At 45.3% G+C, this 286,605-nt stretch overlaps 3 protein-coding genes and 1 long non-coding RNA gene across 19 annotated transcripts; 3 read left to right on the forward strand and 1 right to left on the reverse strand.

Moving 5' to 3' along the window:
* Positions 1–15,108: 15,108 nt before the first annotated feature.
* On the forward strand, positions 15,109–191,528 carry RBFOX2 (RNA binding fox-1 homolog 2). 16 transcript variants are annotated; one of them, XR_012629263.1, is made up of 15 exons: positions 15,109–15,605; positions 53,053–53,103; positions 127,252–127,476; positions 137,836–137,982; positions 154,131–154,184; positions 163,368–163,460; positions 166,157–166,217; positions 168,532–168,585; positions 168,715–168,807; positions 169,927–170,059; positions 173,635–173,692; positions 175,390–175,429; positions 182,935–183,023; positions 183,983–184,055; positions 185,206–185,230. XR_012629263.1 is itself a non-coding variant. In XM_074871282.1 (14 exons), exons 1-14 carry the CDS (start codon positions 15,393–15,395, stop codon positions 185,248–185,250), a joined length of 1,371 nt encoding a protein of 456 aa, XP_074727383.1. In that variant the 5' UTR covers positions 15,109–15,392; the 3' UTR covers positions 185,251–191,528. The 16 variants fall into 16 exon arrangements, 13 of the variants coding, with proteins under 13 accessions (XP_074727383.1, XP_074727381.1, XP_074727385.1 ...); XR_012629265.1 differs by lacking the exons at positions 173,635–173,692; positions 185,206–185,230 and adding an exon at positions 178,022–178,064 and having other exon boundaries at positions 183,983–184,030; XR_012629264.1 differs by lacking the exons at positions 183,983–184,055; positions 185,206–185,230 and adding an exon at positions 178,022–178,064 and having other exon boundaries at positions 182,935–182,952.
* Positions 191,529–213,878: 22,350 nt separating this feature from the next.
* MB (myoglobin) lies at positions 213,879–219,901 on the forward strand. The gene is made up of 3 exons (XM_074871290.1): positions 213,879–214,097; positions 218,106–218,328; positions 219,027–219,901. The coding sequence occupies exons 1-3, from the start codon at positions 214,003–214,005 to the stop codon at positions 219,171–219,173; spliced, it is 465 nt and encodes a 154-aa protein (XP_074727391.1). The 5' UTR covers positions 213,879–214,002; the 3' UTR covers positions 219,174–219,901.
* Positions 219,902–231,344: 11,443 nt separating this feature from the next.
* LOC141944559 (uncharacterized) lies at positions 231,345–235,749 on the forward strand. Its single transcript, XR_012629266.1, has 2 exons — positions 231,345–231,690; positions 231,808–235,749. It is a non-coding gene; the product is annotated as an uncharacterized LOC141944559 (long non-coding RNA).
* A 24,165-nt stretch (positions 235,750–259,914) lies between these two features.
* On the reverse strand, positions 259,915–268,277 carry RASD2 (RASD family member 2). The gene is made up of 3 exons (XM_074869452.1): positions 267,984–268,277; positions 263,730–264,009; positions 259,915–262,211 (listed from the first exon to the last, which is right to left on the reverse strand). The coding sequence occupies exons 2-3, from the start codon at positions 263,998–264,000 to the stop codon at positions 261,682–261,684; spliced, it is 801 nt and encodes a 266-aa protein (XP_074725553.1). The 5' UTR covers positions 264,001–264,009; positions 267,984–268,277; the 3' UTR covers positions 259,915–261,681.
* Between the last annotated feature and the right edge of the window lie 18,328 nt (positions 268,278–286,605).

Raw genomic sequence — 286,605 nt, forward strand, 5'->3', positions numbered from 1 at the left:
TTCCTATCATAGGATCATCCTGAAATAACACCAGCTAGCCAAGCACTGCTGTGATACAGAACAGAACTGCCGTAACACTGGTGTGCTGACCCTTTTTAGCTCAGGCTGCTCTTTGTGCCCTTTGCATTGCTGTGTGTGAGCTGAGGTGCAGCTTGGATACAGCTCTGTCCTCTGCAAGATGGAAAGAGACTTGTGTCTTTTTTTCCACTGGCACAGTACTTTCCTTCAACTTTCCACCTCCCCATGGAAGGGCCAAAATTAGTTTCCCACAACTTTTTCCACTTTGCAGAGTGTAACCTTGAGCTAGCAAGTTCTCGTGCCTCCAGGCTAGTTGCTCTTCTATGGATCTCCAGAGCTGCTAAATGCCTTGCACAGGTTTCCCTGTGATTTCAGGGATGGTCTGAGTAGGTGAGTGGTTACAAATGCTGTAATGATCAAGAGTGGCCAGGAGATGGGCCCTGCAAGAGAGTTGTTCCTGGAAGTTGGTGCTGGAGCTCTGTCAGTTCCCTGCAAGATCCAACCTTGGAGCTGATTCCATCAGAAGGGCCTGAATGAGAGGGGGCATGTAGATATGGTTTCAAAAGATGCAAGAGCCAATGGTAAAATTGATTTCAAACATTCCTGTCCCTGCACTGGACCATTGTGCTGGCACAAAGGATCTGTAAACTAGATCATTAAATCTAATCACCCTGGTTAAAAAAACCCCAATCATAGTGATGCAGGTTACGGCATGGCACTCACAGGCTCTTTTAAGATCAGAATCGAGGCGCAGAGCAATCAGCCCTCACAGCCCCAAGGAGGTGAAGGCAAATTGCTAATCCCGCAGCATCTAGTCCTGCTGTGGAGGAGAGCTGCTTGTTCTTGCTACAGGACAGAGTAAAGACAGTGGCCATTAGAGCCAGTTCCAGATGGGTTCCTGGGTGCAGCAGCACTGACCTGTCATGTTTAGGACAGGGATTTAGACCTCTTCCATTTCCTCCCCAAATTGTCTCAAGTACCACTTAATGTAAATTGAGAACCACTTTGTCAAAGCCAAGGGTGCAGATCAAATGGCTGTGGAGCTGGGATGCCTCAGTGACAGTGACTGGACAGAGGGAGCTATGGTGGGGAAACTGCAACCTTCCCTGCCTGGAGGCTGAGGGAGGCCTCAGAGCAGGTTTGAGTGATCTGAAACTAAAATGCAGGCTGCTGCCACCCAGCTGGAGACCAGCAAGCAACAGGCCCCAGGGGCATTTAAAGCATTACTTGTTGGCCTGTGCTGTCCAGGAGCATCCATCTGTGCAGATGCACAGCCTGCTTCGTGGTACTTGGTGAGGGCAGGAAGCACTGGAGGTGGTGTGGGTCACCCATCCTGGCTGGCTACAAGGCTTGTCTGGAAGCCCAGCCCAGTCCTGAAAGCTGCTCAGACTGGTCTGGAGAGGCTTTGTCCCAACGCTGCCGGCAGGATCCCAGCTGTGTTGCTTTCCCTGAAGAGCCCAGATGCAAACTTTGCTGGGGGCATGTCCTTTTGAACCTTGTCTCTGAGCACAGCCAGAGATATTCCCAGTTCCAGGACAGATAGTTAATACTAGTAGATAACTGCTGACTAGACCTAGTTTTTCCTTCTCCTGATGCTCCAGCAGTGGGAGCAAAAGCAGAAGGAAAAGGAGTTAAAAAAACCCCAAACTGCTCCAGTCCTAGATTTGTGACTCTCCCGTCCTCGCTACCATTTTGAGCCAACATGGCCGAGCAAAACAAACAGCTGAGCAGCAGTGCAGCAAGAGGAAAAGAAAAATGTGAAATGCCTCAAGCGATGATGGTCTGGCATGTGAGAGGAGAGGTGCTGGAGTCCCTGCTCAAGCCAGCTCCCTGCAGTGGGGCAGCTGCCCTCACCAAGATGGGGGAGAGCTAGGCTATGGCACTTTCAATTCGGATAAAACGTGCAGACAAGGGCACTGTAAAAGTCCATTAGGTACAAGTATGGTCACTTTTTGGACTGGGCAGTCACTTAGTCGTGCATGAGGAGCGTTTAAGACAGGCTGCCTTCTCCACTCGCCTGTGGCAGCTGAGGATGCATGCAGGCGGCAGCAGTCTGTGGGATGCGGTGCTGCCTGGATGCACACATGCCCTGCGGGAGAGCTCTGCCCTGGAGGTTTCGCTATTGCTCAGCTCTCTCAGCCCTAAGGAAGAATGAAGGAGGAAATGGAGAACTGATGATGATGGAGTGGCTGGCCTCACAATGCTGTGTTACTCATAATGTGGTTGTATGCTGCTAATTAATCTGGAATTATGCTGTGAATGGCTTCATTCACAGCCTTAATTGACTTTTGATGGAAATTGTGCAGAACCTCATGGAAGAGGGTGTTATGGCAGGATAAATGGATTGCTTCCTTAGGCTCCTTTTTAGGAGAGGAGCCATCATTCAAATCCCTGACCTTGTGTAAGGCTGAGGCTAAAGTGGGGCTCTGTGGCCAGAGGAGGTCTCACTGGAGACAAAGTACCAGTGGAGTGACTGGTGGTGGTCACCTGAGAGATTTGCCTAGAAGCAGCGAGATGCTGACTTGTGTAGCCAAGAGATGCACTGACCAGCTGGCCCTGTAGGGCAGCCTACACCATCCTTGTGGGTGAAGTGATAACTTGATGGAGGAAAAAAAAAGGAGGGGTAAAAAAAAACCCAAACCCTTCTTTGAGCTGTGATCAAAGAATTTTGCTTCCTGCTCTTCATTCCCACTGTATCCAGGGAAACTTGTCCCTGTGTTGCCTTATAAAGGAACAGCATTGCACCAGAGCTGAGCCCACCTTTCACTTTTCCTCCCCCAAACTCCTGTCGCTGAGTGCTCCTGGTGTGACAGCAAGGGAAACATCCTTCCTCCTAGCCCAGGCCCTTCCCTCCCGGAACTCTTCTCTCAATCCTGGGCTGTCCTTGGGGCTTGAGAGGACCCTGGCAAAACTTCCCAGCCCTGCAGGCTGCTGAATGGATGCAGCCTCCCTAGGCTGCCCTGTGGCCAGCGGGCACATATCAAAAGCTTGTTTCGTTTCCTTCTCAGCACTTCCCCACTGGGAGCTGAGAGGGGCTTGGGGGCTGCGTGCATTTTGCCCATGCTGCAAAATTCATCCTGCATTGGAGCCGGCTCTTTCAGGCCCTGTTTCTGCCTCCCAAAGCCTCCCCTGCAGCTGGTGTAGGTGTGAGGAGCTCATCTCTGGAGGAGAGATCAGTTCCCGTCTCAGGAAAGGTTCTTGGCTTGCATAAGAAGTGCTAATGTCGTCGCTAGGAACTGCAGCAGGTTTTGCAGCAGAGGTTTTAATGAGGTAACACACAGCCCAATTTGCTGTGCAGGCTTTTGATCCTTTCTGCTGTTGATGTGATTGTGTGGCACAGCTTGCAGTGAGCCGGCTCATCGTTTTTGGAAGGACAAGGCACCCAGCTGTCTTGCCCTGATGTGTCCTTGTGGGTAAGGCGTGGATAAAACTCTTGATCAGCTTTTGCTTGAGGCCCAGCTCACCCTTTCCTTCTCACCTGGGAAGTTTCTGGGAGGCGACTTCAAGCACATGGTTTATGCACCAGCAAGGATCTGCAGTTTAGGAACTGCAGTGGGACCCCACATAAGGAAAGGTGCCAGGTTTGCACTGTCCATGTTTACTGGGGCCCTTGCTGTGAAGCTGAACAGAGTTTATCTGCTCCACAACCCCTCTCCTTTGCTAAGGGAAGTGCTCACCTCTCTGCTGCAGCCAGGCAGTTTGGTTCAGAGGAGAGATGGCCAGCGGAGCTGGCAGGCCTGTTCTGCTGAAGGGTAACGTACAGCATATCTACAGTGTAGGAGGAAATCTACACCGAGAGTAAAACCTCACCTACCCTAGAGGTCATTTGCCTGCACTGCTTCCCCAGGCAAAAGGGGAGAAAACCAGAGCTGTTTGAATAGAAAAGCTGGTGCAGTGGCTGGGGACAAGCGCCTGAATTTGTGGGGCTGTCTGGTGCAGGGCACGCATCCCTGCTGCCACTGATGGAAGTGTCAGGGCACGGATGGGACCAGCGCAGGTGCTCCAAGCAGCTGAGGACGCAGCGCCAGGTGCAGCGTGGCCTGCAGGGCTGGTCCTCTCCTCGCAGGGCATAGCACGGCCCTGGTGTAGCTTTGGGGGGACACTGAGGATCAGAAAAGCCTGGCACCACGTCCCCATGAAGGAGCCCGACATGTTTGCTTTGGGCAGCAGATGAATGAGGGTTAGGGTGAAAATCATGGAGACTGGATTGCAGTTTATCTGTGGCTCTTCTCTCATAACCCGGGAGTAAAGAGGGATGTGATGGAGAGAGAAGGGAAGCACCCACTTCATAGACATGGGGCACAGCACGGGCGAAGTTGCATACAGGATTATCATGCAGCATCATCTGCAAATAGACTCTTTCCAAAGTGAGGTTTCAAGGTCTTCGTCCCTGCTCTGCTGTCCAGGATCTGACAGAGCAGTACCCCAAAATACTCCCTCGGCATCACCCCAGCACCTCTGCGAGCTGTGCTACAGGACAACCGCTCTCCATAGGGCCACGGTACCTACAGCTCGCTCAGCGGGAGAGGCTGCCTCATGACACTGCCGTGAACTATTAAAAGCAGCAAGATGATTAAAATAAACTGTCATGGGACATTCATACCAAACAAAAAGCGTGAGCTGGACTCCCTTCCTAGGAAAGTTAATCTGTATTTGCAGGCAAGAGAGATGCTCTGAAGTCGCGAGGTGGTCAGGCAGTGCTGGTGGGAGGCTCCCCAGACTCACTTCTCCATCAGCAAGCGGGGTGTGGGAGGAGCATGGCTGTGGGCAGCTGACTCCAGTTTCCCCTGTCGAACAAAGCCTTTCCTGGCCGCTGGGGTGGAGGAAGGAAACACGCCGCATCAGGCCCTGTGGCGGGAAGAGCTGGGGCTGGAAAGGCCAGTGCTGTCCCCCCAGCCATGACAGAGCCGTGGCTGTGCTGCAGGGGGGTGAGAGGCGCTGGGCTGGGAGCACACAGGACACCGCTTGGCTGCGGTCCAGCTTCCCGGGGCACGGGTTTGAGCTCTGTGCTGGTGTCTCCGGGGTAGGTGTATTTCAGAGGCAGGAAACCCCCCTGCCTGGTTCTTGCAGGGTCAACATGAATTTGGCCACGCTTCCCGGTATTGCCTACAGAAGGCAAAACATGTGGCTGAGGTCCACCACATGGCCGGGTGCCTGGCTGGGTGTTCCTGAGCACCTACAGCCCCAGGGGCCATGTTTGCACCCTGGACGTGCACTTTCTCTGGCCTTAAGTTGAATTTTGAACAGCCCTGCCCCACTAAGGCAGAGAGTGCTCCTTGTGAACTGTAGCAGGCTGGTAGGACTTTCACCCACCCCTGGGCCCACCAGAAGTGCCCACAGCTCCCTTCTGCACTCAGTTTCCTCCAGCACTGGTTAGAGACTCCCTGATATCCCTCCAGCTGATCCCAGCAACCCTCCTGCCTGCTCAATGGGGCCCCTGACTCTACATGGGCAGGTAATCCCCCTACCGCGACTAAAAATGAGGCACTTAGACTGGGGGTAAAGGCTTGATTGCAGCCACCTGAGTACCTTCACCAGGGATGATCCCAGCCACCCCGTTCCCAGGTCTACTAGTCCTGCATCGCTCCTTGCATGACCAAAACTGAAACCATCTGCACATGGAGCAGGGTGAACCTGTCATTTTTAAGTCACTGGGTGAGAGCGAAGCAAGCAGCAGTGATGGGTTGCAAAGACAGGAAAATTCTGGTTCGACATAATTTGTTCCCTTACTTGCTTAGATTTCAAGTGCTGCCTTTTCTTCTCCCTGGCTGCAACCGGCACAGCCCTTCTCACTAACTTGGGCAGCTACTGCACCAGGATAGTGACTGCTCTCATGTGGTTTTGATGCTACTGCTTTTTGGTTTTGCTGAGCAGTGAAGAGATAAAATATGTGCTGTCTTTTCTTTTTTTCTTCTTTTTTTTTTCTTTTTTTTTTTTTTCCCCTCTCCAAACTACTCAGCAAATGCTTTGATGCCAGAACCAGTCACAGCACATTTCACAGAAACTAAGAAGTGCTCGTGGCAATTCCTGCTCTGCAATTTGAACTTCTGTCCTCTTTAAAAAACAAAAAAGAGACAAACATTGATGGGAGAAAGACCAGTGGTGAAAATATAAAACCTGCCTTTAGCGAATGCTCACACCTGTGTCTGCAGCTGGGCCTAGGCTTAGGCAGAAGCTGTCGGGTAAAATTTGGGTGTGTGGATCTGGTAGAGTCCTATTGCTAAATTACAACCTTAGAGGATGACGTGGAAATTGTGGATGGAGAATACCAACTGGGATGTGTTTAAAAACTAAGTATCTCAGAAAACTAATAAAGAATGATTTCAGCTGAGGAAATTTCTTGTGGGTCAAAAACTGGAGGAAGGGGATGAATTATCAATGATACAGCAGGTGAAAAGGTGTTGCCTTATTTATTTCCGAAGCACAGCGAGACATGATGTATACTTACCTGTGTTGATTATGAGCCCTGCTGAGCTTGATTACAATCTGCTCTCCCAGGCGGGCATGCTGTGCTCAGCGGCATGGAGGAAGTGCAAAAGGAATTTGTCTGTGCCGGGATGAAATGTGATTACCGGCTGTACACTGCAGCAGGGGCTGGATTCTGAGGGTTGGGGATCCCATGCCTCTCAGCTAGCCTATGAGTGCTAAAACACACGGAGGAAGTTTATTCCAGCTGGTAATTTTTTTGGCCTGTTTCTGACTGGTTTGGTGCCATGACACCTAAATTGGTGTTTCATCACAGCACAGAGCTGATAGCATGAGGTGATCTTTTTCAAAACCAAGCAACAGCTCGATAATAGTTTTATATTAAATGAAGAGCTTTGATATAAACTAATTCTAAAGCAGCTGCCCCACAGAAGTAGAGGAGCTGAAAAATGCTTTAAGAGTGGTTTTAGTTGGAGCTTGAGCAATTTTTGAAAAGGATTACCTGGGACACAGGATGGTCATAGGCAGCACAAGCAGGGATTTTGGGTATGCTGCAGAGACCTCAGTGGGTGCTGGGGAAGAAGAGGGCTGAGTAGAGGCAGGGCAGTGAGCCCTTGGCCTGTAGGCTTATGCTCCTTGTAGCTCTGGAGCCTTCAATGAGGTTTTGGCAGTGGAGGGATGAGTTTGTGCCTGGTCACAATCTGAACCTCTGGTTCTTGTTTCTTCTTGTTTCCCTTCCCCTACTAATGGCTCCCAAGGGAAAGTTCCTGCTGTAGACAAGAAGAGGAAAAGAAAAACCACAAAAGCAGAGGGCTGAGGGATGCAGGGAGGGAAGCAACCTCCAAGGGGCCAGCCAGCTGGAGCAGACACAGGGATGTTGGCGAGGGAGTGGGGGCAGACACCACCCACCCCCCCCACATCCAGTCTTGGGTTTCCATTGTTCCAGGCCAGCAGGGAGCCACACAGGAGGGTGCAAGTTGAGGACGTGCCCCCAGATCCCCAGCGACCTTCTAACAGCAGGGGCTCCCTTGGGACCCAGTGTCTGGTGCCATGCATGGAGGGGGGGCAGAGCATCCCCCTCCAGGTGGGATGGGCAGCTGGAGGAGTCGGAGGCCCGGGGAGAGGCACCAGTGAGGGGTGAGCAGCCTGCCTGCCTGAAGCAAGCCCCCTGAAGGAGTAGAAGAGAGCAGTGCTGAGGCTTTCTTGAACCCTCACATGTATGTGTGTGCATGTGGATGTTTGTGTGTATGCATGCATGTACATACAAGCTTATACACAGGTGTAAACAGATGCATGTATCTAAGTTTGCACCAAGTAGAATGTGGATGTTACCCAGGGTAAAGTCCATCGCATGAATATTGTAATTAACCTCTAAATACATACTGCAAACTGAGGAAACTCAGTGTTGAGGTAAAATACAAAGTGTATTTGGTAAGTGTATTAGGGTAAGAGATAGCTGAGGCACCCAAACAGGTTGATGGCTGGAGAATAGAAATCAAGGGGAGAAAAAGATACTGTGTCTTTAAAAATCGGTGTAAACAAGTCCAAGAGATAAAACTAAAGTGACTTCTCCAGAATGACATGGTTATAGGCTGGTAGCACAATAACATTTATTTAGGTGCCCTACCTGTGCCTTTCCACTTCTGAAGAATATGCTCAGATTGCTTCCAGCTTTCCCCTCCGCCCTAAATTGCCTGAATTTATAGCACGTACTCGGGACGCTACGGCAATTTCCCTGTTCTATATTTAACCCCTGTTACCCAAACCGTCTTAACTCCATCTGAGAGCAACTTGTGTGAAGAAAAGTGGTATTAATAAAGTTGGAGGCAAGCCTCTGGAGGGAGTGGGGCCAGCACGGCGGTGGTAATCCTGAGTCATATGGCTGATTTCTGGGCCAGCCGGACCCTATGGCGCAGGTCTGGTGTCCCGGTCAGCTCTAGTGTCACTCAGGCAGGGATTTCCACCACGGTTTTATCATTGGCTTCGCAGGGCTGTGGATATCCCCTTCTGAATTTTGCATGGGCTGGTAACGTTTTATTTTGGTTTGAATTTGTAGCCCTGCTTGCCTTCCAAATGGCTGTTCAGCAGGCAGGAATAGGAGAAGGGGCTGGAAAACATGACTAAATATGGCTGTGTTTCTGATTGCTGCAGGGATTAGCGGCCCCTTCTTGCCAGCAGCCACAGCTGAAGTTCCCAAGGTTTGAGGAGCACCGAGAAGAGCTGCAATCCAGCACCTCCCCCCCTTTTTTTTCCTTTTTTTTTGTTTTCCATAGAGAAATCTGCAACTTATTGTGTGGGCTAGCAAACTTGGCACCCTTCAGCCACCTATAAAACTGCATTAGGCGTTTACATTTCCTGTAGTGGATTATGTGTTGTCTGGATTTTGGATGATTCCGGGAGAGAGGGTTAGCCTTTTTTTTAAGTGGGGGCTACAAATTGCAGTTGAAATAATTTAATTTTCTTGGAGATAAGAGAGCACTGGCAATTGGCAGGGCAGATGGACATGTTCCGAGACAGATGTAGGCACCTTCCCCTGCCTGCAACTTGCACAGCTGCTCTGGCCGTGCATGCAAGGCACAGCCCTGACTCAGCCCAGCACCAGAGTACTTGCCTTGTCCAGAAGCATGTCAATAACCTCATTGATTGCAATGATATTTCTCATGCTTAAAGTTAAGCAAGTGCTTAAATGTCAAGCTGAATCACAAGAAAAGGATTTCTTCGCGCTCTTGCAGAGTCAGTTCTCCTGACCTAGCTGCATCTGTGTTTGTGCACGCGTTGGGTTTTTATGTGAATGTTTAGTATTTTATGCAGATGTAGCACGTACAGGGAATTTTCTTTACAAACTGGGGTTTGCCTAACTTTAAAAATATCCTCTTGGCTTGTATGTAGAGTATTTATTGTGCTTTATCGCCGTTTTCTAATTTGGATCTGAAGCCAAAGAGGCAGTAACTATTTCTGGAGTGGAGAAATCACATTGAAAAAAAAGAAGTATTTTTGCAAATCTTACTTGAAATGTGTATCAGCCACAAATAGCCTTGTGAAAGTGTAAAATCAGATTTCAAGTGATTATTGGTATGATGTTATCAGAAATTCACATAGCACTTTTCTGTGCAAAGGAAAACTGATAATCTTTTGCAGCAAACATACAAACTAAGGGCACGATTTTGTGATCATATTTATATAAGTAAGTAGTATGCATCTCATAGTTCCTCTGATACGAATGCTGGATTACTGAATAGCCAGCAGGTGGAGTCATCTATAATGGATGTGTTGTGATCTGGAAAGTTGGATAAGTATGACTGGACACGTGGAAATTTCAGTTGAAAGTTGAGACCAAGGAAAATATGAGGAGTGGAACTGGAAAACTGTGAGCGCAGAGGACATGAAGAGCTAAAACTTTAGCAGCAGAAGAGGAGGGGCCTGCAGAATGTTTGGAATAGCAAGAAGCTGGAGCAATCCTGGAAACACTCCTGTGGCTTGGATCCCGAGGCGTAATTCATGCTGTTGTAATTCGCACAGATGGCGGCTGTCTCAAGGGAAGGCTTGAACAGCTGGGAAACATCAGGGTGTGGGCCTGCTTCAACTGCACACCCTTTCTTTATCCCTGCATCAGTCACAGAAGTGAAAGGTGATACAGGGATCACTGTAGAAAATATCTGCAAGCTATTCTCTGCCCTGGGAGATGGCTCCTCTTGCTAGTTGAGTTAAGGACCAGCTTAGTCTGGCGTTTTGCGTATAACAATGCACTTTCAGATGCTTTTCAATCAACCAATTGGGGAGAAAGAAACAGCTTTAACTCCAGAGATCAGCCATGTAGTAAGTTGAGCTGTAGCTAAGGGGTCCTAATAAACAGGAAAATGAACAGAAGTTATGTGATAACACCTGTTCTGTTTGCATGATGTGCCCAGCCACCACAGCGGGTGTTTTGCTTTGTCCTTCACTCTGCCTGTTACGAGAATGAACGCTGCATTTGCCCTTCTTGGGCTGCACAACCTCCAGTTTATTTGGAAACGAGCAGTGGCAAATAATGGTTTGTACTGTCTGTTTGTCTGTGTGCCCATGTAGGCTGGATAATAATGTCATGGCTACTCCGCTGCTACAGACTCGTGTCTGAGAGAGGAGAGGGTGGCACAGCCCTGAGGTACTTCAGAGACACGGATGTGTTTATGCAGGGGCTGTGGCTCCAGCGAGGCTACCAATGGACTGCATCAACAGCCGTCACTGCTGGACTGTTGATGTAGACTCCAGACTCCAACAATCTCTGGTTCACTCACGACAGGCAGCCGAGGGGAATAAATGCCAAGAATTTCCCCATTTCTTGATCTCTGGCACTCAGAGGAGAGGGTAGTGGAGAGCTGATATTTTTTTTTCTTCTGGTCTATGTCCCCATGCACTCCCTGTGGTAGCTCTGTGGCTCATGCTATTTAACTTGAACTGGTCAGCCCCGCTGTCTCAACAGGAAAGCAAAAGATCTTTTGTTTCCCAGACATGCTTTTCACACAGTTTCCTATTATTTTACATTTTGGGGATATAGTTGGAGGATCCTTCATATTAGAAGTACTGAAGGACCTACTTTATTCCTCATCCTTCCAGGCATAAGCAGTGCAGGCAGATGGCATTTTTATGCTAACTGGATATATGCAGATAAGTGCATATGCACTGCAGGTGTCGTACTGCTTTAGCAGCATTGGTATACCTGAAACAGCACAACTTTTGTACACGACAATACCTCCCAGAACTACAGAGCAATTAGCAATGATAAATGTGCTGCAGTGATGTTCAAAGCCAGCAACAAAACAAGTCAGGAAAGTTTTGCTCTGAGCTCTCCGGTTGATTCCCAGCTGTTGACATTGCTGCTTTGCCAGAGCGCCAAGGTGCTTAGTGGCATTTGATGAAGCCAGGTGTCCTCACTGCAAGAGGTGGCACTGGAAAAAGACCGGGTGCATTGTGGGTGTTGACCCACTGACTGACAGCTGCCAGTACCTGTGCGTCAGAGTGACATATTGATATTGGCCTCCTGCCACTGCTTGGGGACTGGCATCCTTCTGGCAGATGGTTTAAGTCACGTGACAAGGTCTTTGAATTTTGTTGACTTAGGTTATGTATTTTTGACTGTGTGCTAATTGGTGACAAGAAAAGGCAGCCTCTGTTAATAAAATTTTGTAGCAAAGAGCTGGCCCGAGATAAGCAAGGAGAAACATTTACCCACACTCGTTGCTACAGAAAGCTCCATCACTGCTTCCTGCAAAACCAGGACCAAAGTTCAGGCTGAAACTTTACCTTGGTGGCACTTCATTACCTGCGGGAGTAATGCTGTCAGGAGGAAGAGCATTTGGCTCCAGGATCTTGGCTGGCAGGGTAGAAACAGCAGGAATGAGCAGGGTTGGGCAAGCCACTAAACCTCTCCTCACCTGCTTAGCAGAGAGACCAAATCTACTGGGAAGGAGCGGGGCAAAGCTGCAGGAGTCTGTGAGGGCAGGAGGGAGCTGGTCAGCAGGATGAGACCTCATGTGTAGATGATAGAAGCAGCATGAAACTGTTCTCAGCTGTGGTGGTGGAGAGGAGAGATTTGCTTTGAACTGTCTCCTAACGATTTCTGTGCCTTTGGATCAAACACTAATAGCTGAGTTTTGCTTCACTTCATGTCTGTGCCCTAGAACCCACATGAGTCATTGCCTCTGCTCCATCCGAGCACCTCGTGGGACCTAGCTCTTTGTACTTCCATAGATGTTTTGCACCTGGCTTCCTGATGCCACCTGATCTCCAGCCCAGTGAGAGCACCAGCACATGTTCCTTCAAGGAATCCCTTCAGAGGGTGTCTTTCTAGGTGGGGCAAACCCTCCCCCCCCCCAACTTTAAAATTATACAAAGCTGTTCAGAAAGATATATTCTTCATAACAGCTTCTCTGGGAGCTCTCTAGAAGGATAACGTTTCTTATAGTTGTCTCTCGTTGATCTGTTAAAGACAAGGCACTGGTGAGCGCTCTGCAAGCTTGTCCATAAAACCATGGCACATCGGAGCCTTTGGCAAGAGCACTGTGCAGCAGTGGAAGGGTTAACAGAGGAGTCAGCTCTCTGTTTAGTATCTCTCAGATGTCACACACAAATACCTAAAAGGCAGTTGGGTTGTGTGAAAGGAAATCAATGGATCAAGATTATAGTCCCAGCTCAAAAGCTTTTTGTGACTTCAGGAATGCCTCATATTCCATCTGTTAAATGGTGCTAATACCTATCCCACAAGCATACTGTGAAGACTAATTCATTAATCTTTTTTAAGAGGAAATGGAAAGAGCTAGAGAAATAATAATATGAAATATCATAGCAGTAATGACAGAAAGCAAATGACAGCATATAGCTTGGCAGTGGCAACTGCAGGTCAGTTTGGGAGGGAGGAGGCAGTACTCTGCCTCAGCTCTTTTCACCCACTCAGTAACTGAGGGTGCTCTGTGCTCTGTGGTGGTCCCAACGCTCTGCTGGCAGGCTGCAGACCACAGCCAGCCAAAAATACCTCGCCAAGGGACCTGCCTACGGCACTGCCAGCTCTCCTGGGCACTGCTCTGTGGTGCAGACCATGTGAATGCAGGATGCGAGGGGGAACTGACAGCACCTTTGGCAGGAGATGGTGGAAATGGGGTTAGGGGAAGAGAAAAATAGAGTATGGGCACTGTAGAGCAACTCCTTTTTCAGTATCCCTCGAGGGGAGTATCAGGCAGATGCCTAGATCACAGCGAGAGAGTGCTCGCAAGTGCACACACAGATTTGTCTCCAAACTGCTTACTCCTAACTCGTCTTCAGGCTGAAGCCTTCTGCAATGCCTCATGGGCAGTATCTTAACCTGTGCTCTTCATCCAGAACCCCTCATTAAAATTAGGAGGAAGACAAATGCAGAAATGCTGCTTTTCTCTGAATGAGTAGCATCCAAGTCATGAGAATCTCATCTTCTTTTCAAGCCAAGAGTGGACTGAACACATTCCTTCAATGTTGTTTGACAGTCTGGCTCATTTTATCAAACCCAGTCAAGATGAGTAAGTCACGTGTTTACCCTTGGTGGGTGAGTGGACAAAAGCTGCATGGAATTGTCCTCTGGGTGCCCGCCACTCCATGCGGATTTGTAATCATTTTGAAAAAAGAAATTTTCCCCATCACTGGAGGAGACAAGCTGGCACCTCAGCACAAAACATACCACTTAAAATAGCTTTTAATGTGGCCTTGAAAACTATTTTTGGATCAGGAAAAATGTGGTGTAAGGGAAGACTGAAGTCACGTATTGTAACTGTCACTCAAAACCAAAGGCTCTATCATTTCATGAAGATCAGCAGATGTGTAAAGACACACCAGAATAACCTAACTGGTCCACGGACATTGTTACGCAGTCAAGAAGGGCTTCCTTCTATGTGCATTGACTCACAATGACCATTCCTGGTTTTCTGCTTTTCCTCCAGAGTGCTGGCAGGCAGAGGAATGCCATTCCCATCCCATAATAAAGCCAACTGCAGATTTGTGTTATGATCTGCAGATTAGTTCTCCATCTGAAGTTGTCATGGCTTCCAGACTACTTTCAGGACAGTGCAGGCTGCCTGTGCATTCCTCGTTCTAGAGCAGATGTCGTCCTTGGTGCTGCCAGATAGCAGCTGCATAATAAAATCAACTTCACGTTTCTGTTGAGGATCCTAAATTTGTTTCTCAAGATCAAAAATGTGGAGACATACAAAAGTGCTGATGAACAGCCTTCAGGTTTCTGAAGGCTGCTATCTCCATCTGGTTGGAAGTCATCTGCAGCAGAACAAATGAGGAGTTATATATAAAAATGCAGGAGAACCCCATGGAGTCCATTAGGGACAGGAAAGCGGAACAGCCCCTTTCTCAAGAAATCAGATGCAGTCTGGGGCCGTGAGATGAGCCCTGGGGTGAGCTGCCCAGAGCAGCACAGAGGAAGCCTGGAAAAGGCCAGAAAAGACACATGCCATGAGTGATGGGAGGTTGAGCTGAGCAGGGGCAGCATCAGGTACCGCGTTGGGCAGCACGTCCCCAGAAGCTGGATGCTCCTGAGGCAGGGGATCAAGGCTGTGCCCCTCACCCCAGATTCACCTCAGACCAGTACTGCTCCTTCAGGCAGAGCCACGGAAACCTCCCCCCAAAAGGCCGCCCTGCACGAGCGAGCGGGGACGGAACAAGGCTGCGCCGTGGCTGGGGGGACACGGCTCCGCCCGAGGGATGGGCGCTCTGCACCCCTGCGACAGCCTGACTGCTCCAGCCCGGCCGAGCCGGGTCTTGTACCTGCTGCGGGCCATCGAAAAGCCACACCGGCCCATGCCACAACGCCTTTGGCCCAGCCCCGCTGCAAACAGCCGTCGCCAGGAGCAGGCAGAGACTAGGCCGCCTTCGCGCCTTAACCCTGCGGCCACCTGCCCCGCCCCCGCCGCTCGCAGAGGTGCGCTCCCGGCTCAGCCCAGGCCGCGGCAGCCCGGGTGCGGAGCGGGGATGGGCGGGCACTGCCTTAAGCGACCTGCGGCTACAGCAGCAGAGCCGTACCGGCGGGCGGCCATTTCCCGCCGCCCCGCGCGGCTCGGCAGCGGGCGGCCTGTGCCCCACGGCGGCCCCGCCCCGCGCCGCCCCGCCCCGCCCCGCGCCCCGCCCCGCCCCGCGCCCCGCCCGCCGCCGAAGGTTGCCGAGCGGGGGTCGCGCGGCTCTGGCGGCCTGGCCGGCGCTTCCGGAGATTGACGAGGGGCTTCGGCCCCTCCCAGGCTGCCGCCGAGCCCCTGGCCGAGGCGCTCCGGTGGGTCGGAGCGTGCCGCGCCCGCTGCTCTGACCGCGGCGCGGAGCTCGCCGCCCGCCCGCCCTCCTCCTTCTCATCTTCCTCCTCCTCCTCCTCCTCCGGCAGCGCCGGGCGTCGCGGTGACAGAGCGGGACGATCGCGGCGGGGGGCGGCCGGGGCTCCGGCGGCGCGGATGGCGGAGGGCGGTCAGCCCCCGCAGCAGCAGCAGCCACAGCCGCAGCTCCTGGCCGGCGGCGGCGGCGGCGGCGGCGGCGGCGGGGGGGCCGCCCGCGGCGTGAAGCGGGAGTCAGAGCTGGAGCAGCCCATGCCCGGCGGGGACGGCGCCGAGGGCGGCCACAGCAAGCGGCTGCGGACGGAGGCGGAGGCCGACGGCGGCGGCATGCAGGTAGCGGGCAGGGCCGGGCCGGCCGGGCCTTCGCCGGCTCTCCCGCACCGGGGCTCGGCGGGAGGGGGTCGACGGGGCCGCGCCGCGTTTGATTTCGGTTTGTGGGATTCAGCGCGTTGCTTAGGGGCGAGCGGCCCTCTCCCCGCCGGGAGCAGCGCGGGAGGGGGCGTGCGGGGGAACAGGTCTCCTGCGCGGGGCTCCCTGGGCCGAGGCGGGCGGCTCCCGGGGCGCAGCCCAGCACGTGGGGCCGCGGCCTTCGGGGAGCCGCCGCTGGGTCCGGCGCTCCGGGCACCGCCGTTGGCCGCCCGCCGCCAGCCGGGGACCCTTGGGAGGCCGCGGGCGGCGGGGCTGGGCAGGGGGCACCAGCAGGGCTTCGGGGGCCGGTGGCGGTTTGCCCGCGCTGCCTTTGGGTCTCGTCACCCGTCGGGAGAGATCCCAGGTGCTGCCTGGGAAGGGGGTAAAAGGGGTCGTCGGGCGTCGGGTGGGCATCCTCCGGCTTGGCACAGGGGCTGCCAACAGGGCTTACACTCCTGTCGTCTTCTGCCAGCACGTTTTGATCGTCCCCAAAACACTGGTCTTTCCAGGTGCATTCACTTTTGTGTTTGTGGGGTGATGCTGCCCAGGTATTTCTGCTTTCCTTTGTCTGGGTGTTGTACAGGGTTGGTTTTTTTTATGGCAATTGCGCTGGCCTTTTTTTTCCTTCTGTTTCTTGTGATGGGTCTATCAGAGCTCGTTGGAAGCAGTGTGATTTCTGAACTTGTTTCTCTTCTCACCTTTTCTTGGCTTGGTAAGCACTGCTGATAGTTTCCAAGGGGAGCATCCTGTCCTCTCCAACGTGCTCCTCCTCTAGATGCCAAATGCTGGACAACGATCTTCCTTTTTTATTTCCCAGGCTGTCCTCAGTTTGTATGCGCAAGATTTTTTTTTTTTTTTTAAAAAAACTGCTTTCAGCAGGAGGGTTTTGTTTGTGGTTCTGTTTGATGTTCAGCTTTTCCTGGTGGTCTCTCCACCTCACAACATCACTTTTTCCCCAGCGTGATGGTGTAGGCTAGAGCTTCACACCCAAGTGCTGCTACTTGTGCTCCTGCAAGGGCCAGTGAAAACCGTGCCATGCTCTTTTTATTCCTTGAAGTAGTATCTTCTCCCACATGTAGGTGTCAAGTATGACTCAGACAATGTGTATAATTGCAAGGAGAAAGATGCTCAGCATTGAAGGAGTGCTTATATGTTGTGTCTTGCTAGGAGTTATGAATGAGTGTGTGAACATGGTGACATGAAATTCTTCCAGCTCTTCGAAGTTGAACCGACGCACAAGTCCTGTGTAGCTACAGGAGAGGCAACAGTTTACCTGCAGTTAGTGGTTAAACCGGTTGGTGTTGATGTTAACCAATGGCAAATCAACTGAAAATTGCCCAGGAAGGGACTTGAAGAAAACAGTCTTAAAATTTTATTTTTTTATTGCAAACAAGTACAATTTCTGTATACATAAAAAGCTTCCCTCTATATTTACATTGAAGAAAGTGTTTTGTTATCTGTTCAATGATTAGTACAAGATAGTGAGATTGAAGCATTCAACCATGGGGGTACGACAGTGAGCGTGCACAGCAATGTGTAATACTGGTGTAGCGATTAATAGTGGATCTTAGCAGAAAGTTGGGTTTTGTTTCCATATCAAATGCTGGCACACAGTGTAGAAATTAGGTGGACAAGTACAACTAGTAGAGTCCAATTTTAAAGTTAAGTGTGTTTATAGTCTATAACTATTCTTCAGACTGGGACCCCCATGTTGTAGTTACTTGGTATTCTTAGTGTAACTTTAACCTTTCCATATGTCTATATATGGAAAAGATCTTCCAATCTTTCCAGTACAAAAGATGAAAACAAACATATGTATATATGCACACACACACTATTATGTCCAGAAGTTTCACTTGACTTTTTTTACTGCTAAGGAGTGTGGCTTATTTTTTCCACTGTGAGAGTGGTGAGACACTGAAACAGGTTGCCCAGAGAGGTTGTGGATGCCCCCTCCCTGGAAGTGTTCAGGTCCAAGTTGGATGGAGGTTTGAACAACCTGATTTAGTGGAAGGTGTCCCTGCCTATGGGGGGGGATTGAAACTAGAGGATCTTTAAGGGCCCTTTCAACCCAAACCATTCTATGACTATTTATTTGGAGAATCTTGTCATGGTTGTAAGCTAGAAACACCGAATTTGAAGCCAAACTTACAAATAATATCAGAGCCAGAAAAAATGCAGTCTTTAATGTTTGGGAAATTCAGTATCTTTTTACCTAAAAGTCAAAACACAAGATTGCCTTTCATGAGAATTTCTGTTCAGATAGCGTATGCTTTTGAAGTACCTCATTTTAGAATAACGGGTTCTCTTTAGTAAATTCTCTATGTTTAACTGTATGTAATGCTTACAAGAGGAATAAAGAGCTTTTTTTTTTTTTCTTTTTTCCCCTCCTCTGATATGTACTAGAGGCTTTCTGGACGTTGGAAATAATACCAGCAACTGTTGTACCTTGTTTTTCCTGCAGATCCTGTCAATTTTCTACTTCCTGTTCCAGAGCCACAGGCTGTTGCTGTGTAAACTTGGTGACCTTGTGTCTCTGGGCTGGTAGTGAGGAATCCTGGGGTGCCGTGCTTGCTACGGCTGCTTCTTTGCACAACCCCTACCTACCGATGGTTCAAGATACTAATATGGCTTGTAATGCTGGAATAAATCATTTAGCTACAGAAATTACTAATGCAACTATAAAGCTAATAGCTTTTTTTTGGGTCTGTTAACATCAAATATAAAAACTAGCATATAGGAAGATAAGATAGTAGCTAGTTGTTAAGAATGTGGAACAAAGTGTGCCTTAAAGCTTAAAATAGCCCTTAAATTTAGTGGGCTCTTTGTTTTCTGCTATCTCAGGCCAGCGTGCTCAGACAGCTTATGCAGTTAGGGTTTCATTATCTAATCCATCTTTGATCAGGCCGGATAAATGGTGTTTGGCCAATGCTGATCTTGTTAGGAGGGTGGTGTAAAGCTGCTTGAGTTGGGATTGGGACAAATCGGATCATGGCTGCTATCTGCTTCTGGGACATATTACAGTTAATCGTGGTGTGGGAGGAAAAGGTATAGCACAAACTGCTGCTTTTTAGCTCCCTCTGGTCTGTAAGTGGCACAAATCAAATGCTACCAGCCAGGAATGTCTCCAGGAAGTATTTGGATATGTTTGTAAGCTTTGGAAGTGAAGGGACCCAAAGGTACTGCTGCTTTTTAACTGTATAAATACTAGCTAGGAATTAGCTTGCTCTCTGTTGGCTTGGATGAGTTGAATCTTTTGGATCAGCTTGCTGATCTGGGTAAAAATAGTCCCTAACAGAGGGGAGGGAAAAAAAAAGTTATATTGGCTTAAGTCACTTGTGAAACTCCACTGAAATGCAGTTGTTGATGCAGCTGTATTTGCTGCTTGTCAGAAGAGGTTGACTGCTGCACAGATGGAAGAGAAAGTACCATTGCAATAATCTCTCTTCTCTGTTCCTCGCATAATGAAAGACGAGAAATGTTGTGGCTAGCTAGGAGGTGTCCCTTCTTTCTCTTTGGAGCTGCAGACAAGGGTGTAATTCCAGGGTGCTGTGTTTGTCTTCCCCATCGAGGTGCTAGAGGTGTATCAGCCAGCTTACACTGCTGAAGAAAGTTATTAAAATACCTTCCAGTTGCTTTGAATGGGGTTGAATGAGTTAACTCCTCATTTGGTCCCCAAGCTGAATTTTGATTTAACTTTTTTATGGGGTCTAGGCTGGTTAGTGAATTAAAATTATACCTAGGGGTAATTGTGGTTGGAATTAGATGCAGGGTGTGAACAGACCTGATCCTTGTTCTTCTTTCACGAATGACTTGTGTTCTCAGTATCCCTGAGTATTTGGGGGAATTACTCTTCTGCAACCATGAGCATGGCTGACTGGTCAGGGAAGACAGTGCAGCTGTGCTGTATGCCTTATTCAGTCCACGTAAATTTTTAGTGGCAGCAATGAGTGGTGACTTTGTGTTGTCATTCAGGCATGTCTGCCTAGGGTTCATAAAGATGACTAGCAGTGTTGAGATCAGTCCCTTGTGACTAAATAATGACATAATAGACGATAAGTCTTCGCTCCGCAAGAAAGTCCGTGGTTTCTCTTCCTACTGCAAGCCAGAAGATGGTCTGTAACACCCTCTACCAGCTTGACTCCTTCCAGCATGATGACTTGAATGGCAGTGTGACACAGAAAGGGGAGAATGGGGACATTGCAGGTGCTTCATGACAACCAGTGTCCTCGTTCAAACTATGGCCTGTTTGTGGTGCTCCAGAGGAGGACAAGAAATCAGTCTGCTGATAATATACAAAGACAGGTTTGGGTTTTACAAGTAAGAGGGCTGAGTGGGACTAATTGAGAAGGGGCCAGTGAATAACTGCTTTTGTGCTGTGGGGGACCCTATGGAAATCCATATTTTTAAATATTACAGATGAGAACATCTAGTTCCAGTAAATCATGGAAAAGCTCTGTAATCAGGTTGGCTTTTTCCTCCCTCTTATTATTCATGGCATGGCCATCTTAATAAAGAGATGCAGAGCAATACAGGGGATACAAGATATTCTAGAAAAGAAATGAAGTTCCAATTTTTAGAAGTTGACCCCTGCCTTGGATCCAGGATGAGGTTTTCTGGGATGCTGTTTGGATAACTATTGCTGATGTGATGAGACATAACTAATTGCCTTTAAATTTGTTGTTATTTCTCTGTTTGCTTTTGTCTTTTTTTTTTTTTTTAAATATTTGAGTGTTATGAGTTAGACCTGACACAGTCTGGGAAGACGTAGATAATATCCAGTTCAAAGAAAACTTTTGGCAAACAGACTGAAAGTTGGAATTTTAGAGATGTTGAGAGCACTTTAATGTTGGCTCTTTTTTTGCCATGTTCAGGAAAATGGAAAGCCCAAGTAAAGTATTCTGGATGCTTTAGTACCCCTCCAGGCTCTGTCAGTATTTCTCTTTGGATTTCAGAGGTTTGTGTTTAAAGGTGATGGCCGCGGTTGTGAGGTTGGAAGCCAAACAGAGGTCTGGCTCTACTGGAGATGGTTTCCTTCTGTGTATGTGTACCAGCTGTAGATATATGCTTTTTATTTTTCCTTTTCAGAATGCCAGTTTAGAAACATGAGCGTGCTGGAGTTTTGCAGAAAGCCTGGGCTCTCCCTTGCATTTTGAAAAGGTTGCCCACCTAGCTGAGTTCAGAGCAGCATGCCTCTATCCCAGGCATGTCCTGTAAAATAGTCTCTGTTGGCTTTTCCTCACAATGACCTAGCAAGCAGGGCTCCCGCCTTGCCCTTCAGCATCGGGGATTCACACCTCTGTTTTCAAGACTTGTCTTGAAGTGCTGGTCACTGAAGGCTGCTGTGCTAGCTTGGTGCTTTATCCTGGCTGCAGGGAGAGCTTTCAGCAGCTCTGCTGCAGTGAGGCTCGTGGCAGCAGAAATACCAGAAAGCAGAAGATGCAAAAGAGGCAGTAGCAGTAAAATGAAATAAGATTAAAAAAAATTAACTGCCTCGTTTGCACTAGTGTTAGGGAAGCCAAACTGAAGCTGAGGCAGACCTGAACTGGATTCTGTGTGTGGTCTGCAGCTCTCTGGAGACTGCTGCTGAAGGACATACCCCTGTTAGCTTGGAAAAATAAAGCCTGTCACTAGTAGCCTTTGGTTTGCTGCACAGGAACCTCTACCCCTTTGGAAAATGTTAGGGGTCACATCAGTTGAAGAGGTTTTAAAACCTAGCACTCTATGCTGCTGACTTGTCTCGTGGTATGGGGCAAGCCTTAGTTTTCATATGAAGCGAAAGAAGAGGGCAAATTTTTTGATTGGCCGGAAACCTCCTATTTAATTTACCCATCTCGGATATTACTTGGCCTTCTGTGTGTGTGTGTGCTTTTGAAATGTGGTGGCTGGGGGATCAGAGGAACATCCAGAAGCAAAGTGAGAGAAGCAATTAGAGGTAACGAGTTCCAGTTCATTGAAGCATTCTGTTGATCTACATTTTACAGTGGTATTGAGTGGATGCTGGAGTGTAGCTGTCATGAGATAATCCCGATGTTCAGAGATTAGAGCTGCTTGACTGCGTTTTGGGCCTTAACTCCCTTTGCCCTCCAGTAAATTTAATTTTGCCAGAAATCTTTTCTAAATTCAGGACAATGCTAGTTTGAAATACCTGTATGTATTTTCCCCAGCGTGCTTCCCCCTCCCTCTGTTTCACTTTCCTGAGCACACCTCCTTTTTTCCAGGTTGCACTTGAGATGTTTGTAGGAGCCAAGCCCAACGATGGCAGGAGCTGTACGAAACAGTCCTCACCAGGCTTGGACCATGCCACCATCCTGACCCACAGCGCTCCTTGTCAGGGCTCTGCCAGGCTGCCCCACTGTGCCGTGCCAGGGTACCTCTCCTGCAGGAAAGCTTTGCTGTCTGCTGGGCTTCGCTGAGAAGGGCCCGTCATAGGTTGAAGTTTCTAACCTGCCTTCTCAGTTCTGGAGGATTTCCAGGGTGTTTGGGAAGAGGCTTGTGAACTAGTCCAGTCTCTCTCTCATTTGGCTTGTCATGTGTACGTACAGCATTGATCAAAACCACCCCTAGCAGCTCTCTTGCTGGACTGAAGGAGATGGGACACCAACTCCTTAGCAATGATGTGACGTATTTAAGCAGCCGCAAAGTAGGAAAGGTTGTATACAAAAGCCCCCTTGTTTAATGAGGGGCAACAGCTGAACTTGAGCTGGATCCAATATCTGTTTAGGCAGAGCAAGAAACTTTGGCAGTTTCTGCCAGCTCCTTTGGTGCGACATTGGTGTTCAATCAGCTATACCATTCCTACCTCCTAACCTCTGAAGTGTGGGCAGAGTGTACTTGTGATTCATACTGATTAGAAAAGAGGTCATGAGATCTTTTACTTTCCTGTCTTGGGTAGGACAGTGGGATTTGGTCTGGCATGTTTTTGAAGTGTCTGTGCGTTCCCGGGGCTGTTGCCTCTGTTTGCCTTTGTCTAGGAGAGTTTGTTGTGCAGGAAGATTGGATGCTTGCTTCAAAGAGCATGGGCTAGAAGCAATTGTTGCTTTTTCTGTATGACTTTCTTGGATTTTATCTGCTCATAATTGCCTCAGCAATAAAGCAAGTATTAGCATAGAGTTGGGGAAGAACCTGCACCATTTAAGGGGAGGGGAAAAAAAAAAACCCAACACTTCAGCACTTCTTACCCTCTGGCTGTATATTGCTAAATTTCCCTTAATAGGCTAAAGAAGCAACCTTACGTGTGTTGCAAATATCAAAATATTCTCCCCAGAGGCCTTTGAGGCCCTGGGATCTGGATCCAGCTCAGGTTTATTCAAGGAACTGGAGTGTACTCTTTTAGCTGAGGCTTTCTGCACAGCTTTTCTCCTGCTATTTCTGTAGGAGATTCTTGCAGACACTTGGGATGGTTGTCATCATTGGGGGTGATGCCAGGCAAGAAAGTCCTACCAAGGCATCACTTAAATGCCTTGATTTAGTGCTACGTGGGCTGAGGAGAGGCTGTAGCTGGAATCCTAGGCTTATAATTTGCTGCTTGTGGTTGCTGTTCCCTTACCCGGAGAGGGGTGGGAAGGTTGCCTTTCCTCCAGCCTGCCTGCCCCCCTCGGGCGGGCAAGTTGGGTGGAAATGCTGGGCTCTGCCCTGCTGCAGGGGTGGGTGCCTTCTCCCTGGGGCCCCAGTTCTGCAAGCAGCATAGCCAGGCATGACTCGGAGCAGCCGCTGTGAGATGGTGTGTCTGAGCCATCTCTGCACAGCTTTTTGGTTTTATTCTGTTCCGTGGTTTTGCTTCCTTTTAGTGGGAACAAGAAATGAGGGGAAGTGTGTGCATTAAAAGGCTTCTCCATTACCCTTTGTACTCTCCTGTCCTGGAGAGAAGGTCCATCAGAGGCCTCTTTTCTATCCTTGTTTCATGTTAAAAGCCCTGTGTAGCCTTGGAGAGAAGGTGGACTAGGATGAAGTATGCTTTGTAGGTGCTTCTCCTTGCCTGTAGGCACCAGTTCTTCTCAAAGCTCAGTTGTGGAGTGACCTGGGGTGGTTTCTGGGATTAAAGACCAGTCTCTTTAAGTGATGCTGCTTCTACTCCCATGAGTGGGACCAACCACACAACCTGGGGAGATCCAAAATGTTTGTTCAGGGAAGGAAACTTAGGCTGTGGTGTTGCCGCAGCAGATTGAACTGTGGGGCATGCTGAAGAAGGGGGAAGCTGGCAGCATGTATGGGCAGATGTCCTGGGCTGATGGAATGTACAAGAGCGAGAAGCAGGAGTTTGTGTGATCTTCGCCTTAGGAATGATCCGGATCATGGAGGAAACTGAGGCAGTAAAGTGTACGCATCACTTCTGCTGGTTTGCTGAGATCTGAATGTCTCTTGGGCAGCTTGTGGGAGCAATCAGTTGACTTCTGAAGCTTGTGCCCATCCTGTTATTTGTTTTGTCCAGGAATGGAAGTTGAAGTGTGAAAACACAGAGTACCCTCAATGCTCCAGTTCTAGGAAGAGGTGTGTTACCACAGTGGTGCTGTGGGAGTTGATGTTTGTCCTGAGTGGTTTGAAGCTGCTGGGTGCTGTCTCCTCAATGCAAAGGGGTGAGAGGACAGAGAACGTGCTAGAGCGAAAACCAGTGCTGCAGTGGGCTGCAACTGGGGGAGATTTAATGCATGGTGCATCCTGCGTGGTAGGGGCCAAAGCTTGTATCTGGCAAGTGCCCAGTAAGAGGATGTGACAAGAAGGCAGTATGTGAGGTCTTAATTATGTGGTTGTACATTTTATGTTTTTAGAGATTACTTCATCTCCATAAGTGCATCAAATGGATGATGCTCACTGAGGCTCTATTAAATCTAGCGGGAGTTTTGTTATCAGTTGAAATGAGTGTGAGGTCAGGCTTTGGACTGAGAGATATTGAATATTTCATTTCTTCCTTTTCGTCTCATGTGTGACCCCAAACTGAATTTACTGCAGATAATCTAAACCTTGCACTGAATACAGAACTATTAATTTTTAATGGTCTCTTCTATGGTACTCACCACTGTAGTGTGCGTGCTTCACAGATGCTAATGACCTTATTTTTGCAGTTTTCCTGAGAGGTAGAAAAGGTGTATTATCTCTTATTGTAGAAATGGGGAATTGAGGTACTGGTAATAAGACCAGTTTTGCAAAAGTCCCATTGACACTCGCAACCTGATTTATTTTTTATTTGTATTTTTATTTTTTTGTAGTTAGTGGGCTTTTGGTAATGTTTAAATCCTTGATCTACAGCTCTCTGCAACTTCCATTGTATGTATAAATACCTAGCACTTTCACAGGCTGATCCTTAAGTGTGTCATGTTGGGCAAATGTAAAGTGATGTCTTCATCTTAAAAAACAGCGGAAAATCTTGAATTAATTTGGTCATTGTCATAGCAAGACTTTACTTGGAAGATGAGGTTTAAAATCTAGGTTTTTAAGTAGAAGGGATATAGCTTGTCTTTAACTACAAAACCACATACCTTTTGGCCTCTGCCGCTGTTTTTCCCACTCAGAACGCACTGCTTCCTAGGCTTCAACGAAGAGGGAGTCAGGAAAAAATAGCACATAAGCCTAACTTGTAACATCCTTGCACATGAGGAAACAGAGTGGAAGTTGCATGAGTAGCTGTAGCTGGTGGTTTTTAATCCACAGCCTTGACTTTTGCAATTGAAATGCTATTTTGGGAGAGAATGTAGCTACCTTGCCTTTGGAGTTAAAAGCATGTTTCAGTCTGTTAGCAAGTAGAAAGCTGCTGTGTGGACAGGAAAGGCAGGAACCAACTCCTGACCTGCTCCCTATGCTGGCTGTGTGGGGGACTGGCAGCTCTCACCCCTCCTGGGGGCACAGGTCAGTGTGGGTGCTTGTGGGGTTAGCGAGGAGAAGAGGGTGGCAAGGTCAGGCAGGTTTTACTGGGGAAGCTTTGTGACACATTTTGGCTGCAAAACAATTCTGCTCCTTGGGATTCCGGTGTCCTGGGTGAAAAGTACTTGGGTGATCATGGACTTGGTTATCTCCTTCCTTTTGTATGTTGAATGACATGTCCCTGATGCATTCCATCACTGCCTGCTTTTTATTGCTTCTGAATGGGTGTTTGGTTATGTTCTCAGCTGAGTGCAGCTCTGAGAAAAGGTGGGGACCAGATAGGTGCTGTATGGCTGGGGCTCTGTCATATGCAGACAGCCCTGGAGAACAAGACCAGGATTTTGGACTGGATGCCCTGTCGTGTTGCCAGGATTGTCAGACTTCGACACTGAAAGTAGCAGGAAGCTATAGCGGAGGAAAAAACATCCCATCCCACTGCTTTTTCCCAAGAGGAGATAAAGACCATCCTGGCAATGCCTTCTTTGTACCTTGGCATGTGTTCTAGGAATGTTTGTTTCCTTGAAGTGAGGGGAGGAGATGAGGCTGGAGGCCTCACGAGCACTCACATGAATCCAGTGGAGACCTGGCATCTGCTAATGTCACCAGCCTGCATCTAACAGCTTTTTCTCTATATGACCTTTATACCTAAGCACTTCTTGGAAACTTCTGACTTTCTGGGCTAGATAGATTTCCCTAAGAGTGGTGTTTTGCATACCAAATGCTTCATGTTGTGAGAGCTGGGCTGAGAGGTCAGTCACAAACAGTGGAGGCAAGGCCATCGTTTTCCAGGGTGGGATGGATTCAGCAGGAGGTGATAGCAGCATTTGTGAACAGTGCTGTCTGTGTAATGGTTAAACGTCAGCCATGGGCCAGAGAAGCGTGTGGTACCTCAAAGCGTGTGGCCATGGATAAGCCCACAGACAGAGCAGGTACGCCCCTGGAGGGACTGCAGCCATGGGTAAGGCGATGTTGGAGCAAGTTACTTCTGAAGGGACTGTGACTGTGGGTAAGGCCACACTGGAGCAGGTATATCTCTGAAGGCATTGTGGCCTGTGGATATGCTCCCTCCAAGCTTTTTGTGCACCTGCTTGCTGGCAGAGCATGGGAAACCAAAAAATCCTTCATTTAGCGTAAGTGCTACTTAGCAACAGCTGGCTGTGTGATCAATGCAACCCAATTACTCCACATAGCATCAGTTGCATGATGTGTAGAGGGGACCTTCTCTTTGAATATCCAGCCCAGCACCGGCAGCTGGAGTGCTAATGGGAGCTGTGTTTCAGAGAAGAGGAGAAGGGAAAGAAAAAAGGAAATGGCTCAACTGGGGATTTTGATTTTCAAATAAAGAAGGTTACAGTGGGACTTAACTTTTTGTAGTGTTGCTATCTGTCGTGGCTTAACCCCAGGCAGCAACTAAGCACCAGACAGACGCTCGCTCACTACACTCCCCCCCGACCCCCAGTGGGATGGAGGAGACAATCAGAAGAGTAAAAGTGAGAAAACGCGTGGATTGAGATAAAGACAGTTTAATAAGGAAGCAAAAGCCATACAAGCAAAGCAAAACAAGGAATTCATTCACCACTTCCCATTGTCAGGCAGGTGCTCAGCCATCTCCAGGAAAGCAGGGCTCCATTGCATGTAATGGTTACTTGGGAAGACAAACACCATCATTCCGAATGTCCCCCCCTTCCGCCTTCTTTCCCCAGTTTTATATGCTTAGCATGATGTCATATAGTATGGAATAGCCCTTTGGTCAGCTGGGGTCAGCTGTGTCCCGTCCCAACTTCTTGTGCACCCCCAGCCTATTCGCTAGTGGGGTGGGGTGAGAAGCAGAAAAGGCCTTCACTGTGTCAGCACTGCTCAGCAGTAACTAGAACATCCCTGTGTTATCAACAGTGTTTTCAGCACAAATCCAAAGCATTGCCCAGTACCAGCTATTATGAAGAAAATTAACACTATCTCAGACAAAACCAGCACACTATCTGTCCATCCCTTCTTCCAGTGCCCCCTTCTGACCTGTGAGTTAGTCTTGTCCAAGAACTGGACTGTTGTGATCGACTTGGAGGTGGTAAATGAGATGGAGACTGGCGTTTGAGTCTGACCAGTTATCTGAGGTATGTGTCTATATATATGTCTGTGTGGGGCTATGCCAGGAAATTGAAATGATGCTTGTAATTAGGTCTGTGTTTTTGTGTGTGCCTCTGTCCACTGATTGCATCCTTCCAGAAAAGACTTGCTCCGTTTCATCATCTTGCCTGATCTCTTCAGTCTTCTTTCAACAGGGGCATCGTGCGGTCAGTGCCAGATATGACAGATTCAGAAAAACAGCTTTTCTCTGTTGATAAATCACAAATTAGCACCGCTAAGAATTCTTGATGGTTCATGTTCTGTCCTGAAACCTGTCTATGGGGTTGAGAATGTATCTGAGCATATCTCTTTCAGCCAGATTGTGACCAATGTATAGGTTCTCCTGGGGATGAGTGTTTCCCATGGAGAAGGTGTTGACTAGAATAGATGGAGGTGCTGTGACACTTTTTTGTGTGTGCTTTCCTCCTATTATTCAGTGCTTAAAGGGGTGAATAAGGATTCCTCCTCTGCTGGTTAGTGAGTTGATGTTTTTGTCTTGAGTGGTATCAGGTATTCATGACTGCTTTGCATGCCAGGAGGAGCATGGGTTGAATTCATAGCTTGGACCATGACTGCTTTAAGAACTGGGAATTTTTTGGTGGGTGATTACACTTAACTCTGGGCTGTTAGTTGATGGGTGTAGATGGAGCATGTCCATGTTGCTTGGGAAGTTTTCCTTAAATAGGCATGACCTTTCCATTGAAAACAGGAAGATAGTTTTTGCATGTGTTTTTTTTTTTTTTTTTTTTGAACTTGGCGTTTGTTTCATTTTTGGAACACATGATTACTGCAGGCATTTACCATAGAAGTAGCTCACAGTCTTGGGAGCTTTGTGGGGCAGGGTTTGGCAGCTCTGTTGGACTTTGATAGGGAGATTGGCTTGCTTTGCAGTGCAGCATTCAATACAGCATTTGTTCCATCCTTCCTGTACCAGCCACTATTTTTCACCTTTGGTGCTCTGGTTCTCCTTTCTTACCATGCTGGAATCTGAAAATCTGGGGCATCTCTATGTATAGTGAAAAGACTAGCCAGCCTGCATATTTTAACATGTAGATGGAGTATGGAGACCTTCTATAGGTCTGGTTCATCCTGTGGTAAACATGTTTCTGTTGGGTTTTAGTATTTGTTGGTGTGGGGGTTGCAGGCAAGGTGGGGAGAGTGCTCCTGTCCCCCTTGGAACGAGGAACCCTCTGGCTATGATGTGAACATGGTGATGGTCTGCCTGAAGTAGTGCCTGTCCCTGACCATCCTGGGGAGGTGTAGCAGGAGATGAGTGTGTTTGACTTCTGTGTGCACTGAAAATTTCCAAGACACTTGTTCTCAGCTATTCTGTTACTGTTGCTGACGAGGTGTTAGCAAGCTCCTCTATGAACTTTGTAGTCTTATGTTTGTTTCTAAACAAGCATAAAATCTGTATGCTTGGGCTCCCATGTCTGTTGTGAGGTATTAGGTGGGATTGCTTCTCTTGGATTTGGTGCTTGATAAAGAGTTGATGCAAATACTTGGGAAAAGGTGTAGTGCAGTGGACAAACTGACCAGCCTTCATGGCACAGTAGTATCAAGTGTTTTGTTTGGCTTGTGTGGTTTAATTGATTGTCAGGGTTAGTCTGAAATACAATTTTTATGTCCATTCTCCTGAGTAGTTTCTTATTCTGGGTCACCAATTCCTTTATGCCTGAATTTTTGGGAGTTTGCAATTAAGCTTCAGAGGTTTGTAGATTTGTTTGGTTGGTTCTGGGATTAACAATTTTTACTTTTGTTTCCAGAATAGGATTTTAAAGACGGTCCCTAAATCTCTGGGGTCTTTGGGCAGGAGTAAACATGTGGCATTGTACCCCTTCCATGGGTGAATTTCTACCTTTGTAAGGCTTTCTCTGTCTCTTGACTTTCTGGGCAGGATTTTGATGATGAATACAGTCACACTAAGTAGTGGAGAACTTCTTAATAGGTCACTTCTCAACTTTTAATTCCTAGGTAAGTATTTTTCTGTCTTGTATGGATTTTTCTGGGCTGTGGTTAGTTTCACTCTCTGGATGATCTGCTTATCTACAGATGGTTAGTGCATAGTGCTTGTCATGGAGGCAACTATCTCCATGAAGTTGCTAGAAAAAATTATGATGACTTTTGTACAGGTTGCATTTGAACAGATGCACTGTGGAAATAAGATTGCAGTGGGAGGGGAGGACTGGATGTGGTACCACTCATCTCCCAAAGGCTGCTCTGTTCCAGCAGAGCCAGGGCAGGTGGTGCTGCCTTCACTGGGGCTGCTGTGAAATTAGCCCTGGGTTGGAGTTGCTGGAAGTGTGCCTTGTCAAATGCTAATTCAGCATGTTATGTGTGAAGCTAATTGACAGGATAGAAAAAAGATGGGCCTACAGGAAACTTTCTTCTTACCTGGATGAGCTTAAACAATAAAAATGTAAAATGTCTGGTAGGAAAATTTCTTCCTTGCACGGTTAGCAGCGATAACCAAAAGCAAATTATACAGTGCTGTGTTCAGAGCCCTCTGATAGTATTGTCATGGCTTCTGCTTCTGTTTACAGATTTCCCATGTAGCTGAATTAAATGAACAAGACTGGTCAATTCATTGCTGCTGTATTTAACCCCCTGGGCGGCAATGAATCTGGCAGTGATGGAGCATTGTTTTCACATGCTGCTTGGAAAGGGAGGATGTACAGCAAAATGTAGTGTTACTGCTTGGGAGAGAGGTTCACAGTCACAGTTCAGATGTCAGACGAAGGGAATAGAGAAGGTTCCCAGAAGACCTTTTTCTCCACCACTTCCAGTGTGGCTTAGTCACTTCAGTGAGTTAGGTAGTGTGAGGTTTTTTGTCATGTATGGGTTAGACAGAGACTCGTGTATCCGCAGAGTTTGTTCAAGGCAGATAGCATTACAGGAATCAAAACAGATCTCTTGGTTCCTGCTTATAGATTTAATCCTTTGTTTTTAGCAGTTAAATATCCCTGTATTCTTTAGCCTAGCCTCCGTTATCATGGATTTGAACCTTCTTAAATCCCAATGCATGTAAATGCATAGCATTCGTGTTAGGAAGAAAAGCGTGATGCGAGGTAATGCACAGAGGAATGAAACAACTCCACCAGGTCACCTGTGGAGGAGCCAAAATCTCAGAGCACTGGGTTCAGTGGGCCACTCCTCCTCCCCTAGTTTGAACTAGGTGGCTTCCTCACTTAATTGGTGCCCACTCCATCTAAGGATGGTCTTTGGAGGGCGTTGGGAACGCATGGTGAGCTGCACACTGCTACCATCTTGTGCTGCATCAGCTTGCTGTGTTAACAGAAGGTACACTGCAGCATTTTAATTACAGCATCTTTCCCTAGCACCAAAATTCACATAAAATTAAATGCGTATATGGATCTGCATCCTGTTGTTAGAGATGTTTCATATTTTCTTTAGGCTTGTGCAAAATATGTGGTATGGTGGAAAATGTTGGACAGACTTATCTTTTTTTTTTTTTAATGCCCTTTCCCATGAGTCTGTGTAGCTTGTGAGATGGGGATGATACTGTGTGCTTAGCCTTGCAGCTGATTTGGAAATCAGGGCTTCACCATGCCATGCTTGCTTTTCTTGCCTGCTTGCTTCAAGTTTTTTATGTGGAGTTTACAGATATTGGTGCAGTTTTCATAGCAGACAGTGTCCCTTTGTAGCAGCTGAGGATGTATGACAAACAGCTGATCAAGCCAAACCTTCAAAAGTCTTTTGGAAAAAACTAGTACTATTAAATTTATGCTTTGCAAATGTTGTATCGGTACTACTGGGTTAAGCAGTGTTAGGCTGCTTGATGTAGGTTGGTCTGATTGATAACACCCCTTCGCTCTGGGCCACCAAGGACTTGTGTTTGTGGGGTGTGTACAGTAGGCACAGCCCCAGTGTAGTGACTCCCTGTGTTGGGGTGCATGGTGTGAAACCTCACCTCAAGGCTAAGCTGACCTGATGGTAAACAACTGCTGAAAGAAGTGATCCTTTCCCTCTGCTCACCGTTTGGCTCTGAGTTTCTTTTTTGTGATCTCATAGAAAATGATTAATGCCAAAGAGAAGTTTATCACTAAATCCATCCGACTTCACTGTGGTAGGTGTTGTGGCTGTCTGCCTGCTAGGTCATGTTTAAAAAGAGGGGATAGCTTGTGAACTGACTGTTTGGGAAATGTGTGGGACTGTGCCTTTTAGATCCCGCCAGGTGTTGGAGTAGTTTACCTGTATGTGCAGCAACTGCATCTTCCGTGGCAGTTTAAACTGATCTGCAGATTAGCCTGAGGTACTGCAGGCCTGACCTCTGTGCAGTGGTGTTGGGAGCAAGGGGCACAGGACAGCAGCAGCTGCTTGGGGAGTCAGGGTGTCCTGGCGGGGCTGTGGCATGCTGGAAGGGTGCAAGTGCCAGGAAGGTCCTGCCTGTGGGTGCAGTTGGTAAGAGGGGAGATGCTTGTAGCTGAGACCATGATGGGTAACCCCAGATGATGAGGGGCTAAAGTAAAGCAGTAGATCAGCAGGATTTTTCTGTGTGTGTGTGCAGCAATGATGGCAAAACTTTTCTCCTTAATACTGATCTTTTTTTTTTTTTTTTTTTTTTTTTTCTTTATCAAGTAACTTCATGTTGACTTTCTGGAGCCCAGGAGACTCAGGGAATGACCTGAGAGGAGACTGGTAGCGTTGTAGAAAGAAAAGCTGTTGAAGAAGCTGAGTTGCCTCTGCTGCCCCTTCGAGGGGGAAGGTGGTGTTGAGCGCTTGCTGTGCCTGTCCCTCCAGTGCCAAGAGCAGCAGCGGCGTACGTTGACATGACACACTGTACCCACAGTGCAGCTGCATGTCACTTCTGTCACCTGGACAGCATCTGTAGCTCTTTCAGGGAGAGCCCTTTGCATGTGTAACTACAATGCCACCATCAACCTCTCACACCCACACTGCTTTAGGAGTGAGCAGTTGTCCTCTCCTCCTGCAGAGGAGGGGGATAAACATTTGTTCATCTGTGGTTTGTCCGATTAACTGCCTTTTCAACTCTGCCTTTGTAGCTGATGGCAGGCCCTCCTTCCCCTCAGCCTGTATCCGCAACGCACTCATGTGCCGGCACGTGCATGCTGCCCTTGAAAACAGACCAAACTTATTAAAATCATTGCTAGTTGCCATGGCAGCTGTTGTTGCTGTAGGCTAATAGGAAAGGCAATTACCGCTGCATGCTGGGGAGTGTACAGGGAGGGTGTGGGCAGGAGGGGACAGGTGACTGCATGCTGATGAGCTGTGTGACTGATGATCTGCAGTCATAGTGGACAAGCAGCAGAGGAGAGAAAGGCCAGAGATGCCCTGTAATGAGGTTTGGCCAAATATGCTGTATTTCCACCTCCTGGGCAGGCTCATTGAGAGATTCCCACCCTTCCTTTGATTGTCAAGGGGAGTCTTGGGGTTGAGATTCACATTTGCAGCTGGGCGCAGCGCAGTGCTGCTAGGTGACTCTCAGCTGGCCCAGAAACTGAAACAGGGAGCTGGAAAACTTTATACACATTGGAGATACTCATCTGGCCCCTTTCCAGCTGTTTCCTCTCTGTAAATATTCCTCCTTGGCTCTTACTTTGCCATTTCCTGTAGGTTGAAGGTCATGATATAAAATAATTCCAATTTTCTTGGAATGGGGAGGATTGGTAATGAAAACCGAGGTCAATTATGTTTCAGGATGCATCACTGGTTCTTGTGTGCTACTGTGTCAGTAGAAGGCCAAAACGTTTTGATTGTGGACCTGTGTACACTCCTGTATATCTGCAGGTGTTGTGTGGTCATATGGCAGATGCTGTGTTTTCACGCTTTTCATAGTGAATGTAGAGCTAAAGGGAAATTGCATCCTTCATCTTTTTTCACTGAATTTGGGCAGCTTGTGCCCAAGCAGTGCCAGCACTGTTTGTGCCCAGTGCAAACATGAGAAAAACAGGGAACAGTTATAGAGAGGAGCTTGTAGGAAGTCAATAAATTCCTTGAAAGATTTGAGTTGGGGAAGTAGGTGAGAGCTGCAAGTCTGCAGCTTCTGTAAAAACTCAGGGATACCAAAAACTGCTTTGGGAGTGTTTGACAGAGCCCTGCACCCCAAATTGCAACCCTTTGTCCCCTCCAATTTGTGCTGCTTTCCTTTTTCCTTGTGGTAGGAAATGGCTTGAGATGTCGCTGCACAGGAGCTCTTCCAGGAGGCCCTACATGGCCAGCAAGAGGCTTGTCATATAAGTTTCTTATGGCTTCTGGAGTCCATCATGGTATTAATGAAGCTAAAATGATGGTTGTCGTCCCCTTCAATGAGGATACAGTCCGAGGAGGCATTGAGGGGGAGGCCTGTGGTCCAGACAAAGTGAAAAGGCTAAAACAATCGTCTTGGAGCAGGCAAAATTGGGACCTTGTCTGAATTTCTCTCCCTGTTTTGATTGATCTCCCAGCAGCTGTTTCCAACTGCCCTCTGGATTGTGCCCCATTGGGATAGCAGTGGTGACTCACTCAGCTGTGATGGTTTCCGTAGCATGCAAGAGCCCAGCTTCCCAGGGAGCCATGGCACCAGGAAGAGGAAGGTTTCTGGTGCATTTGATCCCTCGGAAAAGATTGTGCTGCGTCTGTTTAATTAGAGACTGCTGCTTTCTTTACTGGTGTACTAAATATAAATGGAGAACTGGTGTAATATACTCGAAGTTGCAAATGTCAGGAGTCAATAGCTTTATTTTCCTCTCACCAAATCTGATTTGTTTTTAAGTACTGCCACTAAATCTAATGATGCAGTAATTCCTGTTAAAAGGAATGAGAGATTTAGATTGAGAGAGACTAGATGCTCTTTTCCCCCCTCTCTCTTGCCCCACCTCTGTTTACAAAGGAAGAGTTACTGGTTTGCAGGTTTTTGTACAGTATGATCTGAGGTGTCAAAAGGCTTGATCTGACTATGCTGTGTACTAAGTTTGTGTTCAGCTAAAATACAGTTGTTAAGGTTTTCCCTCTGCACCATTTTTGGTGCAGATTTGTACATTCCAAACATTACCTTTGTGATGAGTGATAAAAAAATGTTTAAAAATATAAAAAATACAGTGACGATAAGGAAGCTGCTGCTGGAGCCCAGGCTTCTGAGGATTTACTTGGGACTTCTGTTTGGTTTGGGATTCTTTGTCTGCTGAACTACAGTCTAAGTCCTGGCAGGCCCCAGGGAGATCTGTAACAGGACAGACATCTGTGCTTAAGATAGCATGCCCTGTCCATCTGCCTGTGCAGGAAAAGAAGTAGGTAGCAAAATGAGGGGGGTTTTTGTTTGGTTTTTTTTCCCCCTGGGGGTCTACTGAGCACAGTGGACCTGGTCTATCTCCATTTGCTTAGCCTTGTACAGTGCCTTAGCACATGCTGTTTGCTGGAGCATGTCCATGAGGTGTAGCGTGATGCCTGGGAAGTACATCTCCCTGGGATAGTGCTGGTGCTGCCGCTGTGTGAAGTGCTCGGCTGCGAATCAGTCCCTTGGAAAGTCCTTGAGAGCAGGAACAATGGGGACAATTCCTCATGGTGAAGACTGACTCAGTGCTGTTATCAGCTGCCCGGTATGTGGTGAAGCTCTGCATCTTGCCATTGGCTGCTGTAACTGCTGTTTGTTCATCCCCTGGCCGATTCAGCATGCGTTTGTTCTGGCTGGTGGGATAATGTGGGGCACCTGGTCTCAGGGCAAAGCTAGCTGCTGGGCTGGAGGAGGAGGGAGCATGCTCATTATGTGCTGGAAGCATTTTTGCTGTGTTGCAGCATGTGCTGGGGAAGGCATGCCTTAAAAATGAGAGCACCCAGAACATTGGGTTCATCTGCCAGGTCTCTTCTGGCCTCGAGACTCAAGGTCTGGCATAACAGTTTCAGCATTACATGTGTTTTTGTGGAAGGAGGAGGAGAGAAATCCAGAGATACTTTCTGTTCGTCGTGAGATTTTCCCATTCCTAGAGGTGGCAAGAAGAAACTGTTTCTGGAGTGTGTTGAGTTGTAATCAGTGTCTGTTCTCAGCCTTGTAGGAGGAGATGCAGACTCTCTCCAGTGTTTCTGTGTGCTCCTGGTCATCGGTAGACATTACTGACCGGCACAGAGGATTTTCCCGGAAGCTCCTTCCTCTGCTGCATGATGCAATGTTGAGTCAGTAACCCTGCCGCTTTGAAAGTTAAAATTTTTCATATCCCCAACACATTTTTATTGTCTTCCCTTATCCCTTTTTTACCCCTCAGCTTTTCCTATGTTGATAGACTGGTCTAATGCTAGCCTTTCCTAGGGCAGAGTGGTGGCTGAGAGATTAGCCTCTCTCCTCTTGTGCTTTAAGCTTTGGGAGCTGGGCTGATGGAGAGCACATGACCCGGTGGCTTTTTCTTCCTGGCGGGACACAGGGAGCTGTGTGTGAGGGGAACAAGCGGTGCTGTGTAGTGTCGATGCTCTTCTCCCACTGGTGGCAAGGGCAGGCAGGGCTCGCCAGCTTCTGCTGGCGTGGCACAGTTCAGCAAGCCGGCAGCTTTTCCAGGCAGCGTGGGGCTTGCCCACCCATGTGCCACTTGCCCACTGGCTTCATGTTTTGACCCTGAACGTAAGCGCGTGGGGTGGCTGAAGGTGATGTGAGCTGGCTTCGTCTTTCCTCGATGTGGTGTAAGCGAGCGGAGTGCCTGAATTATTCACTCTTCCTTGGCCTGCTGTTCCTATTGAATTCCCCGTGTCGGGGCACCCTGCCAGCGGTCGGTGATGAATTCATTGCTGTGCCTGCCAGGGGCACCCTGCACCGTGTGCGTTCGGGGGAGTGGGGCTAGGGGGGGCGGCTGCCTGCATCAGGCTTGCCCTGGAGTTTTGTAGCCGCAGGTTGGTGAGACTGGGTTCCCCTGTGGTCTTTCTGTCCCTGGCGTAGGTGGGCGCCAGCCCCTTCACTGCTGGAAGGGTTGTTGGCAGGTTTGAATGTGTTTATATCTGTCTCTGCCTTGCAGCTGTGCTGAAGTCTGCCTGGGCTCCCGGGTCCTAATCTTTCTCTACCATCTCTCCGTATGTGGTATCTGGTATTGTATCCTATCTGTATTTCGTCTTTGTGGTGTGGATTTCTCTGCAAACCACATCCTTATTTTTTACGTGCAATTTTAAGTTCTCCTCTTTTCCGCATCCGGAGTTTTCAGGAATGGTTGTGCTAAAAAGCAATAACGTTTCACATTTTCTGAGAAGAAATGTTTCCTTTTTTGTTCTAATGGAAACCATTTGCATATGATGTTAGTCTTACTAATCTGAATACTTTTTTTGTTAAATGTTTAAAAGATCTCTACTGTTCACATTGTCGCAACTCATAAAAGCTACCGAGGGCACATTTTATAATTCTGGAGGAGTTTATCACTTCTCTTTGCAAGAACTGGGTGTATGTTTGGTACCATCTTCATTGTGTTGATCCTCTGCTTTGTTCCTCTGTATTTTTTCTTTTAAGCAATTACAGCAGGTGGCTGGTCCCTGGGGGGAAGCTTCCTTTGACCAGAGTGATCTCTGGTGCTGGTTGACGGGTTGGATGGAGTTTCAGGTCCTCCTCGTGGCTGCACAGAGGAGTGTTTTTTCACCTCTAATTGGATCATGTAAATCAGCTCTTTCTTTGTCTCATCCTCTTTGTCCAGAATCTCCTCCTGGTGATTTTAATGAATAAATCAGCATTGACATTGGATTGAATTTTTGTTTAGTAGTTATGTTGATATTTAAAAACTAGTATATCTGAGGAGCAAAAGAGGGGTAATAATGAGAATTGTGACAAATAATTTCCCTCATTTCTGTAGTAGAGGTGATATGTAAACGATTGAATATGAAGTGGCAGGGACTGGCTGGTTGGTTTTTCGTTTTTTTTTGTTTGGTTGGTTGGTTTTCTTTTGTGTTTTTTTGTTTTGTTTTTAAATCCTGTGCTGTTAACAGCCCTCTGGGACTTTAGTGTTTGATAAAGTGCTAAGGCATCCCACGGGTCTGCAAGATGCTGGAGAGAACAGAGCTCCCTTCCAGACAGAAACCCAGTCCTTTCAAGCCTGTGCAAATGCTGAATGCTGGAGGAGTGCACCTTTCTGCTGGCCGGTGGGAAAGCTTTTCCTGCTGAACATCGTCCCCTCAGTCAAAGGCAAAGTCTTTCAGAGTCACTGATCATCTTCCTGGCCTCAGTTTGCATTGTGTGGCTGTGATGGGCAACCTAGGGTGGGAGGATGTGCTGTCCTTCTTTTTCCCACCTTTGACTCTTGTGCCTGGTGCAGTGGAGTATGCTGTTACCTCTGAAGTGATGACTGCAATATCGTTTGCTGTGGCTTCTCTGCAGCAAGCAATAGAGGGGACCTGAAGTGATTCAGCAGAGAGAGAAGCAAGGCAAACCCCAGGAAAGCCTAGATCATTGCATGCGTACATGAGCATGGACCAGTTATTGAATCAAAAAGGGCTAGAGTGAAGGGAACAGAGGGTAAAGTCACCCGTTTTGTCCTTCATACAGACAGGAATGGAGAGGTGTAGTATTCCCTGTCAACAGAGAAGAGAGAAATGTCAGAAACAAACTTCCTCCTATTGCTTTTGAAGTTGAATGAGTGGAAGGGAGACAACAAGTTGCAAAGGTGTGAAGTCTGCAGTGGTGTTCAGGCAGCAATCGGGAGAAAGTCCGGGGCTGCGCTTCCCCAATAGCACACAGGGCTTGCAAATGTGTTTTTGCTGTGGGCAAAAGCATTCAGCCCCTCCAGAAGTAAATACAAAAGCTGATGGACTGGGACTCGTGAATGGCGCGGCCTACATGTAGTTGGTTGAGAAGCCTGGCCTTATTGTAATACGTGGCTTCTAGGATGCAGGAAAGAGCTAGAATTGCCATCACCAGAGTTTGGGGCTGTACGCTTTTATTTTATCTTTGTGTAGTAGCAATTTTAAGTTTTGGAGCTTCTCATTTATACCCATTTGCCATTAGTAATGCCAACAGGAGAAAGGGTAAACTTTTTCTTCTTCCTTCCCTTTTTTCTTCCTCCAGGACATTTTTGACTGTTTCCAGAAGGGAGCAGATTTCCAGCTCCTTCCCTTATTCTGCTGATCTGATTGAAGAGCAGTGGGGGAGAGAGGTAGTCTCATTCAGTTGGTGATTTGCATGTGTTCAGCCATTCTGTCCTGACTCTGTACAGTGCCCTTCTGTGCAGCTGATAACAGCTTTCCCATACAGCAGCAGCATCTGTGTGAAATTCCAGCATTTTTTTTCTCTTCCTTTTTCTGCTGCTGCTTTAAAGCTGCAAATAATACTTCAGGCACCAGCACTATCTTTCAATAGACTCTGACTGATGCAATGCTGTCTTCATGTGGGATGGTATTTGGGAGGTTTGGTTTTTCACCAGGGAGGATTTCAAGCTGCATTTTGACACAAATATTTATACACTGCAGGTGGTAGTGTTGGTGCCTCAAGACTTGATTTTTGGCACTAGGAAGATGCACTGCAAATCCAGCAACTTTCTTCCTTTCTGTGACAGTTTAGTGCTCTGAAATCCCCACTGGTGTTGGTTGATACCTAGAAAGTTTGGGGGTCTGTTTATATTTCAGTTTCGGTCAGGTTCATATATAGATATGTGTAACATATGTGCACAAATGTATATTTTTATATACACATACAACATTGTCTTCTGCAGTCATAGTTTAGGTGCTGTCTTGTAATGCGTTAAGCAATGTGACTAATATAATGAGATGTTGTTTGTTCCTGACTTCTTTAGGAAAAGCAATATATGCTCCTTCAAGATTTGTTTTTGAAGATTTTAGTTTACTTTTTTAATGTAAGAGAAAAGTTTTGCTTTTTTTTCTTTGAAGGGATTTGAAGTAAGCATGTGCCTACCATTCCTGGAAAATGATGGTTTGCGATGCTCCTTGGCTTCAAAAGTAGCGTGTTTTGCAGTATGACCTGTATAAATGTTCAATCTGCTTAGCCATTTGTATGGAGAACTGCAGTGGTTCAAGGCATGAAAATGTCAGCTCCAGTCTCTGTGTGATTTGGAGTTTCCTAAAAGCTGAAGTCTTGTGCTGCCACTGTCACCATACTGTAGTCCAGCTGAGAGGTAATGAAAGCATTAATTGTTGAAGCCAGGTCATATTCCAAGCTGGGGTAGAGTCTCTCAGCTCTTGAATGTGTTCAGATCTTGTTATGGAATGCTGTAGCATCAGGCTGAGAAGCAGGAACATTTCTAAAATATGGATAGGTCTGATGACAGAGGATGCATACTTTTAGCATGCTTAATAGTGAAGTCTTCTTAGTGCCTTATCCTACCATCAACACCCTCCTTGAAATCAGTGTCAGCCAGTACTTCTGCAGTTGGTCTTGTCAGATCCTTGGCATGTCTTTATGACAGTGGTGTATGGACTTGTAGTGAAGAGAGCAGTGCTTTTTGTCTGAAAGTCATGGAGGTCACAAATCCAAAGCACGGAAAGCAGAAGGGGTCTATATGTGTTCTTGCAAATTCAGTGGGGAAAAAAAATATTAGCATCTGTTTTTATAGGCTTTAATTATTTTATTTTTATATGTTTCAATTACTGATCTGAAAACTAGCTACCAAGTGTGGGTAGATTTTATTGATGAAAATGCATTTTCCCTCCTGGATTCTCACAACTCTGTAAATAATTAACAGACCGAGCATGGCTACTATCTATAGAGCATCATTTTGCTCATGAAAACTTACTTAAGCAGCTTCAGTCTTTGGTAGAGCAGCAGCAGACTTGAGTTGCTCCCTGCTTCTGAGGAATGAAGGAGAAAAGTATGAGCAAACATCACCCATATCTGGTTGGGCCATACAGTATTGGAGATGTTTTGGCATGAGGAAGGGAAGCCATGAAATGTGATCAGAAATAAAACTTTCTTTCAGATGACTGCTTGATGTTTCTTTTGATCAATTTTTCAAGGGAGTAAAACCCCTGAATCTTAAAGCAGTGTTAAAGATGCCTGTGTAAAAGGCTCTGAAATGCATGGAGGTCAAGGATTGGTAGTTTCTAAGAAGGAGGCTTGTCAGCAAAGCTCATGTTGAAGTTTCATCACTGATTTAAGCTTATCTAAGACTGTGCTTTTATTGAAAAGAGGAGCCCTGCCTTCTCCTTGACTCCAATCATGTGGTCCTACACCCTCCCACATACAGGTGTTCCGGATTACGTGGCCCGTGGCCCGTAACCACCTTTGTTCATGAAGCTAATCCATCTCCTTTTTGAGGGATTAGTTTCCAGGAGGATCAGCAAGCTGATCTGATTTGCCATGTTCTTCTGTGATCCCTACTGCGCATATAAGAGGTGAGGTAGGGATGCACACTTGAGAGCAGGGTGGAGAAAAACAGGGTGATTCCCTTTCTTGGTAGTGTGATTTTTGAGGCTGACTTAATCTGACTATAAAAACCATGCTCTTAAAAGGTTTGTATTACTGTGTAGCTCAAAGGAGTTGAGTTTTAATCTCTTTGTACTTGGGCTGAACAGTTGTTACCAACTGTGCAGAAGGAAGGAGCAAGTAGAAATTTATAGGGTTGCAACTGTCTAGAGCTTTGACTAGAAATGTTGGCTATATTTACAAAGAAACCTTGAGAAATAAAAAAGGCAAGTGGTGTTTGGGCATGGTTTGAAGCTTTGACTGGCCCTCTCGTCTGCTCTTTGCCCCGGAGCCTCCAGTGTGCTCCAGTTCAGGAGTTTGCTATGCTGCCAGTTTCTCTGTACCTAATTTGAGATGCTTTGTATTCAGTGAAAGGGTGGCTACCTTTTTTTGTTTCCTTCATCTGAATGTGCTGTATAAGAAGATGCACGATGCTGTAATTTCAAGAGCTGAGTGTTTTTAGATCTCTTCTGTTCTGCATTTCATCTGTAGGCTCAGGGAGGGAAATATAAGTTCTTAATGCAAAGAAGTCTCCAGGGATTGCAGGCAGGTTTTTAGACTAAATCATGAAGGAAACAAGCTTTAGGTGAATGTGCTGTGACAATCCCTTCCCACGCGTGCACACTTACAAACTAAGTGGTAATTTCAATCACGTTTAAAAGTTGATAGAATTGTAAATGCTATCGCCTTCCTAAAAGCTTTGTGAAAAATAGTGACGGGGTGGGGGTGGGGAGGGATGCAAACAAATGTCCCACAGAGCGCAAGGCGGTCAGGACTTGAGGATTATACGCTCCATATGGAGCAGGTGGACAGATCGGTCTGGCCATGCTGTGGTGTGTGCTACCTTCTGCCTGGAGGGACCATGGCAGGGGACATGGCGAGGGGGGCTGTGGTTATAGCTGTAGGGAAGCAGCTGGGGGACAGAACCCTCTGTACCCACAAATCTGTGAGGAACTAGTTTCAGTTGGTTCCACCGCTCGTAGAGCGGCTGATTTATTACATTGTCTTGCAGGCAGGGAAGAGAGGGGACTTTGCTGCTTTAGTGTGGTGCTGACAGGAATGTGCAATCCGGGGGTTTTGAGACCTCCGGGGGGTGTGTGTGTGTGTCTTTTTTTTTTCCTGTGGCTTCAGACTGTCTGTAAAGACAGTAGGGTGGAACTGAGGCTCTGTAAGGAGGTTGTCTACTGTTTCTGAGGGCTTCCTGGGCTTTAACTAAATCTAAAGCTGGTAAAAAGAGAGAAATGCATTGCAGGCTGCAGGTAAGAACTGCCTGTCTCCTGCCTGTTTGGCAGACCCAGGTGTTGCAGCCTTTTGGGTGCCAGGGATGCAAGCAGCCTGGGTGCCTTAATGCTGCAGTCACCACAAAGATCTCTGACCTTTCACAGGCTGGATTTGTTCCTATGACCTCTAGCTGTTTAACTGCAATTTTTTTTTTTTGTTGATGGCCATATTTAAACACGGGATGTACGATAATAGCATAAGAATATTCAATGCCTGAGATTGCTGGCAGTCTCTCACTTCATTTTTCCATTAATACATAAAGTTCTTGGCCCTTTTGGGTAGAATACAGGCAGCAGCAGCAGCAGCTTTTCCCTTATAAGCAGGGCAAGCACTCCCATCTGGGCCAAACTGAAGGATTCAGACCACTTACAGATACCTTGCTGGATAATTTTGCTCTCTGCAGTAACGTGACCTTTCTTAGAAACACCTTCAGTGGCTTGCCTTGCTTCTGTGTGCAACAAAATGGAAACAGTAACTTACTGTAAATGCCTTGTTTTGTCCCCATAGCTGGGTTGGGTGGTGTTTTGTTTTGAATCTTCCTCTCTCTACACAACACTCTCCTGACTTTTTGGATACAGCCTTCCAACTGAAGGGCAGCTCTTTCTTCCTTTCTCTTAAAATTTCGAAACAAAGCACGCACTGAAACTCCTCTCTAAACTATTCCAGAGAGGAGGTGTTCCTCCTTTGGGAGGGAAGGAGATTCTTTGATTAGTGCTTCCCTCCTCCCTGTTTTAACCCCTTTCTAGCTGTGACCATTAACTGCATGGGGATGCTTCATTCCTCCAGCATACGTTATTTGTCTAGGTTGGGGCATTAGCTATAGCCTGCCATATCAGACGGTGTGTCTAGAGTGGGTATTTCTGGTAGCTCAGGCAGGATTTCTGTCTTTTCATGTACTCAGTAGAGAGGTGTGACCACAGCTACCATGCTGGCATCTCGGGGCGATTGTGTTTAGCAATAGTTAGCTTCATAGGAGCAGTGGGGAGGTTTGTATAACAGAAGGGGATTCCAAGGAGTCCTTGGTTAATGGCTGAGAAAACCTGTTATTTTAAGATGTTTTTAATGCTATTTTTATGAATTGCACTTCGGTTATAGAGGACCTTGGCATGTGGCCACATCCCATCCAGGCTGTCTGTGGCCCATAAAGAGATGGCACTCAGTTACATGGTGGATGTAAGAAGAAAAGCAAAGGTGTGTTTTCTGTAGTGGAATGGCATTGCGTTATAGCAGGAATCACTCATGTTATTTTCCATATGTAATTACTTAATTGGGATGTTGAAAGGTTAGCTTTGATTTTGTTTTGGTATGTTTTTACATTTTTGTAGGCAAGTGTGGAGCACTCAGCTGTCTAATTAGAAGCAAAACCCTGAAAAATACTGATGTGTGGGGGAGAGGTGAATAAAAGTAAAAGCAAGGAGGGCAGGGTAAAAGCCCTGCATGTTTTATTACATTGTGGAGATAGCAACCCTTGCAAGGGGAGTACCTCTGTAATAAACTGTTACATGGGGATTTATTCTGGTAAAATTCAACAGTCATGACCTCTCCTTTTCCCTTTTAAAATACTAATGAACGGCATTTTGGAGACAGACACCCTCTTTGTCTCCAGAACATGTTCTGAGGCACTAACAGACTGTCCCACTCCTAATCGGAAGGAGCGCTTCAAGGGTTGGAAATGTTCTGGATCAGTCTCTGACACCTTCTGATTCTTGGTACCTCTGAGGCAGGAGGGGAGCATCACCACGATGTGCTTCGCGTCGCCATCCTTTCACCCTCTTAAGAACAGAATTAAATCTCTTGCATGCGTCTGGAATATTTGTCTCTGCTGGAGTTGGTTCTCTCACATCCATATGCTGATTTATGGCACAAAATTGAAAGCTTCCAAGGGATCAAAATTCAGGGTGAACCCTCAACGTGTGTGGCTCCCATTTGGGGTTATTCTAGCTGTGGAATGACTCCCTGTCCATGTTTTCCCCACGTTTTCTTATTAGGTGCAATTAGTGTCCTGGATGCTCACCAGTGCTGCATCTCAAGTAGTGTGCTGCCCGGGAGATGGAGGGATTGGTCTTTGTCCCTTGTGATGGCGGTTTGGGATGCCCCTTGTGAGCAGAGGGAGCTGCCACGCTCTGCAAGTTGCCCTCGCAGCGCTTGAGGGGGTTTGTTCTCTGTTATAGATGCCCTTTTGTTCCCCGCTGTTGCAGGGAGAGGAGCTTTCCAGGAGGGGGACGAAGAGGCCAAGCTTAATGGTCTTAAGAGTGGATTTATTTTTTTTTTTTTCTTATTTTGGGAGGGAAGGCCTGGGAGTTTTTTCTCTCTAACTGTTTCCAGATGGTACTGCTAAAACACAAAGATTTCTAGTGTGTTTGGGATGGCGGTGGCCAAGACCCCTAGCCCCCCCTCCCCTCGCGGCGCTTCCTGTGCAGCTCCACAGTCCTGCAGGCTTAATCAGAAACAGCCCTGGCTGCCTAGGCCTCCTGAAGCCTGCCTTTTCTTCACCCTGTGCCTCAAGCCGTGTGTTTTCTCCCTCTTCCGGGCTTTTTAACCCCTTGCCATTACAGCTCTGTCCTGTCAGCCTGCTTGCCTCGCTTCTCCCCTTTCTCAGGCTGGCTGTGGGCACTTGCAGTACCCCGGAGATGAAACTGCATTTGACTAGACTGCTTGAAGAAATTATGTCTGTCGGGAAAGGGAATCTGGTTTGTAACATGAACCTGGAAAAATAATTTCTGTAACTAGGGCAGCTTATGCAATCAGGCCAGCATGTCCAGGGCACAGAAAATTTCTCTTGCACCTATTTGCCTACAGCACTTGGTCTATAGCATGATTTTGCCTGAATCTTGTGCTGTTGTGCCTCTCTCTTCTTTTGTGCCAATTTCCCTAAAAGCAAGGCAGGATTAATTTTATATCACAGCCTCTTCACACCCAACCAACAAATTAGTTCAGCCTTCTCTTCTGCAGGTAATAAATACAACAGCTATAATCTTGTTGTGGAAAGCAGGAGTACTCATCTTTCCTTTTAGCCTTTGAGGAACAACCTCTGAATATCTGTAAAATCAGCCAAGAAACTTGTGATCAACTGACTTCCTTTCTGGATCTGAGGACTGTCAGCTCCCTCGTCCTGTTCTCTCCGATATTCTCCATGCTGATTTTTGAGAAAGCAGAAGCAATGAAGCCGTCTCCTAAAGCAAAACTCTATAGTCCTCTTCACCTTGTGAAAGCTTGTAGCAGTCGTGTTTGAGCAAGCCAGATTTTCATGCCGTGAACATGTTGCCCTGTAATGAGTGGCTTAGCATGAATTATGTGTGAAATGCTTCCTCATCCCCATGTAACAATTACTGCATCCAAAGGTGCCCCCAGTGCAGGATTTTAAAGACTTTTTATGAGCCCTGTCCTGTTCCTGTTGAGTAAAAGTGGAAGTGAAGATGAGCTGCCATTTTAAAATGCTTCTGCCTAGTAAAAGAGGAGGGAAATCAATATTCTGTGCTGTTGACTTCTGTGCATGCAGAATGTCCTTGTATTTGTGGGATCATAGATGTCACACTGTGTGCAGTATTCCCAGGGGCTTTAACTCACACTGGATCTATTGTTGCCAACGGAGGCCATGGACCAGCAGAGGCAGGCTGTATTTCCTTTATGCCCGGAGCAGTATGAGGATGCTGCCATAGGAAATTTAAAAAAAAAAAAAAAAAAGTATGTTTTGCACATTTAAATTACACTAAATTAATGAAATCTCATCTCTTTGAGGAGCTGAAAACACCTCATGGCTGATCTGAAAAATGAAAAACCCGGCTGGTGGAAAGCTGCTTCTGACCTCCAGGAAGCTATTTTGATTATTTAAAAAAAAAAAAAAAATCAGGAAAAAAATCTGCCTTATTGTACAGAGTCTCTGTAAAATACTTCCATTTCAGTGCTTCCATTTTATCTGTGGAAGTGCTTTCTGTGTATGAAAGTCTCCCTTCTTTCTGCAAATTTAGACATCTGTATTGTAACTTCATACAGATGCTGTCAGCTTAAAACATGAGTGTGCATTTGTAAACCTGTTGCATACTGAATTTTTTAACAGACTTGAAAGTTTAAATACCATCTTTCTATGTGGTTTGGTCAGATGTATATTTGTGTGTATTCTGTTCTGCAGTTTCTGTTGTACCAACCAGTTCCTGTGGTGTGTATATATAGGGTTTCACGGAACAGAGGTGCCAGGAGGTTGGAGTTAAGAAAATACATATTTCAAATACAAAAAATTGCACCAACGCATTTGGGCGGTTTCACTGGGTGTTCAACCGGGTTGCAGCCTCCCCCAAAGTCACCCTGTTCTGCCTTGCTGGCCACCTTGTGGGCTTCCCTAGCTAATTGCTCCAAACTATTCAAACTCCGGTCAGGACAGGAGGCTATTTTTATTAATCTGACATCACCTTCCTTTCTCATCTTTATTGTGTCACTGGGCTTCCCGCCCGGGAGCCTCTGGCAGGCCTGGCCTCCTTCCAGCTAGGCCCTGCCGGGGTCCTGCCTGTGAATGATGGCCGAGAGGAGGGCCTGCAGGCCCCACGGCAAGTTACGGGCTACCTGGGGCTGTGGGGTACCGTGTCCCCACTACAGAGGTGGGCATCTGGCTTTGGAGAGCTGTGGGCTTGCAAAGCTGTGAGGCTGGTGTGGGCACGCAGGACTGGGACACCCCCCTAATGCTGGGGGGCTGGAACGGGTGACAGGCTGGAGGTGGGGAACCCTGTGGACCACCCCCCACCCCCCAGGGGATATGGAGCCCTGTGAGGCAGCGGGGACCTGGCACAGGAGCTCTCCTGTCCCATGCGTCAGATGTTGTGCGGCTTCCGCTGGAAGCACGATGTTATTAAGAGAAGGAGAAACCTGGGGCAGGGTGGGGGTGGGCAGGCTGGAGGCTGCTGTCGCTGAGGCAACTGGGCCAGAATTCCAGGAAGGAAGGGAGGCCGGATGGGCCTCCATCCTGGCCTCCACTAGGCCCTGGCCTCCAGGCCCCAGAGTGGGGAGCCTGTGGGCACTTCCTGGCTCCAGTGGGGGCAGCTGCCCAGAATTAGGCCCACTGTGGCTGGAGCACTGTGCTGGTGGCAGCACCTCTGGTTTTCCGTCCCTCGAGAAGTGGCCTCAGTAATTTGGGTGGGTGTGGTAAGCCAGGGCCATGCTAGCTGGCATGCATCTTCCCAGCCATCAAAGGCAGCGGTGTGCAAAGTACTTGGTGTGGTGCCTTTTAGCAAAATCTCAGGCTTTTAGTCTCCAAATACACTTTAAAAAAAAAAAAAAAAAAGGGATAGGCAAGGAGTGAAATGTAAGTCCTGTTACTTGCGTCCAGAAAATCATACAGGTTGTTGATGTCAGGACACTAACAAGGAAGCAAATAAATGGAAGTCCTTTGCTAGATGATATCTGTGTGTCTGGAAACTGGCCAAAACTGAGAAGCAAGTTTAATTGAAAGTGAAGACAGCTGAAGGGAAGCATCCCACACTATAGATGCAGTTATTGGAACTGCAGAGTGATTAGCAAGAGCTATATATCAAATTAGGGTAGGTATCAAGGGAGAAGGGTGACGTTAAGATCCATTTAAAAACGACTTCAATTTTTCATTAATAATTGGTAATTCAGCCTTAGATGCTGCATTTCCCATTAATTTTATCCACAGACAATTTGGGGTAGGAAGATGGCATGCACAGTTGATAAGGCAGACTGAATGCATCAGATACACTTGGACAAAGGAAGGGATACTTCCTTTTTGTTTATAGGCAATAATTTGTGCAAGTAAGGGTCTAATGAAGAATTACCTATTGTCTTGGTAGCTGATAATAAGGTCAAGGCATTTACAGTTTTACGGGTGCTCTGCCACAGTTAAAGTACTAAAAAACCTTTTTCAAGACCCCACTCCCCTGGCACAGGGTTTCTGCCTTTCCTGCTATGCAAGCAATAAAGCAAAAAAAGATGGTGAAACCACTGGGCTGTGGTGAACAGTGCTGTGATTTCTGTCTGGCTCATGAGCGTTACTTTTTTGCAACTGTCACTTTCAGATTAATAGTTTAGTTGCCAGAGTTTTCAGCCTTTTTTTGAGTAAACATTCTGTGTTCTAGAAAAGTGGCTTCTGTTTGCATAGCACAAGCCTGATAAATGTGTAGCTTGTGCTGTCTCACCACTTCAAAATCCCATTTTGCTTTCAGGAGAAACAAGTAATTTCTTGTTGCCTTTATTTCATTGCTCTGGGTCCAGGGGTTTCTGCCTTTCTGGAGCTGGGGCTCTCCTTGCCACTTCTGCCCAAGCCACCAGGCTGCTCTGCTGCTGGTAACTCTTAGGACCGCTGGAGCAGAGACAGATGAGCTGTTCTCGTGTCAGTTTTGCTGCTGTTGCTCAGAACCCAGGAGGCAGTTGTGAAACTCGAAAGAATTGCATTAATTTCACTCCACTTTTCCCAGCATCATCAGGAAAACAGGCACGCTGCAGATCCAGGGAAAAGACTGGTTGTTCATGTTTCTGAGGTTATCTTTGCAACTGAAAGGACTCAACACTTCAGATTGAAGCTTGGATTCAGCAGGAATATATTCTCCAGCTGGGGGAGTACAGATGAACTCACTAAGCTAACAGTTCCTACCAGCAGAGATTTAATCTGCAGGCTTTAGGTTTAGTTTGGCTGTCAAGAAACAATTGCTAATCAGGCCTCACTGATTGTTGTGTGTGGCAAAATGGCGAGTCTGTGATGTAAAATTAATTTGTTCTGGGGTCAGGTTAGATCAAAAAGAATTATTGGCTCTTTAAGCTTAAATTTAGTTTTATTTTTAAGAAAAGGGTAAGAGAACTTTTAGACCTTCCATAATATGTTACAGCTGTGACACTTCCTCCAGAGGACTGACTCTACTCCAGTCCTCTGTGACCTTTTGTAAGTTAATAGCACCTGCAGAGCTGATCGCTTCTTACTGGTGTCCTGGTTTATTGACAATTCCTTGTGTCTTTAAGATGTGTCTAGTTCAGCAACTTTCAAAATTTATCAAGTTGAGAGGTGTCAAAAAACCCAACAACCCTGAAGCCTGGCTGTTCTGCTAGTGCAGGAGTGTCACCTTTGCTCTTTCGTGATCTGCAAATGACTGTACTCTGTTTACCTTGTGACCTGAGACGGTATTGGTAGCTTGCAGTGTGTGGCAGACCTTACTATTGCAAATGCCAATGGAAAAGAACTTGTGTTAGTAAGGCTGGGAAATTAAAGAAGGGGAAAAATTTGAAGTAAAGATAAGGGGTTAAAGGCTTAGTGAATTTGGCTGAGTTGTGACTTTCATCCTGTTAAATCCAGTTGTCTGGCACAGACACTATGACTGGGGTACAACCACAATGCTCACACATCCTGTGGAAGTGTGGAAGCCCATGTGTGAGATCATCAATACAGTTTGCATAAAATCACAATGTGTGTTGCAGAAAGCTGATGTACTATATTAGCTTCTAGGTTTTTTTCTCCCAACTCTAAAGCAAATCGCAAGTACATGAGAAATGCCTTTCAGTGGTAAACAAAATAATGAAACATTGCAGTGTCAGCCTGATTCGATTTTGCAGGCTAGCGCTGCCTAACTCAATTTCTTTCCGAATGTCTGGTTGCATGTTGATATTGAAAGAGAAATGTAATTGGCAGGAGGGAGCCACGAGAGAGATGGAGTTATCTGAGGATTCCCTCTCCCACCAGGCTGCTGCCAGAAGGCAGGATCCCTCCGTGTTTGTGGGCAGGGTATTTATCTGTGTCAAACCTTCCCTCTCTCTTTTCACTTCCATTTTGTGAGAATAGTTCTGTGCTGTGCAGGCAGATTAGGAGATTGAGCTGTATCCCTAGTCTCAGCTGCCTTAAATCACCCGCTACTAACAGGGGTTTTCTGTCTGGATGTTGCTTGACTGTCCTGTTCCAGCTGCAAGAGTTTAACACTTTCAATTCTTGCTCTGTTTAATTTTCGACAAAAGCAAACTCCGTATGGAATAATCATGCAGCAGGCCCCAGATTCACCATTAGTGACCTGTAAAATTGGCAGCACTGGAGATTATTGGCGGGAGACGGTTTCCCTAGATGCTTCCTGCCTTTTCTTGGAGAGTTACGTTCAATTAGAGTAATGATACGCACAGCGGGGATTTTGCAAAGAGTTCAGTACTTGGTGGAAGTGCTGCTGTATGAAAGGCAGAGATATCTTTGGCCTTTTTGTGACCCTAATGCTCCAACTGCTAACCTCTTTCTAACCTCTGCTTTCTCCAAACTCTCGCTCTCCTAATGTAACCTTCTTTCACCTCTTCTTTTACTTTCTGATGCAATCATATTCTTCAGACATTTTTAGTTTGCAGTCTGTGGAGTTTGTCTTTCAAAAAACAAAGTGGAGATTGCTGGCTGTGGGTTTTTTTTTTTCCCCCTCCACTCAATTTTTTTGTTTCTTTCAGACCTCTTACATACTGTGGACTGTGCTCAGATTTCTGTAATCGTCTTTCTCTTCCTTTTCACACTCTTGTGATTTGCTTCTACTTACGAAACCATTCTGTTTCTAGAGGTGATTTCTGGGCATCCAGGTCCTTTGACTTCCGGAAATCCCACAAAGTTCGGTTTTGCCTCTTTTCTGCCACAGCCTTGTAGTGACTGTCCCTTTAGTTGGTCCCTGGTGTGAAGGACATTATCCTCAAAATAATGATTTCTTTTTCCTTTCTTCATTATAACTTTCTGCTTGTGTTCACTGCTCATGTCTTTAATATCTTCATTTATTCCTTATTCTCTGTGTGGAAATCTTTCTGGTTTCCAGGGTGTTGAGAGAGACTGGCACACAAGCATGTTTGAGGTACTGACCTCACAGGTGTGTGTAACAAGTACTGTTAAAAGTGTATCTGGAATGGTCTTTCAGGAGAACACCATAGCTCCTGATACAAGGTGGAGATTTATGGCACTTAGATATAAGTTGGTAAACTGTACTGTGTTGGAGAAACAATCACAGCACTTTCTTAAAATGTGTACTTACACTGGGGGAGAAAAGTACTAGCTGTGCATTTTCATCTTGAGGTTACTTGCTTTTAAATCAAGTTCACTGTTAAAACCCAAAAGCATTGGGTGGTGCTGTAGCTGTCGGTCTCCACTTGCTGATTCCAACTTCTGTGTCTTTCCCTCTGTTTCTGTATTTGTGGAGTTTTGTGCTTTACCTGCTTTGCTGGCTATTAGTATTTGAGAATAATGTACTTGCAGGGTGGTCAACCTAATTAATTACTCTTAATCCCCAAAAACTGGCTGCCAGAAGTTTTGTTGTCCTTGAAGCTCTCATACTGTGTGTGCTACTGTAGCTTTAGTGTGAGAGCCTGAGGAGAGGCTGGATGTTTTGTGACAAGTTTCCATGGAGAGTCCCATGGGCAGGTTTGAGGTAAAGAGAAAGAGAGGGAGGATGAATACAAACTTAAAATAGCATTGCTAGTCCCTGTATCGAAATATTAGCACCTTGCTTTTTAGCAGGAGTTGTGTTAAAAGTGTTCTTGTGTGAACTGTGAAACTGTGCCGGGGCTGTATGACCTGTGTAGGGCAGAAGACCTCTCTCTGGTAGGAGCTGGCCTGTTTAACCCAAATATCCCAGCACAAAGCCCAAAATATTTCAACAAAAGCTCTTTCTGATATCGATCATGGTCAGCTTCATGCCCAGAATATCTTTGCTTTTGACAATTTGGGATTGTTTTGCTGTGCTTTGTCAGGGTCTTCCCTTTGGGCATCTCTCTCCCCTCCCTTCTCCAAGAGCTGCTGCAAGGGCTGACTTAGGAGTTCTTCCTCACAAGTCATAATGAGAGATAGACTTAAAAACTGATCATGGAGGGCAGCTGCCTCCTTTCCTTCTCCTAGCGTTAGGCTGGGAGTTGCTTGTGAATGCACAGGGGTACCAGGGTGGAATTGATATAGGCTTTGTCTAGTTTAGTTTATCCTCCACCGAGAGAGAAACATGCACGCATGGGGTATGTATGAGTGCCCTCTCCCCATTTTGAATAGGAGTCGGTGGACGGAGAGTAACAGAAAACAAATTAAGAAACAGAAATAAACATTTAGGAAGTATAGTGAAGTATGTTAATTCCCACCACACTGCTAAAATAGAGATGAATCTGGGAATTTCGTGGAGAAGTTCCAGATGTGTTGGAGGTTTGTATATTTCTGCAGAGCAGGGTGATGGGGTTGCCAGTAACACAACATCTGTAGGCTCGGAGTCCCTTCTGGGGTGAAGGAAGAAAGTCTAGAGGATTGATTTCCTGTTGGGAGTGTGTGAGGTATTGTTCAGGCTTACCGGGGTGTTTGAAGTTACACTGACTGCTTTTTAAATTCATATTGTTAGTATAGTTTTGAAAAGGAGAAAATTGGCACTTTTTCCCTAAACATTAGTAATAACATTTCTTCAGGACTGGTCAAGGTGGGCAGTGACTTCTGTAATTTTAAATTCTGTTCTGTTCAGTTTTCATGATGGTAAATGAAGCTTGCATATAAAAACTCTTTGGAAAATTACAGAAATCATACACAACTGAAATTACAGAGAGTAAGGTAGGATTATTTTATGCTTATTTTATGGCTTTGATTTCTTTTTTCTTTCTGCACAATTTGGCATACACAGTTGAAAAATGAATTTTAGGTGTATTGGCTTACATGGAAAATGGGAAGTTAGCAGAATACTTTAATCTTAGTTCATTCTTCCCCCATTTCATGCAGGTTCTTGTCTTTGGCTGAGTTAAGACAGATGTATAATTCCTTGGTTTCTATTCCTTGTAACCGCTACATTCACTCTTTATTTTCTTGTCTTGCAGAACGAGCCTCTGACTTCAGGTTATCATGGATACCCAGCAAGAGACAATCAAGTAAGAGTCTGATTGCAGTAAATGTGCATGCACGCATCTCTGTACACTTATGGATGTTTTGTTTGATGGCTTCCTGGCTGTCTTGCTATGGAGTGGAAATTGTTTTGTTCTATTGTGGAATGCTTGTGAAGATATATGTGGTAAATTGAATGGTTTTTATGGCCTCCATCAGTATATGGCAATGTGCCTGGTAAGGGGTTAAACATGATCCACATTACCAACAGCTCAGGAAATTCTTTATTCTTAAAAATGTTACAACTTAAAATCCCTGTCCTAAGCTCCCATTGTATCTCCTCAGTATTAATGAACGTAGATGTTCAAGTAGCAGTGCATGCTTGGCCCTGTTTTTATTCTTATTGCTGTAATTCTAGCATCTGGGGAGCAAAACAACATCGAGTTTTGTGAGTCTGCTTTGTGGTGGTGTAGGGAATGACATGTCTGTTTGGGTTGTTTCTAGTATCTGTGAACTTGTCTTGTGTTCCTTTCAAGTCCTGCAGAGCCCCTGCCCCTTGCTCTTAGGATGTTCTCTTTCTATAGTGGTAAAAATTATACTGTTCAGTGCATTGCATATGTAAGCATTCTCTTGCCTCTTAGCAGAAGACAGAGAAATCCCAGTTGATGAATTTGTGCGACGGAAGGAAGAGATGTTTTGGAACAAATGAAATTTAATGGGTTGTAATATACAACTGCCACCCGTTAAATCTCCCTTCTTAGAATGAAGGTTTTTTCAGTGTTCTGCAGTGCTACTGCAAAGCAGAGTATGAACTAGTGTAACAGGAAATTAATATGCACAGAAAATCAATAATGCAGCACATTTCAGTAATGAGCAAATAACAAACCCAAAATCAAATTTTTTAATACTCTCAGGTACTGCTATATAAAGAAAGTGATTTTCATCATATCTTGATGAGCCTGGGTATATGTAGCAACAGCTTAACGGGAGATGTTTTTATGAAGGAAATGCAGCATAGTGCAGCCCCAGCGATTGAAGAGGTTGAATCTTTGGTTCTTGTAATGTGTGTATGAATTTCCATATAGGACAAAATTATTCAGAATGTCTACTGGGATCCATTAAACTGTTAACCAGCACAAATAAATATTACACACGGGATGCTGTGAGACTTGTGTTCTAAGTAAGGTATGCTAGGTTGAGAGGCAGAGCCAGCCCCGGATCCTTAAAGTGGTTCATACCTGCTTTCAGCTTTTCCATTCTGGTGGCACCCTCTGCACCCTATTTTGCACTTCACTGTACCTGTCCATTTGGGTGTGGTTTTGGGTGTCTTTGAGTGTTTCATTTTGGTGACTACCAGTATGTCCCACTTCACAGGTTTCTTCTTTCTCATCCCTTAATAACTCTTCTGATCTGAAAGTCCAGAACTTCTGTTGCTGGCAGGTCACCAGATCAGCAGAGATGGGCACGGGAAGCTGTACAGCAGCCAGGGTGAGAAATGAGAATTGCAGCCTGGGCAGCCCTGAAGGGCTTTGTACCAGTGAGCACAAGAAGTACTGTGTATTAGCAAGTGTGCATATGTATTTCAAATGGCAGATGGCTTTATGGAAGTTTCTTAGTGGACAAACAACTTTAGTTTAACTCGGGTGTTTAATTTTAGCAAATACTTGTAAAAGTCTTTTTTGGCTGTGGTTCCCCCCCCCCCCCCCCCCCCGGTAGTATCTTGATCTGTGATAAGTGTTTGTCCTTCTGTCTTGCTTTTGGCTGTGAAGCAGCTTAAATTCAGGTCTGGTTTTCACTAATGAGGTTTCAAGGCTTTTAGCTAATCTGATTGGGAGCCTCTAACATGATAGCAGCAGAGAAAGAAGTCTTCTGCTGCCACAGACTGGGGCTGGTGTGGGAGAGATGGCAATGGCTGATCCATCACCTGCCTTTCTCCACTGGGGAAGGAGGAAGGAAGTGGTGTGGGAATATGTGTGGCAATCCCGACCCTGTAGCAAAGTAATTATGAGATGCAGAAGCAATTGTGTTGGATTTCCTCAGATTAGGAGCTGGATTGAGCTGGTCAGTGTAAATCTCTGTATCTTGCTCTTTCCCATTGCAGTTCTTTATTGTAAATACTGTGCTTTGTACCACAATGTTTTCCGTAGCAGAAGTAGCAAAGCAGAGCTTTATTTTTAGGGCTTCTCATCGTGTGACCCCAGTAGTCCTGCTAGAAATTCTGTGGATGTAACTTGCCCTTTCTTTCACCTTATGTAGCATCCTACTCCTTCACTTGTTTGTATGGCCTTTTTGCTCCTTCAAGCTCCAAGTGCCATTAATTGCTGGCTGCAAACCTTTCTCACTATGTTGTTTTTACACCCTCTAGTGGTTAAATCATACCCAGATGTTTCAGATTATTGTAGTTTTTCTTTCTGCCAGTGGAAACGTGTGATTGGTTTGAGTCCTCACTTTGGCCATTTGGGAATGCTTAGGTCTACAGTACGAAGTTTATTTTGTATCCTTTCCCAAATATTTAAGCATCCTGTCATTCATGGGCAGCGGCAGTGAGGCAAATGAGATGGGTTCATGTTGGGCCCATGTTCCTCTTAATTCTGGTGTTGTGTGATTGCTTTATGATAACCCAGAGCTTTGAGTTGTTATGCAGCCCCCTCACCTGCCTTGCCAGAGCGCTGGCTTACCGAACTCTTTGTGATGACAGGGCCCAGGGAGCATGTGTGCTAAGTCATTACGGTGTAAGTTTGCCTGAAAAGAGAAGGCTTTCTGTGCTGAAGTGTTGCACTACTGGGTCTACCTTACAGCCATGTAAGGAGCTGGAGAGCTCTCTGGGACTGTTCTCAAGAATCCAAGGTTTGCTCTGTGGATGTCTAATGCACATACAGGAATGGCAGGATGCCCCTCCTTCTCCCCAGAGCGAGGCTGATGGCAGGGATGAAGCCCTCAGTAGAGGGGAAAATAAGGAAAGCGTTAGTGTAACGTTGTTAACAGAGATGAGAACCAAGTCTTTTTGTGAGGAAAGCTTATTCCCTGGGGACTGTTCAGTTCTTTCTTCCTCTGTTGGGTCTGCCAACAAAATGGTGTTTCTTTTTTTTGTAACGTGAGCGCCTGCCTAAAATGCAGTGAACCAAGACTTCCTTGCTTCGTTTCCCAAGCTGTGACAAACAGCTCTGAGGTACTATGAGTTGGTCTCAACATGGAAAATGACTGGTACAGCTATACTGATACAACTTTTACATATAGATAAACTCATCAAGAATAAATACTCTGCTTCCAGAAAGCTATTCTGTGCAGACTGTGCCAGCTCATCTTATATATGGCCAAGGCCCATGTCATATTGCTGTAGTGCTTTTCATGTCCAAGTGTATTAGACATGATATCTGACATTTGAGTGCTGAACACTGGTGCTTCTGTGGCAGAATTTGGCAGCTGCACAGAATAATTTTCTTCCCCAACAGGAAGCAAAATGAGCAAGAACACCTTGTTTAGCTGCCACTGAATGAAAGAGAGGAGTTTATGGAAGCAGGAGGTAATTGTACACACCAGAACTGGGTCAGGATGTTGGACCTATTACACCTCTTCTGTTATGGAAAGTGATTCTCAGCTATCACAACGGGTTAGGATGTTGGTTTGAAGCCTCTTTTAAAAGCTTGTACTTCCGTGAGTACAATTCCTAAATCAAACTGGGCCATTGGCTCGGTACTAATGTGGTGGAAACATCGTCACCTATCACAAGTGACACTTCCTTCAAGAGCTTAATTTTGGTGGCTGGTTTTCCATCTGTGTGCACTCCCCTCCCCAGGGCTGCAGGCTGGTCTGGGTGAACTGAACAGCAGTGGTGGCAGTCTGTGAGAACAGGAAGCCTCCCCTGTTGCTTTTTTTACCTTGTTTGTTTTCTTTGCCCAGTCCCTCCTGATGTGGGGAGTTCGGCAAGGAAGCCCTTCATCCTGAGATGTGAAGGGTGTGTGTGAGCTCCCATGGGGAGGCAGGACAGCAGCTCACTGGGCTTCCTGTCGGAGCTGGTTGTGCAGAAGCACCGCTGCTCCCGTCAGTGGTCTCTCTGTAGCGAGCAGCAGGGATCTCAGCAGAGAGTTCGGAGGGGGAAACCTCTGTTCTCTCATCTGTGTGGTCTGAGGTTCCTTCGCCTATCATCTTCTCAGTCATGTGGATGGAGCATGAATTTGGGGATATTGCCCCAACTTGATTAGCAGCTGAGTGGTTCAGTATGGATTAGGATATCCACAAAAATCTCTTGATTTAGTATTAACAGACTGAGATGCTCTTGTCATAAAACAAATAAAAAGTGACCTTTGGAGAAAAATGGTTTGGCCACTTGTTTGTTTTTATTTGTACCATGATAGCACCAGCCGCAGTCTCTCCAGTGCCTGACTTCATCAGTCTTGGAACAAAGATTCCCTGTCTTAAGAGTTTAAATCTGTAAGTAGTGTTCCTGAAAAGCATTTTGGTTTTTAATTTTCCTGCTTGTAACTGACCGTGAAAATAAACCCTCCAGTGTGTATGCTAACCGGTTCAGTAACTGGTGAGATTGTGGCAGAGGAAGTGTTAAGTTATTCGGGAGCTAGAAAGGAGGGTTGTTTTGTGGGTTTTTGGTTTGTTTGTTGCTTACACTTTTGGTTTGAATAGAGTGTGTTTAATACAAATGCTTAAACTGAGGGACAGAGGGAGATTCTAGGAAGGCCTTAAATGAAGTTTTTTGGCACCTTCTTGAATGAATAGCCAGGACAAAGATCAGGAAGGTCTGAGATCCTCCATGTGAAATGGAGAAGACCGACCAGGCTTGGTGTCCTGGTGCTTCTGAGGAGTGCCTCTTTGCTTGAAAGCAAACAACCGAAAATTTGGGATGGGACTAAGCTAATGAGGGCAAACTGTTCTAAACATCTTCCTTATGTTTAAAATGAGGTGGATTAGGGTTAAGACTGCCAAACCTACTGCTTCCTGGCTTCGACAGCCTCTCTTCAGGCAAGCAGTGAAATGTTTCCACTGTGTACGAGATAGGTCAGTAACAGAAAATCCTTTTGGTCCTAACTGCAGTGTCCCATAGAAAATAATGAGCTTCACTTCAGAGAATGCAGTCTGGGCAAAAATGTCCAACATATTTAGGAAATGGGAAGCATCTTGTGAGGCAGCTGCAAACAGAGGTGTGGTGTTCAAGGGTGTGTGGTGGGATAACTGCTGGGGGGGTTACTGCTTAGCATTTAAGCTGTGAAGGGTGTGGGACAGTTAAGATGTGTTATGAAAAGGCATTTAACACTGCAGGAGGGGAGGAGTCTGAGAAATCTGATTTCGTCTAACACTGCTTATAACTCAGCACATTCAGAAGGTAAAAAAGTGTTGATAGAGTGGAGAGAGTTGAGTTAAAAGTGATGTAAATCATGATATCTGAGAAGGAAATTAGAGCAGAGTGTTTAGCTAAAAATTGAAGATGGAGTTGGTTACAGACTGAAATTCAAACCGTCAAGGATGAGTTGGAAGAGGTGAGGTAAGATCCACTGAGACTAAGCTAGTTATACTTCTCCCCTGAATCCAGAACTGTCCTGGTAAGACACTTGGTTGATCACTTGAAGTGCAAAGAAGTGGTTCCTTATTTCCTCAAGTCCATACTACATCACTAAGAAACTGCAGGAAAGGTTCGGGAATGGGGATTAGAAAAAACTGTAATGCACACACCAGTAAATAACCAAGCTTGTTATAAACCTGCTTTCTGAAATTTCACTCTGAACCAAGTTGCTGTGCTTATATTGGCCACATTCCCCCAAATCTCTCCTTTCCTTTCTGTTTAGCTAATTTCCTACCATCAAACCCCTTAAATAATACAGGAAGCATGGTGTCTTGCAGTTGACACAAGTCTTGCAAACAGATCACTTAGGCCGTATATTTATTTCCCTTTTCCCTCATGTCTGCTGCCTTTCTAGTCTCTCCGAATACAAGGGAGGGAATCATTGCCTTACAGAACCTTGAATACCTTTCACAAACACCTCCAGTGAGCTCCATACCAATGCATGCCATGCTGTTACTGAGTAACAAGAGAAAAAATAACCACTTGGAGAAAAGTTCTATGAGAAGAAGTAGTTAAAGAGCGCATCTAATTCAGATACGTGGGAAGACTTCCTGACAATAAGCTCCTTCAGTCCTATAAACAGCTTCTCAAGGGAAATACCGATTACCTTGCTGATGAATAGCCTGGCCAAAGCTCTGGGGTTGTAAGGCGTTGGCAGGAAATGGGCTGGATGATGTAATGCGAATTCCTTTCATGTTTGCGTCCTCTGATTCAAGCAATTTCTCATCTCTGCTTGGGGTTAAAGAGAGGAGATGTGAGTCATCCTTGGGAGAGGACCAGGAGACCACTTTTTCTTCTGTGATGTATATTTTGACTGTTGAAGTGTTACCTGAAGTCTGGAAGAGTCTTGGCTCCCAAGTCCCCCAGTTACTTTGGCAAGAGGGACAGCATCTTGTTTAGGTTTTCCCTTCTCAGTGATTAACAAACATGCCACACTCCCTAGCATTTGTATAGAAGTAGTCTGTAGAATGATCGATTGAAAGACCAAAACCAAACGGTGTAGAGAAAACAGCCTGTTGATGGATATTATATATCCTATTGAGGACATGAAAATGGCTCTTTTGGATCAGGCAGAAGGTCTCTGCCTTCCAGTGTTCTGGCTTTGACAGTGTCTAATAGCAAGTACTTAAAGGAGAGGGAGCACTGCCAAGATTTGGTGATACTTCCCCTCCTCCGTACTCTTGAAGCAATCCTGTGGCTTTGGGATTTCCTGGCTGTAGATTTTTTTTTTTTTTGAAAGTCACCTGCGATAGATTCTTTATTGAATTTGTCTAAATGGTTTTTGAGGCTGTCTGAATCTTTGTCATCTGCAACATCCTGTGGCGTGTCCCCTGCTTTAGGTATGTTTTATGAGGAAAAAGTTCTTCTGTGCAAAATGAACTTGAAGCCAAAGTGGGTTTAAAGCCCTCGGGTGAGGGAGGGCCTTGGGGTCCTCAGCTTGCATGTTGTGCTGTCATTGCACAAGTGAGGATTTTCATCTTAACTGGAAGGGAAAAAAAACCAACCAAAAAACCAAAACGAACAAAAAGCCAGAAGAATATTGAAGTAGTTTGTGTGCATTCAGTTTTTTTTTTTTTTCCTGAAGGATTGTAATACCTTTGCAAAATGTGTTTCTGTACACCCATAAGTACCCATGCAAGTTGCCGATGGACAGGTGGGGTTCTTGGAACGCGCTGCTGCAGCGTGGCAGGGGCTCAGCTCTCCGCATTGGCCTTCGGGTCCTGCCCTGGTGTGTAACCGGGAGAGCGCGGAGAGGCGGCGGCGGGGGGCGCAGGGTAAGCGTGGCTGCGCGGAGCGGCCCGCCGGGAGCCTCTGGGGCCGCCGGGCCCGGGACGCTCTGGCGGCGGGCTGCCAGGAGAGGGCAGCCGGCGCACGGCCAGTGCTCGCCGCCCCGCCCCGCCGGCGCTGGGGCCAGGCTGGAGGCGCGGTGCGGGGCGACCGCCTCCTCTTCCTACCCGCAGCGTCCCTCTTGGGCTGTCCCTTGGCATAAGCCTCTGGCCGTGGCCCTAGGGCGGAAAGGGATAAAGCCGTAGGGAGGGAGGGGAAAGAGGGTTCGGCCTCTTGTGTCCCGCAGGCACAAGAACGGCCGTCCTCGACGAGGGAAGTTTTGTTTGGAGGGCTGGGGAGAGGATGTGTCACTGCCTGAACCTGGTACAGGGAGCATCCAGGGAGGGCTGAGAAAGGCCCTGCTGGCCCTCCATGGGGCCTGCTTAGGCATTTGATTCTTTGAAGAGGCACGGAGGGAAAGGTTTTTGTACTGCAAGTCTTCGCTGTTCCAAAATGTCTCAGGGGTGAGCAGAGGGGAAAATACAGGAGGGATGTTTGAGGAGGAGTGCTGATAATAGAGTTGCTCTTAGAGGGGAGTCTGAGCGGGCAATCTCTAGTGCTTTCCTGGCTTGAGAAGGCATCTGGCCTGAACTTGTTCTATCAAAAGGCACGTGTGCTGCACAGCACTGCTTCTGCTCAGAGGGCAGTGCAAGATGGATGCACACCAATGGTGAGGGCTCAGGGATGTCCTCCTTCAGGCCTGTAAAGGCTGTGCTTGAGTCATCCTTTGTCTCCAGTGTGTATTCTGCATCTCATGAAATCTCACAGCTTTCAAGTGAATGAAGGGAGTGTGTGTGAATAAATACTATTCTTCCATCCTAATTTTTTTTTAAAGGAGGCTAGAGATCCCAAGAAATACAACTGGTCAGTGTAGTTACAGAACCTGGAAGGATGCTGAAAAAGATTAGATGCTTATGGTCAGATCCTTTACTAAAGGAAATTAAGGTAACAACAGACATACATTGCTGACTTTTAAGGATTGATCATGTCAGATCAGTTTAATTTTCTCCTCTGACATGGCAGCAGGCCTGGCAGATGGAGAAAGCTACTGGCTTTGGACCTAGTCCTGCATGACCTTTACATAAACTAGACAAATAAAAGGTGAAATTAAGAAGGGGCTGAGCACCTCATCGGAAGACCATGTTTGGAGTAATTATACCATGCTTTTCTCTGTGTGTGTGATCTGGAGTCTTAACATGGTCTACCCTGGTTGCTCTGCTCTTCTGTACTGTTCATCAAACATCAGGGTAATGAAATAATGACTGAATGTATATACGTGGAGGGGCTGGCAGCCTTTGAAAGGTAGGATTAGATGTCAGAAAGATCATAGTAAATTGCAGAAACAGCCTGAAATCCACAAATTAAACAAATCCAAGGTGTATTAACAAAAGGAACTGTGTAGACAGTATAAAATAGAGAGTACCTGGCTAAGCAGTAATATCGAAGGAATATGAGTATGTGGTGCTGGTTTTTTGTGATCTTGAAAACCTGGAATGCATTTCCAGGTGTGTCGAGTAACTGTAGAAGGTATTTATCCTTCACAGCTCAGCACAGCAAGTGGAGCAGCGTACCTAGTTTTAGGCACTTCAGGAGAGGTACAGGCAGAATCTGGAAAAAGTCCAGGGAACAACAAGAAAAGGATGCTCAGAGAGCCTGACATAGGAGGAAAAAATTGAGCTTGTTTTTTTTTTTTTTTTTAAAAAGAGTAAAGAAGTAGGGAGGATGGGGATTGATTATTTACTATGTCCATTGAAGGCAGCTTAATCAAGGAAGGCTTAAATTGGGTATTATGGGGTAAAACAACATTTTCTGATTGAATGTATTGAAGCACTGGAACAGCAATTTAGGGGATCAGAATTCCTGTTTCTAGGAGTCTGTAATAACAAGTTAGGCAATTCCTGATGGATGTTTGTCTAAACATGCTCTGTGCTGCCTTTGAGCACGGAGGACTTCTTGTCTCCCCTGCCCTGTACTTCTGTTATTCTGTGACAGTCAAAAGCCAGTTGTTACCCTCTACGTAATTCTACAGCCACATGACTGCTGTTGTCTCCCGTCCTTCTCTTCTTTTTTTGGTGTGTCTAAATTGTAAGATAGGAGGCTCCTCTGCTGCTTTATGATCTTAAGAGTGCCAGAGATCCTTTCTTTGTGACAGCTGCATCATAGCTCTGTTTCTTCCTGAGCTTGCTTATTACTCAAAGGGTGCAGGGTGTTCAGCATCTCTGAGTCAGTCCTTCCCTCTGTCTCACAGTAATAACGTGTATCATGTATGAACCTTGGAGCTGTTTGATATCTTGATTTTCCCCTTAAGCTCTCTGGCCAGATCTCCATTTCAAACTTGATTAGAGGACATTTTTTTGTTCGGGTTTTTTTTGTGTGTGTTGTTTTTTTTTTTTTTTTTTTTAAATTAACATAAACACCTCCTTGCTACCCTATCTGCAACTCCGGCTGCATGAAGAAAGGATTGAGAGAATTCAGCAGGAGCATTTCCCCAGTCTGGGCAGGGAGTGTGCTTCTGCCTGCCTGTGGTTGGGATCTGCTGTGGGAGGGCAGCCTGTGTTCGCTACACTGAGTACGGTTACTGCTTCACTGCCCTGCTCGTGCCGGCCGCTGCAGCAGGACCCTGAGTAAATGAATGGGATGGCTTTCTGTTCTGCTGACTTCTCCTGCATGGTGAGTGAGCAGCTCTGCATCGGCTGGGGAAGGATGCTGCGTGCGAGCAGACTACCTCAGCAAGCTATGCAGATGCTCCCGAGAATAGCTGGTGGATAGAAGATGGTTTCATTCTTCTCAATGTTAAGGGAGAGGTATTTCCAGCAGTAGAATAATGTTGCTAGGAGCAGGCTTTTGCCAGATGGTTTCAGCTCCCCCGAGGCTTTGGGATGTGAAAGGGAAAGGGCCAGGAACGCACTTTTGATTCATTCCATTAGTAGATTAATCGGCACTGTCCTGGCTTAATAAGTCTCTTAGATTTCCCAGTAGAAATGGCACATGTAATTCTGCCCAGGTCATGCTCTGCACACCTGTGCTGAAGCTTTCACAGCAAGAAGCTATGCTGCTGCAGGCCATGTCTGCAAAACAAGGTGGGGGCGGGGGGCAGGTTTTTTTGGTGGGGGGAGAAGTGAGAAAATCTTTTTAGTAAGTACTGCTAAATAATGCTAGTGGAAGCAAGTTGCTTTGTGAGAACATGCTTGAATTCTTCTGCCATTTTGGTGGGGGGGGATGTATTTCAAAATCTTGCAGTGGTAATTTGATGTTATGAAGCTTTTTTTGTTTTAAAAGAAACTTCATTCTATATTAATTGCTGGCTAGATTGCGTTTTCCAGGAAGTCTGTGATTAGAGGACAAGGGTCCTCTTCCTGATAAAGGTCAGAGACTGCTGTCTCCAGAGGCTGGCAATAAAATGAAGAGAACTCTCTCACCAATTTTAGCTGAAAACCTGAGCAGATCCTGTGCTGCTATGTACTTGGAGGGCTGTCCCCCATGACCTGTCTCTTCCCGCTTCTCGCCTCTTTTTCCTCAGGCCAACCGATTGTTGGGGAGTGGGTTTAGTTGAACACACAGGAGAAGGTTTGTAGCTCTTGGCAGTTTTAGCAGGAGACTACGTTTTTAACTCTTTTGGTGCCTGTGGATTGTGATGAGCTGCGCTCTGATGTCACGGCAGCACTGAGCTGTGCTTGCTGCTGGGCCTAATAAAGGTTTACCAGTAGTATTGGATCTGATGAGACCCCTTGAAATTCCTTCACAGTTGGATTTTATTGAGGAGAGACTTAAGGTACTGCCATCAAACACATCCACACCTTTTCTGGTCCACTGTTCCTGACACACTGGGAGAGCATGGCCTGCACTTTCTTACAAGGTCAAGAGGACAGCAGTGGCTAATGTTGGCAGTGGTTTGATCGTCATCTTTATTTCTGGGGCACCTGTCACTGTGTCTCCTTGCCATGGTCTCCCTAAGCTAAAACAGTGCTCCTTAGTTCCAAGTGCTTGGAGAACATCTTGTTTTCCAACCATTTATGGCAGCTAGCTCCAATCCTTTTCAGGGTCTGGAGAAAGACTGACAGGGGCCAAAGGAGTAAATGTCATGAGACTCTGGAGCTTTCTGTTGAAAGCTGAGATAGAGATATTTTACATCCCGCGGTATATGTAGCCGGATTTAGGCTCTTTGGTATTTCCAGTAGAATGGCATTTCAGAACTGGGAGCTGAACTCTTGACAGCAGCGCTGTCCCCAGTTGCTGCCAACTTCACCCCAGACAGAGAACTGCTGTATTTCTTGAGCAGCTGCTGCTGTGGAGCAGAGCACAGGAAGAGTGGTAGTCTCTGAAATAATTTGAAATATACTGGCACAATAGACAGATAGAGCCAGCCCTCTGAATTTCACTCAAGAATTAATCTAATCACTGTGTAATATGTTCTTACTGGTCTATCCTACCTAAAGGGCAAACTTAACTACATTAGGCACAATTTGGAGCATTTGATTTCCTTCAGACTTAGAATTAGGATACAGCTGACTATCCATGTACATATTTTGAGGTTTCTGGGCGTCTCTAATCCAGTTTGTAGTGACATTAGCATTAGATAACCATAGTGAGGCCTTTATCTGAAAGGAAACATGCATTCTTCAGGTCACACAAGGCTGAAAAAAGATTGTTCTGGTCACTGTTGCTTTCTGGGAATTTGAGAACAGGGAGGAATCTAATATATTGTTGCTGGTCGCTTTGTTATCAAAGCGAGTAGCTTCTCTAGCAGGTACAGTAGTTGTTAGACAGTATGGCTACATTTCAAAGCTTAAATATGGATTAAGATGAGAATATATGACCTAGGGCACAATAACTGCACATGTTGACTGGCCATAGTTAACTTCATACCATTCATCTCATCTAAACTAAATGTAAGGGAGCTGCTACTCATTCAATTTGTCTGTTTTAGGGATTGGAAGATTAAGGAAGTTGTAGTCAATCTCTAATGGAGGAATCTGGTTTTGCCAGGATTTGATCAGACAAGGCATCGGAATGGAATTTACAGTACTGTTGGTTTATTTTGTTGTTTGTGGGTTGGTTTTGGGTTTTTTGTTATGGCAGGTATGGGGAAAAGAAGGGAAGGTGCAACAGCCTTAATACGAGCTCAGCTGAAGGTGTTTGAGGGTCACAGTATGTTTGTACCCCACAGATTGCAGTGATGCTGAAGACCAGATTTATAGCTGGTCTACTCCTATGAGAGCCAAGATCCTCCTGATTCAAGTACATCAGCTGACACAAGTGCCAAGAAATACATCTGAATTTGTTGGAACATCCCATGTTACAAACTCTGGGTGTTTCCAGTACTCATGGCATGTGAGATCTGCAGAATGGCAAAATTCTCTCTTAAGAGATAGAGGTAGGTGTATTATCTGCTGCCTTCTTGGAAGTCCCATATTAAATATATGCACTAAAAAGACTTTGAAGAATGGACTCTCTTTTGCTTATAAAGCAGAAAACAGGTAGGACAGTTAGTCTTTACATAACATGCTTTTCTAAATTGTTTTATTCTCATAATTCCCTGAGGAACCAGGCAGATGGAGGTTGCTGTTTGCAGCCACGAACCTAATCCAGCTAGATGGTGATGGCACAGGTATGGTTAAGGACAGCTTTGCTCAAAATGAGATCAGAAGCAGAATTGCTTTTCTGACAACTGACCTTTGCTGATCATTGTGAATTGAAGTTGGGGATATTGTATTCTATAACTGAATTTTTCCAGTAGCATTTCTGTCCTCTAGAAATCTTCCTCTGTATTGTAGATCTATTTATGCCTCTTGTCTTATGCTTTATTAATGCCTTTTACATTTGAACAGTCTGCTGTTCCTTCATGTGGTTTGACAACTGCCAATACCCCTGTTGAAATATTTTGCTTTTAGTTCTGTTAATGGTGATTTCGCCTGGATTTTCTTACTACCATTACGTAATGGAAGTATGTGCAGTCTCTTGACATCTGTATTTGGTCTCTTTCCACCCACCCTTACTTATCACAGGTTGATGCTGTGTTCCACCAAAGTCTTTTAGCAATTTAGTTTTGTTGTTTCTTGGGAGACGTCATTCAGTGTTTATCAGTGTTACCTCTTCATTAGCTGGAGTCATTTCTTTCTTTATTGATTGTATACTTGTGCCATTTCTCATACTGAAGCTATATTTCAGGCATTCAGCTGTTTTGTCTTCATTAGGTACATAAAGCTTCTAGGTAATGTCATGGATTATTTTTCTTCTCAGTGTGTCAAATGAAAGAATGTTATTTCAATAAAAGAAATAAAGCAGCTGGGACAGTAAGGATAAAAAGAAATGTGTACAACATAGTGTTTGTTAAGCTATTTCTCCCCTCTCATAGGTGTATTTGCAGTCTGCTTCTGGGGTTTATTAGTCTTTGAGTCTTTCTAAGTTGGAGAGAATGCATTTTATACTCCTAAAAAGGGATGTTAAAACCCACTTTTCAAACCAGGTGATACAGGATAGAATTTTATTCCTGTCTCTAGCAACTTTACTATCCCAGGATTTGTAAACTGCTTTCTATGCTGTAGTAAATTAGATCCCAGCAGTACAGGGCCTCTGTAGATAAATATAGTAGCCATTATAGCTTGATACAGTTGTATTGCCTAGGAAATTACTACTGTTATTGAAAAGGAATTTGCTCAGGGCAAGAGGGTATCCATTACTTCCTGAATAACTCGCTAACATTGTTAACCTTCCTTTGCGAGAACAAGCCAGGAGGAGTCCCTTTCTGTAGGATAGTATTGTTCTCCATCTGTGTTCTCCTTTATCAGCAGCAGACCTGAGCCAAAGTTTCAGTATATTAATAAAGCCCTGTGTGGTTCAGGGAAGAGAACTACGCCCTGTCTTCTCCTTTCCCCACTGTTGCAATACTCTCATCTTCATATCCTTTCTTAATTTGCTGGGTTGTTGCCGTGCTGATGAATCGCCGATGTCGTACACCCACTTCACATGGTAAGCATGGAGACAAAAAATGGTGTAATGATGCTGTAGCTCCATTGATGAGTCATTTGGCAAGGTTCTCTCTTGCCACCTGAAGTCTCATACCTTGAATAGGATAACACTTGGATACCATCACTATAGTTGGTATAGCTTCCTTTGTGGACTATAAAGAGATGAGTTGTTGATGTAGGAGCTGAGTTGCATTTTTTTATTTATGACTTTCCCTTCAAAATCAGCAACCAAATAAATACCCTCTTTAGCACTGACAAATAAGTCTAGAGCATAGAGAATCTTTCTGTCCTTTATCAGTTCAACTGGATATTGTACTCCTGATTTGACACTAAAACCAGACTTTTGCTGGAGTTTGCTATGTAATACTTTCTGCTACTTCATGGAAAAATTGAAGGGAGATCAAACTTTGTTCTCTGGACATTACTAGTGAAGATATTAAGGCAGCTATTAGTTAACTAAACTTTAAAAAATAATAGATATGTAAATACCGGTGTTAGAGCTTATTGTGATCCCCTTTTTGCAAGTATCTAAATGTATTTGATATATGCCAGTTCAGTATGGACTTAAGACTAGGTCCAGGTGTGTTAGAATGGAGAAGATACAGCTTGAAAATCAAGCCTGGGGTGGCAGCACAGCTGCAGAGATACTTCTGCAGACCTTAAGCTTGCTAGCTTCTCCTCAGAAGGTATAGCATGTTTGCTATATCCTTAGAGCTGTTGCATCACCATTTTGTTTCTGCAGATGAATGCCCAAACCTGTATACTGCAGCTGTAAGAATTCCTTACATCTTAACGTTTGCATGCTCTTGAATGTTTAACTTTGGATTCTCTGGCTTCACAGTTTACTTCTGTTGACGTGGGTGTTCTCGGTTTTAATTTAAAAGTGTATTTTTGGCTGGGAACACATTTTCAGCAAAGTACCTTTCCTGGTTACTGAGCTTATTGTGGTTCTCTTGAAGGGTTGACAGTGCCTTCCAGAATAGTGCTCTTGAGTGTACTTGTGAGGAGAGGAAAATCCCAAACAAAGTCTAAAAAGCTTTTCTTGGTACCTGTTTCTTTTTTTTTTTTTTTTTAATTGCTACCTACTTGAACAATAAGCCTGTGAATTGAGACCTTCTGCAGTTTATTTAAGGACTTAAATTTAATTACTGTGTGAAGGCAGTAGCAGGACAGTTCCTGAAAGTTGTTGGTTTTGTTTGCATGTCAGGGTGTTTCATTGTTTCGGGCTTTTTGCTTTCTGTGGAAGATAAACTAGCCCTTGATAGGTTGCTTTTAAATAAGTAATCTCTTTTCAGAAGCTTCTTGCCGCATAGCTGAACCATACCTGCAGGAGAGAGAATAGGGAATCCAGTTTTCCAGTAATGAAATGGGCTGCTCTGTATAACAAAATGGCTTTTTTTCTTCTAATATGCCAATGTTTGGCTTATTTGCTTGGCAAAACATCTAAAAGGGATTGTGGTGTTTTTCTGTGTGATTTATTGTATGTGCTTTGTATTCTTGCCTCCTTTCACAAACAGGATAATGCAGAAAGAGGCTTCCTGGAGTCCTTTTGGATGTTGAGAGGAAATCTACCTTGTGGTTCAGAAATTCTGATAATCAGAGATAATGCCAGAATCCTGAGCAGAGGGAGTCTTTGCAAATGAGCAGTACTCTGCCACCAGGGTAGTCTCCAGTGGCACCCAAAGGAGTAAACCAACCTCAAAGAAGATCCTCTTATCTCCATAGGAACTGCGTGTGTGTCCAGGGCTGCCTTCTGTGCCTCTCCCCAGATAGCTCCCAGCCCCATCTCTACTCTTATTTAAAAAAAAAAAAACCCAAACAAGCAACAAACAAAACAAAAATTGACAAACCAAACCAAATAAAAAACCAAGACACAAGGCATGCCCAAATCCTGCAACTAGTGGGAGTCTGATTCCCCTGTTCGCTTGCTGGGATGTTCTGCCAGAGTCAGATAAGCTGTGGAAAGCAGCCATTGCACTGGAGAAACTTCCCTCTGAGCATCACAGAGCATGTCTCCCTTCCCATCTCTAGTCAGACCTTTTGCAGATGGTTCTTGAAGTGTGTATTGTGGTGGGACAATGATCAAGTCTTCATCCTCAGTCTGAATCCAACTTCTGTATAAAATGTGAAAGTTCGGTCTGACACCTGGGTGTGAGAGCAGTTGTTTTCCTTTGGTTTGAAGTGAAATTTCCCTCTTCAACCTGCCCAAACACAGAGTACCTCCCCTCCCACTTTTCAGCCGAGGAAAACTTCATAGTGAAGAGGAACACAAAGATTCAATAGCACTTATTAACTGTAAAATAATTTAATCTTATTTTAGAGTTCAGGCTGGTTTTAAAAATTATTTTACAGTTTTGTTTTACAGGAGAGATTGTCAAGAAGTTGTCTTAAACATCAGGAGTAGATATTTTTATGATCAGTGTTTTTCATTCATGTATCTCTCAGATGCGTTCAGATGCACAATTTAATGTGCTCTCCCCTACCTGAGGCCTTCCACTTGCATCTTTGTTCTGCAAACCTCCCGTTATCAGAGCCCACTTCGTTTTTCACTTTTGCTCAGCATTGGGATGTTATTTTAGCTCTCATTAGTGGAAGAGTTCCAACCTGAATGCTTCTAGGAAAATTCAGATGCTGTGAAAATTGGTATTGGTGGCTTCACTGGTAGCACTGCTTTCCTGATGCAGTCTTCTGGTGTTGAGAGAGGTGTAATCTTTTGGTCTAGCTTAGCTAACAGCAGCAGGGCTTTAATAAGATGGGCTCCAACAAACACCAGCATTTGGGGATGTCGTTGCATCACAGTTGTACTTTTGGCCTTGCAGCAGGTTTAATGTTAGTGCTGTAGTTAGGGCTTATTAGAGCTGCAAATGCAGGTCATGCAGTTCAATGCAGACTGCAGGCCTTCCTGAGTGTCCACATCTGAGTATGTTCACAGCTGTAGTTTGGTTAAAACCCATTTGTTATCTGGTTACATCCCTTCTGTTTGTAAGCTCAAGCTAGATAAGACAACAACAGTGCTGTTTGTTGGGTAGCTGTTGGAACATCTTCCTTAGTTACTGTTGGAATGGAAAGCATTTTGTTATCACAGACTGCAACAGCTGACTTTTCTCCAAATATAGAACAGAAATACGTATTGAATGCTTTGGCTCTTCAGTACTGGGAATGTTTCTACCTTTTCCCTGCAGGTTGATACAATTGCTGGGGTTGCCATTCTTGAGAAGCTTTGAAAAACTCATTATCACCTTCCAGCTTTGGCTGTGGATTTTGCCTCCTGTCATTAGGATTCCCTTGTAAATTGTATTTTTTCCTTTCCTAATTTCCTTTCTATTTCCTTCTCTCAGCTTTTATTTTTTTTCACTTGCTAGAATATACACAACTGTTCAAGTGTGGGGATGTGACAGGGAAGCCCAATAAGCAATCTGTCTGTCCAGAAAAAATATGCCAGTGTACCTCTGGTCCCACTTAAGTGCTGAATATGTACGTAGATACACTGGTGTGGCCTCTGTTTTCCTTCCATATATCCAAATGCAATTGTCACAATCATTTTTATGTAAGCTACTGCTAATTTCTATTTTTATGATTGATTGCTCTTTTCTGTCAAGATGGAATCTAATATTGAATTGCTCATTTTCAGTGTAACACTTCTTGAATTAAGAAATTGTTTTCTGTAATTTAGAAATTTCGAGGGTGTTCTTTGGCATTAGCCCCCTGACGCCTCCTGTGAGTGTCATTGCGTTTGAAATTCCTGGTGATCAGAGGGGTGTTTTCCCTCTGTTATGATGAGGTGCTTAGCTAGCCACTCATCCTGCATGCTATCTAATGTGATTTCAGTAGTGTGTAGCAGACACAGCAGCTCGTACCCTGTCTTGAGCTTTATCTGTTAGAATGTTAATCCATGAGCATTTGAAATCATATGCCTCTGAGACACAATCGGCTAGAAACAGATAATGTCAGTTTGAAACTGTGCTGTACCTATTCCCCGTTTGCCCACTCAGATCTTTCCTAAATAGGCTAGAACTTTTTGTAAAGGATTTTTTTTTAAGCATTTGGCTTATTTGAAATTTACATACTAGCAGTATTTTTGGATTGAATTTATGCACATAACCGAACAGCCACAATTCTTATATGTAATTATGGCTTTTGATACTGGTACAGAAGAAAGTAGATTTTCTGTTTTACCAGTGCCTCTTATGTTGCCAAATATATTGATATAATATTAAATAGGTAGTTACTTGCTCCCTTTTTTCTCTTCCCCTTTTGTTGCTTGCTAAGACCTTCCTTACCTCTCTAACAAGCATTAATACCTTTGCAGATTGCTTTCTTCCCCTTTCACTTTGATTTGCACAACAGCCTCTCATCAGAGAAGACGGACCAATGGTTCACTAGGCTACAGTTCTCTGAACATTTTTTCTCTTAACTTGGTATATATTTTAAAATCTTCTTATTTCTGCTTTTAATCCTTTTTGAGACATGAAAGATCCCTGAGAGATCATGTGTATTTCCACACACAGCAGCCTTCCAAGTTCCTTGACATGTATTCTGTAAAGCCCTGTTAGGATTAGGACAGCATTTGCAGAGGATCCTAGCTACCTGTTTCAGAAGCCTGTCTTAGTCATGTCTGTCTTTGTTTTTCTGGAATTTGACTCATTAACATACTGTTGTCCTCTTGCTACTTACAGAATATTTTGTGGGTTTTTAGGATAAATTTTCCAGAAAATATAACGTCTTCTATTTGGTATCTTTTACGTACCAGCTAATGTAGTTGAAAATCTATATAATCTGAATAAAAGCTTAAAGAAGGCCTCATAGCTCAACTAGTTCTTTTCCCTCCCTGCATAATTATATTGGTCAACAGTGGCAAATGAATTTCGAGCCAGTATTTGGATGATTTGAGGAGGGTTCATAGGTCTTGTTTCGCTTTGGAGGTTGAATGTCATCTGTCCAACTGTGGAGTTGCTGGGATGATTTGTAATGAGTCTCAGCTGTTGAAATTAAGTAACAGCCTTATTCTGACAGTTTTTATTTTGTCTCCCATGGAAGAGTGGCCTAAAGGATGAGAGAGCCTGGGGAAGAAGGGGGAGAATTTTTTTCCTTATTAATATTTTTTTTTTTTATTAGGGAGCTGTTGGTCACTCTTCAGCTTAGTTTTAAGCACTCATCTTTTTCAAGTCCTTTATGGAAATATATACAAAGTAGGATTTATTTGGGTTTGCTCACCTGGTCAATGTGTCATCTCACTTTCTCCTCTGCACACAAGGAATCTCAGCTTTTGTTAAAATGATAGTAAGATAATTTTTGGATCGGGATTCTGGATCAGAAGAAAACCTTGAAAATGCTATCAAGGTTATTTGGTGCAGAAAGGTCTGCCTGAGTCTGCAGCCTGGCTGAACTAGTAGCTACTGCTGGTGTGACCCTGCTGCTGAAATGTTAACTGAAGTAACTAACCATGATGCAGATGTCAGCACTGCCACTGTTCTGCTGCTCTCAGAGCATTTGAGAACAGGTTTATGGATCACATGCTTTGTTCTTTGGAGATTGTGGTGCATAGGCTTTGGTGCAGTAAGCGATTTTTAAGAACATTGCTTTTCACCCTCTCGACCTGACCTGTCATGCCAAAAGGTGAGAGCAGATGGGAGGCCCAAGCCATGCTGCAGCTGAACTACCCTATGACATCCAAGTTTCCTGAATTGTGGCTTCTGCTCCTTCCCCTGAGCAGGAGGGCTTGGGTTTTCCTGGCTGGAAAACTGCACGGCATCCTGCCTGTCTCTGATGAGTGCATCCCTGTGGCTGCTATATCCTGGTCACGGTGATAAGCCTTTTCTCCAGGTTTTTATGAGGGACTGCAATGACAGTCGTGTATTTCCTTAGAGCCCGCTGGCATCCCATGTGTTTGTGTCTGTACCTGGGACAGTCCTGTCCCGGGGTGAGTTTGTGGCTTGTTGAAGGTGAGGGGAGCCTGAGGAGCGTGGAGCACGCCTGGGATGCCTGCGCTTGCTGTGATGGCAGGCACATCGGTTTGTTGTCCCAGGTAGATAGGGCTTGACTTGTGGGTGGAGCATGGCAGGCCACATGGCTGTTTGCTTTGCTCGGAACCTCCTGGACTGTGTTTAAGTCATCTATAAATAAAGGAGGTAGAGGTGATATGTGAAGGAACACCATTTCTATATCTTTGGCTGAGATAAAAATATTTATTCAAAACTCATTTCCAAGGAGACCAGTGCCTCAATAAAAACATGGTTTTTAAATTATTTTTTTTTCTTCCTTTTGAGAAGAGGCCAATTTTAACTTAGCATTTGGAGCTCAGCGAGGGAAGTCAATTCTTCATTTTGAGGTGGGAAGCGAAGGGGGCGAGAAACCCGTTTTCCTAGTTTGGAAGAGCAGTTTAACTGATTAATGAGATGAGAGGTGACACTTGTCCTGTGGCATCGGGCATGGGGGATGGGACGAGGATTTGCTCGTGCGGGGAAAGGCTTGCTGGAGCTTGTCGAGGTAGCTGGGGTGAGAGTGTCTTTTGCTCAGCGTGCCTTTGCTGGGGCTGCAGCCCCACTGGCAGAGCTTTGCGAACCTGAAATTGCAGCGGGTTGGGAGTGCAAGGCTGCGAGGGCGCTTGCCCCAGTCATATTTGGGGGGAAGCTGCCTCTGGGCAAGTGGAAACCCGATACACTTGGAGGAAGGTGAGCCAGCTGCTGCTTTCCCTTTAGCAATATGCAAGTCTGTAAAATACTCCTGCAGAGCCACCTGTGAAAGCAGATTAACCCCTTTATCTGTGAGTCGCTTCTCTTCCCCAGCTCATGCCAACAGTGGTTGTTTCTCCTGTGGGAGCTCCAGGGTGGCTGGCATGCCACCGATTCTCTCCTTAGCTTCAGGATCCCTGTAGTTGTGCTCCTCAGTGCCTGTCAGTGGTTAATGATTAATACAGCTACTGAATTTAATCATTAACTACGAAATTTTGGGTGTTGACTAATGGGGTAGATGAAGACGTGCAGAACCTGCTTATGGCACCGTGCATGACACCTGCATCTGCAGATGATTCCTGGAGAAGCAATTAGTGGTTGGGGGGGAAACGGGTCCTCCTCACTGTGACTTTGGAGGGCAATGCTCTGTCTCATTCATGTCTAAAGATCTCTTTTCTAAAGTAAGCAGGCTCTGGCGATGGGAGCTGGGCTGCATTTATTACTAACCCCACCCATCCCTGCCTCTTGCAAGAATCTTGTGAGGCCGAGATTGTGTTTTTAGAAGCAGAATGACAGAGAGAAATTCCCTGGAGGCGAATGCAGAGTGTGTGCTGTGCACGCCAGTACAGACACACGGGGCTGGGAACTCCCAGGGAGAGATTAAGTGCGAGAGAAGAGCGCAGAGCAGCCAGAGCTGGAGGAGGGGGGTGGAGGAGGCGAGACGCTTTCTAAGCCTCAAATTGAGCCGTTCGGATTTTTTTTTTTTCTTTAAAAAAAACCCAAAAATCCAACAACCAACCAACCTCAGTCTCGGCAGTGTTACTGAAGTGCCTATCGCCTTGCTGGATCATCTCACTGCTGGGTTTGAAGGACCCAGGCTAACATGATGTACCTCTGGGTGAGTAGAGAAGCGTGTGTGAGGGCTTGCACACTTTGCACATATAAGGAGTGGAAAGCTGAAGGACTCGAAGGACTCTGCACTAATATGAGCGGCCTTTGCTGTTGGGCTTAGCTCTCTCCAGCCTCTACACACAGTGGGCTGTAGTTTTCCCTTGTAAAAAATAATATTTAGAGTGAGTACTGTTAACTGGGTATCAAGCAGGCTTTTCCTGCGGTTATAAGTTCCTCTGGAGAGAAGTTTTGGGCAGGTGCCTCAGAGACAAAATTTTTGGTATAATGCTGCTCACTGTCTGCCGTCTGTGAGACCTGTATATGTAGATTTTTTTTTTTTTTTTCCCCATGCATAAGACTGTTCCCATGTGCCTCTGCTTTATGGGATTTTGGTGTTACTGAGAGACGTCCCAGGTAGTGGAGGAGTGCTGCTGCAAGGGATCTGTAGTCACTGGAGGTTAGGAGAGGAGCAGGAAGCGAACAGATAGTTTTGAAATTCGGGGCTTTGGGGGTGGCAGGAGAAGCTGTTTCAACAAAAGTTGGATGCAAGGATGTTTTTCCAGAAGTGGCATGGTTACTCGAGTTTCTGGTGGAGTATGGAAAATAATGTAAGGAAAAACATGTGTAAAGCATTATATAGATCCAGCAAGCAAAGTAAAAGCATATATAAAAGCATATATATTTTCAGCCTTTGAGCAAGAACTGGAATTTCCTCTGGAGCAGTCAGCTGTTAGGCTGCTCAGTCATCTACATGTAGTTTTGTCTGCTCCTGGGCACCCTTGAGATCAGCAGTTTGCCCTTGGGTTCCTTACCTAGATATGTGAGGTGAAGAGCAATCAGTTCCCAAGATTTTGTTTGCTTTGTTTTGTTTTTTCTTTTAAATCTGTTGTAACTCTGAAGGTAGGGGCTCTCACTGCTGCTGCTTTTAGAGTCCAGCTCCCCATCACTCCCAGGAACAAACACTGGTTTATTTTAGCAACAAAGTGAGCCTTGGAACCCAGGCAGAAGGATTTTACTTCCCTCCTTTGCACATACACACTATCTTTGTTGCAGGGTAACTTGATTCTGCACTGAGGTATGCACACTTGCCTAGTTTTGTCCAGCAGGCCCTGCTGGCAGGCACGTCCACCTTCTCTGCTCTTCCCCTCCACCTCGCAGCCTGGCCTGCGGGACCCCAAATTGGAGTGCCAGTTTTTAGTGAGGAAGGCTGGGGAGGCCCCGTGGCTCAGCTAAGATTTGTTCTTGGTTTGGTGGGTGGGGTAAGAGGAGAAGTAATTTAGCCATGCTGTTGCTGATTTTAGATAAGCAGTAAACAATGGAGGAGATGTTCCTTACCCGGCTGAAACGTGGAGGATGCCGGCAAGTGTGGGAGCTGAAGAGAGTTGCCCTGCCGTCTCACGTCTTGCCACTGGAGAGGGGTGCTTGAGCACTGTAGTATAAAGCAGAGGTGTTACCCTGCGTAAAGACCAGCTTCGGCCCAAAAGGTGAAGTGCTGTCCTGGATTCTTAAGGGAGGGTTGAGTTTTGGAATGCTTGCCAATGGACGAAGACTGGCACCCCTCCGTGGGCTGCTGCTTCTGCCTGCTCCCTAAACTTTGGGCAGCACTGTTGCTGCGCTTTGCATTGCAGTTAAACTTCAGAGGAGTGGGGAAGAGAAGTGTTAAATGCTTGAATAGCTGAAGGGGTTTTAAGGGCATCATCCAGGCATCGTGCCATGACAATTAAAAAAATTAGTGAATTTGTGCTATCTGGATATGATCTTTCCCTTCTCAGTACAGGTTATCCTATTACTTTCGGGGAATCTTCCCCTCCTTAGTCCTTTCAGGAACCTTTTTCTCTGTGCCCATTTGCGTTTCTGCTTTAAGCTCTTTTTATCCTGATGGGCTGCATAACTTCTAGCGGTGAGAATAAGAAGCCCCAAGTGACAGAGCTGGTTTGGTGTGGTGTTTGCTGTACCTCGGCTGTGCTGGTTTCTTGCTTCTCTGCTCACAGGTTCCCTCCCTGTTCCCTCTGTGTTCCCCGTGCTGCTTTTTTTCTGTTCTGTGCCTCTTGTCCTTGGAACGTCAGGACTTCAGTAGATGCATGGAGATTTGTACTGAGTCATTCCTTAATTCAATGCATGAAGCTACATTAATGCAATGTTACTTTTGAGGTTTTAAATATGCAAGTCCCAAAATCCAGCATTAAGGTTCCCACAGCAACTATAATGTTTCTCCCCCCACCCTCCCAGGGGTGCATGTTACAGAATTATCTTCCTTGAAGAGATTGTGCAATATTGAATGCTGTCACATTTGACAAATAATAAAATAAAAAGGAGAATGCAGCTTCCTCTGCAACTGTAGTATGGTGTGGGTACTGAACCCAAAAGTACAGGCTACCTGCAGCATCACAGTCCCTGATTATAATGCTGTCTCTGAAATGAAGTGGTGGTGTAGCCTTGGTTCAGACTGACATTCCTGCTTGCTGAACTGTATTCCCTCGGGTGAAACTTGTTGCAGGATACTCTTAAATGAGGGCCTTGTAGACTGCAGGGGATTGTGGGTTGTGGAGAACTGGAGAGTGGGAAACTTCAATATCTGTCGTGGTGACCTAATGCTTGGCATTGTGAGGGAAGTGAAGGCAGCAGACTAGCTGTGCCATTAAATATCAAGAGAGACTATTTATCTTAACACTTTTATTGTGTAGGATGCAGTTGTATAAAGTCTTTCTGAAGCAGAGACAGTATGATAGTCTTTCTGATGTTGCAAACTGTTTTGAGTGTATACATCTGATCATCAGTGTTGAAACTCGAGGTAGGTACTTTGCCTGACATATAGGAGTTCTGTTTTTGCAGACAAGTATTTTGTTTATAGGGGACCATCTAAATCTACTTTTGTCTCTTCTCCCACTCATCCCCATTTGCCTGTAGCTTCTGGGCTCCTGAATTGCTCGAGAGGGGTTCTAGCCATCAGTTCTCTGGATGTGACATGGGGTAATTTGGGCTACGAAGGCAAGAGAGGGTATTTGCTTGGAGGGAGGTGTATACTGACAACACGGGGGCAGATGTTCTGCTGGTGACAGCCAGAAGCAGAGTAGTTTGAGTGTGGGAAAAGTGTTCGACTCTTTTCTGGATAAGAAAGCCCTGTTTTTTTCATCTATGAGCAGATGAATCTTTGTGTACTGTGAGTCATAAGATACAATCTAGAGTCATTTCATTCCAAGTATTTTCTAAAGAGCATGATGTGTTCTGAGAGTTGCATGTATGAATGTTGCCTTGTTGGAGGTCTGTTGTTACAAGAAAGGTTGAAAGGAAGGGGCAGCAGCCCTAGCAAGCAATTTATCAATGATCCTTCTCCTGTGCTCAAAGACAGCTGAAACTGTCAAAGGCAGGAGGGACCAAGGTAGGGGAGGTCCATGCTGTTGCTAGGCTTCTGGTAGGAAAGCACTGGATTCATCACTCTGATCTTAGATTATAGCGGGTATAGATAATTTCCTCATTTCTCACAGCCATGTACAGAGTACATGCTGAGTGTTTGTGAGAGGGCTGCCTGCCTGTTGCAGCTAGAAATGATGTTTTTCTCTAGAGCCCTGTGAAAGTGAAGATCTTACCTAGACCTACTAATTATCTACCATACGAGCAAGAATAGTGCTAGTAAGATTGCCAAGCTAATTTTGAAATATTTTTTGTTGGTTTTCTTCCTGACCTACCTTTTACTTGCCTTTTTGTCACTTAAAAGCCTCTCTTTGCATTCACTGGAATAATTTTTCCCTCTAGGCTCTGAGCTCATCAGCTTTACCACCAAGGGATTGGAAACCCAACTCTGCTGCCAAACTTGGATCTTAGCAACGTGCTCTTCCTCACGCCATGTCTTTCTATTATTTGTTGGGGTTGTTTTTCATGAGAGGTAGCTACTGCCTGTGAAAAGCATGGTCATTATGGTGTGGTTTTCAAAGCTTGTGTTTGATAGCAGCAAAGCAAGTGGCTATCCAAGGAAAATGGCCTCCCTGCTCTGTTCTGGTGCCAAGCCTGGTGCAGCTATTGCTGGGGAAGTCTGGCTGTGCCTGTAGGTCTTTGGCTGGAACCTGTTTGGTAGGAATGGCAAATAAAAATGTCATCCATCAACTGAAGCTCTGACAGGATGGAGAGCATGCAGTTGCTCTGTGCGAAAGGTGCACACACAGTGTGGTCAGTGCTGAGAGGTTAAGATGTGATAGCCTCTGGAAGACTCTGGCTGTGAGGGTGCAGGAAGGTTTTCCTGAATGCATGTTAGAGGTCCGGTCTCAGTGAATGTCTGTGAATATGGTAAAAGGCACTTTGTGTTAATATAAACACCGATTTTTTGATTCTTGCTCCAGAGCAGGAAAGCCCTGGAAAATCATAAAATGGAGCTCATGCACAAATCCCCCAGCTAGTAGCCTGTAAGCTGATTCCCCAGCCTGCAAGTCCCCGTGGTGCCATACTGTGGCATGCATATGTAGCAGCTTGAATCCAGAAGTAATATAGTTATGTTAGTCCAGCACTGCAAACTGAGATAATGAGTTCTGCTGCTCAATAAGGTTTATTAGCTTTGGTGCAGCACCTCATGAACATGGTTATACTGCTTCCACACCCAAGCTGCTCTGTGCACAGCTGTTTTGGGGATGTCTGCATTGTGTTCCCCTGTGGGTTAGTGTGACAAAGCAACTTACATCTATTTGCATCTAGGTTTTTAGACAAGCTTTGGAGATTTGGGAAACAGAGAAAGAAGAGTTTATCAAAGAGATTATATAATGTGCCACCTGTGTTATTAGAGGACTAGAGTTGATAATCCAGGTGATCTTTTCTAGTTCTGTGTTCCTGCAAGCCTGTAATCCTGGAAGATGCCAAGGTTACTACTGAATCAAGAAAGACCAGTGCAGTTCAAAAAGAGAAGGCATTTCAAATTAAGGTACTGGCTTCAGAGAAGGGAGGTTCGGGAGCAGAATGATCTATTCTGTAGGCTACACTTCATTAATATAAAACCAGGTAAAATCAGTGTCAAGCATGTTGCCATCACATTCAGGAGTTTCCTTCCCTGATGAGTCTAAACAAAAGAATTAGACGGATGTAGGCTGGCTGAGTTTGTGTGAATTTCTCCAGTGGCTCTTCTGCCTGACCGCTCTATTCCCACCTGTCTAAACAGTGATGAGCACAGGGGACTCTGTTTGCTATAAGCCTGTCCAAGTCTTGGGAGACTGACTAGGACTGGGTCCTGTTTAAGTTAGTTTTTCACAAAACGGCCTGTTTATCTTGGAAGGAAAAAAATAAACCATAAGAGAATAAAAAGAGACTAAACCTTAGCCTTCCTGGTTTCCAGCTGAAAGCTTGAGGAAGAGCACAGATAATAGTGATTTGAGACTGAACATCTGTGTTTCCTGCACTTCCCATGGTGCTTACTTGCAAATCTTAATTCCAGCAGTGCCAGAACTTTACCCTTGTCCTAACCCCTAAGGCTACAGCAATGGTATAGGAAAGGTCTTTGAGTGGATCTGAATTTAGATAGCATTTTTGCCACAGCTCTAAGCAGTCACGAGAGTATCAACTGTGTATGTGTGCATGCTTAACCAAAAGTATGATTGGATGGCTTATGCGATTAGCTGGAAGAGATCCCTTTGACCTTCAGCAAGGGCTACTGGGTACAGCAGGAGTTTGAGTCAGGTTGTGGGGTCAGACAAAATGTTTTCTTCCGGGAGCTGTCAATTTGGAGAAGGATCTGCAGTCTGTATCCTCAGTGCTGTGTCTCTGGATGGTACTCCGTACCAAGGGTGATAAGATGCATCCTGTGGCCATGCATCACAGAGGCGGGGTGTGCTGATGGACCAGTGCAGATAGTTCCACACTGGAAGTGAAAACAAGCTTGCAGAAAATTAAGAAATCAGTAGAGGATGTGCTTTGTGCCCTCTGGTGCTAAATTCTTTTGCTGAAAGTGTTAAAGATTTCTCAAAGCTGTGAAGAAGCTTAAACAAGTAATTAAGTTTCCCTTGTCTGTCCCTTAAATTTAGGTTTCATTGTTCTCAGTCCTGTGTCTTGTGACTAATACACTGCCTTCACAATGCTCTGGCTGATTTTTTTTTACCAGATCGTTCTTGGGTCTGTAGCTGAATCCAGGGCAAAGGCAGTCAGTTTTTCTCCTGCCTCAAATGAAACATGCTGTCCCCCACACAAGGCTCTAATTGAATCTTGGACATTAAGACAACTATGAAGTGAATATTTTGACCAGATGACATTTTTTTTTTTTTAGATATTCTTAGGGATTATGATTCATTGTGCTTTAAGGAGCTGGCATAGGATGATACTGGAATACTCCTCTACTTTTTTTGATTTATAAGTCATCTAGTGTTGAAACAAAGTTTAAATGCAGAAAAATGCTGAAATTCAAATACGTATACATGGCTAAAAAATAGAAAATGTGCAGTGTGATCTGCCTGTTGCTATTTTTTAACTTTTCATTTCTTTTGTAATGGCCTCCTTTTTCATCCCATTCTCAATCACTGCGGTGATGTCTGCTTGCATCCATGACGTACCTTTTGGATGAAGAAGCCTTCTGAGTAAAGACGAAGCATCGCTTGGGAAGGTGGCAAAGCCTATTTGGCAGCATAAGTGGGGTGCGTAGCTCCATCAGGACCATCTCAGTAACACTGCAGAGCAGCTTTGCTCACAGGCCTGTTGGATCCAGCAGTAGTTTCAGCTATTCCTCCCCCCGATTTATTACACTGAGATTTTGGCTGCTGCTTGAGTGAGGAGGAGCAGTGAATGCTGATTACCTTTTTTCATCCAACCAGCTGAAAAGGAGAAGCACATTCAGCATAGGTGAGGCTATTGATTGTGGCATCTCTTAAGAAATGGGCAGTATCTGCATTTTAAAATTGTAGTGTTGGGGAAGTTTTTCTTCTGCAGCAGGAACTTTGCTGGAGCGTATATAGTGTATGTGTAACTGCTGTTTTTAAACACCTTTAGGATTCAGAAGTGCTGTAGAAATGTGAGATGTTTTAATGCTTTTTCCTTGCATGGGGAACGTTGCTCTCCAGTGCAGCTGTTTGGCTGTTGCAAACAGGTGTGCAATAAACACCCCTTTCCTCTTCAGCCAAGCAGGGTGGTCATGGATACCCTCTCATTTAGACATGCATGCTTTTCTCTCATACAAGAATAAAAACTTTAAAAATAGTATACATATCTAGAAAGAACCAAGTGCCTTGTCCTGTTTCCCCTCTTCCCCCCGCCCCCCACTAGCAACTCAAATTACTGGCAAGCTTTGGAAACTTTGGGGCAGGGGAATAGAGGTGCAGCTGGCCTGCATGTGTTGCACCAGCTGTAATGCAAATGATACATGCTGAAAGAGGCTTTTTTCACTTTTGTAATTCTTGGATATTGTTGTGCAATGGGGACATGCGACAATTTGTCTTAAATGTGTTTGCTGATGTGTTCTGCAGAGTATACTGCATCCTTTGTTCCTTGCAGGCAAGAGACAATATCAAAATCCAATTGCCTGTCGGCAGCATGTCTGGATGCAGCTGGGACTGTCCTCCTGGCTTCCCCATCCGTCAGTCCTGGGGTGATCCCATCACGCTTGATACCAGTTAATTTAGAGCTGGCTGGAACATGGACTTTGGTAAATCCTCAGCTTTTTTTGACTGTTCGGACAATTTGTTATAAACCACTTTTTTTTGTCCTTTGTTTCTGAAAGTGGCAGTACTTATTGCTCTTCTGCTGTGAGAGAGCTGAAGGGGGAAGTGCCCAGCTGACCTGCACACCAGTTGTCTGTAGGTACCAGTCAACTTTTCTACTGCTTATCCAAAGCCGTAAAATCATGGGCACTGGGGGTTCAGTTGTGTAAAAACAAAAGCTGATGTTGATTTAATCCCATTACATTGCGTTGATCTCTCAACCACTGGACTCTTAGTAGGATTCCAGCTTTAATCCTGTAAGGATCAATCTGGCCCGTTTGCTTTTCTGTCCTGATCCTAAATCCCCCTTTAATCTTGTTAATTATACCAGGCCTTTTTTGCTTTCGTTTTTTTCCCTTGTGGACCAACAAAACCACATTAAATCTTCCTATTGATGTCTCTGACCTGGTGTTTTTACCCTGTGTTCATCCTGTTGAGGAGCAAGGTGCTCCTGAAGGCTGGTTTCACTGTTACAGTGGTGCCACATCAGTGTTTGGTGGTCTGGTGTCTGCTGCTTCAGACTTGTGTGGAGTCAGCTAGTCATGCTGTTGTGCCGAATCCCTCCTGGTTCCGTTCAGGATTTTTATTTTTTTCATCTGTTGCTTGCTATTGTGCAGTCTGAAGGGGCTGGAGAATCATGGAACATGAGGGCCACTTTCAAATTGCTTTCTTTAAAATAAGAAAAAGTTTTTTTGGAACAAAATCCCATTGACTCTGGCACTGAGGAGAAGACGGTGTCAGGGAATATGGAGCACTCCTAGGGTGATGAGGCAAACAATCTGAAAAGGGGGGGTCCTGAGACAAGGCTTGGGTAGTCCCGTGGTCCACAGATAGATTCTGAAGGTCACAGAGAAATTCAACTGCTTGAATCAGCCTTTTTATGTTTATGTGTGTTCAGTGGCTTAAGGAGAGGAATAATGTGCATTCAGACTTGAGGCTCTTTATCTTCACATTGCACTGCCTCCAAACCTAGTGCTGCCTTTTCTGTGTAATGCACAAGGCCAATTTCTCACTGTGACAATCTGCTCCTGGCACTTGCAATAATAGAAACGATCTGTGCTTAATGTATTCATCTGTGGTATTTCCTATACTGTAAAGAAGAAAACCAACCCAAAATTGCACCTACGTTTGCTGTAACTCGATCAAGAGCTGACAGATCATTTCTGGAACATGTCTCTGCTGGGATCCTGACCGCTCTGCCAAATTTTATGCCTTTATCTTGCTGTGCTGCTCCTTCCCTCTTCCCTGTCCATGCTGCTTTGCCTCCCCCAGCAGAGGCTTCTGCTTTTTCAGCCTTTCAGCCAGATCCTGACTTCCTTGCCAGAGCACCACGGGTCTGATTTCCCTCCTTGCCAGAATGCAGGCTGTAGGGATGGGTCTGCCATAGAAGTAACCAAGCTGATTCCTTTTTAAACCAGATGGAGGGGAAAATGGTTTTGGATCATGGAGGGTGAGCCCTCTGGATGCGTTTATTCTAATTAAAGTAGCCCTCGTGCTTAGTTTTTTGGAAAATACTTAGGCCCATGACAAGAGGTGGCAATTGCTTTTAAGGAAATGTGGGCATTTCCCTGGCAATTCTAGGGTTAAGGAAATTGCAGAGGGGTGACATGGTGGCTGTGTTCCCTATTTTTGTGTGTTGCCAATAGCGAGAAGGGGGAAACTTTGATTTCTAATCCGCTTTGGAGGAGGTTCCGTATCAGGGCTGCACAGAAACATCCAGTCAAGCAGCTCCTTTATCATAAAGGGGATTTTAATTAAAACTGTTCTCGCATCATGAGCGGAATGAGCGTCAGTGCCAGCCAGCCCTGTACTGGGCATTTATCTCCTTCAAACCACATTACTAGTAATTGCTGCATTAAATCAAAGTCGAGGGAGATTACAGGTCTGAATTGGGCAGGTGGACGGTGCCAGCGTGGGGAGCTCCATGCTGCTGAGCTGCTGATATGGGAACCCCCTCCACCCCCCAGCTGGGGGTGAAAAGTCAGAGGGCTGCTGGATCCTAAGAAGCTCTTCTCATTGCAGGGCAGGAATTTTTGTCATAACCTAGGAGGAGTGGCAGGCTGTATGCTTGGAGCATTTTAAGCTGCTGGTGTTTTTCTATTAACTTCCTTTTAAAACAAACAAACTCAATAACAAAACAAACCCTGTGGCATTGCCATCCCACTCCTGTCTCCTGTTCCGATCCACCACAGACATTCTCTTTTGTTCATCTTCTATTGCTTATTCCAGCCTTGAAATTCCAGAATAAATCACCTCTTCTCTTGGTATGTCCCTTTCTCTCTAGCTTCCTTGACACAGCTCTGATATGGAGCTGCTAACTTGGTCCCTCTCTGCCCTGACATGGGAGAGTTTCTTCCCTTCTTCACCTCTTCCCCCCACTGAGGAATTGTATCTTCCTTGACCTGTGGTTTCTTTGCCAACTATGGCTCATTAGTTCGTTTAATTATTTATCTAGGTTTTTAAGGATTCTGTTGTCTCCATCTCAAGAGCAGCTGTTTCCCTTCTTCTTGTCCCTATACTTTGACCTTGGTGGCTCCAAAAAAATCTGATCATCCTAGTGTTGCTCTTGCTTCCACTCTCCAGACTTCTAGTGGGGCAAGGCTGAGGAATGGCCATGCCCACGTGAGGTTTTAGGATGTGGACTGACTGAGGTAATTAGATCTAAGTGGGCAATCAGTGAACTATCAAAATGTGACAGCTGGATTTCTAGGGGCTGTTATTAGATCTGTCCCATAATTGTAGAGAAGGTAAGTCAGGAACAGAATGTGAAGAAAGCGTGGGGTGGTTTTTTTATGTGGCTGTCATTTTCTTTGTTTTCATCTTGATGGCGGTTGTGTATTTTCCTGTTCTATTGCAGACAATCTGGGGCAGTTGGGTGGCAGTGACGGTTTTTCTTCATTTTGTCCAGCGATGCTTTTGGCAATCTGCCATTCTGAAGTTTGCTTCGTGCAGGGTTTGCACATCTACCGTGTTTCTCTGCTGCAGAAAAGGGTCTTATTCCTAGCACCATATGGAGGGCCTGGTAATGTACATGAAAGAGGATGCTGCAGCTTAACCTGCCTGCTAAAGCAGTTCAGTTGCAGACTGTCAAGCTGTATTAGATTTCCAAGACTCACACCAGTTTCTCAGAAGCTATCTAATTCAGAGCAGTTGCAGGAGGTGTGCCTGCTGTGTCCCTTCAGAGCTTGAAGTTGCAGCTTTTGCTTCATTACAATGTGAGTTTGAGATGCAGCTTAAGTATTGCCCTACTTCAACTCCGGCCTACGCACGAATCTCTAGCCTGAGATAAGTGGTTCTTTTAAATTCATGCTAAGAGACCCGTAAAGCCATAGAGGCTGAAGTTTGAGTGCTGCTGATATCCACACTGATAATGCAGAGGTGTTGAAGTTAATTTTTGCATTGGTAGTCCTGTTACCATGAAGTGAGAGTAGCTGGAGAGACATGCAGAGAACATGAGCCAAGTCTTTGGTGGGAATTTCTTGATAGTGACGGAAAACAGAGATAAGGGTTTTCATGGAAGTCATTTTACGGCTTCCTGGTTTTGGGACAGAGGATGCAGATAGTGGCAAATTGGGGTTGAATGAACATGTGTGAATTTTTCTGTAGAGGTCATAGAAAGCTGCTGAAAGGAGCAGGTATCTTGATTGTGCAGATGGTACAACAGGAGAAAGCCCTTGGTGGTGGTTGTCTGGGGATCAGTTGCTGTGGCTTTTTTAGAAGTTGCTGGGAGTTGAAGCTAGCCTGCAAGGAAAGGCTTTTGAACTGAGCCATGTCAAGGCTTTATTCTGTCCTCTTGGCTCTTGGGGAGAAGTGTGGGTAGCAGTTAGCTTATGTGCCCACATCTCGGGACTTTGTGAGAAGAAAAAGATTTCCAGAATTCTATCACTTCTGCTTTCTCAGAAATAGGTAGGTTTCAAAAAAACCCCAACCAAACAATATCCAGGAGTTTGCTGCCTTTTACTATTTTTGTCTTTACTCTTAAGCAGAAAGCGATGTGAGGATGACTACTTGCCTAAGAGCTCATAGTCTCAACATACTACTTCTGTTTTCCACCACAGCCTTCTACTGCTCCACTAAAACCACCGGAGGAGGGACACAGCAATAACTAGCACCTCTGCCCCAACAAGAGTAGTCCCTGGGGTCACTCCCGACATTAAAGCATGACTTGCTGCTGTCACCATTCATTTAGCGTGTCTGACTTTGCTCTTTCAGGGCAAACTGCGTCGTTCTTGCCAAACCTCAGCTTTGCGTGCTATTTCTGGATCCTTTCTGTGCACTCAGCAAATGCACTGAACTCTTAACTGCAGTACTTCTGGTATTTTGCTCTTGCATCTCTTTCGAGCTGCCGGAGTGTGGGGTTATTTTTTTTTTTAAATGGGAATGGGGGAAAGAGCAGGATTCATCATCTGAAGCTTATCAGGCGAGCAAGATTTTGAACTGAGGCCTGCAGAACTTAACGGAGAGATGTAATTCTTCTATCATGAAATTGTCTTTGCAGATTTACACTGGAAGTGTTGTATTCTGTGTACAGCCACACTGGAACTGTTTCCAAATGATTTCCTGAGATTTATTTGGTGACCTGCTGTTGCAGCAGCCTGCATGATGTTCTCCAATTCCTCAGTTACTGCCAGTAATGCAGCTATCTCATGCTGACTGTGTTGCCTGTTTATTTCTCTTTTCCATTCAATTAAGAGTTTAGTTTAATATTTTTGACATGTTTTGTCTCTGGCTTGCATGGATACAGTGTAGGGGCAGCTGCTCTGCTGTTCTGGTTGAACCAAGTTGGGCAGGGAATGCCTTTGCTCCTGTGTCAGTAGAACAAAATGCTGCCCAAGGAAACCTTTCCCCCAGATTCTGCTTTTGTTTGTGTAGCTGGGGAGCCATGCCACTTTAGGGATAAACTTCAGTTGATACTAGCGTAATTTATTGTGCTGACACTCTTTAACTTGGAACAAGTACCTTTTTCTATTTTAGTTTGTCACGTGGAAGCAATTTGATAAGCTGGGAGGTGAGGTGGGGAGGAAAATCCATACCAAAAACTGTGTCCGTTAGGGAATGAGCGCTCAGCTAGATGAGTAAGACATGGCCAGGTACTGAGGTCCTTTGTGATAGTGGACCACGTGCTCCCTTCGTCCAAGACAAAGGCAAGGTAAAACGTGTTAGCTCTGACCCTTGGCGAAAGTGTTTTATCCTGCAAGCATTTGCTGGGATAGACTGCAAATGCATGTGGTGTCACCAACAGCCGAGGCGACTCACTGGTGGGGCTGAAATAACAGCGTAACTATACTTATGCTGCGGGGGAAATTGCCAGTGTGGTCCAGCCCTAGTTTGTGATTCATTCAATTAAAAATACTTGGTGAGAGTACCTCTGATACTACCATCTGGTGACTTTAAATAATATTTATTCTTAGGAAGATAGTTATTTAATTAAGGAATTAACCTTAATTTTTGTAGGCTTAGCATAGATCTGGTTAAGCTGCTGTATTTCATAGAAGAGTCAAGTCTTTCTTTTTTGGATCTCCCTGTTGTCCCCTTAAGGATCAGCTAATTGAACTACTGCTGCTTGTTAAGTGAAAAACCAAGTGGGAGTATGAGAGACAAAATGGGCAAAGCTTTTCTCTGACTGAGGTTCTGGAGCTAGCTGATAGATCTAGCAGCCTCTGTCATGAAAGAAAACTGCTTCCACTCTGTTCTCTTTGTTTCCCCTTTCTCCACTACCCCAAAGGAATATAGAAAGGCAGCATGGCTGTCATGTAATGTCTAAACTACCAAGAGAAAACTCCTTCTCTTCTTTGATACTGAAATTCAGCATCTGGACACCTTTTTTTTTTTTTTTTTTCCTTCCCCCTCCATGTAATAGGCAAAAAGCATTTTGATGGACATGTAGCATTACTAAGATCAGTGCATATACAAGTGGTTCCAAAAGAAAGCTGTGCTACGACGACCTTCTTTGCCAAATGGCTTAGCCCAGAAATACACTTACTTTCTTCCCTAAGCAGTGCCAAGCACTTAGAGTTCTCCTTGAAAGAAGGCCCAGACCGAACACATTGATTCTTTTTTTTTTTCCTGGAAAATCTGTGTATACTTTCTTTTCCCCCTTTATACTCTGCCTCTGGTAATAACTAAGACAATAGAGCCTGTCTGGTTTTAGAAGCTCCTTTTGGACTTTTTGTGTGTTGTACTCAGGTGTGTTGAAGTTTTCTCAAGATAGCATAATTAAAACCTGTTTTGTAGTGCATGTAAAGCGATGTGTTGGGATGGAAATGAAAATTGAAGTTGTGTCTTCTGTATGCTGGTGGTATATCCAGACTGCTGCCAGCTTTATTTTGCAACTTAATCACTAATATATTTTTGTGAGTTACTTATTGTTCTGTTAAAGCTGCCTTCCTGGGAGCCAGCTCATTAGCTAGCGTTGTGCATAAAACCCTGGTTCTGGGAGCACAGTCTTTTGACAGAGGATTTTTCAAACTTCAGATGAGCGTTCATCGCTGCCTTACATTTTTCCTTTGTAATAATTTCAGAGACAGACTTTAGGCAGACAGAGTTTTGCCTGAATTGACTCTGGGTCCTTGTCCAGCAGCTGAAATTCTGTGGGTAGCATCTGTACTTCCAACTTCAGGAAGACTCTGCCTACAGAGGTCTAACTTCAGGATCAAGGGTCTACTGTCCTGCAGTTTCACCAAGAGTCTTTGTCTCTTGACAGCCATGACTGTGTGGATTGGGTGCTCAGAGAGCTTGGTTTCTGATTGAGGAAGATACAGGCTTGTGATTTCATGAGTCCTGTTTTGGCTTGTAGGTTTCTGGAGTTTGTTAATGCTACTGTTCTACTGGGTAACTGTAAGAAAGCTCAACAAAACAGAAAAAAGCCAATTGTCCAGCAAACAGAGGTCTTGCAATATGCTGCTTTAGCAGACCGATGTGGTGTCCTTGCTCTCCCTCCATTTTCTGTGTCCTTCCCTAAAGCAGAATTTGTTGGGGCTTTGAAAGTACTTAAGAAATAATTATTCTTAATTCTGACCTGTCCTTTTATGCTATTTGTGTATTTGTAATTGTGTTTTAAAACTGTGCAAGTTTTCTGTTCTAGACAAACCATTAATAGCTGTACATAGATGATGCAGTGAAGAGCTGTGGATGGTAACAGGATCCAGGTATCTTATGTCCATAGTTTAGAGTGTGCACAGTGCCTAGCTGTTAAACCACTTCAGATCAGTTTCAGGGTTACAGAGCTTGGCTGGGGAGTGTTTAGAGTGGTAGAGGCAGATGCAAACAAACTCCATCACTCGCAAGTAAATTGCCTCGCAAATGGAGAATGTGTCGCAGAAGAAGATTGAAAAGGGACATCTCCAGTGCTTTGAGGGGAAAGAACATGACCAGGAGCTGTTTCAGAGCTTCCATTTTATTAAATATTGTCTGTGGCATTTTTCTCTCTTAAATTTTCTTGAAATCATGAATTTTATCCATGAAAACTGGAATGTATGATGACTGAGGTTCCATTGTCTGCCTGAGGTATTTCCTTGGCAGAAGCAGTGGGTGTGATGGGGCTATCTTCTCTGCTACATGTAACCTGGTATTTGCTGCATTCTCTGGCTTTGGGCTTCTTAGGCCTTTTGCCAAAGGGATTTTAGTTTCCTTGGATTCAAAGTGTATTTTTGGTAATTTCATTTGTGCTAATGTGTTTTAGGAACATTAATCCTAATGAACATGAGGAATCAGTAGCACTAACTAGTCAGACCGAGTTCAGGGAAGCAGTGACTCCTATGGTTTTACCAACGTGTTCAAATTCATTTCTGTGTTGTCCTTATTACGCTAATCCAATGCTCTCATTTGCTTCTGCTGCTACTCCACATGCCCCAGAACTGCTGGTTCCATTTCTGCTTAATGCATCTTGTTCCTGATCTTCAGCATTTGCATGCTTAACATGTTTCACTCACAAATTAACGCACTGGTTTTGTGCTGAGTTATTCGCTCTCCTGCATATCTGATCCACCACTAGATCTTCTTGCTCTTGAGATCAGGACAGCTATGTAAAACTGTGAGGCTTCAGAGATGTGAGGAAAAACAATTTATGCAGTCACCTATTTGTCATCATCCTTGCTTCTGTTTGCCATTTCGGAATATTGAGCTTTCCTGTGCATGCTCTGCCTACGTTTGTGTCCTCCCCACTTGAATCTCTAATGATTTAAGGGTCAAAATAACAACTAGACTATACATAATTTTTCTAGTAGTTGTTTATATTAAAACTGGGAAGAAAAATATAATTCAGCTTTTTGAAAAATATTATACCTATTCAAACCAACCAAGCAATACAGCCCAGAAAATGTAGCCCTGTAGAGGAATGATGACTTTCCAGTAAAAATTCTCACCTGGAGTAAGCGAAAGCCACCTTTATGCTCAGGACATGGGACTTGCTTTGCAAAATGAGAATCTCTTGCAGCTCTAAAGGTGTAATCTTGGTACTGTGTGCTGTTTGTCTAACACCAGTAAGAGCTGGCTGAGCTGCTTGATCTATTTAGCTGCTATGGAAATCAGTACATACCCAGCCAGAAAATGCATCCTTGCTTGCTGGCATGTTTCCTACATTTACATCAGTCTTTAAAAAGCAGAGACATATTGTAAGCTGCTCATCAGATCCCTGATGACCCAGTTTAGCAGATGTAGTGATTGGCTAATTGTTAAAGATGCCATTTTTGGTGGGTGAGAGGAAGAGCATCAGCCAGGCTTCTAGCGATGAAGAGTTAGAATCAGCCGAGGTAAGAGCTCTTTAGTGGGAGTAACTAGATAAGGCTTGGATTAATTTGTCTGGAGAACAGAGAATTATACTAAAGATTTTATAAATTCAGTTTATAAAATGAAACTGTTGGTGTAATTTCCTTAGTAAAGATCAATGTGGTGTAATGACTGTGCAGTATGGAAATATCTCAGACTCCATGCTGTATTACTGTGTCCCCACAGTACCACAGTTTTTAGCAATTTAAAAAAATGTACATGAAAAATGTCTGGAACTACCATGGTTGCACGTCAAGCATAGGGAGACTATAGCTAGCTTATGTTCTTATAGCTGTACTCGTAATTGTGACTTAGCATGCTTGTTATAAGCAGTCTGAAGAAGGCAGGCAAAGCAAAGCCCAGGGCTGTGGTCTTGCATTTCCAAAAATGTACCTCAGTCTGCAGACATCAAAGAGTAGTGCATGTGAAGCAAAATACTGGGTTTTGAGAACATTGGCAAAAACTTGTGTAGTCTCCATGCCTTGCTTAGTATACCAAAAGAGGAAAATTAGGTAAATGCTGCTAGCATGTAAAACAGTATCTCTGGGCAAAGCAATGTGTAGGTAGGAGATGGAAAACAATAAAATTCAATGTTATAAAAAGAATAATAAAATTCAGCAGTAACTAGATGGGTGATACTTTTAGTTGAGGGAGCTGGGAGCTGTGTGATGCGTAAATGCACAAATACATCAGGGTTTTTGTCAGGCTGCTGGCATTAGAAATAACAAGCAGAGGAACCAAAGCTACTGGTGCAGAACATGAAACTGGATATTATAGGGATAATATCAATCTGCAAGAATAGTAATCATGGCTTTAACATGCATTCAAGATTATGTGTGGTTCAGATAAGTGTAGATGTAAAAGGTGATAGGCTGTATTGTATGCAATAGACTGTCAAGAAGAAAGAAGAGTAATACTGATAACGCAGGATCTGTTTCTGGTCAAAATTGCTGTGGGGAAGAATGGTAAAAGAGGTCCCAGAGGGAGTACTGTGAGTCTGCTGTAATCCCTCATAGGATTGGATTTGGATACAAACTTGCGGCTCTGAAATGATATTATTCCCAGTGCCATTAGAGAGACAAATATTAGTATGAGAAACTTTTAATTTCTCAGGTATAGCTTGGAGAACAAATGCTGCTAATAATAATAGGGTCAAAAGATTTCATCACTGTAGCAACCTGTTGTTGATACAGTGAGTGAATTACAGGAAAACAAGTGGTTTAGAACCCTCCATGTCTCCACCCAAAGGTGGGGTAATCATAATACAAGTTTTGATACATGAAGCAAAATATTTAATGAGGTCAGTGAAATGGATCAAAAACTCAGACTTGAATGTTGAAGTGTGTGTCTTGGGTTTGGGGGTTTTTTTGCTGGTGGTTTTTTTTGTTAGAAGTACTTTGGATGCAAATTCTTGATGATACAAGCAAAGAGGAAAAAAATTGTAAGAAGAAACTTCAGCCTAACTGGAGGCATAATCACCTTATAAAGGCTGTTAGGTGCAAAAAGAGAATTTATTAGCAAAGATTGCTGTGCCTTTAAAGTCAGAAGGGATAAAATGAGAACTGCTGAAAATCAGGCTGAGTTAAACCTTACAAATGTTGCTAAGGGAATGGGTGACAGTTTCTCAAAATACAATTAGAGAGAAGGGAAGATCAACCACTATGTGTTGGGGTTAGGGTAGTTGATGAGGATACTCTTGTTGTGATCACAGAATTGAACAAATCTTTTTTTCTTGCTGTTGAAGGTAGAATTGATCATGGGAGCGAGGACAGGATGGGTGAGGGACATGAACCTACTGTAGAAGCAATCACTTTGGACACTTCAAAGACCCTAGTTGATGCAGGCTGGGCAGGATTGTCTAGGGAAGGGTGATACCTATTCCTGAAAGTCAAAGAACTGTTTCATGAAGTTGCAGATCTGATGAAAGTCTTAATCTATCAAATCAGGAGTGATATATGTTTGGAGAACAGAAAGCATAATAGCCCTATTGGTGATGGGGGGTGATTTGAGTAAGTACAGACCTGTTGGTCCAACCTCAGCTGTATGTGGATACAAAAATATTAATTGAAGGTTTGGACACAAATGAAAAATGTGATAAAAGGCAACACAAATCCATCAAAATAGGGTTATGCCATATCAGCCTATCTGTTTTTAAGATAACCAATTTTCTTAACTAGGTAACATGCATTTTTCTTAATGGGATGATGTGTCTTACTGTAGATGGGTCTTACAGTGTCTGGTGTGGTGCTACAGAAGAAAGTACTAATGAGGCTAGAGAAGATGCAGTTTAGTGCTGGAATTGTGAAACGGATTAGGAGCTAACAATGCTGTTCTGAGTAATTAAAAAAAGCACAGGCTAGATCAGGTGCAAGAAAGGGCTTCTGGAGATTGGAGAATAGCAAACCTGTTATGTGACGAAAGACTGGAACAGCTGCTTGTTTACATAGGTAGAGAGGGGATACATGGGGAAGGTTAGTTGTAAGGGATAGAGAAAATATGGTTAAGCCAGAGGATGGTACTGGCACAAGAACAAAGAATAAACAGAAATTGCTCAGGAATAAAGTTAAGCTGGAGACGAACGCAGATCCCTGCTGCTGGGAAGTGCTGTTCTAGAGCGGCCTTTTGGCTGGGGTAGCGTAGCTGCAAAACCCAGTTCTAAGATGTAGCATGATAAATTTTATGAAGAGATTAGATGACGTTGTATGATAGCAGTTTATCTGATCCTGTGTGTCAGGAGGTCTTTTCCAGTCTTAATATTTCTGTAATTTCAAAACTATTCATATGGCTAAGCATTTGCAGGAACAAGACTATGATTTTATAACAGTTACCTAACTGGTGTTACTGGAAATGCATGTGCATAGCAGGTTATATGGTAATGTAGTGGGCTTTTATATCAAAATAAAATTATGGAGTACAGCGCCATCTTATATTTGACTAATATTTGTTGTACATCAGTGTGCAGTAGTAAACCAGCCATTATCCCCAGCCTTGCAGAAAATTCAGTAGTTTATTACTAGTCAATAAAGTCCTGCTGTATCCATCTTGGCGCATACAAGTTAAAACTAGGTTTTGTAATTTAATTTTCTGTGGGACACGGGGGGTGTGATGCTTTGTTACTGAAGTGTCACCCAAGTATCTTAATGCTGGTTAAATCTGCATCAAAAACTTTAAAGCATGGCAGTTCTATCTGGATCTGTAGTTAAAACAACAGAGGAGCTTAGGTAATGCTCCCTGCTTCCCCTCCTTGCTTTGTTTTGCCCATTTGATGGTTATTTATATGTAGTAAGATATCTGCACTAGGAAACGGCAAGAATTGGATTGTGAAATAAATGTCAGCTTTTTAACTTAGGGATTTGGTTTTAAAACCTGGGGCAGTAATATGGGGTAGCAAGAACAGGCTGAGGAAAAGACTTTGGGTTTTTATAAATTAATGCCTTTTCATAAAATGATGTTATTGGAGATACTAAATTGCCTGAGTGCATAGTAATGAGCTCTGCAAAAGAATGAAGGGCAGGCACCTATTGAATGTGTAGTTACAGAAAGGGGAAGGGGGGGGGAAGTATTGGTCATTTATAGGACGCCAGATACTATCTGTGCTCCAAAGCGGTCTTGCAGGGGAGTGCTGAGAGATGGCCGAACAGCCCTCAGAAGGTCAGGAGGAGGAGGGCATAATGTGAGCTCCAGAAAGCTAGTTTGGGTCTGGGGCGAAATAAACTGGCCAAAGGCAGAATGAGATGGAAGCTCATTGTGGGAGCCTCATCCTTTTTCCCCAGTGAAGAGATCTAGAAGCATAGCTGCTTTCCCATTTATGGGCAATTAATTTGTCTCTCTGCAAATCTTCACATAGGAACAATGGGTATAGAAACTTTTTTTTTTAGATGTAGAAAGTGTCATGCTTTATACTCCCTAAATGGGCCATGCTCCTTTTGTAAGGAAGAAGCAGCCCTGTTGCCGTAGGAAAGATGATGAGAGTGGACGGCAGCTACTGTAACCACTCACCCAGCTCCTTGCTGTCCTTTTCTGAGGCGTCTCAGAAAGAAAGGGCAGCAGGAGCAGAGGATGAGCCAAGAGGGGCTGGGTGGGTCAAAGAGCTGCAGGTTAGGCACCTCTTACCTCAATTACAATGTGCACACTTTGCAAATTGTGGTAGGTAATGATCCACCCATTTAAGCTCTTGGAAGAAAAAAATCCTAAATTTAACTCTTTATGAGGGGGAGAAAATTGTCAGTAATGATGGAAAGGCAGTTACCCCAGAGCTAGGCTGAAGTAGATGTTCAGTGGTGCACAGCAGTGCTACAGAAAAATTAAGGATTAGAAATGCAAAAAACCCTGACTGTATGCATTTAAAGTGGGGAGGTCAGAATTTGGATTGCCTGTCTTGGGTTTGATCACTGTAACATCCTTATTTTTTGAAACCTTGGAGGGAGGGTTTTTATCACCGCTGTCCTTTGGAGGAAGGTAGGAATCTTTTGTGGGTTTGGGCTGTTAACTCTTTGAGAGCCTGGGTTTGGGTTGGTGTCAACCTGGTACAGTTTGGAGTTTGGTGTAGTGATGGGTGAAACCTCATGTGATTTGCTATGTGTGGTCAGGCCCCCCCAGTGCCCCCTGGCCGCAGTGTGTCTTCTAAGAATCAGCAGCAGGCTCTCGGGTGTACAGTAACACGTCCGGCACGCGGGGCCAGTGGGGTGAACCTGCTGGCCTCTGTCTGGGCAGCTCCCCATCTGTCCCCATCAGTCAGGGAGCGAATTCCTCCCTGTTCCCAGGGAGGACAGGCTTCCTAAAACGGTCACAACAACTGGCCCTGCCCAGCCTTGCCCCCTTCTCCCCACTGCTCGCTGTCCCCTGTGGCAGAGTTAATCCTCTGCCCTCCACCCCCAGTTTGACTGGAACAGCTGAGGGGGGCAACCCACCAGCCCAAGGTTGGGGTGGTGGGGGCCATCGTGGGGCCCAGCTCCCCCCACCAGCCCCAGTTCCGGCAGCTGTCCCTGCCAGCCTCAAGTGTGGAGGGAGGGAGAGACGCTAAATGATACGGGTGCATACTCCCTCGTGAAAGAGATCCCTTCAGCGTGAGATATCAGTGTGGCTTCTCCGATCTCTCTCCCTCCGTGACACCAAAGGGTTTTGCTATGCTAATCCCAGCACCTGTCCCTGCCGAGGACAGCAAGAAGGGTATGGGGGTGGGGGAAGAACAGTCCCATATGTTTTTCCCTGTCCTGGATTGGGAGCGTTCCCTCTGACGCACCTAGAGCCCAGAACATATGCTCTTTTCCAATCCTAAATGCTGTTTGCTTCCTCCTCTCCCCGGCAACGCTGTCTGTGAAGGTCCTGTGTCCCCCTCTTACCGGCAGTTGCTCTGATGCCCGGGAGTTGCAGGACGCTCCTCAGTTGAGGCTTGCAGGGCCGTTTTCAGTAGGGGATTTCTAATTTTAGGAGCCTCTGCCGCCTATGGTTGAGTGCTGCCTTGCTGGATCCCAGAAGAGAGGGGCTGAGCCCAGCCGAGCCAGGCAGCTCCTTTTTATTTTCAGCTGAGCTAGTGTCAACCTGAGTGGCCCCAGAGGCCAGAGCTAAGCACTGCGCAGGGCTGCCAGAGTCCTTCCTACAAGGCTGAAAGACAGAGAGACTCAGGCTTGAAGCTTCCAGTCCTGTGTCCATTTGGCCTTTAGCTGGAGGATCTTTGGCTATGTATGGTGTGTATTGTATGGATTACCAGTACCCAGTCATCCAGGTAAGCAATATGACAGCGGCGACTTTATAGAAGTCTTGGTGTTTGCCCTATACATTCTTTGGGCAGAACTGGAGCTTATGTGTTGGTTTTGTAGAAGGACACTGCTTCCGTGCTGGGCTCATTGGCTTGGTGTGTCCCAGGCCTTGGCAGCCGTGGAGGCTTTGAGGCTCCTGCACATGAACAGTACTGTTTGACACTTTAACTCCAAGGTCTGTCTTGTTTGAGACTTGTGTGTTTTGGTTTGCATTTTTGGGTGGTTTTTTTTGTTTGTTTTTTTTTTTTTTTTTAGGGGGGATTGAGCTGACAGCAATGCCATGTTCTGCAAAATAGTGTGGTGGTGTGTGCCTTACTGCATTGTCTGGGCGCATGTGACTTGTACGTGTGACTGCAGTCTGTCCTGCAGGGATGGTGAGCCACCCAGAGCAGCTCCTCACTGATGTTTTTCCTCCTCCCTTCTCTGAAGCCACCCACAAAACCTTCAACAAAGTCTTGTTTGTCACCTTTTTGCTTTTGGAGGTCCAGCAAGGATTTGTAGGGCGATAGGAATGGGTGGGTTTGAGAGGAGCGCTTGGGGCAGGACAAAGCCTGTATTGCAGTCTTTGCTGGGGGAGGGGGCTATATTTGGAGCACACATGAGATTTGCTGGCCCAGCGTGTAGAGTCTTGGAGAAGCCAGAGGCCGTGGGTCAGGCTCAAATACTTTTGGAGCCAAGTGAAAGATGATGTTCTCTGCACAGTCCTTGGCTATTTAGTGTCAGCATTCCTTGTCCTCACAGGCACCAAATTTATCCAGAAAACGTGAAATGTAGACTAGTGGTTGAAGATTATCTACCCTGAGATACATCAGATAGCCACTAGAGAGTATTTTGTTAGGTTACCTTGTACCAGGGGTTTTATTACACACATGAATAGAAGCCACCAGCAGAAGTGTGTCTTTCGGTTGTTAAGATTTGTTCCTGATAAATTGGTTCTTTGCACTCAAAACTTTTTTTTTCCTCCCTCTGGCCTTGATCCAGCTGGCAGGTTTACTCCATCTAAACTTGAGCCAGCACAGAAATGCAGGTAATGGGATGTTAAAATCGAAGGCTGTGCTTGCTTTCTACCCTAGCGGCAAAGGGGATTTACAGGAGTAGCACAAGAAAAAGGAAGAGAAATCCTGAAGCTCACTGAAAGCAGAGTACTTGTGGATTTCTCTTCTCTCTCCATTTCCATGAGTCCTATAAATGTTAAACTAACCCAAGCACTTGAAAGTGTACATGCAGACCATTTAGTCAAACTAGAGGTTAGTTCTTCATCTGTGCTCTTACCAGTGTGATGTCAGTGGCTTTGTCCTGTTGCCTGCTGTGTAAACATTGTTCTCCAGCTTATTTTCCACTAGGATTTGAATGATAGGAGCTAACCAAAACCTATCATGTACATCTGGGTGAACACACAAGAGAGTATAAAAGTGCCACAGATGTGCTCAGGTGGGAGTGATGAGCTTTGCTTGGCATGGTAAGGATGATAAGCTGTGCCCTGGCACCACAGAGGCAGACTAGTTGAATTTGCCCATAGTTATTTCAGAACGCTACTTCTACAGCACGGTAATGAAATTTCAATGTATATGCACCTGTGATGCATGAGAACTCATAAGTATTGGCATCTAGAGCTGTTCTGAATGTTGCTTTTTGAATAAATGCAGTAAGTAGGAAGGGATGCTCTCCTGGCTCTGAGCTGTATGTTCTTCAGGCTTCCAACCTTCAGCTCTACTTGTGCTTCTCTGTTGTTTTCAGCAGCATGTTCTGCAGTTTGAGTCTTTGGTTTCCCTCAGTAGAGGGTGGCAAACGGTGAAGGTAAATTGGGCAGTGGTTCCATGATTTGCACATCGCAGAAGCAGAGGCCCACCAAACTTACTTCACTTGGCCATGCTTTGTAGGCTCCACTACAGCCCAAGACAACAAAGACCTCAAGTGTTATCAAGTCTGATCATGTTTACCTCTGTAGTCTTGACGCTTTTGAAACTCTGTATCAGATGTTCCTTTCAGCTGTTTTTGCTGAGATTGGAGCTCCTGCAGACCTGTGTTTCTTGTTGCCTGAGCACATCCATTGGAAATTTGGGCTTTTCTTTGGCTCAACAGGAGCAAAGGTGGATATATTCCAAGCGTGGGGGAGGAGGTGCTTTCTGGCCTACAATGGAGATGAAAGAGGGAGACCAGCAGTAGATCACACTGAAGGGAATTCCCACTCTGCTGGCACATGAGCAAAGCAGTTGTACCAACTGAGTGGTGGGAGGCAGTGCAAGTGAGGGTTCAGTGTGCAACTGGGCACCTCTTTTTTCTTAGAGGATTCTTTTTGATGGCAAATATTTCTAGAGGTTCCTAAGGTGAAGGCCAAAATGGATTAGAAATGATGCTATCCTGGTTGACAGTGGTGGGTGATGGTGGCATGTCATTTCTCTGTCCTGAAGGTCTGTGCTACAGCCCTAGGTCTGGGACAAGAAGTTACCACCCTATGGCACAGAGAAGACTGAATGCAACAGTTAAATTAAATGGAGAGAATAAGGAGATTATCCCGAGTGATTTGCAGAGGTCTGGTGAATGAGATGCACGTTTCTGAAACCTGGTGCTTTGTTGTGGCAAAGGTATAAGGAGGTCACTGTGTTTTTTGCTGCTTTGAAATGGAATTTACACTTGACCCAGAATCGTGCTCCACAATCTTGGGTTTGTAATAGGGCAGAGGGGAAAAAAAACCCCAGTGTTTTCCTTGGTTTTCCAATACTGCCTGTAAACCTGTAGTATTGTAAGATGCAAGTTAGCGGAGAGGATGAGATAACTTGGAAAAACGTGGACTCTGACTCAGAGCCCTGAGGGCTGCAGCTGTGGAGGCTGGCTCCTTTGCAGAGGACCCCACACCAGGGTTGACTCTTTGGTCTCGTGGGGTGGCTGGCCTGTGGCACTCTGCCTCCCTGCTCCTGTGGGACATAAGGGCTTCCTGGTGGCTTGGTCTCAGGCTTTTCACACTGGAGAAGCAAACTGGGCTAGGATGCACGCTCCTGCTGGCCTTCTGCTGAATTAGAGAAAGGGGAAGTGAGGGAGAGAGACAGAGGTCAGTTTGCAGTGAGTGAAATTGGGAAACTGAAAAGCACTGTGGGTCAGCATGGGCTGCCTGGAGAGCAGCGCAGTAGCAGAAGCCCATGAAGCAAAACTGCTAGGCTTTTTTTTTTTTTTTTTAGTGTAAGTTATAACTGGGTATATTCATGCAAAGGAGAACACATGGGGATGCAAGGTGTTACTGCACAGTAATTTGGCTTTTCTGCTGCTAAAGCCTGGGGAGTCCCTTAAGTACTAGGTGTCAAGAAGAGGGGCAACGTGCCTGAGCTGGTTTTATCTCCATGTCGTGAGTGCTGGAGCATCAGCACAGTCCGCTTGTCTAACCGAGGGATTGGCAGACCTGAGCTCAGCCCTGTCTGAGGGTTTACGTGGGTGCAATGTTGGGAGAAATCAGTTAGAGCGTCTCGGATCCTGTCTGCCAAATGGGGTAGCAGTAGACTGGTCTGTTTTATGGGGTCGCCGGGAAACAAATGCTGCCAGCTGTGGTGTGCTCAGGTGTTAAAGGCCAGATGTTTACTGAAGATAAATGAGGTGCGGGGCGGGGGGAAGCAAGCTGGGAAGGAGCCCAGCGGTCTCCAGTTTTTTATGATGAAAGAAATGCAGATCCTGGCACAGATACTGCTTCCGGTTCATCCGCCGCACCGTGTCACCCACGCGTTCTCCCCTTTGTGGCAGGAGGGAGGTCTGTGCAAAACTGACAGCCGTGTCCCCAGCATCCTCCTGCGGGGAGATGCCGCCTCCCGCCCCGTGGGGTGCGGGCGGGGGCGGCCTGGCCGCTGCGCCCCAGCCGCGGGGAAGGGGAGGCGCGGCGCAGTGCGGGCAGGCGCGGGGGTCCTGCCGGGCCGGCGGGTCCGCTACCGCCCCTTTTGTTTCCAGCTCGCCTTTGGGCCGCCGTCGAGCCCCTTGGTTCCCGGGGCGGGGCGGGGGGGGGGGGCGGGGGGGTGTCCCAGCGGGCAGGCGAGGGAGCGCCTGGGCGGGGGATGGCCGGGCCGGGCGGGGTGCGGCGGGGGCGGTCCCGGCTCGCATTAATTACCTTCGGTATTCGGGGCGGTGCTTCCCGCAGCCATCTGGCTGAGCCGGGGGGGCGGCGGGGGGAGCGGCAGCTGGGGAGGGAGGGAGGGAGGGAGGCAGGGGGAAGAAAGGGAGGAACACGGGAGAAGAAAGGGAGGAAAAAGGGCTCGGGGGGTACCGCGCCGGCGAGGCAGCGCAGCGCAGGCACCCGCCGCCGCCGCCCGCCTCCACGGGGCTGCTGCTTTTTTTTTTAATTTTTTTTTTTTCTCTTCCCCCCACCCCCCCCTCCCCCCACCCCCCCCGCGGCCGGTCTCACCCATTTTGGTTTATGGAGAAAAAGAAAATGGTAACTCAGGTAAGGCTGCCGGTGCTGCGCCGCGGCGGCTGCCTGCCCGGCTTTGTCTGGGCGGCGGGCGGGGAGCGGGGGACTCGGTGCGGAGCGGCCGGCAGCGGGGCTGCCCTGCCGCTTACCCCCGGGGTGGCCGCGGCTCCGCGCTCTCTCCGCCGGACGCCGGGGCGGGCGGGAGAGAGCCCCGGGGACCCGGGTTGGGCGCTTTGGGGAAGGGGTTCCCTGCAGTCCCCCTGCCCGAAGCAGTCTCGCAGTGCCCTCTAGGGAGAAGAGGTGCGTGAGGGGCACGTGTGCCCCTGCTCCCGAGTTAGGCTAAACCCGCCTTTGAACTACCGATCCCGGCCGAGCACGAAGGTAAGCGTCTTCCCAGCCGTTTCTCCATCTGCCTGCTGGTCACCGTGAGGGCTGGGAAGCCCTTGTAGGTAGCCTTAGGCGTGGGGCTGCCCGTGTCTTCCCGGGGGAAAGCGGCTGACGTTTCCTGGGGAGCGCACCCAGCTGCCAGGGCCATCGTGTTTCCCCCGCCTCGCAAAGGGGATTTTATCGGACAGTGCTCGCCTTTTAAGGCTGCTATATGGTTTTGGATTAAAAAAAAAAATTTTTTTGGCATGGCATCAGCAAGTCGCCACCCGAGGGAGGGTGCAAAGGGAGGAGGAGAAGAGCGGCATCGTGGAGCTGGAATCCTTTGGAGTTAGGCATTATATAATGCCCCCGCAGTGCCTTGCAGAGCTGGAAACCTTTGGGGGATATTCCCAAAGGGGCTGCAGGGAAGGACTCTCAGAAGGAACTTTTCTTCAAATCTGGGTTTCACAAGTGCTGTTCTTCTGCCGAGCTTTGCAGGTTTTTAGACTAGATGCATACTGTCTTCTTGGCATTCCTTAGGCCTGACTGAATCCCCCTTCGTTAGCTGCTATGGAGATCCTGCGTGTCCCTTGTTCGCGGGTGCCTGGCTCAGAATGAATCTGCTGCAAGAAGCAACACCCGCTTTGACCCTTTCCATGTCTCATCTTGCATTGATTGTCAGTGGCTGAAAAATAAGTCTCTGTCCACTCTTCAGGTATCTTCCCAGGCTCCCAAGTCCCACTTTCTGCTTCTGCTATTTAGTCCCTTCCGTTACTGATTCCTTTTTACCTCGACCAAGGCTTTCTCTTTTGATGCAGAAGAGAGTTCTGCAGAAATCTCCTGAGACTTTCTGTACCTATATTTAGTTTAGCAAATGCTGTTGACAAGCTGTGTCTCTGCAGTCAGGGTCCATTTGTGTATTGCTGTGTGCTCAGAGTGTGTCTGGTTAGATGGAGGTGTATGTCCCGAAGCTGCAGATGAGCTTGTGCACATTTCAGAGAGTTGTTCTGCACAGCCTTGTATTGCAGTGTGCTCTCTGCCACAACCATTACGCACATAATCTCTGTGTCTGTGCGGTGCAAAAAGGTGCCTGAGTCACCAGTACACAAGTGCGTGTAGTTTGTGTGTGCTTAGGACCGAGCACCCTGAAGCACGAGCTGGTTGGCTTGGAGACATGTGGAGCTGGGAAGGATGGGATTCTGCTGGAGCACTGGCTGAAACAAGGGAGGGTATAAACTCATTTAAAGGTTTGGGATATCCTAATAGACTTCAGAGAAATCTGTCTTCCATAGAAATTGTTAATTTACTGACTTAGGAAAGGAGGCATCAAGACTATGCATTATTAGTAATGGTTGACCTTGAATTATGGCTCTTAAGAGTATGTACTATCTAGGATAGGTTTTCAGGATTTGCATTGCATATTTGCATGCAGATGCTGAAGTAGATGCATATTAAAATAACTAGTAGGGGAGGAGAGCTTGGACTGTGTCTCAGGGTCTCTGAATGAGTGATGGATAGCCCTTTTATGTAGAGTCGAGGAAGACAGCGAAGGTAAGTTCAGCTGTAGCATAGTGCTGCTTCTTGCAGGGGGAGCATTTGGCTTGCTAAGCTGGTCCTTGGTACTTCACTGCAGGTTTGGCTGAGTGTGGGGCTGAAGGAGCACGTCCAGGACAATATCCCCAGCCATATTATTCTCATTCTGCAGTGCTATTTGAAGCAGTGGAGTGACCTATACAACCTGTGAATGTATTTCACTGGGGCTATCTCATTTATGAGAAGTAAATGTTGTTACTATGTTAAAATGGTAATTGCCACTGAATGAATTCATCAGTGCTACAATCTCTTGCTCTGTTTGGTTCAGTCTCCAGAAAATATTGCCTGCCTGGTCTGCGTTCTATTGTTTTAGGGAGCAAGCTTGCACATCTTCCTTGGAAATCTGTGAGATCAGCTTCTGTATAGGCATGAGGAACTGGTAAAACAAAATAAACGGGAGTGTGTGGGGTGGGAGGACTAGAAAGTAATGGGAAGAAATGGGAGATGCTGGAATGTAGAAATGGCTTGAAAAAGAGGAAACCAAAATTGCTAATGAGAGCAAGAGCTCAGATTCATTAACAGAAAGTACCCTGGTCTTATCCCCCTTAATCCTAAATCAGTGAAAATGAGTGTTAAACGAGGCCCTGTACATCATGTGCTAATTGCAGATAAAAGAGAGAGTTTTCAGTGGATGGGAATTATATGCTAAAAGGCTTTTTTTCTCTGTGTGATGCACGGTGAGGTTGCTGGCTTGCGTGGAGCACAAAGCCCTCCCTTTCTTGGACAGCCCAGTGCCTTGCTGGCGTTTTCCTCCGAATCTGTTTCCCATCAGGGCTGGGATAGGGGGAAGGTGTCGAGCATCTCGGAGAGTGGGAAGGGAGCTGCTGCCTCCTTAAGGAGTCCTGCCAGCCCATGTGGCAGCCGGCAGTGCCGAGCGAGCATGTGTGTGTGCGTATATGTATGTATGCCTTTGTAATGAATCCCCCCGCCATTGTCTGCTCCCCTCCCTGCTGCCGGCGATGGAGCCTTTCACCTGGGTTGCTGCTTGCCGGCAGGCCTTCTTCCAAGATGGGAAGAGGAGGAGGGGGAGGAAGCGTTGCTCGTGGTAATTAAAGCCAGACCGGGGAGAGCTGCTGTTTTCCAACTGCAGCACCCTGTTTTCCCTCTTTTTCCGTATTGAGTTCCCCGCTTTTGGTGTGGGTGTAGACAGGAACATCTGAAGGTCCCCTTTTGTGCAGCTGTAGTCTCCATTTTGTGGCACCATTTGAAGCATCTTTGCTGCCCTGCGTGCCAGCATGCCCCCTCTTGTCCCCCCCCAGCACCCCTCGGAGGCTCCAGCCACTGCCGTTTATCTTGGCACGTGTTTGACTTGCTATGCTCTGCCCAGGGCTCAGGGAGGTGATGGCGTTTGTGGCTTTGAGACTAATTTATGTCCTTGTTAAAATGAACCAGCAAGCAGCCTCATTTTTTCCAGAGGTTTTCCTCCCTTTCCCTTCCCCCTTCCATAACCCTTTTTCTCCCAGATCTTGTGTGTAGCTGTGAGACAACCTTGTGCAGCCAAAAGTTGCTCGCTCAGGCAGTGATTTTTTTTTTTTTAATTAAAAAAAACCCAACAAAACGTAGAGCTCCTTAAATGGAGATCTTATTTAAATCAGAGCAACGGCTGACTCATTAAAGGCCTCTCTGTCTCCTTTTTGTGCCTCTGCCTCATTCCCTTTTCCTATCTTTCTCTACCTCCTGTTAGTTACAGTAATGGTGTGATAAAACAGATCTTTGTCTGCGCTTCATGTTGGGATCATGCAGGGGGGTGTGTATTTGGAGGGGGGGAACACAGGAGACACGGAGCCCTGTCACAACAGCCACCTTGTGCTAGCTAAAAATGTACAATGCATCCCATTAGAGGAGACCTTCCTCCTTTGTTTGAACTGACTGCAAGGGAGACCGAGTCCCAGAACAGCCTTCCCCTTCCCTTATGTCTGCTGTAGGATCTGTTCCCCTCCAGGCAAGCTGGATGCTGCAGGATTCCACTGCCCCCCTAAAAGAAATAATTTTTAAAGAAAGAGCAGCTTTTTCTGTGCGTAGTGGAAGGCTCCCTTTTCTCTGACTTCTCTCAGGAGCTACCACTATTACCCTGCCCCTTTCCTTGCTTTGAGGATTGCATTTGCCTTTCCTTTCAGGCCAGGTGTCCTTGCTGTTTACTCCTTGGTTTGGTGTTACTCTTGCAAACTTGCATGAGCTGTCTGAAGGGGATTGCTCTCTTCTCTGTCAATAGCCTTGCGCTCTTTCTTTGCCGTTTGAAAAGCAGTGCTTGTTTACATGGTACCTGACACTGCGTATGCCTATCCCCTAGTTTTTGCTTTTCTTCTACTGTTTGTCTTAGAACTTTGTTTTAGTACTGCACACACCATGTCAGCAGCAGAGGTTTGTGCAAGAGGAATCCTGGCCACTGACTTTTTTCAGCTCCCTTGGGAACTGAAAGATGGATCTGCGGCTCACTTTCCCTGATGTAAGGACATGGCTGCTTGAGGTTGGCCTATGGGTTGTGTCTAACTTGTGATACTTAAAGATTTAACTGCTGGTTGAGAAGGGCTTATTCTTAAGGGCTTAAAAATCAATGGGGCCTGTCAGAACCCGATGAGTGTTTTTTTGAAGTCCTTTTCTCTTTACCACCTTTGCTGAGCACTTTCAGATGTGTTGGAGTAGAAGCGAACCGCTGTAGGCATTTGCAGAGCAGCCTTGGGATGGCAGAAGCCGCATTCAGCGTTGCCTAGGCAGGATGGCAATGTAAAAGGAAACTTGATACAGCGGTGCCATTTCCTTAAGTCCCTGTCCTAGAAATAACCTCGCTGCTCCCTAATGCATTTCTTCTGCAGGTGACTAGGTAACTATCCCTGGGTACCTGGGAATTGAGAAATGAGGATGCCTAAGTTTGCCACAGTACGTACTGTGATATTTGGGTGACAAGGCTGTGTAAACTTAACATACTGTTTTATTGTTATTTTAAGAACTATTAATTTGTGAAGAATCTGAATTAGCGAAAAGGTTGTAGTGAACTAACTAAAAGTTGAAGGTTGAGGAGGGAAGCCCTTAAAACCAACGGTGACTTTCCCTGCAGGTTATTAATTCATGATGGCTCTGTTGCACTTAATTAGCATTGACCAGTCTTCTACTATAAAATTCTAACACCAGTGCGAAAGAGGGCTACAATGGGGGGGCTGATTTTTTTTAGACCTGGATTCTGGTCTTACTAACTGCTTAAATGCTCAATGCTCCTGTTTCAGATACATTTTCAGCAGATGATGTGTGCAGCTAGCTGCCCCTTTGCAATGAGTTCCTTAACCTATTTGTCTCCCAGCTGCAAAGTCACAGAATTCACTAACGATCATCCTTTGGATGTCTAAGTACCAGGGAGGAGGTGGTTAATTTGCCTCAGTCTGCTCTCAAATATTATTTAAAAGGATGTAATTGGATATTCTTCCTATCTGACATGTTCCCTGGAATCAGAGTAGAGAAGTGTTAACTTCCCTACCAAAAGATTTTTGGTTTGCTCCTGAAGAGTTATTTATGATCCTGTGCTGTGCAGGATGTTTTTTTTCTGGGCTGCTGGAGGTTGTGCAATGAACAGTGAGGTCTGGAGATATATAGGCTGGTTTTGTAGGGTTTGCAGAAGCTAGAGCAATTAATGCTCAGCTGAAAGCTTTTTGAATAAATAGAGTGCACTTTGCCTATATAAAAGAAAATAGGACAAATGCTGGGCCTGTTCAACAGTGTGCTTTGCCTAAAATATCTGATTTTTTTTTTTTTTTTTCTTTGCAAAACTGGCCATTGAGCAGACTGAATTGAGAATTATCAAGATGGTAATGGGAAGGCACTTCAGTTTTGGGGCATTTCCATATTTTAAGTTGGGAAAGAAACCTTCATTTGTTCTCTTTATTTCTGTGTCTATTTATGATAGTCTTTAATCACATGATTGCATGCTATTTTTTTCCACAAGAAAGAAAATCCAGACAACCCGCCACCCGTCCCCATCAACTTCAGTATATGTGGCACCATGATGACCTCTGCAAGTATCAGTAGCAGGGTTTGCAGTCCCAGATGCATCCCACAGACCTCTGCCACTTACACTGAATGTGTAATTAGCTGTCATTTTCTGTGCAGGCCAGCTTGATCTGCGTTTGCCAGTTGGTTTTGTATATTCGCTGACAGCAGAGGAATGGTGACTTTTTGCAATATTAGGCTCTGGTTTAGGCTTTGGGAGGTTACACTAGTAGGCACATTTTCCCCTCTCGTGCATTCCTATATGACTTCTGTCTCACCTCTGCCATCCGTCATGGATGCATGGATGGGTCTTCTTCCTTTCACTCTCTTCTCATGATCCCTGGTCAGCAGCTTGTCCCATTAAAGTCCATGTCCTGTCCCCATTCCTCTCCAGTTACATGTCATCCTGTTTTGGAGCACTATGTCCTTACCTTGATCATTTCAGTTCTTTTTCATCTGATTTTTAGTCCTGCTTATTCTTTCTCTGTTTCTTCTCCACCTCCTCTTCCCTGTCCCCTGACTACAGTCTGCTTGTCATATGCTTTTTTAACTTTTCCACCCACTCCTTGCATTCCTCATTCCTCATTTAGTTTGATTTTTCTGCTCCTATCGCAGTCAAATTTGTCTGTCTATCCCTTTTTCCCCCATCGCGAGTCTGTCCTATTGGTGCTTAGGCTTCTTGTCCCAATTTACCTTCCTTCTGCTACACTTGTAGAACTGTTTCTTGTTTTTTTTGGATTTGAGGTGGGTAACTGCCACTCCATTTTACTTGATCTCTGCGAAGGGGATGGTGCAAAGTACAGGAGATTGATCATCTCCCTGCTGTCATTGATCTCCAGACCTGGATCTGACATGACTGGTATCTCCTCTGAAGCTGTAGATGAGCCCTGAGTGAGAGCATGAAATCACAGAAAATGGGGTGCAAGTGGTACTGCTAGCCACCCTCAGGAGTGTCTCTATTTCCTGTTAGAATGAACTTTGTCTAAACCATTCCTGATGGCAAGTAACCTGCATTAAAAACATTTATGATGCCGCTGCTAGGCTTGACAATCCAAGTCCTTTCCTCCCTGAGCATTGCTAAGTCTTTCCTAATATTTAACGTAAAGCTTGTTGCCACCATTTGTTCTTTCCATGATAAATGTGAAGAACTGATTGGTCCTTTTGGGCAGGTTTTGCATGCTGGAATTTTTTTTCTTGTTTTTAGCATTTTTGGACCATCATATATGGCTTTACTAGCGGATTAGTTGATAAAATGTAAGACGAGCACTGTCATTTTCCATAGTTTTGTTACAATATTCGTCAGATTTTGGTGGCTTTTTAGTATGGTTGCTAAATATAGATCCCTGAAATGCAGATTTTTCTGTTAAATATGAAGTCCTCGTAGGCCCTTCAAAGTGTGGGGGGTGGAGTTTTGTTGGTTGGTTGGTTTTTTTTTTTCCCCCTTAATCATAAACAAGACAAAATATCCCCCTACTTCTTTCTCAGTTTGGATTGATACATCTGAAATCACAAAAAAAATTACCAACCTCAAAATCAAATGCAGTCAGCCTGAAAAAATTTGTTTGAATAGTTTCTCAGAATTATGAACAACTGAAAACATGGTCTTACAATGGGAAGTATCAGCTGGCCCAACTCTGCCTGTAACAGAGACTTTCACCCTGAGTAGTCTCTAAATACCTAACTGGAATTGCACTCCAAGTAGCCTGTAATCTGAGGGTGTACGGAGACGCCAAAAATGTCCGAATAATTGCGAGTGTAATCTTCTAGCTGCTTCTGAATACTGCCCTAGGGCTGGGAGTCTTGAGTACGGTTAAACCCCTCTGAACTGTCTTCCCCGTTATCCTGCTTAAAATTCATAGTCTCTGTAGTCTCTGTAGTTGTGGTCCTGTGGAGTTTAGGATTTCTGTGTGCTTATAAGTTCCAGACTCGCCAAGCTTGGCTTATGATTAACCAAGATTTAGATAATCAAGAGTTTGACCTATGCAGTGCATAGACTATCATTCACCTATCAGGTCTCACTGAGGCTCCTTATCTGAAGCCTACGCTCTCCCTTCAGTCCTAATAGCAAAACCTGCTTTAAATTACTTAAAAAGACTGATTTAAAAATGCTTTGGAGAGGAGTTTGGATTTCTTGGATAGTACTAGTCCACATTTGTCTCATGTAGCCTCCATGAAGAGTGAAACCTTTAATTTGATTTGTTGTTCTTTGTAGTTTTTCTTATTTTTGCTATTCCAGCATATGAAAGGAGGTTATCAAAACTGAACAATTATGCAAAATACTTGGGATTATTAGGGAGCAGGAGCAAGACAAGCTTTGGTTTCCCTTGTGTCCCTTCCTCCTTTGTAAAATGTGGTTGAGATAAATAGGGCAGCAGGGGAAGGGATTTCAGAGTTTCGACAGGCAGCGGTTTAGATCTTTGTTTTCTTACAAAGTATCCTTCCAGCCTGAATCAGGAGGTAGAGGAGGAAGAGCGTGGTAATTTGGTGAAATTAGTGAATTAGTCAATTCGACTGTTGGTTGGACTATAAGGTATTGTGGTATGTTAGCTTTGCTTCGTGTTCAAATATTTAACATGCATTAGTCTGCTTTAACTTTTCTCTTTGCTTTTGTGTGTGTGAGGAAGCTGTTTAATGTTGTTACCTTTGCTTTGCAAAACCATTCTCTGGTCTGCCTCCACCCTGTTCCAGGTTGGAGCTCTCTTCTGTCATGAGGCAGTGGGATGAGGAGGAAAAATACTTCTAGGAGTCCCTCTTACAGAAGTTTGGTTTAGTTGGGGTGGGTGGTGGGGTGTTGATGCTTTTTTGGGGTCATTTTAGACCATGTGATGGAGCCAATCTGTGCTGTGTGTTCCCTGCTCCTGGTGTCCTTCACAGGGACATGGGTGACAGACTGTGAATAAGCATCGCTAAATGTGACTGATGAAGAGGTGTAGTCGAGGAGGGACCAACCCTCTTGATGACAGAAAGAATTTGGGTCATCCAAAGCCAGTTGCAAGCCTTCATCCTAAGAGAAATTTTCTGAGGGACTGTAGATCTTCAAAGCTGCTTTTGGTCAAAATGCTGCAAGGGGTGTGAGAATGAATTTATCTGTAACATGGACTTCAGAAAGGTAGAAAGATCTCAGTGGTGGCAAAGATCTCGATGCTCTGCCAGAAAGCAAGACTTCTAAATGCCTTGTCTTATTCAGTGAGAAGTATCTAAATAAATTGGGTTAAATAAGATTAAAGATCCCCAAGCCATGTTTTCCGTCAAGTCTGAAACTGTAGCTTTGAGCAGCCCAATGGCAACTTTGTCGGTAGACAAAATGAAGGTCATCCTGAAACAAGCCCTGCTGTGAGGAGGTAAGAGAGGCGGTGATGTTACTGTCCCTTTCAGCTCAAATGGGATTTCTCAGGACTTGTTTTGTTGTTATTAAGAATACTCTTAATTGCTTTTGACAATGAGCAGCGGGAGTTACTGCAAGTGTGGCGCAGAAGTCAGGAGAAAGCTGCACTAGAGGCTGCAGACTCGAGCTTCTTGGTTAAGATCTGTGCCTGCCCTGCCTCCTGCCTGTCATCTCCAAGCCTCCCTGCTTGATGGGTGGGCAGGGTCCTCCTGCCTGGCAGCTCAGCCATGTGGCCAAGAATGTGTCTCACAGCTGGACCTCTGCTTAAAGCAGAAGTATCCAGAAAGCCAAAGGGGCTTTTTTTAGTGGTTGGGTAGGAAACTCTGAGCTATGTTACTTGTAATACAGAGAATAATAGCTAGAGCTGAATAATAGGCATTTCTTAATGTTTTGGAGGAGCATAAAGATAAATTCAATTCTTCTAGGGGGCTTGTAGTGGCTTTCAAAAGTGTAGTAGGCAGTTAGGTTAGCTGTGAGGCTCTGTGTGTCATCATACAATTATTCTGAGATACTGTCTGGCCTAAATCTAGGAGAAGAGAAGCTGGTTGCAGGAAAGAACCACTTTTGACATGATTTAAATGCAGAGCTGTGATGAGCCTCCTGGCTACTATCCTGGCAATCCCAGCAGAAGAGTGTTAGCGTGGGGCCAGGCCAGTCCAGCTGTGAAGCGGTTTGGGAATTGCCCTCAGCTGTGTCCATCCCAACTTTCTGCTGGGGGTTACTGTGCCTGTGTGAGCTGCTCCTCTGCAGCCCTCTGAGGTCAGGTGCATTAGTCCTGCTGTTGCTGAAGTGCATGCAGATGAGTCCGTTAATTAGGTGTGATGTTGGTAGTACCCAGCAAAAACAGAGCACAAAGCTAGAGGCGGTTGCTCAAACAGTTTCCTCTGTGATCAGCAAAGACTGACCACAGCTATAAAATGCAGGTGGTCCTCATACCCTGTGGTGCCAAATTCTAGGATTCTGGAAAGGCTTTATGTCCTGGACATGTGAGGAGGAGCTATAAGAGCAGTTTTCATCTTAAATGATTTAAAGGAAGTTTTTCACATGTATCCTTCTTCCTGTGAATCTTCTAGTGCATTTTGAAGGCCTAATAAAGCAAAGGGACTTCAGATAACAATAAATACATTGGCTGGTGTGGGCTACTACTCATGTTTTCACTGGCCACTTTAGAACATTAACTCTTCCTACAAATTTAACAGGACAGAAACAGTGCTTAGTTTGTGATGAGCCTGGATGCGTGAAGTTGGAAAAGATCTCCAAGAATAGAAAAAACAGGTTACAAAGCACTGATTTGTTCTTGTGTTTGGCGCCTGGCTAGTCCTGTAAGTTCTCCGTGTTGCCCACCCTTTGCTTCAAGCAGAGCAGTTCGGATCCCTTCAAACAAGATGAAGTTAAAACCAAGTGCTGAGGACTTGTGCTGAAAAGAAAATTTCTCAGGTTTGACAGTGATGAAGTATGTCTGTGGGCTGTGCTGGCCCATCTGGGAGATGATTGCGTGGAGCCCATCCAGCAAGCTGGGTCTCTGTCTTCCCAAATTGAGAGTGTGTTGGGTTGCAGAGGGACATCTGTTTTGAAGGAGCATGTTTGTAGGACAGAGCAACTGTCCCTCTGTTCCATGCAGTAGCTTCAGACCGATGAGAAACAATTCTGGTTCTTTATGTCCTCATTGCTTCAGATTGAAACTTTTACATCTTCAAAGGAACAATTCACTTTTGCTTTCTTTTTGTTTTCAGTTAATTGTGCTCATTCTAAGGCAGTGAGGATTATCATCTTGGCTGCTTATATATTTGTGCTGTAGGAGCTCCTTCCTCCCTGACCTCAGTTACAGTGTTATGTGTTTCACACATTATCTCTTAAAGGAGGCAGTTGCACCTTTGAAAATTAGAAGAACTGGCAGACTCTCTGAAATCTTGTAGTGTTTTAGGTCAGTTGTCAGTGATAGTAACCTGATCTATGGCAAATCTTTCTCTCCCTCTTCGCAGGGTGCCTGCTCTACCCTTTTCATGCCAGTGGGGCTGATATGATCCAAATTAACTTTTGCATCTGTTTGCATTTATTTTCTGAATCATGAGAGGTCCTCAGGAGTCACATGGTTAAATGTTGGTTTCCTTCCCAACACTTTTTGTATTGTGGCAAACATTATCTTTCTTGTGTGGGATCAGATGCCATTTTTTTCCATGTTATTGTGCTGCCGGGTATGTGGCCCATGATGGGAATAACAGAGCTGCACAGTCAGCAGAGGAGCACTCAGTATTTTGATGTCTGCTACAAAATGGAGGCTCTTGCTCTAAGTTACTTGGTGAGGTAATTGCTCATCTTGCAGGATATTTTACTTCGGTGTATGAGGTCTTTTAATAGGATATGAAAGTACAAGGTGGTTTTTGGGCCAGGTTGGATCTGACTCCTGACTGGATCCTTTAGTTTTAGTGATACTCGGACAGTTGGGGTGATGGTTAGGAGCAGAGATATAAAATCCCAGGACTTGCTGCTGATAAACCAGCAGGATTGTTGTCACTCTCTGGACTACACCGCTTGATTGCTTTTATATTTTTAATACAAACAGCATCTTTCTGGTGTTGTGACTGATAGCCAGTTTTGAAGGAGGGATGCTGCTGCTCTTGCAGGAGGCTGCGGTCAGAAGGGCCAGAGAGTGGCAGCAGGTGATTGATCCACATATTCAGTATACAGCTGCTCTTCCTTGAAATGATATCTGGAGAGAGGTTTTGCTGTTTGACACTTCAGTACTTCACTTTGGAGCCAATTTGTGCCATAGAGCAGGGAGATGAGAGAGAATTTCATTAATAGGGAACCAGCCATCCCGAACAGTCTGTGCAGCACTCGGATACTGCCTTGGTCTCTTCCCTTGACCATGAGGACCATGGATGAAATAGCAGGAGCTCTGGCTTGCTGTAGGAAGCTCACTCTTGATGTGCTGCAGGGCCCTTTTCTGTGCATAGCAAAGATCCGGCTGTTCCCCTTCTAAGGTCTAAAAGCAGATGAAATGAGACTGCAGGGAAATTCAGCAGTTTAATCCAAGACTGTGCATCTGCAGACCTTGCTGACTTGTCGCATACCCTTGCATGCACCCTGCCGTGGCCCAGTCGTGACAGGGCTGAACCATTTGGTGCCCAGTTTGTACCTTAAGCTGGGCCAGGATCCAGGTATGAGGAGTGTCGTCATCTTGCACAGTCTGAGAGGCATCTTTGAGAGCATGTGACACACGGAGATTGCAGTTTAGTTACCATCATCTTTTAAAACATGGGCACCAGGAAAGGCAGAGATACTATCAATTACAGCCTTTACCTGGAAAGGAGATGCCCTGGTGGTGCAGGCTAGCTTGTGCCTGTCACTGAGGATAACCCTTTGGCTGCTGACTGCTCTTTATGAGGGTGTCTTTTTGGCTTCCTTTCACTCAGAGTAGGCTTAACTCTTTTCTGAAGGCTTCTCCATATATTGTGTGACCAGCAGATATCTTTGTCTTTTAAATCTAGTGACATATGCAGTGGAAGATGGTATGAAAGTCCATTTTTGAGCATGGTCATGGGTTTTATGGCCCTATAAATTTGTTCCTGAACAAGTGTCTTATATGTGATTTTGATTTCCTGCAAAATTTTCATTACTGCCTGAAATTGTTTTTTAAACAAAAGTTTCTTTATAAGTGAGACCATAGCTAAGGTCCCAGTTAAAAACATGTGCTTTTAGCACTATGAAAGTCATAATAACCCCCAGTACATGAACGACATGCAGATGACAGATGAATAAATGAATGCATTTTCTGTTATGTCTTAAACCTGTTTTCTAGACAGTGTTATTTGTGCCAGTGATGGCCAAGTTGTATACATCTGCTAGCATCCCACAGAGACCCCAGCAGAGCTGCCAGCAACCAAGAAATGCCTGAGTAAATGTACCTGCTGAAATTAAGGGAAGGAGTTGTGGGGAGAAAGGACAGGCTTTCACACTTTCTCACTCGATCAGGCACTGGTCGAGCTTTTGGGTTTGGTGATCTTGGTTTTTTGCTCTTCCAAGGTGCAATATTAAAAGATTTAAGACCCTGTGGGGTCTTAAAGCAAATTATTTTCTCCCTGGTGTGAGCACTATACCCAAAAGCCAGAGGCCCCAGAAGAGGTGAAAGCAAAGCATGCGGTAGCTGTATTCTGTACCTCTCTGAAAAGCAGAGCACCGTTTTACTTTTTAACAGTGTTTTTGCTTGTTTGGAAAGTAATGGGAGCTGTGTGATGAATATTTGAGGTGCTCAGGTGCCTGTTGAGGGCTGGAGGGAAGGAGGGCCGAGGGAGGGGCGGGTGTTGCAGGAGCTGGAGGGGCAGAACAGGGAGTGGCCCCAGCCCTGTGTGGTTGCCTGCCTGTTTTATCCTAGTAGACTTCTCATCCGGATGAATGTGCTCTGAAATATTTATTGCCCTGTTTAAATATTCATCGCTGCAAAGGCAGTGCAGCCTGATGGCAGCAGCAGAGCCTCAAGGGACAGGGGCTGCAGTAGTCCTTGGCATTTCCTTTCAGTAATATGATAAAAATATGTTTTAAAAAAAATAATAATTGGGCATTCCCCCACTGCAAGATTGACAGGAGCAGTCAGGCGTACATCTCGGTGTTTCCTCTTTGTGCCAGAGACTTGTGTTTGCTCTCAGGCTCGTATGCTGGGTTGCTGCTCTTGGTTGCCAGATGCCAATGCTTTTTTCCAGGACTGCATCCTGGAGCGAGCGGCTTTGTTTAGCCTGACACTGTGTGCGTGAAAGGGGATATACAGAAGGGGAGACTGACTGGCTGAAAGGGTTTAAGCGTTGTGTAGCCTGTTCTCTTGTATTTCTGTAGGTGTGAGCAGACAAACAGAGTGAGGAGGGGAAAAAAAGGACCTTTAATGCACTTGGCTGTGGAAGGTGGAGGTCTGCTGGGAATCATGGAGGGGTAAATTTCACTGGAACTGATGCAGTAACATATTAATGGAGATACAGATGCTGACAGGCATGCCACTGAAATGAGACGCTCTTATATCAATTTATCTTTTAAGGTTTATCAGTTTAGCTTCAGTAAAATAGAGCAGCTTAAAAGTGGGACGACCAGTAATATGCAGTAGTTTAATGTGACTACTTGGTATATCGCTGCTGTTAAATCCATGCATGTGACCAAGGCACTGATGCAGTGGTGACAAGGGAGAGCAGCATGGGGGCTGTAGGAGCTGAATTAATGGCACCCAGGCCAGGAGGAGCCATCTGAAAGGTGGTGAAATGCACTGCTGACCTCAGGCTTCACCTTTGAGTCATACAGATGGCCTGTGTAGGGGAGAAGTCAATGCTGGTTTGTGGTTACAGCAGGAATTTGGTAAACATACGTTAGCTGGAAGGCCTGGGGGAAAGAGGCTTTAAAAGGATTTTATAACGAAGGGGAAATATTTCCTGAGATACTTGACAAATTCACTGTGTATAGTCTTTATGCAGGCTTACATGGGGACACTAAAAGTTCAGCATAAGTGAAGCAGGTAGTGAGAATGACATATGCTAAATATCCATGTAACCTCTTGTTCTGGGATGAAGTGGCTTTCAGGTGCATTTTCAAGTTGCACTTAATGTAGCGTAACTATGGGCTGCTGTGAGAAGAATAGTCCCCCTCATGTCTCTTCCCTGGATGTATGTTCAGCCTCCTCACTGCTTTGGGCATCGGACTTAGGCAGATACAAAGTGAGACCATTCAGTTTATGACCAAACAGATGACTGTTGTTTGGATTAATTTTCTGGCTATGGCTGTGGCATGGCTAGATCTCACAACAGCTGAGGAGGGGAGCAGAGCCACTGCTACTGAGGCCAGTTGGTAGTTTAATCATATGAGGTGATGCACAAAACTGCATCTATATTTCTCAGTAGATTGTTCCTCTCCATAAGGTGAAGTCTTTTTACTCATAAATGTCTGCTGCTTAGTTTAATCTGCTTTAATTTGTGTGCATTGATTTCCACCAGCTCTTCTTTGCTTTCCAGAATTGTCCTATAGATCTGGCTTTAGATCACCTCTTCTGACTGTGTGTGTGTTGTAGGCCATTATGGCTCACTCAAGTACCTCTGTTTGCATGTTTTCAGCATGAAGAGATGGAAAGGACTGAGTCCTCACCAGCTGACTTAATGACTGTCATTTAGAAATCAGCAAACAAAATAAAATGGTGTCTTTTACCAGAGCTGAATTTATCAGACTCGGCTTCTGGCTATTGGTTTTCTTGATGCCTTTGTTCATTAGATTAAATATTATTAGTGCCTACTCCACACCACTAATATACTTTCACAAAATAATCAGTTGCCACTTAATTTTTTTAAAATTATAAGCTAAATAGATTGGGCTTTTCAAGTTTTTCAGTATACGGCCATGTGGCTTTTTCCAATCTTGTGGTCATTTTTGTGGCTCTTTCATGTTCCCTTTTGAGTTTTTTAATTCCATTTTCAAAATGCATATGTGGAAGCATGTATTTTATTTTTCATCTGGCCAAGGCCACATACCAAAGTAGCAGTGCTTCCAGCATCCTAGTTCTTGGTGATACATCCAAACATCTGTAGTCACTCTTTGTACCAGGCTGCTGCACTGGTGAGTTGCTTCTCCGTGACCCTCTGCTTTCCAGGACACCTAGTGGAGGCTTCCCTGAAAATGGAAAACTCCTCCTGGAACAAATGAGTAGCAGGAGATATGAGAATGCATAGCTGGAATGGAAAGTAACTGTGTGAAGAAACCTGTGTTTTTAAACTGTCAAATTTCTGTTCTCTAGCATGTGCCAAGTCAGTCACAGATTTCCTCTGCTGCATACCCTGAGAGCAGCTTGATACAATATTGTTGCTGTGTTACTGAGTCCCGTTTGCCTTGAGTCACAGCTGAGTCCCATTTGCCTCGGCTGGGTCTGTGCGTGTCTCATCCCCATCTTCTGTACTGAATTCTGACTGTACTGCAGGATAGGCCAGTAGCAGTGAAAATGTGACAGGGCTGAGACGTTTAGCTGCTTGCATTAAAAAAAAACCGAGCCCCAAGAGAAGCTCTGGTTTTGTGTTTAAGTATGCTGTATACATCTCGTCCCACACCTTTGCTCCGTAGTCACGTCCGAACGCGCGGCTCCTCACTATGGTTTCTGCCAGCTCTGCATTTCTTTCCGAGGCATTCAACGCTCTCCAATTGATTCCAGATGTGCTCTCCCCTTCCTGGCACTTTCTCCCTTCCTCCTCCTGCGCTGGCAGCAGAGGCAGGGCTGCTTTTTTCCTGTGAGGTGCTGGAATTAGCGCAGGCAGGCAGGAGGACTTTCCTGCTGGCCACTGAAACTGGGGGAGCTGAAGGGGCCTGTGTAAGTGCTGTATAAGTGAAGCTGCCTGATGGGGCTGTGAAGTTCGTCCATCTTCCAGGAGCCAAGTCAGCTCAGAGCAGCACCTCTGCACAGCTCAGTACCGCCTTCAGCTTATACCCCTCACAGCAGGGGAGAGAGGAGACAAGGAAGCCTGATGCCAAAAGCAATCTTCAAAATCCTTTCTAGAAGAGTGCTGGATATATAGAGAGATCTGGAAGAGTCTATTACAGATAGCTGTGTCACATAGTAACAGCTTTGAAAAATTCCTGTGACTAAAGTAGATACAAATCTTTCTAAGGGGCTGAACGAGCATCCTGAGGATTTAAACATTCAGGAAAGCAGTTTGAGGTTGCAGGAATAACTCCACGCTCACTGAGATTTGGTGATGTGCTTGTAGATACAGGGCAATAGTTCCATTTGCAGAGCAGGAACATGGGATGAGAAATTGCTTATCAGTCCAGCTCAGGTACCTGATTGGGGTTGGAGAAGCAGATACTGGTTTTTAGAAATATGATGTCACCTGAAGAGTTACTATCTTTCTTGAAACAAAGCCATCTGAAATGAACAATCTGATCGCAGAATTAGCTGAGGTGACAGTAGCTGTGACGCTACCCTGACAGCCTGGTCAAGAGTTATCATGGGACCAGGTGGCATTTTCTTCCCTGTTATATTTCCATGTTCTGCAGACCTTTTACTGAGCAACCAGGAACCGCTGGTCAGGAGTAAGGCAGAAAACCAACACAGGCAGGTCCCCTGTGCCATTTTAGTCGTGCACATGAGCGTCCAGGTGCTCTGATGCAACCATGGACGACTCCTGAAAGAGCAGTTACTACACTCCTTCCCCACCACTGGTCTCTGGTTCCTGCTGCCTCCTTGCATGAGGATCCACAGTCACGCAACTGTGAGTGTGATCAGTTTGCTAATCCGCTGAAAAGCTAACTGCAGTTAGCTTGGATTTAAACATACATGACACATCTGCAGCACATTGTTTTCTTAGCTATGATTCATTTGAATTCTGGGCCAAAAGAAGAAACTTAACCCTCTTTGCCTGACAGTAATCTCAATTGTGTGGGAGATGCTTCTACCGCTCTGGGTGCCTGCTGATTAACGTATGACTAGATTCATAGTATTCTGAGACTATTTTCACACTGATTTGTTGAAAGCTAGTCGTCTTATGGAAATTTTTTTTCCCCAAGAACGTTTGACTATGAATATGAAGTGGAAAATATTCACTTGGAATATTGCAGAGGTGGGAGGAACACAGCCAGGGTAGGTGCTAAAGGACTGATCTGGAACAAAAAATTGAGCCTGAACCTTTCTCTTACTTGATGGCTTTCCTGCTGAGGATGTATCTATCCTGGTGACTTTTTCCTTTGTTCCACACCCTCACCCCTTCCTCCCCGATAATTCTCGGAGGTAGTTTCATTCCTAATATGGAATGGAAACAGATGTTGAGACCTCAATGTAGTCTCTTGAAGCACAAGTCTCTCTTTCTAATCAACCCCAGAGAGTGTGAATTGATTGAAAGAGTTTGTTGGGACGCCTTTGTGCCAGTAACATTTAACCATTTTCTTTTTTTGGAATGGGGAATAAAGTAAATTTCAAGAGCAGAAAAACAGTGCTTTTTTAAAATCTGGAAGGTATGTTTCAGGCTGGTAAGTAGATGTGGCTCTGGGCCTTATTAGTGTTGTGTAACTCTAAAGCTTTGGCTGTATCCAACGGGAAGCCTCTTTGCAGGTTGCCCAGGGGCTTCTTAATTAAGCATGTATGCATTCAGCACCGAGAGTCTCCGTTTGTGCATTGGGGTAGAGCAAAAGTTGACCATTATGGAAATAATGACAGCATGGGAGATGAGTAAGTGCTTCCTGTGTATAAGAGTCAGATAAGACTATGATTTTCTTTCATCCTTTCCTACAAAAGAGGGGCTTGAACTTCTTCTCCATAAAGTTCTTAAATGCATTTTAAAAAAAGAAAAAGGCCAGCTGTTTCACTTCACAGAACAGTTTTTGGTGGCCTGGAATGATACAGTGTATATTGGAAGATAACTTGTTCTTCCCTTGCTTTTTATATATCTAGAAGAAGGAGGGGCAAGATTAGATAATCTAGTGCAGGCTTGCATCAGGAAGATGAAGAAAACATGCCTTTAAATGGTTAGCTAGGTGCAAGCTTGAATGCAGTCATCTTTTTCTTTCTTTCCTTTTTTTTTCTGGTGGAAGGTTAGCTTATTTAGGCTTAAGTTAACCTAATGCAAAAAGCATCACTTAAAATGCTTATATCCAATTTAAATTAAGAAAAGGATTCATACATATAAACTTTCCTCTGTTTTAACAAAACTAGCATAAAACTCCACCAAACTTCTGCAAAATTACCTATAGGTAGAGCACTGCTTTTGGGAGGATTCAGGAGGAATTGCTTTTTTGCCCGTGGTGGTAGAGTCAAAATCCAGCATCCTCTTCTGTTACCCCAATATGTTATAGATCAAATGAAGATCAAGCTCCAGACGTGCAGATGAAATACAAAGCTCTTATTACTGTGTTCCTCTTCAAGGTTCTTTTATGATCAACCCCCATCAAGAAAAAGAGTGATTTTATCAGTCTGGGTCGCCAGCCAGCCAGCCATGCCAGTCTTGCTCTCTGGAGTAACAGAAATGCCTTTGTAGTGTGGACTGTGGGTGTCGAGTTAGGGTCACGTACCCCTCTGAATTCAGGAACAGGTTTGTACAAAGATGAAGAATACAAGATGGTTATATCCTTTGCATATATCCTTTTCACCTACAAACTTCCTTTCCATAGGCATTTTACCCACTCTTCCCATTCAGAAACTAATCCCTAATGAAATGGCTGTGACGGAGAAAGTGTTATTACTGCATTTTCATAAAAAAAGCTTGTATGATGTTTGAGGGCACCTGCAGGGTTCACATGGCCAAGTCGCTCTTTTGGCATGACTGGGGGGTTGGAAAGCCATCATTTCATCCTGTACATCACTTTGCCTCATGTTTGAGTATCTTCATGACCCTAAAGAGCAAAAGCACAGTTTTTGAAATCAAGGCTTAGGTTCCACGTGGTGTGAGAACTACCAGTGTAGGTTGGGGTTTATCTCTGGTGTAATTCCCCAGCCCGTGGTTTTCTGGAAGGGATAATGCTTGAGTTCCTGGTGGGTCTTGGAGCATCCCTCATGCTGCTTTGTATCCATTTCCATTTGTGAAGTAATTTCTTGCTGATATGTTTGTTATCATTGGACAAATTGTGGGATTGCCTGGGGAGAGGGTTAATGCATGCTGGAGACTGGCTCCCGGCAGCCTAAGCTCATCCAAGTGCTGGTGCTCATGGCCCTTCCCTCCCCAGCTTCTCCACCCCCCTCTCCTTTCTGGCTCTGGTTCTCCTCCAGCTCTGTGCCAAGCCATTTCAGCATTCTTAACTGGGAACAAAACTAACCTGACGGTTTTTTTCTTGGGATATGTGCTGAAATTGCTCAGTGGAGGGTGGATGGAGTGCTGTGGCTGGCAGGAGAGAGATGGCAGAAGTGCACAGCTGGAGGTAGGACAGCAGCAGCTCCAGCCAGAGACCCTCTGGAACCCTGGCCAAGAGCTCAAGTCCCACTGGGGCTCCTGCCGGAGGAGCCCTGGGAGGGGGAGGCTGTGTTGGAAGGGTATGGGAAGGGGAGCCTGCTACAGTAACCTTAATTTATGTTCAGCTGAGAGAAGGGGCAGGGGGGGAAACCCAGCCCATGTTCCTTATTATTCTCTTGCTCCTGGGCAGCAGTGTTGTGTGGTAGGCCCTTTCTCTCTCGTCTGCATACAGCTGGGGAGCAGGGCTTGGTGTCTTCTGCTGGAGCTGTGTGTCACGTTTGCCTCCCTGACAGGAGGCTGTGACCTGGGTTGGAGGAGGGACAGCGCCAGTCCCTGTATCTCCCTCGCTCACAAGGATCCCTTTCATGTGGAAGCTGAGGGCAGACAGCGGCTCCAGGTTGAATGGTCATGCCAGGCTCTTCAGATCCAAGCTACAAACATTTTTGCTGCTTACAAAAGGGTTTAGGTTAGTGCAGAGAGCAAACAGTTGTAGCCTGGAACACACTGATCTTCACAAACAGGTTAATTGCCTCCATTAGCTGCAACTCAGTTGCTTCAAGGTTTCATAAATGAGTTCAGTGAAAGCATACCTATTAGAAACCCCGTTCCACTAATAGCCATATACTCACATCTGTCCCAATAATTTGGAGGTTACTAGAGTTGAAAGGCAAATTTAAGAGATTATTTGATGTTTACATACTGTAGCATTTCTCTGCACCTTTCTCTGATGCTTATGACTCGCAGCAGGGTTATGGACGGCACCGACCGTTCACCTTGTGGCAGTTTGCATGGAAATGTCTATATAGAAATTGTACCGGTTTGGCTTTACCAGGATTATAATTTTTATTTGGTTGGTTATGCTTTAATATCTATGCATATTATAATGTACCAATACAGAAGGGATCTGGAGCTGCATTGCTATGAGGCTCCTTTCACATCCCTATAATTATACCCATTTCTAAAATGAGCAAAACAAAACCAGCACTTCACAAAATAGACTGATCTTTGACAGGTTTATGGAAGTAAGAGGCCTTTGTATGTGTTTCTGGTGTTCGCTCTTGGTGCTCAAGTGCTGTGATCTTGGATCACCACCTGCTGTCTGCTGAAAGAATTCATCCGATGTCGCATTTGCTGAACCACATTGCTTCTCATTGAGACATCGTCCTCAGCTCCCACCCTTTTGCAAGGTACCTCTGCGTGCAGTTACTTACTGTTCCTCTGCTTAGCTTGGAGCTAGAAGGTTTGTTAATTAAGTTAAATCTGTGTCCCCGTTAGGGATTTTTCAGTGTTTTAGCTAACTTGTTTTTTAAACAAAATGTGGGACAGGTTTGTACTGAGCTGTGTAGGCCAAACCCTCACTTAAGGAAGTTGACACCTGTAAGGACATGACTGGGCTTTTGTAGGACTGAGAATAGGGGCCCGAAAGGGAAGTCCAGATGGGTATCCCATATCCCTCTTGTGCCCTGAGGGCTTGGGTGCTGATGAATCAGATGTCAACATTTTGCAAAAGGGGAGCTGCTTTGAATTCCTACCTGATCTGGATGAGTGATTTCTGTGGGAGCAGAGCAGCAGCATGAATAGAAAACATAGGAATTGCTGGTTTTCTTTGAACTATAAGTTACCATATATTGTACTAAGTTTTTTTCCTTTTTTTAGGGGGGATATGTTAATTACCCTGAGTTCCAGTTGCACTGAAAAGCCTTTCCCAGTTTGGTGAGCATGGGATGGCAGATAGTATGGTCAGTGCATGGCAGCATAAACTCATGGAGGAAATCAGTTAACCTGGAACTGCCAAAATTATTTCTGCAGCCCAGTGCCTCTCAAGCTCCTCTCCTGGAGACTGCCAGCCACCCTGTATTGTGGCTGAGAGAAGTGTGTCTCTGTTCCTGAACATTAGTTAACATTTGTTTCATGCCATGACACAAGTTGAAGACAGCAATAGTTTTTGTGGGGAGCTGCAGCCAGGCTTTCTGACTCCTGTGATGGCATCCTTGTGCGTGTTTGGGGATGGTGACTACTCTTGGACATAACCATCTCAGTCTATTGTTGCATTTGAGTCTATGTTTAAGAGAATTTCAGGAGCTAAAACAGGCAGGACTGGCAATTCAGGGAGGTATGTTGTCAAGATTGGATAGACAAAATACTTTTAGTTGAGTCTCTCCTACATACGGACCTTCAGGGCTTCTCCATGTTCTTTGTACCTCCTGAGAAGTTGGAAAAGCAGTGCCTCTGCCTGCAGAATTTTCCCTGCTGGGTTACAAGTAGGGAAAAGGAGATCAGGTTCTATGTTTGAAGATAAATGGGATTTTTTTTCTGTGTTAATTCTTGAAAATATGAAGTGTTGTGTAAATGTTGAAATTTGGTAGAATAACAGAAGAGGTAGAATCTCCTCTGGGTTTGGAGCATATCAGTATGCTGTGAAACCTGTAGAGATCTCATTGGGAGTCCTTTTCCGTACACACTAGTGGAAACAGAAAAAAGAGTAATTCTAAAGCATCAAAGGAAATTAAAGTTACCAAAAAAAAATTCACATGGGAAACATGTATATAATCATATCAAGAGAAAAATAATTTGAGGTACAGATACGCCATGAGATGATGAAACCTGGACAAGCATAGTGGTGATAGATCTACAGATAACCTGAGACGTTAAATTAAGGATAAATTTGTAATAAAAGATACGATTTTTGCATGTTGGTGCGATTGGGGGGAGAGTAACAATGGTATTAAAAGCACTTCATTCTGCACCAGAAATCCCTTATTTGAAAATCCTAAGAACGTCAGAGAGAAGTAATAAGTAAAGTTACCAGGATCTTTTGTCTTGTGAGATGTGATTAAGTTCAATAAATATGTATTACCAAAATGCCACAAGCAACAGAAGAGAGCATTTTTCATCCTTCAAACCGTTGTAGATAATTGAAGAAGGGAGAGAAAATATTTAAAAGGTTGAAATGCATTTAAACTGGAAGAAACAGTATTAACTGAGGAGTAAAAACATTGAAAATAAGACTACATAAGGTTTATGGGCTGGCATTTTAAGTAGTCTAAGAGTGAGATTAAGCAAAATGCTGGAATATGTCCTTTGGGGAGCAGCCCTGCACTGTTGAGAGGACAGCAGAATGGGTTTTGTTTGTGGCTAATTAGCATTCTCTTCCTCCTATCTGGAGTACTACGGGCTTGTAAACCTAGCTTGTTCTAAGAACATTGGAAATCGTTTCTGTTACTGCATCTTTCGTGGGGTTACCCTACTGATTTTTGAAACTTAAAAAAGAAATCAGTCTCATATTTAGCTCTATTTTAAACATGAGGAATGTGCAGACAGCATGGACTGTATGGAAACACACAATTGGATATAATGAAATACTGTAAGCGAAAGAGCTTGAAAAGGAGACAGATGGAGTGGAACGGTCATGACAGGGGATAAATAGTTTGAGTAGGTGAGTGATGGGGTTGCTAATACCTGGTTTGCAGCGGGATAGCCATTGTTTAGCCTCTCCTCCTTCCTGTTTGTAATAAAGTTTTCCCTGCAGATCTTGATCATGGTTTAGCTTGAGTCAGAAGCTCCTTGCTTTGAAGCCGAGAATGGCAGGGGAGCCTGCCTTTGGCGGGGGCGGGGGGCGAACCCCTGTCCTGCTTTCAGAAAATGTGCTCACTATGTGAAAAACCTCTGCAGAGCTGCTAGTTTACAACACAGGTTGCAGTGGGTTGGGGGAGTGCGTGCAAGGAACTGAGCACTGGCCGTGGATGGCGTACTTGCCTGAATTTTTCTTTCTCAGGTAAGGCTGTGGAGTTTTGTGTTTCTGCAGACAGCAAGGCTTTGCGGCAGCTGGACTTTAGTTAATGAAGCCGCCCAGTGGAGGCCAAGGCTGCAGCTCAGCTCTCCTAAGTGGTATTGAATGCCCTTCCCTCTCCTTCTCCCCAGCTGTGGGAACACATGGCCACGTGGCCCCCAGGGGAGGCAGACCAGATAGACTAATGTCAGAGCAAATTTGGGATTCAGCCAGTGTCTGAATGACCCAGTGCTGGCTAGAGGTGTGCCGCGTTTATCATTGTTTCCTTTGCCCGGAAGGGAAAGCTGCAGGTAGGCTGATAAAGGGACTGAAAGGTTTGTCCGGCTTCACTGGAGGTCTGTCAGCCCCTGCATGCTCTCTGCTGAAAGGCTGCTTGGTAATTCCTACTCTGCCTTTCCTATCTGCAGAATAAGGTCTGCTTCTCTTTTACTCCCTTGATTTAAGCATGCTGGTGTCAGAATAGGCTTGAGCACCTTTGGGCTTTGTGGGGGAGGACCCAGGGCTGGAACAGCAGCCAGAATTTAAAATCAGGATTAGTCTGTTGACACACACATAAATCAAACAGCCCTCCTATCATAAATCTTTTCTGTGGATTTTTTTCTGCTGCTGCAGTGGAAGCAGTAGGAGCAGTGCAGCAGCCTGGGCTTCCCAGGGTTGGGTTTCAATGTCAAGGCTGTTCTTCACCCCAGGTGACTGAATGCAGCTGCCTGCTCCCCCACTGGCAAGATCCCTGCAGGGCTGCATGCTTTTGTGATTGCTTCGGATGGATTTCAGGCATGGTGGGGTAGGTTTTCTGCTGTCTTTCAGGGACATCTTGTGCATGGTCAGCAGTCTGAGTCATCTGGTTGGTGTCAACTACATCTCAGGCAGTGCTAAAAACTGCTAAAAAGTCCACTGTCCTAGTGTAGAGGTTTCTGTGGGATACCCTAAACTGAGGGAGGAGTGGGTGATTAATCCCTTGTGTGACGGTAGTGATGCTCAGGACTGGGGGGGGAGTGAACGTGCTCCAGGCTTGTGTTCTCAATGCGGATCCCAACAGCTTTTTGGTGTCTTCAGCACAGTCAGCACAAAGCAAATGGGATATTCCAGTGACTGATACTTGAGCATCCGTGCTCAGTACTCAGCGCTGCCAGAGCAAAGGAGGGGGCTGCTGCACAGACAGTTTTAAAATGAGTACTTATTTTCTCTCACTGTAACACAACAGAGAGGAGTGTACTCTGAACCACATGATGTGCTTGCTTGTGAGCAGAGCCGTGAGGGCCAGCCTAGAGGAGATGGACCCAGATATGATACTTCTAGGCATATTAAAAAACCCTGTTCTTCTGTCTGTGTTTCATTCTCCGTTTCAGTGCCTGTTCCCCCTTCCAAAATAATGCCTTACTGTGCGTAAAGCCTTGTGTGAGATTACAGGGGTTTGCAATTTGCAAGCCCCATAATTTCTTCTCTGTATGCCACCTGGTAGTGAGAAAGTTGCCCCAAAAAGACTAAGAAAACAGTGTCATGGCTCAGAGGAGTGATGCATGCTCTTTTTGACAGAGAAGATAATAGAAGACTGTGCAATATTGTGGTGGCTGTGGCTGGGGTAGTCACATGAAACATGGTGTGTGTGTGTGCATATCATTTCTCAGGCTGATGTTTTGATTCATCTTCTGTAGTATAAAGCTGTTTTCTCCTTTTCCCTCTCTTCAGGGTAACCAGGAGCCAGCAGCAACTCCTGATGCAATGGTGCAGCCATTCACCACAATCCCATTTCCGCCACCCCCACAGAATGGGATTCCCACAGAGTATGGGGTGCCACACACTCAGGACTATGCAGGCCAGACCAGCGAGCACAATCTGACGCTCTACGGAAGCACGCAGCCGCATGGAGAGCAGAGCACGAACACGGCCAGCACGCAGAATGGATCTCTTGCAGTAAGTGCAGAAGGGTGCAGAGCCAGCAGAGCAGCACCATGCTTTGGGAAAGAGCAGCTGTTGATTGGATTGCTGACTGTTTCTTAAGAGTATGCAGCAAATCAGCGATAGACCTGGAAAGGCGAAAATTACAAACAAAACAGAGCTTCTGACCTTCCATTACTAGGTTCCTGTCTTTCCCCTTGTGAGTGTTCCCCTCATAAACAGGTGTCTACAAAGAGCAGTAGTACTTGACATCATGGTGTTTTTGCCATCATGGCATTGTCCGAAGATAGTTCTTTACAAAAGTGTTAATTACCTTGTGTTAATTGGCAAACAGTTGAAATGAATGTGTTGGAGGCAAATTCTGGAAGGTTGACTGTATGAAGGATCGCCCATACATTGTAGGTGTAATCCTAATGTGGTTTTGTTTTCAGGAAGCGAGCAGACCAGAAAAATACTATTCTTTGACTTTTTGGAGATTACAGGGAGCTTCAGGGGGTAAAGATAGGAGAGGACCTCTCAGCTACTGGGCATCCATTTGCCAGACAAAGATTTTCACCTTGTATTTTTTTGCTTTCTTCTTCCCATGGCCTGGAACTGGCACCAGGCAACATGCTGACAGATTATCCAGGAAAAGCCTTATCCATCCCTTAAGCCACTTGTTCAGACTTAACTTCCTAATAAAGAGTCTTATGGTGAGAGCCTTTGGTGCTCAGGGGTGGACTTAATTTGTTAATGCTTTCAGTTTTACTTGTAGTTGAGTGTTTGGCTCATAGAGGTTATTCTTTTCCCCCAGTAAGTACTGAGTGAATTCAGTGCCAATGATTGGAAGAACTGATAGTGCCAGCTTGAGAGGGCATGGTTCCCGGCATGTGCCTCTGCTTCTTCTGCAGTGGGCAGTGGCTGCATGGCTGACACCGCTGGTTACGACTTTGATATCTTTGAGTTCATCCTGGGAACACCGCAACTTCAGCATCTTGAAGAACAACAAGAGTATGAACTGCGCACAGTGCATGAAATGAACTTCAGGTGCCTTACTCAGCAAGCACAAATGTAGATGAGAAGAGATCATGCTGGAAATAAAACTTAGAGCTGGTGCAGTGTGCAGAAATAAAAATCATCATTTTAGTACCAGATTGTCCGATGTTGTTCCAACCTGTAAGGTCTGGGCTGCCCATCTCCAGCATACAGCTATCTCGAGCACTGCCGGTTGGATGGGAAAGCTGGAAATGGGGCATAAAATAGGGCAGTGGCTTTCCCCATGTACTTTTGCTGTTCCCATCCTTGCCCAGAGCTTAAGAGCGTTTCTTTTTAGTGGAAATGATCTGAGCCTTGACCTTGGATGTAAGCTCTTGCCAGCCCTCCTGCTCCTCTTCCATATTAGGAGCCATCTCCGTGGTGCTGCAGGGCCAAGCTCTGTGTTTCATCAACTAATTCCGGCTCTGAGGAGCCCACAGCGTGTGGGGAGGCTGGCTAGCCTGCAAGGAGGGACTGGGAGCCCATCTGTGGGGGAGGGAGCGTTGCTGGGAAACTGCTGGGAGGCAGCAGTGTTGCCAGGAGGCTGCAGAGGGAGCCTGACTGCCAGGGGTTATCCAAGAAACAGGCTGAATAGCACATAAAGCTTGTACTGGCTATTGGAAACAGGTGGGCATGTCTGGTCTGACCATTTGATGTGGGTTAAATATGTGCGAGCTGAGCATGCAGAGTTGGTCTCGCAGACCATAGCTAGCCAGGAAAGGGTAGGGGCACAGATGAATGCGATGCTGCTGCTATGGCTGGACTGATCAAACCCAGAGGATCCCAGATGGTGGCACTTGAAGAAATCCAGGGGGAGGGGGAAGGTGCCTCATGCAGCCAAGGGCCTTTCACATGCACAGGGTCCTGGATCTTCTGATTCCCTTTATCTTTCTGTCCAGGACTCCTGTATGAAGTTATTTTGAATCTGTGGGCTGCCTTGGGATGTAGTTGCTTGTAACTTTTCTCCTTCTCAGTACACTGATGATTGATGTAGGAACTAGGGGAAGGAAGAAGGCTCAGTAGTTACTCAAGATAAAGTGTGCTATTAAAATACACCAGAGCGGGTTAGTTATTTCACTTGAATATCTACAGCTAATGTCAAGAATCTTGTCCATAACATACGCTGGTTATTACTTGTTTGACATACATGTTCAGTCCATGTGGACTAGACTGCTGTACTTTAAGGCATCTTTTCCTTTCACCATTTTGTTGTCTTGCTCAAACAACAGTGCTAACTTTAATAGAGCAAAAAGTCGTTGCGGGTGATGTATGATCTTTCCCTCCCAATATTGCAACTGACAAGCACAACTGCTGTCATGTGCGTGAAGGTGATACCCCAGACCGAACAGCTGGTGGATTTTTTAGCTGCTGACTTGAAGCCTGTGCTCCCATGGGATGATTCAGAAATTCCTTCACCCAGACAGATAAGGTCTCTCTTTGCTTTTAAGAACAAGGCCTGTGCTTGGTCCACTTGGCAGGACAGAGTGAGATAGCAAAAGGTGTGCTCAGGTGGTGGGGCTTTCCTGCTTTTCAGGCTGGTAGCCTTTAGGATAATTGCAAAAGTAAGAGAGAATATGGGGTGGCTTAAAGGTCCCTCATGGAAAGGTGAGTTTCATCTGGTTGGAAAGATGTTATGCAGCAACGTAATGGGGTTTATAACAGAGTCCCTAACACACTGTGGGAGCACCTTTTCATAGAAACTTGGCAGAGTTTGGCAGGCAAGTCAGATTAAATGATCTGAGATTAGTGGTGGTGTCTGAGTTAATAGACAGTGGTCTGGAAGCCTGAGATCAAGCATCAGCAGTGAACTTAAGTAAAGTAAACTTTGAGAGTCAAAGTCTATGCCTTCCTGTGTAGTCTAAGAGCTCTGAGCAATGGGACATGACTGATAGTGTCATCAGCTAAGGACGAGCTTTGTTCTGGAGGTCTGAGTGTAGTGGAAAGCATTCAAAGCTCTCAGAGCAGGGACATGGAAAAGAAATTGGCACAATAGGTGGTGTAATACAAACAGCTTAATATTTTGGAATCTTTTTTTATTTTAGGATCAAGCCTCATCTGTGGGGCTTTGTTTCTTGCTTGGCACGTGGGTCTCCTGGTCTTCATCTCCAAGCATCTGTCCTTTCTCTTGATACTGTCCCAAAGCACAGCTGAAAGACCCAGATTAAAAATAGACTGAGGTACCAGACCATATTTGGCCTACTTGGTCTGCCTGTTGCAGCCAGTCTCTTAAACCGTTGACACTCTGCATTTCACTTCCTGTGGTACTGGGTCGCCTGGTTTCTCCCCTCTTCCCCCCCTCTTAGTTTACATTAGTGCGCTTATCCCTAATGGAGACACCCAGCACAGATAGCTGCAAGTGGAGATGCTAATTAGGCTTTCAGTACCTCTGGCAGCTGAGGTGATCTAAAGATTCACTGCTGCCAGAAAGGAGAGATCTGGCTCTAAGCGCAAACTCCCACTCCTGTTTACTGGCTCTGGCATTCCTTACGTGAGCCGCTTTAATTCACTGACCTGGCAGAAAGCTGTCCAATTCTTTTGCTGGGTTAATGAATTAGAGCAGCTCTTGGAGGGATCCAGAAAATGCTGTTGTTGCAAGGTGAGCGTATAGAGTGCATGGCCAGAAGCTGAGAGCAATTGTCAGCTCTCTGCATCTCCTGGTACTCTACTGTGGAGGGAAGATTAATCATCCCCTGAACTAAAAAAGGTTGCTTGATAGTAAATGCAATGCACTTAATACTGTGAGCTGATTATTCAACTCGTTTCTCTTGTTAATGTCAGAGGGAAGAATTTGTGTGTCTGTATAAATTATGGAATGCAGCTGGAGGTATAGAAGTAGAGGAATAAGTTTATGTAAATTACTTTGCATGAAAATGGCAGGTGCTGTCACCTTGGTGTTAGGTTGTCATGAACCAATATAAAGCATTATTTAATTACAGAGCATCGTGTCTCTTGGCTTCTTGATGTGCCATATTGAAATATCTTTAATTCGTCTGCTATACCATAAAGGGATGTTGACTTTCTGATTTGTTAAAGGAGACACATCTGTGGTGGGGGACCCCTATGTGTTGCGTTCAGAAGCAAGATGAGGAAGCTGCTTGGTCATCAGGCTGTGCCATATACATCTAGCAAGGGTTTGGAAAGAAGGGAGCTGGTGGCTGACTTCTGTAACACATGGATGATGTTATAATGATGACTCTCCCTTGGGTATTTCTTGCCTAGTCTGAGATTGCAGAATTTTCCTCTGTAATTATTTTTCATCACTTTAGTAATTAAAGCAATTGCTCATGTGAGGTATTTCAGGTGAAGAATATGTTTAATGAGTATCCTCACTTGTCTTCTGATACTGCTGAGCAGGTAGACACAGGGAAGGACTAGCTTCAAATGAGTTGCTAGCTGCCAGTTGTTTGGCCACCTCAGCTTGGAAATTTCTGTCTTGAGGCAGCAAACTCTGACATTTAACATCAGGAATTTGCTTTGAGTATGAGGCAGATTATTTTTTTATTTTGAGTATGAGACAGATTATTGTCAGAACTTGTAGACTTGTGTCTAGTGAGGCAGATTTAAAAATTATTTTGAAAGAAATAGAAAATAAATTGGCAGATATCATTATGTTAGAGTATATAGCTGTGGTAATTCTGCATATCTCTCAGGTTATAGCAGATCTGGAAGTGGTACAGGGAAGGATAATAGTGATGATGAAAGGGATGTAGCAGGTTCTTTATGAGAAGAAATGAAATCTTTACTTACAAAAAGAGCTGACAGGAATGAAGGCATATAACAAGTACATAAGAGTATTGCATGGTATGGGAAATAAAATGGGGAACTTTCCCATTTTCGCTTATTAGGATGCACACAGGAAATAATTGTGTGCCATGTATGAAAAAAACAGGGTTTTGTTTCTTGTTTTTTTTTCATAGAATGAAGAATTTAGCATTGAAACTTTTGTCCATAGGGTGTTTTGGAAGTTGAGACATCAGCTGGCTCAGTTTGCTGGAGGCTGTGCTCGAGAGAAGTCACTGAACGTATGCCCTGTTCTCACATCCTTCCAAAGATGCCACAGATTTGGCCGCTGTCAGAAAGAAGACAGTGGGCAGGATGGACCTTAGTCTGTCACTTTGTGGTGGCTGTTCTGCCGCTGTCCACGGAGTGGTCCAGGGCTGACCACTAGCTCAGGAAGTCTTGCTGCCTCCTTCACCTTGTCAGGGCATCCCTGTTTTGTGAGGAATGGGCTCACAAAGAGTTTGACATTGTGACCAGCAGAGCAGGCCTTTCAGGGGGCTTCATTTCACCACTTTGGGGGCGCAGGGGGGAAGGACACTAAAGAATCCCATAATGAAATACTGCTCAGAAAAACAAAGTAATTTTAAACATCACTGCGTGGAAAATGTTATCTGACACATCAGAGATGTCTTCATTGTGCAGAATAAGTAGCAGAATTTCCTATGTGCTTTCCTATGCTAGGATTGTATTCTTACTTCAGGTGGGGTATATCTTTATTTAATGAGGAAAGTGAACAAAATTACTTAAGCTTCAGTATGTCTGAAAACAGGTAACTAACAATCAGAAAATAGATGCCCTGAATTAATCTTGACTATATTGAAAATAGTTAAAAGCCTAGCAGAAGTTATTTGGTACATCCTTAGCAATTTTTTTGTCTGGTTTTTGGCATACAGAGTACTTGGACACATTGTTAATTGTGTCTGTAGTGTAGTCCAATTTTTTTTTTAATGTAACACTGCTGGCATCTCTGAAAAATCAAGTACATGGATATAATTCTAAAATTATATTTACTGCTGTTGAAAGGTGATTACTAGTCCTGCGGTTTTCTGTTAGCTAAACAAGTGTTGTTTAAGCATCAGAAGTTCCCATGCCCTTTGCTCTTGGATGTGTAGGAGCGCAGTCCTAGGGGCAGGAGAGGGGTTTTGTATCTAGTGCCTAATTCTTCACTCATTTTTCCACTAAACCTGCTCAGTGGGTATCTGTTTATTGGTGGGTGACTAGTGGTTTTGATGGGTTCTTCATTAGAAGTTGCAGAGATCTTCCCACATCGTCTGCACTCTCCTTTGCGGTGGGAAGGTTGCCTTCTGCCAGGCATAGCTTTCAGTCCTTGTCTCTGCACAATTCCTTGAGCTCTTGATCCAAACAAGATTTTTTGTGGGGTGTTGGGTTTTTTTGGGATCCGAGACTGATCTAGAAGCAGTGGAGTGAGCACAGTCTGTCTCCCAGATTTTGTAAACCACTCAAGTCCCTTTTTAAATATAGTTATTAGTTACAGTTTGTATTTTGTAAATATTTTCTTTGTAGTGATTTATGGCTTTTAACCTCCTCATTATGATTCACAACATTTTGGACTGCCTGCTTCCTGAGGGAGAGGATGGGGGGTTGTTTTTTGCTTTTCTATAACTTGGACCTGAAGCGGTTCCAGTTCTAGAAGCAAGTGGGAGATGGAAACGGAATGTGCTGTGTATTAATAGTGTCTGTGCTGGCCTGTCGCATTGGTGTTTGTCTGGCTTGTCAGGGAGGTAGCCCTCTGTCTCGCCACGCAGATGGAGATCTGCTTGGAGCTCAGGTGGCACTGGAGCCCCTGCCTCCTTCCTTCTGAGGAGAAATCCTCAGCAATTGCTTGTTCATCAGCTGCTTTAGGACAGGAGAGTCTAGTCGAGAGGTGGGAAGATGGTTGCAGAGCTGCCCCCAAACCTTTCAGAACAGCTTTGTGTTGCCAGGTGTTCTTCTCCCCTTCTACATACATACGTGCACATGTATACATCCATGCTGCTTTTTGCAACTGCCTCTTCTTACTTAGGGTTTCCTTACTGCAAGGGAGGAGCTGGCACAGGGCCACAGGCAGCAAGTAGTTAAAAGTGAAGCACATATTGCGGTTGTCCTGAGCTCTGATGCATTTCTCAGTGACCTTGAGCAGAGCTCAAAGCTTGTATGTGCAGGCCTGAATGACATTATCACCTGCAAAAGTATGTTACACCTATCGCTGAGGAGGTAAGGTGGATCCAATACTGTTTCTAAACACAGGATCTTTGCTGCAGCATGTCTCTGTGTTGCCTGATGACAGACATTGAGACCTAGGCAACATGTATTAGCTCCCTTCTGAGCTGAACAGCTATCTGCAGCAGAGTGGAGAGGGCCGGTTCTTTGCTGTAAAGTGTTGATGTGATGCTAGAAGGAAGGAGCTGAAACTCAGTGTAGGGAGGGAGTCAGGGTGGGGAGTGGGCACTTGGTGAAATGCAGGCTTTTATCATCTGACTTGGTCAGGGTAGTGCTGTTGCCAGTCTCCATTATGTGCTGCTGAAGAACTGGCTCCAGGTCCTTCCTTTCATCTCCTTCCTAATGAATTAAGACATGGAGTAACTATAAGGGGGGGTGGGGGTGGGGAGGCAAGATCTGACGAGACTATTTCTTTCACTTATGTTGTAGCTGAATGTGTGGCACTAGACAAATGTATTGAGATAATGTTATAATGGCTGAAAGTTCAAATCTTACCTTAGGGCCATGGATGGTAGAAATGAGGGAGCTACAGCATCCAGAGAGAGAAGGTATTTAATGTTAAACTACTGCTGAAAAACAGGATATGTGAAAGCCTGAAAAGCATCTAGGATTCTCAGTGTAGTCAGAAAGGTAAGAGTGGACTGAGATTCCCTGTTCCTACGGTTGTTTCTCCTCTTTGAAGGTTTTGTCTTATTGTACACATCACACATGCTGCAAAATGACTCCTGTATGGCGGCAGCACTCTGCCATATGCAGGAACAGCTGTGAATGTTTCTGAGCAGGCCGCTGTACATGATATATTGCACCCTTGGTAAGAAAGGAGTTCTGCCCTCTGCCTGCAAACAAACGGATGGGAGAGGAGTGCGAATGACCTCCTGGCTTCCTCCCCTGTGGAAGCGGCAGATCCAGTCCTGTGCAACTTATATGTGAATTTAAAGACTAAACTATTTTTGTCATCACCGTTCAGAATCTGTGCCTTTCCTCATTCACGCTGCAGAAGATGCACTAGTGTGCATGTTTGAGGATGCACATGTGTGCATGGGTGTTTGCCCACTTGCCAGTTCCACACAAAGTCATAAAAATGATGGAATTTGGCAAATTGCAGTAGCAGAGCCCACAAATGGTTTGTAGAGATCCCTTTTAGCAGGAGTGTTGATGATTTTTGAGGAGTTATTTTGGAGCACTTGCAGGCATTGTGTGCAATGGTGATGGATGGGCTACCCCTGTGTCTTGTACTTTTTGGACAGATGTGCCCTGAGGAGCAAAAGACTCTGATGGAGTCATAAAAATAAAAGCACCAAAAAGCATAGTGTGATTTAATCGTAAGCCAGCTGCATTGATTCTTCCCCTAGGGTGCACTCTGTGTATGTTTGGAGACGGATTTTGTCATAGGAGTGGGGATAGGAGAAGAGGAGAAACTTGAAGGCATCTTTTTAGATACAATCAAATGGAAGTTTCAGAGGTTGTTCCTGAAAATTTGATGTTTGAGGGATGGATGAGTCTTAGCCAAATAAAAATGCTTCATCCTGTTAGGCTTCTCCAGAGACTTGCGTGGCTCTGGAGAGCAGAGGTACTTGCAGGGCAGTATCTCTGTTCTTCCTATCACAGCTTAATTTATATTAATCAGATCAAATGTAGTTTGTGCTGCCTGCACAGCCCTACTGAAACGAAATAGAAAGCTGCCACTGCTTTGTTCAGCATAACAAGACCCCAGTGCTTACTGTTTGCTTGCACTTGTTAGTGTTTTATAACCAATATATAAGTTCAAGGTCATGTCTGTAAGAGACATTTCTGTCCAGAAGAAGCTCTCTTAATGCTGCCAGTTTAGTTCATCTGTGAAGAGTTGTTTCTTTCCAAATACTCATGACGTGTTGTATATTGAATGATGTGCAGAGCAAGTTGAGTCAGTGTGGGCAACTCCCCTGAGATTTCTTTCCTCTTTGGTACACAAATTGTGTATTTAAAATGGGGGAAAAAAGACCCCAAAACAATAAAAAAACCCCCTACTCTTTAGTTTTAAGGATAGTGTGTGTTCTTGAAGATGCCTAAAAAAGGGTGAGTCTAGCAATTACACAGTCCTTGCCTTCTTGTAGAACTTCTTTTCACTTGATGGGTTAAAGAAGTAGTCAGGTTGGCATTTAAAGAAATGAAATTACACGTAAAAGTGCATCACACAGGTGGTCAAAGCATGACTCATAGGAGGCTGAGGCAAGCAGCAGGAGATGGAGTGGGTGGGTGGGTGCTTTTTGAATACCTTGGTCTGTCAATGCTTGCCTTGGAAAGGGGCAGAGCAGTAAAACCAAAGAAATTGTAGTCTACTTTGTTCTGTAGCTCTTGAGTTTTTGAGGTAATTTTTCTGACTAAAGTACAAAAAAACCCATTTTCTCATCAAGCCATTGTGGAAAGGGTCCTTGCCTTTATATTTAGTGCTGTGCTCACATTTTACTGCTTCTTAGTCCAAGCCCAACACAAGTGTCTGAGGTTCTCTTCCTTTTCTCTCCCCTGCTCATCATCTCTGTGGGGGCATTAGGCCTCTCCTCTGGCACACTGGTCTCCCTTACTCCTTTTCCTTCTTGCTGTACTTTATCTGTGCACAAGTATGCCTGGCACACCCCTTGACCTGCGTTCACTGTACCAGTCAGTGTTTGGAAACACTGTAACAGATTCCCTTGTTTTAGCTGTGGAATTGGTAGCAGAAAGTAGCACTTGAAATTTTTATAAATCCTGCCGTGGTAATGACTGTTTCCTGTCCCTGGGCTGACTTCTAAATGTATGAGAAAAGTTAATCAAAGACATCCATGAGCTGTTCATATATGGATATTACCATTTAATTATAGATCTTCTTTTGGCGTAATGTTTCTCTGAAGGGAGCTTGACAGAGCAGATGCCATTTGCCTGGGGATGCATTCCTGGTATTGGCCCAGTGAAGAGCTGTGGGATTTCGATGATTGCATGAACGTCCCGCCACATGAGATTAGAGTGGCGGTACTATCTCCCAGCTTCAGCATATGAAGGATCCGCCTCTTCATTAGAGCTTTCATATGGTGGCAGCTGAACGGAGAAAGAACAAGTAAAAAGAGAGAAGCAATTTAAGAAAACCAAAGGCAAATGTACTAAGCTAAAAGGTGATCTGAGGGGAGGGAGGCCGAGATCTCATTACTCTTCACTCATGGAAAGGGAGGGGAAGAACAACAGATCAATTGTTAAGCATTACTGGCTTTATCAAAATAATTGTCAAGTGCTCAGATACCTCAATTGCAAATGTAGTACTAATACCTAAAAAGAGATCAACAAAGTACGTTAAAGGAATTTGTGTGGTTTTTTCTATTCATGCATACACTTTCCTCTTTCTCATTTCAGCAGACAGAAGGAGGGGCACAGACAGATGGACAGCAATCACAGACACAGAGCAGTGAGAATACCGAGAGCAAATCCACTCCAAAACGACTTCATGTGTCTAACATTCCCTTCCGCTTTCGAGATCCCGACCTTCGGCAGATGTTTGGGGTAAGTTACCATCACCTTTTAAGGCACAGCAGATTCTTCTTCCCCACAGATGGGACACATGATGCTAGTGTATTCATGTGAAGGAAAAGCCCTTTCCTCTCAATTTGGTCAGCACACTGTACAATATTTGCAGGACTAGGACAATTGGTAGTGTTTCCTCAGCTGCTAGATTCATACCAAGATGTTGAGCATAACGTAACAATTTGTTTGGGAAAGAAAACGAAACAAAATAAATCTTCACCTTATTTTCCAGTAAAGACTAGGATTAAACATTGATCTATCCCTTGCAAAGCACTGTTTTTCAGTTGCTTAGAAACTTGTTGAAATATTTATATCTTTCCTCATGATCCACCTCTGTGATGAAAAATTGCTGCAAGGAACTGGCCACTGAATGTGGAAAAGCCTAGTGCAAGTCAGATGGTATTTTACACTGTGTATGATATGCATTCTGTTTCTTTTGATGAAATAGTTTGTCTTCTCTAATCTTTGTGTGCTATTCATCATTCTCATTTTATAAGCTTTTTGAGGAAGAGTTTGTTCACATGAGTATAGGTGGTGACTCATTCTGTGTGGACATGGAGGTAAATGAGTTAGATGCTTCATGACCTAACCTTCAGGTGAAGTTATCTATATATCATCGTCATCATCAGGAATCCTTGACTTGTTGATATGATAGTAACATCCTTGGTTGAGGGCATGTTTTAAAGTCTTCAGAAATATTTCTTATTATTTATAAAGTTAACAGACTTTAAATGTTGCTGCTTGTTTAAGATGCAGTGCAGAGGACTCAAGTCAGGAAAGACCGAAGCTACGGTTCCTCTTACCACCTTAGGCTTTGAGTGTATACCTTGGTCTGAAGTGCATAGCCAGCTGCTCCTCCAAAGTCTTACAGTGTTCCTGTTTCAGTTGTTGCATCTCTTGAGCCACCTGTGTGGGTGTGTATGCATGCACATAGACATACTGTCTCACAAGGAGAGTATGTAAATGTGTCAAATTCATGGACTTCAGGCTTAGACTGCTATAAATGAGAGAAGAATTGGGCTTATCTGTTCATAGCTTGGACAGTACAAAGTGTTCAGAAATGTTAAAAATTTTACTGATGGTTTTCAGCAAGAGTCCCAATTGCTTTATATTGTGAGAGATCTTTGCTCTTTGTTCCTGAAGCTTTTTGTGTCCATAAGAAGCTATTCTGTGGATGAGACCAAATGGAGAAGAGTGATTAAAATGCAGGAGGGCAAGGCTGCTTCTCAAAGGGACCTGGCCAGGCTGGAGAAATGGGCTGACGGGAGTCTTAAGATACTTAGAGCAAGTTTCAAGCCTTCCATCTGGGAGGGAATAACCCCTGCAGCAATACAGGCTGGGTCTCAGTTGTCTAGGAAGGTGCTCTGCAATAAAAGATTTGGGGGTCCTGATGGACAACGCATTGAACACAAGCAGCAGCGTGCCCTTGCGGCAAAGGTGGCTGACCATATCGTGGGCTGTATTAGTGAGTGTAGCCAGCAGGCCCAGGGAAGTGATCCCCGCTGTCTTCAGCAGTAGTTTGACTGCGTCTGGAATACTGTGTCCAGTTTGGGCTCTCCAGGGCAAGAAATGCACCTCATCTAAGTGAAATACTGGATCAAGCCCAGTGGGCACCACTGAGGTGGTCAGGGGGCTGGAGAACATGGCATGTGAGCAGAGTCTGAGACCTGGGCCTGTTCACCTTTGAGAAGAGAAGGCAGAGGGGGGAATATTTTTGTTGTCTGCAACTACCTGATCAGAGTATACAGAAAAGATGTAGTCAGATTCTTTCTTGTTGTGTGTAATGATGAGATGAGAGACAACAAACACAAGCTGGAACATGGGAAATTTCAAAAAGATATCGGGGAAATACTGTGTTTGATTTTTTCTTTTTTTTTTTACCGTGAGGGTAGTTAAATAGTGGAACATATTGCCCAAAGAGGTTGTGGAACCTCCATCCTTGAAGGTATTTACTTGACTGGACACAGCCTGGCTAACCAGATCTCATTAGACCTGCTTTGAGTAGGGCTTGCACTAAATGACCTCTGGAGGTAACCCCAGCCAAAATTATGATTCTGTGATTCTGTTGTAAGAGGCCTGGGTTTGCTTCCGTGTTCATACATTAGATTGTCACACTCTCAACGTCTGTTTTCAGGGTGAAACTCACCTTCTGGCAATCTGTGATTGCTGGATCTTCTCAGTTGCCTGTTCTGCTTTTGTGTTTTTCAGCTTAGTTTTTGCTGTTGCAGGGCTGTGCGGTAGGCAGTTCCATCCGGTTTGGATAAACTGGTTGCTGAAATCACAGCCAGTTCTTGGACCACCTGCTACAATCTGTATTTAGCACATCCTGCTCTGTGCTACTGCTGCTCCCCTCTCCTGGGAGCTGCATCACTTAGAGAAATTGTTCCATGTTGTTGCTGCCCCTTCCCTTGGGACCAGTGCTTGGCTAGATGACTGGCCCCTTTCATGCTGGTTCACCTTGATGCTGATCCTCTCTGTGCTCCTGGTGTGTGGGACGTGGATGAGGTGGAAATGACAAGAACATCCCTACCCCTGTCCTGGTGACTCTTGCCTCTGCCTTGCAGATTGGGAGACCCAGGCAATTTGAATGAACTGCTGTCCTGAGAAGTGACTTGTAGAAAATGCACCCTAACTGTTTGCATTAAGGTTTCCTATACTTTTTTGGGCCCGTATGGTATCACTTGTTGTACATAGAAGTGGTGAGGAAATATGCTCTATGTGTTGGTTTCTGATATTTCGCAAGTTATTTGTTGTTTGTTTATTTTTCTCTAAACATCATCTGAAGCTCCAGCAGAGTGATGTGATTTTAACTGGGGTAAACGATATATTCTGTATAAAACCTTTTGATAGTTCACTTGGCCCTGTGTTTGATGAGAGGTATGCCTACCAGAAGAGCATTCATCTTTTGGGGCACAAAAAAAAAGTGCCGTTTTCCTGTAATAGAGAACTTAGCTACTTTGCCAAGGAAATAATCAGTGGTTCTTGCACATCTCCCTTTTTGTCTCAGTGCTGTTTCTCAGCATGCTCAGAGCCTCAAGCAGGAGAGCATTTCTCTCTGAATCCTCCTTGCTCCTATTTCTTTTTCAGTATCAGGATGCTTTCCCTTGGGTGTCTCACTGAAACCAGCCCTTTCTCCTACAGGGGACTCATAGTTGTCTGAGTCTTCAGCTATGGCTAGCTTGTAACCCCCATCTTTTCCTTCTCCCTTCTATGTGTCAGGCCACATCTCCTCAATGTCATATCTGAGAGACTCAAAATCCTAGCCTGGAGTGATTTTTTCTGAAGCTACTGTGCAAAGAGAGAAATTGTGTAGACAGCAAAGCCATGGAGGAAGAAATAAATGTGATGGTAGGGAAGAGAGTAAAGTAGTCCCCTGAGGATGGAACAGCATGCTAGAAGTCAGCCCAATCCTGGGGCACAGAACTAATGTTCGTCCAGACTTGAGTAGAGGTGGACTTCCAGCGTGTTGTCTCATGTGTGATTAAATGGATATTACATAATACTTTCTAAACCTTTACGATTTGTGAGACCTGCAGATGTAAGGATCTCCTGACAAATTCAAGTTACTCAGGTTTCAAACCATCTCTCACCTATTACGTGTTTCTAACAGGTCCCTGAGATATCCTCAGGAATGGAACAAACATTTCCTTATGTATATGCTCTTATAGGGAGGCAAATAAAATAGGCTGCTTAAAACAGGTAATATTTACTTGGCATTTCATGATGCCAATAAAAAGACCTCCAGAAGGCTTCTAGAAGGAACAGGTCATTTTTTAATGCACGCAGTTCTGCACCCACTGTGGAATAAATCAATAGTTGACCTTGTTCTAGCAGATAAAGAAGAGTTAATAGCTGACCTGAAATCCCACGGTTGCCTAGGTACCAGTGATTGTTATTTGTCTGTATTTACTTTGTGCAAACAGAATATGGCATCAGGCAGTAATGGAGCTTTAGAGGAGGCTTTTCTTTAATGCCTGGGAAGGTATCTTTAAAAGGGAAGTGTTAATGGAAGCTATGAAGTATTCAACAAAATCATACGGATGGCCAAAAAGGCATGATTCCACAGTCACTGAAACTGTGTTAATAAAACACAAAGCATTCTGCACATTAGGCAGGAAGGATGAAGAGGAGGAGGAAGTAAATGACAGTGAATATAGTTGCAAACTTAAAGAAGCAGGTGAGAAAGGAAATATGCTAATCATGGAGATATCAGTGATGTAGATTCAGAAAAGGTGTCAGGTTTTTTAGATCCAAAGAGAAAAGATCTAGATGTAGGTCCAATATAAAATTAGAAATATTTGTGTGTTTGGGGGGGAAAAAAACCCCAATAAAACATAACAAACCAGAAAAACCAACAAAACCCCCCAGCTTGCTTTGCTTATGATGTAACAGGAGGTATTTGTACCTGGTTTTATATGTAATTTTTAACAAAGGAGGATGCTCACTAATATTTAAAAAACAGCAGATCTAGGTAAGGTATGTTGAAAGATAATAGCCAAAGCAAGGAGCTCTTTTATTCATTAATGTTAATTTTTAGCCAGTTCTTGTAAGCTAGAGGAGTTGCAGAAGGCTCGAACACTGCCCACCAGAATTCACTATTGAAAAAATTGAAAAGGATGACCCAAAGAGCTATGAACCATATGTTCCATATGTTGATCCAAGATAAAAATAATTTTGGAAGGTTTTAAAAACATTAGAATCTGAAGAAATGGTTTAATATCTATTCAGTGTGGCTTTCTATAAGGTAATATACATCTTTTCAGACAAATACTGTCTTGTCTATTTTGACAAGATTGTACAAAGCAATACTGATGTAGTTGAACATGGCTCAACCAATTGAATTCGTCGAAGTGACCAATTCTGATTTTTAAGAAAAAGAATACTTATCTCAAACACAGCATACATTAGAGGGATTAAAACCCTATTTAATGATAAGTAATAAAGTAATAAAGATAATAATAGTTATTGGGGAGACATTAGTGGTGAAGACTGTTTCTGGTGTCAGTTTCCCCAGGGATCTGTTTCAGTTAGTCCTGTTCAGTATCTGTATCAACCCACAGAGACAGTACTGTTAAAACCTTGCCAGTAAGACTCGCAGTTAAAAAACTATTTAAGGAGGAGGAAAGAGAAAGGTAAGGTAACTCTTAGAGAATTACTTGAAATGCCTGGTTAACTGACAATAAATCCAACAAAAACGTGTTTGATGCAGCTCATTGCAGAGTACTGAGTATGTGGGAACAGGCTGTGCCTGTAGGATGGAAAGCTTTCTTTGGAATTTGGGGGAGAACTAGTGATCATTGAAGATAGTTACTTCAACAGTGCAAAGAGACCTATCAGATTGAAGGAGGGATGTGATCTCATTCGAAGTTGAAAAGATGGTGACTGCATAATTTTGTTCAGTTCTAAGATCAGTTTAGGATCAAAAAAAAATATCTAGGGCTTGGAAGATGAGTGGGTTTTTTTAACTGTGTGTAAGATTTTGGGTGCATGATTTATTCAGCTTATTAAAGAGAGGTTGGGAGATGACAAGTCTGTTCTGTACAGGTGCTCATGCATGGATGATACATACTAATAGGGGTTTTAGGTCTTGTTTACAGTCATAATAAGATTTTCCAGTTGGAAGCTAAGATTTAACACAATTAACCTTCAAATAAGAGAAAAATTCTTAGTCATTTAGGCTAATTTAAACAATGGAACAGCTTCACAGAATCACAGAATCATCTAGGTTGGAAGGGACCTTGAAGATCATCTAGTCCAACCGTTAACCTAGCACTGACAGTTCCCAACTACACCATATCCCTAAGGGCTATGTCAACCCGCCTCTTGAACACCTCCAGGGATGGGGACTCCACCACCTCCCTGGGCAGCCCATTCCAACGCCTGACTACCCGTTCTGTAAAGAAATGCTTCCTAATATCTAGTCTAAACCTTCCCTGGTGCAACTTGAGGCCATTCCCTCTTGTCCTGTCATTTGTCACTTGGTTAAAGAGACTCATCCCCAGCTCTCTGCAACCTCCTTTCAGGTAGCTGTAGAGGGCAATGAGGTCTCCCCTCAGCCTCCTCTTCTCCAGACTAAACAACCCCCCAGTTCCCTCAGCCGCCCCTCGTACGACATGTGCTCCAGACCCTGCACCAGCTTCGTTGCCCTTTTCTGGACACGCTCGAGTAATTCAATGTCCTTTTTGTAGTGAGGGGCCCAAAACTGAACACAGTAATTGAGGTGTGGCCTCATCAGTGCCAAGTACAGGGGTAAGATCACTTCCCTGTCCCTGCTGGTCACGCTATTTCTGGTACAAGCCAGGATGCCATTGGCCTTCTTGGCCACCTGGGCACACTGCTGGCTCATGTTCAGCCGGCTGTCAATCAACACCCCCAGGTCCCTCTCTGACTGGCAGCTCTCCAGCCACTCCTCCCCAAGCCTGTAGCACTGCTGGGGGTTGTTGTGGCCCAAGTGCAGCACCCGGCATTTGGCCTTATTGAAGCTCATACAGTTGGCCTTAGCCCATTGCTCCAGCCTGTCCAGGTCTCTCTGCAGAGCCTCCCTACCCTCGAGCAGATCAACACTCCCACCCAACTTGGTGTCATCTGCAAACTTACTGAGGGTGCACTCGATCCCTTTGTCTAGATCATCAATAAAGATGTTAAACAGGAGTGGCCCCAAAACCGAGCCCTGGGGGACACCACTCATGACCGGCTGCCAACTGGATTTAACTCCATTCACCACAACTCTTTGGGCCCGGCCATCCAGCCAGTTTTTTACCCAGCGAAGCGTGTGCCCATCCAAGCCGTGAGCAGCCAGTTTCACCAGGAGAATGCTGTGGGAAATGGTGTCAAAGGCCTTACTAAAGTCAAGGTAGACAACATTCACAGCCTTTCCCTCATCCAATAAGCAGGTCGCCCAGTCGTAGAAGGAGATCAGGTTTGTCAAGCAGGACCTGCCTTTCATAAACCCATGCTGACTGGGCCTGATCGTCTGGTTGTCCCGCATGTGTTGTGTGATGGTACTCAGGATGAGCTGCTCCATCAGCTTCCCGGGCACCGAAGTCAAGCTGACAGGCCTGTAATTTCCCAGATCATCCTTCTGACCCTTCTTATGTATGGGCGTCACATTGGCCAATTTCCAATCTGTCGGGACCTCCCCGGTCAGCCAGGACTGCTGGTAAATGATGGAAAGCATCTTGGCGAGCACCCCAGCCAGCTCCTTCAGCACCCTCGGGTGTATCCCATCCGGTCCCATAGACTTGTGTGTGTCTATGTGATGCAGTAGGTCACTGACTATCTCCTCCTGGATTGTGGGGGGGTCGTTCTCCCAGTCTCTGTCCTCTGGCTGAGGAGGCTGGATTCCCTCAATACAACTAGTCTTGTTATTAAAGACTGAGGCAAAGAAGGCATTAAGGACTTCAGCCTTCTCCTCATCACTTGTTACCATGTTTCCTCTTGCATCTAGCAGGGGATGGATACTCTCCCTGGTCTCTCTTTTGCTACTGACATAGAAACATTTCTTGTTATCCTTGACTGCTGAAGCCAGATTAATTTCCAGCTGGGCTTTAGACCTCCTGATTTCTGCCCTGCATAGCCTCACAGCCTCTTTGTAATCACTGTGAGTGGCTAGTCCCTTTTTCCAAAGGCTGTAAACTTTCCTTTTCTCCCTGAGTTGCAGCCAAAGCTCTCTGTTCAGCCAGGGTGGTCTTCTCTGTCTCTGGCTTGTCTTACAGCACCTGGGGACTGCCTGTTCCTGAGCCATTAACACTTCCTCCTTAAAGAGTGCCCAGCCTTGCTGGACCCCTATAGGCTTCAGGATCGTCTCCCAAGATATCCTTTCAAGCAGGTGCTTGACAAAGTCAGCCCTTTTGAAGTCCAGGATGTCAGTTCTGCTTAGCCCTCTCCTGGCCTCTCTAAGAATAGAGAACTCTATTATTTCATGATCGCTGTGCCCTAGTCATCCTCCAACCGCCACATCACCCACCAGTCCTTCTCTGTTCACAAAGAGGATGTCCAGCAGGGCACCTTCCCTGGTTGGTTCTGTCACCAGTTGTGTCAGGAAGTTTCTCCCACACATTCCAGGAATCTCCAGGACTGGTCCTGCTCTGCTGTGCTGTATTTCCAGCAGAAGTCTGGGAAGTTAAAGTCTCCCACAAGAACAAGGGCAAGCGATCGTGAGATTTCTCCTAAATGCCTACAGAATATTTCATCCACCTCTCTGTCCTGGTTGTGTGGCCTATAGTAGACTCCTACTACAACATTTGCCCTGTTGGCCTTCCCCCTGATTCTGACGCAAAGACACTCTACCCTGTCTTTGCTACACTTGTACTCAAAGCCATCATAACAGTCCCTAACATACAGCGCCACCCCACCACCTCTCCTTCCTTGTCTGTCCCTTCTAAAGAGCTTGTAGCCATCAACAGGCGCACTCCAGTCATGGGAGACATCCCACCATGTTTCTGTAATAGCCACAACATCATAATTTTCCAGTTTCATCACGGCTTCAAGCTCCTCCTGTTTGTTACCCATGCTGTCTGCATTGGTACACATGCACTTCAGATGGGCTGATGTTTTGTCCCCTTCCCCCTTCAAATCTAGTTTAAAGCTCTGTCAATGAGCCGAGTAGAAGGATGTTAAAAACAAGTTAGCAACTCTTTTCAAACAGTTTCTGAGGAACATTCTTTGGCTAGTGTGTGTTAAGGACTCTGACATGATGGTAGTAATCTTCTCCTTAACTGCTGGCAAGCTGTCTCCTTCCTTACTGGACTATGTAGGCAGAAAGAAAGCTCATGTTTCCCTCAATGTGTTTCCAGTCCTTTCAGCTTTGGGCTGTGATAGTGTCTGTGCTTGTACCTCATAGCTGATACCTTAGGCTTCAAGAAGCAGGTTTTGTCCCAGTATAAAATTGGCTGGGATACTCTGGTCAGTTCTGGACTTAGGAGTCAGATGGACTTCAGAGTCTCCTGGGGAAGATGGAGGCTAGGTTGGACTGCCTGCAAGAGGAAAACCCATCTGTTCTCAAGCTGATTCATTAATTGTCTCCACAAAAACAAGCAAAGCGGATTGTTTTGGTAGTTCATAGGGATGTCTGTGCACTAAATTCTTATCTGTTGTGAGAGCAACAGTATGGAGAGTTAGAATTGATGTTTCTCAGAATTTACCGTGGTGAAATGCTCTTTGCTTGAGAATCTCCAGCTATTTTTAAAAAGGAGGTAGCGTAAGATAAAAATAAGGACTACATTGATGATTACTGTAGATGTAGGTGGGATAGCACAGTACAGGGTGTGAATTCTCTCAAGCTCTGGCTTCAGTTGGAGGCATTGCCTTTTTTACAACATGCTGGCTTCATGGCTACTGCTTGTAGGCTGTTAACTGCTTGTGGTGGGGAACGTAATCAGTTCAGTTGATAAAGGGTTTTTGTGTGTTATCAGCTACAGCAGTAATAATGCATAGCTGTTTTATACAAAGGTGACCATTCAGTCACCTTTAATAACTTTCAGTTAATGAAGTTATTAATAAGTTATTAAAGGTGGCAGAATAGTAGGTACTTTTTTTTTAACATGGGATTTTAAGGCAGGTAATGTTGTTACCCTTTTCCTTCTCTAAGCATAATTTGTACCTCTATTGTGAGGTTCTTTATGGTGTATGTTTGTGGGTAGACCACTGCTTTGTATGACCCAAGCAACACAGCTTTGGGAGCTCAGATATTTTTGGAAGCTCTTGCAACCTTCAGATCTTGGCCTCTGGGGAAACATTTGACACTCTACGCATCCGAAAATATCTCAGTGGATATAATTTCTCATCAAACTTCATTCTGGTGTTAAGACTGCAAAACACCTCCATGAGCCTATGGTCTGAGGCTAAAGCAATAACAAGCTAGACTACAGCTCTTCCTCACCAAGAATTTGGTAGAATTTTGAATCTGTATTTGTCAGTAGATAAATTCAAATACACAAGTAATTCATGATACACAAGTATTGCCAATGGCAGAAAACTACTCATTAAATATTAAGTAGGTAAATAATACAATCGACCAAGAAGCTCTGACCTGCAGGTGTTGATGCAGTGAGGCCTGAAGTACAGCAGTGGGAAAGTTGTCAAAAGGGACTCTGCTTTCTGAGTGGATTGGACATCTGAAGGAGGAAATCCTGTCTTCTGGGTATCAAGATGTATTTTAGTTTTTTCATCTCCAAATAGTACTGGCCACCGATGACACATAACAGGACCTACGTGCCAGTATTGCAGACCAAATGTTCTGACACAAGGTTGCCAGTTTGTGACGATTCTTGTTCCTAAGCTTTGAGAGAGCACTCCAGCCCTGTCACAGGGCAGGACTTTGTTCCTGTTGATGTTGGGTAGAGTTAGAAGGGGCACTTGCCATTTATCCTGATATGTTTTACCAGTGTGATTTCTGGAGTCACCTTTTGAAGTGACTTGTGCACTCAGTGCTGCTTGAGCATCCATCCTGCTTTGTCTGCATGGCTATGCTGGGGACCATGGTACTTCTGTGCAGGGGTACTTGTGCTGCTGCAGCTGTCAGCAGCTATTGTACTGTCTGTCTTGCTCTGTGAAAACTGTGCTGATGCCACAGGACATAGAAACTTCTGTAGTGACTCTGGTGGAAGGCAGCGATGGTTGGATCACACTTTTATCTAAGATTTGTTTAGGTTTTAATAAATGTTACTGAAAGTTTGCAGTGAGAGTGGTCTGAATATCATCTGGGAAACAGTGCTGTGCTGTAGCTGGATTTACTTACATAAAAGACCTGTGTAAAATTAGATGGAGTTGTCTTTTATAACCCAGTTTTATATGGGTTCAGTCTACATTGTGAGAGTTCTCTCAGACTGAGCTTCGAATGTATGCTGCTTTTGTGGGCATGGGTCCAAGTACCTTTTCTGTGGCAGCAGGACCAGGTTATGGTGCAGTCACACCTGTGGGGATGGCACAAGGCAAGAACAAGGAGTTGGAAGTGTAGACCTGGAAGCTAGCCTGGTGTTAAGATCCCTGTGGTACTGTTCACACCCATCTCACTGTTTCATGTGAAAATCTTTTATTTGTGAGTCAGAGGATAACAAATGGTTGAGAAACTATGTTCCTCATAACTTTGTTTGCTGGGATGGCTGCGTTGTGTAAATCTGATTAGAAATCTGTACTCTTTGTGTTTGCTTCCTTTTAAAGTCTGGTTTCTTAGAAAATTTGTGTTTTGCTGGGCAGCAGGTCAATCCTAATAAGGGCTTGTTGGTACCTGTTTACTGTCTGTTCAGTTGGTAAACTATGATAGTGCTTTGGTTTATAAATCCTTGATGTTTCCATCTTCCTGTCAGCAAAGCATACTGGTCTCACTTGGCTGAACAGGGTTGGCTGTAGCAGGGTTGGCCTCGCTATTTTGAAAAGATGTGACCCAGCTTTAGGTGAGGAGGTTCATGTACTGATAGCAGTGTGGCTCTAGCAGACCCCATGCTGCTGTAACTAAGCACTAATACATGCTACGATGGAACCAGCTGTTCTCAACTGAAAGTATATCCCATGGAGCTGGGAGATTGGGTAAGGACATTCTCAGCAGCATGGACTTATCCTGCATATAAAATGCTCTTGTGCATGCACCTCAAGCCTGAGAGCCTGAAATGGTTTCCTGCATAGAGGGTTGGTTTCCTGGCTATTTTGAATTTCTACCATGTTTGAGAGTGGACTGTTTGGCACCTGTGAGGTTTAGTTACTTCACTGCACTCGTATCTAAGTGAATTTTATAGCGCCGATGCAAAGCTGCTTGGGCATACAGTTTTCTTGTAGGGATGTGATGTTGCTGAATGGTGGCTCATGTTACCTTTTGTTGTTCCATGATTTCTAGAGAATTCCCTGTTGTTTGCATCTTTAGGGTTATTTGTCTGGCACATTTTGGAGCTGATTTTGAAAGCTCTGGACAGGGAGAGGAGGTGGGGCCAGCTGTAACAGAGCATACAGGAGGGGCCCTACCAAACTGTCAGTGCCTTGGAAGGCTCTCTGGTGCCAGTTCTCTCAAATTCATTATATATAATGTAGTTATGGCCTCTGCTGGAAAAATCTGCTGCCTTCATGTCATCTGGGTGGAAAGAAACACACAGCATGCCTATACCTTTCCTTGCACAATGTCCTTGCCTCTATGATAAGGTACATCATGTTCAAGCAAGAAAATTGGGTTCTGGTCGTAGCTGATGTCTGTTAATATCTTTATGCCTCTTAAAACTGTTACTTCCAACAGCCCTTGCTACCACTGCAGAGGAGATGATTCTCATTTACCAGCTTTACAGACAAATAACTAAAAGCTGGTACAAGGTCACTCCGGGGAATGGAGGACTAAGATAGGACAAGATGCTGTAGCTCCTATGCCATGGCATGACTGGAAGTGTGTGTGTGTATATATAGCCATCATATGGGGTATGCGTGAGCAGTTCATGGAGGAGGCTTCTTGTCTGACCTGAGCATTTGAGATGTGTAGTCCTGCAATGCCTTCTTCAGAGGCTGTGAACTCTGCTGAGGATTTTTTTCCCCCTGCTACTGTGCAGGGTTGTAAGTAGATGTTCTTGTTAATCGTTGAGTGAACGAATCGGGTCTGTGAGAACAGTGACTTCTGTCTTCAAGGTCAGAGATTAGAGGGTTAGTCTTCATGGATGACCTAAGCATGGATCTTGTTTTATTTGGCCAGACCCTCTGTCTGCTGGAAAATACAAACATGCCTGTATACGTGATTTAAAAAAATTACTATGGGGGCATTTGGTGTTGACCCTTGTATTTAGATGGCCTAGCATCTTCCATACAAAAATTGTGACCTTTCGCTAAGGAGCTCTTAAAACTTCCATTGTTTGCAGGAGGCTGTTAACATTTAGTATGGGAAGCACCATCAGAGAACAAAGTGCCTTTTTATGTTCCACTAAATTAGATTCAGCTTTGAAGGAGATATAAACTGTTAAAATGAACTAGTTCTTTTTTCCTGCTTTCATGCTTCAGGAAAATTCTGGCATGCTACCAAAAATAATTTGCCTCTAGTGCTGGACCTGCTCTAACTGTTGCAGCAGTGAGGACAAGAGCTGTGGTGTTAGCACCTGTCCAGAGCAGCTGTGGCAACGGTTGCAGCAGTGTTGAAGAGCCCAGCACACGACCTCTTGCCTCGAGGCCGTGCTGCTTGCTTCCAGGGAATTTCACAGAGCAGGAAACCCTGCCCCAGCAAACCTCAGTTCAGCAGTTAGCCCCTGTTGTCTCTGTTCCTTCTCTCGCAAGCAGGTCCTTCCCTCCTGCCTCTTCAAACACCCACAACTCCTAGGTAGAAAAGAGATTGGGACAGTTTGCATGGGTGGACGTAGCCCATGGCAGAAGACATCAAACCTGTGCTCACTGCAACCACATGATTTGGTGATCTTAATTCTGTCATCTAGGAAATGACATACCTCCATCATCAGCCTCCATCATCAGGGAGGCAGCCCTGACACCTCTCATGGAGCTAGGTCAGATCATTTACATTCAGTGTTACCGCGAGCTTTTTGTCAGCCACAAGAAATTAAACACACAAGACAGGATTTCCTGTTGGTGTGGAAACTGCACGGTGAGCTCAGCCGAACAGGGCTGGCAGGCAGTGCTGGCAGTAATACCCTAGGATCCAGGCCCAGCTGGGTGTGGAGAAAGGGGAAGATGGTACAGCATAATTGTGCACCAGAAGCTGCACAGTTTGTTCTCTTTCACGATGATTCTATATGAGGTGGAAAACAGTGATTTTTTTGATGGCTTTGAAGATTCTGAAAATAATTCTAGCATTTGCATTTATCGAGAGCCCGGCTGTTTCAGTGTGTGTGGCAAGGCTAGGCAGCTGAGCTCATCTGGCAGGGATGGGTCCTGCTCTCGGGCAGGGTGTGCTGCTTTCCACTTCTTTTTGCTTCTCAGAGCCCTAATGCTCACCTGACCCTTTGAAGCCACTTCAGTAAATCGTCAAAAACTTTGTATTTATTCCTTTTGCTGGGCTAGTTTTTTGCAGGATTGGTGAGCTGTATCAGTTTAACTACAGCTGAGAATGAAAACTGGGGCCAGCTTCAGGAAGCTGGTGAGACCAAACAAGGAAGGACAAGGGAGCAGGGACAGCCCTTCAGCAGCCGTGAGCTATTAAATTGGTTCAGCCCCTGCCGTGTAACAACACTGAAATTGTCTACCAAGAAAGCAATCATGACTGATTTCTTTCATGGCAGTGCCCAAGCCATATGCAACAAAGACAACAAAAAGCAATCAACGGCTAATCTCCTTTATAGACAAGCCCACACCAAGTGTGGGATAGAAATAGAAAATGCATTTTAGCTGTGATTAGCACAGCAGTGGTCAAAAGAGGATCCAGCATGGATCAAGCCTAAGCTGTTGAGATGTTGAGGTTTCAAGGAAGATGCATGTTTACATTACCATTATTCAAACTTTGTGTAACGTGGGATATTGTGAATTCAATTGTTCTTGGGATGAATAGAAGATCAAGTATTGTCCTTAAACAACAGAACAGTAAAAACAACATCTGTGAACCAACATTTGTAAAAGAATACAACTATCTCCTTTTTAAGAATGGAGAATGGAAGCAGACAGAAACTATAGCTAAAATTGTTGGAAGCGTTTTGTTTGCTTAAAGACAGTTGTGAAAGACTTGTTCTAGGGACTTAATAACTTTTTATTGCTTTACATATTCAGAGCTTTTTCTCAGCCATCGTGGCTCAGTGTTGTAAACATTCCATGTTTGCAAATCTGGCCACGAGTCTTTAAGTGGGGCACCCACAAAATGAGCATTATAACCATTTGACTCTGAATGGAAATGTTAATTTAAAAAAAAAAAAAAAAAAGGCAAGTATTAAGAGCACTGTAGCAAAGTGGAGAGTGTCCTAGTGCCCAGAGGCTGTGGTGGTCATCTTTTGTAACTGTAAAACCATCCTTTCTTTTCTTCTTGACCCTTCCTTCATTTGTTACCACCTTTAAGTTGTCTGCAAGCAGTGAGATCAAACCATGTTGATGGAAGCTTTCGTAAATAATGGGGTAGGAAAAACACTCAGATATAGCATTTGTCTGAGCACAATCTGCGTCTCTAGAATGAAGACTGCTCCATATATATGCTCCTGAAAATGAGATCTTAGACCTGACTTTCTGGAGAGCAGACCTCGAGTTTGGAAATACAACACTGACACTTCTAGAGGACAGAGCATTGCAGGGCTCTTGGTGAAGTGGTGATGCTTTTATCGATAGGTTACTGGATTGAATCTGGTCAGTTCAATAAAAATATTTTAATACGTTCTAAGGTGAGGGATGTGATCCATATATGGTTCCACAGGGTGTGGTAAATCTCCTTTTCTAGCTTGTAGCTCTCATTTCCCATTTTTGCTCTGTGCTAAGTAGGGAGCTCATTGGAACCAGTTGTTGAAACAGCACGGTGTAGTGGGGTCCTGCTCTCCTCGGGGCCTCCAGGCTGAGACAGAGCTCAGGATTGTATCATACGTGATAAAGTTGCATAGGTTATAGACAGCCTGATGTCTGTCACAGGCTGAAGTTGAATGACTTGTTGGGGGTTAGCCATTTTCATGGTTTCTGAATTTCCCATCAATTCTTCTGAAGGCTTAGAGTTTGCGAAGGTAAAGCGGGGGGAGGGGAGGAGAATTAGGGTTTGGAATCCCTGAAATTGGGAGTCTTATGTGACTATCCCCTCCAGAAAAACATCATCACTGTTAAGTTTCTCTCTGTGATAGTCACTTCAGGAGGAAGATGAAATGCTGAATTACATTTGAGAAATGTTAGAGGTCTGAGATGAAATCATACAACCATGTCTTAGATGAAATAGTAGAATGAGGGAAGGAAGAATTGTTTAGATTAAAAGGGGGAAAAGAAAAGCTACCTCAAATCCCTAAAACTCTTCTGGAGATTGTTCTTCTTCCTTTAGACTTTTGTGAGAAAATCTGGGATATGTGACCAAGAGGATCTGATCCTCATGTCCTAACCTGAGAGAACTGGGTCATATCACTAGGATTTTATGCCTTTGCCTGTGTGCTCGAAATGGAAATATTCTCACCTCCCTTCTTGCACTAAGCCATCCCCCAAAAGGTAGGAAAAATGGATTGCCAAAAATAAATATTTTTCCCCCCCCCCTTGTCTCTTTGCAGCAATTCGGCAAAATCCTTGATGTAGAGATAATCTTTAATGAGCGTGGCTCGAAGGTAAGTCCTGTTCCTGTACCTGCTTCTCTTGTTTTGATTGCAGAGTAAAAGGCAGTTCATTGCCTAGAGAATATACTCTGTAGAGATCAGCAGGAATTAGTGTGATGGGGGAAGGGAAAAGCTATTTTGGGGACTCTCTCCTGTTCCCTCTGACTCCAGATTCTGAGCATGGTCATTTCTGGGTAGCATGTACAAATGCTTCTAGACACTCCCGTCTGTAATGTGGGATCAGGTTCCCCAGCCTTTTGAACAAACAGGGAGTCAGTCACTTGAGCCCTCATACCAACCTGTTCCCATTGCACTAGCAACGGGCGCCCTCTGGGGAAGGCAAGATAAGGTAAAACAGCTTTGTGTGATGGGAGACTGTAAGAACAAAGCCTAACCCACCCACCCCCCCAACTGCATTTTCATTGCATTGAAAAACTGTCGTATCTCATATGTGAAAGGATTTTATTTACTCTATTTTGCAGACTTGACATTTCTGAGATACTGACCTTTCATGTTTGAGATATTTGATGCTTAATGTAAGCAGCCTCATTCCACTTGCCCTGCCCCATGTGGATCTCTCCCCACGGAATTTGCATTCACACACCTATTTTCATCTTACAGATATGTTGAGAGGGAGGTTTTGTTGAGGGTTAATGGTAATTTATTTCTCTGGAAATGAGATTTCAAATGTTGCTCAGGTCAGCTGCAGAGAGATTCAGTGATCTTTGTCATAATTGGCAATTGGTTCTCATCACGTAACCAGTATCACCACAATGACAAATTGATGTGATTCTCTCTCTGCCCAGGAGGTTCAGCACTGGAATAGCAGGGAGTTTTGCAGGTCAGGAGCGAGGTGCATTGCCAAAGCTCTATGGGGGAAGCTTTTGCACAGTGCATGTCTATACTCTGCTTGACTTAATCAATGCTAAGATTCCCATTTTCAATTAAAACAAAATTTCCCTCCTTCCCCCACACACACGTGTGTGCACATGTGTGCATGCACACAACAGATTTCAAAGTTGCAATTCAGCTAAGCAGTCTTGGTCTAGAGTCTATGCCTTTTGCTTGGATTTGAGGTTCACAGTCTTAAGGTGGCCTCTTTGCTTCACATATATTCTGGGGTATGTTCAGAGCCTTCTGCAAATTTCCACCCATGTTGCCCAAGATGCATTCTGAAATTCTTCAGTCTCTGTATTAGCTGGAAACCAGAAAGCTGTTGATCTGCATACAAAAGAAATGAGTTTTAGCCCTTTCTCAGTTGTTTGTTGGTGCTTAATACCATGTTTGTTTGTTGTTGGTTTTTTTTTTAAATAAGACAGTCTGAACAAGTAAATGTCTATATGGCTTGCTTAGGGAGTTTTACTTCCCTGTGTGGATAAAAATCTATATGCTTTACCAAAACAATCAGCTATGCTGAGTTTGTAAATATTTATTCTGCTCTCTGCTGTTGTTCTGATATTTATAGGCCAGAGCTATCTGTGAATTAGTCCTGATTTTAGTAATTTCTGTTTGGCTTTGGGAATAGCCTCCTGGCCTCTATCAGATCCCTACTTGTTTGGATGTAATTGCAAAAGAAAGAACAAAAATAACCGGCCTTGGCAAGTGTTGAGCTCTGCCCTTCACCCCCACTGCCAGTGCTTCCCAGAGCAGTGTTTTCCTCTCCACACATGAACTTCGCTCTCTCTCTCTCCCATCCATACAGCCCTGTATTAAATGCCTACGGCTGCCCTTTCCCTTTTAGGCCACACTAATGTTGGAGGCTTTCTGTGAAGACTTGATTTATGACAATGAAAAGTACCTTCTTGTGCAGTTGTTAAAGCCCAAGGCTTCTGGTTTTCAGTTAAAACAAAAATTATTGCTGAAGAGTTCCTTGATGAATTTTATCCTCAACTCTTAATAAATATATGAAAAAAGAATGTGATCCAAAGAGATGTTCTTCCAGTCCTTGACCATGCAGTTTTCTACTGCTTTTTTGTCATCTTACAGCAAAAAGCAGTTGCAAAACTGATAGCCTGTATGAGCAATGTGGCAGAATCTGAACAGAATGAGAAAACACTCAAAGAGTAATTTTGTGGTATCTTTGCATCCTTCTCTACACAAAATAATTCCTGTTTTAAAAAGAATGCAAGATTATTCCTGCTTAGCATGAAAATGGGAGGCCCCAGTGTTTGAGTGGGGTGTAGCTGCACGAAGCACCTGGTATTCACATAATAATGGAAAAACAACAGTTTGGTGATCTGATGGTGAAGCAAAGGAAATGGATCTTTCTGGAGGCCACTCACTCACTCTTGGGTTCTTCCTCCACCTTAGGAAAAAAAAATCTGAATGCATTTTCCTGCCCTGTGGTTTCCATTCTAATCTAATGATATGAAACCTCTCTCTCTCTTTTCCTCCTCCTCTCTCTTGGGAATCCGAAAGCAGAAGCTCCTGCTGCCTGCCTTGTGCTGTGTTCTCAATGCTCCCTTCCCTTCCCTTCCCCGGGTTCCTAAGGGTTGTAGAGTTTTGTCTATATGTTTTGTAAATATTTAAAAAGTACAGTGGTAAATCCCAAACTGCCCTGGGTTCGCCCCCACCCAGTGTATGATGGGGTTGAGCAGCGCTTTGTCCCTGCCGAGCTGTGGTGGGAGATCTCTGATGGGATCGCTCCAGTGCTGGTCAGTAGGAGGGACTGGAGGAAGCATGTGGGTTGCATTCTTCCTTTTGAATCCACCTGAGATGACCAGGCAGTTTTCTTCTACAGCCTGGGGAGAACTATATCAAACTGGCTGCATCTTCAGGATCTCTTATGTATTTAGAAATTTTGGTGACGAAAGAGCGCAGCGTGTCCGTGTGTCCATCACAGCCACCTTGCACCTCAGGTTCTTGCATTTGGCTTAGGATATGTTGTTTGTTGACTTTCTTGTATCACAGCAGAGTAGGAGGCAGTTAATAATTAGTTTTGCTGATTCAAATCGATTTGAATTCTTGTTTCCCAAGTCGATTTCTGCCCAGATCCAATCTGTTTAGTAGGATTATATAGGTCCTGGTAGACTTCACACTGATACTGCTTTGCTATGTATGAGAGATGCAAACTTGAAACATCCCTTGAATTTAATTTTGTTCTATTCGTGTTTAATAGAATGACGTTAGTCATCCCTTGATGTGTTTGGTTTTTTTGCTTGCTTCCAGGAAACTAGCTGTTTGTTTCATTTATCCTGTTTACCATTACATTTCTAGTTCTGACCTGTATAAGTGCCTTTAAATAGCATTCCACTCATGGTTGCAGTTTACCATGCGCTTCACTGAACCGTGAATAAAACGCCTCCAGAGGAAGTAGAGAGAGAGGATTCCTGCTCCTTTTGTTAGTGGAGATGCATCCTCTATATGCATATTTTGGCACCGTTGTGCTGAACCAAACAAGTGGACATATTTGCAGAATTAATGCAGTCTGCCTGTGTAACAAGTACCCTGTGGCATTTGTAAAGCTGTAGAGGAAGGGAATCCAGGCTCTTTGCTCATCAGCTGAGTACTGTGTGTGTGGCATTCCAAGATGTTCCCTCGATGACATTCAGAGACCAAGAATGCATAAGCACACAGCAAAATCTTGGCTGAAGTGGGAGGGTTTTTTTAATCATTTAAAAATCTAAAAAAAAAAAAAAAAAAAAAAAAAAAAAAAAAAGTTCATAGTGTAAATTTACGTCCCTCACTGCCTTCCACTTGGGAGACCTGGATCTCCAAGTTCTTGGAGTGTCTCTGAAGTGTCTAGAAGCTCTTTGTATTTAATTAAATAATTGGTTGTATAGTAGCTTACATCTTGTCTTCACAAAGAAATTGCATCTATTGATGAGTAGAGTTCTCCAAGTAAACCTGTGCTAACTAAAAACTTGTGCAGAAAGCTGTGTGGAAACACTTAGGGGTTTTTTATATTTGCAGTTAACCATAGGTTAAGATAAGAACGTGAATTTAGGTTTTGATAACTGTGCCTAAAAGGCTGTATGTTTGCATGAGCATTTATTTCTTCTCTGAATGGATTAGGTGCTTTGAGTTGAGCCACTCTTGTTCTGCACTTAGTTTCCACTCAGTGAAATAGATACAGACCCCTACTGCATAAAATAAATCAGAGGTCTTGTTTTCATTTTAGTTCTATTTTTATAATTTTTGTTCAGATGTCATCAGTTGAGCCAGAAATACAAATAGTGTTATTAACACAAGGAGGCTTAATAACATATTAAGTATCAGCGACCAGCGTTGCTTCCTCAGGTCACCAAATCCCTTTATAATGTCAATGGCATGAAGGAGACATGACCTGTGTCCCTTTATCCTAGTTCAGCGAAGTACAGTTTTATGCCTTCAACTCTGCAATACTCAACTAATGAGTTAAAATTAGTCCATACACTGAACTGGTTTATTTAAACGTGAATAATTAAGGCTGAATTTGATGGCTTGATAGTATAAGCTGATTTACCACTCCTGTGGGAGCGCCTTCCCAGCAGCGCTCGTTTCACTGTGTAGGGAGTTGAATCCGGGGTGCTAAATTAGCAAAAACCTGATGCAGCAGGGAGGGAGTGAGAGAGAGAAATGAACTTGTCTTCTGCCAGTTTAGCTAGTTGAACTCACAGGCCACGACTGGGGACAACGTGGGGCCGTGAAGCCCCTGACCCGAGTTATCTGTAGCTGCTCTGAAGCCCTAAGCTCTTGCTGCGCAGCAGTGCTGGCTGGGCTCCTGCTCTTCGCTCCCAGCCTCTCTCCCCTCCTTGGTTTTACAGGAGGGATTGGCAGTGGAGCAACACAAGCTGGACGGGGAAAATGATCTGGCTTAAAAATAGCCCTGCAGGTTTTTCTGAAGACACATTTATGTTTTTTTTAGCCAGATTAATTCCTGCACCTGATTCACCAGCTTGCACAGGTACGCGCATGGGTGCTTTATGCATATGTCCCTTAATGCACTCAGAGTGCGGCACGGGGGCAGGGAGGAGCTGGAAGAGCTGATGAAATGGTGGCAGCTTGGTTTATGCCAATTCCCTCACCAGTTTAAAGTGTGTGTTTGTGTGTGTAACTTCAATAATGTGTTTCTGAATTTCATGCTGTGTTTCTGTCGGTGCATTCAGTCCTGTTCATCCCAGGTGGATTATAGCTGAAACCCTCCTACTCTCTCCAAATGCCTTGGAAACAGGTAGCCTAAACTGCTGTCTCCTTGGCCATTTTTTCAGGCTCCTAAAAGTTTGTTTATTATGGAGATAAGGCGGGGTGGGAAGCAAAAACTTGGTTAAAACAAGCACAGCAGCAGATGACAGCAAGGCTGGTTGCTGGCTGTGTGCTCCAGTGGTACAAGGCAAAGACGCTGCTGCTGAGGTGACTGGTCTAAGCTCCGTGACAAATGAAGGGTTAACAATGCATGGATTTCAAGGGGCTCTGTTCAGTTTCCTTTGATTTTATTTTCTTTTTTTTATTTTACTTTTTTTGTTGTTGTTTTTTGTTTAATTTCTGTGTTCTGGCCACACCCAGGAGAACCGTCTGCTTTTGATTTCTCCCTTTACGGTTACATGGTAAATTTTCTTTCTCATTCTTCAGAGATGGAAACATTCAAATACTATATATATACATTTATTTTTTTTTACTGCTCATCATGTTGCTTGTTATTTATTGCAGAGTCTGAGGCCAGACTAAAAGGGTGGCAGTTACTCGGTCTCTTCAGGCCCTTTGAATAAACCTTTGGGTAAAAAGCAATTAGTCTGGCACTGCAAATTACTCACCAGTCCTAAAAATGTTTGCTGGGGTTATTTAGTGTTCGCTGAGTACACTTGGGGCTTAAACTTAATTTCTGCTTGGGAGAAGTTCCTGGTAGTGGCTGGTGGAGAAGAACTGTTGAAAACTTCAGCCTTGTTATAACAACAGCATTATTAAACCCAAGCTATTTCTATAATCTAAATTTTAGAAACCTTGAGCCTTTTTTTACCCAGGATTGTATCTTCCCTTCCTCTGGCTCCATACCTACTACTATGGAGCAAACCAGTACCTGCTGTAAAGCTAAGCTAGTAAATATTGGACATCTGTCATGTCTTTTTTTTTTTCCTTTTATTTCAAGGGCAAGACAACCTTGGGAGGGAAAACTGAGAATTGTGGTATATGTATTTAGGTACAAATTAATCCCTATTCTTTACAGGTCATCTGTGAGAAGGAATTAAAAATATATGTATGTGCTTTTTTTTTCTCTGCCACATCAAAAATGTGTGTATATAATTGTTAGTTTTTAAACTTAGAAATAACAAAAATGTCAAGCATGACTCACCTATTTTCCTGATGAAAATTTGAATGTCTAAGAGATGCATTAAGACAACAAACCAAGGGGGCACAAATACTGACTCTGCCATAGTCACCTATATAAAGTATTAATTCAGTGTTGACATTAAATGGTTCTCAACAGAGTTGCACAAGCTAAGGACTGATCTGTCAAACAAAAATTGTGGTTAATTAGTTATGTTGTTCAGAATCAGATTGATTCTGTTGTAATTCACATTGTTAATTATTTTCATATAGTCTGCATGTGGATTGTACCCTACCTTGAGTTAATTTATTAAGAATATTGAAAATTCCTAATCAGTTTAAAGATATTTAATGATAATGTGGTTTTTAAAATCCCATACAGACTTCACTAATTGCAAACAAAAGTGAATTAAAATAGTCTTCATTTGGTTCTAGCCTGCACAGATTAATGTCTAAAAAATTACCTTCCCTCTGCTCTCCAGCTTTCAGTTCACATCATCACCGAAGACATAACTTTCATTCGGTCTCCACAGGCTTGTCTAGAACAAACAGAAATTTTAATGTAAAAAGAGAAGAGGGTAATAGATTCCTGTTGCAGTCTTTACCTCCCCTCCTCCCCCAACCTTTTAAAGATGTTTTTTCCCCATTATATAGAACCAGAGGGAAAGGTGTTGCTCTATTTCTTAGTCTTGCCTTTCTCTGTGGGGGTTCTTTGAAGCAGACATGATACCCTTTCCCTTCATAATCAGCTTTGCTATTATATCCCCCACATTTCCCCCCGCCAAGATTCCCTTCAACATATTTGAGAGTTATATATGGTTGGCCTGTTTTATTAGCCCACATCTCTTGTAGCTCAAATTTAACTCATTTAAACAGAAAACTTTTATGCTTTTCTGACAAAGGCATCAGTTTGTTATTTATATAGCTTTTTATTTATAGCTGGAGAAACGAAATTATCTGAAGCCTTAGATTATTGGGTTGGAGCCCAAAGGAGCACTCTTGTTGATCTCAACATTGCAGTACTCAGCTAAGTTCTTTTATTACTGCTATTCAGGGGAAAAAAAGTTAAAAAAAAAAAAAAAACAACACAAAAAACACCAAACAAAAAAACCAACCCAAACCAAAAAACCTGTGTTTTACAAGTGTGTAACAGTTTTGTGCTGGAAACCTAGCTGTGGATGATAAAGGCCAGCATGTGCAAACAGCTTGGGCTTTTTAAGATTAGTATTGTAAAGACCTTTAAAAAGCACTTGAAGAATGATGGCTTGTGTCTTGTTGCTAACAGTGCTTAGAAATCAAGATGCTACTTTTTTTCTTTGGGTCCAGTCCATACATATTGACCTCAAGCTGCATGGAGGGGGCCACAAGGCTAGCATGCCATTTCCCTGGCAAGGCATAGCTATAGGTCACTTACATCACCTCACTCTCCAGTTAATATCTGGAGTTTCCATTGCATCAAATGCAAGCTTTGTTCTTCTGCTCCTGAGAGTGTTAGAGCCAGCAGAGATTACTCTCTGTACATTAAACCAGTATTTGCTTTATACCAAACCACAGGAGCCAATTACTCCAGTTCTTAAGGTACCCTAAAAACAGAAGGCAGCAAAGTTTTTTTGTTTGGCCCCACTCTGTAATGGCATGAAGAATATCTCATCACAGTTGTATGTAGTAAGATATTATTTGTTACTAGTTAAAATCCTAATTCACTTAGTCACGTTGACTCTGTATTCAGTGCACTCATCTCCATGGAAGGAAGCATGATCTCTTACCCTGCCCCGTTATGCAACTGCATGAGTTGGCAGCAGTATGAGCATGTAGGACAGGCATGTTGCATGTGCCTTCATAGATGCGGTAAACCTGAATTCATCTGAAGAGACATTTTAGTAGTCCTTGATCCTTTGTGGCTGCTCTAAGCAGGGCATGTCAATTTTTCTCAAACTTCATGGTCTAATTAGGCAGACATTTGTTGCTGTCCACGGTGCAGAGATTGCCATCTCAGAACAAAGCCAAGTAAGATGGGTAGCAGAGTGGGAGGGAGGTAGCAGTGGGTCAGCAGTGTCAGACGAAACCTGCCTTTACCAATGAATTGGTATGTAGGTGTTTAGATTTACACTCAAGTCCAACACAATACTTACAGGAAAATTCTGAAATTAAGAGTATGTGATACTCCAAATATTCATGTTCAGTAATGTTTATTTGATGGTGCCACCTAGAAGCCCTGCTTAATTTCAGGGCCCCATGCGTTATTAGGGAAGTTACAGGCATAGGAGTAGACATGAGCTGTGCCCCGAAGAGCTTACAAGGGATGCCTTACAAACAGTCCTTCCTCTCAACAGTTTTCTAAGGTAGGTAATTATTATTGTCTCCATTTTACAGGTGGGAAAAGCAAGGTTCAGTGTTTGATTTGCCCAAAGCTTCGCAGAATTCCTGATGCCAGGCGTGAACTCAGATCACTGCTTGCTCTCGTAGCAGTTTCTCAAGAGAACGAAGCGCTGCTCAGTGTCGATGTCCTGTACTGTGTCTGGGGTGGGCGGGGGGTCCTGCAAAGCATGTGTGTTAATTAGCAGAGGGGAGAGAAGCCCCACTTGGGCTTGACCAGCTTGCCTATGTCAGAGTAGGGTTTAGTGTTTTTAAACAAACTCACAAAACAAAACAAATAATTGTCTCGAGTAACTTTGTACATCTTTTTTGGTCTGGCCTCAATTGCTTTGATGTTTTCTTTTTTTTAATTACTCTTATTATTCTTATTATGATTATAGTTCCTTTATTTTATCAAATTTAATTTCTTTCATTTATGAAACATGCATGAACCAACAATGTGACTCTAGGAGGTTATTGCTGAGTTGTGCTGATGTCGATTTCATACTGTGATATTTTTTTCTCTATTTACCTAGAGATCAGTATTTCAATATATAACGATGTGCATGTTTTCCCCCCTTCTCCCGCTGCATGCAGGGATTCGGGTTCGTAACTTTCGAGAATAGTGCTGATGCAGACAGGGCCAGGGAGAAATTACACGGCACCGTGGTAGAGGGCCGTAAAATCGAGGTGCATGTCTTCAGTAATTCAATTTCTTCTTTATATTTATTCTTTTGATTTCTTTTTGTGTCTTGCCTCACTTATTTCACATTTGGATCCCAGTCTCGTGTGTGCGTGTGTGTTTGTGTCTGTGTCCTTCACCTCCCTGCACTGAAATGTATAAAAGTTTACACCCCTTGCAGAATATTTTTATTGTTGTTTTGTGTATTTTTTCTTTTCTTTCTTCTTTTATTGGTTTTTTCCCACCCACTCCAAATTTTTGCCCTTCTGCTGTCTTGTTTTTTCCTTTGCTTCAGTTTGCGAGGCTCTGATTTCCTGTTACTAGGCCTGAACAAAACTAACTGAAAGAGTACTGTCCGACTTCTAACTCTGTGTCCAAAAAAAGAAAGCAGGGGGCCAACCAGTATCCTCTCTTTCCTCTGAGGCCAGTTCTCCTCCACCCAAGTGTGAGATGATGCCTGTGGTGGGAGGGGAGGGCAGACATGGGACAGAAGCCCCAGGTAGGCTGTGCTATACACACCACTGGTTTCTTGATGTGCCCACGGTCAAGAGTCAGCTTGGTGAAAGCTAATACTTAAAGTTTCTAGCTTTCACCAGCAGGGGAGTGAAGGGTTAATGTTGGCTGGCCAACATGGCCGTATATCAGGCATGCCCGGTGTTGACCAGTTTGGTGTTCCACTGTGTTGAAGGCTAACTGGCGTCTTCCCTCTCTCCTTCTTTCTTTAAACAAACAAAAAAATGAAAAACAAAAAGTACAAATATTAAAAAAAAAAAGCCGCCATTTTTGAGTAAGATGTCTGCATATTTTGCCTTTTTTTGTTTTGTTTTTTTTATTTCCCTTTTCGATGGTTTAGCGTTTAGGGCCCTTCACTTGACTCACTCTTTCCATGGTAACTATACACAATGCTGGCGATGGTACGAGTTGGCGGTAAGTGAAACAAAAGCACTAGAGAAGAAGCTTTTTTTTAAAAAATTTTTCTTAAAATCACAAAAAAACAAAATTAAATAAGAAAGAAAAAAATCCATCTGCCATCTCACATTAACACTACAAAATGTGATTTGACTTGTTGTCCCCACCCACCTCCTTCCCCCTTCTTCCCCTTTTATTTTCAATGCTGTTGAGTAATGCCGCCTGGACTTTGGATGTACATATTGTTTTGTAGCAGTCTGAGCTGTTTGATTACTGACTTCATGGTGATTTCCCCTTGCACATCTTACTCAGAGTTACTGAACTCCAGTTTGGCTGGTTTTTATTAATGCACCCATTTCCTACTCTCTCTCCTGTCCCTTCTTTCTGCTGCTCTCTCTTTCTGAGACTGTTTGTAGCTGTTGCTGTTTGTTTTCTCTCTTTTGTTTCTCTCTCTCCCCTCTTCCCTGATTTATTTTTTTACTCAGTTAAATGCAGCTGTTGGTCTCTTTGCTGACTGGTGGTTTCTGATTGGTTCTGGCAATTTTTTCCTTTAAGTGCTTGTGTTGCACTTTGCTGTAGCAGCTGATTTCAGGCACTCACTCCGTCTTAATGATTGTCTGTGAGACCCTATCTCCTCCCTCCTCCCCTCCCCACCCTCTGAATCAATTGTGGTTGGTTTTTTTTTTCTTTCTTTTATCAGTGTGTGTTTAACTGCATGCTCTCAGTCTCATCATTGTTGTTTCCCATTCTTTCTTTTTAAATGTGTAATGTTTCTATTGTTTTGGGGCTGAAACGAGAGTAAAATGTAGCTCCAGACTCCCCACCCTGTGTACGCTCACATCCATAAGTCTCAAGGACCTGAGGCAGCTTTTATTTTTACATCCTTTTCCTTTTTCACCCTGGCCTCAACTCCCATTTCGCATGGGTTTTGATAAGTTACTAGTGTTGTATAAAAACTTCACCCTCCTTGCAAGAACTTTGAGGCTGTCTGACACGGGGCTGCAGTAACTTGGCTTCCAAACTGGTTCATCTTTTCTTTATCAGCACCATCTCTGTGGTAACACCCCACTTGCTTGAGCAATCAAACTGCTTGGAACTATGCAGAGCTCTGTAAAGAGGGTGGAGGGCACAATAAACCAGGAAAAGACCTAGGTCTACTGCTATGTATTTCTTTTTTGCTCCATGAGATTTGTGACAAGGAAAAAATAATCTGGAAAAAGATTTGAAAATGATGGGGAGGAAATCGGTGAATGTAGACTGTCCAAACACTTAGTGGCATTCCAGAAATCTCCTTAAGCCTTGGGAGTTCAAATCTAAAGCTGATGGACTCCAGGCTACCTTTTTCTATCCAAAAAGTATGCCTGCCAGCGACCTGCTGGGCCCCAATCCCAATGGTGAGCTTGAGAAACAAGTCAGCTTGTGCATCACCTGGTTCAGTTCCCCTGCTCTGAGAAACTACTGGTGCCTCAAACAGAACCTGGACAAAGTTTTACTGAAAATAAGCATGCACCAGGGAGTGGCGGAGCTGTGGAGAATCTGCACTTTACTCTCATTGGCCTTTTGTTTAATGCATAATTTTAAAGTGCCATGTTTAGCTGTAACTTTTATAATTAAATGGCAACTGTTAAAAATAATTTAAAGATTGCATTCTTGTAAAATTAGTTGTTTAATTTTTTTTTGCTCAGAGAAGTATAGTGTGTGTGTGTGTGTGTGTGGTATCTATGAGCTTTCCACCATTTTCCCTAATGTCCTATGCTTCCTTCCCTCTCCTCCCCCTCCCCTTTCTTACTTTTAGGTTAACAACGCCACTGCGAGAGTGATGACCAATAAGAAGATGGTCACACCTTATGCAAATGGTAAGAGAGACTGTTTGTACTAATGATGAGCTGAAAGTTTTGAAGACAGACAAAAGGAAAAAGTCATGACCTCTCCTCAGGACCAAAAAAACCCACAACCCCGAATTATTCTTCAGTATAACCCTTAAGCGTTTGTGGAGGAATACCATTTTACAGATGGAGAAGTGGGGACAGAGGAGTAGTGACAAGCCCAACATGGCCAAGCTGGGTAAAGAAGCCAAGGACTGATGGGTGTCCTGCCACTACTGCAAGCTGATGCTGTACAGTGGGATGTGCAGTATTCCTGAGTCTGATTGCCATCATGTAGATACCTAAATACGAATGCAGCAGCATAACTTAAGATACATAATTGGATATATCTCAGTTTAGGTTCTAACTGTAAAAGTACAGCTGTCCCCAAGCAGCTGGCAAAACACAGGCATTGTGCTGGTTGTTTGCTCGCTTTTTGTTACAGACTGTGCCTGTGTTCGGTCATTTTCCGGTGAACCTGAATAGAGAAAGACCAAGTTGTCTGCGTAATGAAGAGTCCTGTTTAATCTTGGTGGTTCTGTCTGTGCAGTAATTTTATTGTGTAGGCATATATAGCATAAAAAGTTGTTCTTCCCCCAACGGAACTGAATGCTGCTTTGACAGAGATTTTGAATCTGAGTCTTTGTCCTGAAACAGGCAAAAAAGTTTTTTGGTCTGAAAATGTTCCCAAGCAGCTTTAACAAGGCAAGAAGCTGCATATAGGTAGTTGCTAGTGTGAGAATCCATTTTGGTTGCAACATAAGACTCAGAAGTCAGAAGGTATGGATTTTATCTGTGGCTCTGCTACTGACTTATGTGGCTCTTGGCAAATAAATCTTACTTTGGTTACGGATCTAGGGAAAGAGGGCCAGGCAGATTCTGAGTCTCAGTGTTCGAAAGGAACCAGGAGATTTTGTAAGAAAAGGCAACACAGCTATGTTACGTTGTCCTGAAAACAAGGGTAGAAAATACATATGACTATTTGGTAACAAAACTTGCTTATTTGTGGAACTCTGATAACGGGCAGGAATATTTTGCTTTCGCAGCCAACAATTTAAAGCCAGCTTTAAAGCTATGCCAAGGTATTTAGTATTAGGCTAGGCTTAAGGCATACTGACAAGTGGTCATACAACTGTTACTAAACTTGAAGGTGGATCTCAGTTCTCTCATTGCCACCACTCACTTGAGTATTTTGCCATCACGGTGGGCAGGGCAGCAGCAGCGTGCCCAGTGTTGTGGAGGTAGTGTGCATTGCATCTCTCATTGATACTCTGCCAGCAGATGAAGGGGTGGTGTTGATATGCTGCAGTTCACAAAGTTGTTCATATGGTTTCTAGGCTGGTTAGAGGTGGTAAAGTGCAGAGAGTGTATCAAGACTCCAAGACAGAGGAAGGGTATAGATTTATTTAAATAAAAATACATGTGTAATTGCTAGCTGAACAGCTGAGATCTTTCCTGAAAGGAATGCATTGTGGAAGCCAGGCCAGATCATATTTGTTAGATTTACACCCCTTCTTTCCCCCAGTGGAAAGGTCAGGGGGGAAGACAGATAGGTTTCTAGATCTGACTGGAATTGTGTTCCTCCTCGTACCCCAGTGGTGACTTCTTTAAGCACTATTCTCTTGTAGGTTTTATGCTGATGATTTGCAGTTCTTGACAGTTATCCAGATGATATTAAAATTGGTTCTCTGGGAAGGCTTTCACCTGAAAAGCAGCATAAAGAAGACAGGAAGTACTAAAATAACAGGAGAAAACGTGAGATGAACAGACTGAATTGCTTTTCTGCACCATAGTCGTGTAATTCAGACGTTGCTTTTTAGCAGATCTCTAGTAAATAAGACAGAAGGGTGTTTTGAGAATTTAAGGCTATAAATAGACTTGCCTGGATGACAGTCTGGGCCAGTGGCTTTAGAGAGGTTTTGGATCTGCAGCATTCCCTGTGAAGTCAGGGAGGAGCTGGAGGAGCTGGCAGCAAGGTTCATGCAGGGACCGCAGGGTCGCATGGTGCTTGTGGTGAATATGCATATAAGGTAGTTGGCATTCCCTCAGCGGCGCCTCTGCCGTGCTGTGGATCAGCTGATACTTTGCTGTTCTCTCCGATACAGCGACCTGTACCTAGAACTTGATATTAGAAAAAGGCAGTTGGCCTCCATCTACACCAAGGGGGATTGAGGCGAAGCAGAAATTGGAAAGAGCTGTGCATGTGAAGCTGGGACGCATGCAAGAGGCTGTTCCCCCTACCCACACTGCCCGCTCCTTCTCTTGGTGTAGATTTTGGCATTCACTGCAGTCTTTGTTGTTTCAGGTTGGAAGTTGAGTCCTGTGGTTGGAGCGGTGTACGGCCCTGAGTTATATGCAGGTAGAGCTTAAGTAGACACTTCTACTTCTGCCATTTAACTGCAGTGGTGTTTGTTTATGTTCTCAATCTGCTGTTTCTTTATAACCTTTTTACGTTTTTGTGTTTTTTTTATTTTTTAAATTAAATTAGCATCCAGCTTTCAAGCAGATGTCTCGCTGGGCAATGACGCCGCAGTGCCCCTGTCAGGAAGGGGGGGTATTAACACTTACATTCCTTTAATCAGTAAGTAGCCCCTGTTGGCCCCTGTATTGTTTCTGTGCTTGAGTTAACAATGACCTGTTACCCTTCTCTCCAGTCTGTATAATATATACTTGAAAGGATGGGTCTCGCTGGGAATGAGTTTACCTTGAGCCAAAGTATACTGTGCAGCTGCTGTAACTTGTTCATCTGCAGTGTGTTTCTGTACTGGTGAATGGGTCTTTCTGAGCGATGAGGAGGCTGCAGAACAAGGGGAGGGTGTGTGTGAGGAATAGGCCATTCCCTTGCCCCTCTCCCCATTTTGAAATCAAAGAAACCACACAGACAAATCCCTAAAGTACATATTATACAAGCTGCTAAGCTGCGAGTCTTCAGGGCCCCTAGTGGCATGCACCTGGACGCACAGTGGGTTGGGTTTGTGCCCTGGGACTCCTTCCCTCTCGGTATCTGTTTATTACGTATTTGCAGATGCCTCTGAGGTTTTACATCAATCATTTCATCACGAGCCAGTTTACTCCAGGGTAAAGCATAATAAAGCAGGCCCCACTATTCACGGAGCCAGTTATTGGTCACACTTGTTAAATGAAGGTGGGCTTTCAGTAAACTGGCGCTATGGGAAATTGCTGCTGCTGTTATATGGGCTATCTTGTCTTTCAGGCTGTAAAATGAACATACAGAGGATTGGGTGGCAAAGAGTGGGAGGGGAAAGGAGGGAAGAGACTGATGTAAGTTGGTTGACTTTAAGGGCCTCTTGACAAATTATTTTAAAGAGCCTCTGCAGTTTTGGAAGAGCCGCCTGCTATATTGATAGTAACTCTCTGCGCTTCTCAGACTCTAACCAGACTGCATGGCGGTGTCAAAAGACGGGGGGGGATTTGTACCCTGTTTGTGGTGGGTGAGGCATGCCAAAGCATTAACCTCTTGCATGCCAAACCTCCCTGCAACCCTTCTTCCCCCAAAGGCCATGGTGTAGCAGGAAGTACGTATCGGATGCTTGCTGGATTGTAAGCATGCCCCTCTGCAGGACTGATGCAAAATGTCCCACCGCTGTGGAGCTATTGTGTCACTTCATTTGAAGCAGATGGTTGTTCTCTGGACAGGAGCTTGGATCCTTTTCACCCTCCACCTTGTCTGTCTTTACAGTTCCAGGCTTCCCCTATCCAACTGCAGCCACCACAGCAGCCGCGTTTCGGGGAGCCCATCTGAGGGGCCGAGGAAGGACAGTGTATGGGGCAGTCCGGGCGGTACCTCCCACAGCCATCCCTGCCTACCCAGGGTAAGCACTGGTCACGAGAGCAGAGTGCTCTGCACAGCTGTGTCAAATAGCTAATCGGTTAACCAAAAAATAACTAAAATTGTCTGGATGGTGAGAGTCAGGGTATTGCTAGTGACAGAGCATTCTGCACATGATGGCATCCAGTGGGGGCAAATCTAAATTTTTCTGTGTTAAGTACTTGACTGAAACAATTTTCAGTTCTTGCAACAGCGTAAAGTGCTGACAGATTCCTTCTCATAATTTCTCAATTTGTCTACATGGTATTCATCATCCCTCGACCTAATATGTTATAGTGCTTCTGAGAAGGACACATAAGAGGTCTAAAATTTCTGAAAAGGTTCTGTTCTTTGCACTCCATTTGCATTTTCATATCCAGGAATGAGGAATATTATCCATTACCTTCATGCCTCACCATCTGGCAGTAGGACACAGAAGAGCCAGTTACCCACAATGGATTTGCTTTCTTTGTTGGAGACGGTTTAAAAAGGTTTAAAACAAAGATTAATCAAGTCCATTAATTTGAAGCTGGGAGTGTTTGGGATATAGGGAGAATGAAAGTACAGCATTCTTCTAACTTGTATGAAGCAATTAGCATTCTTTGCCCCTTGACTTTTCACTAGTAATGCAGTGGAATAGATGCTGTTACAAAAGAGTATTCTGCTGTTTAAAAATAGAGGGAACTAGGTTTGTATGTGAGTTTTGTTTTGGGGTTTTGTTTGTTTAAGTGTGATGGAATGACAGATGAATCAGCAAATCCCTTCCAAACTGTCTTTTTTTTGTTTCTGATTTTGAGGATGCTTTAGTCATGTTGCCTGTCTCTGGAATTTTACTTGCCATATTTTCTGGGCAACGTTTTCAGAAAGGATAGGGAGTAGGAACAAATCCTCCGACACAGCAGTGGACTGACCCTTTTTCCTTTAGACTAGCCCCAAAAGGGAAGAAAATAAATTCTAAATCTTTTATTAAAAAGGGAGGTGGAAGCCACACACATCAGTGCAAGGAGCTGGCCTGATATATGCTAGATAAGTTTATGGTACCTTTTGTAGCAGATTGAAGTTGTGAGAGCTACTGTGGCCCTTTCTTTTTAGAGTCCAGTCTGATATTTAAAGTAGAGCTCGAAGAAGCAAGCTGCAGTGGTCACGTATGTATCTAGCTTTGCTCTCTGGCAAATCTCACAATGTTTGTATTTAATTCACTGGAAGACTTCAAATGAAACCTCTTGTCTGAACACATTGGCCTTCCAAACAGAGTGTTTCTTCTGGGTTTTCAGATCCACCTCTTTTTGCCACCACTCCTAGTTCATACTCTGTATCTTCTAACCATAGCCTCTGACCTGCAACTTATCAGTATGTTGCTCTAAAAATGACCCAGTCTGGTTTTATTAGGAAGTGCTTAACAGTGAAACACAGAAGCAAAGCTGAGCTAAGTGCTGCCGTCTAGCAGAATATGAAATAACTTGCACCAGGGAAGGGGGAATGTGCTCCTCATCTCTGGGAGTAACAGCTGGAGCATTCCTAGCAAGAGGCTGTCACTAGTGGCGCACTGGGAGGGACTCTAGGCTTGTCTTTGATATAAATCCAGCCTGAGTCCCATATAAAATGTTTATTTCCATTTGGAATATGGGCCAGGCTCCAATGATTATACCTTCCAAATACTGTCTTGTGACTGTGTTTACTTACATTACATTGAGTTTTTCTGACCCTGCTGACTGATTTCACGTCTTCATGGGCAGTGTGCTATCCAGTAAACATTTGCAGGGCAGCAGTAAACAAGGCAGGTTCACAGATGGCCCAGAACTGTCCCTAGTCCCAAGCACCGGGATGTAATTAACTAATTCAGGTGTTTATTGTCATCAGTCTAATCTCTACAAGATATTTTGTAGCGGGAATCTGATTCCTTGTGGAATAATAAAAAATGTGCTATTCAGTTCCATGTTGCAGTAACCTGTAGGACAGCCACTGCTCCATGTGGAACAGTTGACTTCCATGGAGTCACGGGCCAGCACACATTCCTGACACCTTACCCTGCCTCAGTTGGTTTCTTCCTGGCCAGTGGAAAGATGACACCATATGGTCAGTCAGCAACACATGAGTGAACAAGACATAGTGCGTAATGTGGAAGAGGACAGTAAAGTAAGCTGCAGGTTAACTCAAACCTGGTAGAAGGAGTTGATTTTCACAAACCTCAGTGGTGTTTAAGTTACAAAACAATGGTATCACTGCGTTGGAGAGCTTAGCAGAATTTTAAAAATACAGAATGTAGAGTAATAAAAGGTCATTGGAATTGCCATACTGGATCAGACCTGAGGGCCATTCAGGTTAGAGTAAGTTTTGACAGTGTCTAGTGCTAGATACTCCAGAGGAAGGTGCAAGAAATCATGTCATTCTTAATAGTTTTAACATTATTTCAAGAACTCAACCTGGAATGTACATACTTATGTATGGACATGGATGTTTATCCAGGGAAGGCTATTCATACCTTAGAAAGCAATTGCTCAGACCATGGGAGAGGATGTTAGATAGTCACCTGAGCCTGACCTCAGAATACAAATGCAACCTTCAATTTATAACCAAGGTGGCATTCAGTAGAAGTAAGGAGACATTATAACCTCTGATATATAGCATGAGTAAAACCTGTACTGGAATATTGCTCTGATTTGCAGCAGCCATGCTTTCTAAACAAGAATGCTGACAAATTACACTTCAGACCAAAAGCTGTAAGAACTAAGGCTGAAAAAAACTTGCCTGCTGTAAAACTCTCAAAACTAAGTAAGCTTTATCAATTTTATTTCTCAAAATATGGCTTAGGCATTGACTTGTTCATGGTTATTAAGTACCTATATGAAGAGTAGGCTTGCCATAGTAAAGAATAATTTAGTCTAGGAATGTAAATATATAGAGGGTTCAATGACTCGAAGCAGAAGTAGATAAGTCAGACTAGATATAAGGCTGTAGGGAGCTTTGTGGGTTTGGAGTGGGTTTTTGATTCCTTTTACAACACAGTCGACTGTTGGAACACCTAGATGATACGATGGCTGCTTTACAAAACCAGCATATTTCTTTTTGATGTGGATGTGTTTTAGCTCAGCTAGTGGGATTTTTGTAGATGCCACTGAGATTTGATGGGCTGCTGGGCTGCTTTGTGCTTCTGGTCAGTCTACATAACTAGAATGGTCTCTGTGGTTCTCAAATGAATTCTCGCAGTTTTTGCTAGCATTAAGAAGCATAAATATGTATATTCTAGCATATAAATAATCCTTGCTAAATTTCAGCCCTGACAGTTGGTGTTAGTCAAGTCCTAACTGAAGGAGAGATGGAGGATGCACTTGTGCCTGGTTGTTTGGACCCTGGAAGTCTTAGTCTTACCTGTTACTAGTGTTCCTTGCAGTTTTCTCTGGAGAGCTGATACTAGCATCTCTTGATGACAGGATTCTAAGTTACAGTAATAGTGGCCTGATCCAATGTGGTAATGCTTATATTCATCCAACTGATTGTGCTCGGAGTAACTGTTAAAACTGCTAACCTGTTCATAAACCAACAGTCACTTCCTCTGTCATGCGTTTGCCTTTCCTGCAGGAGCAGGTGGAATATCACTGCCAAAACACTCCTGGTCCTAGATAGAGAACCCAGCAATGTAAGTCACTGCCCCAGGAGCCAAATTCCTTGTTATGTGGTTGTAAAAATTTAGCTTCAACAAACATGATCTTATGGCCTGCTTCTCCCTGCTGAAGTGGCTCCCCTCTTCCTCTAACAAGGGTCTCTACATATCTGCTCCCAGTGCTCTTGGAGACCATAGTAACTTTGTCCGTTGGGAATGGAGTGTACTTTTCCTGGGGAAGACAGCAAGACTAAATTATTCAAGCAGTAGCTAACACTGCAACAGAATTTTGTTTTTTAATTTTATTTTATTTTTTAGTAATAGCATGCAGAATTTTGGCAAGATCTGCTGGGCTTTTTTTGTGTGTGCGTGCCTTATAATAGGTGGGTGTCTGACGGTGGCAGGCTCTTGGCAGCATTTCACATTCCATCTGATGAGTAAAAAATGATAATCAAAAGAAAAGCTAGTGTTCCATACCTTCTTTTTCCTTAATGCTACTGGTAAGTCATGCACATCAGATCCACGAACATCACAGATGATGGGTCTAATGCCTTTTAAAGCCTTGAGTGAGTTTGTGCAGAGCTATTCAGAGGACAAAGCAGGAGGAAATTCCTCAGTATGAAGCACACGCTGAACTCAAACGGGTGGGGGGCATCCCCTCTCTTCCTTCCTCATCCTTCCCCAACCCCTGTCCCCAAAGCGAGCTTCGTAGTTCTATGCTAGCGAATACTCTGGTAAGAGTGGCTCTTTGGGAACCCCAGGCTCTGGTTTAACAGTTTTCCTGCTTGAAGTTCTGAGAGAAAGAAAACTATGTCCTAAAGCAGAAAATGCACCATCCCATGGAAACCCTTTCAGTTGCTCCTCTCTGCTATGGAATAGGTCGTTACTACCAGGGACTCCCACTTCACCTCTCAATTCTCGGACCTTGGACCAGTCACCTAACCTTTTTAGCTCATTATCTCTGCTTGTGAAAGCAATGCATTGTGGGTATTTTTGGTTTTTTCTTTTTAATTACATTTCTCTATGTTTACTTTGATCAGAGTTGATTGACTTGTTTTCCTGAGGTGTTGCATCAGTTCTTTAAGATGCTGAATAATAATACTTTGCATGCTTGTGTGATCAGCCAAATCTTATCGCATGTCTAATGTGCAGGGTAAAAGCAGGTGATGTATGGATGTCAGAAACAAAGTCATGCAGCCCTGTGAAGCTCAAAATATGTAATCATACATAACTTTCTGAAACGTGCTTCTGACATAGGTGACTCCAGCCCCTGTGGGGTGCCTTCTGAGGGGCTCCTCGATTTCACAACCCCACTTCATGAAGCCAATATTTCCATGTGTTTAGGGGGTAACTAAAATCATTCCAGGAGAATAACCAGAGTGGAGGTTCCTAAACCCTTGTTTCTCTTCTTCAGGACATCAGATCTTTTTGAGTCTATTTTTATTGTACAAGATGGTGGTTCCCCTCCCTCTCTCCTTTGCATACTGTCTCCCCCTCTGCCCACCCCTTCCCCCTCTGCATGCCATGGAAGATGATCTGGAGCCGTCTAGCGTGCGTGCGCACACACATTCTCTCGCTGATTTGCTCCTGCCAAAAGCCCAGGTTGTGGATTCATACATCACCTGCCTGTGTAAAACGCATGTGCATGCTGCCGTCCTCAATAACCGGAATGTGTTTTCTGTTCTTTTGTTTTTTGTTTTTTGTTTTTTTGTTTTTGTGTGGATTTTCTGCAGTGTGGTTTACCAGGACGGATTTTACGGTGCTGACCTCTATGTAAGTACACACACCGGAGCCTTCTTGTCCCCAACCCCTGACAAGCCAGCCTTTTTTTTTTTTTTTTTTTTTTGGTTTGTTTGGTTGGTTTGGTTTGTTTTTTTAAAATATCATTTACTTTAATTTTATTCTTCCTTGTGGATATATATATTTATATATTTAGGAATGCAAGCATGCTTCTCTGTCACTGCGCTTGCCCCTGGGTGCAAGACCTAAGCCTTTGGGTTTCCTGATCATTGCCAGGGTCAGTTTACTGGGTGTCCTGTCCCCCACATGCACACTGCTACTAATCAACCCGAGAGATGATTAGCAAATTAAAATTTCTCTCAATACTTCTCTCATTTACATAATTTGGATATAAAAATAACAGGACTGGTTTAGCCTCAGACCTTCCCTTTCCTTCTCCCCCTCTGCCCTCCCCTTTCTCTTCCCTCTTGGGGCCCTTTCAGGTTTGATTTGTGCAGCCCACACTAAACTGAGCGAGCTGTATGTTTAAAAATGTTCATGTGCCACTGGGATGTGGAGATTATCCCTTTGGGGAAGACACTGGGACTGATTAAAAATGGAGACTGAGATGCTAGAGTGAAAACTGACATCTCATTTTGCTGGCAGAAATGGTACTTAAATAGGCTAGATTCTCTTGCCTCTCTGGGGAATTGTAAAGTACAAATATGTGGAGATGTTCAGTTAGAAGAGTCAGCAGCCTTCTCCTGTCTGGGAATTAGCTCTGATACCATGAGAGAGTTTGTCCTGTCATTGTCTTTGTCGTACCCAGCCAGTTGTATTGCAAATCTCCAGGCATCTGTGTATATGTAGGTGGGTCGTGGATGGAGGGATTCTGACTGGCCAGTGAGAAAAGTGGTTTCCTCTCTGATGGAGAACTGTTGCAGAGCAGCTATGGTCGGAATATGGCTTTCAAAGCCAAAATGTTCACGTCCACTACTGCCATCGCAACTTGTGGCCTGCCTAGCTTTAGCAGAGTTCCCTTTCGTGGTGTTGTAGATAATAGCTCTTTGGAGCTGGGGAAGTTTTGTAGTTGAGTACTGGCACAGTTGTCAGCATGGATTTCACATCCCTGCTCCTTTGAAGGTGCTACTTTGTGAAGAGGTCCCTGGGGTTAGACTCCAGATAATGGATGGAATTAGCTTTTGGATTTTGTTGGTTTATATGGAGGGTCAAGTCTTGTAAAGGTGCTTTTCCCAGCACAGTTACAGCAGTTGGAAGATGTGCTCTCTGAGCATAGAGATACTGGGTGCATTTCTTCATTCTTACATATACTGTCATGTGCGCAGTCCTTTAAAAATTGATCTGCCTAGTCAAGTGTTCCTTTATAAAACTGTGTCAAGGATTACAGTGTTCTGGGTTTTCCTGCCTCGTTCCTAAAACACCAGCTTTACAGACCACTGGCTTTGCTACAGCAAGGAAGCAAGCAAATGAGCAATGCTTTGTGCCTCTTCCCTCAGAGTCTGGCATATAAGAGGCTGTCATGCTGAAAGGGAAGACTGGCCAGGATTTCTCCCTATTTCTTTTGAGAAAGCTCCTTCAGAGCTTCTATTGCAGGTGGGTAGGAGAGGCTTATTTAACATGTTTTAAGGACCTTAGTAATAAAGAATCCCCATAACCACTTGGTGCTACAGTGCAGTAGCATCATGTAACACAAAACCAAGCCCCCAAGACAGCTTAGAACCATTAGGTGGACTTCTGAGGACGTTGCTGTTGGTGGCCCTGGTCTCACTGTCAGCAGGACGAGAGAACTAGGGACTCATCCAGGTAGATGATGGTGCTTTTTCCTATGTTACTGCTGCCCAAAGCCCTCCGATGGAGCTCAGGAAAAAGTTATCATAATCCAAACATGAAGTTATCCTTCCAAATAATTTGCTTGGCACAGGTGGAATGATTACAGCATCCCACTGTGCCCCACCGATTTGTCGTGCCTTTCCATGCAGTGCTTCCATCCTTCTGGTTGCTGTGAAAGGCTTGTCCAGATTGTGGAAAGGATGGCAGAGGGTACTTCAGTTAGGACTGGGGGGAAAGTTAAATTGCGGTTCCCTTACATCTTCTGAGTCTGTAGGGTTGTGTCAAGGAAGGGAGGGAAGCTGAGCTGGCAGGGAGTTGTTAGTGGTAGGCAAGATGAAGCGAAAGTGTCCCAAGTTTGGGCTGCTTTTTCTGCATTGATCAATGCTATGCATTGATTTCTCATTTACCTCCTCCTCCTCTTCCTCACTCCTTTTTTCTTTCCTGGGGCAACCATCCTGCTAGCCATTTCTTCTGTGAAGAAAGCATTCCATCTCTTGTTGGATGCGTCCCACTCTGGCAAGACACCTGAATTCATAAAACAACCTGCCCCAGGACGCAGAGGGCTTCATTTTGGATCATAAGAAAGGTTATCTTTCTTCTACAATGGGGTCAATCTGGGCGGCGGGGGGGAAACCCAAACAAACCCACCCGTGCGAAGACCGCTCCTGCCTGTGAAAAGCGTGCTTGCATCCACTGGAAAGAAAAGGCTGGTGAGCCCCGCTGCGGGCTGTTTGTATGATTGTTTCTTTCCACAGCTGTGTTTTTTTGAACTGCTCTTCCTGTGTTCTGTTATAGAATAGTCTTACAGGAACCAATCATTAGCGCTAAAATACCTCAGGTAGGAGTGCCAGTGTGACCTGCCAACCGATCAGATTGTGGATTGCAGTGGAAAAAACTGAATTATACTAACCATTCCAGCACCACATTAGAGATGGGAACAGAGGCTTTTTTTAGGGCAGCGCAGACTCACGTGTGATCCAAGCCCCCGCTGTAGCAGGGTGGCGTGTGTCCAGATTTCACACCGAGTGGCATTTCATTTTAAAAAAATAAATAAATAATGTAAATTCAATGGAAGGGTTAACAAGGTCATGCTTGTCCCATTACCATGTAGAAGCACCTGCTGCAATGGACACTGTTGTCCTGTCATCTCTTTTAATTCATTCATGCTCATTCCTGGTGCACATATGCCACCCTTCTAATACAGAAATACTGGAAACGGTTCTAGCCCTTTCTGCTTCTTAACTTCTGTTATAGTGCAGTTTGAGGGTGGAGAAGACACATTTGAGATATGACAAATAAAACATCCTAAAATTGTGCTCACTGCCTAAACCTGGCACGTGGTCAAATGTATCTAACTGGTACCATGAGTTACACATTTCTCCAGGGGCATGGGAACGCTTGTGTTTTAGTGGCATTAAGACTCTTTGGAGTTAAGAGGGGCTGCAAAACACTTTGTGTGCCAATCCAAGGCAGCAAGGGCAAAAGAGAAGGGATTTTGGATTTCCTCATGTTCTCGTTGGATTGATCACCTAATACGAACCTGAAGAGTGGAAGAGAAGATGGACTTACTTTGAGCTGAACTGTATAGTCTTAAAGTGCTCATTTATCTACATTAACATGTTCAGTAATTGGAATGCTGCTTTAGTTGGGATTGCAGCTTCTTGTATATGTTGTTTTGCCATGTTTATGTTATTTCAGAGAATACATTACAATATTGAAAAAGCTATCATTTAATGTTAAAGCATTTTAAAGAAATAACTTTCTTGCTTCATCGATGAGCCAAGGACGATAACATCACAGAAAAGTAATTTTAAATTTGGGCTTTTATGAATACCTGAGCAAATACTGTTGTTTGACAGTTGAGATCTATAGGCTCAAGTGCTACACATTCACATGGGGAAAGGGGTTTAGCACAGCTGCAGCAACACTGGCAGGATATTCACAGAAAGAGAGCTTGAATTAAGATAAGCGACATTTAGGGTTGTGTTCATCTCTCTCGCATGCTTCCCAGATGGTCCAAAAGACTGTGCCAGAAAGGACCAATCTTGATATAGACAGTCCTTTTGGTTGTTACTTACTGCCTAGTAAAAATGCATAAGCCTTTTTCTTAGTTCCCCTATTTCCTTGTTGAGGCAGTGTTTAAACTGTCCCTTTGATAGAAATGTCTCTGACTTAACATCTTCACAAGAACCTCAGCCACACTCATTTCTTTTGAGGTGAGGCTAAAGATCTTAAAAACTGAACCTACATGGGTAAACCTGTCTGTGTAGAATCACTTCACTTAAATAGATGGAGTGGGAGTTTGCATGGCTGTCCTGGGTTTCAGGGACTATGCCACTCAATGTTGTCTTCTGTTGCAGTTTGGCTGTGGCACTGGAGGAGTGTGGTGCAGCTAGCCAGGGCCTTTTTTTTATTATTTCTTTTATTGTGAAACACGATTGTTCATGTTTGTTGAACATGCTCTACTCTGTTACAGTTTATATTTACTAGAGTACCTGAAGTGAGTGGCATCAGAAGTCACTAGGGTTGGTAGGACCATGTAGCCGAGGTGACAGATGAGGTCTGCATACCAGTTAAAGCTGTGTGGGAACAGGAATAGCAGGAGAAAGTAACTGGTGCATTGGACAAGCTGAGCAGGGCTTTAGACATGTTGATGGAATTATAGGTGGGTCCTGGGTTATGGAGATTAGGAGCATCAGCTGGGTAAGGCAACCTGCACAGTAAAAAAGCTTTGCTCTATACTGGTCCCAGAGCTTGGTGAAAGCATTTACGAAATAATGAGTAATAGTTGCAACTTTCCTTTTCTTTTCTTCACCCTGTTTTGGTGTATTTGGACCTGCTGGTCATGCTAAATACATCCCTGTGTCAGAAATCCCCCAGCTGTCCACACTCATTGCTCCTATGACAGGAATGTACCATGGCCATTATAATCCCCATTTTTGGTTTTATTTGAAGTACACACAAGTAGAATTTGCAGATCGCTTTGAAAAGAGTGGGTCTGCCTGTGTGTGTGTACCTCTTAAATTAACAGTAGCTTCAATTTTGCATCAGTGCATGGTTAAAAAGCAATACACATGTCAGCTATTTCTTAACTTCATTTCTCCAATGAATTATTTCTCCTGTTTTTTTTGTTTGTTGTGCAGTTGACTGAAGAAATGTTAACATCCCGCTCTAAATCTCTCAGTGGAGTCTCTGTTCCCTTCTCTGATATAACAGATGGGTTATTGCTTGTTATAATTATTAACATTGTGGTGTGGGACAGGGCTAGGGTGGGAGCCATTTTGGGGGGCGAGGGCGGGAGGCTGCTGGGAGTTATTAAGGTTGGAATGTTAACTCCAGTGGTGACTGACTGTTTCCGTAATAGCAGGTTGTTGTGGCTGCACGCTCTAGTACTTGAGGCTGTGTACTTCACTGAGCTTGTGGTAGAGCCTAGGGCGAACTGCTGTCCCAAGAGAATGCTGGGATGGATAGAACTAGCCAATATGAGTCTGAACGTGGTGACTTTGCTGGTTGTTCTAGCTCCAGATGTCAGCATGCTTAGTTTTTAATTTTGATTAATAAATGTTACGCCATTCCCCCTCCCACACCTGATTCCAACCCTTCTTTTCTTTTCTTCTTTTTTTTTTGTTTTGTTTTGGTTTTGTTTTGTTTTCTTTTATGAGAGACATGAGTTAAAAGAGAATTACATGATAACCCTTTTTGGTTTCAAACTGCATCTTGCTGTCATGTTCAGAGTATGTGCCAGGCACATTTGAAATGGCTTCTGATCTGAAATGTGGCTGGCAGGTGTGGGACAGAGTGGGAATCTGGGTGTGTGCTGAAGCTGGCTGCCCTGCAGAGGTTAAGAGCCAAGCAAAAATGCCTTGTATGCCATGCCCAAGTGACAGACCCCATCAAGAGTTCAGGAAGCTCGTAAACTTAAGGGAATACCATAATGACATTGTTACGAAGTTTTGTCTTAATTTGGTGAGGTCAGTGGAGGTTTGATTTGGATTAAGGCTGCACCTCATTCCTCTTGTCTCTGTCATGTTTTGGAAGCAGGAGTAATGGTGGTGCAATGATAGCATGCCAAAGCCAAGCTAAACCTCCCCAAACCATCATCCAAAACGCAGGGATTGAAAGTGCTAGATGGGATTAAAAGGGCAAAACTGTAACATGACATCTGTTTTAGGCAATGTGGGGATGTCTCAGAGGTGTAGATTTATGTTGCTTTTTCTTCTGTTAGCTAGATTGAAGAGACTGTAAGTCCCTCTCCTCTGGAGTAGGAAAGGGTCCCCAGGCGTGTTTTGGATAGCGTGTTAGCCTTAGTGGAGCTAACGCAGGCCCCACAAAAGCAACCAAAATTAATTTGAAGTCATTACTTCTAATTTAAAAGGTAACTAGCCCAAAACTCTTTGAGTACAGCTGACCAAACATACAGTCATGTAGTAGAGCTGATTTTGTACTTTTAGTTATGTATATGCAGAAGATTTTTAGGGAAGAAGAGGTAGAGGTATGCTGAGCTTGTTCTGGAGGTCAAGAAACATAAGTCTGCCTGCTGGTTCTTCAAACTCTGAACTGTTAATGGCAGGGGTGGGGGATGGGGAAGCCAGAAGCCATCTGGAATTTTCTGATGTTGTTTCTGGTTCATTGTGTTTCTAGTAAATTAAAGCGATGGTTCATTTATCATTGCCCCCCCTCCCCACCAAGTTGAGAAAAATATGTTCGGAAGTGTACAATAAAGACAGATGTAACCTGGGCTTCAGAGCCCCCTGTGCTGCCTGCCATGCAGCCTTTGCACCTGGTCCGAAAGATGGTTGGTCTCCGTCCTTCATTACTGCAGGGTCTGCAGAGCCACTTGTCTGAGCCAGGTCTTCCTCTGCCCTAAGAGCTCCTTGTGGGAATTCTAGGAGGTGACTTACAGGTCCTCCTCTGGGTCAGGAGTCACATTTTGCCAACCCAGCTGTCAGTATGTTTTTAGTAACTACTTCTTACGAGTGTAAGCGTTTTAAAGACCTTTACTACAGGTGTGTAGTGTGGGCAGTACAGACTGTTCCAGCATAATTTCCCATGCCCTATTTCCTTCTTACATGGAGGGAGGGGAGAACAGTCTGGTTGGCATCACTGTCAGTTTGCTTGTTGCCAGCCCTGAGACGACCAGGGATTGTCTTTTCTGACCATCTTTTCCTGATTGCTTTTTGGCTTCTCCAGCTATCGATACTTTATGCATCTGGACCAAATGAAATTATAGTTTTTTGGGTTTCCCAGGCTTAACAAGAGATAGAGGGGTGAAAATCAGGAATTTCTCTGAATGGTCCCCTTCTCTAAAAAGGTCTCCTTTCTACAGAAAGTGCCCACCTCTGATTTCCTCAAGTGTAAGAGGAAGGGGATGTAAAAATTACATTTTATGAAAGATTTCAGCAGTCTTCTGGTTTTAAGTTCCTCCATGCCAAATTTAACTTCCTGCAGGGATATAACCATGCTCAGGCCTGCTTTTAGTTTATTCTTTCTCCTAAATGGGATAATGGAAGAGTCTCCCTGGTCCTTCTGAGGAAGGGAATATACATGAGTTAGTGGGTGATGCTTGTAATAGGCATGACATGGGAGCTGATGCAGTTTGAAACACTTCCTCTCCTTGTGATGTGTGTGACTTTTTTTTTAAATTTTATTTTTTATGCTCTGCGTGGGTGGACAGGTATCTGTAAAGTCAGTTCTCTTCTCTCCTGCAGGGTGGATACGCAGCCTACAGATATGCACAGCCTGCTACTGCAACAGCAGCCACGGCCGCTGCAGCCGCTGCAGCAGCTTACAGCGATGGGTATGTAAGGGGGAGGTGGCCATGGGGGCTAGCTTGCTGTGCTCAGGGATTTAAGGAGAATTGATCCATTACAGTACTTCTTGCCCTGTTTTTTTGTCTTACTTGCACTCGCACGTGCACACATGCATGCACAACCCCAACATGAAAGATGGTTTGCACGGTTTGTCTTCTCTGCTCACGGGCAGTATTGCCCTCCGGTGTATGTGAACCGACACAGATCCTGGCCTCTTCCCTATCCTTGTGATTCTCTGCACAAAGGGAGGCAGTGTGGTTACGGCCTCAGGAGTCAGAAGACCTGGATTGTCTTGCTAGCTCCTTGCTCTGTATCTCTGGGCAGGTGGTTTAATCACTGAGTGCATTTCTTTCCTCCATCTATAAAGTAAAAATTTCTCAGCTTGTACAGTACTCTAGGATGCTTTAATGTGCAGCTCTGTGCAGATGCAAAGGATTGTCATCATCAGAGTGCTTGCCTTAAGATTTTTCATCTCCTGTGCAGTGAGGCCGTGTTTTAATCCTAGCACATGCGAGACTGGGTTTATGCTCCCTTCTCATTCTAGAGGATCCCTTACTGCTTTCCATTTAGTAGCTGTTGCCTTGCCAGTAGCGCTAGCACCAGCAGTCACTCTCCTCCCAAATTGCATCACGTGAGGTAAGGGATGCACCAGCTGTCGTTTCAAAGGTGCTGACCTCTTTCCTACAGGTTGAGCTTACAGTTTCTGCCACATTCCTCCTTGCAGGCCGTTCTCTTGCCCATCTCATAACGATGCATGGCAGCATGTCCATAGGATCTTTTCAGAGAGGGGCTGCCTGCGTGCATGTGTGGGCATGTATGCATACATGTGTTTAGAATGTATGCTGCTTCCATTGCCTGTGGTCAGACAGCTGTTTAGTGCCCCTCTGAAGTGACTGTCTTTTTTTTTTTTCTTTTTTGTTTCTATATCTTTTCTCCTTCTCTTCAGTTATGGCAGGGTGTACACAGCAGATCCTTACCATGCCCTTGCCCCTGCCGCTAGCTACGGAGTTGGCGCTGTGGTAAGTGGGATTTTCTTTCTTGTGCTGTTTCTCATTTCCAGCATGGGGAGCAGCTGTACACTGGGTATCAGGTAATGAAACTTCAGCCAGAAAAACTTTGTTGAGGGAGGAGGTCCTTGGCTGCAGTGCTGGGTTCCAGGTTATTCTGCATTCATATGTTTGTGTGTGTGTACTAGGAAAGGAGCCAGGTTGTAGACCAGTTATTACTTGGTCTTGCACATCACCTAGTACAAAGGAGATGGTAAAAGAATGACCAGAAATTACAGGAGCCAAACATTGTTGGTGAATCAGTAGAACTGTATCAAGGTGATACATAGAGCAAAAATCAGCAGTAGTTAGAGATGCAAGACACCCCTTCTTGCCATTTTCATTGACTTTGAAGGCTCATGTTGCATGTTGAGAAATCAGTTCTAGGAGACAAGGGAATAAGCTGTCCTTGTGGCATCTTGCAACAAAGCTGCTCCACTTGGTTCCCGCTTACACTAGTGGAAGGATGTGGTGTCTTGCCTGCCAGCAGTAGTTACACAAGGACAGCAATGAGGTATGCTGGCATTGGAGGGGAGTGGAGCAGCTTGCTGAAAACACATGCTCGCCCATCTGCTAGCCACCGCAGTATTTGTGTTGTTGCAAAGGCTGGAATACAAATGCGTTCAGAGAAAAAGACATCTAAATATAGATATCTGCAGTGTGGCACCTCCTGTTTGAGCCTCAGCTCATCATGTGGATTCTCTTTAGGACTGAGGAAGGAAATGCAGGTACTTCTAGGATACCAGGTCATTGTGTCTATTTTAGACCTTTACCTTAAGGTGAGATGAAGAGCATCCTAGAAGTCCTGGTCTCTGCTATCTCTAAAGATAGCCTAGACAGCTGGCTCAGAGATGAGGACTCATGAGTCCACTCTCTGGTACTGAACTCCCTTTGACTGACACTTGCCAAACTTCACTTCTAACTGGTGGGCCATGAACATGTCCTCCTAAGCCATGTCTCTGGTTTTGCAGGCAAGGTTCTCCTCTCTTGCTTCTTGGAGGTGCTGATGGTGGTGGGTCAGTGCGCGGACATGTCTGATAGTCCTTCTGAGAGCATTCGGGTGCTGTCCTGAGTATTTTTTCCACAGTTCTCCTAACAACTTCTTCTCATTTCATTTCTACAGGCGAGTTTATACCGAGGTGGCTACAGCCGATTCGCCCCCTACTGAAGTGACGTGAGCCCCGTGCAAGTGAGACAGCCCCCCCAGTTCATGAGGCCTGGCTATTGCAATATTTACTAGTAGAGGAACTCTATAGCAAGACGAGGAGGAAAAACAAAAAAAACAAAAGAGAAAATACTTTTTTATACCTCACTATGTTCTTTGAATATGTATTTTTTTTCCTTTAAATTTCTGCCTTTAATTCTTTTGTTCCAAAGATTGTGCATTTTTTTTGTTTTTTGTTTTTGGGTTTTTTTAACTGTGGTAAAAATAATGCATTTCCGTGTCTGTATGTTGGTGCATAGCTTATCCTACCAATCACGGAAAAGGCGATCAGCGATAAGGAAAGCTGTTAGAAACTGCTATCATGCAATTAATCAGAACATGCAGACAGAGTTACTTCCCTGGGTCTGGTGCTTGGTGCCTGTGAGACAGGAGGATGTGAGGGAGAAGTCTCCACCTGCTGTGTTTCTGGTCTGCAGAAGGAAGCACTCTTTTGCTGTGGCTGGGACCTAAACGCTGGTGTGAAATACTCATTTACATTTGGAAATGGGGGGAAATCCAGAGACTTTCCTCGTTTTTATAACCATCTGATGTGCACGGGTTTGTGACAGTTTCAGCAGTGTCAGGATTTCAGACTTGGCAAGAGAAGATTTCTTCAACCTGCCCAAAAATTTTGGCTGTTATATGCTGTATAGGGGACAAGACTTTGAAAGGAGTTTTTGATGAGGATGGTCTTTCCCCCCCCCAACTTATTCTAGCTGATTGTTGTCCATTGCTGGTGGCTGTAATTATCTTAGTTTTTCTTCCTCCTTCTCAAGATCTTCCTCCCTTGCTGTCCCTCTCCTCCCCTTCATCCCTCAAGGAGTGCAGATGCAGCACAGCATCACACAGTACCTCTGTTGCAGACAGCAAGCAGTTAGACTTGCAGAGGTGAAGCACATGCAGCCTTGCAGAGGAAGAAAGCTAGCAGAAGAATCCTGCATCAGTGCCATGCTTGGGTGCTCCAAGGTCCAGCATGCAAGGTCTCTTCTCCTACTCATTCTGAGCTGCTTAGGTGCTTCTGCAAGTAATCTGTTTCAAATAACATGAGTGAGGAAAAACATATCATGTATAAGCTGCTTGAGGTGAGGGGCAGGCATGTGGGCTTGTGTGGGGGAAGAGGGTCTTTTATATCTAAACATGATCCTGAAATAATTTTGTTTCTGTCAAGAGTTTAAGGGGAGGCAGAAGCAGTTAGCGCAAGCTCTGAATTCATAGGAACTTCCCACCATAAACTATTTCAGGCCCTTACATAGTTGTGTTGGAGCCCCTGGGTCTGTTTTGCCCAGCCTCTCATAAAGTTGTGCACCTGGTCTGCTGAGTCCATATAGACACTACATATTGGAAGACTTGGAAGCAGTGAGACTGTTCAGGGAAAGGCTCCGTGACTCCCAAGACCATCTCCCTTCTGCTGTCATGTACAGTGATTCCGCAGTGTTTCAAAGTCAGCATTTTTAGATGCTGCAATGCGTGAGCTGTGATGGGGTATTGCTGCTCTCCAGACCTCCCCGCTCAGCTGCTGGCTCCTAGAGTGCTCCCAATAACCCCAGTGATCAAAGGCAGAGTCTCTAACCATGTGGTAGAGAAATGCAGAAGTGCAGTTTTATTAGGCTGCCTTGATTCCCTCGACTGGTACTGGGGTGAGCTCACCACCCCCAGAAGGGCTGTTTGCAGTGGGTTTGTTGGTGAGCCTCTCCAACTCCTGTCCTACACCTGCTTCTCCATCCACCGATGATACCTGAATAGGAAACCTTCTGTGTTTAACACTAAGCGATATCTACAAGCAGAGCTCCCAGGGAGGTGTCCTGGCCCAGACACACACAGCCACGCATCTTTTTTCTTTTTGTTCTTCCCCAGGGATACGCGTAGCCGTAGCCTCTCTGCACAGCAGAGAAGGAGGCACCTCAAATGGGAAGAATGGGGAAGCCATTAGTTAAGCTAGAGACCCTGAAGCTATTGATTCTCTGAAGGAATAGCTAGATAAAGGGGACACCAAACTGTCAGCCTGTTGGCCACCTGTTTTTTTTTTTTCTGGTTTTATTGTTGGTTTTTAACTTTTATTTTCCCAAGCCAAAGTTTGGTTTGTTGCTGTTATGACAATTTTTTTGTTGTTTGTATATAAATATTTTAGCTAGCTTGAAAATGGGGAGGGGGGCACAGGGTGTTGGGGCTTTCACAAAATCTAGGAAATGAGGGGGACTTGGGGTGTTTGGGGCTTTTACTGTCTGAGTTGGGGTAGGGGAGGGAGGACTGGTGGTAGAAATTGTCATATTCAGGGGGAGCCATTTTGACCACAGGGCAGCCAGGGGACTTCTGGAGCTGAGATGCAGCAAAAGCCTCTACTGGACTTGGCTCTACCCACCTGTGGGCATAGGGGCTGAGTCCATCCCTTCCTTCACCCACAGGCAGTTCCTCATGCAGCAGGTCTGCAGGCTGTGAGCAAGAGGAGCGCAGCTTGCAGAGCCCGGCAGGGGCAACTGCTAGCCCCTCTGCCCCTTTCCTACGTTTCAGTTCAGCTGGTTCTGACTGCAGCTCCTGAAAAGCTGGGTTCTCCTTCCCCGAGTGCCCTCCCCTGCCCTGGCAGTGTCACCTGCAATCCCCCCCTGCCACTTGGCTTCTCTGGGAGTAGGGAGGCCGGCCCCATTTCTGCCTCTGAGCAGAGTCTATGCATGGCAGCTTCAGCCCACCCGAGTATATTAGGAGTGTGAGGGGTTTAGTGCAGAAGCTCCCAACCTTTGTGGGGCCGTGGTCCCCTGCTGTATGATCTCCGAGTAATACCTGCTCTAGACCATCCAGCCTGATTCCTCATGTATCTGAGCTCGGTCTGCTCCGGTTGCTCCCTGGCAAGCTCCTTGACTCCGTAGTTAATGCTGCAAGATCCCTGCTGAGGCAGTTCACTGATAGCCCGGCTTCCTGTTCTCAGCAGTGAGCTGCAGAGGGGACAGCGGGATGCTTGCACAGCTGGGGGCTGGAGGTAGCTCGCAGATTCCAGGTCTCCGGAGCACCATATCTCCCAATAACTTGGACGCCAGCTGGAATTTTGCAGTGAGGTTTCTCGAGTGAGTGTTGTGCCATGGTGGGAGAGCTCTTTGGCCTTTCTTCCCTCTTGGCAAACAACAGCTCTGGTTTCACTCAGAAGTGTTATGAACTGGCTTGAGATGCATTCAGGGTAGCCAAGCCATGGCTGTATCCATCTTCTGAAGAAGTAAGGACAAAGCCTATATCTCCCTATGCAAAATGAATCACACTTAATGAATTAAACTGGCTCCTGGCTTATTTGACCGACAGCAGCTAGTGCTTGTTCCCAGATGGGTGTGCAGTCACAGGTCCCTCACAAAGTAGGGCTTGGCTTTCCAAGGGAAACCGTGCAGGCAGCCTGGCAAATAGCTTGCTGTTTGTCACCTTCTAGTCTGGTGGCATCGGGGATTCCTCTTGATGTAGAGGAAAAGATACTTCTTTTAAGTGTTGCTGTTTGTACTGTCTTGCAATAGGTCTGGCCAGCACATGATATATTGATAAAATTTTGGATTGAAGAGTTGATTTACTTAATGTGCTGATCTGTCTTTCCTTGTGGGTACAGTTGTGCTGGTACCAAGGTGACTTCTACTGGTATAGCACATTCTCTACTGGGACAAGTTATATTGATGCCCAGCACATTAACAAACTGATGTCACTGTCCCCATGCTAGGGAGGCTGCACTGTTGTATGTGGATTAGCTTTTCTAAGAAAAGCCATAATGGGACCTGGAGACAACAGGGAGCTCAGTATGAGCCTGCTATAGCCAGCTTTTCCCAGGTTAAGCAGTTACGTGGATCCTGTGTTGTGAGTTCAGCTAGACAAAGCCATGTATTAAAATAGCTGTGGCTTGGCTGTTTCAGTGCCTGAGAGAGAGCAGATGTGCCCAGTGAGAAAGAGCACTAGCTCAAGAGTCTGAGACCTGTGTTTTGGGCAGGGCTCTGTCAGTGATCCTGGAGGGTCACTGTGGAGCAGGTATGTTGCTACTCTAGACTTTGCTTCCCCATCCCTAAAGTGAAGTGAAAGTTTATCCCATTCTCACCTGTTTTGAGATCTATGGATGTGAAGTGCACAGCAAGAGCTGAGGAGGGTTATCTGAATAGCTGTCTTGAGTGCTAGTTGTGAAATGGTTAACAAAACCATTTCCTTGCCCAAAAAGAGATGCCGGCTGCTGGGGTTTCAATTCCAGCACCCAGCAGCCGGGAATACAAAGCAGAGCCTCCCAGTTCCTACCCACGCTTTTCCCCAACCCATCCCTGTCTGTATCTTCCCATCCTGGCCCTGAAGAAGGAGGCATGTGGAGAACAGGTTTGGGGAGCACTTACAAATTGAATAAAGGGAAACCCAGACAACAGTTCTGGGGAGTGCTTTTGCTGAGTCTAGCTCCAAAGGGAAAGCAGATGGGCAGCGTGGCAGACAGCCTGCTTGCTCCCTGTGGCCCTCCAGCCTGGCAGGGTTGGGGGAATGCTGTCCTTGGTGCAGAGGGGTGATTTTTTTAAAGTGTGTTACCTGTTTGCACTGTTTTAAAATAGGAGGGGGGAAGAAAACCCCCCAACCTAGTGAACAAGATGAACATCCAATGTAAACTTCTTTGTGTTTTTATTTTGTCATGCTCTTGGAAAATGTCAAACATTTTGTAGTATACACCAGTGAGACTTGATTCTTTGTTGCATAAAACACTATTTTTGGTGATGTTAATGTCTGAAAAGCCCCTTCCCTCCACCCCCACCTTACTGATTGTCCTCTCCGCCCTCCAACCCTGCTAAACTTCTCTTCTACAGTGAAAACTCCAGTCAACAAGGCAAGCAGGAGTCTGACAGCCAGAGTATGAAATGGGGCCCTTTTCAAGTAGGCTCTAGGGTTTCTCCCTGGTATGCTTTGCTCTAGCCAGGAGTTGGCAGGATAGCCCCCGTCCCTCTGCAGCATATGCATCGATGGCAGCCTCCCTTGCCACTGCTAACCCTGGAAGGCAACTTTTTGCCGGTGGTTGAAAGCACTGCCAGTGGTTGTCCTCACTGGGTAGCAGGCTGCAGCTGGTCCAGGCTTGTGCAGGAGACAAGCTCCTCACGCTGCCTCTCGACTCATGGTAGAGCAAGAATGCATCAGCCAGAAATCTTGCCTGATTTCGCCAGGAGATTACTAGTGTCTAAAGCCGTCCACCTGAATAGTCATTTGGCTGGCAGACAGCAAAATGTTGGTTAATCATGGGAATGGTTTTTCTTTCTTACTCCTTTTTTTTGGGGGGGGGGTGGGGGGGTGGGGTGTGGAGGGGTGCTTGTTCTGAAGTGGGTCAGTAAATCTCTTGCCAGATTCCCAGTTCTCTGCTGGTGGAGGGGCTTGTTGCTTCCTCAAGGAGTGAATTCCTTACAGAAATTGGGCCTCCCACATTAGTAGTCTCAGTTTTGGTCATGGTTTTTCTATTTTTTTCTGTTCACAGTATTTTGTGTGTGCGCGCGTGTTGTAGTTTTGGCAGCTTGATTTGGCTGCATTGTCAAATGACGAAATAATCCTCTTTTACCCCAGGGGATATGATTTGGTTTTGGGTTTTTTCTTTTCTTTTTTTTAATATGATAAATCCTGCTTGTAAATAGCTGGAGCTAAAACCTGGGGCTGATAGCAAATGAGAACCAGGGCTGTAGAGCGATACAGAGCTGGTGGAGTATTTTACTGACCTCACAGGCTGGTCTACTTGAGACTTGGAGATTTTCAGTGCAAGGCTGAGATGCTGCAGCACCTTCAGTGGCAGTGATGGACTTGCCCCTTCATGCGGCCTCCCCAGCACCTCCCATTGCCAGGTACCACCGGGGAACAGGATGTGTCCCAAGTGGGATGCCTTCCCTTCCCCTGGATCATTTCCTAGGATGCCCGAGCTGCTTGCCCAGGGTCCCATTTCCCTGCTGACTCTGGAGAAGCAGTATCTGCATCCCAGGGCTTTGTGACAGTCTCTAACTTCCCACCCTCCCTCGTTAAGTATCATATTGTATAGTAGCTTTCAGACCATACAGTATTCATTGGGTTATTCCTATTATTATCAAGTAGCTGGAATTGTGAAGGTCGGAGTAGTTAGATCTTTAGCTTTTATTCCTTTTTTTTTTGTATTACTATCCATGTGTATAAATTATTGATCATGTTGCTGGCTTTTATAAACTCTAAGCAAGGGGGGGAAACTCTTCCTAACCCTTTGCAAATGGTAATGAAGCACTGTTTTTAAATAAAAGAGAGAAACACCAGTCTGCTGGCTCCCATGTGTTGTCTGTTTTTCAGTGCATCTGGATGAATTTCACTGGTGCACCTCCCTGGCAGGTAAAACGCAAAGAAGGGGAGCTGCTTTGAAGAATGAGCTTGGGAGATAAGATCTTCTTAACAGTGATAAAGGGCGAAGCCTTGGCAAGTCACGCTGGTAAAACCCAGTTCTGTGTGTTTGTACACCAAGTTCTCCATAACCCCACGCCTTTCCCTGCCATTCTTTCCCGTTGCTGCTTATTAGCAGAAAAGGGCCATTGTTTGGTATTTGATAAGGAGCCTTTTTTTTTGTCTCCAAGCCTAATCTGTGTTTGAACCTGTTAGTGTGGAAGGAGACACAACCATTTCAAATTATGGTATCAGCATTTTCTTTAATGCCTGTGTAGCCAACCTCCCGCTGTCTGTGTTAGCGCGGGTTTAATAGTTAACACACACAACTGGAAGCCGGTGTTCCTGTGCTTGGCATAAATTTCCTCTGGGAGTTTGGACATGTCTTTTAATCACTGCCTCTGTTGTCCTGCCTATAAAGAGTATCATTGCAGACAAGCAGAGAAATTCATTCATATTCTACAAAGTGCTCAGAGATCCTCAAGTGAAAGATGTCATGCAAATATATATCCATACAATCAGATGCCTTTTCTGCTGAAATGGTCCTAAAAATAACAATAAATCCATGTGGCCAATTTGCAAGTAATTATGGAAGCTGATAACTGAGCAAAATGATACAGCGAAATATGCCTAGTACAGTTGAGGCTGGTACAGTATTTTATTGCTTTTGGAAATGCAAGGTACCAGGACCAAAAGGGGGGTGGGGATAAGGTGTGTCCCTGGGTGGTAGGATTGTTGATAATGATGCAGGAAGGCACGTGAGCTCCTTAAGCATTCTTTCCCAATTTTTACCAAGGAGCTGCAATGTGTTCCTGTCAGATGATCCTCATTTGGTTCTAACAATAACTCAACAGGATGTTAAACAAAATGCTAAAATTAGGTGCCTGGAAATCAGGGCTGAATAATTCTTGTGGAAGAGCTGGTTAAGGGATTCTGCACTGGTGAGACTGGGAGAGGTCTTGAAACAAAGCTCTGCTGCGTTAGGAGAAAGGTAAAGCAGAGGCATGCTTCACAAGGGAAGGTCTTCCAGCCTACCTTTGTTTCAAGGCAAAGCCATAAAATGGCTGATCCTGGAGTTCACTAATAAATAAGTCATTAAGTGTTGTAATATGCATTGCTCAACGTGAGTTTATCAAAAATAGAGCTTGTCAAAGGAAACGGATACAGGTTCTTTGCACTGCAAGTTGGCTAAGGAAATGAACACTGCTGATTTAATTCATTCCCTTTCTATAAGCTGTAAATAATTGTAAGTAATAGACAAATCACAAGTCACAGCTGATCGCAAGCTGCAGTGCCTGTGTCAGCGTTTGTAGGTGGCATCTGCTGAGGGTACCACTGTTACGACAGGAAGTAGCTTGGAAGAGGGTTTGGTGACAACTTGGACGTGGGCTCCAGGCCATGGGACTTGGTGTCAGCCTGAGGTCCAGCAACGTGGTTGCTGAGTGAGAATCCCTGGGCCATGCGGCAGTGTTTGGCAGCTGCGTAGTGGGGATCTAGTCAATAAATGATGACGTTTGTAGGGAAGTGTTTGGATCATATTGAAATGATTTATGAATTCAAATTGCAGAAGAGCTCAAGGGTGAGGTTAGTGTGACTGCCTGGTAAGGCTGTGTCTTAGTCTGGCACTGACAAACTGCGTCAGGAGATTTGGGCCCAAAAGCTGCAGAGAAGCCCCTGTCCCCATGCCAGTGGCGAAGCTGATTTGTTCTCGGGATTTTGCTGCTGGCCTGCTGCTGACTATACTGGCTCAGGAATGGCCTGAGCATCCCTCTGACAGGAGAGCTTAGCAGCTGGTGTGGGCGGGAGAGTTATTTGCATGCTTCCTTTCTGTCTTTACACAGAAAATTACAAAGTGGTAGAATAATTCAGGTTGGAAGAGACCTGTGGAGGTCATCTATCCCCACGTCTTGCTCAAAGGTTGGTTCAGTTCATGTAACTGTAGCATCTTCAGCATGAGCTTGGAGGTGAAATGCAACCTGGAGTGTCAACTACATCACGTCCTGGGAGGTGAGAGGTGACCCATGGCCTCCTGTGCGTGCCCACAGCCCTGTTTCCTTCCCTGCATGGGCCAGGCTTGGTTGTCACTTGTGGCTGTTTAACTGGAGTGGGGAGAAGAAAAACTGCAATGCACTTTTTGATTCAGACAAGATGTATTTTTCGTGGTTGCTCTCAGTTTGCCTGAAGCGTGATCATTTCTGGCATAGCACGTCCGGTGTCGGCTCCTGCGGCTCCAGATGACTGGGAGCAGTTCAGCAAAGAGCTTCCAGCGTGGTTTGAGGGCTGAAGCTGGGGGAGGGGGGAGTGCAGGGGAAACAGAGAAACAACTGCAAGAGCTTCTCTGTTTATTTGTCAAGAAGGAGGACAATTAATTGCTTTCTGGAAGCACCTTGCAAGGAACAAAGACCTGACTTTTCTAGGCCTTTCCTACCAATCAGTGTTGTAACATGCCCCAGCGCTTGGGAGGTGAAGCCAGACAACTCCAGTCTTAACCTGTGGGTTAAGGGACTTGCTGCAATTAGTTATTTCTGAAGCATTTCTAAATGTCAAATCCTAATCCAAGAGCTTCCAGTGACTTGTGCTGGTCAGCCCTATTGCTAAACTCATCGGGGATGAACCATCTACTGTCCTGGGTGGTCTGTTCACCCTGGGCTCGCACTTGACCCTCCAGAAACAGCCCAAACCTGTAACCCTTGTCTCCTCTTCCCTCTGCCGACTGATGGTGACAGCTCCGCAAACCAAGTCCTCATCCACGGGGCCAGGCTGAGTGTGCTGCGACCAGCACGCCCTCGTGTCCTATCCTGCAGCAGAGGCTTCTGGCTTCTGTGAGCCCTATGACCAGGGAAGCAAAGAGCGTACTGGACTTGAAAACGGAGGATTTTCATTTCTGGAAAAGGTAGTTGTCTTCTGCAGGTCTCTGAAGGTGCAGCAGGGACTGTTTGGCTCCTGAGATGCAGTGGCCACCAGCCATGACCACACTCCAGGTGTCAGCCTTCTCGCTTGGAGAAGCCTCGCTGCGTTTGGCTCCTTCCTTGCTGCAGCGCGCCGATGCCGGGAGCCCCTGTGTGCCAGGGAGGGGATGCACAGGGCTGGCACTGGGAACAGCTGTCCCAGTTTGCGGAAACTTTCTTGCCTTTTTAAGGACATGCTGGGTACTGTGCTCTAACTTTAGCACAAAGGTATGGTTGACTTGCCTTCTTTTATTAATGGATTGGTATAAATATATCTGCTTTTGGTGCCTGTCTTGTTATTCCATGTGTAAACACTGAGCTCTGTCCCAGCTCCTTTTGATGATAAATTCCTTCTTTTGAATCACAAATCACCTTTTTGTGTGTAAGGAGGAAGCATCAAAGCCCAAAGTCACATTGTTTTTTTTATAGCACCAGCACTCTCCAGCTGAACTCCACTCAGAAATCACCAGTTTCACGGAGCAACAACAGCAGATCTGGCGTGTTTACAGTTTTATTGAAATAGCCTTTGCGCTCATCTGGAGCCCTCCTGATGCAGAGTGCTGCATTCCTCTCTTATTTTTGCAAGGATATTGCCCATCCTCCCCGGCGGGAAGCTGGGAAACCTCGCTTTGCCTTTGAAACACCAGGGCTCTTCTTTTTCGGTCAGTGCACCCTGGTTCTGCCACCTCTGCTCCAAGAGAAGCTGCTCTCCAGAAATAGCTCCTGCTTTTGTCTGAGTACAGCTCACAGGGGTGAGATGCTGCTGACTGTCACCACGCTACTCTGAGCACAGAGGCAGGTCTCCCCCCAGTGAAGGGTGGTCACAGACACCTGTGCCCTGGGAGCGGGAGGCTAGGGAGGGCTTTCAGCTCACCCTGGCACAAATGTGGGCAGACACGGGTGAGCTGCCTGTTCTGCTGTCCTGCTCAACTGTGGGGCTTGGGGGGTGAGAAAGGAAAAGGGAAAACTGGTGCCATCCCGTGCAAAGCTTTGCACAGGTGGTAGGAAGCTTCATGCCTGTGTCATGGGGGGCTGAACGAAGAGTTTGAGGGGGAAAAAGAAAAGTTCAGGGTTGGGGAAAAGCTGGTGGCTGCTGAGCTTGCACACTTGCCTTAGGGGGTGAGGGCTGAGCTGGCTGCAGGGCTGTGACCTGGGGATAACACTCTTATTTCTCGTCTGTGGCTGGTGATGGGGTTTGTGGTGTGGGAGTGGATCTGACCCACCCTTGCTCACCATTAACACCATGGCATGACTGGCACCTAGCTGAGAGCTGGTGAAGCCAGAGGTCTGGAGAAATTAGTCTAACACACTCCTCAGGGTCAAACTGGATAAGACAGTCCTGAAGCAACAGAGATGACAGCTAGTGGTGAAGCTGACTCATTCCTGGTTAAGATCCAGGTCCTGCTGTGCTTGAGAGGGCTGTTAGCTCTGGCGGGGAGGGCAGGCAGAGCCTGGCTCAGCAATTCAGGTCACTGAGTGGCTGTGCAAAATACTTTTCAGCCCTGGGCTCTCACAAATAGCTTTGACTTGAGCAAATACCTGTACTAACCGTAGGGATGAGTGAAACATGCCATTCCCACAGGCTTGTTAGTGACATTAAATACCTCTTGCAATATGGAGTTGGGACCTGTCAACACCAGCATGAATTAAGTATCAGAGGCCTTTCTGCTGAGTGGTATGAATGCTGGCAAGTCGCTGGTCCCCACCATTACTGGGGAGCTATGGGGCACGGTGAAACATTTCCTTGCCATCAGACAGTGTTCTCACGCTGAAACTGGGCAAAAACCCTGTGCGTAGAGCTAAGGGAGCTTGCTCTGGTCATCCCTGCAGGGAGCAGCACGTGGGAGGTGGCTGTAAGGCAGCCCTAGCACTGAGGGGATCATAAATAATCATAAGGATGGGATGCCAGACCTCCTGGTTTTGCACTGGCTGAGCCGGGAGCCTTCAAGTGCTCAAGCACATTGCGTTTCACAGAGGAACAGTGCCCTCGAAACAAAAAACAAGGTTGAAGCCAAATTTCACTCCGGGGGATGTACACGTTTGTGCCTGACCAGAGCTGCTCAGGTTGTGGGAGTGGTGACTGTCTGATGGGTCCCAGCAATGCCCCAGGGTGCTCAGAGCCACGCCAGCCCTCCTGGGAGGTGCCTCAGGTGGGACACGCCGGCACCTGCAGAAAGCCCCCTGTGACTTGAAGGCCAGGTATGACCTGGCACGGCAGCAGGGAACCAGGGAGATTTTATCTTGGTGGTGGTGAATTGCTGCTCAGTGTGCAGGGAGATTTGTTCACCATTTTCCTTTGCCCGCATATTTCAATGTTTCTCATTTTGGGGAGAAAAAGCATTCAAGTGTTTGAGTTGTGGCTGGGGGTGAGCAGCAAGCCTCCCTCAGTTTCTTGTATGGGAAAAGGCAACAACTTGCTTCCCTACCATGTGGGCAGTAAACCCACTTGTAGAAAAATAAATGAGTGTTCTTGGAGCCTTGCCCATCTTTGGTGTGCTCTCATTCTTCTTGCAAGTCCCTGGCAGCTGTTTTTCCCCAGGCCTCTTCACTAGAAATGAAACACCTTGACAAAGATAATGGGGTCCTGTGGGAAACACCTTGGCTGAGCATCCCTCTCCCTGCTGGCGGCTGATGGTACTGGGGGCAAGTCCCGTGCGGCTGCGGTGCAGAGCTAGGTTGTCCCTGTGAGGCAGCAGCGCCTGGCCCTACTTGAAGCTGGGCAGATGCACGGTGGATATATACTCGGGTCTCCTTGGGAAGATGTGAGATACTTGATTCTCCGGTGCCCTTGTGTGGTTTCGTGTCCCCTTAACTGGGGACCCTCACAACTGCGAGGCCCCAGAGGCACAGAGGAGCATCCTTATGGGCACTGCCAAGCCATGCAGAAAGCATATCTTGAAAAACAGCCAGGTCCTGGTACAGTACCTCCCTGAAGCAAACCCTGGAGATTTTGCTCACCACGTGGATCCACCCCATTCCCTCCCTGCAGCTGCAGCTACATAGGACTCCTGGGGGCCACATGTTTCTAGATCACTTACCAGCACCGAGTCAGCATCTGTGCCCAAAATACAATGAGAGTTGCCAGGAGGAGAGAAGAGGCAATGGGTGAACCTCCTCTCTTCTGCTTTGCAAATGATCAGGTCCTGAGCTTTGAGCTCTGCTCTGCTGCCCCGACTGCTTGGGTCTTTAGCAGGTGCCTGCTCGGGGAGTGCTGCAGAGGGGGAGTTCGCTTTTCCAAACCCTTTGCTTCTGCCCTCTGGCAGCCAGGCAATCCCCACAGGACAAAGTCCTAACATGCCCAGAGCCAAGTTTCATGCCCAGAAATGTTTCTGGCCTCAGTTTCACTCCAGGCTTTGGGGAAAATAGGACTACTTTTAAAGACTGCTATTTCATCGTCGAAGTCAGAGAAACCACGTGCCATGAATGTACACCCAAAGGAATGACCCATGGGAATGATAGGGCTTGAGCAGACAGGATGATCCAAGGCAGCAAAAGCAGAAAGGCAGATTTTGGGTGGTATTTTAATAGTTTGCTCACGTAGAGAAAATTAAAAGGAGAACCCAGGGCCAATAAATCTGGGTCTAGCCTGCTTCCCAGGACACAGAACATCTCCTCTCAACTTGCTCTGCATGCTGGTTGCCTGGATGTGACTGCAGGACTTGGCAGCATCCTGAACATTCGGAGCTGTGTCTTACCTACCAGGACAGTCAGGGTATTGATGTTTCTGGAATTCCTCTACCCAGAACAGTTATTACTCCCTTTCATTTTACAATTTATTTTTCAACACATCTTTTCGTTTGCTAGTGTTTTTGCAAACAGTCTGGAGAGGCCCCAGAGGTTGGAGTTATCAGCCCTTGCCTCCCAAAACTGGTAAGATGCCTGGGTCTGTGATATCCCAGGGATCTCCTGGCTGTCCATGTGCAGGAATTCCATTTCTAGAGCCAGAGCTGTGCTGCATCACTGAGGGTCTGCAGTTACACTGGGAACAGGACTGGCTTCTCCTCTTCTCTGGCCTTGCAAGAGTCACCAACCAGTGAAGAGCAGCAAATCCAGGACCCAGTCTCAGACTTGGCCTGCTGGTGGTCGATTACAGCTTCATGCAAACAGAACAAGCCCCTGGGTGGGAAATCTAGAATACCAAAGGACTGCTAGTGTGGTCCTAATGTTAAAAATTAGGTCAACAGGGTGACCAAAGGATGAAGGGACCACACAGCCTGGAGAGCGTGGCAGGGTAGCCTTGGGGAGACATCCTGGCACTGAGGCCTCAGGAGGGATCAGAAGGAAGGGGCTCTGTGAAGTTTCATCCCAAACCTGAGGCACAGGAGAGCAAGGACAGCCCCCTTTGCCTCAGCAACAGCTGAGGGGAGGAGGCTGGAGTGTGGTGTGGAAGGACTGATAGAGTAGTCTGTGTCCTCTGGGTGGGGGCATCACCTCCTCCTGCCCACATGACCACTCGGTGCCTCGTGTTCATCACTTCCATTTGAAAAATGGGGCTAGCACCTCACGCTTGAAGTTGGCTTCCTTATTTGTGCTCTAGACAACATTTCTGCAAGGAGCCACTGATGTTCATGTTTTCATTGCCAGTGCTGCAATTTTATGTATTTCTGATATCAAAATGTGTGGGTCATTAGACATCAGGATGACCTCCTAGAGACACTGCATTGCTTAGTTAATGTCTTTCCTGGGATGTGGGCACAGCAACTCAGTGGTATTGTGTGATTTGCTCACTTATGTTTTTCAGTCCCAGAGCTACTTCTTTTAGGGTTTTCCTTCTGTATCTAACCCCATAAATGCCCTGCTGGTTTCCCATGTGTGGAAGGTGGGTAGCGAGGTGGGTCTGCAAAGGTCTCTCATGCCTCTCATCTCTAGACTGCACCAAGTTGTGCCTGTAGCTGTATTTCCCACGTGGAGCTGTACACATGTCTGATCATACTCCTCTGCTCCCGCAGGGACCCAGCACAGGCTCTGGCCGCTGGGTCCAGGCTCAGAACTGGTTTTCGCCCATGTGGGTGGTGTGTGACCCTAGAGCTCCTGTTTCCCAACCCCACTCACCAATGCTGGTCGTGCCTCCATCCCCTTCTGCTGCAAGCTCAGGGTTGCTCAGGAGCACCAGGGTTTGAGCCAAAACTTTTGGAGTGGGTCAATCTCCAGGCATGCCATGTGGGCATGAAGCTGGAGCTGCTAAGGGGGTGCTCCTGCTCCTGTGTGTTTCTGTTCCTCAGCATCTCTGGGGTGTGAATGCTTGGACATGAGCTCCTCAGTGTTTAAAGGTGAAAAGGTTACTTTTCCCACACTACCTGGCTCTCACCTGTCATTTGGATGTCACACTAATTTAGATGTGGCAAAGGTAGCAAGTAATTTTGGGTCTCTCCCAGCATGCCAAGAGTTGGAGGTCCGGTCATGTGCATGAAGGGACAGAAATTTCCCTTAGGTTTTCAGGAAAGGCTGGCACCCAGTTTGGGGTCCCCAAACTGGAGCAGCTGGGCAAGCCCTGCCACGGGAATGTGCGTGTGTTGCTGCAATGATATTTGCATGGGTTTATCATGGCAGCACTGAGGGAAGTGGGTGATGCTATTCCACTGCCGCTAGGTTCAGCTGCCATGCAAATCACCAATGGCATTTTACAGGAGACGTTTGTCTGTGTGGTGATGTTTGTGCTTAGGGTCATGTCTATTTTTGCTACTATGCCATGTATTTTTAAATTGGTTTGAACGGCATACAATGCCTGCAGCGCAGATCCTTTCAGATCATCTGTCATGTCGGAAAATGGTTTTGAATGTCTGTCTGCTCATTTCAAGCTAAATATTTATTCTGTAATTAGATTGGTTTGTTTCAAATTATTTTTTTTTTAAAGTATGAACAAGAAGTCAGTATTAGGCTGCCTAAGCATGATGGGAATATGAGGCTAAAGAGGAAGATGCTTCTGCAAAGCTGGTGTGGGTGTTTAGCCTTCACAAAATACCTCTCCATTTCTTTTTTCCCCTGGGTTCATCACTGTGGAAATCAGCTCTATTAGTTTCTAGGCCAGGACGTGCTGCGGATATTGCAGCTGTGTGCATGGAGGTGAGGGAAAGGTCTGAAGCCCACCCTCTCCCTGGCTGGCTGGGCTCCTCAGCACTGTCTCACCAGCTGCGCTCTCGTTCCTGTGGAGCCATTGATGCCCTGGACCAAGGGTGCTGTCCAGGTCGCCTTGATGTGGGTGCAATGCAGCCCATGTGTGCCATGGCAGTGCTGGAGACACATCCATGACGCAGCACCCCTGTCCATGGCATGGCCATGCCTGCTGCACAGGTATGAAAAATGATGGAGATCTGGGTCAAATATGGTTTAATGTTTTCCTGCTGCAAGAGTACTGGAAGCTGTGCTCTTGCAGAGACGCAAGGGGGCTGATCATGCATGCACACATGGCCAAAGACAGAAAGGAAGGAGCAGGTTTCATACTTCATTGAGGCACTTGAAAAACATTTGTTGCTGTTGTAATTTCGCTCCTGAGATGGCCAAAACTGTGGCTTCTGGCTCACCTGTGAGTTCACAGGGGGGAAAAAAAGAAAGAAAATGTTGATGTCGACCTCACTTAGGCTGAAGATATTTCTTTTAGGTTCCTGGCAAGTCAAAAGCCTCCTGACATCCTGGCGGTATGTTGCATCAGGGGTCTACATGATTTGATTTCGCTTTCAGATGAAAACGTTTCACAGGCAACCTTGTTCCCAGCTCTGGTCCCAAGGCAGGTCTCCTTCTAACCCTTAACATGCTCCCAAACTCTGATTTTCAAGTCCTGCACCAGGGCAGGGAGCAAGCCACCATCCACCGTCCACTGCAGCTGCCTCCTCCTTGCCTGAGCCTGCACAACTAGGGGCTCACTCGTCCTGCCCAGTGGGAGCACAGAGAACCTGGGCTCTCAGCAATGCACATGGGGAGTCTCCTCTGGACCTCACATGCTGTCCAGTGAAGAACAGTATAACGCAGACACATCAGGGGATGTTTACAAGGGCAGGGAACTATGCAATTCATAGCTGTGTGGATAATAAACTAGAGAGAAGTTAAAGGTAAGAAAGGAGGATGAATATTCAAATTTAAACCTAAAATATTACTTCAAAGGACACAGCAGGTATCTAAGCTGCTAGGGAAAATGGTCTGAAGTTTGGGGATTTGATTTTGGGAGTGTCTACAAGTGAGAACTTCCCTGTGGACCTGAATTCAGTGCCAGGGGAACTCTGCCTCAGAGCACCACCTTACTTTTAATTACTTGTATCTTAATCTGTATGAAGTAATTCTATATTATTAAATGATCCCACTCAACATAAAATTACTTTGTACTAGCAGTAGAGGCTTTTATTTCTCTTATCCTGTATAAATAAGACATATATCCACCGGCTGTTTTGTAAATAACCTCACTGTCTCACCCCTGCCAAGGGGTGGCCCTTCTCTTTCTTCTTTGCCTTCTCACCTCTGATGGCTTTTGGCTACATTATTTCCTGTCAGCATGCCTAAAGCCTAGTTAAAATATGCTGCCTACAGTAGTTTGTCGTATTTGCTAAGCCGCTGCTCACAGTGTTGTATTATTGTATCTGCTCAGGTTGCCCTATATGAGCAGGTAATGCTGAATGAGATGCTCTGACTGACTGCAGGACCTGGGATTAGGTGCTGGTTCTTCACACTATGTGTTTCTGAACCTGCTAGATGGTGATAAGCTGCTCTGAAAGGCTAGCTGGGTGCATGAGCTCGCCCAGTCCTAGAGTTATAATTTGGAGCAGAGTGATTAAGGCTTTGGCTTACAATAAAGCTGGCATCTCACTCTCCTCCCTCAGTGTTTTCCATAGATTTGCATTCCCAACTCCCCCCAGATGTGCAGCATCTTTCACAACAGTGTGGATGTCCTGCAAGGCAGATCCTGGGGGCGTGCTGATAAATCATCTTACTTTGGACACAGTAGAGCTCTCCTTGCCCTGCTTGCCCAATGCCCCCAGCTGGGCTATGGACCACACTCACTGCTGTGGTGAGCTGTTTGGCCAGTGGTTAGACTTAGGAGCTCATATGCTTGCATGTCAATTCTTCTTTCCAGGGCAGTTCTGCATACAATGCCTGAAATGTTAACACCAGCAGGTGAAATGTGTTTCAGAGGAAGCATCCCTAGCTTTGTTCCTCAGGCTGGAAATCCCTCTCCCCAGAGGGAGCCAGCAGCCCTGTTTGGCATCACCTCTCTGCCAGCAGCTCCCCTGCTTTGTTCCTTTCCCCTGGAGAGCTGACTTTCTCCTACACACTTGCAGAAACACCATTGGCTGCTGCTGCCACCACGCCACAGCCAGCTGGGTACAAGCAAGGCTTGCTCTGGCAGTCAGAGGCTAGCGGTGGCCAGAGGGTGGCCAAGGTGCTGGGAGCTAACGCTTGGGGTTTTTGTGGTGACCCTGGCTATGTGGTTCATATGGATCTCCTCTGGATACATTTCTCTAAGCTTTCAGGTTAGGAAACTGCCCCAGGAATGCTATGAGCTTCATTACAATTTCTGCTACATCACTAGCCAAAATCATCAAAATGTATCTTGAAAGCTTTTGGACCTGGTGGTCTAGGGATGCTGTTTGTGGAGCTGGTGGGATGATCCCACAGGGAAAATCCTGCTGGTGCTCATGCTGTGCCAGCACCAAGGAGCACCTCCAACCACAGAGGCTGCAGAGTGGAGAAGGTCTCACCAAAACTCCGGTGGGGGAGAGCAGGGAAGAAAAGAGAAGAGTGAGATCAGCTGAGGCTGGCATGGAGCCCTGACTGTTCAGGGTGAAGGATTCACGCTGGGAAAGGCTGCACAGTGCAGGGTGTATGGACCGTGGCAAGGGAGAGGCGTGTGGACCTGCAGCTGGCAGGTGCTCAACCCTATTGAACCTGGTTGACCACTGGTCCATGCCTCCTCCCTGTGTGGATGTGAGAGCAACTGGAAGGAGGTAGGGAAGAGATCAGCTGCTGCCAGAGCAGTTTATGGTACCCCCAACCCACACTGACTTGTGGAAACTAAGCCAAGGCTGCACATCTCTCTGGGGTGGGATGGGCTGGAGGAAGGTCATTGTTTTGAAGGGCTGGTGCTTCTGACTCTACTTTACTCAGAGCTCCAGACAATTCCAGAGGGATCGAGAGAAAAGACCAAAAGGGCAAGGCAAGGAAAATAGGAGAAAAACAAATGTAGGGAAACTATGAGGCAAGATAGACAATTACACATCCTACTAATTCTGCAAGAACTGGGACCCCAAAATGTTCATAAATGTGGATATTTGACCAGGATAGCATTTGGAAAAAAATCTGATGGAGAGAAGGTTGCAGGAAACACTGCTCCAGCTAGGGAGGGACAGCTCTGGAAGGGAACAGTTGCTGCTCTGCTTTCCTTTGGACATGGCTGATGCTGTTCACTCAAATGCTTACAGACCCAATGTGAACCCAATAAAAATTCCACTAACCCTAAACCATACGGGTAGCTTCCAGGACACCTGATTTCCCATATCAGCTTACTGCTGGTTTTCTTTTTTTTTTTTCCCCTGGAAAATCAGCTGTGGTGCAAGAAACTTCACATTAGTCACCTCAGGATCTGGGGGCTTGCTCCCACCCTCTTCGGATGTGGCTGCATACACAGGCCTTGACCCACAAAGAAAAATTTTTGTGTATGAAGGAAGTTCTGGCCACTGAATCTCTTGGCTTCACCTCTCTCGGTCCATCCTATCCTTTGTCACTTCCACATCATCAGTGTCTTCTGGTGCTTCCTCACAGTAAGCTTTGTCCTGCAGAAGCTCAGAGACATCTAGGGTCTTGTTGCTGGTAGCCATCAACTATTTTTGGAAAATGGATTGAAAATCCCATGTCCCAGTGGAGTCTGTTTTAGGCCTGGGGTGTTCAGGCTGAGCTCAGAGCCCAGCAGGAACAGCCAGTATTTTGTGTGTGTGCCCATGGAGGCTAAGAGGGTTCCCCAGAGGAGCCGATATGGGGTGCCATCTCCGAGTGATGGGTGAGAGGAGGGGATGCCTATACTGGGGCTGGTGGGGGGTGCCCTTCCAGCATGGCACAATGAAAGTGGGAGGAAAGAGGAGCAGAGTGGTAGTAAGAGCAGAGAAACCATCTTAATCACATTGCCCTTCTGATGGCACTATGTCTAGTTCCTGTATAGTGTGGCCTTAGGCATGCCCCATGGAAAGAAGATGGAATACTGGCCATCTGGAGAAAGAGGAGGAGGGAAAATAATGTAGAAAGGGGAATCTCTAGGAGAAGGAAACATTTCTGCTGAGGGAAGTGAAGCAAGGGCTCTCTTACAATTGCCAGGCAGCAAAGTGCTGTTTGCACAAAATCACTGTCGAGACCGGCACCAACTCTCCCTCTGGTGGACATTCCCTTCTGTTTTGTGTCGTATCTGATAGTTGCCGGTGCTGCTAGCAGCCTTGAACCTCTGATGGTTTTATCATAAGCTGTAATAAGGTGGTTGGATGTGATGGTTCATAATAACTCATGTGTTAAATATCCCTGTGAATTAGGCCAAGAGCCAGCACCTGGAATGCCCTGGCATCAGGCTCATTGCTCAGCAGACGGGAGGCACTTCTCTGTCGGTAAAGCTAAACACCTGAAAGCAGGACACATAGTCCTGAAAAAAGAGCAGATACTGAATCAATGACTTCCTGTGTTCACTCCTCGCAGGTCAGACTGGCCAGGACTTCATTTTTCTGCTCTCCTCTCATGTTGCTCAAGTCAGTCTTTTTTTTAAAAAAAATCCAAACAAACCAAAACTTGCCCATGTCCCCACCTGAATTTCCACCTGAACTCTCCCCCTGGCCCCAAAGACTGTCTCTTAGCCCAAGTTATGCTCAGTGAGTGAGACTTTTGTAATACCTGTTTTGTCCCACAAAAGATCTACCTGTTTTTTTCTGGTCCACCTGCAGTGCCATTTCTTCTCCTGACTTTTTGACCTGTGGTCCTAGTGTTGTCCCTTGCCTGTTTTTCTTTTTTATGATGTGGACCCTTTCTGCTCCAATAAACTGATGAGGCCAGTCTGTCCTGCAGGGGCCAGTGCACCTCTCTCAGCTCTATGAGCTGCAGGTCTGCAAGAGCAGCAGATAAACACTGGCCTTTTGATCAGGAGGATAATAAATCCAGTGTAATTTGGCCCTTGTTGTAAACTTATAGATAGACAGAAAATTAACGCCAAAACCTGGAGAAGGATTTATTTAGAGCAGGGAGCCACCACATGCAGCGAGATCTCTGCTGCAGCTGACAGGCAAGGAAATAAAAGGACTGCAGGCTAAGATAAGCAATTTCCAGGTAGATGCAGCCACAGACCAGCTGGATCCAACCAGCTGAGCCACCAGCACTGGAGCGGAAGGAGGAAGATCAAAAAATAAAAACATGGTGTCTGGGGAACTCACAATTAAAAAGGCACCAGAGGTGAGAGCCCTGCATGGTGCAGAAATCTTGGAGGGTAATGGAGCTTCATTTTTATTGTTTGGTTTGGTTTTGGGTTTTTTTTTGTTTTTTTTTTTTGTTTTTTTTTTTTAATGGGCATGCCTTGAAGCCATTGGTGAATAGTTAGAAAGTGATTAGCAGTTTTTGTCTTTTTGCATTGGTTAATCTGTTGCAGAGTCAGCAAGTCAGCATGTTTTTTTTAACAGTTTGACCTAGTAAGGCTGCAGACATGTCTGAAATATGTTTTGGGGAACATGTATAAGAGGATTAAAAAATTATAAACTCATGCGGAATTCTGCTTAAGGCTGTTAAACACAATCATGCAAATATAACCTTGGGAATTTCTTTAGCCTCAAGTTGCTGTGACAGAGTAGGACTGTTCCTGCTTCTTACACTTTTCCTGGGCATCTGCCTCTAGTGCTGTTGGGGGAAGAGGCTCAATGAGCTTCTAGCTGTCCATGGATCTGTGCATGTACGATGTTTACAGGTGAACTTTCCAAACGTGCCCAGCCTGGGACATCCATATATGCAACCCAAATAGCTGAGAGGCCTAGCCAGACCGAACATTTGGGCAGGGATTTGGCTGTGTTATACTTGTACCGCTACCAAAGCAACCGCAGGACCAGGATTCTCAGCATATGTGAGATCTTCCAGTCCTTGGATTTTGGGCCAGTATTTTGCAGCCTGTATCAAGCCCCATCACTGTGGCTGTCTTGCCAGCAGCATCCAGAATTGGACAAGTCAAAAGATCTGATTGCAAGCACAGCAATGAAAATGAGATGAAAATGCAAGAATGACAATAATGGGGAAGAGATGCAGAACAAACACCCCATCCCAAGTTCAGTGGTAAGTGCTCTGGTCAGGTGGCTGTGTTTAGGCTGCTCACTGCCACGTGGTGTCAATCTGCTTGAAGAAAACATTTATTTTTTGCCAAGTATTTTTTGCAGAGGGATCAGTTTCCCTGCAGGCGTTCCCCATAAAACTAGCGGAGCACAGAAAGCACTACTGGATTAGGGACTGCTTAAACTGGTGCTGCTTCTCAAAAGAGAAAAAGACCTGGTTGTACCTCTCCTTCCTAAGGGAGCATTTGGTGTTGGAACAATAATGCAAAACGAGACTGTGAACTTTGAAAAGGTCCCACTGCAGCTGGAAGTGAGAACCTGTTGGAGCTCATTAAAAGGCAAGTGTAAACATCAATACAAATGAGGGGTAGATCTTGGCTTCCCCACGAGCTTTCATCTTGCAGAAACTCTGTGTTTTGTGGATGAGAGGCCGTTTTGCAGGCAAAGGGAATAAAAAAGTGTGTCTGTTTCCTTGCCTTTCACCCCCACGAAACTCAGGCAAAGGGAAACCCTAATTTGTGTGTGCTGTGCCACTGGTTAGACAGTGCTGCCTGGGATTTGGAGGATGGCTTGATGGGTGTGTCTTTCACAAGCGATGCCTACATACTTAGCTCTGCCTCCCCCTTCCCCCACTGCCAGCGTGTGTCATCTGTCTGTGTGACAAACCAGACTGAAAAACTGATCTGGCTTTAAAATAAACTCACCAAAAGATAAAAGCAGTTACTTTAAACTCAGACCAGTTCATTTCAAGCCCTCCTAAAGAGCTTCACAAGCATCATGGGATGGGGGAGGCTCTGCTGGCATTGCCTCCAAATCCAACTTAAAAACACACGTAGCCTCATATTAAGTGCTGGTACCTTGAGGGCTACTTGCCTGCCCACTGGAACTGGGTAAGGCAATGTGCAGCTGTATCACCCAATTTTACCATGCAGTGATGGGTTCTCCCACCCCTTTTTTGAGAGTCTGAGAGCCCACAGCTGAGCTGTGCACTGTGCGTGGTGGTGTGGGTAATTCCTCTTCCTCAAGGAGCAGCTCAGACTGGAAGAAGTTTTCATTGTTGAGAGAGCTTAACCAGCAGCCAGGCACTGCCAGCTCCCTGCTGACTCCGGGCATGTGTGTATGTGTGTCCCAACGAATGGTGGTCTGCAGAAAGGGTGCTTGTTTATACAGTGGCTCAGGTTTATCACCTCTGAGGCTGCTCTCGTTCTGGTCTTGGCCATGCTGCAATTGCTGTTGCCTTTGCAGGCATGTGAATGCCTCTCCAGCAGCACTCAGCCATGCCCAGAGCACACCCCACACTCTTGCAGGGCAAGGCACCTTGAAAGGTGCCCCTTGCACCCATATTCCCAAGGCACTAAGAGGATGGGGATGAGGAACCTCTCTGGCATAAGGCATGGTGTGGGAACAGCCACCCCTTCCAGCTGCCTGGATTTCAGTCTAACCTGATCATGAAATCCCAGCCTCAGCCACACTGCAAGCATCTCTGTTACAGCTTCCTATGCATAGCTCTGAGCTACAGAGTTCAGGGTGTCAGGCAGACACAAGTAATGCTGATTGCTTGACTTTTTTGCCCATATGTATTTTTTTGGCCCTTGCCTTTTCCAGTTGTCCCTTGGCAGACTCTAGATACAGTATTTTGTTGGTGGTGAGGGATGAGGGAGGAATTCCCCTCTTGCTTTATTATTTCAGTAGGTAGTATACAAATCCCTGTGTGCCATTACAATGTTATAAAGTTTAATCCACCTAAAGGGACTGCTGTATGCCATGATTCCTTCATGTCTTCCCACCAACTCCTAGAGATCTCCAGGGTCTCGCTAGGTATAATTCGAGTTCTGACCTCCAAAAAATAATTTCCTCTTTGCTCCTGGAATGGGCAAGGCTTTAAAATCTGCCTGTTGTTTTCTAATCATACTTTTCCTTCCTTTAACTGCACTCACAGTTTCCCACAGAAGTCCTCAGTCCTTTTGTGCTCTCATTTCCCAGCCCTTCGGTGGAGATTTGCATCCCCAGAGAAAGCTCATGCAGCCTTGGAGACAGCTTCAGCTTCTATATTGGAGGCTAAATATTCTGGTCCTGGACGGCCCTGCTGCTTTCCTGCTTGTTCTCCCACGGAATCCAAGTGCTGGCCTGCAATAAGTGTCCTGTTAGCCCAGATAAATGTTTGGTCGAGGTGCTGTGCAGTGTCACGTACACGGTGAGATGCCTTGATGATTGCATGGGAGCTGTGGGTCATGCCTGCGTTATCTTGTGCACCTTCTGGAAAAAGAAAATGACTGACTCATACAGTTGCCTGTCTGATAGTCACCAAAGTCTGGATCCTGTGAGCACTGAAGCAAAGGTAAAGCTACCTCTGACTTTATGGCACAGGGCATGATCCCTGAAAGAATCCATGCCGAGATACTGGTAAGTACATAGCACAGCCCTGCAAACTCACAGCCTAAATCTTGTCCTGATGCTGAAATCTCCTCCTCCTAATCCTTCCTGTTCCTTTTAAGCAAGTGGCTCCGATCACCTCTCAGCTGCTGAAATCCATCAGTTCGAGGAAGCCCTGCCTGGAGGCACTGCTAATAATAGTGTTTAAGAGCAAGGGGAAGAGAGGAGTGAGACTGGAAGGGATTTGGCCCCGCCACCACCAGCTAGACTCTACCTTGTTTCCTACAAGCGGTGGAGGCTAAGCAATACATGCAGCTTCATAAAGTGCTCTTATGTGACAGTCTTCTGATCATCTGAATACTGAAGTCAGTGGCTCAGCTGCATAAAACCAGTGCTCTTGCCTTGCTACAGCTATAAGATCCTGTTACTACTACCCTTACCTCGTGAGCTAACGCTGCTGGGAGTGTGGGGTCTCACCTGTCTGCATGGACTGAGCTGCAGGCTCCTGAAACAAAGTGCAAATGAATCTTTTAGAAGCAGCCGTGTATCAGCAAAATGCCATAGAAACCACAGCTGCATTAAGGAGGGCCTTTTCCCCAGCATTATGCAACAGGTAATTATGTAAGTTGGTGTTATATAATATTCCTGGCTTTTTTTGAGCGCCAATCTCCTCCCTCGACCGCTCCCCTGACAGAGCAGCGTGTACCACACTTATGTCATGCCATGCGTTATACATCCCAGGGGCATGGCAGAGCTGGGGCTGCCGCCACTGCCGCCGCCAGCTGCAGGACCCTCAGCTGCTCTCAGGGTTTTTTTTTAAATTGTATTGTGGGGGAAAAGGCTCATTGGAAAGAAAAAAGTATTTGGTCAAAAAATCTCTTGGTCCCTCTGAGCTGTTTTGCTGAGTAAGAACACAACATGATTTGGGTTGTTTCTTGAGGAAAATGGACTGGTTTTTGGAGCATATCTCTCCTCCTTGCTTGAAAGTTTATTTCATGAACTTACTTCAAATGAAAAAAAATCTATGATTTCTGCTAGTGCCTCTCTCTTGGGTACACACTTCCCTACTTGCAGCAGGTCTGACTGCAGAGAAGACAGGGCAAGAAATCATTGGTGAGCTGTTATATTAACTGCCAAGGCAATGTGGGGGACTGTTGGTCTCTCCAATGTTCACTTTACAAGCTGGGGCTGAATTCTTCTCTTCACAACAGCGATACTCTAAGAAAAAAATTTAATGTGGCCAAACAGACTTGGAGCTGATCCCTCCCTGTGGCTGGTGTGCGATTCCTACCATGCCTCCCAGCTCTGCCTGGGCGGCTGTGCCCTGTATTAATAACCATCAGACAGCTGGTGTTTCTAAAACCATACCCAAGAGCCAGCCCCTGCTCTTTCACTGGTGTGTCTGTGGGCTCGAGCAAGTCATAGAACTTCTCTGATCCCTCATAAATGGGGAAAAGAAGTGGCTTTTCCACTCGTGGCATTGTGGCATGGTCTAAATTCGTTAATGCTTGTAGAAAGGTTTTTCAAGTGTTGAGGGAGGAGCAAGGCAGAGGTGACATTGCATCCACTGTTTTGCCAGAAACGGCTCTTCCCCTGTCTGCTGCGCCCGTTAGATGGGGGCACTTTTGGTAGTATTTTTAGGTAGAAACAATCCCCATGAAGCCCCTAGGACAGCCTTCTTCCTCGGCAGTACCTCAAGGCTCGACTGTGGCTCTGCTTCTGTACCATGGGATCTTCCTCTGCCCTGATCCCACCATGCCAACCCTCTCCAGCACTCAAGGTTGGGGGGAAGGCACAGCATCCTCCCTGTGCCATCGACCTGCCACAAGGCTGGGAGCAAAGCCACCCGGCCAGTCCAGGGCCCTGCCACCCCGACACCTGACCGGTTCAGAGGAAAACAGACTGTGTCTATGCCCTGCACTGAAAACGTGCCCCTTAAAGAAGTTCTGCCACCCAACCGCAGCGAGAGCCCTGTGGTGCTGCCAGCACTAGGATGCTGCAGTCCTGCGTGTCCTCGGGGCACTCTCCTGTCTCTGAAATTTGAGGGCTACATGTTGGCCACCCCCCTGAGCCTCCAAATCCCTGGTAGGGACTTGGACGTGGCCTCCGGTCCCCGTGGCTTTGTCACCTGTGGCCACTAGATGGTAGCAAGTCCTGGCCGACGGAACCGGACTGCTGTGGCGCATCCTGCCCGGGCACGGGGAACGGCGGGCGGTCGCGTTCCACGCGGGGGGTTTGCAACGGGGCGACAGCTCCGCATCCAGCACCAGCGATGCACCCCAAAACGTGGCCAGAGTTATTAATGATACGTTTTACACTCGTTTAGTGAGCGCGCCATAGGTGTGGATGCAGACGCATGGCAGCACACGTCAGCATGGTGTGGCCAGTGGTGTTTAAAATAGGTTATTCAATCACCCAGTGCTTTTTAGAGAGGGCAGCCGCTATGTTGGCTCCCTGTAGTTTGCCTTTATTGAGATGATTATGCAAGTGATAGATTTTTGCCCTAAGGGGGAGAGGAGAGGCCTGTAGATAAGAAAATATTATGTCCTTTTCATGGCTGCAGGGTTGAGGCATGGTCTGGTGTGCTATAAAGCTTTTAGTATTTCTGCAGACTATTTATTTAAGCTCGAGGGAGAACATCTTATGATTTAATTTCATTACTACTTCACTTATGAAAAAAGCAATATGGAATCTCATACTCTTTTTAAGCCTTCTGACCATTTAACATTAATGTCCATACCAGGACTGTTGGCTTCACAACCCTGGGGAAAGCTACAGAGAGCAGAGAGTTGACCAACTTCAAATTAAGTTATTATGGCAGCTAAGTAGTTTCAGCTTGGGGAATATGACAAAGCTCAGTGCATAAGCAGTAGACTCTCAAGTACCAAGAGCACATTTCTGTCATGTCTGAAACGCATGTAAAACAGTAAGGTCAGTATTCAGGATCCTACCCAAGGCTGAGCCTGGGATGGTGCAAATGCTTGTTTACTGCTTTAAGTACTTGGGGAGTGAGGCTGCAGGTATGTGATCTCGCCCATCTCAGCCCTGTGCTATGGAAAACAACATGAGGAATGAGCTGGAGGGATTCTAAGATATCTTCCATCGGTTTAGCTTAGCTTGGGTAATTGGTAGGGGCCTGGCATTTGCACAGGTAAATCAGGGTGAAATCACCTCAAAGTGTTTAGGGTGTGGATTTTTGGATGTGACGCAAACTGGTGCATAGAGGAGAGGGAAGGGGAGGACTGCAGGGTCACAGGCTGACTTGGCTGACAGAGGTTTGCAACGTGTAATGGCCAAAATTCCCTTACCTCTGCACTTGGATACCAGCTGACACCTCCAGTTGGCTTTTGCCACCCTTCTTACCCAAATCACTCCCTTTAAACCTGTTTCTAAGGGGTGTGAGGCTCTGTGCCTTCATCCTCCTCACTGGATTACCCTTGTACATGGGCACTTCTCTCCCCTTGCAAGTCTGGATCAGGGAGACTGTTCCCACGATGCAGAGAGTGGATGGGTGCAGAGGCAGAGATGCACCTCAGGTCCTGCAGCACTGTGGTAGGGACAGCGGGGTTGCACGCTCTTCTCCTAAGCTCCAAGGCAGGTGTCTTCAGCCCTCGGTTGACATTTCTCACCTGCCAAAGCCTGTGGCGTGTGCCCCTTTGGAAATGTCCAGACGTGGATGTATGCTTTGGAACATCAGCATTAGCTGGTCTTTGTTATCAGTCTGGGCTCTGACTGCAGTCACCCCCTGGAAGGGACTAATCACCCCACTGGTGTGACAGGCCGTTATCGGTCTTGACGGGGCAGGAGGAGAAAGGCTGGGATGTATCCCAGAGCATACCCATGTTGTTTGTCAGCCCATTGGCTTTTCCTCCCAACACTGATATTTAGCTTGACAGAGGTAGCCAGAAACCTTAACTGCTGCCTGGGTACATGTTGAGTGAAGCCCTACTGTGTCCTTGTGTCTCTGGCCTGCTGCAAATTATCCTCCTGGCTCAGCTTTACATCTGTTGGCTCCAATATCCAGGCTCAGCCAGTGGCTAACCCTGAGTGCTCCCCGGAGAGGCAAGCAGAAGGACCCCAGCAGGCAGGTGCAGGGTAACTGGCTCCCATATGGCTCTTATCCCCTTCCTCCGTGCTGCAGACGCTGGGGAGATGACTGGACCACTTTGAATATGCTTAGCTCTTAAGGACGTGTCTCTTCTAACACTGTGCTCTTCTCTATTAGTCAATGGTGTGTGTTACTCCAGGGGAAAAGGAGACTGAGATCAGCATGGGAAAGGAAGAGCCTTTGGAGCAGTGGAGCCGATGCTACCGGCTGTCCCAGCCTTTTCTCCTGCCTGCCCTTGGCAGGCCAGGGGAGAGGGAGGTGGGGTGGCCTTGCAGATGACAGTGCTCTTCAGGAATCTCCTGACATACAGCTTGACACTGTCTCTGGGTCCTTGGGAACCTGGGACAGGCTCCTGGCACTGTGTTTCGGCAGTGCCCTTTCTGTCTAGAGTGGGACATGTGCCAGTCCAATACGAAAAGCAGAAACGATGCCATCAGTGGCACCCACAATAGCACCTGACCCAAAATAGCTTCCTAGAAAAAAACAGGGAGGCTGATTAGGTTAGACAAGCCTGAAAGAGAGAAAGATGTCCAGCTGACGATTGACAGGTGTAAGTCTGTGAGCAGGGGCTATAAATCCCACGGGTGAGCTCTCCAACCACCCTTTGGGGAAAGACAAACAGCTGCGGGGAGCACTCGGGACCTGCTTTCAGTGAACCATGGGGCTCAGTGATCAGGAATGGCAGCACGTCCTGACCATCTGGGGAAAGGTGGAGTCTGACCTCCCTGGCCACGGGCATGCAGTTTTAATCAGGTAGGCAAGAAATGTCAGTCCTAAGTGTAAAGCTGAGAGCTTTTGATGAGACCAAGGAAGGTGTATATTTAGTAGGGGGACTTCTGTTTGTCAATGTTTCTTTCAACAGGCTGTTTTCTTTCTGGTAGGGTGGTGGTTTTTACCATTGCTATGGCTTCTGGGTTAAAAGTTACTCACTGGCAGAGTGGCTGTTCTCCTGTCTCTCCATCTGTCTGTGGGTGCAGGAGCAGGCCAGTGCTGCTTTCAAAAGATGGTGGGACTTTGTCACTCCCTGTGCCTCTGCTGTCAAAGCTCTGCTTCAGATCCTCATTGCCCAAGCACCATGGCAAGAAATGCTGGAGTGAATTGTGTATCCTGGGCCTTCAGATGCTCTGCAGCAAGGATGTGGGGAGGCAGGGAAGGACGGGAGAGGAAAACCACCTCTGTGACAATCTTCTCGGAATCTATGATTTCAGTAAAATTAACTTTGAAGTACCTCTCCTCACCTCAGTCTCACCTGGAAGAGCCCTGTCCATCCTGCTTTTTGGCCAGAAATCTGGGTGGTTACAATTGTCCACTTCCTGATGATGAATTTGAAGTCTGGGTGTGAAACAAGGCACATTCTTCCCCCTGCTTCCCTCCTCCATGATCCTGGTGTCAGAGCGGGAGTGCTTGTGTGGTCTCCATCTGAGAGGACCCGCCGCCCCCTTGCTGTCCTTAAGAGGGGAACACCCCTGGTGCCAGCAGCAAGTCATGGAAATGCAATCTGAAAGGGATCTCAGGGCTGCAGAGTGGGAAACAACATTGGGTGGGCACTGGATCCTAGTCTGTCCTTAAAGACCAGCAGGGATGGAGACTTTGAGGAGGCTCTCTCCCGATCTCTCCCTCAGCCTGTGCGCAGTACAGTGTGCTGGAATGGTACAGATGCTGCGGAGAGTGGTGGGGGATACGGCACCTGCTTGAGGGATTTCCTAGCCTAAGCACGGCTAAAGGACCCCACCCCACCAGGCAAGTCCACTGAACACTGAAATCTTTGAAAAGCTTTTTCAAAGATGACCCAAAGCAGGGGACAGTTCTATTTACCTTCTTTATCATGGCCCAGTTCAGTTACCATTTGAAGGGAAAGGAGAGATGGGGGCAGCTGGGTGGCCACATGATGGCTCTCCCCTCATGTGGTCCAGAGCAGGCATGCTGGAGAGGTAGCAGGACCTGAGCACTCCCCACCAGTCCAGCTCTGTGAGGTGGCTACTTTACTTCTGGAAATGCCACTAGGCAGTAAAAGCAGTTTCCAACTGGAAAGGTAATACCATTTTTCTCACAGGTATTGTAGGGCAGAGCATTAAATAAATAGATGACACCCCTGTGACTTCGTGCTCCCCAGCCAACCCAGGTCATTTCTTGTTCCTTCAAGGGGTTTCTGAGGGAGGAGAGGGGCAGGGGAAGCCCAGCAGCTCATAGTTTAGACATGTACCCACATGTGCATTGTTAAAGACTTCTAAGGTAGATGTCGCATCCTGGGAATATGTTTAGAAAATACTGATTCAACTGGATATTTTCCAAAGGAAACAACAAAATACTCCTCAGAATAATTTTCAAGTGTCTTGGGAGTATAACATCTTTGGCAGATATGATTTAACCTCAGCCAGACACGATGGAGGGAGATTTTTAGAAATAACTCCATCCCATTTCAAGGTGCAAGGTTTTTTCATCTCTCTGGGTGGGACACAACCATGGAAGGTTACAGGAAAAAAGGAAAGGCTGATAGTGGTGTGCTCAGCACCTGGTAGAGTACAGAAATCCTTGAGAGACCTTTGAAATGAAACATCAGCAAAGACTGGTCACTCATCTACAGAATATTTTGCCACAAAACAGCTTGTGTTTTCCATGTGCTTGAGGTATTGTTTTGGAGGCAAATCATTTGCAGCTCTGGGTGACTGTGCCAATCACAAATCTTTGTCATTGCAAGTGCTGTAGTATCTCATAAGGGTTTCTGCGTGCTCTGCTTGGCCTCTGCTCTACAGGGGGAAGAGGAGGAAAATTTTTCACTCTGGTTCAGCAGGAACTGTGCAGTGAGATGTGCAGAAACCTTGGTTCAGTGTGTTTTGCTCTGACAGAGGGCTCAGTGCTCCTTTGCCCTGGGGGACTCCCCCCGAGGGCTGCTCACCTCATGGGTGCGGGGCAGGGCACTGGGCCAAAGAGACTAGAGTGGGCAGGCGGGAGGGACAAAATCCTGACGCTAAAGCCAGTTTTCCCCAAGTGGGACTGCTGAGCTGGGCCCGGCAGTCAGCCCTTTGGTTCCCGGTTGTGGAAAGGGATGAATTTACCGTGTTCAGTTTTGGGCTCCTCACTACAAAAAGGACATTGAATTACTCGAGCATGTCTAGAGAAGGGCAACAAAGCTGGTGAAGGGTCTAGAGAACATGTCTTATGAGAAGCGGCTGAGGGAACTGGGGGTATTTAGTCTGGAGAAGAGGAGGCTGAGGGGAGACCTCATCGCCCTCTACAACTACCTGAAAGGAAGCTGCAGAGAGCTGGGGATGAGTCTCTTTAACTAAGTAATAAGTGACAAGACAAGGAGGAATGGCCTCAAGTTGTGCCAGGGAAGGTTTAGACTGGATATTAGGAAGTATTTCTTTACAGAACGGGTTGTTAGGTGTTGGAATGGGCTGCCCAGGGAAGTGGTGCAGTCCCCATCCCTGGAGGTGTTTAAGAGTCGCGTTGACATAGCACTGAGGGATATGCTGTAGTTGGGAACTGTCAATGTTAGGTTAATGGTTGGACTAGATGATCTTCAAGGTCTTTTCCAACCTTGATGATTCTGTGATTTCTGTGATTTGTTAGTGTAGGTTAACCTATACTTACACCATACAGTGAAGAGTCTGGCCCTTATGGCAACATACTTAGGAGGAATGTCCAGTTCTAGATGGGACGCTTATCCATTTGCTCCCAAGGACTTTCTGAGGTGCCGCAGTTCCCAATGGAGGAACCACACTGCTGGCAGCTGGGCTGAGCTGGGGGGTGGGAAAAAAGGGAAGAAACCAAAGTCCTCTGTGTCTGCAATCACAGAGTGGGGTCACATTAAGCTGTCCCATCCAGCTGATGTTCAAGAACACCTGAGCTCCAGTTGTGAGGGACCTGAGGCTGGGGGCTGATCCCTTTTTTTTTTGTGTATGAGAAGCCTCTGGAACTCTCCTTTCCTGGTTAATTCAGAGATGGCCTGGGAAGAGGGTCCTGGTGAGACCCAGGGATCTACAGGTTGGCTCCTAAGCAATAGTAAGTCCATGAAGACAGGTGGTTTTGTTTGGTTTTGTTTTTCCTTCAGATGAATGCAAGAACTCACTTCTCAGTACCATGACCAGCCTTGTCTCTTGTCTCTATCTTAATACAGTTGACATAACCCAGGGGACTGGTGCCAAAAAGTTAGCAGAGCTATATAAAAAAAATATGGACACTTGCTATGTTGCTCTAGTTTGACGTGTTTAGGGCAGTGTCTCTGTCACAGCCAGAGGGAATGGAAAAAGACAGCAGTGATTGTGTTAGGACATGTGTAAGAGGATGGGATTAAAGTAGATACAACACTCAAAGGGAGGTATGCCAGGAGTTTCTGTTCTCCAAAGACAAGAGGCTTTTTATCATTTGTTAATGATAAAAAGCAGCCTGTATGAATTAAATAGAAAGGCAACTTCTGCACACAGTGTCATCAGGTTGTGGAACAACCTACCAGAGGAAGGATGAAAACCACATAAACCAGAATCAGAGTAGGGTCAGATGCTTCCCTGGTTTATATACATGCTAAAAGGAGTGATTGTGAATGGTGGTAACTTGGAAAGGATCTAAAATGTCTGAGTTCCCAGGCTGAAGTAGTCTCTGCTAGCAGGGACTAGCTAACAGCTTGCTTTGGGGAGGGAAGTGGGTTATCACACCTTTGCCTGTTCACATACTCTGAAATACCTGGACCAGCTGGACCTCAGCTCTGGCCTGGATGACAGCTCTCTCAAGTCTCACAAGTCCCTCTACTTTTGTCCACAGACTCTTTCAGGACCACCCTGAGACCTTGGAGCGCTTTGAAAAGTTCAAAGGCCTGAAGACCCCTGATCAGATGAAGGGCTCTGAAGATCTGAAGAAACATGGAGTTACTGTCCTTACCCAGCTGGGCAAAATCCTGAAGCAGAAGGGTCATCATGAGTCAGAGTTGAAGCCCCTGGCTCAAACCCATGCAACCAAGCACAAAATCCCTGTCAAATATCTGGAGGTATGGAAAAGGGCAGGGAATCCTGCTGCCTGATGTGTAGTGAATGTGTGCAAGACAGCTATGTGAGAGCTGTGCTTTTATTTACTGATGGCTAGTTGGACTTCAGTGAGCTCTCCCTCAAGTCCAAGGTCTCTCTGTACAGGCAGGAGGAGACACAGAAAGGGCTCATGGTATGCGAATGGTATGTGAATATCCAAGTTTAGATTTCCCATTCCTAACACCACATGCAGTCTGAGCAACCCTTGACAATAATAAACCAGCCCAGGCAGCCTCTGCATGCCTGGGAAACTACATTACATAACAACTGTCAGTGGCTGGACACGAGGGACATACAATTTTAGAGTAAGCCCTGGAGGATCCATTGGAGACCAAGACCCACAAAACTAAGTGTTGCACAAACACAGGGCATGAGTTTTCGACCTTAAGGGATGAGGCAGACAAAGACTGGGAAGGGCCATGGTCTACTCAAGGTCATGAAGCAGATAAGCATCAGAGCTAGGAATAGAGCCCAGTTGTTCCGCCCAGCCCAGACTCCTTGCATGCTAGAGACCTCCCTGCCCCTCCAGAGACTGTGGGAAGGGCTACTGAATTAGCTCAGAGATATTTCCAGGCTCTGCAACCTATTTCTTAACCTGTTTTTTCTGAAAATAAACCTTGAGTGTCCGTTCAGTTTTCTCTCTCTCCTTCCTTCCTCACAGTTCATTTCTGAAGTCATTATCAAGGTCATTGCTGAAAAGCACTCTGCAGACTTTGGGGCTGATACCCAGGCTGCGATGAAGAAGGCCCTGGAGCTGTTCCGAAATGATATGGCCAGCAAGTACAAGGAGTTTGGTTTCCAGGGTTAGCACATATGCACAGAGAAACACCATGGTGGAGGCCTGGCCATGCACCTTAGAGTAGCTTCCCCAGCACTGTTTTGGATATCTCACAATTGGCCATCCAAGATGTGTGGGAAAGCTTTGATGAGAGGCAAAGAATCACTCCAGGCAGCATAGAAGCACTCAGAGTGATATCCATGATAAACTGTTGTTTCCTGGCTTCATGTATACAAGAGAAATAATTTGCTTTCTTAGGAAAAATAACGTAAGGGATTATCTGTGAGCTTCTGCCTATCCTATCCCCTTTTTCTTTCTCCCTCTCTGAAACCCAGTCTCATCTGGGAGGCAAATGGCATGGCCAGAAATGAAGGAATGTGGAGGAACAAGGGGAATGTTGAGGAGTGTGGTAAAGGAGAGAGTGAAGGGTTGACTCAAATGGTATGAGAAGGATGTCAGGATGGGAAGCAGGGTTACAGCATCCTGTTCCTCCCACAGGTGAGACTGTTAGCAGGTTACTGTGGAGAGCTTCCAGCATAGTATTACCTTCCTTTGTGGGGGTGAATGCAGCCAGTCAGTCTCTAGGTCTGTCAGCTCAGAAACTTGCATTAGTTGCTAAACTCATATTAGCAAAACTGTAAAGAGCAGTACTCCCTGCATTCTATAGGTTTCTGGTAACTGCTGCTGCGCATCTGAAGTTCTGTTGCACCGGGAAGTAAAGTACGTGTTTCTCAGAAAATAAAAATTCCTGCACCAGTGTTGTGTGTTTGTTCCTGGCTTTACAGGCACTCCAGTGAGAAGTGGGGGAGATGCAGAAAGCGGAGAGGTGTTTTGTACATGTATCCAGCTGCACCACATCCTGTGGTGTCAGTCCATGACTTGAGCAGCACATAACATCTCTCTCAGCCAGGGGACTCGGAGCACTCAGATGTCACCATGGGGTCATGACCTGGTTACTGGACTTCACAACATGAAACAGCAGCCTAGACTCAGTGCCTCAGAGCTGAGAGAAGTGCTCCCTGACTAAAGGCCATGGCCACTGCTGTGTTGGGGTGACCGTGATAAGGAAAGGCCCTTTGCTTATTTATGGGGAGGTAGCACATGCAAGTGGCCTCTGGTCCCAGCAGCAGCACTGTGCGTTGCTCCCTCCAGACAATGGAAAGCAGGGCTGATTAGCCCAGGAGGAAGGTTGCAATGGCAGTGTATGCTCTTAAGACCCAAGCTTTGGTCTCTGTACGGTTTTGCATTTTTGCTGAGGTGTCTCTTAGTGCATGCTGCACTGTGTTTACAGATATATACCCATGTCCTGTGGGGGGAGCTTAAGGGACAGGCACAGTGACAAGGCACTTACCTTTGCCCATTGCCCTCTCCCCATCCTGGTACCACAGTGAGGTACAAGTGACCTAATTTTACTGAGGTGGGGGAGAGGCTGAGGGCCACATTGTGCCTAAGGCTGCCCAAGGGTTAGTCAGAAATGGCTGGGGCCTGAAAAGAGTTTTTGAGTGCAAAGTCTTGACCTGACACCCCAGAGGACTAGTTGACTCTTTGGGAATTGTGCAGTTTCTCTGGCTGGACCTAGTCAGAGATGCAGTTATACCCCACAGTGAGCACTGGGGTGTTCATTCCCTCCTCTTCATCCATCCCCATCATCCAGCTCAGGACCTCAGTAGTAGGGTGCTGCAGTCTCTTCTGGCATATGCACTCAAGCTGTCTCCATGCAAATAGCAAGGTGGATGAGCAGCATGCTGTATATTTGCACAGGGTCTAAAGCATTCATGGCAGGGTTTTATCTTGGCACAGCAGTGGGATGCTACAGAGAGGCAAGAAGCTGGGTCATGGCTAGGGGAGATTCATGGAGTTGACACGGCTGCTTTTTTCTGGTATGGAGAAAGTAATGCCAGAGACAGTGGGAGGGCAAGCATGAGAAAGAAAAATGAGGTGCTCAGTGTTAGGAGCTACTAGTAGGGTCTGGTTCAAAGCACCCCCTGCTACACTGTGTGCAATGAAGAAAGAGGAGGAGCCACCAGATCCCTTAAAAATCAATCCTGAACCAGCGTGATCTGCTGTGTCTTTGGCCACAAAATTTCAGTCTCTGAAAGGAGAAGGAATGAATTCCTTCCCAGAACAGAACATCTCTGATTTCTTGCTCTTTACAAATCCTCACTTTACCTCTGTGAGCTTGCTTGGGATTTCAACCTTTCAGAGAGGGTCACAAAAGCATATACTGTCACCTAGATGAAGTTACAGCCAGGTGGTCCCTGGCTTAAGCAACTTGCTTCGTCTGACTCCAGTCTAGTCTGCCTGGCTTTGCGCGGAGGGCAGCCTATTTAATTAAGGTCTAGAATTGCCTGTCCAACACAATAAGATTTCCTGCCAGTGACAACAGGCTCTGCTTTAGGATTAAAAGCTCTGCTACAGCAGCTGCCTCTGTCAGTCTGAGTGGGGCTGGAATCGTCTCTAGATATTTTTATGTAGTGCAATGTGGTGGAGGAGGGAGGGTTTGCATATATGTTGTGCCTAGCTGCTGGTTATTAGGTACCTGGAATAAATATTGGTCCACTGGGAGCACTGACCCTTCGCTCTGCCTGCCTTACTCCACTGTGTCAGTGCTCTAGGGACCATCCTTAAATCTGTGCTGGTCAGATGTGGGGCCTGATGTAGGTTTTCTGGTTGTGCCTATGGCCCAGTGAAAATGTGCAAGCTGAGACGAACCAGAAAGTTCAGATACCAATAGGAGTGGAGCTATCTCCAGTGGGGTCACTGGGTTAGGATGCTTGTGGTGAAATCCACATATCTGCACCTTTGCTCCTCTGGGTACTGAGTATGCCCTTGGCTGCAGTCTGGTCATAGCTGTGGTGGAGCAGACCCCCTGGGCCACATTACAATGTCAGGTCCAGCCAGTGTTGTGCTATTGTCTCGGTTGTGTAGTGAGCTGGGACGATCTGGCACTTTCTTGTCCTTTATGCAAGTGCAGTGAGTTGGGATGATTAGGCACTCCCTAACCATACCCAAAACTCCTACTGCCTGACAGTGAGTTAGGACGATTGGGTGCTACCTAACCATACCTGGAACTTCTGCTGCCTGGGAACCATATCTATAACTCCTGCGGCCTGGATCATAGCTAGCTCTCAAAGCTACCGGAATTACCTAGGAGAATTATGGCCGAAATGAAAAATTACTGACCAAAGTCAATCATCTTGTGATTCTATAAATAGTGACCCTAAATGAGACCCTTTGAGCTCTCCAGGATTGCAGCAGGCTGAGACCCAGTATTTCCCTCTGCACTGGGATGCCTCTCAGGGCAGATTTCGTGAGGATTTTGAAGAATAGATTTCACGATGACTTCCAAGATCACCCGCTGATAGATGCCAACAAAGGAAAAGGGTTCAAAGATCATCTGCTCATGAATGCTGATGAAGGAAAATAGTGAGTAATTCACTATAATTAGATTTCATGAGGTTTCAAAGATCATTTGTTACCAATAATTTACTATCATAGGTTCACCTCTATATCTTTCTATATCTGTGTACGTGTGTGTTTTTGTGTGTGTGCATTTGATTTAGGAAACTTTATAGTGTTGATTATAACAAATGTTATCAAATCACTCTTATAATTAGCTGATAATTAAGTATTGTTAAAAATCATTCAACCTAATCTTGTGGTTTATCATAATAGTGTTCATAAATCTTAAATTGCTGCTACCTCAAAATTGTGTAGGATCCATAATCACTCATTCCCTGACAAATTAATGTAATAACTCAATACGATATTTTCCTTACCCTTTATAGTAATTCCATTAGCCATAACCATTGACCAAGTCTGAGACAAAGTTTGGATCTAGCCACACCTAGACTCTGAGGAGTTTAGAAAGCAAGGGGGTCCAGTCTGAATCTCGTGATTCAATGGGAGGATCTCCCTTATGTTATCTTTGGTCTCTGTACAAATCACTTTAAATCAATTCTAACCTGATTTTCCTTTGTATGTTTCCTTCATGTAGTAAGTAATAGAGTGAACCTTGCCATCAAACTTTGCTAAGTTGCACTTTTATAAACTCACATTAAAAATCCCTTTTGCTGAAACCTTTGACAGTAATTCTTTAAGTAATCTAAAACACTCATCCACAACAGTAGTGTAGCGATATATGTAATTTCCACACAGTGAGTCTCTAAAGTTCCTGCTACAGCCCCTGCTTTAGTGACAGGGGAAGTTTCCTAGAGGAAAGGGGATGGCGGAGAAAGGATTTTTCAGCTCCATGCTATATTGATTCAGCACCTTTGTTGGAGTCACCCTTTCCACTCTTCTGGTTCAGGTAAGGGACAAAGTCCCTTAGTAGAGATAAACCATATCAGCATAAGCCCAGAAGTTTTCCTGCCTCCTTTCCAGTAATAGCTTTACATAAAGAGGATGGGCCCCAGAGAGTTGTGCCTAGCCCCCCTCCCTGTTAGCACCATTTGGTGTCACGTACACATTCCTGATCACATGATGGGATGTGGATTGTGTGGCTGCCAGTGTCCCTGCTCCAGCACATAAACACTGACTACACCCAGGTCAGGCTTATGGCTGTCCTATGTTTTCCAGGCACTCCTGCAATTTCTTTTATGCTAACAATGCTCATTCTGGCAGCAAATGGGTTATGCACCTGTATCCTTAGGTTGAAAAACATCCTTGCTGCTTTGCACCTGACATACTATTCTTCTCCCAGTGCTGCCGTTTCCATTGCATGGCAGAGCTCCCCATGGCACCGAGCCAGTGACCTGTCTGCATTCTCTCGGGCTTTGGTGTCAGATGCCAGCAGCTCATCAGGATATCAGACATGGGGAGCAGGCCCTCCCCACATGCTGTGCAAATGAGCCAGTCAGCCCCAGCCAGGGTGCAACAATACTGCAGGCTGTGCTGCCTGTCCCTCTTGTCTTTACTTCTGCCTGCTGATCCTGCCTGGCTCAAATACACCTGCCCACATCAAGTAACATCAAGGAGCAAGTGCTGGGGACCATGCTGGGGACCATGCTGTCACCATCCTGTGATCTGTCTCTTGGTCACCTCAGTGGGAGAAAGGGATGGGGCTCCAGTGACTATAATGTTAAATATTTAGCACATTAACATGAATCTTGTGGCATTCCTCATGTTTGCATATCCCTGGAGGGCTAACGTGAGAAAAGGGCAGAGAAGTTTCCAGTCTACATCACAGTCACTGAATGGGTGTAGGTCTGGTTTCTGGGTATTGAAGCACAGACAGTGCCTAAAGACTCTAATGTCTATATGACACTGTAATTTAATAAGGAGACTCAAATGCTCACCTATATCACATACTTGCAGATGAGGATTATTTTTGTCATGATCCCAAGTTCTCTACCACCTAGCCAAAACCTGTCCCATATGTTATGGAACTGAGGAAAAGAAACCAGTTGTGGAGCCAGGTGTTTCTTTGATGTAGATTTGCTTGCCCGTAACATTTTTTCCAGAAGGTGCATGGCATCAGACCGTGTTCTCCTCCTTCCTGGACTCATTCCTCTCAGGTTTGCTCAAGGCTGCATCCTTGCTTGTTCAGGCTGCACAGGGCTTAACAAACAGAGCCTGTGCTGCTTCTCAGACTGAGCACAAACACATATGGATATCTATACACAAGCACCAGGTTCACAACACACATCATTAACATAGCCCCTCTGTCCAAATTCTTCAGATTCCAGCATGGTTGTGTGTTGGTTCTTCATTTGAGAGGATGATAAATATTAGTTTTCACATTGTGCTTAAATGAATTATGTCTGTGAAAACAAGTTTTGCTAAGGTCTAACCAAGTGAGAAGACAGACTATGCAAGGACATGGTATCTGGAGAGTACTGGTAAGCAGCGGGCTGTTAATTTCATGAAGGTGTGCTGGCAGAGTCAAGGAAGCCACCTGGAACTACAGTAAGTGAGAAGAGAAATCCCAGTCATCCTCTTTTATCCAACAGGCTAATAAATGAGCATTTAGGAACATGAAAGAGTCATAACAATGCAGCCTTCCTGACCAGCACATAAATCCCTCCATTCCCTGTGAATGTAGGCACAGCAAGCCAATCTCCCAGTCCTGTGACTTCTATAAAATCCTTATCCAAATGTCAGTAAGGGTGACCTTGTGGCTTTTTAAAGCAGTACTTTATAGTCACTTGGCTGCACTGCACCAAAGTTCTTTCCCAGTTTGTCTGTCATCCCCTGTAAATATACAAACAGAACAGGCTGCCTCCACCTTACCCTGTAGCCCTGTAGAGACCACCTGTGGGAATCTATGTCAGACAGAGGCAGGTCTAGGGCTCTGCTGGGCAAGGCAAGGCAAGGTCTGTCACAGGGCATAACAGCGTAGCTGGGTGGGCAAGGCAATGTGGATTTGGGATGGGGAGGGTATTGGAGTCTCCGTCCCTACCCCCACATCCCAATAAAAGCATCTCACGCTGAGAGAAACAGCAGTTCAGTGGCCCTAAGCTGGCCACTTGGGTTATGCCCATGCAAATACAAATGCAAGTGTTGTGAGGTCAGTGGGGACAGCCTGGATGTGAAGTTATTCCACTTTTAAGGCAATGGCTCGGATACATGTCATGGGGCTGGTTTACTGGATTTGCCCAGAGCTGGTGAGAGGAGGCTGCTGCTGGTATGGCTACCCAGCAGTCCAGATGTACACGAGCCCAAAACAGTTTTCCAGTTAACTATCTCAGGTATTAAAAATGAATACAACACAGATAGCCTTGTCTAGGAATTTATGAATTTCCCCAGGTTGTAGGGCTGAGAAGGGGGCTGTAGTTATGCTGTTATTGGTATCCAAGAAGGCTTTCAAGCTAATACTGGCATGTATATCTTAGCTGCAGCCTTATGTCTGGAGTAGAACTTAAAGAAAATTATGCCCATTTCCTGTTTCCCCTCTCCAAGGAAAGCTTGGTATGAATACAGCTGCTGGGTCCCTGATCTTATTTTAGATCATCCTTAAAGCAGGTTCAAATGTTCCAGTGACCAAATAGCTTTGGGTGGAAGACCTTCTGGATAATTAGCACTTAATTCTCCCTGTCTCCATGCTTAACCTGTGGCCTTCCTGTTACTTCCCGGTGTGTATAAGTAATGGTGCTTTTATTCATTGAAGTTTTCATATCTTCTGTCCCTCCCCAACACATCTATCTGTTTCCTTCTTCAAGCTAAATTTCAGCATCCAAGCTCTCACCAAAGGGGTGAAAAATTCCTGGAGCTGATACCCTATTAAAATCTGGGATTGCTCTGCCCAGGGCTTGCATGACAGCAGGCTTGTCCTCTTGGCTCTTGGTGAGCTTTTGGGTTATCTGGAGCGTTAGCTGATATGGCGTCAAAGTGGGCCTGTATTTTTTCACTCACCTCTCAGCTGGATGAATAGCCTGGTGCCCTTTGATGGATGTAGTATGTCATGGATTAACTGTGAGTTGGTTGGGGAGAAAGGAGAAAAAAACCAAAGCTTTGCCTAAACCAGTCATACTGTGTCCCTGCAGAGTCCGTGGGAGAGCCTGCACTGAGCATGGGGTTTGTACCAGACATGCTCAAAGAAGCTGTACAGAGATGGAGGAAAAGCAAACAGGGCTTGCCACGGGCCACGCTTGCAGTTACCCCCCTCTGAGGGGGGTATGTATCTGTATGTTGGTAAGGAAGAATGAAAAATGAAATGCAGGTGGGAAACGGAGGCACAACTGCCTCCCCTGCAAAGGCTATTTACTGCTATCAGTGCCTTCTGAAGAGCAATAGAATCATTCTGACAATCACTCTTCTGTAACGTGATGGAAGGAGTTTCCTAACACAAACTGGTAATCTGTGTGCTTTTGTATGGGAGGAAAGATGGATTTTGAGTTTTCTCATGGTGCTAGCACTATGGATGTGATGCTTTCACAAAGCTGGCCTATAAATCATGGAACAAAACTTTTTATGCATGCCTTGATAATAGCATGTATTGCTAAGTCAGATAATCCCCCAGATAATTTCTGCATGTCACATTTAAGATGCTGTCCCTACGTCTTCTGCTATGTTCCCTCTACAACTGAAATAATCCCTCAGTGCACAGTCATAATTTTTTTTCTTTCCAGTCAAAATTCTCTGTCCTGAAATGGAGCTCTTTGTAACCATCACAAATTGCTAGTTCATAACAAGAAGAATGATTAGAAAATAATCTTTAACATATTTCCTACTATATTTTTTCTAGTTCAGCTGTGCTGTAGCTTTCTTGTCTGTTTTAGTTCAGAAACTAGTTGACTGTGAGTGTCATCTGGGACAAGCTCTGTTCTGATGTTTAATGGTAATTAAGAACTCTGTTTCATCCAGTTTAAAACTCTCAATCTATAAAATGCACTAACTGAAACAGCATCCTTCTTACGATATGCCTGAGTTATTTGCTATACTGTTTTTACCCTAAACCTTAGTTAGAGACCTATTTGTGCTTTCCATCTATGGCACTGTGCAATTAGCCCCATTTTACAGAGGGTAAAATGAGGCAGAGCCAGGCACCAGCACATCCATTGTTTCATGCTTTGGTCATTCAGCTGTCCACTAGGCCAGGCTGCTGACTGCATGACAGACGATGTTTGTAAACTTCTTGTGTAGGAAGACATGTGAAGTTGTGCCATCTGCCAGTAAGCAGTTCTTGCTTTGATGTGGTTGCATTTCAGCAGTTGTCAAAGGACATCCTGTATGCAGAGGTTCAGTTGAAACAGTAGTGTGGTGTAAATACCCAGATAGATTACAGATGCTACATACAAAGCAAAAAAGACCTTTGGGCTGAACTTGGAATGAAGTGCTCTGGAGATTAAAGAACTATGGTATCACTTGGGACACTGCTAATCTTCTCACCTCCAAAGAAAAAGGCCTTGGACTGAGATAATAAAGGATGTAAATATCTAAAACAGGTTACTGGCAGAAGTGAGGTCCCCCCACATCCAAGTGTACAAACCTCAAATCCTCCTGTGTAATTCTTTATATGCTTACGTTTTCATCTGTAACCCCCTCCTTGATTTCTGACATTCAGCCTCTGCTATGCCCTGATCTCCCACCAGCTTGTGTGGGTCTAAACCAACGAGTGTTCATCTGCCTAAATTCATTTATAATCCTCAGAAGTGACCTTCCTCTGCCTAATCTGGCAGAAACCAGTCATACTTTGCCTACATCTGACCTCCAAAAAATGCAGTTCCAGCCACTTCCATCCAACAGTGTGGTTAGTGAACAAGGTTCAGGTAAATGACTGTTATCATGTAGATTATTCAGCTCTTACTCCTCCGGTCTTTCAGAAATGAGCTGTGCCTTGCAGTCCATTTTGGAAAGGGCTTGCCTTCAGGGCTTGGGTGATGAATTCCTGCCTGACTTGGGTGCCTAGGCTCTAAAGGAGTAGGCTTTAAAAGAAAAAAAACCCAACCAAACAGATCTGCATTTCATACTGGCTGTGCTTATATAGCTCTCTCCGCTCAACACATGGCTGGCTGAATCCTTTTTGAACCACCAAACTCTCTAGTGGTGTGCTGGAGTCCTGGGAAAGTAGCTCAGCCTTCATATTCTTCTCCAGCAACCAGAGCTGTCTAAAAGCCTTCATACATGTTTGAGGCTGTTACTATCTTGATGGGACCACCCCTTCTCAAAGGGAGTGTCTTTGAAAAGTAAAATGGAGAGAAGAGGAAGAAAATATTTCAGTGCCTAGCATTAAATGACATACTGCAAAGCATGAAGGATCTGTTTGGGAACAACAGGCTATGTGAGAGTCTGCTATATGGTGTTCAGAGAGTTTGGGGTTTTTTTATCCTGAGAGCTATGTTTGCAACTTCCCCTCTGACCTCATTGACAGTAACATCTGGATCTACCCGCACTCACAATTCTCTACGGAAGAGAGCTAGTGCAACAGGAGAAAGAAGGTTTTCTTTACTCATTGCTCTGTTTTGAGGATAGCTTGCAGCTGTGCCTGACTGGAAGGAATTTACAGATCTCATGTATGATAGTCAAGAAACATTTCCTCTCCTAACTTCATCATGTCCGTGCTTGTACACATAGTGGCTCATAACTGGGAATTCTTCAGTTCCAGTCCTTCTGGCAACATACAGTGGGGAAAAAATAGATAGAAATGGAAGCAATGGTTTTTCTTTCCACCTACAGGCAGGTTGGAGATGGACAACTGCATCCACCTCAGTAAAGGGGTTAACTGTATCTGTGAAGAAATGTGTTAGAACCTTTCAACGTTAAACAGAATAAGTAAGTGATGCAGAGTATGTCATCCTTTCAAGTACTGGTGTTGGTGAGATGAGATACATACTAGAGAGTATATGTTGAGAGAGAGAACGATTGAACATACATTGCGTGTATCATGAGGGCAAAGCATCTTAGAAATAAATTTAAGGAATAACATTTCTTCATGCATTTAATTTCACTCCTGTTGGGAGTGCTTAGCTTACAATTAAGTCTGTGAGGAGAGACTCTGTGTGTGGGTGTGTGTATGTACGTACAGCACAAAGCCTATAGTTAGTACACAGAACTAAATGTTTTGTTCCGGAGCCTCAAAAGTACGTAGCCTCTCAACACTCATTAATTTCAGTGGGTGTGAGACCTTTCAAAGACCTGGATTCATACAGCAAAATTTTTCTGCCACAGGCTTGGGACAACTCATTTCATTCTGCTCATGATGCAGTAGAAACTTGGAAACCAGCTCTGCATCTATTCATCAGCTGTAGTATGAGCCCCTTTTATTAGTGCCTTTTGTGGCAATAGCTGTGAGCTATTTAAAGTGCTAAGCCTTCAAACTGCAGTTCCCTGCAGCAGATGTAGTAGAAGCAGATGTCCATGTAAGTGAGTCAAAATGAACTCGTTGTGTTGCTGCTCAAAGGCCGGGCTCCATCCCAGTCAGCGACAGTTACCCAACTCCTGCCACGTGAAGATGGGCTTTGGCTCCTTCTTGGTGGTTTGGGGCTTGGAGGGAGGCTAGGTTTCTTGGGGAAGTCATGCTGCAATTTATATTCCCTGCTTCATATTCACCATCTTTCATTTCTCCCCCTTACAGGGCATTCAAGGAGAAGAAGACACTGCTGTTCTCGTGGCCTCGCTCTGCATCCTCAAAGATGTCATGGCTAAATCCATGTAGCATGACTGCCAGCCTCCATCCTATTTAACAGCAGCAAATTCATTCTCAACTCAGCAGTTGATCCTTAAACATGAACTTTAAAACTGCATGGGTGGGTAAGTGTTGCGGGAAACCAGAAGGGCTCAACCAGATCCTTTTACAGGAGAAGCTGCTGAGTTGTTTTGGTTTTTCTTTTCTTTACTAACCATTTTATTTAACTCTCACCCTCTGCACTAGACTGATTGGTGTCAGAGCTGGCCAAGTGCAGGGTTTCTCTGCTTGGACAATAGCCTACTGGGATCCTATAGAGGGCTACTAAGAATTCTGGATAGTAAAGGTTTGGCTACAAATTCCTATGTAAACCAAGGCTCATATTCATCACCCTTGTTCCCTGTTAGGCTGTTCTCATTGGGGTGAGACTGGAGCAAATGGAGAAAAGAGCAAAAGTGGCACTAGGTATGCACTCTGTGGAGGCAGAGTGGTGTCCCCGTGGTGTGTCCTGACCATCTAATGAGTGGTGTCCATCAAGGATCCATACTGGGGCTGATACTATTTAATATTAATACTATTTAATATTAATGGCACAGGTAGTGGGATTGAGTGCATCCTCAGCAAGTTTGCAGATGACACCAAACTGAGTGGTGCAGCTGATACACTAGTGGGAAGGGACGCCATCCAGAAGGACCTTGACAGGCTTGAGAGATAGGTCCATGTGAACCTAACGAAGTTCAGCAAGGCCAAGGACAAGATATTCTACCTGAGTTGGGGCAATCCCCAGTGTCAGTACCAACTGAGTGAAGAACTGATTGAGAGCTGTGCTGCAAAGGACTTGGGGATACTGATGGATGAAAAATTGGATGTGAGGCAGCAAAATCAGCTCGCAGCCCAGAAAGCCAATTGTATCCTGGGCTGCATCAAAAGAAGCGTGGCCAGCAGGTCAAGGGAGCTGAATGACTGGTTCAGACTATCTTCTCCCACTCAGATAACCTGTTGCTGCCCAATGTCTCAGGTGTGAGACAGCTGCTCACACAGCAACATCTAGCCAGATGTTGGACATCTGGTAGTTCCTGCTCCACAGAGACCTAGACAACCTTGCTGAGCTGGCTTCTTCTTGCCAGTGAGGGTTGCACCATGACCATTTTCCAATTAGGTAAAAGTATTCTGCTTCACTCCACATGAACATGAAAAAATAAGATGAGCATGGCTATCATTCCTTAGGCTATCTGCCTGTTTTTTGCAGGAGGTTCACCTTTGCATTGACATAACTGTTACAGAAGGCCATGTCCAATTTTGTAGAGCAACTTCTAATGTTCCTCAAGAAAAGCTGAGTGTAAGTATAGCCTGCCCGAAATGCAGTTGTTGACTCCTGCTGTTCCTCTTCTAGGTGTAACCTGCTCCAGAAAAGTCTATTCACTTCAACAAAAGACAGACTTTGGCTCATTTGCTTCCAAACATTATGTCCTGTTGCACAAGGTAATGTGACATTATTTCATTACATGACCTCATAGACTCAACACAGCTTTAAACTGTACAAAAGCAACACCACTCAGACAGAAAATACAGTCAAATGGATCTGTTTGTTCTCCACAGAACTCCTTTGCGTGGTCCTGAAAGACAACATAGTGTATCTGTAGGAATAGGCACCATGACACAACGGACTTTCAAAGGGTGATTCAAGCAGGTAGAAGGTGTCAGGGTAAGAGGCAGCTTGGCTTGGCTACAGAGCAACCAGGGAAAGGAGATGAAGATTGCAAGAAAACTGAATTCAGCTGCAGATTTAAAAGGTATGACACACTGAACGTTAGCTTAATTATGAGCTCAACCCAAAGTTTAGAGAGGGAAATTCTTTAGCCCTGCTGTATTGAAGGACAGACAAAATTACCTCAGATGTTACATATCTCTACTACTTTCTAAAGAAAAAGCAAATCTATTTTTCTAGTTTAAGATGAGAAGGGCCGCTATAGCACTTCTGGTGACTGTCATTAGAATTAACCTGAAGAGGACAGAGCACTGAATGCAGACAAAGCAGGAGATGTGGAACAGCTCCTTATGTTTTCCACACATGTGCATATCTATGGGATGTGATAATTTCAAGGTACAGGAAAAGAAAAAAAAGAGATGTGATATTCAAAGACATGAGGTTCATACCTAGCTCTGCCAGTGTGTATATGTATGTCTGTGTATCACTATGCAGCACACAGAGTGCAAGAGTTCCTATAAAAGGTTTTACCAGGACTTGTCCAGCCCACATTTGCACTGATGTCATAAAGAACAGAAATGGGAAGTTCAAAGGCTTCTATGTGGAATTTTGGAGCAAATTTTGAATTCCCTTCATTGTCTCAGATTTTAAGGAAAGGTTTTTATGTGAATTTTTGATGGGGATGGAGAGGCAACAGAAGGACAGATATCTTCTCTAGAAAGTACCACACCTGATGTCATCCCATATGGCAGCCCATATTGCAACATTGGGCTAGGAGACTTGTAACCTCTCAGACAAACTCAAACCCAGACTTGGTTCCTAGTTTGATAGGAGGCTGCTCTCTGGTCTAAAGTAGACTTTTCTTTGGCAGAAACCGCAGCACCACCTGTGAACCTTACAGGCAGGAAGGAATTTGCCTTCCCTAAAGAATTTGAAACAAACTTCTAAGGAGATCAGCTGAAAGAAAACTGCATGCAAGGGTTTCTTTTCCATAGGTCTTTACCTCTTTCATGTTTATTTCAGAGTACAGAAGCAATTCCTTTGCCAAATTTGACTTAACTACATTGTAATCTTTGAAGAAATGAACCAGAAAAAAAAATCCAAAGACGATAATTGCACTTGTAAGGTACACCAAAGATGCTGGGGCAAACACGAATGTTGTGTGAGGGGTGCTGAGTTATACATACGATATTGTGGTCAATACTGTCACAACAGTCTTCCCTCCACTTAGTAGATATGATGGGTTGGATTGCCACATTTGCAGTCAAGCCAAACAGCATCAAACCATTATCTGGGAGGAGAAACTTTCAAATGCAGGTGCTCTTACGCTCTCAGCCTTGACTCATTGCATTGAGTCCAATGACTAAGAAGGTCAAAACCAATTCATTCAGAAATGAAGGTACCAAACTTTTCAGTTCTGCTGCTGCACTTCAGGACTGTGCTTGGAATAAAGCTTGAGAACTCATTTTCACCATCTTTTCTTCCTGAGCTTTGGGATCATTTCTCCAAATGTTGGCTGAGCACTCTGAGGTGAGCACAGAGATCAATATCTGCCTGATGACTGCTCATAGGGACTTTTATTTTGCCTTCCCTCTTGCTTTGGCTAGAATTTCCATGATGAGCCATAGAAACCTTCCTGTAACACTGCCAAGGCAAGCTGCCCATAGGTGAAGACCTTACTGCTATCTAATTTCCCAGTTGAGAATTTGCCTGCCTGGCATACACAGCGAAGGAACAGTTACTCAGGCTTTTAGCATACCACCAGGCTTCACAGTGGTTAAAGCGGTTTTCTTTGAAAAGCATGAGGTTTAACAAATCAACATTTGCTAATTTGAACCATTTTTGTCAGAAAATTCCTCCCTGGTCCACTGGGAAAGCTGGGCTGCTGGGAGCTGCATGCCATGCTCGGCCTTGGGGGGAGAAGCATGGTTTGGGTGAGTGGAGCTGGTGGACCAGCTGCCCCGGGAGCCGCCACGTTTGCACAGCTGTGCTCCCCTGGCTTGGGGTGCGCGAAGGATGGGAGGAAGGCACCTCTGTGTGGTCTTGAGGTGCTTTATTTCAGGGGACCGCTTTCAACCCAGCTGCATTAGGGTCACGACAACTTTTTGTGCCGTCGCTAAAAAGATGAAAAGTCCTTCCCTAGTGTTTCCACTCTCCCCACAAATAATTCGGTCCCTCAGTGAGGAAATTCGCATTTTGGTTGCACCCTGGGGCGAGGATGGCTCTGGGGACTTGCCCCTCCTGCTTGCCTCGCACTGAAGGGGACAGCCGCCGTCCGGGGACCGGAGACGAGGTGCGCGGGGCCCGCCGGGGGCCAGCAGGCGCGCCGCAGGGCAGAGGCGTCGGTGGACGGTCGCTGGTGGGGAGGCGCCACAAGATGGCGTCCTGGTGCCTCGCGCCCACCCCCCACAGTCGCCCTGGCGAGAAGCCGCGGCGGGTATGAGGCTCGGCTGTCACCGCAGTTGTCTGTGGTATTTTTTTCCTCCCTTTTTTCTTATTTTTTAGCCTCTTTCCCCCCGCCCCCCCCCAACCTCTCCTGGAGACAGGCTGGGGAGCTATGCAGCGGTCTCTGGGTGAGGGGGGCGCTGCGCAGCGCTGCGGTGCGATCCCAGCAGCCAGCAGTGGTGGAGGTGTGTGAAAGACGGTCTCTGGACAGCCCCCGGCAGGGAAAACGCGCTGCCCCATCCTTCTGCTGCCCACAGATCCCCACCGGCTGCGGGGCGCAGCTGGAGCCGCTCTCCCGCACCATAACCCCTGCGGAGCGGTTCTGGTGAAACAGAAACCCAGCAAGGATTTTAAGAGGCTGGTTGACTTTAGGATAATGGCTTCCCACTGGTTTAATGATCCTAAGTATTTCTGAGGTTACTGGCAGCATACTTTTCCCTTACCTGTCTCTCAGTAATCACAAGGTGGCCCCCAGACAGCTGGAGAGCACACACAGTGAGGGTCAGCAGACCCCCGATCACACGCTGATATCTGGAGTGGCTCAAATCTGTGTTAAGCGTGGTGAAGGCAAATTGAATCTCCCCTCTCCTCCTTCCCATCCTCTGGTCCCCACTGTCAACTCTGCCTGCACTGCTGGCCTCTCCTGCGTTTGTGACTGCCCTGTAACAACGGCTCACATGCTGAGGGATGCAGAACAAAGAAACATGAGAGGGTTGAAATCCTGGTGAAACCTGCTATTAAACCAACTGGACAACTCTAGCTCAGCACTCCTGCAAAGCACGCTTCTGCAGGAGGCTTTTCAGTTCCTGCTGGAGGCCTGGGAAGGACAGGGACCCTTACCTCCATCCGACCCCAGCACTTGCTGAAGAACAGTAATCCTGAGCCACTGAAGATGGACAAGTCCAGAAGAATGATGTGGCACACAAACACCCCAAGCAACCAGACCTGCCTAGAATGCACCTGCTCCAAGCAGCTTTCCCATCCTCTCTACAAGTGTCCTATTGTCTTCACCACCTCCGAGGAATGATTATGTGTGAGGTGTGCAGGGATCTCTGCTGGGAAGAAGAATCTGCTTTGTGAACTCTCAGCCTTTTTTCCTCATTAGAGGTCATTTATTTGATGCCAAGACTGTTGGATGGACTTTCTCAGGGGTGTAAACTACATCATTGCACTAATCTCATCTTAAAACATTTTGCTTCTCTTTATCATGATTAAGAGCACTTGAAAGTTCACAGGGCCTGGTTTTGGGTCTTCTGAGCCTCTGCAGCTTCCCTGAAAAACAGATCTTAGATCCATTGAATTACAATGGCATGAAAGGCTTTGGGGCAAAAGATGGAGTGGAAAATGTGATAGCTGTTTTGTGATTAAAAAACCAAAAACAAATAACAGAGACTGTTCTTTCTTTATAATGGGTTTGGTGCATAGGAGTTTATTAACTCAGTTAAAAATAAACCAACCCCAAACTGACTGACATGAAATGTCAGTTAACAAAAAAAAAAAAAAAAAACACAACAGAAAGCTTATAAACTCCAGGAAACAAAATTATTTTTGGAAACATATTTTCCCTTAATTGGACATCTATTTCTAGATGGAGTTATTTGTGTGTGGAATCCAGCCGTATGGCTTTTGACAGTGAAATGATCAGTTCCTCAAAGTGTGAATGCCATGTGGAGAACCTCATCACTGCCCTAAAAAGGACTCCTGCCTTAGCAGGGCTTTGTCATCAATGTCAGAGGGTGCAGAATCAAGGTGTGTTGTAACCCCTAATTGTATCATCACATAAGGGGCTTTTAATGGTAGTGATGGCTTTGTGGGTTGTAGTTAGAGCCCCAAGGAGGGGGTGGACTTCCATGTGCTAGGTGCTGCAAAGGGCTGGTATAGCACAGGGTCTGTTTAGGCAGGACAGGCAGCTGCCTTGAGCAGCAGTCTGCTGGACAGACATAAGGCAGCCCTGCTCCTGCAGCTGACCTCGCCTCCACCAGGATCCTTGAGTCTGGCTGAGGCTCCTGACAGACTTTGGGGGGGGGGGGGGGGGGGGCTGATGACCAATGTTGGGAAGAGCAGCCACTGCACCTGCCCGGTGTTCTCTTTCCCCTAAATGACTGCAGGAGCATCTACCTCTACCCTTATGAGTGCTCTCCTAGCCCTCCATCTCCTTTTACAGCCTCTCTCCTTAACTCTTCCCACAGCAAAGTTGACCTGTCCAGGCTCCTCATCCTGCACATGCCAAAACTCATAAGACTCTAAGGTCTTTTAAAAGCCCAGTCCAACCAGACCACAAGCTTCCCCCATCCTCTTCTCACTGCTCTGATCTCACTGCCATCAGTGGAAGTGGTGGGTGCTCAGCATCATACTTCCAGGTATCTCTTGGGATGGGTATTTGGGCTCCCCGTACCCATTTGCAAGCATTCCTAAGCCTCACAGTGTCTGTCTCAGCAATATTATCAACCTCATTTTGCAGAAGGTGGAACTCATACCATACAATTAAATCTCTGTCTCACTGCAGACAGGACTTTCTCTCCTTCTGCTCCAAAACTCCTGGCTCCAAATGCACTGAATAACCACTAAGCAACACAGATATTTCTGTCACACCCCAGTCTGAGACATAAATTCCTGTTCTTCATCTTCAGCCAGATTTAATTTGAAACCCTCCAACCCCCCTTTGCAATTTTGTAACATCCAAATTAACCCTTCACTGGATGGTGACCACAGCTCCAATTCCCAGGCATACTCAAGCTTTGGAGATATTCCAGCTCAGATCTTGCAGCTCAGCACAATTTCTAGCTACCACATGTCACCTCTCCTTAGACCAGCCTTTAAGCAAAAGCCTTCTGCACTGAGCTTCCAAGATGTTGGCGTCAACATGCAGACATGAAAACCAGACTCCCACCTCCCTCCCTCTTCCTTCCCTACCTCTGCAAAGTCTCTTGGGCTCCTGCCATGTGGAGCTAATCCCATAAAGACAATCTAGCTATCTCTGGCAGATGGATATTGATCACCTGCCTTCACAGGGACCCTCTGCAAGTAGCATAATTTCCTGGTATATTCCCCCACCCACTGATTCTGAAACATTTCATTGCCAAGACATCACACAGTGCTCCTAAAATCAACCTACCTTCTCTCTTCTCCTCTAGTAACTAGACCATTTCTTTTTTACAAGAAATAAAAGCAGCCATGAGTCCTTCAAGGGAAAGATGTTTTCCTCTCCTCCCCTCTCCACCTACATGGCATGAATCTTAGGCTGTATTTCACAGGTTTGATTTGAAGTAAGTTTCTTACTGCTGGCAGAATCTGCCTCCACGCCCTCTCTGCTCATTCAGTGAGTGGTGTGGGAGGTAGGGACAATATCAAGCACTGAGGTGATTGACAAGCCTCACTCAGAGTGTACATGTACCCCATGTGAGGGTGAAATAGAGTGGATCTATCAATCTCCATATCATTGCCCATCACTGGCATATTTCTTCGTTGAAATGAATAGTTCACTGAGTGGAGAAGAATAAACAAAGCATGTTTTCCCCCCAAAAGCCCTATTTGGTGAATGGTTTAGGGCTTGGGTTTATTTTCCCCTGGTAAATGAGCAAATGCCTCCATATTAATCACAATATGTAATCGACATGAAAAATCAGGCCCTGCTGGGCAGGGAAAGATACTTTGAATTATCGCAGCAGGAGAGCTGGCACTAATTTACTGCTGTTGTGCTCCAAGTACTTCTGATGCAAAAGATGAATGGAGCTGAAGGTTTGTAACTTGACTTGCAACTACATTTAGGTTTTTTTGAATAGCATCAGCAGGGCAGTGTATATTGGCATGAAACCCTTGAAGCATGTTTAGAGTCAGCAACCTAGTCCTGTATGACCTGCCCTCACACCTCATTTTCTTTTCTTTTTGAGCACTCTTTCTTCCCTCCTCCCCACCACATTTTTTTTGCCACTCCAGAGACCTAGATGTAGAAATATACTGCTATTTCTCTGCAGTACCTTCCAAAAGGGTGAGGTTCATGCATGTTCTAGTTTATTTCCATGAGTTTGCCAGTGGGACATTGTGTAAACAGAGATAGAGCTGAAGGAAGCAGCCACAGCTCTGTTTATCAAAGAGAAGTGAATCACAGAGTCATAGAACGGTTTGGGTTGGGAGGGACCTTAAAGATCATCTAGTTCCACTCCCCCTGCCATGGGCAGGGACATCTTCTGCTAGACCAGGTTGCTCAAAGCCCCATCCAGCCTGGCCTTGAACACTTCCAGGGAGGGGACAGCCACAACTTCTCTGGGTGTCACGTCCCGCTCAGACGAGAGAGACAAGTGACTCAGATTCGCAAATCCCCAATGGAGTGGACAAGAAGTCTCCAAGTCCAAACATTTATTAACTACCCACAATGTACTAATTGAACACACGATAATTGACTAAGTATATAGCAAGTTGTGGCAAGCAATACAATATGCCTTGCATTGCTTAATGGGAAAGGGAAAAGAGGGAGATAGAGGGAATGGGGAAATACAGAACACCGGTCCGGGTTTCTGCGCTGATCCCGCCAGCGAGGGTCCCAGGAGGCATCCATCTTTTTCGCTTGCATCCATCTTCTTCGCTTCACTGCACTCTCCAGGCTGCCCTCCCCCCCCCCGCCCCCGCCACCCCTTTCTTCCTCCCCCTTAATTTATACACACTTTCCTTGGGTCCGTCCCCTCGGTCAACCCACATACCTACGTATCCCATGTTAGGGGAGGGGTAAGGTGTTTCATGGGATGATGTAATTAGCATGATCATGTTAGTCTTCATTAGCATATTGAGGGGTGTTAACTTTAATGTGCATTTCGTGGATAATGAAGCAAAGTTCATTCACCGGACAGATGGCCCTTGAAATTTGTCCAGGTGCACCAGAGCAGAGCTGTCCTGTCTCCACAGGGCTCCCTCCTCCAGCTGCATCCTGTGTTATTCGGGCGGCCTTATCAGCTTTGACCTCCACACTATCCACTCAGTGACTCATAGTTTTGTCTTGCGAGTGTTTGGGGCATTCATTTGATCAGACTCAACTTTTGCTTTCTCAGGCCATTTTTCTTAGTTTCTCGCAGGCCTGGTTTCTCGTCTCTTGTGGTGGTTTAGTCCCTGCTGGCGTTCGAGACCACGTGGCCGCTGCCGCTGCCACTGCCCCACAAAGGGAGTGAAATACAAAGCCCCGGGGCTGAGATAAGGAGAGATTTAATATAACAGTGCAACAGCAACAAACCAAACAACAACAATAACAGTAACAGCAATAACAATGAACAGAGCAAGGTATGTACCGATACAGCAGTGAGAGCAGAGAGATCGCATAACACACATGTTCACCGATTCTCCCGCGCTCCCGCGCTTGGGCGCCCGGAGGTGACGCCAGCATGGTATTGAATAACCCGGCTAGAGCTTCCCCCCACTGTTGGGGAAACTTAACCCTATCCTGGCTAAACCAGGACAGTCTCTCACACTGGGCAACCTGTTCCAGTGTCTCACCACACTCACATTAAAGAATGTCTTTTTTTGTGAAGGATGATGTTTCAGACTATGAGAAGGTTACACCAGAGATATTCCAAACCCTGTAACCTTTTCTACCCTGCTCCTTGAATGGTGCTGTAGGCTACAGCTGTACTAGAAAATTAAATGTAAGATCTTTCTCCGGCACTGAAACGGACTGGAATAGAAAGGTCTGCATTCACTTCATTAAACTTCATTACCCTCCAGAAGTGGGTGGCTGCCTGAAAACTCCTTATGAAGAATTGTTCCTAGCCTGGGCTAAGTCACAGGCTGCTTGAAGGGATTGTCTGGGGGGACCGCTCCTTGGTCCAGGTCAAAACTATGACAGGAAATGTAAAAACAATTTAACAGAGTGGGGGATTCAGTTCTAGAGTCCAGGAACATGCCCTGACACCATTTAATTTATTAACATAGTCATGGCCAAGTTGCTTCTTGCCTTTGAGCATTTGATTTTGTGAACCCTCTAACACAGTTGCCACCTCAAAGCCCTTTTCTCTGTGTCAGAGCGAGAGGTGACAGTGGACCAGAGAAGAAGGGAAGATGGAGGCAGCATAAACCCTGCTGGAGGGGGAGCAAAAAGCAGCAGCAGGTGAGAATCTCCCATACAGTATTTCCCTCTCTGTAGGGCAGAGACTCGTGTTGCTCCACCTCCTAGCAGGAGAACACCAGAGACTGTAATTGCCCAAGTGGGAAACCCTCCCAGCCTTCCAGCTTTCTTGATGGCTTCTGTTTCTTAGTCTCGCCCTGCCTGAGTGTGTATTTGCTGTTTCTGTGAGGAGGCAGGAGCTGGGAAGCTGCGCTCCCCAGGCTGGGGGAAGAAGACAAGACTTCTAGACAAGGGTGAGACCTGTACTTCCAACAGATAAGTTGCTGCTTTAACCACTGTTCAGCTTCTCAGATTTTCTGGTTGGATATAGAAGAGCACATCTTTGGGATATTAGTTTCCATTGTCTTTGGTTAACACTCAAGATCAACACCTCCAGCTTTTTGGGTTTGCATCAGATTACATGTTAGTATGGACTCACCCTGGCAACATATTCTCACAGCTAATTTGGAGGCACAGACATTTGTGATACCTCACATGGGCTGGTGTTTTCATGTCAGCCAAGAAAGTCATAGGCCGTTGGCGCCCAACTACTACTGCTGGTCTGATGTCAAACCCCAGACCCCAGGAATAGCACTACTAGTCAGTTAGTTAAAGGGGACATCTGACGTACTCATCTCCTTAGACATTTTCTGGTTCATCTGAGTTTGTTTTCCTCAGAATTGCTTCTGCTTGAGTTGAAACTGAAGGCTCTTTTTTTCTTTTCCTGTCTCCTGCTGAGAAGGAGTGAAGGCTGCAGAACCCAAGCTCAGGAGCGCAGCACTGGAATGCCTCTCCTGGGTCAGGGTGTCTATTTCCTGACTGCAGCAGCCTATATCATGTCACACAAGCTCCTTCATAATGCATCAAACTTATCTTTAAAAATAGTCAGGCTTCTTGTCTCTGGCCTCTGGAGCAGAGGCAGAAAATGAAACTTTTAAAACTATCCCAAAGAAACATTTCCTGTCCCCAGGACAGACTTCACCCAATGATGGCTCTGCTTAATTTTTCCCAGTTCCTGCACCCTTTTTTGTGCGTTCTCTTCTCTGCCCCTTCCAGGTTCCAGAAAGTAAATCGACTCTAGCTGTGTGGTGGTTTAATCCCTGCCGGGGTCTGAGACCACGCGGCCACTGCCCCTCCCCCACAAAGGAAGTGAAATACAAAGCCCCGGGGCTGAGATAAGGAAAGGTTTAATACAACAGAGCAACAGCAACACAACAAACAATAACAGTGATAACAATGAACAGAGAAAAGTATATACCGATACAGCAGTGAGAGAACCGGCTGCGCCAACCCACGAGATCACCGATTCTTCCCGCGCTCGCGCCAGGAGGTGACATCAGCATGATATATGAATAACCCGGCTAGAGCTTCCCCCCCACTGCTGGGGAAACTTAACCCTATCCTGGCTAAACCAGGACATAATCCACCCCTTTATTCTATACCATGTGCGTCACATCCAGCTGCCATTTAGCAATTAGCATTGACAAAGAAAAAATAACAAAAGCACAGTATAACTCACGGTGTGTTTTCACCCACACCTTGTGGTAAGCATCGGACCTCTCCATCCTTCTGCATCACCCACCAGGTGCACCCAGGTCCTTGAGCAAAAACAATCCCGTGGATGGGTTTGCCTTTGCCCGGCGCAGGACTAACCATTTTTCCCAGCAGGTCCCTCATGCGCACCACAGGGACTTTATCCCCGTCTACAAGACGTTGAATTTTGACTGAGCCGGGCCAGCTCGATTGGCAGATCCTCTTGTGTTGACTAACCAAGTGGCCTTTGTCAGATGTGTGTCCCAGTGTTTGAAGGTTCCACTTCCCATTGCTCTCAATGTAGTTTTTAACAGTCCATTGTAGCGCTCATCTTCCCAGAGGCTGGTGCATGGTAGGGGATGTGGTAGACCCACTCGATGCCGTGTTCTTCTGCCCAGGCATTTATGAGGTTATTTCAGAAGTGAGTCCCATTGTCCGACTCAATCCTCTCTGGGGTGCCGTGTCGCCACAGGACTCGCTCTTCAAGGCCCAGGATGGTATTTCAGGCGGTGGCGTGGGACACTGGATAAGTTTCGAGCCACCCAGTGGTTGCTTCCACCATTGTGAGCACGTGGCGCTTGCCTTGGCGGGTCTGTGGAAGTGTGATGTAGTCGATCTGCCAGGCCTCTCCATATTTATATTTCATCCATCGATCTTCCTTCCGCTGGGGCTTTACCCGCTTGGCTTGTTTGATTGCAGCACACGTCTCACATCCATGGATGTTCTCTGCGATGGTGTCAGTGGTGAGGTCCACCCCTCAATCTCGAGCCCACCTGTATGTTGCATCTCTGCCTTGGTGGCCCGAGGTCTCATGGGCCCACCGGGCTATGAACAGTTCACCTTTACGCTGCCAGTCCAAGTCCACCTGAGCCACTTCAATCTTAGCAGCTTGGTCTGCCTGCTGGTTATGTTGATGTTCATCAGTGGCCCGACTCTTGGGTATATGGGCGTCCACATGGCGCACCTTCACAACGAGGTTCTCCACTCGGGCTACAATATCCTGCCATACTTCAGCGGCCCAGACGGGTCTGCCCTTGCATTGCCAGTTGTTCTGTTTCCATTGCTGCAACCACATCCACAGGGCACTTGCCATCACCCACGAGTCAGTGTAGAGATAGAGCCTCGGCCACTTTTCTCGCTCAGCAATCTCCAAAGCCAATTGGATGGCTTTCACCTCTGTGAACTGGCTCGATTCACCTTGTCCCTCAACAGCTTCAGTGGTTTCTCGTGTGGGATGCCACACCGCAGCCTTCCATCATCAATGTTTTCCCACAATGCGACAAGACCCATCAGTGAACAGGGCATATCGCTTCTCCTCCTCTGGCAGCTCGTTATATGGTAGGGCCTCCTCAACACGTTTCACCTCTTGTTCTGGTGACATCCCAGCATCCTTGCTCTCTGGCCAGTTTATGATCATTTCTACTAATCCTGGAGGGTCGGGGTTCCCTATTCGAGCCCGTTGTGTTATCAACGCAACCCATTTACTCCACGTGGCATCTGTTGCATGATGTGTGGAGGGAGCCTTTCCTTTGAACATCCATCCCAGCACCGGCAGTCGGGGTGCCAGGAGGAGCTGTGTCTCAGTGCCGACAACTTCTGAGGCAGCTCGAATTCCTTCGTACGCTGCCAGTATCTCCTTCTCAGTCAGTGTATAGTTAGCTTCAGAGCCTTTGTATCCCCAGCTCCAAAAGCCTAGAGGTCGGCCTCGGGATTCCCCATGTGCTCTCTGCCAAAGGCTCCAGGAAGGGCCATTCTCCCCGGCTGCGGTGTAGAGCACGTTCTTAATTTCCTGCCCTGTCCGGATTGACCCGAGGGCCACTGCCTGGGTAATCTCCTGCTTAATTTGTTCAAAAGCTTGTTGTTGCTCAGGGCCCCATTTAAAATCGTTCTTCTTGCGGGTTACGTGGTAGAGAGGGCTCACAATCAGGCTGTAGTTTGGGATGTGCATCCTCCAGAGCCCCACAGGGCCCAGGAAGGACTGAGTCTCCTTTTTAGTGGTTGGTGGGGCCATGGCTGTTATCTTGTTTATCACCTCCACTGGGATGTGGCGACGCCCATCTTGCCATTTTATTCCTAGGAACTGAAACTCCCTTCCAGGCCCCTTAACTTTCTGTGGCTTGATGGCAAAACCAGCATTCAGGAGGATTTCAATTATCTTCTTTCCTTTCTCAAAGACTTCCTCAGCTGTGTCCCCACATACAATGATATCATCAATGAACTGCAGGTGTTCTGGAGCCCCACCTTTCTCCAGTGCAGTATGGACCAGTCTATGGCAAATGGTGGAGCTGTGTTTCCACCCCTGGGGCAATCGATTCCAGGTGTACTGGATACCCCTCCAAGTGAACACAAACTGTGGCCTGCACTCTGGTGTTATTGGAATGGAGAAAAACGCGTTAGTGATGTCAGTCGTGGCGTACCACTTGGCTGCCTTCGACTCCAGCTCATACTGGAGCTCTAGCATGTCCGGCACTGCTGCACTCATCGCTGGCGTAACTTCATTCAGGCCATGGTAGTCCACGGTTAGTCTCCATTTGCCATTAGGTTTTCTCACTGGCCATATAGGGCTGTTGAAAGGTGAATGAGTCTTGCTGATCACCTTCTGGCTTTCTAGTCGACAGATCAGCTGATGGATGGGGACCAGGGAATCTCGGTTAGTGCGGTACTGCCGCCGGTGCACCGTCTTGGTGGCAATTGGTACTCGCTGCTCTTCAACATTAAGCAACCCCACCACCGAGGGGTCCTCTGAGAGGCTGGGTAAGGTGGACAATTGCTCAACCTCCTCCAGGGCTGCTATACCAAAGGCTCACCGGTACCCTTTTGGGTCTTTAAAGTACCCTCTCCTGAGATAGTCTATCCCTGGGATGCACGGGGCATCTGGGCCAGTCACAATGGGGTGCTTATGCCAGTCCTTTCCAGTTAAGCTCACTTCAGCCTCTAATAGGCTCAGCTGTTGGGACCCCCCTGTCACTCCGGAGATGCAGATGGATTCGACCCCACTGTGGCTTGATGGCATCAGGGTGCACTGTGCGCCAGTGTCTACCAAGGCCTTATATTCTTGTGGTTCTGATGTGCCAGGCCATCGGATCCACACCTTCCAGTAAATCCGATTATCCCTTTCCTCCACCTGGCTGGAGGCAGGGCCCCTCTAATCCTGCTCACCATCACTCACTTGATCTAAGAGTGACTCCTGCAGGAATGACTTACTGGTCCCCTCAAGAGGGTCAAGCATACTGTTGGCCATTCTATTCTGTCTGGGGGATTTCCGACTAGACACTAGAGCTGCATCTCTCTTGGAAGACTCCCCTTTCATGGTGGTCTTCCCTTTCAGTTGCTGTACTCGTGCAGCTAGGGAGGAAGTGGGCTGTCCATGCCACCTTCTCATGTTTTCCCCATGGTCGCGGAGGAAGAACCACAGGGTGCCCAGTGGTGTGTGTCTTCCACTGCCCTTCTCTTGGTTGGGGAAGCGCCTTCTTCTAATGGCTGAGACATCGGCCCGTGCAGGTGGAACACAGGACATGTCCTGTTCCACTTTCTGGAGTCTCTGAGACAGTTCCTCTACAGCTGAAAGAAAAGCATGTTGGGAGGAAGGGAGACTTCCCTCATATTGCCGGAGCTGGATAATCACTTCGTCCACTGTCTGAGTCTGGGTGTCTCTCCACCAGGACGCTACTGCTAATGCTTTGGAATGTCCCTCTGGTCCACTTTGCAGGAACTTCCGCCATATCAGCTGTGTGCAAGGGACCAGATCTGGATCCATTGGTGACTGCTCATCATTCAGATCACCATAGATCATGTCAAACACAGCCATTTCCCTGAGGTTTTGAATGCCTTTCTCCATGTTGGTCCACTTGCCTAACCGACATAGAACATCATCCTTGTAGGGGTACCTCTCCCTTACACCGAGCAGGAGTCGCCTCCAAAGGCTGAGGGTTTGAGCCTGTTTCCCTATTGCCTTGTCAATACCAGCCTGCTTGGCTAAAGGTCCCACCTGCTTGGCCTCTCTCCCCTCCAATTCCAAACCAGCAGATCCACTATCCCAGCATTGGAGCAGCCAGGTGCAAATTTGCTCGCCTGGAATGTGGCTAAAATCCTTCCGCATATCTCGCAACTCACTGAGGGATAGAGATCGGATGATTACCTCCGGCTCTTCCTCCTGCTCTCGTGATGGGCCTGGGTCATTGTCACCCTGTACATTGCGAGGGGATTTTTTGGTATATTTGGTTTTCCATATCGAGGCGACTGGTACTGGCACTGCCTGTCCCCCTGGCCCAGCTGCTGCACCAGTAAGTTCACTTTCAGACCCTGCAGCCCTTTCTCCCCCTTGAGGGCAGTGATCAGTGTTAAGGGTGATGCGGTAAGCATGGGCAAGCCCCCAGCACATCGCAGCGAGTTGCATCTCCCGGGGTTTGTCAGATTGGCAGTACACCTTTTCCAAACACTCCACCAGTTTATCAGGACTCTCCATTTGTTCGGGAGTGAAATCCCAGAACGTTGGGGGTGACCACTGACTCAGGCACTTGCCCATCTTCTCCCACATACCTAGCCATTTATAACTATCTGCCCTCGGGGCAGGTTTCCGGGTGGTGCTATTGTTGGAGAAATACCGCATGGCCCAAAACAAGATCTGGCAGACATTTAGAAAGCATTGTGCCGCAAACACAGTGGCCTGGATGCTCCAGGGATAGCTGAAACTCTCAAAAACCGAGAGGATCTCTTCCCCTGGCTCACCTATAGATGGGGTGAGACCCCAAACAAAAGCCCAGGCAGCAAACAGGTACCAGTTCACCTCCACAAGCAGTGATGCGAGCCCATTATAAGCAGACAGTAAGTAACCAGTACAGCAAAACAAGACCCTTGGCACATTTTCCACCGCCAACAAACACCAGCACTAGGAGCACAGAGTGGATATGAGGACTAATCCAGCCCCACCACGCAAGCAAATTGCCCAGCATTGCAAACAATACAAATAAAAACAGAAAAAAAAAATTACAGCTAACAGATTGCTCTAACACACCTTCTCCTTTTGTCCTTATCTCAGCCTTCTCCAGCCCCACATTGGGCGCCAAAGTTGTGGTGGTTTAGCCCCTCCCGGGGTCTGAGACCATGCGGCCGCTGCCCCTCCCCCACAAAGGGAGTGAAATAAAAAGCCCCGGGGCTGAGATAAGGAAAGGTTTAATACAACAGAGCAACAGCAACACAACAAACAATAACAGTGATAACAATGAACAGAGCAAAGTATATACTGATACAGCAGTGAGAGAACTGGCTGCACTAACCCACGAGATCACCGATTCTTCCTTCGCTTGAGCCAGGATGTGACGTCAGCATGGCATATGAATAACCCGGCTAGAGCTTCCCCCCTACTGCTGGGGAAACTTAACCCTATCCTGGCTAAACCAGGACAAGCTGTTTTGGAGGAACCTGAAGATTGACTCTTTCCACCTCTTGGCCTGACCTTTTTTGATATACTCAGCTTCTCCGTCTCTGTCCCTCCCTGCAAAAAGGCAGGCAGTACATCCCACCACAGAGCAATTTTTTGCTAAATGTGCATATTCAGCTGGAGTCATGTCAAGGCATAGGCCACTTTGATGTTTTCTGTCACAGTGGACAACTGTTGGACCAGTTATCATGTGTCAGGCCTTCGTGAGGTTGCTGCCTTGCTGGCATGGTGTCAAAGACTGGTGTGTCCCTAAAGTTACCCTGCTATCTTCTTAGTATGGTGCCAACATACTCTGGTCCCTCTGAGGGTACTGACTGCAAGCTCTGGGCTCAGCTGTGCTTTTCTGTAAGCACCCCAAGATCAAGCTGTTTGAACGTGGCACAGCCTTACATAACTGGTCTTGCATAGCACTGCAAAGCTTCCACAGTGCTATCTTTTTGACTTTTCACTTCTGAAGTTAAAGTGATTTTGGCTGGCTGTACACCTATTTCTGGGATGGTCTGTGTCTATGCCCCACAAGGGACTTGTTAGAGCACGCCATGCATCTGCTGGAGCATACCACAAGTCCCTTTTTAGGGTATTTAGCCAGGTTTCCTTTCTCTACAGACCAAAACAGTGTGTCATGTCTGGTGTGGGACACAGGCAAGATAAGCACTGTAATCTAGGCTTACTCTTTACAGTATAGTTTCTGATGCTTTGCCTGGCACCAGTGCTTACTTGTGTGAAGGACAAGCCAGGAGAAGACCCTCAGTTCCATCAGTCATTTGTCACTCTCCGCATTGTTGCCATGGCATGAAATGACATCTGATGGCTTTATGAGATGGGACACAACATGTTGCAGAGAAGAGTCACTGTGCCACGTGTATGAAAAGCCCTTGTCTCCTCAGTCATCTCCCTAGAAGTGCCAAAAGGCAATAGGCTCTGGAAATGACGTCTGTGGAGACGCTGGTAGCAGGCTTGAGCATACATGCATGGACTAAAAGCCTTCAAGCAGGCACAAACATCGCGCTGCAGTACGCAGCAACATGCAGGTGGTAAGGGCAGTCAGAGCACAAGGGCTGACATGCCAAATGGGGAATACCTGGCAGAACAGAGCCATTTGGTTTCCTTTTGATTCTAGCTAAGCAGAAAAAAGAGGAAGCTTTCCCCTGAAGTTTAGGAGGGCTAGAAATAGCAGGTGCTATCTTTCCCTGTCTGGACTTTTTGTGAAAAGCTGGAGGGGAACAGAAGAGGACAGGACATTTCTAGAGAAGAATAGCAGCTGACACAAGACTTAGAGCTAATTTAGAGATAATTTTCCCACTCATTTGCTAATGCTGTTCTTCCTACTGCCTCAAAGTCTTGGAGCACCCCACATACCTCTAGTCAAAACAAAACTGGCTCTTTTACCTGTTCTTACTTCAGATTCTCCTTTAGTCAGTGAGGGAAAAGATAGAGGTAAGGAACACAGACCTAGCCAAACCCAGGTTGGGGCACAGATGACAGATTATGTTTGGGCCTCCAGTGTCTCTTTTGGTTTAATTCCTGGTTGACAAAAAGATACCATGGGAAAAAAGTGCAAAAACATTTCACTCTGGAATACATTCCTTTTCTCAGTTCTTTTAAGAAACAGCAAGCTTCTCTTTTTTTCTAATGTAAATGAGTGGGGAAGCAGAAGGGCCTCTCAGACAGTTCTTGTTTTACTAAGAAAATCCTCAATACTCAAGCAACTCTCATGCAAAATCACTTATCTTTTTGGTTTTCTCTTTCAGTGAAAATTTGGTTCAGAATAATGTTTCCTCCTGATAAATCTCAGTCCTTAAATGCTCCCTCTTCATGCAACCAATTTGGATAAAGTTGAGAAAGTGCTTAAGTGAGCCTAAGCGCTTCTCATTTTCAGAAGTCAATTCAGAGCCTGAAGTCTCATGGAAAATCAGCAAAACTCAAGGCTTCTTAATTAATGAGGTGCTTTCAGACATTTTCCTCTTTGGCAGAATTCTTGTCTGAAAAGAGAAAATGCACTGGGGAAGATGTGTCAAGCCCCAAGAATAAGGGACAGAAAACATCCCTAAGGCTCTCCCTTCCACCAAGGACATTCACTTCTTATGCATCTGCTTGGTGTCTAGCACAGTAAAGTGTCCCCCTGCCCTCTATTAGCTGGGCTCTGTATCAGCCGGGAGGGTTTTACCATCCATCTGAGGTCAGACCTTTCTCCAATGATCATGCTGTGGAGGGAGGAAACAAAGTTTTAGGATACTGTGAACTGTTTTGCCAAAGTCTGTGCCAGAAGTATTCTTTGGAAGATCAAGGGCAAATAACAGCTCTTGCATGGGGTACAGCAGTACAAAGGGGCCACTGAAGAGAATCTCAGTCATCTCCATGCTTTTTCACTGCTTTCAACTTTAAATTCCATAAGTGGTTAAAAATGTCTTCTGTTCCATCAGTTTGTATTTCAGAGGTGGGTAGACACCCTGCTCCTAGCAGTATATGACTGATAGTTGTGGTCAATGGCTTGATGTCCATGTGGAGACCAGTGATGCGTGGTGTTCCTCAGGGGCTGGTATTAGGAACAGCACTGTCTGACATCTTTGTCAGTGACAAGGACAGTGGGATTGAGTGCACCCTCAGCAAGTTTGTTGATGACACCAAGGTCTGTGGTGTGGGTGACATGCTGGAGGGAAGAGACATCATCCAGAGTGACCTTGAGAGGCTTGAGGGGTGAGCCCATTCAAACCTCATGAAGTTCAACTAGGCCAAGTGCAAGGTCCTGCCAAGGTCCTGCACATGGGTCAGGGCAATCCCAAGCACAAATACAGGCTGGACAGAGAGTGGATTGAGAACAGCCTTGAAGAGGACTTAGGGGTGTTGGTTGATGAGAAGCTCAACATGACCTGGTAATGTACACTCACAGCCCAGAAAGCCAACCATATCCTGGGTTGAATCAAAAGAAGCACGACCAGCAGGTCAAGGGAGGTGATTCTCCCCCTCTACTCCGCTCTCATGAGACCCCACCTGGAATACTCTGTCCAGCTCTGGGGCCCCTGTGGTGGTTTAGTCCCTGCCGGGGTCTGAGACCATGCGGCCGCTGCCCCTCCCCCACAAAGGGAGTGAAATACAAAGCCCCGGGGCTGAGATAAGGAGAGGTTTAATACAACAGTGCAACAGCAACAAAACAAACAACAACAATAACAATAACAGTAATAACAATGAACAGAGTAAGAATATATATATATACCAATATAGCAATGTGGAGACCGATCGCATGAAAACCACACGCTCACCGATTCTCCTGTGCTGCCGCGCTTGGGCGCCAGGAGGTGACGTCAGCATGGTATATGAATAACCCGGCTAGAGCTTCCCCCCAACTGCTGGGGAAACTTAACCCTATCCTGGCTAAACCAGGACATGCCCCCAACATAAGAAGAACATGGACTTATTGGAGCGAGTCCAGAGGATGATCAGAGGGCTGGAGCACCTCTCCTGTGAAGAAACGCTGAGAGGGTTAGGGCTGTTCAGCCTGGAGAAGAGAAAGCTCTGGTGAGATTTTATAGTAGCCTTCCAGCACCTAAAGGGGGCCTACAGGAAAGATGGAGAGGGCATGTAGTGATAGGACAAAGGATAATGGCTTTAAACTGAAAGAAGGTAGATTTAGATCAAATGAAAGTTCTTCACTGTGAAGGTGGTGAGACACTGGCACAGGTTGCCCAGAGAAGTTGTGGCTGCCCCCTCCCTGGAAGTGTTCAAGGCCAGGTTGGATGGGGCTTTGAGCAACCTGGTCTAGTGGAAGGTGTCCCTGCCCATGGCAGGGGGAGTGGAACTAGATGATCTTTAAGGTCCCTCCCAAACCAAACCATTCTATGATTCTTTCCACTGAGAGCTATGGGAGGTCCTGGCATGGCTCACAGGCAGGAGAGGAACAGGCATCCCTTGAGGCATCACGTGGTCATGAAAGGAAAGAGCAGTCACAAGCCTTTGCCATGACTTGGCAATGCCAGCATGGCTGCCTCACTTCCTTGCCCTTGTGAAACCCCCAAGGTTTCACAACAGCCATATGTAAGGCAGCTCTGCTGCCTGTCACAGGACACAGTTTGGAGTTAGGTCTGAACTACCATGTGCCACAGCTGGCTTGGGGCTTGCACAGCCACAGGACCACCAACACAGAACAAAGATGCTCTCTCTACGTAAGAGATCTCTCCTTGGCAAGACTGCTAGGAACCACTGCAAGGAACAAGTGTGAAGTGAGAAACCTTAACAAAATAGATGCAGGCCTCTCAGCAGGGTGGGCTCTCAGCAGGATGGGCTCTTGAGATAAGGGAGGAGCTGCAACTACTGAGTCCCAAGATAAGGAACGGGGATTCAAAGAATGCTAAATTGACATGCTGAAGAGACCTAATTGGGTGAAAAGTCACGAGAGGAAGAGGAGGCATCTTCAATCTTCATCCTGAAGACCCCCGCCCAAGACCACCAGGAGCCACTGCGCAGGCGCAATGGGGAGGGACTTAGGGCGGGATTTATAATAATGATTCCTCAAAACTAATTGTAATATCTCTCCCTATTCTCGGGATTATCATGAATATGTAAACACTTTACGCTATAGAAAGGAGCTGCTTTTCGCTCCAAAATGTGCACGTTTGTGGAGGAGCGATCCCCCGTGCACCCAGCGCTGAATAAACATACCTTCTTTATAACCTTACTGGTTGTAAAGTTGTTACTGCGCACGTCAAGTGCAAGAATAATAAAGAATTTACCCATCCCATGAGCATTTTGGAAACAGTGCATAACCCTTACATCTCCTTTCTCTGTTTCAGTAAGTCCAGCTAAAGAAAGAGCACTACTAAATTATACTAGATCTTGGTGCTGCTACTGCAACAATGTAGTAGTTACAAGGTCTCTACAGAAATAATTAGCTCTCAGATGTTAATAAGGAAAGTGGTTGATTAATATTCCATACAGCAGCTTCTTCTCACTTTAGGATACCAGTAGGACGCTGTTAGGAAACAGGTAGATAGTGATCATAGGATAAGACAGATGCTGTGAGGCACAGGGTGGATATGGCAGATGTAGTTAATGACTGAGATTCTGCCCTGGCCTTTGCATACATGGGGACTTTCTATTTGTTGTGCATTTGCACATTGTCTGGTATAACTGGGTCCTGGTCTGTGGGCAGGGCTTCATAATACAAATAAATACCACCATGACTAATGACAGACCTTGTGTAACTGCCCCAAACTTGACAAAATTTGCAAGCAGTCTGAGTCAGTGCCATTGTGTAAAGGGACAATTTCTGCTTTGGCAGTGTTGTGGCCAGCTGGAATTGTTCTCTCTGATAATTGCCAATCTGGATTTCTCCCAGATGGCAGCATCTCATAAAGAGTATCTGGGAAGAGCTCAGGTCCACTCTTTAATAAGACTCCATGAGAGAGCTGTTCATCCCTGTCATCCCTTATCCATCGCCTCAGGCAAGTCTCCTGTCAGTTTGCAGAACAAGTTGTTGCTCTGTGTTTATTTTTCCTTTTTATTTTATTTCTTTTTAGAAACTTGTATTTATTACCTTGGCAATGAGCCACCCAGCAAGCAGCAAACTGTTTTCTGACAGAAAAGTTGAGACATTCTGCCCTAGCCCAGCCCAAAGCAATGCCACTGATCTTCCCTATGCCGTCCTCTAACCCCCTAGGTTGTGTTTAACAAGGCTGTGTTTCCCTGCGGCACTTCTTTCTCCAGTAGAGAGAGGGTGAATGGAGAGGTTATGCTGAGCATCCACTAAAGTGAGTGAAAACCTTTCTGCAGCATACTACTGTTTACCACACAGGTATGTAGTGACTGAAGAGCAGGGGGTAGCCAGTGTGTAATTTTAACCCTGAGGTTCCTGGGACTTGCCAGTTCAGCAGGTGCTGAGGAGAACAAGACTGTAGGTAGTGCAGAAATCAGGGATTACGCAAAATGTAATTGCTCTCCTGTGTAGCTGGCACTGCAGCAGCTCAGCTCCTGATTGAGGTGATACTTGTTTCTGGTCTGCCTCTTCACCTTTTAACATGTTTATCCATCATTGTGGTACCCAAGTGCCTCTCAATCTAGGTGGTGTTTATCCTCTCTCAGCTCTCCCGTGAGTGCTATTGGCCCTCCGTCAGGGATGGGAAACCAAGATGCTGATTTATGCGATGAGTTTGGAAACTAGTGGGGCTGTTAGATGTCTGACCTGAAGAGTAAGACAGAAACCCATGGTACCTAACACCCAGTTAGGTACCCAGTTAGCAACTTTAACTGATTTTAACTCTGAAGCTCCTGGGAGCTTTGCAAAAATGTTGAGGAACTAGGTCAGATCTGACACAGTCCTGATGTTAGTGGGATCTGAAATGCAAGATACGGCTTCACTGCTGGGAGTGTGTTTCTTGTGTTTCTATATTGCTTTGGTTCCCAGTCTAACACAGAAAGACCACAAGTCCCAGTTTAATAGAGTTGTGCAGTTTTCCACATAAGGTCTCAATGTGTGAAGGAATTGTTTCTTGGAGCCAAAAATTTTTTTTTCCTTTCCCTCCCTCCCCCCTCTCCCCATTTCACTCACCACAACTATAGAAGTTATTTTCCTTTTCTCTCTTTTTTTTTTTTTTAAACATCAAAATATGGACTCAAGTCTTATCACTGAAACCAAACTAAAATATTTAGTGCTTTCATGTGTGAGTTGGCCTTCTATATACGAAGTGCTGAAAGCCAAATGCTTGGGAGAGGACACTCTTGAATAAATACAGTCCATCTGAAATCCCTCCTTCAAGAGCCCGGAGGGGAGGAATGGGCTGGAGAGAGGGAATTTGCTTCCCTCTAGGTCAGAGTCATGTGAGGACACATATTTAAGTTGAATTTTTTTTTTCATTTATATTCTTTTACTTTGCTACAAGATGTCCTGAAACACAGTGACCTCATCCCTCCGTGTCTTCATGTTTAATCTGAATTAATCTTAGTTATCCATCCCAGCCAAAGCACAGGATACATTTGCATAAACCATTCATCAAGTACTTCTGAACAATAAAAAATGCACAAGACACTGTTCATGGACAATTCACCAAAGGAGCTGTTTGCTGCAAACAGTCCAGGGATCTTTGTGGAAATGGTCTAAAAAGCAGGGTCTGACGTAAGCATCCTGTCTCTATTGTTAGTGGTCTGACTGGAGGGGACCAGTGAACTACCAACCCTCCACTTGGGGGGTCGAGAGCATGCAGTGAGGATAGGCAGTCTGAGGAAATTTCTTTGAAGCAGATTTGGGATCAGGCTCCATCACAGAAACAAGTGTGGGGGATCAAAATAGCCTACTGGCTCAGCCAGTCTAGCTCACTGACAATACCAAATTACCCCTGTTGACTATATAGATTTCAATGTTTTTACCAGTGTTTTCCTAATGGGACTTTCATGACATCCCTTAGAAAATTTTCCAATAGATTCCACTGCCCTAAAGTCACAGAATCACAGAATCAACTAGGTTGGAAAGGACATTGAAGATCATCTAGTCCAACCATTAACCTAACACTGCCAGTTCCCATCTACACCATATCCCTCAGTGGTATGTTTACCCTACTCTTAAACACCTCCAGGGATGGGGACTCCACCACCTCCCTGGGCAATCCATTCCACTGCCTAATAACCCGTTCTGTAAAGAAATACTTCCTGACATCTAGTCTAAACCTTCCCTGGTGCAACTTGAGGCCATTCCCTCTTGTCCTATCGCTTATTACTTGGTTAAAGAGGCTCATCCCCAGCTCTCTGCAACCTCCTTTCAGGTAGCTGTAGAGGGCAATGAGGTCTCCCCTCAGCCTCCTCTTCTCCAGACTAAACAACCCCCCAGTTCCCTCAGCCGCTCCTCGTACGACATGTGCTCCAGACCCTGCACCAGCTTCGTTGCCCTTCTCTGGACACGCTCGAGTAATTCAATGTCCTTTTTGGAGTGAGAGGCCCAAAACTGAACACAGTAATTGAGGTGCGGCCTCACCAGTGCTGAGTAAGATCACTTCCCTGTCCCTGCTGGCCACGCTATTTCTGATACAGGCCAGGATGCCATTGGCCTTCTTGGCCACCTGGGCACACTGCTGGCTCATGTTCAGCCGGCTGTCAGTCAACACCCCCAGGTCCCTCTCTGACTGGCAGCTCTCCAGCCACTCCTCCCCAAGCCTGTAGCGCTGCTGGGGGTTGTTGTGGCCGAAGTGCAGCACCTGGCATTTGGCCTTATTGAACCTCATACAGTTGGCCTTAGCCCATCGCTCCAGCCTGTCCAGGTCTCTCTGCAGAGCCTCCCTACCCTCGAGCAGATCAACACTCCCACCCAACTTGGTGTCGTCTGCAAACCTACTGAGGGTGCATTCGATCCCCTTGTCTAGATCATCAATAAAGATGTTAAACAGGAGTGGCCCCAAAACCGAGCCCTGGGGGACACCACTTGTGACCAGCCACCAACTGGATTTAACTCCATTCACCACAACTCTCTGGGCCCGGCCACCCAGCCAGTTTTTTACCCAGCAAAGCGTGTGATCATCTAAGCCTCAAGCAGCCAGTCTGCCCTGTTCTTTTGCCTATAATTTCCTGCTTAATGCTTGCTCCCACTGAGATATCCCACTGTCCAATTTTTATTTAAAGTGCTGTCTCAGTTGTCATCTTCACCTTTTAAATACATCTAGAGGTTTTCAGCCAGCCTCTCTCAGACTTTGTTTACCTACATGGCACAGAATTATCCCTTTTGGAGTTTTCTTAAGGCTTGCTCAAGTCAATCTCTCTAGGCTCATAAAGTGTTTTTTCTTGTGAGTTCTTGGCCTCCTTCCAAACTGTCAATAACTTTCTAGGAATGTTATGCCTTGGATTTAAGGCAGTTCTGCATGCTATGGATGGCCAATGATGGTAGGGGCAAAGAGAGGTCTTTGGCTGATGTCAAGAGAGCAAAAGGAAATGTTTCTCTGGGAAGTCTCAGGCTCTGACTGGACCAGATGGCAGCCTGTAAAGACACAGGGAATAGAGAAGTTGGGCAAGGCTCATAGCTAGCTGTAACCAAACATGAGTCCAGAAGTTGGGTTTATAACACTTTGCAATGTGTTTGTGATGTCAGGGACTGTGCCAGGGGCAATACCCCATTTTACAATCGCATTATGGGAATTACTTTCTTATCAATGATAACATATCCATCTCACAGCTTTACCAGACATACTGAGTGGTCTACAGGGTGGGTCTGCTGCTGGCCTTTGTTTCTTCACATAACAGAAACTGAAGAGAGGAGAACTTCCCGTGAAGACTCAGAGGTGAAAGATCTAGGGCAGAGCCACTGCTACTCATCTCCTCCCTGCAAATTCTCTGCTCTTTCTGAGTGCAGAGAAAAGGCTGTTGCTATAGAAACCGGTGGGGAAAATGTACATTATGTCACGTTTTATATATTTTTCCAAGGAGACCCTTTAATCTGAGCCTGCCACTGTGTAATTTTACAGAAACTATAAAGATAATGAAACCCCTAAGGGTAATAGTGATTTCAAGTCAAATAATAATCACTTACTTCAAAAACACCTCTGTCTGTAACCTTCTACCATAGCCAAGACACTGGGACAGGGATAGTAAGGCAGCCCACAATATGGTATGTGACAGGAGGGTAAATCTCAGGCAGCAAAAGGTGTGATGAGAGGTGGGGGGTGGGTCCTACACAGCAGTAAGTGGCAATTAGCATTTGAGGAAGGACAAAAAAGCTAAATAAAATGTCTTCAGGTAGAGAAGGATGAAATAAAGGTGAAAGGTACATTTTGTAGCATACACTCTAACCTATCTTTTCTTTACCCACCCAACCTCCTATTGCCATCCTACCTTTGTGAGCCCTCTTCTGAAGCTCTTTTCTGCCGCCCTTTTAAAAATTATACCACATTTTCCCACTTGCCTTTGTGATAATAACAAGACCTTTGGCCTCCCAGACAATGAGATCTATTGCACCCTGGGGTCTCAAGGAGACAATGCTCTTTGTGGGGCTGCACCATGAAAGCCTCTCTCTAGCACCAGGCTGGCCTGGTGGCAACAGTCCTCCTGGGGATCCTTCAGAACAGAAGCCTAATTTAGTCCTCTGGATGTCAAAACAGGCATTCGCTCTGCCCTTCCCACCCTCAATTTATTTACTTAATTCACCATGTCCACGATTTCCTTCCTGATTTGTACTGACCCTGTGGCTTAATTAGGTTTTTGTCATTATTTATAGTAGCTCCTATAATGTGTTGACTTGTAATTTCTTCAGGACAAGGACTTTCTTGCTGTGTAGAGCAATGTACAAAATAAATCTCAGCCCTGCCTTGTTCCAAGCCTGTGACTGAGCCTCAGTCAGGTATATGTCCCTGCTCGTTGTCCTAAAAGTACATGAAAAACATCAGTGAAGCTTTGTATCACTAATGCCAGGTTTTGTATACTGCAACGCAGGACAAGTTAGCTGGTGGAATAAAGCAACTTAATTACACTAGGTAAGACCAAGTAAGGGTACACCTGCTCATAGCATCTTTGCTGGACGGATCCCTTCCTCCAGACTTGACCTTAGTCCCGTGCATTTTCATGACTTCTTGGGCTACAGTATGTTCTGTTTAGGTCCTTTGAATCCCAAGGGGAAAAGTAAAAGAATCCTTTTTCTTTCCATTGCCTCCAAGGCCTGGCTGTAAGTCTGCTCTTTGCTTCTTTCAGGGTCTTGCAGTTTCTGCACACACATAATAGTTTCCCATACAGCCCTTCCCTGCTCTGTCTTACAGCCAGACATATTCAGTGTTTAGCAGGGAAGAAACAATTCCTGTTTCCTCTTCCTGCCTTCCCTTATGCCCCTGCCCCCTGTGTAGACAGGTAGCCTTGTCTCTGTTTTCCAGTCCCAGCCCTTTTCACAGAACATAATGGCTGCTAACTGTGAATGAACATATACATATGGTCTGGTTTAGGGGCTGTAAGCACTTCTAGAGCCCAAATAATATATGAATATTAATAGAATGACTGTAATGGTATAATAAAAGCAAAAAAATAAATGTCCTTAGGAGCATGATAATCTAACTTCAAAAGCAGTTACCATCAGTAACAAAATGCAGAGAGACGACTAGGATTACTTTAATAAGATTACCTGCTTATTGCCATTTATTTCTGTGGGTGACTGTAATGCTGCTTCACCTTCATTCCCAGCTAGTTTCTCAGATGCTTCTCACCGTGAGCATTGGCAGATCAAGCTGGACTGTGAAGCTGGGGCTCACTGGCCTTCCTGTGGGATCCAGTGTATCTCTGTGAGCACCTGCTCCTTGGTCTTCAGCTTCCCCTACTCTTGCACACTTGTCACTGCAATGTTGTTTTTCCATGCGCTGTGGCTTCATAGCCATGGTGCAAAAAGCAGGAATGGGAAGCCATGGAAGGGTGAGGAAAGCTGTTGTCTTTGTGGAGATGGAAGGACAGTAGAGAAAATAATTGTAAGGTCAGTGTTGTAAGACAAAGGCAGAGACTTGATTATGAAGGCTCTTAAAATTCAGCTTTATCCAGCAGGCCAGGGAGAAGGGACATAGGCTCAGTAAGGCAACACTTGGTCTGTAGTGCAAGGCATTCTCCTTTAGCTTCCTGGAGGCCCTTAACACAATCAATGGCCGGTGCTCATGCCTTTCTCACTCCATCTTCAACCCCACCATGTTCCTGCGGCACATGAGTCCCAGAGCTTGATCACTGGTACATTCAGTAGTCATGTATGTGGGTGGAGAGTCTGTAGAGAGGTGGGCATGTGCTCAGGGGGACCAAGACTCATACAGTTGAGAAATGTAGAAGCTAAGATGGAGAGGCTGCTGAGAGCAACAGTGATGTCTCTGCAGAGACCACATTAAATTGCAGCAGGCATGAGCATGCCAGTTCTGTGCATGAAGGACAGAGTTGTTGCTCTCTTGTGTTGGAGGCAGCATGGGGAAGAGTAACTGGCTGGTTCTGCTTGTGAGGATATCTGTGTATATATAAGTTAATGGGAAGGAAGGAAGGAAGGAAGGAAGGAAGGAAGGAAGGAAGGAAGGAAGGAAGGAAGGAAGGAAGGAAGGAAGGAAGGAAGGAAGGAAGGAAGGAAGGAAGGAAGGAAGGAAGGAAGGAAGGAAGGAAGGAAGGAAGGAAGGAAGGAAGGAAGGAAGGAAGGAAGGAAGGAAGGAAGGAAGGAAGGAAGGAAGGAAGGAAGGAAGGAAGGAAGGAAGGAAGGAAGGAAGGAAGGAAGGAAGGAAGGAAGGAAGGAAGGAAGGAAGGAAGGAAGGAAGGAAGGAAGGAAGGAAGGAGGGGGGGAGGGAGGGGGGGGAGGGAGGGGGGGAGGGAGGAAAGGAAGAAAGGAGGAAGGAGATGTATATATAGACACAGTTCCACTCCAAACAGCAACTGGTGTCTGGAGGACATAAAAGGCTCTTCTTACTGGAGATCTCATCAGGGCTCTCAACCCACAATTCACTTGCCTAGCTGCACCTGCACAACAGAAAAATAGGACCTTCTTCATTATTCTTGGAGAAAGTAAAAAGAACCAGGACACAGCTAATAAATACAACAGGTTTAATCATAAACCATGTACAGATTTATAGATAGGGAGAGAGACGTGGTCTGAAAGGTGCTGCCCTGGCAACAGGAATAAAAGAACAGTGTATTTTACCAGTCAATATACAGTACTATTGAAGAGTGGAGCTGATAAATGAATATGGGATTTTGAGTCCCAGAGGCTAAGTTTTACATACAACCATCATTCTTGGTTTCCTCTCAAATTATAGCATGAACTAGCTCACAGCTCTGTCCAGGACATAGCAAGGCAGATACAGCCAAGAACAGAATTTGAGAGTGAGGGAAGGACAAGGTATCTGAAGATAGTTCTGAGGTATGTATAACTAACTCTACAGTTGCGTACAGTCTTGGAGCCATGCTTTGCCCACAGTTATGTGTGCACACATCTCATTCCAGTCAGTGAGAGTGGCAAGCTCACATCTGAGAGAATATATGGGGCTTTGAGGGCATACAGGAGCACATAGAACAACAAAGCCAGAGCAGAACAAGGAGAGAACTGAAGACAAGGAAGCCTGGACTGGGCTGAGAAAGGGAAGAAGTGAATGCATGGCCCCAGATTTATCTGGCCAGCCAGTTCAGCCCTGTTTGGACAGTCAGCACAAAACTTCTATTCTGAAGGACTTCTGCAGTGCACAGGTTTCTATCAAGGCAACCTTTATCAGACAACAGGGAAAACCATGAACGAAATGACTAGAGGCATGTTAACAGAAGAAATATGATGGAGCTGGCCCTACCACTGTTCAGTTCTTAATTTTGAAGGAAAACCCAATCCTGCCTCTGAAGTGGTCTAAGGCTACATATGAATCTGGTCAGTCTCAGCTGATACAGGCAGAGGAAGGAACCATTGCTCTGGTGGCCAGCAAGGCAAAGAGTGACATTTGTACTATGGTATTCAGAGTCAGTGTGGCTGCTTTGAGAAACAATATCACACCAGGCTTGCAAAGCAGTCAAATGTATTGGCTTTTTGCAGAACAATTTCACTTTCAATCAATGTACATATTATATAGTTTTACAGATGAAAAACACCTTTCACTGCTAGAAATTAGACACTGTTTTGATATCAAATGCACTTGCCATCTGATTTTGCTAAGAACCCACCCCAGACAATAAAAAAACAAATCCCAAATAAAATCTATAATACAGAAAAACATTCATGTCGATGTCAAATAGTAACTGTCCCAACAAACATAAAATAAAGACCATCTTAATGCAGGTCCCCTCGGAAGCGAGTTAGAGTCATGTGTTCTTACGTAGAGTCCACTCCCAATCTGGGAAACCTCCGTTAAGACTGCTGCCCTTTGAAATGCAAGTCCCAGTTTTTTAAAGGAGTGCTCCACACATGCATGCACACATACGTACAGAGACACACACACTCCTCTCTCTTAGCAAGAGCTGCATGCTGGGTAACTGTTAATGCCTCCTGTGCATTTTTGACCTACTTTCTTTGTAAGGATGAGGTTGAAATGTCTTCTCAGGTCTGTATTCTTTAAACAAAAAAGGGAATGAAGGGGAACTACAGTACAAAGACAGAGAATTGCACTCGTATCTCAGGCGTATGATTTTTCCCAGTCGTTTACAAGGACGATGTTATTTACATTTGTGACTCAGCATAATCCACAGGAAGAGTTATTCTTTCTCCATGCTGGGTTTTCTCAGTGAACCCATGAGCCCATTCTGTGCTGCCACAGACCATTTTTCTTTAAGGCACTGCATGTGGATGACGACTTCAGACAGAAGTGCAAGCCGCCTTCATTGGATCGTACATTTCTCCCTTTCCCTGGACTGACCTTCCCTGAGAACTTTCGATTTGATATACTTCAGGTCACTGTTGACGCTTGGCCGGCGAGCAAAGGGAGAGATCATGCCGTAGGCATCCATGTCCTTGACTCGGCGCATCTGGAAGGATTTCTGTTGGAAAGTGTCACCATACTGGATGGAGATTTTCCTGTGGAGGGAAGGGCTCATCTCATGAGGTAGCTTGGCCATGCTGAAGAGGACATAGAACATCTCATCCACATTGGTATTCTTCTTGGCTGAAACTTCAAAGTAAGCACAGTTTTCATCACTGGAGACAAGGTTCTCGCCTTCATCTGAGCGTACCTTGCGGAGGATTTCACTGTGGTCATTTTTATTGCCGCAGATCACCATAGGGAGATCAGATGATTCCTTGGTCTTGTTCTTCAGGCAGGATTTGACCTCAAGGATCTGTTTCTGGAGCCTCTTGACCTCATCAAAGGATTCCCTGTTGTCCAGGCTGAATACCAGGATGAAAACATCTCCTGCAATTAGAAAAAGATACTGTAAATGCTTGTTGGTCACAGCCTGTGTCAGAGGAGCTAATTTTAAAAAGGCAATAGGTTTATCTGCCATCTCCCCCCCATATTTTTTGTTTGGTCCTTTTGAATCTATTAACTGAACTGTACTTTAATTCAAGTCCTTCTAATTCAACTCCCCACACCTTTCTGTAGTGCTATGGAAAAGACTTTTGGCTATGATGTTACTTCAGCCATATCTGATTATGTTCCTGGGTTGCACTGGACTTGCAAGTTATTGCCCATTTTACTCTCTTTTGTAAACATGTTTCTATCTCAGCTCTGCTGCATTGCTTTTCTTTTTTCTTCCTTTCATTTGTATCTCTGTGTAAAACACAGCCTGTTCTGACACCACTGAAGAGTGGAGAGCTAGTAGCCACTCAGCCTTGGCCTTTTGATTACACAATACATGAAGCAACACCTGAACTGAAGATTTACAGCTAGTCAGTCCTGAACACCTAAGTCAGGAATGAGAGGTTTCCCAGTGCACAGAGCTCTGCTATCATTTCATTTGCTCAAGAGAAACAGACCATGGAAAAAAAGAAATACATAAATGACACAGATCCCCTGACATTTCCGTTTGACATTTCCTGACTTACAGTTCCTTTTGCAAATACAAAAAAACACAAATCATTGCCTGTTGAATGACATTCATGTGGAACGTGCTAAGAGAGCTTTCAGGGACAAAAGTTCACATCCGCATCCCAGAAACTGAATGTGGATGCTAGCCTGGTCAGATGTGAACATCATGTTTCACTGGTTAGCTAGAAGGGTAGATAGCAAATCCAGAAAGTAGCTTTGTTGTGAGCTGTGGCTGAATAGATCTCCACTGTCACTTTCACAATTAAAGAATACATCTTAGCTCACAACAGGAACTGCTTGACAATGAGAATGTACAAAATGAGCCCACCATTTTCCCTTTTTTCCCTTTAATGCATTTGATTAACCATAGACTAAGGAGAAAGGGTAAAAGCAGAGCTATCCTTTTACTGGAATATCAAATCAAGGGAATCGGGCTGGAAATTTTAGGATTAAAAAAAATCCTGATTTTTTTTGGTTAGAGTTCACTTCCTGTGCATTTTACATTTGGTTTTCACTGCTTGTGTCTTATGATGACATGCTTATTTTGTCCCTTGATGCTCTTTATGCCCACAAGATTTTATTCAGCCATTTGTCTGTGATTGCAATAAAAAAAATGGAGCAGGAGGGGAAGGTAGGAGGGAAATAAACTAGGGGGAAATCATAATTTCAGATCTTCACCCAGTAGACTTCTCTTCTGTGGCTAACGCACTCCCTGTAGTGCCTGGAACATCCCGGCCAGGAAATCTCTCTCTAGAGAAGTGCATCTTGCAACAAAATCAAGCAGTCCCTTTAGCTACCTCCCAAGAAACAGTCATCTCCTGTCTACAGTTTTCAAGCTAGTATCTATCCTTGTGATCTTTCACCCACCATTCCTCATCTGCAAACTTCCCCCCGCTTTCTCACCTGTCAGGATGGAAAGCCTCCTCATAGCAGGGAAAGGGTGATTCCCAGAGGTGTCCAGGATGTCCAGCTGATACAGGTCTCCCCGGATGTTGTAGACCTTGCGATGAAAATCCTCAATGGTGGGAGTGTACTGGTCCTCAAACCGGCCATTGAGAAAGCGTGAGACAATGGAGCTTTTCCCCACTCTGGCGGCTCCCAGCACTACCATACGGTATGAGTTCTTGGCTGGCACATTCAGGGTGCAGTTTCCACCAGACATGGTCTTCATCATGGCTTGGTCCTGAAAGAGTAAATAGTAAGAGTTGGAGGAAAGACCAGAAACTAGATGGAGGATGGAGCAGGGCAGCTCCTTACCACAAGCTTGTCTAAGAGTACTCTGGAGCACAGACCTCGTTAGTAGATCAATGGTCCACACAGAAATCTTGTCACTGGAAATGCTTAATCTTTTCAATCTCATTTCCAGGGAGTGGCTTGTTGGGGGTTTTGGGGTTTTTTTTGGCCGTGTTTTTTCTTTTCTTTTAAAGTCACATAAAAATGAAGGTGTTTACACTGAAAATAGCATGGTTTTGAATTGTAATCTGCTATTTCATTTAAACATTAAGGGCTAATTTTATCAGCTGTGCTTCAGCTTAGACACCAGGTTCCTTCCCACCATCTGTGTCAGACATTACCAGATTTTTCAGTAGAGCTTGATTCTCATTTAGGTACATAAACACAGAGGTCAGATTTCCCAATATACTGAATCCACTGCAGCTGCCATTAGGACCTAGATAGCTTCACTTATTTTCTGAGATCAACCAAAAGTCAGACAAAAACAAGAATCATGCTTAACATCAGTGGAAGTTAGACATCTCCGTAACATTAAATCGCTGGTCCCATACAACCTTCATTGCTCTTGCAGGGAGTTTGAGCCACAGAATAGCACCGGCTGATGATAACTTCAAAGATCTGTGCCTTCAATGACCTTTTAGAAAACAGATTTTAATCCTGCTGTTTGGACTGGTAGTGTGAGAAATCCCTATCAACAAACTATCAGCATTACAGCAGGGTGGCTGGCAATGGGTGGAACTGCAGAAACAGATTTCATAGGAGTTTCAGTCTTTATACATACACAGCTGTTGTGGATGTCACAGTCTTTGTGGGTGCTAAGTACAAGCAGGAAAAAAGATGAAGGACAGCCATCTTAAATAGCTAATAGATGACATTTCCAACCCCAGCAACTAAAATGAGTCTCGAGACCTTGGAGATCACATTTTGACATAGCACTCAGATGCAGAAAACTTTGATAGGAAAAAAAAAGAGCGTTGCTCAGACATTTTTCATGTAGCAGTTCAAATTAACTGTGTGCTGAAAGGAAAAATATAACCCCATATGGGGGTTAGCTAACTGTTAGAGCAAAGAAGGCACATTTTTGACAGAGTTTATTTTGTTACTAAGATCTTATTAAAGAATAATCAAGTTCCCACTGTGCTGTTTATTTAACCTAGGTGTTGTTTATTTAATATTACAACACAAGTACTTTATGTACACTGAAAGATCATTTCTGGGTCCAGATCTGGATTCCTATCTTTCCCTTGAGCGAATTTTATCTCCCAAGCTTTTATGTAGCTCACGCTTATCTCAGTCAAAAACTTAAAATCTTTTACTTTAACATGTGCTAAGCACCAAAGCAGCAGTGAAGATACAGTCACTGCTAAATAAAGAAGTCTCTGGAATTCTTATCCAGCATCATTACAGGTGCTGTGCTGTAGCCCAAGGCAACAGCAAAACACACTACTAGTTATTATTGCTATAATTTGCTGCACGCCAACAGCACATTCAGCCCTAGATAAAGCACAGAAGAAAACGCAATGCTTTCCTCAGAGTAGCTTACACTCTGAATTATATTCAGCAGGTAGGACAGCATAATATTAGAGCCAGACAGTAATGTCAGAACATAACTTTGGATGGACACACACATGCAGAGTTATGGTGCTGTTGGGATTACTGTGGCGGGAATGACAGCAAGGAGCACACATGGTATTTGAACTGGACTCTGTGTTTTTAGAACAGGACCTATCTCCAGGAGTGCAGAAACATGATATTCAATCTCTGAAACAACACTGCCATGTACACTGTCTCTGCCCTTTCCTATGTAGCCAGTCTAGTACTGTCCTGCATCCATGGGCAGACAAATGGTAACTGAGCTGCATTGGGATGCTCCTTTCACCCTCTAAGGCTTTATTTAGCTGGCAGAGAAAAGCAAGGAGATAGATTTTGTGAGAAAAACTACAAACTTCTCTACAGCCCAGGATCAGTGTATAGAAATGAGTCAGTTCTTCAGACCGGCACGGACCAGTGTAGCTGCATGAGGGCAAGTGGACCATGTTGATTCACACCTGCTGAAGATCAGTTTTGTACAACTTGTTGTGGCAGCATCTTGGAGTGAGCACAGCTATGCTTTTTAAGCAAATGCCTTATACATCCTGTACAGAACATGCACGCAGAGGGACCTGATCCTGGCCAGCAGCTTTATAAGCCCAAATCTGACAAATTATACTGCTGACTGACAGGTAACCACTGAGCTGCTGGTGATTAGAGAAACTCCCATCACACAACAAAGGAGGTGGACTGCGTCACTGCAGCTGCTTGGAGGTTTAATTTTGCACCTTTAGTGCAAGAGGCACTTCTGTCCTCCACTTTGAAATTAATTCCACTGCTTTGGACCCCAGTTATTGCCACTGTACACTGAACAACTTGGAGAAGGAATTGCCACCACAACTACCCACAGACGGGGAAGATTAAGGCACAAGGAAACTGAGTGACCACCCAAGGTCCAACAAATGAGAAACGTGAACAGACTCTGGGACTCCTACCTTTCAAACTCTTTCTCCCTCCCACCTTTCCTCACCCTTGCATCTCTGGTCATTAAATCACACTGCTTCACACCCCCATCAAAGGCAAAATCCTATGTGCAGACATGTGCTCATTTCAGGACACTTTGCCCCAAGAATGTAGATGCACTGAAGGGGAAGAAGGGATGTGAAGACATGCATATTCTAATGTAAATAGTCACTTTATGCTGTCCTTGTTCCACATGTCAAGGCATTCAGTTGAGAGGACTCTTGTGCTTCTTTCCTGACTACATATAATTTCACACGAAGTCTAAAGATGCTTTTCAGCACTTCGATTTACGCAGTTGCTGCTCATCACCTCTGCTGCAAATCTGACTCAGGGCGTACCACTGAACTGGGAAGTTTTATCTGTGTTTTGTGCTCTCTCTTCTTATCCCCCTCCTCCAGCTTTTCTCCAGTTCAATACAATCTGCCTTCTTTCCTCAGAAAAGGAATGAAACTTCAGCCTTCACACCCAGGGGTGGGGGGAAGCACAGGGACTCATACACTGAAAACGATTAAAGGCAGAAGAAAGGAAACAGAAAGATACCACATGTTCATGTACTAAGTAAAGCAAAATCAATCAGAAGAGAATGAGGAGACAAACAACCTCCAGCTGGCTTTAATCTACATCTTTTCCTTCCAGTTTGTTAAATGCTTAAGCATAGATTAATTTCCAGTTGTACCTTCTGCTTTATGCACTGGCTTGATGCTAAAAACTTTATATTAGTATTTTATACAGCACAGGGATTTAAAAATGTCATACAAATGTAGGCAATGAGTGTTATCTCCACATAATAAAGGGAAAAGCTCCTACGCCCAGAGAGAGCTGAAACAGATGTCCAAAATCAACATTAAACTCCATTTCTTTTGATTCCCTGTGTCATCTTCTACCTGCTAACCACCACTGCTTGTTTCATAGTCAGACATTGAATTGAAGGACAATGAACCTGCTTTTGTATGCTCTGAAGAGCCCTTGTCTGAATTCCAGTGAGGTGCTGACAATTTGATCCTGAGCACCCGGAGAGAGGTGTCTAAGGAGGACATCATTCAACCTGCCTAGAGTTTTTGCACCTTAGTTTTCCATCCTCCCATCAGGGGGTATGCTGCCTACTACTCCCATTCCATGAACAGTCTTCTAAACTCTCTCTCTTTGCACTCCATGTTCTTCAGTTACTGTCTGTGTCTCTGTTTGCCATCCCAATGTAATTCACTGCACCCAGCTAAAAAAGACATAGGCAGACACAAAGTGTATCATGCATAACGGACCTGTCATTTGTTAATCACTACTAGTATCCCTGTAATTTTCATGCACACCAAAATCACTCCTGTGGGATATTTGTTTCCTACTTTCATCCCAAACTCCATGCTGCTTTCTTACCTCTCTTTCCTTGGAGGAGCAATCCTGCGTCTTGGTGCAGTCTGATGAAGCTGATAAATTTAATCAGAAGTGGCTGCTGCTGTAAAAGGCTGTTGTTCTGTGGATCCCACGTTGCTTTCTCTGGGCTCAGTTCTTCACCAGTATTTCCCAGGAATTTAGCAGGATTGGGAAGGACCGCAGGGCTCCAGAGGGTGTTCCCCCATGGATGGTAAATACTGGATCAGGCCACTGACGTGGGCTAAAGAAGGGTCTTAGAACCAGTGATAGCTTTTCCCTTTGGTAAGATAAGCTCTTCTCCTCATAGCCTCAGTTTGAGAGAAGGTTAGGCAGAGTCTTTCCCACTCCCACTGGCTTTTCTTGCAAGTTGTGCCTTGTAGGCTCTGCTGTGGGGGAAAGGGCCTCTGGAGCGACACCTAGTTGTACAGGGTCGTGGGTGCACACGGCTGGGCCACCCTGCCTCTATGCTGCCTCAGACGCTATGGGGAAAAATCAATGGTGGCATGGAAGTTGTCTATGGTGAAACTGTGCTTCCACAGGTCTTGCCTGGCACTGCCTCCCTCACGAGCTTCTGGTCTGAGATTTGCTTTAAAATATTATCTTTCTAGGACAGAAGTGGCTTTTTTTACATTTGCTGATTAAGCCTTTCTTCTTCCCTCCCTGGCTTTCTCCCTCTCGCTCTCACAACCACTGGCAAATTGCAGATTTTCCTTCTGTAAGACTCACAGATAATTGGCTCAACTCCTCCCTTGAAGTCAGTGTTAGACACTGGGGAGGGAGGGGTGCTGAGGGGGTGGGATTTTGTGCCTATTGAAGAAATCTTTTCTCCTCTAAACAGAAAGTTCATATGCATTGCAGGCTGCACATTCCCTGTCTTTCCACCAGAGACCTGTATGTGTGCATGTGTGGAGAGTGAGTTAGCGTGTGTGTACAAGAGACAAAGAGCCTTCACTTGCTTTGCAAGCTGTAAATTCATAAGCTGTTTATAAAGGCTGTATACTTCTGTGCTGATCTTTTCTGCTAGACAGAAGTGGACTGACTCATTTCCCAAGTAGGGGCTTTCTGTCCGTAATTCCTGTAATTCTTCTGCCATATGGAATACTTTCTCCTGTTCCCTCAACCTTCAAGACATTACGTTAGGATTGTTAGTTGATTTGATTAAGAAATAAGAATAATGTGTAACTGCTGTTCTTTCATTAATATTTAAATAAATTAAAAACTGAACTATGGCTGGGTAATAAAAATGTAAAAAAGAGGTCAAACAAACAGAAAGTGTCAGGGACTGAGGGTCAGAAAAAGAAGAGAAACAAAGAAAAATTAGGGTGAATTCAAGGAATTTGTTCAACCCCAAGTGAAAAATCATGTTTGCAGTTTATTTCAACTGTTTATTGACTATAATTTTTTCTCCTTTTTGAGCTGAAGTAATAGTTTAGACCTACAAGTCTATTTTAAAAGATGTCAAAAACATTGATTTTGAAAGATTTGAAATTAAGTATTTCAGCATTTTCCACTTAAAACTCCTAATCAGAGGGGGGAAAAAAAAGAGGAAGAAAAACACTGAGATTTTTCAAGATATTTTGACAATAAGACAACGGAAGGGAGGCATGATCTCCCAAATCCAAATATAGTTTCAGGTCTCCCACAATTCTCTCTCTTTTTCTTTGAGAAAATTTACCTTTTGTTGAGCTCAAAGATTCCTCCAACTACATTGTCTGTTTCATCTCCAGAACTCCCCAACAATTCCTGCTGCTTTTGAGGAATTCCTGAGATGCTTTGCTTTTTCTCCTCCCTCTCCTCAGAGCACAAGGACGTTTCTGTTGTCACCCTCAGAATAATGATTCCCTCCTTTGCCCATGCTCCTGGCGCTGCACAGCAGCCATCAACAGCCACTGAGGAGGGTGCCCTGGCCGATGCCGACATGTAGTCTGACACACCCGTACATCTCTTTGTGCCAATGGACTTTGAAGACCACAACACAGGCCATGAGTTGCATCCTGCTGTAACCATCTGCAAAAGGCAGCAGCTCCCACTAAGGTCAGGCCTGAGCAGGAGGTAGATTTGGGGCCCCCAGGCTAACACAAAGGCAAAACACCATTGATCAAATTGTGAAGCAGCAGCTCCTGGCTTCCTCCTGGTGCAGACAACTTTAAATTTGAGAAGGAAGACCATGGCTTGGCACAGCACTGTTGAAACACCACTGGCTTCTGGTAATGGGTCATGACCTGAACTCAGCTCTTTAGACCACAATACCAGGACTCCTTTGTCAGTTCCTGAGTCTTTTCTCTTTGGCAAAAAGTGGAGGAGTATTTTTATGGCTCAGGCAAATTTTTAAAATAAGATATGATGCTTTCCTTTCCTAAGTCATTAGTTCAGATCAAACTTAGGTCAAAAGCTGCCATTTTTGGTGTCTGGTCAATGATTTATGTAGCTTAGGTCCAAACAGAGTGACCAGAATCCTTGTATCATTGCCATGTGAGGAATTGCTGCAAAAATCAGCAAAGTCAAGACCTGTAGTGCTACAGAGAATAAACTCCTCTTTCATCCCTATAGCTCACATGTCGAGTGTACGGGTTCTCTGCCAAAAAAGAGAAGTATAGTCATCGTGGAGACCATTATCAGCCTGGAATCAGCCTACTCAAGCAAGCTCTCTTGTAAACCAAATGCAAAACTCTTTCCTAGCTGGCTTCTCAACCAGCCCAAACTCCCACTCAGCTGTCTCCTCCAGCATTTAAAGTAGCCAGTTGAGTTCCTCAAATTATATCAAAATAAAATAGGAACATACTTGACTAGGCACCTTGGCTTTATTTGATCTCTTAGCAAACAGCTAGTAAATTACTTCTGAAGTAAGCCTTGAAAGATAATTGCTAACTATGAGCCTTCAGAGGCTCAAAAGTGCTGTAGCTTTTTGGGTTGGTTTTTTTTGCTTCATTTTTTCTGGTGTGTTCCCAGTTAAGGAGTTGACAAAAGGCTAGGCTTCCATGCCTTCCCTCAGGGCTCAGGAGACCAAAGCTCAAAAAACCCCTGCTTTTCCAAAGACATCCTGAGGGGTTCTGATAGAGAAGACAGTTATATCTGCCCCCATCTGAGAAGTAGGGATAGCAGCATCTCTTTGCTTTTAGGGTTATAAAGGGAATAAGTGGATCAGAGAGACAAAGCCACTGCCAAAACATGAGAAAAAGCTCATAGTCTCAGCAGTTTCCTCTGGTTAGTCAGAGACCATCAGCCTTTCTTAGAGCTTACAGATATTTACCAATTTAAAAGCCAGGCTTACGATGAATTACCTTCTGGAGGCATTTCTCCCTCTTACTCCTCCAGTCTATAAAGAAAGCCTAAATGAGGTTTTTATCTGGCTAAGGCTGTCTCAGAGGATGACAGGCTGTGGCTGCAGGGAACCACCACTGCTATGAAGGGGCTGTGCCTGCCTCAGTGGGTGACACTGGCCATGGCTTGTCCTCGAGTCTGGGTGTCCAGTGTGAAAGACAAGAGAAACAGAACATGTGACGGATGAGCTATATCAACTGAACAACATGGTTTATATAGGACTAACTGAAAGCAAATGACCTTGTTGATGCAGCAGCTCATCAGCACAGATAACTGTTGTCTCTGAAGCTGGTGTGTAGGTCCTGCCAGCTCATCCATGGGGCTGCCTCAGCTGTGGAAGGTGCTGCAGATGGTGCAGCTGTGGCCAGTAGACAAGACAGCTGTGCTTATTTTGATTCTGTCTAGACCATCAGTGAATGGAGATGGAGGACTTGAGAGGGCAAGTCAAGGGAAGAGGAAGAGAAATGTTGCAGGGAGAAGCTGGGTAAAAACATGTACAGAGGAATGGGGAGAGACAAGCGGAAAATACTGCTGTCGTGTGTTGCGCTAACCACCTGGCTCCAAATGGTGGTGAAGACCTAAATTGAAGTGACTTTCTCTATGGTGGGACACACAAGCAGGCAGCTTCTTCTCAGAGCAGCTTCCTTCTCTCTGAAGAAAGGTGCAGATCCCAGGCAGCACACACACTGACTACCCCTGCACCAGTATCTGGGGCAGTGTGGGCTCATGGGGCAGAGCTGTTACTGTCATGAGTAATTTATACCTTCTGCAGCTCCAGGTACCAGTCACTGCTGGAGACAGAGACTGTTGTGATGGGCTGATGCACCAGGACCAATCTGTTTCTCTCCACCTTAAGGCAAATGGCAGAAGTGACAATTGCATGTGCTCAGCTCTGGTCAGAGTTCAAGACAAAAGATGTTCCAAGGCTTTTGTCTCTTCTTCAAAAGCAAATGCAACAGAGATTAAATATTTAAACCAGCTTTTCTCTCTCTTTCCCCATTTATTTTCACTGCCCTCATTATTCAGTAAAGCAGGCTCATTTTTCCACCCCCTCACCTTTCTTCCCTTCATTTTTCCTGCTTAGTGCCCCTCCCTTCAAGTAATGCTGAAAAGTTAGTGTTCAGGAGTCAGTAAACTGCAGGTACCAAGTCATAGTCTGAACAGCAAGTAGATGAGCAGCCACAAGTATTACTGCCCCTGAACTACCTGTACCCCCTGGGGCATTTAAACTCAGTGAAGGGCTCTCCAGGGGTGTTAAAATGACCGGGAAAATAAACAATGATCATCTGTTACAAGTCAAAACAGTAATACTTGGGAGAATACAGCTGGAGAAGGCATGCATTTGAGAAAGTGGCAGTCTGACTTATATTCCTGGTCCTGTCAACAGGATTTGTGTATGACTATAATTTCTCAGTGTCCCAGGGTGTAAAATGGATTAATATTTACTGAGATCCCTGCAAAATGGAAAAGCATTGCTTTGCTGTGCAAAACATCCGAGTCACCTCTTATTTTCTTCATTTGCTGTGCATAATTTTTTAAATTACATTTTAATGAAATATTTTTGAGAAAAGACTGCATTTCTAGTCCTCCTCCTTTCCTTTTGCCACTGACACAGCATGTCCAGATTTCCTCACCCAACACGCCTGCACCCTTTCATTTTCATTCCATTGTTGAAACTTTTAAAAACTTTCCCTATCTTTGAAAAATTACTAAGAAGCAAAATTAAAGCTTAAAACCCCCCATTATTCAAAAAAGCTTCAGGGAAGAACATGGAGGGGAGAAAACCCCAAAGTGTACAAATAATTTCTTTACCCTCAGTGAATACCAAGGAAGGTCGGTTTATAGTCTCCCAAGTCCTGATGGAGGAAGAGAGACCCCCACCATATCCATTCACATAGCCTATGATCTCACCTGACAGTGATGCTGGAGTGCTGTGTCAGCCTTTCAGGAAGGAGTGGGTGCAGGTACACATCACAACTTTCAGTCTCTGTTCAGTATCTCATTTCCCTAGCTGCTCCCGGGTCATGTGTCCAGATGGATAACTGCATGCCTGGGAGGGAGCCAGTGCAAGGCTCTCCTGCTGAATGATGCTGGGAAGAAGGAGTTCATTCAAAAAAAGATGGTGTCCTCTGTGTGACACCATCCCAGTGCTTCTAAAACACAAAGAGGGAATGATCTCTTTTGGGCCATTTCTATAGCTGTGTCCCCACTGCTGTTACTTGGCTCCCCAAGATATGCCCTTATTTGTCCTCTTTTACCATCCATTCTGACCCTCTTAGCAGGCCCGATCTTCTTCTCTGGAAGATTTTTACCTGCGATGGGAATATGAACAATTAGGGAGAGCAGAGGGGAAGGAGAGTTTGGGAGAAGATGAAGAGGACTGGGGAGTAGAGCCTTGTAAGTCTTCACAGAAAAAACTCTGATCAAAAGCACAATGAAGGCTCATTAGATAGAGCTGAAAACAAAGACAAAACAAATAACATATGAGCAAGAGGAGATGCACGAAACAGTCTGACAAGCCAGAGCCCTCTGCAGCACATGTGGTGCTGCCTGTGACCACCTGTTCTGTTTTGGCCTCCATTAAGAAGTGGCAATTAGAAGTCTGGGTCTGGCCACTATATGTGGGATCAGCTGGGTCCATATAAACACTCCTGTTCAGAAGCCCTCCTTGCCTTGCAAGCTGTCAAGTGCAAAATATTGCATTTCTAAGGTTCTGGTTTCTCACATTCATTCATATTCCACCAACACCTGTGCCTCCAGAAAACAGGGGTTAATTCACCTGTGAAATCTGACGATCTTTACAAGTATGTCCTTCTAGGGCAACTCTGCCAATACCGTTGTCTTTTTATGCCTGGGAGACAGGCTTCTCTAAAACCACTGCTGCTCCCTAAAGCCATGCGGGTGGACTGTGCAACCTCAAGCTGATTGCTCAGATGATTCCCGTGGTTGTTTTCCTGGAGCCAGAGCCTGAGCACAGAAGCTGTCTAGTACTAAGTGATCTTCTTGGGTTGCCACCCTGAAACTTCATGGTGACTCTGGCTCTACATCTGCATGATTCTGCGCAGGTTTTATTTGGCACTTGGTTTCATTGTGGTTACTTACAAGAAGAACAACAGCAACATGGTGACGATCAGTGTGAATTAGGGCACTGTGTCCTCATACTGTGTTAATTGTTTCTGTGCCCTCCTCTATCTAAAGGACCAGTGCTATACTAGAGCCTTAGCAATTACAGCACTTTTCTTTTTTTACTGTTCCTTTCATTAAGAAAATAAGAAAGTTTTAGGGGTTGAAAAATGCCTCATTCCTTTGATTTGAAAGACATTATACACCATTGTTTATAATCAAAGGAAGCCAGTGAATGGGAATAATTCCAGAGAGAAGAACAGGTGAGAATGACAGATTGTTCTCTTATATTTCTTTTTGTTCTTGTTCTGTTGTCCCCTCTCAGATAACTGCAATCATGTACTCAAGATCCAAAGTGAAACCATTGTAATAATAATGGTAATACTATGTACTCTTAGTGTAACTTTTTTGCTAATATCTCTACATCTTCTGCAAATATCTAGGAAGCTAGGCTCAGTCCCTTCTATGGAACAGGAACATAAATATTTTAGCAGTTTACAAATGGAAAAACTGAATGTGCATATAGGTTTTAAGTAGTTACTCCCAGGTGACTCAGGGTGAGGTCTCCAGACAGGAGCTTACGCTGAGCACACTTCAAACTAACTGGAAACTGAGCAGCCATCACTAATGAGCTGTTGAGCATGAGTTAATTGGTCATGTTGAAAGATTATATACCTTTTGGCCTGTTCAGAACACAAGCAGAATGAGTTGTATCTGTCTGCAAAGGGCCACTCAAATAATAGCTTCCAGTCTGCAGGACGGGAAATAGAGCCCTCATCTTCTCGTCCCCAGTCCCAGGCATCAGCTGTATGGCCAGGAGGTGACACAGCATACAGAGATGTGTGCATAACAAACACTCACTGCGGAGTACCAAAACCTTCCAGGGAAGTATAGTTAATGGACGTGTCGATAACCTCATCTGCATCCTTGAAAGGAACCAGAGCACAAAACTGCTTTGGCCCGGTTTTCAAGAAGCAGTGTTGCCTGCTACAATCTCTCCACAAATATATGTCAGGTCCTCAAAATCATGAAACAGGCTTAAAAACTGCAAGATCAAAACAAACTAGATAAGAGGAAAGACACCCTCTGGGTGCTGCAGGTTCAGGTTTTTCTCTGCAGTGGAAGTGACTAGCATCTTATTTTTAAGTAAAAAATCAGAGCTCTGACTAAAGCTCCTGTATTTGCACATATTTACTGAGAGGGGCCAAATTTGAATGGGTCCCTTTAGTTAATGTGAATTGGAGAATTTTCGTGAACAAGCCTGGTTCCTCTGCCTGCAAATATCTCTGATGATCTGGAATCAGAAAAAATCTTATTTTTCAGTGACAGCTATGAGCAATTCTTGTTTCTATGGCACCAGCAGTGCCGCTGCCTGCCTCCTCAGGGGCAAAATTTCAAGGCTGGGGTGATTCACCCTGAGTGTCCGCCCTGATGCCCTGCCCAGCAGAAGCAGTAAGGCAGCACCAGCCTTTCCTTGCCGCAGGCCTGTTTCATCTGCTCAAGTTGCAAACTGTGCTAGCCTGGCACCCCAGTTTTAGCAATGTAAAAAACTATGATTCTGACATGAAAGCCTATCAAAGTGGCTTTCACTCCGGTGTAAATTACTAAGCAAGCTGCTGAGTCAAAGACAATCAGATCTAAGGTGTTTTCTATGTGTTTGTTCTGGCTGAAGGCTTGGAGGACGTTTACAGGAATATAAATTTACCCACTACCTTCTCCATCACTCTGCATGCTCCCAGCCTCCCTCTGTCCAGAGGAACTTGTTTCTCTTCAGATAATCTCCCAACAATCCAATTAGTAAGAAAACTTTCCATCTTCAGTGCTGGATGAGACTACCAGATTATCAAAGACTCCCATTGGCTCTAACCTGCACTTTGCTTTGAAGGAGAGGGCAACTGCATCTGTGAAATGAACAGAAGGGACAAATTTAATTACTGGCAAACTCACCCATCAGGATTTCCACTCCTGATAGTGCTGTAGTGTAGAGAAAAGGGTCTGTGATTTATGTGGCAGGTTGAACAAAGAAAGGGAAGGGGATAACCATAAAAATTTGTGCTGGAAATCGCTGCTAATTAGGATAGGATGCAAAAACTTGGAGCTGCTTCATCTGCCAGCCTCTTCCATGCAGTACAGACCTAAGCCACATTGAATTTTTGTTCTGTTTCTAGGATTTGACCTTTTTCCATACAACCTACTTCTATAATAGTGCCCTTCTTAAGGGAGGGGGTAGGGGAAGAACATCAGGAGTTCAATTTTTTCCACTTTTGCACTTGAAGACAGTTTATGTAAGCACCCAGAAATAGCTATTCCTCCTTCTCAGTGTCTTTGAAAAGCACTTTACGCTATTTTAATGTTACAGCAAGGAAACCAGGCACAGAGATTCATGCTGCACTTGTGAATCCTTTAATGACTGACAGTGCAGGCTTAGTGCTGCCAGGGAGGACTTGAAACCAAATTCAGCAGCAAAGGTAAAGCACTTGGGATAACGAAGCAGAGGCGCTGCAAACTAGTGGCTCTGGTGCAGTCCTTCATTGGTGGCACAAGGGCCGTGGGTACACACACCTCCCAGAGTCCTTCAGCCTGCTCCACCAACAGAGCTGGTGGATCGTTCTAGGGTGGGCTCCCACTCCTTCAGGCCGATGTCAGATGGATGGGAGGAATTAGGGACACAAGTTGGCATAGCAACCTCAGGCTCCACACTTTCAGGCTTATGCAACTGCAAGCAGGTTGGGAAGGCGCGAAAGGGCACTTCCCTCCTTTTGTACACACAAAGCCTGTCAACCAATGCTTCACACCCTTGGCAGAAATCAACAATCTGCCAGAGCTTTATGCTTCCTGAAAAGCCTCCCCCTTGCCTTGCATTTCCTTTGGAGGCTTCACAAGCCTTCAAAAAGCTTCCTTTTGGGCAACAGTGGGAGCCTCCAAAGCACCCTTCATCCCATCCATCACCCATCAGAGTATACCCTGAGAAAGGTTACTGGCTCAGTGTTTTTGCCCATCACCAGCAGCCAAACAGGGGTGTTTCAGGTACACAGTGCCTAAAAATAGCATGTATGACCCCCTGACTGCTATGCTGTAGCCGTCGGTGAGCCTCAGCACACCCAGCCTTACCAAACCCTGTGCTCCAGGCCTTCACCACAGAAACACAATCCTTCACCTCCAAGGACAAGATGAAGAGGGTGTATGACAGATTTTTGCTCTCATCGCCAATAGGAAGCATGGAGGTTTTAGGCACTAAGCATTTTCAGGTGAACAGCTGTGTCACCAAATGGGATAAAAGAACTTATCGATACCAATGGGATGTAGATAAGCAGACACTCCTTTATTAACAGCTGGGTGTGCAGGGGAGTCGTCTCACCAACAACGCACACCTAACTCGTGTAACATGCTGACTATATTGGATACAGTAACACATATTAATCAAGTTCTCATACATAAACATGATAATTCCTGTAACTCGTTTTCTTATTCCCACCGCTTTTCGGTCAGGCGCACCCGAGTCCTGAAATGAGTCGCAGGGCTGCTTTTGTGACTACCACGGACTACGGACTCAACAGAAAGACCCCTCAATGTCCTTGACTCAAGGACTTTGGCTCACATTGCAGTTTTAAGATGCTTCGAGGCCCTTTCACAATGTATGGTCTACAGGGCAATAAATTGTCCTTACCTGAACAGCCTAACAATAGTAGCTGGTCATGAATCTTATTCTTTGAATAGAAATCTGGTTAACAATTATTACCAGCCTACGTGGCCTTAGCCTGGAACTTTACAAAGGACTTTGTAGCAGCATAACTGGTTGTATGGTTATTCTAAATCATTCCTTATTTAAATCCAAATCACCAAAAAAATCATTAAAATCAGCTCAGATTGATAACAAATCAGTAACATTTCCCCGCTTTGAAAGTTTTGAAAATCATTTCAATAGTTTCATACCAGAGACTATTACATTTCTGTCTCACTGTATGCTGGTGGGAGTCTTGGGATTTCTCTTATGATCATGTGATTGAATACACTTTTTCTCTTAATTTGTTTCTTCAAGCAGGAGTAAATCAACATCATCATCAAGAAAACAACCAGCAAGATAAATAATGTGCCAATTAATGATTTTATTCATGAACTTAAATTCCAACCTATTTCTCTAAAAATGTTGTCTATCCAATCTTCTGACATACCTTCTCGGACCTTTTCAGTATCTTCCTTAATTTTTCCTAGTAAATCTAGGTCATGTTCTATGTCTTGTATCACATTTGGGATATGTATACAGCAATGACCTACTCTATTTTTGAGCAATAGCATGTCTAGTGTAATTCTGTTTTGTAAAGTCATTCTTGAGGTTGCCTGTAATTGTAAATTTAATTCCTCAAATCCTTTCCTTGTGACATTTGCCAGTCTTTCTACTTGTCCAGTCAGTCGATACAACCATTCCCTGTTTCTATATGATGCTATGGGATTCAAAAGGGGTTCTAGACCCCAGCCAATTTTTACTCCCATTGAGGGTTCATTCTTTGTTTCATCTGTCTCTGATTTTTTAACCTGCTTTAATTTTAAATTTTCTAAGGAGTCTTTAAAGGGAGATTTCTTCCAAATTGGTCACAACATTGGCATAACTAAAGTAATCTGTTTTACTTTTCCATCCAGGGGCAGATACGTTGTCCATGTTCCGTCACTCATTGCCCAAACTAAGTTTCCTGGACTCTGAATTGTAGATTTTCTACAGCTAAATATTACTCTTCCTTTGGGTGTATAGGTTTTCGTTAAATTAAGACCATTTTTAAGTCCTTGGCAAAGACACCCATGTCTTAAGGCAGCAGCCAAAGGAGGAATTCTCTGAATTATTAGGTCTACATTGCTGCAGTTATATACCTCCTCACATTGCCACCAAGACACTAAATTTTCCTTTTCTCTCAGTGTACTTCTTTTATCATTTACTGATGGAAAGGCTGCAAAAATTGTCCCATCCCAAGTAAAACACCAAAGAGTTCTATCTGTATATTGAAACTGAGAAAATATAATAATGGACCATATAGAATCCCATTGCACCACTTCCTCTTGTCTAGTGTGATTGGTTTTGTCACACTTCCATTCCATGCTGTTTCTACTTACATTGTTTCTAATTTGTTCATCATAAGAACACCACCCAACAGTTCGATATCTTCCTATTTTTGTGAAAACACAATTTAACAATTTTTCACAATCATCTGCTTTATTTCCTGGGGACTTCCATTGTTTCCTGATAATTTTCAGTTGTTCATACCACTGAACAACAGGGTTTTTGTTTGCAATAAGTAGTCTCATTTTTGTGTCTTAAATTGGTCAAATTCATTGTTAAAATTCCCCATGGAACAGATTCACCTACTGCTCTTGGTATCGGTAAACAAATTTGTGTTACATTCTGAAAATTGACAAATTCCTTAATTAATCCTAACATTGAATTTTCTTCTGGTGTTTTCTTTGGGAGGTATATTAGCTGTTCTGTTTCTACCTGCCTTCTATTCCTCACCTTCAGGTCTAATTCAACTGTAGTTGAGAACCATCAATGTTAGGTTGATGGTTGGACTAGGTGATCTTCAAGGTCTTTTCCAACCTAGATGATTCTGTGATTCTGTGAATATTTCCTCATAATTCTCAGTCTCATTTTGTCTTTTGATTGTTACCTCAAACCGGAATTCCAGCAGCATCAGTTTCCAGATTAAAATCAATTCTAAAACAATTTCCAATTAATATATAAAGTTAGACATATTTTAGAGTCAATGTTGAAGTTCCCGGATCCCTACTGACGATATTCCAGGAAGAGGGTGCCTTCTTCACTCTAGTATAGTGTATCCACGCATCTGATTCTGCAATTTTGATAGCTGTAAAGGTCATCAGCAGTATTTGAAAGGGTCCTTTCAGCATTCTTGCAAGGGTTCAGAAGTCCACGTCTTCACATAGACATAGTCTCCAGGTTGAAAGTCATGTACTGGATTTTCCAGGGATAGAGGTCTGTTCCACACTACTGCATTTCGGATTGCAATCAGGGTTTTTCCTAAGGAGAGTAAATAATTATACACATCTTGTTTTCCTTTCACATGCATATTCGGATTTGGTTCCAGAGATTCATATGGATTCCCATATAGTAATTCATAAGGACTAACTGATGTGCCACTTTTTGGTTGTACCCTGATTCGCAACAATGCCAATAGAAGTGTCTGAGGCCACTTTAAATTAGTTTCTTGACATATTTTGCTAATTTGTCATTTTAGGGTCATTTTTTCTACCTTTCCGCTGGATTGTGGCCTCCATGGTGTATGTAAATCCCAAGTAATTCCCAGAGTTTTACATACACTTTGTACTACTTCAGCAACAAAGTGTGGGCCTCTATCTGAAGAGATCCCAATAGGGACTCCAAATCTCTGAATTATTTCTTGTAGTAACCATTTTACAACCTCTTTTGCCTGAGTGGTACAACAAGGAAAGGCTTCTGGCCATCCTGTAAAAGTATCAACCCCCACCAGAATGTATCGATACCCATTTTGTCTAGGCAACTCTGAAAAGTCTACTTGCCAATAGTATCCTGGTTCAGTTCCAGATTTGAGTTTACCCATTTGAACCCTTTTCTTCACTACTGGATTATTTTTCAAGCACACATTGCATTTTGCAGTTATCCTTTTGGCAGTTCCTAGCATCTTAACTGATACTACTTGTCTTTTTAAAAGGGTTACCAAAGCCTCTACACCCCAATGACATTCCTGATGTTTTGCTTGAATTATTTCTCTTGTTAGAAGAGGTGGTACTATTACTTGTCCATTAGACGTCACCCACCATCCCACTAAATTTTTCCTAGCATTCAATAATTGCCCCAATTTATCATCTTCTTCTGAATATTTAGGTTTCTCCCTTGGGAGAACTACTGTTTTGGTTGGAATCAATGCCATTTGTAATGTTGTTTCTTTTGCTGCTTTTCTGGCAGCCCTATCTGCTAAGTGATTTCCTCCAATTTCTTTTGTATTCCCAACCTGATGTGCTTTACAGTGCATGATTGCCACCTGAGTTGGTTTCTGAACTGTTTGCAATAATTGCAAAATTTCATCCTGATGTTTAATATTTGATCCCTGGGAGGACAATAATCCTTGTTCTTTCTACAAGACTCCATGGACATGTACTACCCCAAAAGCATACTTTAAGTCAGTTCAAATATTTACTTTCTTCTTTTCACTTAATTCAAGAGCTCTAGTTAAGGCAATGAGTTCTGCCTTTTGAGCTGAAGTGGTGCCAGACAATGCATTTGCTTCTATGATTGAGTTTTCTGTTGTTACCGCATATCCAGAGTATCGAACTCCATGTTCCACAAAGCTGCTGCCATCTGTGTATAACTCCCAGTCGGGATCTTCCAATGGTGTGTCCTTCAAGTCCTCTCAACTGGAGTACACATGTTCAATGGTAGTCAGGCAGTCATGCTCCAGCTGCCCTTCTTCCTGTGTAGAACTTAGAAAAACTGCAGGGTTTACCAGGTTAGTTGTTTTTAAAATCACATCATCTTGTTCGGTCAGGACCACCTCATTGTTCATCATTCTGCTCGGGGACAACCAGTGTCCCCCCTTTTGTTCTAAAACAGTTATCACCATATGTGGGACATATACTGTTATTGTTCTTCTCAAAGTCAATTTTCGGGACTCTTGAATAAGCATTATGTAGCAGCAACTGCTTGAGGGCAAGCAGGCCATCCTTTACTTACACTATCCAACTGTTTGAAAAAGTATCCAACTGGTCTTTTCCAACTTCCCATTCTCTGGGTCAGCACCCCCGGTGCGAGATGTTGTCTTTCATGAACAAACAACTGAAAATCTTTGGTTAAATCTGGAAGTCCCAAGGGCAGGTGCAGACATTAGAGCTCGTTTTAAATCTTTAAAGGCCTAATGTGGGCCCCATACAAAGGGGAAGTTCTTTTGAGCTTCATACAATGGCTTGACTAGGTGCAGGTATTCAATACTGAAAATGTTGCTCCTGTATCTACTAAAAATTTAACCTCTTTTTCTCCCAGCTTAATTACAACCAGAGGTTCAGCTGGGTTCCCCTCCAGTCCCCTTCATTCATCTAGGATCATTATTCCTGCTGCTTCTTGCTGACCACCCCTCATCTTTGGACATTCTCGTTTCCAATGCCCTTCTTCTCTACAATAAGCACACTGATTTATTCCTAGGGGTGCATGAAAATCTCGGTTCCCAGAATTCACAAATCCTCCTCCAAAGTTCCGTTGGTAGGCCACTTTTCCATTTGACTTTTGTGTAAGTCATCATCTATTTCTCCCCAGTGTGCTTCAGTACCTTTTCATCAAAAAACAAATTACCAACACTCTTACTCTTGAACAAATAGGTTAGTTTAGATGCCATTTCAAAATATTTTAAAATTCACACACACACAATCACTCAATCTTTTGCTTTGTTCTTCTCTGGCTGCACCCCTCGTGGGATAACAGAACTGCGGATCCGAACTCCACTCTCGCTTCGTACTTATTTGTACATCTCAAACTCACGCAAACACGACTGATTTTTTTTCCTTTTTTCTTTTTTTTTTTTGATACCAAAATATACAAATACCAACAAAAACCTATAGCATATACGTTTTTCCAATACCGAATTTGTCCAACCCTGCAATAGCTTTCGCTTATGTCTTACGAGCAGATACCTAGGCTCCCAATCCAAATGGGTACCCTTTGTCCAAACCTGCGCAGCTTTTGCTGCATCTGACGGGCAGACTTCCCAAACCAAACCAAGTAAGAAGTGTCTTACCAATTCCAGGGGATGTCGCAAAGAGCCTTATGGATCGGGGATCGATGGGTATCCCCGAGAATTCCTTGGTGTCGGCTGGAACCAATCAGGTCCCCGATTCCTCCGGTCTCTTTCAGCAAGGTCCCATCTGGGTTGCCAGAAACTGTCACCAAAATGGGATAAAAGAACTTATCGACACCAGTGTGATGTAGATAAGCAGACACTCCTTTATTAACGGCCGGGTGCGCAGGGGAGTCGTCTCACCAACAATGCACACCTAACTCGTGTAACATGCTGACTATATTGGATACAGTAATACATATTAATCAAGCTCTCATACATAAACATGATTATTCCCTTAACTCATTTTCATATTCCCACCTCTTCCCGGTCATGCGCACCCGAGTCCTGAAATGAGTCAGGGGGCTGCTTTTATGACCACCACAGACTACTGACTCAAAAGAAAGACCCCCCCAGTGTCCTTGACTCAAGGACTTCGGCTCACATTGCAGTTTTAAGATGCTTCGAGGCCCTTTCACAACGTATCTTTTAGAACACCTGGTCTATAGGGCAATAAATTGTCCTTACCTGAACAGCCTAACAATAGTAGCTGGTCATGAATCTTATTCTTTGAATAGAAATCTGGTTAATGATTATTACCAGACTACGTGGCCTTAGCCTAGGACTTTACAAAGGACTTTGTAGCAGCATAACTGGTTGTATGGTTATTCTAAATCATTCCTTATTTAAATCCAAATCACCAAAAATCATTAAAATCAGCTCAGATTAATAACAAATCAGTAACAGCTAAGCAGCTTTTCTGTCCTCCCCCTATAAGCAAAGGGGAAAGGTGAAGAGAAGCCAAGGGGTTTGTTTGCAGAATGAATTTCCAAGAGGCTCTTCCAGCATATAGCAGTTCATGGGGTTGATCTCTTTCATCTTGGCTCATTGCATCCTCAGTTATGAGTTTTTCAGACACCACTAGCAACTGCTATATATCATGCTAGACAAATTTTATTTGTGAATACTGAAAAGGGCAAATAGAGAATAAATGTGATGTCCTCACTCTATCTAAGCTAATGTAAACTCTTGCCAGCAGGGAGAGCTTTAAAGTGGACAGATAGGCAGCTTGGTCAGAGGTGCAAAAGGGCACTGCACTGAGCAGAGCATATGGCTGCTCAATAACTGGTGCAAATCCTTGTGGTTTTATGGTAAATCTCCTAAGAGCTGATGAGATTCAAGTCCTCCCAGATTTAGATCTGTGTGATGAGAGACAAAAAAAATCTCAGTTTTATTTTTATTTTAAAGCAGGGAAAGCAACACAAAGACAACAAACCAAAGTTTTCATGCATGCATAGAAAATTCGGTAGGCATCATTTGAATTAACCCTACAGATTCAAAGATTTGGGAGTAAAGGCAGGTTATTCCTATTTTCAGTCAGAAAATTAATATTAATAACATGCAAGCCAGTCTCATGATTCGGTAAGAGGTGACTCATGCTTCAAAATGCTTGGCGAGGCACTGCTGACTACAAACACCTTCATTGTACCCATTAGCACCTAGTCAGAGGTGCTAGGACTTCCTACATAGCTGCCACATAAGCAAAAAGCCTTGGCTGCCCAGATATTAACGTTTTGATATCCCTCCAGTTCTTAGTCTGCCAAGCGTTTCCTGCTATGATTCTCAGTGAACCTGTGCAAGCTTCTTTAATCATGGATCAGCAGAGAGAATGAGGAACATTTGGCTGGGCAAAGCTTAGCCAGTTCACTACCTGCTCTGTGGCTGGACAGCTTTTTTCTTTACAGAAATAATCACTAGCCAGGGCGCAGTTTTCCAGCACTCCAGACACTGAGCTTCATGGCATTTATTATATGGGTTGCTGGAGCAAAGCGAATGTATACACATTCTTCTGGGGTACTTCCAGGCATTTTCATCCTCTGGACAGGAGGGAGCAGGGGAAGGTGACAGAGGGAGTTGGCAAGCTCATCCCAGCTATTCTGAAGGTGGATGTACTTGTGGAAAGCTCTTCCAGCCCCCTGCCCCAACTCCTGTCTCACAGCTGTCCTGTGTGTGGCCACAGGAATCATGAAAATGGAAATGCAAAAGGAAGGGAGGGAGGGAGGGATGGACAGTCACACCTTGTGCCACCACCTCCGGAGGAGAATGTTGCTCCTGCTAGAGCCTGCCCAGAGCAAGCCCAGACTTTCTGGGCTTACAATTAGGAAGAAGGTTATCGTCTGTTCACCAGCAGCTGCGTGAGCTAACCCTTGCATACAAGCCAGCCTGAACTGAAAGGTCCTCACTTTTGGTGGCTTGAGTCTGTAAGGTCCCTTCAGGCTACCTTTCCAATCAACCCAAGGTTATGACACTAAGATGAAAATTGTGGGTAGCCATAAGAATGAAATGTCAGGTACTGTCACTTCCCCTCTGGTTATTGGGCAAGGAAGCTAAGCAGACCTAAGACTGCAGCGGGCCAGTCCCAACTCCACTGAGATCCCACAAAGTCATAAACAGCCAAGAAATATGTTACAGCACAGTTTTTAACTCTTGCTTAAGCTAAAGGTTTTACATTCCCTAACTGTCCCATAGCTGCAATGCAGAGAGGTCCTGGAATATCACCTGTATCTGCGTGTGGTGATGGAGACATCCCTCAGCTTTATTCAAACTGTCAGACCTTGCTATCACACACAGACAGCATCCAACCTTCCTCACCAACCACTATCTATCCTGAGAGACAGTCTGACACAGCAGGCCAGAGTTATATATAGGGGGTATTGCCTTTTGAGCCTGTGGCAGTGACAGATGCATAACTTAGGCCAAGTTTACATTTAGTTTTCTGGCCAGCATACATGGACCACACAGCCAAGCATGATTTTCTGCCTGCTATTTCTCTCAAATGTCTCTATAACCACAGTCACTTTGCATTTCTCCCTGCCATGTCACCAGCAGCAATCCTAACCCAACATACAGACACTGTTAGGAAGCTAAATCCCAGGTGTTTGAGGGTGCTGGAGGAAAGTGCCAGCTCAGAGAAGGAAGTTGACGTGAGATAAATTTAAAAATGAGCTGAGTGGGTCTTGGAGAGGGTGCCTTGAGGGGATGGCAGAGGGATAGTGGAGAGCTAGCTGCTCATTGTTCTCCTCCCCGGTGGCTACTCCCCTCAATCCCTCTGCTCATGCAGGGATTTACAAGCACTCCATGCCAGTCATTTTCTTGAATTTGGCCTGATGACCAAAGCCGCCCTCAAACAAGAGGACAGCCAAATTCTTTCACATGTCTGCGGCTTTCTGTTGTCTGCTGTTGTCAGGGAGAGTAAAAGACAATCACGGATACAGCACCCAAGCACGATGGAGTTGGAGTCAGTGGCTGTGGGGAGCAGCTGGCACTCTTGCCGTGAGACCTTTAAGGACCTCTGTAAGACGAGCAGATCCCAG

Source organism: Strix uralensis, chromosome 5, assembly GCF_047716275.1.
Source record: "Strix uralensis isolate ZFMK-TIS-50842 chromosome 5, bStrUra1, whole genome shotgun sequence".
NCBI classification, from domain to species: Eukaryota; Metazoa; Chordata; class Aves; order Strigiformes; family Strigidae; genus Strix; species Strix uralensis.

Coding starts and splice junctions, on each gene's coding strand:
- RBFOX2 (XM_074871276.1), top strand. CDS start 15,393: ATGGCGGAGGGCGGTCAGCCCCCGCAGCAGCAGCAGCCACAGCCGCAG. Junction 53,104..127,251: donor ACCCAGCAAGAGACAATCAA/GTAAGAGTCTGA, acceptor CCCTCTCTTCAG/GGTAACCAGGAGCCAGCAGC. Junction 127,477..137,835: donor CGCAGAATGGATCTCTTGCA/GTAAGTGCAGAA, acceptor TTCTCATTTCAG/CAGACAGAAGGAGGGGCACA.
- MB (XM_074871290.1), top strand. CDS start 214,003: ATGGGGCTCAGTGATCAGGAATGGCAGCACGTCCTGACCATCTGGGGA. Junction 214,098..218,105: donor GGGCATGCAGTTTTAATCAG/GTAGGCAAGAAA, acceptor TTTTGTCCACAG/ACTCTTTCAGGACCACCCTG. Junction 218,329..219,026: donor TCCCTGTCAAATATCTGGAG/GTATGGAAAAGG, acceptor CCTTCCTCACAG/TTCATTTCTGAAGTCATTAT.
- RASD2 (XM_074869452.1), bottom strand. CDS start 264,000: ATGATGAAGACCATGTCTGGTGGAAACTGCACCCTGAATGTGCCAGCC. Junction 262,212..263,729: donor GAGGCTTTCCATCCTGACAG/GTGAGAAAGCGG, acceptor TTCTAATTGCAG/GAGATGTTTTCATCCTGGTA.